The following is a 276,500-nucleotide window of genomic DNA, read 5'->3' on the forward strand; positions in this document are numbered from 1 at the left end:
ATAATAAACACAGAGAAAATATCTCGCAACGTCTTTGTTGTTGTTTTCTATCAAATATCTGTTATATGTAAATTTTATTTATGCATTTAAATTATAATTGTTTTTCACATGGTTACATATGTACATACACATGTATATGGTATATGTATTTATATAAATATATATAAATGTGTGTGTATTTTCATTATGTATGCATGTTGCTATGCGTAAGCGCGTATAAATTAATCATATCATACTAATGTAGATCGTATATTATCTACAAGTTCCTGTTCAGTTGCTCTTGTTTTATAAACGCATATATTTTATATTTATTTATTTTGTTTACTTTATATAAATCAGCTTAGTGTAATTATTAAAACTGAGCGAAATTTTCAATATTCCGCTTATATAAAATTACACCTAATCATGTTTATTTATTTTATTTTGTTGTTGCTTTTTTTCATTTTAGTTTATATGTATATATATTTATTTTTCATTTGGATTTTACAATAAAAAAATGAACAATTTTGTTCGCTCGACCTGACAAGAGATTTAGTCAAGTTTCAAACCATTTGGTAGAACACATCGTAGTTAGCAGTACTTCTATAAAAGTTCCAAATCAAATTTGTTATACAACTGATCGAAAACTAAAAGCATATCTTCTTGACTTTTTCGCTATTCTTGTGTGGGATGACAGATGGAAATACTTGAATGGGGGCACCGTGAACATTATTAAAATAGTTCAGTTCTCCTATGGATGTGGGGTAGGGGGATACTTTCTTCTAGAGGGGTTGACGATATAATAGTATAGTAATGCCCCATTACCTAAATGTCTATGCTGCAGCTAAACGATTTCGACCTCTCAATATTTTGCTACATGATTTATATTTTTAATATATATATATATATATATATATATATATATACATATATAATATATATATTATTCTTTTGTGATATATTTTAAAAGCTTGCCGTTTTGATGTTGGCATTGGCAGATTTCAGTTGATTGTTTGGTCAGCTATTTATTTGCATTTTCAGTTGTATGCGTGAGTCAAATTAAATGTATATTTATATATATATATATACATATATCTGCAAACTTTGAATTGTGGAAATCGTTGTGTAGTCGTTTCTAATAAGCTTTGCTTATGAAAAGTTAAACTATAAGCTGCATAGTTGATCTGTAATGGATTCTCTATCATGATATTAGCTACCTATTATTTTGATGTATCCAGTAAAAATTACTTGATTCTCGATTTGATTTCATTCGATATTTCAAACTGTTTGCCTCAAGCAATACGATTGAAGTGATGCGCATGAAATAATAATATCGTTCCATTCTTGGAATTGTATAAACTATACCTTATTGACGTATACATTAATATGACCTGATCCAACTATAGTTTAGCTCCTAGAACATCCTCAACAGGCATTCAACTACTGGATTCGAATTAATACATATTTTATAAGCTAAACTCTAACTCACCTGTTGGATCTGCTCAACTTATCAGATGTATTTATGGGTTTTATATCGCTGCGCCGGATCTTTGGCATATTTATTTCTAATTTAGTTTTGCAAGCGGGTTTCGTTTAATGTATTTATTTAAGAAAATATATTTCATTTAACTGTTTTTTTTTTTTGCTCTTTATATTTCAATTGATAAGTTCTTTCTCATTAATGTTTTCATTGTATATAGAAGAGATTATACTTTTATTGTATATATTGTATTTAGTTGTAATGCCCGAACATTGTTCACTTTATTTTTACTTTTTATTTACAAGTTTAATTCAATAGTTTTATTCTTTTATAAAAAAATATCAAATTTATTTACCATTTTTTTATTTTGGTTTAATTTAAGTAGTAATTCTGTTGTAGTTGCCTGATCTGATAGGTATACACAACATTTCATGCTTAATGCTGTTTTATTAACTCTGCAAGGCCGACATAATTATGACAAACATTTTAGGCATTTTTATTCTTTTTTTTTTCAAATTAAAAAAAAAAAAAGGAAATTTGGGTTTTTCACTTTTTTTTACATTTTGGTTTAAAAATTGATTTGTTGTATATAAATATGTACAAATATTTGTGTAAAAAAGCATATGCAATATATAAATTTCTTTCTTAGTTTTTTAAATCATTTTCTTAAATGTTATTGGCGCTCATGCAGTTGAAATATCGTTTTACGCTCATTATTTATAGCTTTTAGTTCATGATTTTATTGTTGTATTCAGCTGTTCCATAAAGCTGAGCACATCAGAGGCAACTTTACCATTAAATATAACTCGTAATTGTTTTTGTTTTTTGCTTCTTTGGAGTATAATTAATGCGTTTCTTGTATATATAGTGTTTTTTGTGTGTTGGTGTGGATGTGGGTGTGGGTGTGTGTATTTCGATATTTTGCTGCACAGTTATATAAACTTTTTCTTTTTACTTATATGCTAGTAGTGTATTGTATTTTGTGTATTAGTGTGCTGATGTATGTTTCATATTTATGTTTTTTCTTTTCTCTTTTCTCTTTTGCTTGATAAATGTTATACTTGCATTTAAAAATTAACTAATCACTTTAAACGTTATGCTTAAAATGTTATATTTAGATGTATATATAAGTATATAAGTATAATTATATCTTGTAAACTATATTTTTTCTTTTCTTTATATATCGCGCTCAACGTTCTCTTATCTCACCTTGCTTTTTTTCAGCTGTTGTTATTGAAGGTAAGAAAAATAAGTTACTATCATTCATTTGTTATTATTGGTGTATAAACTTAGCGGTACAAATTTATTTCAGTTTTGCTCGCAATATTACCCAGTTCTATATAACTCAGTATATTATGGGTGATCATAGGTGATGAAGCAGAACATAATGTGTTTATAGTATGTATTTATGTGTGTTTGTTAAACTTGTTCTATTGCATCGATGTGAGACTTGTGGAAGTACTTATGTGCGACGAGGTGCCCAATGTGTTGGCCATATCTCCTTGATAGCTAAACTGTAATTTGAAGGCCAAATGTTATTTTAATGTTTATTTCGTAAGTTAAGCAAAGATAAATTTACCTGCGGGAAAAGCGGCTCTTCGGCTATAGAACCTAGTGGTCCCGTGGGATCCGGCGGCGTTAGCTCAACGCTCTCGCCTGTAAACTCCTCGTCAAAATATCGTGTGTCTGTATCTGATGTAACCTGAGGCTTGAAAGGCGGCGTTATCTATGTAAAATACAATGTTGATTAATTTTGTTTAAGCCTATTACTAATTTGTCATACCTTCTTCTGCACCAGATCTGTCCAATTAATACTCGCAAAGAATGGATGTGCTTGTATCTCCTTAACATCATCCTGTCCTCCGCCCAAACGATTTCTAGGATTCTTAGCCAAAAGACCAGATAATAGACTTTTTGCTTCGTCTGTTATATTCCGCGGAAATTTCACATCTTCTAACAATATCAGCGTGAAAAGCACATCATGATCACGATTGTAGAATGGTAGTCTTCCACAGATCTGCAAATTTAGGAAATATATTTATTTATAGATGTATTTACAAATGTTATGTAGTCGTTTGCTCACCATCTCATACATAACCACACCGGTCCCCCACCAATCCACCGCGCGCCCATAATCATTATCATCTAATACTTCGGGGGCTAAATATTCCGGTGTGCCACAAAACGTCTTCGTTGTACGACCGTAAGTGATGTCCTCCTTGCACAGCCCAAAGTCCGCTACCTTAATGTGGCCATCTTTGTCCAGCAAAAGATTCTCCAGCTTTAAGTCACGATAAATGATGCCCTGCGAATGCAAATATCCCAGCGCCGATATTATTTCGGCGCCATAAAAGCGTGTTCGCTCCTCTGTAAAGATGCGCTCATGACTCAAATGCCAAAACAGCTCGCCACCATTCACATATTGCATGACAAAACAGAGACGATCATTGGTTTGAAATGAATATTTCAGTGACTACAAAACAGAGAACAGAAAAACATTTACATTAGATATATTTATTATTGATTAGGTTAAAACGATCTATACTTAACAAGCAAATACTATATAAATATAGATTGCAGTCGGAAAATACATCTATGCTGGCCATTCGCATATGCTACATTCATTAATTTTTATTGCAGAGAAATAAATTTGCAAACTTAAATATACATACATATATTGATTGCAATCCTACCAGTATGATCGTATCGTAAAGAATGTTCTACCGATATCTATGCATTAAATCTAATTCTGATTTTAATTGAAACTTGTATGTGGAAAACGCTGTATATTGATCTGATATTATTATCCTGATTATACACCTATAATTATAAAAATTAATAGACGTAGTTACGTCATCTTTGCTGATGATCCAATTATATGCTGTAAGCAAGTACATATATGTATATATCCAAATCTGGGCCATCGATTCAGTATATGATAATCTAACAATTATTTTTTGATTTTTACAATATTTCTCGAAGAAATGTTTTATGTATACATCCTATTCAAATCCAAATAATTTCAAGATTCAAATATTGTTACAAACTAATTTTGTCTTTTGCGCCTAACCATTAAATTCAACACTCATATGGCAAGGCAAACAAATCGAAGCGGGGAATCCCCCTGCTTTGACGCTTCACATTTCGTTACTGACAATAATTCGATATGATGAAATAGAATAACACTTACAATCAGGAACGGATGATTTGTTGACTTTAGCACGCGGCTTTCAGTGAGTGTGTGCGCGACCTCATCCTTTTGTATGATCACCTCCTTTTTGAGAATTTTGATTGCATACAATCTGGCAGTAGCCTTCTCGCGGCAGAGAATTACCTTGCCAAAGGTGCCCTTGCCGAGCACCTTAAGGAATTCAAAGTTTTCAAGAGTCTAAATGATATGCGAGTTAATCGATGTTCATATGGATAAATATAGGGGAGTCTGTTTCCCAATACGTACCACTTTTTTAACACCGCTACTGTTGCGTGTAGTGCCTTGCACTGAAAACTGTTCGGACAGCTCCACCTCGGCAATGCCAGCCATATCTACATCGCTCGTATCTGTTTGTGCTAATGGAGACATGGCCGTCTCGCCCATCTCACATAGCCTGCTGGCCACATTACGTATAGCCTCCGTCCAGCCTTGACGTTCCTCTTCCGAACCGACAGCAAAGGTGCGCTCAATTACTGACGTCCACTGCAGACCGCGTATGATGAATGTGAAGGGCTTTGGCCGATCCACGGCCATGATTTGGCAACCGCGCACGGTAAAGTTGTTGAGCACGTGCTCCTGCGATGTATAATCAACCGGCTTGCTGCGATAGCCCTTCAGAGAACCATCGTCGGTCAGGACAAAATAGCGTTGGCGCCAAGTCTTGATATGCTCGCCGCGCTTCGACAGCCATCCCTCTTTCACGATCTGTGGGTTGGGCGAAATGAAGGGCTCAATGGGGCTGGTGGGCGATGAGCCCGTTGCTGTCAAGGACATGATGGCTTCTGTTGCCGTCACTATTGGATACCGGATGGCGCGCACCTCGTTGTTTAGCAGTGCGTCGCTCAGTTCCGACACGTTGCAATCGTTGATGTTGTTGCTATTGCTACCGTTGCTGTTGTTATTGCTGGCGTTGCTGTTGCTTGTGTTATTCCTGTTGAAATTTAAGCCCAAACGACCGCCAGTGATCGCTAAAGTTGTTGGTGTGGGCGTTATTGAGGCAGATCTAGGTGCGGCGCTGGCGACCACAGTCGATCTCCTCTGCAGCGCAAATGGTAAATAATTCGTGTTGAGGCTGTTCCCAGTTCCGGGTGTACCAAGCTAACCAATTCCGCACGCCACAGTCCCAGTTCTACAATGACGGCACTTGTTAAAAAATGCACAGGTCTAAATGGTACAAAGTATTAGTGTTTCTTAGCATTTTCACGAGTGTATAATCCACTTCTTTTATACATAAATACAACTATTTGCACTTTTGAGATGGGCACGTGGTGAAACTCAGAAAGGCCCTGCAAATTTCAACAAAAATACGAATGATTATAAAATTATGTATACTAGATTTTAAGTCAACAAAACATGAAAATGACAACTTTTCTTCCAATTCCAATTTCAAATTATTTTTCGTGTCACGCAAAGTATTCAGCACGCACCCATCTCTAATATGCATATACATACATACGTATATGCATATGCATATTTTGTTATTGTCTTTTGGCGTGTTTATGGCAAATTGCACAGCCCTTTGTTGTTGTCGTTGACGTTGTTATTGTTATTGCTGCCGCTTGCGTCACCAGCTGCAGTAGAAGCAGCTGCAAAACTGTTTAAAATAGGATCGATCGTTCGAAAAAATAATAAAAAAAAAAATTAAAAATAAAAAAAACAGAAAATCGCACATTTACGATATTTCCGTTCGCAAAAGGGCTGGCGCAAAGACAACGATGACGGCGGCGACTGCCCTGGCGCTCTCTTTCACTTAGTCATTTCGCGGCCCACACGTAGAGGCGCCAGCATATAGACAGCGCGACTGTCGCAATTGTTCTTGATGTAGCTGCTGATGTTGTTATTATTGTTGCTTTTGCCATTTCAGCTTCAAACAAATTCCCCGCGAAGCGGTCGGCACCAGCGATACGAGCAAAATTTTTCGCGATTGCATTTACCGCGAAATTAAATCAAAACAAGTCGACGGATCACTGCTGTTCATGAACTTACACGCATACATACATGCATGCCGATGTACGCACATATTTACATACATACATATGTATGCATATGCGCTACTGTTTGTATGTATTCATGCATATACATATATACATTTGTATGCTTGCATGTCGCGCTCACTGTCTGTGTGGCCCGCTGGTTGCGATCGCAACGAGCGATAAAGGTGTGAGGGGCACGTGTGCATGTGTATGTGTGTGTGTGTGTCAGAGAGCGCGGCAATGATCGCAGCTGAAAAAAAAAAAACATATTCATTTGCAATTTGCGAAAATGTCAACTCCGTGCCTTGGCGGTCGCTGCCGGCTGTACAAATTTCGCTATCTAAAACTGTAAACAAATGTACATAAAATAAAATCGACAAAATACAAGCACACACACACACATATGTATGTACACACTCGTGCACACATGTTTGTTTGTCTGTCTGCAATGCAAAGTGCGAGGCCGCGACCAAAGAAAAGCGTGTGGGCCGGCCGGGGGAAGTTGACGGGTGAGACGCGGACATGTCTCGACAGACAATACATACATATGTATGTATACAATAACGTTTCTTTCTGTGTGCCAGAGTACTTGTGTGTGTGCGTGTAGGTCGGCGCATCAAGTGATCAGCAACAACAACAAAAAGAATAAAATGCACACAGGTTCGGAATAGATTCACTCCCTGAACCGAACCAGTTGCAAGCCAGTTCACTCGGAGACACACACACTTAAATATATACATAAATTCATGAGAATTGTTTATGCAGGCATATTACTATTTAATGACAAGAATTTTTTTACAGCAGTTACGATTACCCCTTCATATTGTTGAACTTCTATAAAAAACAATAGTCTACGCACGAGTCCAAACAATTGTTCGAAGTTCGAACCGGCAAACCGAACCGCAAGCAAAACTTTTCGAGATTGCAGCCTTGTCAGCAACATGTCTAGACGCTAATACAGTTAACAAATGCACATATATATATATACACACACGTACACATTCGTTTATTTATATGTGCATACACATACATATATGTATGCACGCAAACATACAGCCCCAGAAAGATAGATTACCATCGGGGGCAGACAACACTGTTAACGTCGACGTCGGCGTCGGCGTCTGCGTTGACGACGGCGACTCTGACTACGACGACGACGACGAAAAATTTGTAAGCGAGCGAGCGAACAACAATAACAAAGGCCACGGCTGTTTGGGGGAATTCGGCATAAAACACTTGCATTTGAAATGTCACTACAAATTTTGAACCCACCTAATCGTTCAAAAGAACCGACTTTTGCATTTGATTTTACTTTTTTTCAGAAATGTAAAAGACAGACTCTGCTGCTAATGGTGACGGTGACGGCAGCGACACTCACGTATGTTGTTTTTGTTTCTGTTGTGTGTTAACGAGTGAGAGTGTTGCTAGAGCTTGTGTGTATGTGTGGTTTCGGACACACACAGTTCGATACGGATTCTCCACGCAATTGTTGAATTGATCGAAAGACTTCTTTTGTCCTAGTTCGCATAATATATGTATGTTGAAGTATGTTTAGTTTTTCATCAACACACGCACTCACACTTAATTTTCCATGTAGATGCACCGTTTGGTTTTTACGCTTCACTTTTTTATTCGTGCGATATACGAAGTCTAAATTGTGGTGGTTCGTCGAAACACCATGGCGGTTGGACGATATGACTCATCCACAGCAACACTCAGCATGCTATGCCAGGATGACAATCAATTGATATGGTAGCTTTCTTCAACGTCAAATCTATTTACATATATAAATTTATGTACGTATGTATATGTTTAAATAAATAAACGTATATTTCGACGATACAAAATTTATTCAATTGATTTAGCGGCATGGAATCAACTGAAAACAACTACAGTGGTCAATCCCAGAAGCAAAATAAATTTCATCACTTAGAGATAGTCGCAGAGCACGAAATGGATTCGAAAGATCAGTGCTATATGAGCGTTCAAAAGCCTGTTAGTCCCTCAGCTTTCCTCGAGAAGCGTTTACAGAGAAAGCCAAAATTTTTCGATTCTGGAGACTATCAGATGGCCAAACAAAATGCCAACAGTTCGAAGAACTTATTCGAGACCATTGGGGTGATCATTCCAACTCCAGACACCGTTTCGGCACGTAAATCTTATCATATCGAGCCTAAAACTTCTTTCTGGAAGGACCCTAACAGCGATAATAGTAAATCCAAATAAGCTTAATTCCTAAATTATACTATATGCCAGTGTAATTAAGTTATTATGTTTTTGGATCACAAATGCTGCCTTAAAATATAAACCTGTTTTTATGTTATTCAATAATAATATGTCATAAAATCGTAATTTTCTAAATCAAATCCACAAAATGTTATCGAGCTCACCTGCAGGGAAATTATTATGCGCCTCACAGCACTGCAATAATGTTTTGCTTGTTTAGTGGTGTGTACACATTGGTCCAAGAGCGAACATCGATAAGTGTGTGTAAGTATCGGGCCACCTCTAAGTAACAGTTGTGTGCACACTGGCCGATCGGTCGTCGTCGTCGGTACGGTGGATTTTTGTAAATTTTAGAATTAAAATAGAAAGGCAATTATTTATGGCAAACGCGTAATTGTGCGCATTGGTTTAAGCGAAAAGGTAAAAAGAAGGATTCATAATAATGTTTATTCAGGGAGAAATATAGTATACAAGTATATATACATATGTGTGTGCCTGTGTGCTTAGCTTATCAAAAGAGACATAGAAAACTGCAAAAACAAAGGTGTTATTGACTTCGCGAGTGGCAGGCAGCTTTCTTTTTTTGCTTCTGGCTCGTAGCGCATTCCAGTTCCACCCTCTGTCTATTGGATTTTGCTGAATGAGCACAAATTGTTTTGTATAAATAATTAGACACCAGCTGAGGCAAGTGGCCATAAAATAAAGCAACATAAAACAGCTAAATTCGAAATGCAATCGAGTCTGGGGCAATCAATACAAACAAATACAAACTCAATTGCAAATACAACTGCAATAACAACGGGCCCCTCGAGTGTCAAACGTATACGTGTGTGTGTATGTAGGTGTGTGTATATGTGCGAGAGTATGTAAGTGGTGCGTGAAAACAAAACAAAAATTGTATACAATATGGAAAAAGAAAGCGCATAATTGAATAAATAATAACAAATGAGGGCGAGGCCCAATGACAAAAAGCCACTGTTGGCATCAAAGCGAAATGCAAGATTAACAAAAATATGCATGCCTGACGCATTGTTTACGTGATTTTGCCATTCCATGCAAACGCAAACTCACACAAGTACACGCACACTCGCATGCAGATGTGCAAAAAACAGTTAACTCTTGTGGTTGTGTGCGGGTGCATTGGTCCCAGGGTTTCTTTTGCAACGAACGAAAAGCAAAGGAAATAAAAGAAAAGAGAGTAACCAAGAAAAATGCGAAACTAACCGCAATGCATGAGGTTGTGGCTGGCCTGGACAGGGCATGGCAGGGCAAATCAAATTAGCAGCAGAGAACAAAAATGTGCAAAACGGTTGGGCACGCCCTTGAACTTGCGACATTCGCCTCTTTGCCCCCCTCTACCCGATTGGTACTTCACTGTTAACCGGCTCAGAGCCCGAAGTTCACTTCGGATTGAAATGTTAGTGATATCGCGTCTCTTTCTTGTATCTATTCCTTATGTTATCTTCGGTCTTGTATACAAATTTTATTTTTATACATATACGACGAATTTACACTACTTGTCATACTAACTTATCAGGAATCTGTATAAATTGATTTAAAATTTCACTGGCTTATCAGATATTTTTGCGGAGCGAGCTCGCTGCTCTTATCATACAAATATATATGTATAAATATATATAATAGGTATATTTGCGAGCTCGTTAAATATTATTATTTCTTGTGCTCATTATTGCGAAAAATATTTATATATATAATAAATTATTTGTACTTTTTGATACTGACTTTTCAAATAGAGATGATAAATTTTATAAATACAATAATCTTATTTTGTTTTTTAAAAATGAAAATAAATTAATAAAATAAATATAGACAGTTTGTTGTAGAAGTGAGTTGAAATAATAAGCTTAAAAAGGCATTATTTTATCGTCTGATTGCAGCTAGATCCCTAAGGACCCACACACACGAACAGATAAAGATGTTCAATTTCATGAAGAAAAGCGCCGGCGATGAAGAGAAGGAGCGTCGCAAGCGCGAAAAGAAATTGCGCAAAGAGGCTAAAGGTGGCAGCGGGGGCGGGGTGACTGGCAGCATGAGCACCGATGAACTGCTGCGCCTGGAGGAAGTGCGTCGATCGCTGAAGATACGGGGCCGCCGCAAGGAGAAGGAAAAACTGCCCAGCGGCATAACAGCGGACTACAGTGCAGATTTCTTTGCGGCCCTCAATGCCGATGCAGCCAGCGGCAACGCGAACGGAAATGGGAATGGCAATGGAAATGGAAATGGCGGCCCAGAGCAGGATCGTGGCAATGAGGAAATTGTAGCATCTGTGATGACACATATCGAGAGTCGAAGCGCCGCCAACGAATCTCTTATCTTGAACTATGGCGAGGTTACACATTCCCTGCTCTCGGGCGGACTGAAGGTGAGCATGCTAAGTCGAAGTTGATGCTTCTGAAATGTAATTACAATTATGCTGACAGAATCGATTTTTGCCGCCGGTGCCGCCAAAGCCGCCCAAGCGTGGCATTTTGAAGGGTTCGCGCAGCAACATGAGCAACGTTCACGAAGAGATTGTCTTCACCGGTGGCGGCACTCCCGAAATGCTGATGCGCAACACCATGCAAAATGAGCAGCTGTTTGAGGGCAACCGTGGCGGCGGCAGCGGTGGCTCCAATTCCAGCCAACATGGCACCTCGTTCACCTCCGTGGAGAGCCTGCGCAGCGACGGCGATCATCCGCCGCAGCAGCGCGCCATGACCCTGCCGGCGAACGCGCGCTATGGCGCACCACAGACGCCCACGCAGGCTGCCCATTTGCATGTGCTGACATCACCGTCACCGAGTGCCGACAGTCTCACAGATACCACAAACTCCTCCTTTGCCACGCCTCCATTCTCGCTGAGTCCAGTGGGCGAATCGCAGGGCATCGATCGCTGGGCCCGTGTGCACGCCTTTGAGGATGTGCAGCTGCCATTGCCACCGGTCCAGCTGGTGCAGCTGCCGCCGCCCAGGCAGCTGGTCATCAAACGGCAGAAATCCCCGCGGCATGACTTCGGGTTCAGTCTGCGCAAAGCCATTTGCTTGGACCGCACCGAGTCGTTGATGTCGCCCATTTTTCGACCAGTGATCTTTGCGGAGCCTGGTGCTGGGGGTGGCGCCACGGGTCTGCTGCCTGGCGATCGTTTGATCAAGGTAAATGGCACACCCGTGGGCGACTTATCGCGCGAGATCATCATCGAGATGATACGCAATAGTGGCGATGCTGTCACCGTCGAGGTACGCAAAACACTTTACAATCTCATGACATTCACACTCACGACATTCCTCTCTCTCCGTGTCCTTCACGTATCTAGGTGCAACCCGTAGCTGAGCTGGTGGAGTTGAGCAAGCGCTGCATGGCGCCCAGCACGGCCACCGTTGAAGAGATCGATCATTCCATTAACAACGGCAACTGCAACACACTCCGTCGCAGCGCCAGCAAGCGCTTCAAGCGTCAGGTAAGACAACAACTCATATTCCCATCTAAATCCATTAGCAACCCAGTGATTAATGAAAGTTTTTACCTGGAATAGCAACAATATTATAATCACTCGTAATCGTTCATTAATCATGTAATTTCGATAGAATTAAAGCTCTGAGCGATCAAGTGGCGAGCAAGTTGGCTCAGTAATTTCAAACAGAGTTGACTGTTTCAAATAGGATTCCTTCTAAATATCTACTTACCTATTATAGAAGCTAACAAATATTCCATGTTTCTTTGAACCCATCTAAATTGGAGTCAATGAACCAACAAAGTAATTAACTATTTTTGATGGCTGTTCTAAATTTTATATTGATAACAAGCATTAATAAGCAATTTCTTATTAAGGCTGGTCAGGTATTAGTATTATCTTGAATAGGTCAGCACCAGCTGATAAGATTGTATTTCGTTAATTCATTATATGCTTATACGTTTATGGAAGATTAGTTATTTATCAAATATTATATTATTAACAAAATACTTTTTTAGCTTTTAAAAACTAGTTTTTATTTAACAATTAATTTGATTGCATTTATCGTAGAGAATTTTACCTCTATAATAACATTCATCTTCGAAATTGGTCCAACTTATGCTAGGGTATTTTATTTTCAGAAAAGTAATGTAAACTAGGTTTTTTTTTCTTTCAATGTGGGAATCACGTTGGAGTGGTCAGAAAAAGAGTGTAAATATGTATTCAAGAAAATAAATATTTGCTGTTTAATTTGGGGTTTACGTGATGATGATGATGATGCTAGACAGAAAACGCAACGGCGTATTTTAAAGCTCAGAATGTAAAATCTAATGGCAAAATATCGATCTGTTTTTCTATACAGGGTAACTAGCTATCGAGCAATAGCAATTGCAATTGCGATTCCAGTTGAAATTCTTATTAACTTGTTGACTTTAGCTGCAGCTAGAAACGTGTTTCACATTTTTCCCTGTGTTTATCTTTTGCAAATATGTTGTAAAAATTGTCAGCACCTGAGCGATCGAACGAGCGATCAGTCGCTGAGAAATTCCAGACCCAGCCCGTTGCAGTTATATAGCTAAGCCCCATTCCAATTAGAACATGGTTGTTGTTGTTGCTGTCTGGCTAAGTTCATAAAGGCGTCGACATATTCGAGCGTCTTACTCACTTCATTCAGCAGACGAAAATAAAACGCGATTTGGCAACACTGTTGAGAAAAAAACTCGAACTGCATTTTAGTAAACATCATTAACAACGTGCTGCACAGCTCCCCTTTGCCCACACTGCAACACGAACAGCCGCAGACAAGCAGCGAACATGGACGAAGACGTTGACGTCGACGTCAATATCAACATCCACATCCACATTGGCGGCAGCAGCAGCAGCAGCAGCAGCAGCAACACAAGCAACAGCAGCTGCAGCTGTGTGCATTTTTCTACACCCACTTCGGACTGCGTCGGCTGCCTACACAAATAGCTGTCGTCGCAGTCGCTGTCGTCGTCGACGTTGCTCGTGCTGCGCTGCTTGCGTTTGGTTGCTTTTGTTTTTGTCGAGTTGCTGTTGTTGTTGCTCGCTTCGTTGTCGCTGTCGTTGGAGCTGGGCCGTCAGTACGCTGCAAACTCTGCCCAAGTTCGGTACGGAAATCGAAGCGCGAGACACCCACTGTGAAATTTCTATGCGGGATTACAGTAACAACATAATTAACAATAACAACAGCAACAAAAATAGCAACAACAAATTATAAAATTCTTGTCATTCAAACTGGCTTTAATAGTTAATTCATAACTCGCATTTGATTCGCGTTCGTGACTCGAGTCTTGCATTTCAATCAATCAATCAAACGGCGATCGCACGATGACTGGCTGTTTTCAGCCAGTTCAATTGTCTCTAATGTCAAAGCATTAAGTGTCTGAACTCGCGTAACCACACACACATAGACACACACAACTAGATTGTTGAGTCTGTGGTGCGACTAACAGTTCCAAGGTTTTGGGCGCGCTCCAGTTTCGCACATACTTCCCGTTTCACGTCTGTGCGTCGCTGGCCCGGTCTGTGTGGGTCTGGTCATGCTCCAAGCACTGCTGGCTGCTGGCCATGACAATTGTTTGCATTTGACTTACGATCTAAGTACCAAGTGATCACATAACTCGCACACACATACACATACAGACAAATAAACTCGCGCGCATATTTTTATCATGTTTCTCAAGACGAAAAACTTCGAGCAAACACTGCGAGGAGGCATCGTGCCTGCTGTGCCCGCCGCGCCGGGTTCCGGCCTAAATCCGTCCTTCCATCGTGGTTGCACGGGCAAGGCGCACGCCTGCGGCACCAACAAGGCGCAAAAAGCAACGGGCGTGCCCAATAAAACAAAAGCTACGCCAAAGGCGCAGCGCAAGAATAGTATTAGCTCGGAGACGATCAGTGAGAGCGGCTCTGAGAACTCCAGCAGCTGGCCGTCTACATCATTGTCCACTGTGCCGCCCACGCCACCGCCACCCAAACCGCCGCGATTGGCTGCCACTAGGCAAGGAGCCAAGGAGACAACTCCCACATCTCCTGCTGCTGCTGCGGCTTCTGTTGCCAGCATCGAGCGCAATTCGTTTCGCACGCGCAGCTTTCGCCAGAATGGCAAGATCAACACAACGCCAGGCTCAACAGCAACAGTAAACACACCAGCGACAACAACATCTGCCAATGCAGCAGCCACAACATTAATACGTCCGCCATGGAACAGCTCAGCTATAGCTGCGTCCAAGTATGCAGCAGCAGCTGCAGCTGCAGCGCCAGCTTCGCCCGTGCCTCATCTACGCAGTTCTTATCGACGGCGACGCGATGCCCAAAACGCTGCCCAGCAGTGGCCACTCATCTGGGCCAACTCGCTGGGCTGCAACTACAAAAACTATGATGCAAGCGTTAAGCAGAAGGTGCGCATAATATAATTACACTCGACTACAAGAACCAAGACGAAATGCATATGCGAAATATTTGTAACCAATTAAAAAAAAAAACAAAAACCCCACAAAATTTTGTTTAGATAACTTCTTTGTTGTGAATAGAGTTTTTGAAATTATGGACTTGCAAATATTTAATATTTGTTTTCAGAAAATACCCACTTAGCTCTCATAGATTACCTGCTTTTTCGTATAAAAAGCGTAAATTTAATATTGGAATAGATACAATAAAATTGTATTCAGTGAAAGATTGTATAAACTTCATTACCTGAAATTTCTTAATATCTGAAACTACTGTCCTCTATTCCAAAATATATATATAACATAATTCTATTTCTATATTTAAAAAATCCGTATCCAATCCAATGCATTATATGGAATATTACAAATCTGATTTGATAGTATAGATTGGAAATGGTATTTATAATATTTTAACTAATTTTTAATATTATATTGTGAAATAGTGAAAGAATTTAGTTACCCATGTAACGTATAACTTTTACCCGCCCTGTATACGACCCACATACGGAGAATACTCTACATAATTCTAGTCAAATTTCTCTGGAAACAGTATGACCTAAAACATTTTGCTTAGCTATATACTTAAATATATTCGCGAAGGTGGCGTATTTGTCATCTATGGGCTGAATGTGTCGGTTGAAACTGAAGGTGCAGTTGGGCTTATAATAAAAGTCAAACATTATTATCGAGTCATAACTGTTTACTCACGTATTTAAATAGTATCGGGAGCTGTTGTTGCTTCTGATGATCTTGTACTAAAATCGAACTGTTTCCGCTCAGTAAAAAGATATGAAATATAAAACTTTATTTCCCATCTTTGTCGTTTAGTGTTAAACAAAAAAAAAACTTTCTTTCTTTGGCCCTTTACGACTCGATCGATGAATGGATCGATAGATCGTCGAACCGTGACCCAATGTACGATTTAGTTGTTAGTTATTTTATTATGCTTAGACTGCTGGGTAGGCATACGGCGACTGGGTTAAGAACGGGAATGGGAATGGGATTGGGGATCGGGACGGTGCGTGGGCAAATGGTCGGCTCATAATTTACGATATGGTCGTCTTGTCGCTGCATTTATGGTTTTATGGCTCACTACGCCGACTGCGTCGAGCGATGGACTCGCTGCCCTGTCGAGCGGAAGTATTCATTTACGTCGCCCTCTTTGTTGTTTTCTTCTCTCTCTCTCTCTCTCTCTCTCGCTCTTTCCTTCTCTATCTTTCTGGTCTTCAGCTGGGACAGTTGCATGCCACAAAATAAACGATAGTTTTTAGATATCAAATCTTAAAATTGAATTGTGTTCGGTAAACCTTAGTCAGAGCTTAATTGACAGTTCTCCCTATGTTCGTTCTCATTGTCTTTTCTCTCTATTCTTTGTTTTTCGCGCTCTCTGCTCTTTGTCGTATAGCTCGCCATGCCCTGTACATGTTAATTAGTTAGGTCTGTCTGCACATTCCTTGTCTAATTTGTCTATCTCATCAACTTAAACGGTGGCGGGTTCAATGAACCGCAGCTGCCCCACCATTCGACGACTGCAGCTATTGATTGACAGTGGACAGACGCTTGTCAGTTCATTTGTTTATAAAACTTTATACATGCATGTATGTATGTGAGTAGATGTTTATACAAATGTGGGAGGTGTTTGTAATTGGCTAAGCATAAAATTATTATTAGATGAAGTTATTCAATAAAAAAGTTTGGCTCGCACTCAAGTTTTTATACGATAAAAAATTTGAGAATTTGCAATACCATTTGAATTACTAATTATATAATTGATTTATTTATTTATTTTATCTATTTGTTTTTGAGCTTTTCGTTGAATATAAGTACATCCCATATACAGTTATTAAAGAGCTTTTATGAATTTCTGACTGATCAGTGGGTTCAAGGTATTTTTCGCTAGAGTTTGTACTTCATATAATCCAATCCAACTCCCAAGAAATCTCTTGCAAAACAAACTGAATCATGCTTCTTATTTTTTATTTAGTAATACTGTTATATACTGTTTCATGTTTAATTTTTACCCACTAACATGATATTCCGCAACAGTTTTAATTCTAGACATGAATGAGTCTCAATATTTATTTCCTGTTTAAAACATTTTGCAATCGGTATATTCTACTGGTGGGCATAGGCATTCTGGATCTATTAACAGCGCATAGCCGAAAATGACTCCAATTACGGGCTATTGAACCTAGCACAATATTTTCATAATTACGCCACAAAGTACGATTGCAACAACAAGTACAAGTTAATGCAAAGTTGAGCAGATGAAGAGAGCGGGTCGGGTGGTGCGCGCTGAGGAGATGCGGCAGATGCATAGATAGCAGCATACGAAAAGTAAACTGCGTCGGCAGCAACGAGTAAATGCCATTTATAGCTCCAAATGTGAACTGAACGTGTTGGCACCGCCAACGAAACGCTGCTGGCGACGTTGGCGCGTTGCATAACGCAGCCGCACAGCCAGCCACAGCCAAAGCTAGAGCGAAGTAATATCAGCAGCAGCAACAACAACAGCAGCAGCTGCAGCAACATCTACAGCCACACAGCATGTCTAGCCCACTAGCATTTGGATGGCAATGGGGCTCGGGTGGAGGGGAATTGGGAAGAAGGGGCGGGCACTGGGTCTGGGCCTCGCTCTATGGGCTGCTAGTCTGGGCAACTAATTAGGATTTAGAAACAACATCAAATTTAGAAATGCACCGAAATAAAACGAAATAACGAAAAACTGACGTTGCGCTTAGGTGAACTGAATCCAACGGAGCTGAAGTACCATAATAAATGGAATAAATGCGTGAAAATGCGTGCGCCCAAAAATAGACCGAAATAGTACACAAAATATCACTTGAAGTTGCGCCCCATCGAATTGTTGACCCCGATTCTTGAATATCCAGTAAATATATGCTCATATTTTGCAGAGTCGGCACGAGAACGGTACGGGCGGCCTTTTTGGCAAAAGCGATAGCGATGTGGACGTAGTCGATGACGCCTCGCAGCCGGAACGTGTGTGGCTGGTGCATCGCGGTGGCTTTACGGCAGCGCTGCGTCTGCCGCCTGGCGACACGGCGCATGAGGAGCATAAGCTGAGCGTGCGCCTGCTGCATAATGGCGAGCAGTTGACCGTGGACGAGGATGACATCGAGAAGCAGAACAGCCCCGCACTGGACTTGGTTGAGGACATCTGTGAGCTGAAGTATCTGAACGAGGCGTCTGTGCTGCACTGCCTCCGACAGCGATATGCCAGCAATCTTATACACACCAAGGCGGGGCCCACGCTGCTCGTGGTCAACCCAATGGCACCCCTGTCGCTCTACTCTGAGAAGGTGAGACTGGTCTGGTTGCTGGCCTGTACTGGTTTGGTTTGATTTGATTTGTTCGGCTTATTTATTATCTTGCTGTGTCTTTCTTGTCTGTTTGCATGCTTGTAGGTTGTATCCATGTTTCGCGGCTGCAAAACGGAGGACATGCCGCCCCACGTCTACTCGCTAGCCCAGACCGCCTACAGGAGTTTGGTTGAAACGCGACGCGATCAAAGTCTAATATTCATGGGTCGTTCTGGTTCTGGCAAGACCACAAGCTTTAAGCATGCGCTCAACTACTTGGCGTTGGCTGCTGGTATGTCTAGACATTGTTGTTGCTATTGTTGTAGCCGTTGCTGATGTTGGTGCTTGTAGTTATTGCAGTTATTGTCGCTGTTGGTTGGCCCCGTTTGGGCCACACCAAAAATCCAATCTGGCGTTCGATTAGCTCATTTGCATTTTGTCTAAATGCGCAGCTGCAATTTGTCAAGTCATTTCTCATTGTTCTACTATTGTAAAATGGTATAATTTCAGTTTTTCATGACGTAGGTTATGCCATATACGGCAAATCCTAAACGCAATTCATATCGAATTGGTCTTGAGTTGTCTAGTCGACTACATTTGTAATCCATTTATCTGATTCTCGCCCATTCGTAGGCGTAAAGAAATAAATCTTAGCTTTATTAATGTTCAGATTTGAATACCAATTCTTGCAATCAGTATAATTGCAATTAGACAAGGATTGATTCAGATAATTATTTGATATGTCGTTAATTTTGAATAAGAATTGAAATGTTGATAATTATAAAATGTAATAGAAATGCTTATGAATACATGCTACATACTTGATGATGTGATGATTAATATTAATCAGCGATCAATCACGAGTCCCTTCAATTTCAAATAGTGAAACTATCTATATTTTTATCATAAAATTCATATTGTGTATTATTCAATCAACTAATTAATTTCTCCCGTCAGGTGCATACAATAATTTTATTAATGCGGAAAAAGTTGGTGCATTGTGCACAATTTTGGAAGCCTTTGGTAATACGAGAACATGTCTGAATTCGAATGCGACGCGTATGACGCAGCTGCTCAGCTTGGACTTCGATCAGACCGGTCAAATAGCATCAGCCTCTTTGCAGGTAAGCTGAGCGTAGATCATCTCTCGGTTGATTATCTCACTAATGACCTACGTTTGGTTATAGGTGCTGCTGCCGGAGCGACAACGTGCGGGTCGCAGGCTTGCACACGAGCACAGCTTCCACATTATGACGCGACTGTTGGCTGGCGCCGCAGGTCTGCTACAGAAAGAGCTGCATTTAGAGAACATATCGTCTGAGGACAGTCATCCATTTATATCGCTTTCGCAGCGATTGGAAGATCGTCATCGGGCGGCCAATGACTTTTTGCGTACGGTGCAAGCATTTGAGACACTCAACATTGATGCCAAGGCTGTGCGGGGTATCTGGAGTATACTGGCAGCTATTTATCATCTAGGCATTGCGGGTATTACTCGAATGGGCACCGGGTCGACGGCTCGAACGCAGTTTGCGAATCCGACAGCAGCACGGAAGGCGGCCAGTCTGTTGGGCGTCAATCTTGAGGATTTATCGGCAGCTGCATTCGGTCTTACGCAGCCCAATGCGACAGGCGCCAGCTTGAGTCCCTCTAAGTCGCCCACCTCGGATGGGGGTCAGGACTGGGCCTGGGAATGTCTTGAAGCACTCGTCATTGGCCTTTACTCGGAGGCACTGGCCGCTGTGGTGGCTCTGATAAATCGCCAGATCTGCACCTCAGCTCATACTATTGCTTCAATAATGCTCATCGATACACCAGGCTTCCAAAATCCAGCTAGCTGCGGCCAACAAGTGGGCGCCACACTGGCAGATCTGCGTCACAACTATCTGCAGGAGCGACTCCAAATGCTGTTCCATCACACAACATTGGTGGCGCCACGGGATCGCTATGCCCAGGAGCTGGTGGAGATCGAAATGGATCATGCTTCCGACTGTCATCCGGGCCCGCTGATATCTCTGATTGACAAGGCTCCACAGAATCATGTGGTGCGATCTTCACAGCGCGATCTGCGCGAGCATGATCGTCGTGGCTTGCTCTGGTGGGTATTTTTAGTCATTTTCATTTTCATTTGTTTACAATAATTTACATGAATGCTCTACTTGCAGGCTACTGGACGAGGAGGCCATCTATCCGAACTCGAACGACGACACATTCCTAGAGCGTTTATTCTCACATTATGGCGATCGTGAGCATCACACGTTGTTGCGCAAATGTGCCGGACAGCGGCAGTTTGTGCTGCACCATCTGCAGGGCACCAACCCGGTGCTCTATGCTGTCGATGGCTGGGTGCGAAACAGTCGCGAGCATCCGGGCATACGGAACGCAGTGTCACTGCTGCAGGACAGCAGTCGCGAAGAGATAAATCGTCTCTATATTGGCTCACTGACGCGCGGCTCTGGTGCCATGGTGTTTTGCGGCTCGTTCGCAGGCCTGGAGGGTACACAGTCATTGCGTCGAGTGTCCAGCATCCGGCGTTCCTTCACTACGGCGGGCGTCAAGCGTAACTCAATTATGCTGCAGGTGAAGTTCACCGTAGATGGCATAATTGATACGTTGCGCCGCACGGGCACCCATTTTGTGCACTGCTATTTGCTGCAACACAATGCGGGAAAGCATACCAAGTTCACGGCGAATGGGTCGCCCAATACGGCGCTGGTTCAAGCTGCTACCGAGGAGGATTTGGTAAATGTGCCACTGTTAAGGAGTCAGGTAGGTTAACCAGGTCTAACTCACTCTGTGAACTGTGCCAACTAACGTCTACGATGCGTTCCCTTAGCTACGTGGCTCACAAGTTTTAGAGGCCGCTCGGCTGCATCGCCTGGGCTTTCCCGAATCTGTGCCATTAGTGGAGTTCGTGCGTCGCTTCGGCCTGCTTGCAGCCGACTTGTCGAGCAATAAAGATGTTACCGTGGAACAAATACTCGCTGTCAATGAACTGGATGTTGCCAGCTATCGCATTGGACCAAGCCAAGTGAGTTCAATGCATATTTCCTATTTAACTATAATTATATGAATACACAGTCGTAGTGCCTAAGCTAAAAGAGGACTGTGATATCTATAACTTTTGTTTATTACAAAGGTCTGCATTAAACATTATTGACTGAATAACTTCCCTTTAAATAAGAGGGTATTTTAGGATGTTTATGATTTAAAATTTGTAAAATTTTATGACAGACTTTAACAAATTCTTGCGTTAAGTCATTAGTTGCTTTAAACTACTCGGTTGTCTATGGCTATCCATAAATTAGAAAAAAAAGCGCAAACAGAAACATCAGTAAAATACTTATGTTAAATACTTATGTTTCATAGACTTTTAATGTAGGCAACGTTTAGTACATTTAAATAAATTAACTTTTATTTATGGCAGAAGTAATTTAATTTAATGACTCTTCACTTGCTGCTTGCATGCCATGATGTGTTCGAAGCAATGATTAACCAGTTTCATACCAATTTGCCAATCTGATTTTCTTATAAATATAGATGTCTATCTTTAGTTGTAGCCTGTATATCACTTATTGCTCATTCAACTCTGTTGCTCGGCCTGCATTTATATGAAAAACAATGTTCGCCTTGTTTCAAAAATTGTAGACATTTTAGGTGGTTGCATGTGAACTAGGCCGTCGGCGGTGCCATACGGTGATTGCCGCAGAGTACTGACATAAAAGACCCCCTTTTTGGGCATAGCCGGTTCGCCACCCATGAATGAGTCAGCGGGACATGTCGCAGCACTGAACTTGGTGTGCTTGCCGCTGTTGTTGCAGCCACAGGTGAGCTTACGTATGCTCTGCAGGGATCTGCAGCGCACCGCGCCAAACATCTTTGGCCGGCGCACAGATTCTGCAAAGTAGAAGACGGCGCCAAAGTGGTCGCAGCTGATGTCAAGTTCAGTGGCAGTTGCATTCGGGCAGTGCGGCTGTCCAAGGCCCCAGTTGGGGAATATTGCTGCCTGGCTGAGTCGGTTGCCTTCAGGATTACCGAGCAGCTGCAAATCTGTGTGTATGGACTCCACATAGATGGCATCGGTGGGTGCCAGGCGCTCTGAGGGTCCCACGCCGAGCTGTGAGAGACCGGCTGGATCGAGCGCAAAGATGGCGCCCAGGCGTGCAGGGGTCAAATGCTTGCCCGTTAGACCGGCTATGTGGCTGCCCGCACTGTGGCCCACCAAATAGATGTTCTCGTAGGGAACGTCCGCATACTCGTGCAGAAAACTTAGAAATTGGGCAACACTGGCAGCAATCGAACGGAACTGCTTGGACACACGAGAGTAGTTAATATCCATAGCCTGTTGGCTCCAGTCCATAACGATGACATTAAAGTCGCCGCGCGACAAATACGCATCCTTAACGGCTGCATTGTAGCAGGTGGTGCTCTTGCCCGTCCAGCCGTGTATGATGACTCTGTGTTGATTCGCAAAGGCCAAATTTTATAATTGCTCCATGACATTCATAGACTACTCTACCTGACTGGCCATTTGCCATTAAAGTTAGATTTCCTTAGCAACTGCACATTCCCCGGATGGAGCAGCTGACGCTCTTGTGGATTGTGCGGCGTATAGAGATCGTACTGTAATAAGCTGGCCTGGCTAACGTGCCTTGAGGGACGTGTCAAACGTTTCAAACTCGTATTAACTAAGCCCTCCACGACATCGGCCATTGCAATTTCGCACTTGCCGCGCTCGTAAGCAAACAGCCGTTTGCCAGCGGATACATCTATACAAAAAAAAAACCATAGATTACGGATAACGACTCATAAACAATTGTCATTAAAATTTAAAAATCTCTGGCAGACTAACTCACTTCCAGCTGGCAGCAGCAGCAGCAACATTAGCGTAACGCTGTACAACAACTGCATTGCGAAATTTGATAAAAAAAAAAAAACGAATTAGATAAAATTAAATTAAATTTAATTAAAATACCGAGTCAAGTTTAAGGTAAACGCGCGACAATAAATCAATAAATTTGGCTCAGCTCACTAAAAGTCTGACAGCGAAAATTTGTGAGCGACGGCGACACCTCCGACGCGTTAGCGGTTCTGAGCAAAATTCTAAATGGACGGCGAGTTAAATACAATGTGTAGTATAAAGCTAAGCACACAGCGCGCTGAGGATCGCTGGATGCCGATCACGAAAGCTGGACAAGGGCGCCAGCCGGCCGGACGCTTGAGAATTTGAGCTTCAGCTTCAGCGCGGTCACTGTCATGACAAGCGCCCATTTAATAAATTGCAAACTTGTTGAGATTTGAGAAGTTGCTGTTGTTGTTGATGCTGCTGCTGCTGCAGCAGCAACAGTAGCAACAATTGCAGATGCAACTAAGTGTAAGTAAATACTCAAGTACTTTGCAATATGCATTGCATATCTGATGCTCAATTAACCTGCCAGCCACTTCCGTTCTCGAGCTCAACGAATTTGAAACGACTGCTCATTCTGACTGTTGACTTCTTTTTGGTGCTCAAATCTGAAATTTAGCAACTCGCAGTGTATAGGGCTTTCACTGTCCGCGGTCGAGGGGAAAAGTTAGTTCATTAGCCTCGCCAGCGTATTCATTAATGCATATTATAATTATGAACATTTCCATATATTAAATGTAAAAATAAAGATAGGCGCATATATTTGAATTGGAAATACGCTTAATTTCTGTTTTTTTTCTTCTGCCATTTACAGTTAATAATTTGAAATTTTCTTTTGAGAGTTGACTAATATTAAGTGGCCAATTATAGAGTTATTTCCAAAGCAGAAGTGTTAATCAATTCGAATACGCATAACACATAATCGAATTAATAAAAAAAAAAATGAATGTGTTTATTATATTTTATTAATATATTCTACATATTTTTATCAATATATCAATCAAAAATTTATGAAAGTGACGCAATATTACCTACTTTAAATTGACCTACTTTCAAGTTTTGTTTACACTTTCTGTAGCATATTCAGATTTCGACTGAACGATAAATAACTTTTGCGAGTCACTTTCCATGCTCCGATTCTAACGAACAATCTTTGTTAGCTGGTCAGACTAAGTAATTATGCATACAAAACAAAAATTCGTGAGCGGAGTCGTTGATCTTTTGTTACAACATACTACTAACTTTTCTCCACTGGGTTGCCTTTCTCAACAGAGCTAAAAAGTATATGGTTATTTATATATACATTTTGAGTATTTGTAAGTCGTTTGTCATTATTCATAAAATCTTGAACAAACATACCTCCTCTGGATGTATTCGGGGCTCGGGTTCAACTATAACAAAAAAGTTTGTGTTTTCTAAGTCATTTAGCAGGTGTTTCGTGTCGTAGTATCAAAGTGTGATTTCGTTTTATGACTTGACTTATAACATCTAAACGTTTGACTTCAGCATTTGAATTTCATCTCGTCGGTATTACTGTTGACACTTTTTATGGCAAAAACATTTATCTGAGCGTTCAACTCATTCGTGACACGTTACACAGTTTATTGACTGAATTTATTTAATTAATTAAATAATGTTAGCTTATCATACGAGATGAGCCACAAAGAGTATTGAACATATTGATGTGATAAATGCATTAAGTATTTAATATCATGTAAGTGTTTGCGTCTCATGCAAAGAGTATTGAATATATTGGTGTGATAAACTCATAAAGTGCTTCATTTATACTGAAAGTATTTTAAATGCGGCCTATACTGTGGCCAAACAGTGCGCATAACACTAAAACACTAAAGCTCTAAGTTGCTTTATCTATTAAAATCATAAAGACCTTGTGCATTTAATATGAGTACTCAAGCAGCTCAAGTGCACTGTGTCACGACAGTCGTACAGGGTATCTGCTTGTCAATCTGCTTGTCAATTGTGACATACTTTTCTACACAGCATTGTCATTTTGTCACGAACGTCTTGCCTTTAGCTTTTATTAAAGCCGTATTTAATATCAAAAGTTTTTATTGTTTGGTGATAAAAATACATATACGTATCTTAGTCCGCAAAGAAAATATCTACAGTTATTTTGGTCATACTATATAATGTATATTTTGGATACGTACGAATTATATTTGTGTTACAAAAATAAGCTGGATATTTAGCAAGTGCATTGAAAAACAACGAAATGTTTCATATCTGAAATTGACTCGACAGCTGAATTTCGCAGCTCTGAATATGCACCTTTATTCACGTAGTGATTCTGTTAATAGATCTTTAAGTACTCCCTGTGATTTATTGCCTGTGCAGCAGGAGCATGTGTAATTTTGCTGACAGGCATCAATTTAAATCAATTTGTAATTTTAAATACAGCACGTTTCATTCATTCAAGTTCTGTTTAATTTCGACTAAGACTGTTCTTCTTTTGGATTGTCACATAACAAAATTTGATTGATTTGAAAGTCAAGTGATAGTCATCAGCTTTAATAGCCTAAAATCGAAGGGTTAATTTCAGGAGTGTAAACAGTCTTAGAGTAAATCAAGATTATATTAAAATATTAAATTACTTTAGAATTATCTGTGAACTAATTTTGGTTTAAATATTGAAAAAGTCTTATATTATTTATTGTTAGCGAAATTCTTGCTCTTTTCCTCTAATTTTGATAATTTATTACAGATATTCGATGAGCTAAAATTATTTGACATATAAGAATTTGATTTTAAAGCTCACAAGCATTTGCACAATTAAAAGATATTAATTCTCGACTGATTAGCACATTTAATTTATTAGCAAACTTACACTTCCTAATTTGAGTTCCCTCAACTCATGATATATCTATGTATATAAAAATATCATTTTCACTTTCTATAAACTTTTACTTTTTTTCGCAAGTTTAGTTTTAATTTGCAGCAATTACTGTTTTCCCATTTATTCGACTATTCGATTTGGTCATTTCGCTGTGATTTGTAATTTTGGTAAAGTGTTTCTATACAGCTGGGCTTGAGTATAGTCTCTCGCTGCTTCATATTCATATTACTTACTAGGGCTGGTTGGCTGGTTTTCGATTTCCTGTTCTCATGCAACTGTGAATCCCTACTTAATGCTCGCATTTGCTCACAAAAACTTTTGACGTCACTTGTGGCAAGTCCACATTTTTTCTTCGGACTCTCAGCTCAGCTTCGGTGACGCTCGCAACTTTCACGGTCAAGTTCATCTGTGGAAGCTCTTGCTTCCATTGTGATATAGAATTCCGAGCTCTCGCTGTGTTTTGTAGTTGCCTCTGTAATGAGCTTTACGAGCTCTGACTACAGCCTATTGCTCTGATTCTGTCCGATTGCTCAGTTGGTTTTTACAAATGGAGAACGTCGCAGTTAAGCAGACAAATTATTTTATTGACACATCAACGAAACCGAAATGTGGCTGGACAAATCCGATGTGTGTCTAATGACTGGCAATGAGAGTGGCAGAGTGAACAGCTGGTTCGGAGACAGCAACAGCAACAGCAATATCCGCACTGATTATTGGCTCAACATTTTCGTGCAGCTTTGCGGGCAGCGGCATGTCGGGCACGATATTTTGCGTTTGTTATTGCTCATCTATGGAATTGGCAGCAGCTTGTGGCTGATCAGACGCAGCACACGCAGTGTACGTACCAATCCGTCATACCATACCGAATCCACAAAAACAAAAATTCAATTCCAAATCCAAATCCAAGTCCGAAACCGAGCCCAACCCAATCCAACCGCAGAGCGACGCATGCGTCGTTCACTTTCACCAAAAAATGACGTTGCGTTTGTCGAGCTGCGACCCGCTGCAACCTGCAGACAACACCAGCAATAGCAGCAGCAGCAGCAACAACAACGACAGCAACAACCACATTTGTCCAATGCACATTAACATTTTTTCCATGCAAACATTTAAAGTGAAATTTCCCAGCGTTCGCTTTCATTAGAAATGAATCGCAGTCGCCGCAGCCTGAGCGGCTTATAACTTGCATAATATATTGAAGCGGGTTCTGTCAATCGCTTGGAAACCCAATGAAAAAAATTTTGAAATTGGCTAAGGCGAAAGAGACACGAAAACTTCATTAGCGTTTTGACATGCAAGCGGCGTCTGCCCAAAGGGAGGCGTGGCCTTAATTAATTTACGCATTAATCTCAAAAGAGCCAATTGACCCTTTAGGGCCAACTCTATGCAAACTAGTTTTCGATGAATTATGAAATAGCAATAAGCAGGAAGTCATCCACATGCAATGCTCGTAGAGCTGTAGCCAGCTGAAATGCAATTAATTAGTTACGAGTCGTTCTTCTTTTGGTAACTAATTGAAATGGGACGCTAAATTCCTCTTGCTGTTCTACGAGGTGTTGGTAAGCTGATAACAGACATTAACGAGCGATTTTAATTTGAATAATTAATAATCGGCTTGAGCTTGAGTCTTCGCGGGCTGACAGCGTACTGCAATAAGGAAGACCTAGCAGATTCTGTAAATCATCGACTTGTAATTGAATATGTCTCAGATAATAAGCATTGATAGCATATTTTATCACTCTGATAACCGTCAATTGGCAATGAATGATCGGCTGTGATTTTTAGCAAAAGCAGAGTATACATATAATTGAAAACTAAATTAAATCCTTGTTTTTTTTTATTTGACTTTTTTTGACTCAGAAGTAGAGTGCAGTGAAAGAGTGAGTAAAGGATAAATTCCTATTATATAAATATATTTATAATACAAGTATATTTTATAAATCAGTTAGCTGTTATAAAAGTGTGATGGGCATAAAAGAAATCGCGTCTCACATAATTTTGACTGCATACACACACTAGTGCTTAAAGTTCAAGAAACTATTTAAGTGTGCCTAAAGAAAACTAAAATAAATTTCCCCAAAATGAAAACCAAAGCATATTAAATCGCTCTTCATATCATATTATTATATTATCATGCTATTATTACATTATTAAATTATCATGTTAATATTATATAATACACTAGCGGAACTCTTTCTATAGCCCAAACAGAATGCAACATTCTTGGCTGTTTGATCAGAGTGTTGTCTGAGTTTCCACTTGGAGGTTCTGCATGGTCTTGCCCTAGGGCAGTGCAACAACCTTTTCAACCCAACCCAACCCAGGCACGACATGTTCTGAAGAACATGCACACATATATATATCAATATTTGTCATTGTCATAAGCCGCACCAAGTGCTCCATGGTGGCTTTAATGCTCTCTGAAGTCCAATTGCTGACAATGAAAAGTTCAAATCGAAACATAAATGAGAAGAGCGACGGCAAGCAATAATTTTTGTTATTTTTCACTTTTCTTTATGTATATGTGTGCATACATAATGCTAATGATCTTTAAGCTGATGATAATCATGATGATGTGTGAGCGTGTCTGTGATTGCTGTAATGTCGCTAATGAGACGAACCAACTATAAATCGAGCATTTGAAGACTGAATGAAAAGTGATTTGTTGGCGCTGGTAATTAGCATCGAACCTGCAGCTGCAACACGTTGCACAGAGCTGGGCTTGCCCCTTGGCAATGGCGACGTGCCCCCTTTCGCTGTGTATGGCTAACCATGACCGCCGCCAATTACGGTAAGCCGCGACCATGTCCACGGCTCTGTTTGTTGATAAGCCACTTTCGAATGCACAGCGCACTTGGCTGTTGACTGTTTTGCTGCTGCTGTTGCTGTTGCTGGTGTTGCCGCTGTTGTCGCTGTTGCTGGCTGGCTGGCTGTTTGGCTTCGTCTGGCGCGGCAAGAAATTCAGTTGCGCCGTTGAGCTCAAAGAGAAAACAACACACGAATTACGCGCCAAGCGCCCAGCAGCTGTGAAAGTGTTGGCTGGTGGTCAAGTGGCCGAAGCGGCGATCGCAGATCGAAAGGAAATTTCGCAACAACAAAAGTTATATGCACTTTTACTTGTTGCCCGTCTTTACATCATCATCATCATTATCACCATCAATATCACCATTATTAGCATCATAAATAACTTACAATAAATCACTGTTGTCATGTATAAACACACGGTCAAATCAAAACTGTCCCAGGCACGCAGCACGCCACCTGTGTCCACTGCCACGCCTCAAAAGCAGGCGCACCATGGCCTGGGGGCGGGTAAGAAATTCTTCTCAAGCATACGCCACAAAATCGAGGATAATCTAACACCCAAGCTGAGTGGCAAACTCTACTACAAGGGCAGCAAGCACACACGCTCGATGAGCGCCCTCAGTCTGGTGGACAATGGCGGCTGTGTGGTTGGCAAGTATACGCCGAAGCCGATAGTGGCACCATCGGAGGCTCCGGAAAGTAGCCCATTGATGACGCTGAGCAGCAGCAGTGTGTGCAGCTTTGTGGACAGCGACGACGAGGGCCAGATGAGCCTGAGCCTGAATCTCACACAGCAATCGCTGGAGGACGAGATCTTTGCGGAGCTTGAGAAAGTCGCGCACGACGAGAGCAAACTGAACGAGGTGCTGCAGAGTTTCGATCAAATATTGCAGGAGTATCCGCCGGTGGAGGAGGAGCAAGGAGTGCAGTTCGAGCAAACGCTGCCGGTGCCGGTGGTGGTGGCGTTGCCGATGCCGCTGCCCCCACCGCCTGCTCAGTTCTGCGATCGACAGCTGCTGTCGAAATCGCACAGTACCCTGAGCATCGCCTCGAGCAGGAGACAAATCTATCAGACGCCCGAGTTGGCCAATTCGATGCTGTTGCGCCGCAGCGACTCCAGATCGAATCAGCGCTACAATTCGCTCTGCGACATTAGCCAGCTGAGTGGCAGTCGGATACCCATATCGAAGCACTCGAGCCTGCGCTGCCTGGAGAAGAGCAGCCAGGCCGGCAGCAAAGTGCAGCTGACGCCGCCCCAACCACAGAAGCAGCAACGTACCCGGTCCATGCTGACGCTGAACAGCCGCAGCTGCAGCAGAGCCAGCCAGGCGGCAGCCAAAGTGAAGCCACAGCCAATGCCTGTGTCTGTAATAACGCCCAAGCGAGCCAACTCGACGCTGGAGCGTCGCCAGTTGGCGGCCAAACCGCCGAGGCGGGCCAACTCAACGCTGAAAGCTGTGGCCAGCCGATCGCCCAATGCGCACACAGATGAGCTGCTGGTAAAGTGCCTGGCCAAGGGTCATGACCTGCTGCGTCAGGTGGAGAGCATCAGTGCTGGCAAACCGCGGCCCAGTCGCGGCGTTAACAAGGAGCACACACAGCTGATGCGGCACAAAAAGAAACAGCAGCTGCACTACGCCAACGAAGAGAAAGTGGGCAAGCCCAAGCTAGAATCGTGCAAGATAATACCGCCCAAGCTGGGCGAGACCTCGGACAAAAACCACGAACTGCTGGTCAAAGTGGTGCAACAGCCGCCGCCGCCGAAACCCATAAAAACTGTTGAACACAACTCGAACTGCGACTCGGACGACTCTGGCCACATAAGCAACACGGTTCTGTCATCCACGAGCAATTCGACTGGAAGTCTGTGCGAATGCGAGGGCGATGACGAAGACGTTGAGCCAGAGCCACCGCAGAGCTGCTGTAGGCCCAACAAAATTGCGCAGCTATTGCAAAAATTCGAGGCGAAGTCGCAGTGCCAGACGGACAGCGGGCATAATATGAATGCGATTACAACGACGACGACGAAGGTGGCGCAGGTGCGGGCGGTGCGCTGCATACAAACACAGGTGGAGATCTATCCCACCTATATGAAAGAGGTAACTATGCAGCTGCACTAGCCAGCGAGTCCCCAGCAATAATGGTGTCCTACCATATCTAAATTTAAATTATCTATTAGAACTATTTCTTAACTATTAACTGGAATAAATACTGTTTAAAAACAAAAACCTCTACCGCTTATCTTCTGTTCTCTATTCAACTTTAACACTTGGTTTCGGTTACTTTGTTGCCTTTGTTTTTAGTACTTTTCTTGTAGCTCGTCTCACCTCAATCCCCACCACCTCATCTCGATCGTAAAACCCGCATATACAAATACAAAATACACACAAACACACAGAAATACACACACCCATTTTCCCGGTTAGTCGCAATTTCACATTGGTTTACTTTCATTTTTGATCTACGTGCGCTGCATAATTAAAAATTTCGAAATAGTTTCTCGAAAAACGTCGCAAATTCAGAGACACATAGTTGACACACCTTGGCAAGGTGCGTCCGATTCCGAACCCAAGCCAAAGACATTTGGCTCACTAATTTGTAGTCGCAAGGGAAGTTCGCGACTTTGTCCCAGCTGCATTTGTTTATGAGCTCCGCTGCTGCCTAATGGAAATGACGCACATTTGTTTATTTACAATTTTCTATTTTGTGTTGGATTTGCATACCCTGAATCCATTGAAAATCTTTGAATGGGGGTATAATGCCTATTGGCTAATGTATGTAAGGGGAAGAAAGGAGACCGAAAGCTGGAAGTTGCCTGTTTGTCTATCTCTATTATTATTATTTAGTTTGAATGCATTAGCTTTTCGATATCTCCTCGATTTGCATAATATCAATGAGTATTCGATATTATTTTAATTTTATTTTTATTTTTTTCTTTAATTTACATACATAATAAATACTAAAGGGTATTACCCAGTCCATCAGCATTAAGTGGAGCACTCTTGATTTCTTTCACTTTTATTTTTTCGTGCCCTGTTGCACAGGTGTGCAAATTACTGTGCTCTGCTTGTGTCCAGCTCTTTGACTCTGCTGCCGTGTCAGCCACCTTGACCTTCACTTCCTTGATTTGATTACATTTGCTTTGTCTCGCCCCTATGGAATCGCAGCTGCCATTGAAATGCGCACACAACACTTTGATAGTACTGAGATTTTGAGCTTATTTATAAGACCATTTATTATATGTGTCGTGTTTTTCTCTCTCTCTCTGCTGCAATCTTTGTGATTTTATTTTCTAAGCTCCAAGCTGAGTCGAAAAAGAAACTGGCAGCTGCCAAAACATCCAGAGAGTTGATCAATTGCCACATCGGATAATAAGGTCTTGCATTTCGCATTAACATCACGTTCTGCAGATTTGCCAGCTGCTAATGTCAAAGTTAGAAGCCGCTCGAATTCTTAAGTAAGATTAAGTTAACTTTGATTGTCTATCAAAATGGTCAGAATAATTTATTGTTTTTCGTCCTGTTGTAGGATTTGTGAGTAAAGGTCGGACACATTCGGAATGTTTTTATAAATGTTTTTGAAATCTTCGATGAAAATGCAAATCACTTTATATAATAATAACTAATTTAAAATTTTGATTACTTCTCTAATGAAACAATATTTGAATTAATTATATATTCAAAAAATTAGCTTAAACGTATTATATATTTTTTACTGAATAAAAAAAAAAAAAAAAAATCAAGAATAGTACTTATTGCCTATTGAAATTTATAACTAATTGTGTGCTTATCATGTTAAATAATATTTGCAGATTCTATTCCGATCCGGCGTACTCAATGAGCTGGAAGCTAAACGAGATGTGCTGCTATCGGATCGCATTATTCAGCTGCAGGCACTATGTCGTGGTTATTTGGCACGCAAGAAGATGTCACAGCGCCGTGTACAGGTGAGTGGGTTTTGCTTAGGCTGCCCCAGAAGCCTTGACTATCTCTTGTTATTGTAGGAGCTGGCAGTGCGTTGTATTCAGCGTAATGTGAAGGCCTTTTTGGCCGTGCGGGATTGGCCTTGGTGGCGTTTGCTGGTGCGTGTGACGCCTCTACTCAATGTACACCGCACCGAGGAGCAGCTGAAGATCGCCAACGAGGAGCTGATCATGCTGCGTGCCAAGCTGGAGAAGATCGAGTACGATCGCAGCGAAGTGAGGAACGAAAATCAGAAATTGGAAGCCAAGGTAAGCGCACTTTCCGCCTCTCGCTTGCTCTCTCACTCCCAGTCAGAGCAATGTTTCACATTAGCTTTTAATTAAAATTGGGCAGCCACGGATGACATGGCATGTGGCTGCTGCGGCCCACGTTAGCTCAGATGACAATTATCTGGGGCGCCAAGATTTGGGTAGACAAGTGGTGCAAACATTTTGCCGAATGATGGTTTATGTTATGCTCAGTTCTTCTATGAATGATGTCTGCATATAGTATGTTTGTATGCTCATATGCTGCACAGTGGTGGCTCATTGACAAACTAATAAGAAAATGCATAAACTAATTACTATCTTAAATGAGTTTTTTAAATTATTGCTGATACCAGCCAATATATTAAAAATTCGACAGTGGATATATACATACAATATATAAGTGAATACATAGTCTTTTTGGCTGAGTATTTTTGAATCATTTTATTTTAAGACCCATTAAACTTAGCACACATATGTTTATCTAAACATATGTCTTGCACAGCTCTAATACGCGAATGACCAAATTTGATAATGATAGTGAGGCAGAATTAAAGTGCTTTCGATTTGTGCACTCCGTAATGCCATTGAAAACTTCTAATCGTCTACGACGCATTTGGCTAATGGCAAATTCGCAATGAGTGCATTCGGCGATAGATACAAATGAGTTGCGACTGCGATCTGGCGATATTTCCGCCTCTTGTTTGGTTTATTGTAAAATATAAATAGCTTCTGGGCAATGCGTGAGTCCATTGAACACTGACTGGGTGGGTATACGTATTTTGTACAAACTCACATCTTTATATATGTACTCTTAATATGTATATATATACATTTGTGTTTCTCTGCACTTAAGAATTGTGTGTTGTATGTATTTTTAAATGCTCTGAAAGATCATTAATAATACTTTATAGCGCTGCTGTGCTCGTGTTGCAACTCCGACCAACACATGTTGGTCATTCGTTTATATAAACGTTGAGGAAATCAACAGTTGTCTCTGCTTATTACATACATTTGGCAGATATAAATATATATGTATGTCTATTTGAGATTATGTCAATATAAAGAAGATCCATGTTGCAATTCTTTCAACAGACGCTCGCCGATTCTCTCAGTATCTGTCTCTCTCGGCATCTATCTCTCAGCTTCTCTGGGGCTGCTGAATATTTTGGCAAATAGCGGCTGCCCCGGTGAGCTTTTCTGGTCACGCATCGCAAGTGGCCGCTGTTCTCAAAGAGATTCTGTTAGTTGCTGAGCAAACGTCGCGACGCGAACGCCGGAGGCGCCCAACACCGAGCCGTGCCGCGAGATCCGTATCCGAGTTCGTATGCAAATCAGATTCCGAATCCGATACGTTTGCGTGCGTGTGTGCTATAGGAAATCGGTGCCAAGAATAAAATAAAAACATAAGGAAAATAAAAAAAAAGAAAGAAAAGAAAAGAAGCAACATATTGGCAATTTGATGCTTAAGCCAAAATAAATGGGGCTTTTGCGATAAATTTAAATATTTGCCAGCGAGCGATCTCAAGTTTTTGACAGCACGTAAAATCTCACAAAGATATCCCCCCGAACCACATAAAACGATCCATAATCAAAAAACGAACTCAAAACGAAATTAACGAATTGGCTCAACCAGATTTGCACACAACCAAAACGAAAACCTCCTCCACAAAGCCCACTAACCCATTTCGTACTATCGCCTGATTAACACGCATTTAAGCCCCCTTGTTGACCCCTCCCCTCCCCAATGGCACCGCTGGCGCCTGTCGATGCAGCCCTTGCTGACAGTGCTGACATTGCAGCGCCGCCAGCAGCCAGTGATGTGTTTAAACATCAATTAGAGTCTCAACCGGAGCAGGACAAGGAGACGTTTATGGCACGCGTATTGGCAGCCATGAATGGTATAACGAGAAACAATAACAACAGCAGTGGCAGCGGCAGCGGCAGCGGCAGTGGCTCCTCGCTGGGCACACTGAAGCCACCGAAACCGCCAAGCAGCCAGGCACGCAAGCAGATACGTCTGCTGCCCAAGCAGCGCGAGCAGAGCCCTGTCCTGAGCAATGGGCACGGCAACACCACAACACGCAACACACACCACAACACCAACAGCTACACGCCACGTGCCACAAACTACAGCAGCAGCAGCACCACTTCGCAGTCGCTTTCAACGTCCGGCCTGGGTAATTGCCAGCAGGAGACTACTGACAGCCACTACGAGGTTTCGCTGACACTGCCTCTCTCAACAGGCACAGGCACAGGCGCTAGTACGGGAAGGGGTTCGGCCTCAACTGCATCTGCATCCGATGCTGCCGCTGATCGATTGCGTCTGCTGACGCGTTCGCCCAGTCCCGCCTATTCGATGTCATCGCGCTGCTCCACGCAGTCCAGCGTTTCGCGTACGTCGCGACTGGAGACGCCGCCGCGTCGAGTCTTCCCCCAGACCTATACCAAGGGCAGTGGCCTGGATCCTTATGAGATGCGTCAGCTGGAGAGCTCGCCGGTGGTCTTTGATGCAAATCTGTCCTTTGTTTTGGGCTGCCAAAGACAACCGGTGCATCAAACTCTCCGGCCGACTCCCTCGTTTGAGGATCCGCGCACCTCGTCCGCCTACCTCAGCGAGAAGATACAAAACTTTCTCAAGCGCACCGACCATGTGCAGGAGGAATGGGCAGCCATGGGACGGCGCACGCGACGCCAAACCAACAACAGCAGCAACGGCAGCATAAGCGGAGTTGGAGGCGGCTACAGCAGTCGCTGCAGCACGCCCAGCTCGGCATATTACGATGATTACGATACAATCTCGCTGATTGAGCGACAGCGCGAGCGCAACAGCATGGAACGCTGCGGCTCTGTGGGACGCACACGCTCCACTCAAAACATACTAACTAAGGCGTTCCAGCTCTCCAAACAGCTGCCACACACGCCAACGTCGCGTGGCAACTCCATGGCCAGGGAATCATCGGTGGCCACCTCAGTGATGTCCAATGCAATCAATGGCGATGATGACGACGATCGCACCATACGCGAGGAGGACGACAATGAGTTAGATGAGGTAGTTTCTGCTGCTGATGCTAACCTTGAGCTTGCTGCTCATCTGATGTGTGATTTTTCAGTGTGTGTGGGCAGTTGACATCATATGATAGCTCCGATCTGCCCAGGTCTTGTCTCACTTGAGCACATAAATATAAATGATTCTTAAGTAAACATATGGTTGAAAAATTCCGATTCCATGCAACAGCGCTGCGGCTGACATTGACAGCGGCATCCTCCGACGTCGACGTCGCCGTTGACGTCGAGGCGTTGCTAAAGTTAGCGGTTCACTTCAGATGCTCAGGTCCATCTATTTTTGGAGCACAACAAAATAATGCGTGAATCACACAGCATGAATTCTTTAGGTGCTGCAGAACTTGGAGGAATATTCCATAGATATATTTGTTGTTTATAATGATTTAATGTTATTTTATTGGTACTTATAAATCTGTTTTAGAAGGCCAGGGGCAAGGTGCTCACAGAGTCTAAACTTAGTTCAAAAATGTTTCGACTGTAATATATTTTTGAATTTGAAATCTTAATAAGAATATTCCAATGCATGTTTTGCCAGGGCTATATCATATAAAATGAAGAACTTATATAGAACATTTATTAATTTGCTTATATATATATGCAGTAATATGTATATATATAATATTTTTTTTCTACGATTTTTTGAAGCCAAAATATATTTTCAAATATATATACTATATAATAATTATTATTACGGCACCCCTTTAACTGATAAATTCTTCAGCGCAAAGAATTTGCTGTCATTTTGAATTGAAACCATTAAAGTATAATATATTGTTCAGCTTTTAATGATATCTTTGTTATTAAATAATAACAAAATTGCTTGAAATCAATTTGAGAACTTTTCGACTATTTCCTTTGACCGATTTTTGGGTTGAGGTCATTTGCGTAACTTAGCAGGCCGATTCAACTGTTTACAAATATGCCAAATGGAAACAATATTAAGCATGTAAAACAAAGAAATTACTGGCGATTTTCTGTCGAATTAAAAAAGCACAGTTTAGCAATTTCATATGATTCAATATTTATACGATTCAATTCTTTTGCCAAACTAATGACGTTTCTTCGCTCTTCTCATGATGCAGTTATCCGAACTGACTGTTGATCTGGCGGAGGAGCGCTCTACAGCTCATATTGCCACCGAACGCTTGGAAGCGGAGACTGCCGAACGCCTAAAGCTCGAAAAGGAGCTCGGGGAGAGCCAGGCGAAAGTAAAGAACCTGCAGGAGATGAGTGAGAAACTGGAAATGGAGTTGATATGCGCCAAGTCCGACTTGAATGGCATCTCCGAGGATGAAGATGCCGAGCACGAAGAGGGTGCCGGTGGAGTTTACAAACTGAAGTACGAACGCGTGGCCAGAGAACTGGAGTTCACGAAGCGCCGACTACAGACGCAACATGAGCACGATCTGGAACAGCTGGTCGGGCTGAAGAAGCAATTGGAGAAGAAGGTCTGCTCACTCAATCTCAAGGCTAGATAAAACAAACATAACTTTACCATGACACTTTCAGCTTTCCGATGCCTACGAAGAAGTTGAGGAACAACGTCAGGTTGTGGGCCAATGGAAACGCAAGGCTCAAAAGATGACCAACGAGATGAATGATTTGCGCATGCTGCTCGAGGAGCAAAATGCACGAAACAATTTGCTGGAGAAGAAGCAGCGCAAATTCGATGCCGAGTGTCAAGCTCTGCAGGATGCAGCGCGCCAGGAGCGCCAGGCTAAGGAGCGGTACGGACGCGAAAAAGATGTGCTCCAAGCCGAGAAATTCACGCTCGAACAAACACTTGCGGTGAGTAAATCGAATACGATATGCATATATAATAATAATATATAAAATAGAGTCTGCATGATCACTTACTAGCAGTTACATCTTGAGACAATTTGCAAAGGTCCATAAAACTAATTTTAAGCAAAACATCATCTGCAGCAACTGCCTTTTACCTAACAAGCTTAATTAAAATACATCTAAGTCCATGCGAACATTTCGTGCGTGAATCACAAGCAAACGTTGCCATCTCTAGTCGCGTAAACATAAATGTTGCCAACAAATGTTGCTAAAGTGCTAAACAATTGTTGCTCAACAGTTGAGAATGTTGCGTAGCGTTTAGCATGATTCTAGCTAAAGGAAATCGGCTAAAGAAGGCCATACTAAAAAAAGTAGGAAACATTTGGAATTTGAGAGCAAGACAGCATGAAAACGCAACCAGGCAAGCATACAAATCGGTTTTATAATCAGCTCTGGCAACAACAAGTGGCACTGCCAGTTGTGCCAGTGGCACATTCAACATTTTGCGGCAGATACAGATATATGTACATCTGTATAGGTAGTATCTGAAGACCTGCCTCTTTGAAAACTCGTTCGGCTTGTTTACCCACGCCACCGGCTGACTAACTGTCTGCTCGCCTGCCTGCCTGCCTGCCTGCCTGACCGACTGACAGACAGTCTGCCCGTAAAATACGTGTACACAATGGCAATTCTCAACTACCTGCCCACACCATATGCATGCCACATGCTACACGCTTCACGCTCTACACACCCTGGCGCATGCTCTTCTCGTGCATTCTAGGAAGGTTTTTCTCTCAGTTGAGTGCGAGTCGATTTCAGTTGAGCTGTTGAGGTTTTTATGCCCTCTTAAGAGAATAATATGAATTTGTCATATAATTTGTAATGCATGATAAGAAAAAGTTTCTTGGCTACTATTTAAGGTACTTATGCTGGATCAGCTTCACATAGATTTAGGAGAAGATGAACTTTATGAACCATACGATTTAAAATCGAAAATAATTTTCGATAGAGCTTTATAGAAAGTATGAATCAGAACTTGTATATTTCGAGGGTATTAAGAGTATTAGAACTTCGACTTTGTTTTTGTTTTTGCTTTGTTTGTTTTGGGTTCTCATGTTTTTATCGGGCTGTACTGGAGGCAGAGTTTGCGTCACACGTTTCTGCCTCTGCGCTTTGTGGCTTTCTTCAGCGACGATCGACGATAGCTGACGATGACTGTGACCGGGGCAGTGGCTGCATGAACGTCGACATCGGCGCGCGATAACTGGAGTACGCGCATACAGACAAACGCACATTCATTACAAACCGACCAGTTCCACGAAAAAAAAAAGAAATTAAAAACAACAATAATAATAATAATCATAATAAGTAGAAGAGTTTTGACTGGGGCCGCGTGATAACTGGCCGGACAGAGCTTTGCCCCGGTTTAAGTTATTTTCATTTTATTTAATTTTTTTTTTTGTAAAGAACCTTTTCCATTTTCATATCCGAACGCTTTTATGATACTATTCAGTGCTCAAGTACAGCCATGAGTATCAGCGCCACATGTGCAACGCGGCTGATTCAAGTATGTGACTTGTGAAAAGAGGGCAAATGTGGTGTGAATCGTTGTAAATACCCAAAACTTACATTGTTGATTCGTTCGCAGGATACGCGTCTAGATTTGGAGCTGAAGGAAGAGAAATTGGCATCGTTGCAGCGTGAGCTGGAGGAGATGACCTTTGGTGGCGGCACCGAGGAGGAGTTTGCCCAGCTCCGACGCTCTAAGAACGAAATGGAACGTCGTGTTAAGGAGCAGGAGGAGGAGCTGGACGAAATGGCTGGACAAATACAGCTGCTGGAGCAGGCCAAGCTGCGGCTAGAGATGACCCTAGAGACCATGCGGAAGGAGGCGCGTCGTGAGTCGCAGCAGCGCGATGAAGAGCTGGAGGAGGTGCGTGGCAACGGCTACAAGAAGATCAAGGCGCTTGAGTGCCAGTTGGAGACGGAGCACGAGGAGCGCACATTGCTGCTGCGCGAAAAACACGAGCTAGAGCGACGGCTGTCATCCATGGAAGATCGCGATCGTGTCGATCGTGATGCCGAGGAGGCCCTGAATCAAAAATTGCGACGCGACTTGCGCAAGTACAAGGCATTGCTGAAGGATGCTCAGACGCAATTGGAGCGACAGAAAGCAGATACTCCGGGCAAGACGCTAATCCGACAGCTGCGCAATCAGCTGGAGGATGCGGAGTCGGCTCGTACACTTGCCATGAAGGCGCGACAGACAGCCGAAGCTGAGTTGGCCGAGGTGCAGGCCATGTTTGAGGAGTCACATAGGGCTCGCAACGATGCCGAGGAGCGCGCAAATGCGGCACACCGCGATCGCGCTGAACTGCAGGCGCAGATCGAGGAGAACGAGGAGGAGCTGAGCGAGCTTATGAAGAAGTACAGCGCCACCGTCAAGCAGCTCAACGCGGAGCAAGTCAACGTATCCGAATCGGAGTTTAAGCTGACTGAACTCGAAGCAGAGCGCAACAATCTCAAAGAGCAGGTGGCTGATTTGCAGCACCGATTGGACAATGTGGAGAACTTGGGTGATCCGAGCATAGCTGTAATGTCCAAGCGGTCAGTATGATAGTCAATCTAATCATCAAACAAAAAGCTAAAGTTGAAATTATGTTTCAGTTTGGAAATGCGCACCAAAGAGCTGGAGTCCCGCCTGGAACTAGAGCAGGCGACACGCGCGCGTCTTGAGGTGCAAGTGAGCCGTCATAAGGAGGCGTTGGAGAAACTCCAGAACGAAGTAACTCAGTCGAAGCTGCGTGAAATGCAATCACAGGAAATGCTCAAAAAATCTCAAAAGAGTTTGCGCGACATGCGCGAGGAATATCACGCGCTGTCCAGTCGTGAGCAGGAGTCGTTGACGCGTCGCAAGGACTTGGAAAAGAAAATGGAAGTCATGGAATCGGAGGGCTTGGCATTGAAGAACGATTTACGCCTGGCGCTGCAACGCATCGCGGATCTACAGCAGGCCATGGAGGAGGAGGGCGAGGAGGAGTTAAGCGAGAGGTAAATAAAAATTCAGATTTGCATTGGATGAAGATAAACCGAAACGTTTATAAATTTGCAGTGAGGATAGTATGAGCTCGGTGGGCTCGGTGAGCGACTTGGAGGAGCGACTGCGACCCGTGCATGTAAAGCGGAGCTCACAGCAGTCATTAAACGGCCCCATTATCCCACCAAGCACCACACGCACGCTGATCTGCGAAAAGGACGACAACAGCCCTAGGTACGCTGATAACGAAGTCAACTCAAACAGCAGGCAGCACAAGCACTAAGCACCGTAGTCGCATTAGCTCGATAATACTTATGCATATATATAACTATCACTAGTTAGTTAGCTAGCTAGCTAGCTACTTAGCTTGTAAGGTCTGTTGCTATTTGCCGGCTTATCTAATTAACATAATTACTTCATACATGCAAACTACAAACTACAAACCATGCCAACCACATCCAAAACTGACCCGAAAACAACAAAACAAAACAAACGCCGCCTCCCGCCATCAATGCGATTAAACCAAAACAAAATCATAAAAAAAACGACACACAAAAATCATAAACCGAAATGCTTTTGTAAATATTTTTATGCAAAACACATCCCGCCTTCCAAAACGTCCATCCAAAACCAAAACCAAAACAAACTACGCCCTCCCTCTCTTGGTGTGCGTGCGTATGCGTGTGTGTGTGCGTGTAAACCATTAGCTTTTTCTTATTATAGAATAACAGTGACGTCGCCATCGTCGCCACATATTCACAAACTGGCACTGGCGGCTAAAGCCATACCGGACCAAAAACCGGACACGAAATCTTCAGCATCCGCAGAGAAGATTGCAACAGCTACAACTGCAGCAGCAACATCAGCAAAGATCCTGCAAAATGGACTCGAAACCGCTGGCTGAATAATACCCTAGAATCGTCACTATGCGTAGCAGTTGCAATTCTACGTGTTTTTTCTCTCCCTCTCTGTAATATTAATTAGTTTTGTTTTTTTTTTTTTTATTTTTTATTATTATTTGATTACTGTTTAGTTCAATATGTTTAACTATTTATTATTGAAATATAGCTACATATAAATATAATAAAAAAAATATGTAATGCAGTTTCCATTTGAATGGAACCTTAGTTAATTTAATTTGCGCGACAGTCCCTATAATCAAACAAAAGCAAAGTGATTAACATTTGTATCCTTCCTCGAAAAGAAAAAGAAACTAACGTTTGATATATATTTAACAAACAATAAAAACCTATAGCATATAATCCATTTTCCTATAGCCAACTTAAATGAAATTAGTTAAACGCGTTTCAAAAAAAAAAAAAAAAAATCATAGACAAGTTTGCATAATAAGCAAAGTAATAAACATTTTACTACACTAAATTCTACTGAAATAAATTTTTAATACATACACATAACTTTATCAAGAGGGCCATGGTAAATATTTTACATACGGCCGACAGCATCCAATATTCAAGAACAATTAGCAACATTCTTCATATAACTATAAAATATAAAGAAACATATATATTGGAATACGAAACTTTTGCAAGCTTAAATTATTAAAAAAAAAAAAAATCAACATTAAAACAAAAACAAAAAAAAAAAATAATAATAATAACAGAAAATGACAAATAAATATATTGTTATAAAACCCACGATATGTGTTTGCAATGGGAATTTTATGAAGGGCCGAAGGATGCGAGAAACCTTTTGGAAACTCTACATTGTATTTTATGGTTAACTTAAAGCTTTGGATTAGCGTGTTCTACGTTCAGATTATTGATCTATGTATAAGTATAAGTAAGTCTAGAAACATCCTCTAACTCTTCAATTGATTCGGCACGCAGTTTAAACTCTTTCATAAGCCAACTTTAAGCATGGTTTAATGGTATAAAAAAGGATTTGCATGTGTCGATAATCTGAATTGTTGTAAGGTACCAGGTACCAGATAACAGGCTCAAACTGCCTTCAATTGCTTGACCCATAAATTTAGCTGTATTCGTCAAATGCCAGTGCTATAAATGGCACACATTGAACTCGAAATTTAGTTAAATGGAGCCACATGCCCTGCATTGCCATTGATTTATTCGCCTAGGCACGCACGTGTCTAGGTCGAGGCCAATGATTGACAACTAGAAGAAAACTTAAGACATACCCATGCCCTAGTGCCCGAACTAAGGAGCTAGGTGGAGTGGAAGGGGAGGTTAGAAAAGTCGCACCCATAACCGATGGCCCATTAAATAGCGACTTTGAAAGTTTCAACAACGCCAACGCAATCGCCTGAGAATGTGTGGCAAGCACGCAACTGTCGACGTCACGGTCGCTGAGGGTCGACAGTACTTGAAAACACTTGTTGTAGTTAAGTGAAATACGATGAACATCAATCAGAACGTAGGCAGATGTCAGCTATAAATATGACTAATAATCAAAACACAACCAAACTCAACCGCTTACCAATCAAAACAAAAGCAGGCGCCGGGTCGCAACAGGTGTTGCCCGTGGCTACGGGACTGCCTACTACGGGGCTGTCGACTACACCCTGGCGTGTCAGTCAAGCTGAACTCAAAACAACCCGTCAACTAGGCGACTGTCAAATGCGCCACATGTCCGTAATCCGTAATATCGACCAAACAGCGGCAAGCAATATAATGTGAACTTTAGACAACTTTCTGGGTCTCCGTTTGGTGCAGACATAGATTGGATTTCAACGTAAGCGGAACGTCCTAGAAAAAGCTGCTCCGGCAGCGCACAATCACAGTAAACCCGATCAAATAGTATCCTAATCATGGATGATCGCACTATAGACTCGATATTCTTGGGCTCGCTCGAGTCCCTGCCGCCGGTTAGCTCGAAAATTGTGCGTATCTTTACCAGCTCCACGTTTACGGGTGTGTTACAAACGCAATATTCTACAACATGTGTGTGGGCTTACGATTACATAATCGCGTGTATTCCCTTGCAGATACTACGATGGAACGTAATACGCTAATGGCCAAGTGCTATCCCAGAATCAAGGATTATTGTCGTGAGAAACATGGGCTCGAGTTTCAAGTGGTGGACATGCGTTGGGGTGTTCGAGATGAGGCCACCGACGATCATATGACTACAGAGCTCTGCATGCGTGAGATCAAAAATTGCCAACGCCTGTCGATGGGACCCAATTTTATTGTGTTTTTGGGTCAAAAGTACGGCTATCGGCCGATACCCACATACATAGTCTCCTCGGAGCTGCAAATGATATGCGAAGAGTTGACCTCAATGGGCGTAGATCGTGCTCTGCTCGATCTATGGTATAAGAAGGATAGCAATGCTGTGCCGCCCATTTCGGTGTTGCAGCCCATATCATCTATTCTAATCAATTTCAATAACAAGGTAAATATCAAGATATATAGAACTAATACTCAATCTTTCTAACTGACACTCGACTCTTATGCAGCGCGTTCCGAAGCTTCAGGCGGAGGATCAAGCCGTCTGGTGGGATACGCTGAACAAGATGCAAAAGCTCTTACGGAAGGCTGCCGCCTCGCTGGGCGCTAGCAACAAGATGTCAAAGGACGATGTTCACAACTATTTTATGTCGGGTAAGTGAAACTACAAGTGCCAAAGATCAACTGACTCATACATTTACAAATTATGTACTCAGTCACGGAACGTGAGGTGATCAATGGAGTTCTGAACGTGAAGAATACCAAAAACCATTGTCTGGCCTATGTGCGCTACATAAACAACATTAATCTGCAAAACCTGAAGAAGGCCTCGCTCTTTGTGGACATTATCAATCGTAGCTTGGACACGGAGTCCGCTAAACTGTTGAGTGACTTGAGGGACACTCGTCTACCCGCTAAGATCGAGGCGAGCAATTCGCAAAAGTAAATAAAAGTATTATAAAATTGAATCATCATAACTATATAATTTCCGACTTTTAGATATACCGTGGAGTGGATCGGTCGCGAGGGCCTGGACATTGAAACGCATGAGGAGTATTTGAATCATTTCATTTCGCACTTCTATAAGAATGTTGTTAAGCTCGTGGATAGGGCCATGCGCAAGGAAGACTCCAGTGCACAGGGGCAGATAGTAACTGAGATCCTTCAGCATTTGCATGCTTGTAACAATTCGGTGAAAATCTTTTACGGCCGCGAAGAAAGTTGCGAGCGTATCAAGCGCTATATGCTGGGGGATTCAGATAAGCCACTTGTCCTTTTTGGCGACGGAGGTTGTGGAAAAACTTCATTGCTGGCCAAGAGCGCCTCTCTTGTAGCCAGCGAATGGTTCGCCGATAAGCGACCCATCAATATCATCCGCTTCCTTGGCACGACTCCGGACTCTAGCGCCTTGACGGCTACCCTCATATCAATATGCCAGCAGGTGATATCAATCCATTATTTACAGCCAACAAATTTATCAATATCGTGTTTCTATCCAAAACCTATTATACATATATATATATATGAATACATATATGTATGTGAACAATGCAGATATCGTACAACTATATGCTACCCTTTGAGAATATACCAGATGATCTTGTACCCCTAACAGCACATTTTAAGCAATTACTAACTTACGCTAGCCCCAATCAGCCGTTAACTATATACTTAGATTCAGTTGATCAATTGACGGGCACCCAAGATTCAAATAAGGTATCCTGGATACCGACACGCTTGCCAGCCCACTGCAAGGTGAGTGGGACGACTTCATCAGGATTAACGGTTGTTCTCTCAACTGAAAATCTGGTTCCTATGCATGAACCTCATTATATTCATATATACCATATTGTGCATGCCCTTCTGTAAATACAAACAACTTTTTAGATTAATCTTTCTCACTTTGTACACGGCTAAAAAATTGAAAATGAATGAAGCATTAAGAGCATGAAAACAAAATATTAGAGATGACCAAAATGAAATTATTCAATTATTATTTAAGCTACTTTTTCACACACAGATTCAGATGTAATCTGAAAAGAAATTCGATAATTTTCATTAATTCAAGGAAGTTGGTCCAATATCTTTTACCGCGTACATTTGCATGCTGACAAATCACATTTTAAGTATTCCTGCACAGATATGTAATTAAATTTGAGCGAAGAGTGATAGACATATTTATTATATAGGTGATCGACCTATCAGGTCTCTTGTCAGGACCTGCTTAGTATGCACTGCATGAATAATATCAATCAATTTAAAAGAACATTTTTTCTATTTTGAGTTTTGGAAATTGCATGCTGCCCGTACCCAGGTATACATATGTATGTATAGATTAACAAACCTATCACTATTTTTTCCTATGCGCTGTAAGTTTTTTCGATTGCTTGACATGTGCGTGCTAAGCAATATCAATCGCAAATAAATTACTTCTGGCACCCTCACCCAAAACCATTTCCCCAACGAAATGCCGTTCTGCATGAGGCATATCTGAAGTATCATATATATCGCCCCTATCTGCACCGATTTGTGTAAATTCCATTGGGATTGCTATTACAGATTATCATATCGTGTGCTAATGAGCCCGCCAATCCGACTGTCTCCCATGAGTACCATGTGCTGTGCAAGATGATTGACGTGGAGGAGAACTTCATAGAGGTGACTGCACTGGGCGAGGACCTGGCCATGAACGTGATCAAAATGTGGATGAAGACCGCGTGTCGCGATCTTAACAACTACCAGTGGCGTTTGGTGGCCAATGCAATTAGCAAATGCTCCCTGCCCATATTTGTGAAACTGGTTTTTGCCGAGATTTGCCGATGGCGCAGTTATACGCGTCCGCAGGAGACCCATCTGGCCAACACGGTGATGGACTCAATCATGTTGCTCTTTGAGCGCGTGGAAAAGCAGCATGGTCGCATTCTGGTCTTTCACGCTCTGGCCTATATAACCGCCTCCAAGTCGGGTCTATCCGAGAGCGAGCTCGAAGACTTAATCTCTTTGGACGACAAAGTCTTGGACGATGTCTACCAGTATCATATGCCGCCAGTGCGTCGCATACCCCCTCTGCTGTGGACGCGCATCAGAAACGATTTGCCGAACTACCTGAGTGAACGGGAAGCCGATGGCGTCAATGTCATGAACTGGTATTAAAGCAACGAAGTCAGATAGCTTGAAAATGGGCTTAATAATAGCAATTGAATCATAATTCCTACAGGTACCACAGACAATTCAAGGATACAGCCAAGGAGCGCTACTTTAAGAACATGAATATGGCCATATATTTTCACTCAATGATTGCAGATTATTATTTGGGCATTTGGGGCGGCGGTATACCAAAGCCGTTCAAATTCACGGAGATACAGAGGCATCGTTTTGGCTTAGCTGACAAGGAAGGGTCAGCCGATCGTAAGGTCCCTATACAACCGCTGGTCTTCACCAGCAAGGATGGCCTCTCCAAGCGCTACAATTTGCGCAAGGTAAGTGAAGAGAATGAGCTACTTAATACTAATCCTTGCTTAACGTAAAGTGAAACTCTACAGTTTGGTGAGCTGCCTTTCCATTTTGTGCGCTCGCGAAGGTTTAAGGATCTGTTCGAGCACGTGCTCTTCAACTATGAATGGCTGCATGCGAAGCTCTCGAGCTGTCCGCTGCAGTCGGTGCTGGCCGACTTTGAAGATGCCTCGACCAACACAGACGACAAGGAGTCGAAGCGTGAGCTGATGCTGGTGGCGGACGCATTGCGCTTGGGCGGTGCCATCCTGGCCATTTATCCCAATATGCTGGCGCCGCAGTTAATTGGTCGCCTGCTGCCCGAGATTGGCGGCAATCCAAATATCAAAATGTTGCTACGAGCCTGCGATCGCTCCGGACCCAAGGACTGTGCCTTAATTCCGGTCAATCATTGCCTGCACACACCCGGCGGACCCCTCAAGGTAAGCACAGCGAATACATTCTGAGCGTTCCTGAATCACATGAGTCTCTTTAACAGTACTCGCTGGAAGGTCATCAGTTTGCCGTATTTGCATTTTGTTTGACCAGCGATATGCGTTACATGGTCTCCATATCGACGCACTTCATCACCTTCGATTTGTCCACATCGGATCTGACGCGTGACGTGAATCCCGGCATTGAAGGCATCATGCAGCAGCTGGTCCTTAGCCCGGACAACAAGTGGGCGGCTGCCTACTCGAACAATAACCAAACGGTGCTGCTGAACATGCTATCCAGCGAGTTTGTGGTGATCAACAGTCCATTCGAGGATGCCGATGGACCAGTTAGTGGCTTGTACCTGCTTAATCAGAAGTAGGTTCTTGAAATATGACTGATTGAGCTCCTCAATTCATTGATTTTCAGTTTATTCATTATTTGCAAGCTGCGTTGGGCCAAATTCGACATGCGTGGCAATTTGGTCGAAATCTTTGAAGTGCCGGGCGAGAATACGGATTGGGAGATATTGTGTAAATACCACTTGCTGCTTCTGCATTGAACGCTGAATATACTTGTTCCTAACCTTTCTCTTGCAGCAATGGAATTCTTCACCCCCCTCGACTATAATGTTATCTTTTGGTCGGGCTCAATAAATGAAATCCGCTTGCGCTTGGACTCGTGTCGCACATCCAATTATTCCAATTCAGTGCACTTCTTTAGCGCCTTGGTCATGAACAAGGGCCGCACGCGCGCCTATGGCTGTGCCAACAAGGATAATTTCCAAGTATCAGTTTACGACTTCATCGAGGATAAGGAAACAGGCGAGATACAGTGGACTTTTGTGGAGCACCTGCCGCGCTATGAAAACGATGAGAAGGAAATGCTGCTCCAGCTGCGCTTGGATCAACATCAGCAGGATCGCATGCTGCTTGGCACCGCTGGCCTGGGCTTTGTCATCTGGGACTTTGGCCGCAATGAGAAGGACTGTGAGCGAGCACCCATTTGCGAGGGCGCAATGTATCTGGCCCTGCCACATGGTGTTAGGAATATCACTACTCGCATCATGCAATCGAATTCCATAATGGTCAGCTCCAAGCTAGACTATGCGGTGGCTGGGGTGCGCAAGAATCTCTACGTCTGGTATCTCCACAACGGCCAGCTGGCCAAAGTGTTGGATGCTCATTTTGGACGAATCATACAACTGGAGCCGCTGACCATTGGCAACTGGAACAATTTGGTGACTTCATCCATAGATCGCTCGGTCAAGGTGTGGAACATCAACAATATATTTGAGAAGGTCCATGTCATTGACCGTCATGAGCTGCAAATAGACGACATCAGTCTCTCCGAGGTGGACATAGCTGTGACGGTCACACGCAGCTGCGTTGGCGTGTGGGAGACCCGCTCTGGTCGCCTACTCGCCAAACTGGCGGACAGTCCATTGGGCGCCATTGTAACGCATGCTGAAATCACTCCAGACGGACGGTACATCATCTCTTCGGAAACGGGCAAGTTTTTGATCTGGAACCGCGTGTCTGAGCAAGTCGTTTATCGCGACGATCAGCCGGGCATTCAGCAGATAACGCTCATGGACTATGGCTACAAGGTGCTCACCGTGTCGGTGCCCAACATTAATCAAAGAGACATTCTAGCAGGATCGGATGAAACGAATCGCCTGACAGCCATAACAACGGTTCGGTCGATTCCAGGTTGGCATGGCATGGCTATCTGATTGGAAAATAGTTAACTGAGAACACATATTTCGTATCTTTCAGAGGGCACAATTCTATTTCGCTTTGATTTTCACATGCGCATGGTAACGGGCATGCCCTTTCGCCAGTCAGTTATCACAGCTGACAAGGCCTATATAATCGTGGTTACTTTGGACAAATCTAACAAGGATTGCCTGGGTGTTTATAGCGCAACGAATGGCTCCTTCGTATCAAAAATATTGCTCAAAGGCTGCGCCATTAAGGTGGGTGAATCAACTGGGTGTCCACCACTCCGATAATACACCAATATTGCTATTGCAGGAGGTGTTCTCGCTGGTGCCCATGCCTCACAAGGCTAACCAGGTCGCTGTGATCAGCAGCGAGAAGGGCAGCATTATGGACATCAAGACCAAGAAACATGTGCGCTCCATTGCCAAGTGGGGTGGCAGCCTCACTCGTGACGGAAAATGTGGGCTGTATGCCCCGACGAGGGGAGGCTTGGAGATGCTGGAGCTGCGCAAGGGCACCACGGTGAAGACCTTTATACCAAAGGTAGCCGAGGGCGTCTTCTCAGTCATTTGCATATTCACGGAGAATGATGAATATGTGGCGTATTACCACAGCGGCAGGAAGACCATTCGCGTATTTCGAACCGCCGACACTGAGATGATTGCCAACTACAGGCTACAAGCCGAGTTGACAGCCATCAAGAGCAGCAAGGATGGACGCGCCATAGTGCTGGGCACTGTCGACGGCTGCATGTCGGTGCTGGCCATTGTCGATCCCAAAAACGAGGAAATGTTTGAGTACTTAAGTGCGTTGCCATCTCGCGACGAGAACTGGAAGGCCAAACTGGCCAAGATGAAGGCACGCGTAGGCTTCAAGGCGGCCATCAGAGTGGCTACGATTTCCTCGCGCTATGGCAAGCCGAAGAATGACGAGGGTGACGAAGAGGATGAGGAGCTAACTGAAATAACGGAGAACATAGTGCCTGTAGCGGATTAGATGAAGTATAAATATAACATTTATTGTTGATTTGCATAAATAATGGGCATGTTACAAAAAATTCGTGAATATGAAGGTGTGTGAATGTTAAACTGGACAGGGCTTAATCTAAATAATTAAGGCAAAACGTAACTGCAGCATAGTAGATTATTCATCATCATATTACAAGCTTGCGTGCAGTACATTTTCAATGTTTAAAAATTAGTTATTTAACTCGCACTGAGCGTTTCTGCCTTTGTTGGCCTATTTTAGCCGGGAGCTGCATAACAAGGCTTATACATAATTATTTGGAGGAAACATAATATTTTGGAGGAAAAACCAGTTCTCTTTTATTAATACATAACATGTGGTAATTGATTTAACTTTAAATTTTAACGCATTTTTATAGAATGATCGTAAAATATGCAAGGAACTAACTTAACGAACGACAAATGGAACATATTAAAATTGTAATCTCAACTCAGGCAATCGAAATTCGAATACATATATCAAATACATAACTCAGTGCTAATACATAGATAATTTGCTTTTGCAATACATATTAGTAGTAAATAATTGTAGTAGGCTTAGTGTAGTATGCTGTTATTGTTACTGTAGTAGCTGTTGTTAACTTGACTTAAGTTTCGCTTTGAATTGTTACTAAACTTTGTGATTATACCGAGAATCTATAAGCATACATATTTATGTTAAATAATAAATTGTTAATGTGGTGAAAGCTGACGCAGTACGTGCTAGACAGCTTATCTCGTTGCTGATCGGCAATAATATGTAATATAAATGTATATGATCCATAGCAGAACAGCTATAAACTGCTAACTAAAGAGTATGACGGGTCTCTCCTTCACACTTATTGGGCGTGATTCTCCTTTTTAATCTGCGCCAGTTTGGCCTGTATATGCTGAAGACGATTGGGCGACAATTCAGGTTTCTGGAAAGGAAATAGAATGCATGATATATATGCCACAAGATTTTACATGGGAAATGGGGTTAGGGAGTTTTTGTGACACCAACCTCCTGTCTGATTAATGACACTTTCTGTGAGTTCATCGAGTTCAAGCAAAGATTCTCATCGGCTACCCGATTGTCAAGCATATTGGAGCCATTGTCGCCGTTTTGACGCGTGGACATCAAGTTCTGCAAACGGGCCATCCAATAGTCCGGATCATGCGATGCATTCTGATAGTTGACATCTGTGAGATAAGAACGAGTAGAAGCTGCCGATTGATCGAATTTATTTATGTTAGTAAAGAGGTGCGAGTGGTTAAGATAAGGATTTTGTCGTGTGTTATTTGTGGATTTTCAACTCACCTGTACGATTATCAGGCGCTTGTGTGCCCGCATTCTGATTGCGTTCAATTTCAGCCAGCCCTTCCTCAATGTACCTGTGAAAAGTGACGCTGGCCCCTTGCAAAAAAGTGCTCAGATCAATGTCAGGATTTTGCTGCTGCAGTTCAAAAGTAAAGTTAGTATGAATTCTGGCCAAGCGCATATCCGCACGTACCTTAAAGTCATAAAGCTTCTGCAGACCTTGTTGCTTGGTATCCTTGTCTGAGATCAGCTTGAAAATTTGCGATACTGTATCGTGGGTCTGATGCGATATGCGCTTTCCATCAACATCCTTAGAATGGTACTGTTGACGCTGCGGCGAAACACCAGCACCACCCGACACTGTGCCATCTTTTTGGAAATTCTAAATAAAACATTTTCAATAAAAACTTTTCTATTATATAGCTATTCAAGTGTATACCTTTAATATACGTATCAAGTACGTGTGCAACTCTGAATGTGTAGGTATCTGATTCAGATGCTGTAATATGCCGTTGCCCTTCACCTTGGCCATGTTGTGTATGATCGTCTTTACGGTGCGCAGCGGCGTATCCGATGGACGATTTTGCCACCAGGTGCTAGGCAGTGCCAGCATAAATTCATGAACTTCCAAGATGACTGCATCATAGTTGAGCTCATTGGTTCGTTCCGGTAGCATTTTAATATTACGCCAGATGCATTTCATCAGCAAATCGGTGAATTTGGGCAAACCTGCTACGGGGCAGGTCTCCCTCAACAAACGTATTAAGGCGCTGCAGGAAATTGGTAAAAAAATATATTTATTTGTTTTATTTTAGTGTCATGTTTTACATACCAATAGATATTTGTAAAGTTGACTTTGTCTAGCACTTTAAGACAAATACCATTGATGACCTTGTTGTATTGACAATCATCTCCGCTGTTTAGTTTTTGATCAGCCAGCAAATGGAGCAGTGCAGACATCAGATTCTTAATACAGGCAATACTTAGAGTTTTGCCGAGAATGTTAGCATTGAAGAAAGTGTACAAAATGGACAGCAGCGGTTGATACACAACCTGAGCCTGTGCTATAGGCATCTGCGAGAGATTCTATAGACATAAGAAGAGTAAGACATGTTTAAAATTTTGACTATTTAGTTAAAGCGAGAAAACGTCTCACCTTCAACTGTGCCAGCACATTTTGTATAAATATTTCCTCGTAATCGCGCAGTACGGCCTGTTTTTCGGGAGCCTCAATAATCTCAGTTAGCTCATTTATGGCTGCACGGGCCTCAAGCGTGTCCGTGCTGCTGACTGCTTTTATAATTTTCACTAACTTCGGGTCGTGCTTGGGCAGCATTTCGGCCAGACTGAATGTAACAAAATATTAGTGAAGATTCCTGAAGCGAACTAATTTAAATCTTACTTGGGTATATTGCTTTCCAAATGGGTTTGGCTTGTTAAGTGTGGCTGCATTCGCAGGGGACTGCGATAGGGGGAAATGCCGCTAGACATAGTGGGATTCGACTGCGGCGATGTGGTTAAATTTTGTTGTATGTGACGCGAGCGCGCAATGAGTCGATCGAATTTCTCCTGTGGATACTGGAAACCGTCGCGTGTAGGAATAACTTTAATTGGCTCGTAAAGCAGCGATATGTCCACTGTAGGTAGCTCCTTGAATACCATTTGATCAACACGCACCCAATCTTTCTCGATTTCGGCCATCACCTGGGGATCCAACCCGAATGGACCAGTTGTCCTCTGTTGTGCAACCTGCTGCTGATGTAGTTGCAATTGCTGTTGCAGCTGTTGCACTTGTGCAGACGGTGCTTGATCAAATGTACTGTGTGGAGTAAAAAATAATTTAGATTTAGCTTTAAATTTTTCGGACATTTATCTGCCCAGCACAAACAATACTTGAACAGATATTGTATATAATAATATGAGTGCAAATGGAATACTAGTTTGAAACATCGATACAACAAAAGCAAATGTAACTGAGCAAAATGAACAGAGCACAATCCCACAAAATAACACAATAAACAAAACAACGTGTAAAGCAAAACAAACGGTGAATTTTATACATATATAAATAGACATATAGAAAGAAACGCCACTTTACGCCTGTCGATGCAGCGAATGTAAGATGGTTTTAGCGCTTGTGGCACTCCGCTCCGCCAACCTGTTGCTTTGACCACACTCATTAAACTCTGGCTGCTGGCGGCTAGCTCGCAAAATTAATGGAAAAGAAAATAAGCAAAATCATACAAATAAAAAAAAGTGAACATAAAATGGATTATAAAAAGAATAGCCAGGAATGGAAATTGGAAAATATCAAACGAAAGAGCAATATTTGCCATCCTTAAATTTACATCCTACATTTTCCAATTACAGACATCAAAACTGTTTCAAATTAAAAGATATGTTTCATCACCTATTAATTTTATATTTATTAATTATTAATTTGGGATATTGAATTTGGGATTTATACGTTCCAAAATTAATTTAGATTTCATAAAATCTTTCGCTATAATTTATGCATGGTTAACTGTCCTCATTGAATGGAAATAAAAAGCTTTTGATAGACACGCTTTATTAGCAAAAAGAATTTTGATATACTCCAATTTAGAATTCCCATTCCTGGAAAGCTGTAAACAATATGTACTAGCTGCGTTTTAGTAAGTGCTTGATTGCTGTTTCTTTGCCCCTCTTAATATGCTGACTTACCCCTCCTCTTCGGGTGGCGGCAGCTCGTCACAGCCATTGCCTACAGCATCCTCAATCTCTATGCTGTCTTGCTGCACTACCTGCGTTGGTGGCTTCAGACCAGGCGGCATCTCTGCTGGTACAGCTGGTTTTCTTGTCTTTTTGGCTCGCTTGATACGCTCGTCAAGCATTGAGAGATCCTTCTCATTGAGCTGACCAATCAGTTTGTAAATTTTTTCGCCCGCTAGGAAATATGCCATTACAATGCAGTTAAGCGCCGCATTGCGTACTGAATTGTCACGATCAGAAATTTGGCGCGCTATTTCCTTCAGCGCCACCTGCTGCGACGGCTGACAAATTCCTAGTCCATAGTTCTCGATGAGGAAGGTTAACTCGTCAAGGCATTCGGTGCGCTGACGTGCATTTTTCGACTTAAGTCCTTCCATCACATACGAGAAAACCTTGGTAAAGGGATATAACAGGTTTATTTGTCGAAGCACACGACGCACTCCGTTTCGAACAGCGTCCTTTGGGTCACCGATCTGTGAAGATATATGACAAGTTAGAAATTGGAATGTTGTCACATACTGCAATATAAATACGCTCACCTTCAATAGCAGATGAGGCACAAAGCTGCTGCCCTCATTTTCAGCCATCATATACTCCATTTCGACCAGCATCTGGAACACTTGTGCTAGATACTCGAGACCCTTAATGAGCACAGAAGGGTTCGTATCATAGAAGCGTAACGTTAACCACTTGAGAATTAAATCAAGATTGCAAATCAACGCTTTCCTATTATTTGGCAAGTCCTCGCTCAACTGTTCAATAACTTTCAAGTGATAACTGCAATGAACAAATATTTTTCAATTAGCAATATAAGTAATAATAATACAGTATTTTTATAAAGTTCATAATTATGGATATTGATTTTTAAATTTAGTTATTCCATTCAACGTTAAGTTTTCAATTCAATTATTTTTTGAGACTAATAGAAGCTACAATATTTATAATAATATATTATTGCACAACTGTTTGAAGATATGATATTTTATTGTGCATGTTGTACCACCATAATCATTTAAAATTTAAATTGCAGTAAGAAAAGTATTGACATATAAAAGTAGCACAAGATATATTGTTAAAATTGGGATGCACGCAACAGAGAATTTTGACTCCGAAATGGTAATTTAAAATTGTTGGGTTGTCTTATTTTGCGTACTTGATTTAATGTAAATTAACTTTTGTTTTCCGTTACGATTGAACTCGGGGTCTGATCGGTAGGACTTAGATTTGGAATAAGGACGTGGTCCGAGCTAACATACCGAAAGTCGTCGTGAAACATGTTGGCCATCAATGCCTTGTTTACATTGGCTGTGGTCATCTGATCGCGAAGCAGATCCGTAAACTCTTCACGTGGTGTAGTGAATGTCCATTTGAGAACACGCATTTTCTGCTCATCGATTAGCCGCTGGTTTTTCATATTGTTCACTGCCAGCAGCGGCGACGTATCGACATCCTCCTCCTTTTTGCGGGAAGCTGCTGTCGTTGTTGCTTTATCGCCAGCGGCATTGGCTGCTTTGGTTGCAATTTGTTTTTGGGCAGCGGCACCACCACCACCACTGCGCACCACCTTTTTGGTTTCTTCTGGTATGGGCGCTTGCTGTTTGCCTTTCGGGAGCGGCTTGACGGGTAAATTCGGTCGAGCTTTCTCTAGGGCAGCCGAGATGTCCTTCTTTGATGCAGGTTTTTGTTTGTCCAGGGCGCGTGCCATCGCCTCATAACCCAGATGAATCATGACGGCCAGCACAGCTTCGTTTGCGTTCTTGCGTACTTCTGCATTGCGATCACATATGTGGGCATACAAATGTGGAACCATTGAGGTCAGCTCCTCCTTGGATATCGATTTGGGCGGCAGAAGTGGCATCTTTTCAGCCAACCATGCCCATAACTCAGCCTTCAGCAACGGCGAACCACTTTTAAGGGCATCGGCAATCATTTCGTTCTCGAAAAACTCTTTGTAGCCGCCTTGTTCACCAAAACTATTCATACAGTTAAGACCAGCCGCACGAACAAAACTTTTATTGTCGCCAAGCGCATGTAGAAAGCCAGGAAAAAGGACGCGCACATGACTCCGACAACCGGCTCCCATCGCTGTCGAAAGCTGCTCGCAGATTGATAGCGCCGTTTGAGCTATTTTCGCATTAGAGTCGAGGAGACGATGTGCGAGAGCTGGCGCCAAGTCACCAATGGTTGGCTTAATCAACTTGGCTTCACTAATGATTACCTGCAGCTTGGTGAGGCCCTCATTTCGCGTTTTCCAATCTTTGTCGGACATTTCCTTTAGCAGCGATTCGGTAATTTGGCTGGATATGTCAACACGTGGCAGCAGATCGGCCAAATTCATGGGTTCCGGTGACGCTCTGCCGTTGCCCTCATCATCGTCATTAGCATCTTCCAAATTGGCGCTACTGGAAACACCACGCACAGGCCTGGGCGGCTTTTCGCCCAGATTCTTATTGAACTCGGCTTGAATTTGAGATTTTAGCGCTGGCTTTTCCCCGTCGAAGAACAGCATCACTGCGTTGCCCATGTACATTGTCATGGTGCCCACCAGCTGGATAGCGGCTCCGCGAACTGTTGGATTGGTGCTCTGTACACCCTTACGCACATCTTCGATGAGTATTTTGGGCTGTACCTTAAAACCAAATTCCACGATGGCCTTGTTAATCCAGTTAAAGGCCTCCGCCTGTACTTTGGGTGACTTTTGGTCAAGGGCAAAGCTCAACACTTTACTAACGACATGCTCCAATTTGGTTGCTTCGGATAAAGCGCTTAAAGCATCGGAGGCAGCGCCACCGTTCTTTGCATCAGCCAGTTTTTCTGTTATTTCATTAACCACATGGTCTACCGTGACAGCTGTTAGTGGAAAGTTTTCAGCCACACATCGAATAGCGTCCAACTTAAGCTTGAGCACCTGGAAGTTCATCTCCTTGAGCCCAGGTTTGCGACCGCTAATAGTTCGAACTAAAGTTTGAGATAGTCCTGGCTGTTGGGCATCATAGCTGGGAATTTGCGATAGTAGCTGTTCCATAGCCGCTAAACGGGTTTTCCAGTTGCTGTCGACCAATCCGTTTAAGATATCAGCTGACAGCAGCGCATCAGCTTTTTCCTGTATTTCTTCAGGCGTCAGTTCACGTTCTGAAACTGTGGCTTTGCTGCTGGCTGTTTTGTTCGTTGCTGCGGGCGCTCCGCCTGTCGCTCCTGTTCCTGGTTTTTTCAGTGTCTTTCGAGCACCTGATGTGGCGGGTCGCGTAACTGCCTTGGGCTCTGTGCTGCCGCCGGTCGGCTTGGATACAACGGCTGCAGCCTTAGTGGTCGGCGCTGTGGCCGGACGAGCTTCTTTTTTGGGTGCGGCTACTTTAATTTTAATCTCGGCCTTATCGTGGCACTCCTTGATTTTTACCATCTTGAGCGCATCCACATCGAGAAGCAGTGGCGCAAGTGTCTTTTCGCTCACCAATTTCATCAGAGTACCCAGTGCCTCAGCACTGCTGTCGCGCACCGTGGGGTCGGATTCGTTCAACGTTTTGACCAAAGAAGTGGTCAACAGCTTGATAAGTTTCTTATTTAATGCTGTCGGCTGGGTGCGACACAGTGCACGTGCCAAGAACAATGCAGTCTCAGACTTGACGCTGGGATTCTTGTTGGTCAGCGCTTCTACGATGTGCTCTTGCTGTGCCTCTAGCGTTGTCGATGAATAAATCGCGTCCATAGCCTCACGCAGTGCGTTTACCACATTGGGTTTCTTCTCTTTGAACTTCTCCAGCAGCGCTGGCACGCAAGCCTTAAAGAAAATGAGAAGTAGAGCAAGGACGTATCATCAATAGGTTTTACTCACCGTTGCATAAGTGGAGAATCGCTTGGAAAGACCTTTGGCCAGCATGGCTAGACATTTGCCAGCTAAGGCCACAAGTACCACATTTGAGTCCTTAGTAATAACTTTTTTCAATGCGCTGACCAGGGCGCCATATTCACCAGCTTCCAACTTTGGATTTTCCGTGAGCAGCTTTTCTAATGCATCCAAAGATTCTTTACGCAAAGTCCATTTCTTCTCGTCGAGCTTGTCGTAAAAATCTTTAGGCATTTTAGACAATATGTCGACGGGATCTATAAGATCCATTGGATCTACATCCTCAGCGCCAGCTTCGCCCTCTTCATCTGCACAAAACAAGAGTGAAAAATCATTTATATATATATATATTTATATATATAGATTTCTATATAATACTTAATATGTAATTTTAAAAAGGAAATTAATGTTTATTCGTCGGGTTTTTCTTTGTCGCCTTCGATAAAAAATTCTCTACTGCCCCATATAAATTGTAATAAAATTTCTTTTATATACTTAAAAACTTATTAAAAATATGTTTTTAATTTGCTTTTACAAAAGGTATTAATTTTTAAACAAAAAATATTTTTCCGACACAGGTCGATAAATTAGGCGAAATCAAATAATTTAAAATGATTCTAATACTTGCTAGAATTTTGAGATTATATTTAAAAGCAAATAGGGTATTTGTTATCTTCTTTGCAAGTTACAATTATATTTAATCTGGTAGATGATTCGTTTGTTTATTTATATTGATAAGACATCAGAAATAAGATTAATGTGAAATAGATGTAAAAAAGTAAATAAGTATAGTTGAATTTGGAAAAGTAATAAACCACCAAAGATAATTACTCAGCGACCTACGATGTGTAATAACTCTAAATATTGTGAAAGGGAAATATACCTAGCAGGGACCGGTATGCACACTTCGGAGAGCAAAAAATAGACCTTTCTTTGCGTACTTGCTTACGATATTTCTTGATTGATTTTCGGCTGGGAGGTGATATATTGTCTATTTATAGGTCATTATAGTAAACTTAATAATATATATGCTAAGCTGCTTTTTTACCATCGTACGCATCCTCGCCGCCGGCTGCGGCTTCGTCAGCAATCTTAGCCTGTTTCTCCTGTTGCGATTTAAGGTATCTGCAAATAAATATAATTTATTTATGGACAATAGACCTAAATTTTATTTAATTACCTGGTTGGCTCAGCACGATCACCCTTTAATTTGTCGAACTCGTCCTCCAATTCTTTAACGGTTACTTGTGGCAAAGAAGAAATATGTGTCTTCATGACAGCTCCAATCCAGCGATAGCTCTCAACGGCTAGCTGTTTGGTTTCATCACGCACTGCCTTGTCGCGATCGGCCATGAGGGGAGCTAACTTCTTGATGAATTGCTTAACACCAATTACCTTGGAGCCGAATTCTCGCATTGCTTGTGTTGTTGCTGCTACGCAGGCGGCCACAATTTTAGGATTTTTGTGGTCCATGCCCTTAACGAGTTCCTCTACGACTGCCTCGTGCTTTTCGATCTCCACATACATAAGTGTGACCTGCACAGCGAGTTCCTTGGTCTTGGTCTTGGGCGCGGCAATACATTTCTGAACAATTCCAGACATTACATCGCCAACAGTGCGACCAGCAAGGCTGCTATTTTCTACAAATATGAGAGCTGCCTCCAAGCCCTTCTCCTGGGCAAGAGCATTGGAGTCAACAACCATTTTCTTTATGAGACCCGCATATTTTGACCATTCCGGTGACTTCTCGTCGTCCAGTTCACGAAAAATTTTAGCAGCCTCCTCGTAACCATCGACACGCGCCTTCCACAGCTTGTGAACGCATCTCTCCTCAATAGGAAGTTTTTTGTATTCGGTATCCTCGGCCATTTCAATGTATTTGTCTATGTACGGTTGCAATCCGTGACTTGGTTATGGGTTTACCTCAACGAACAAGCAACTAGCTGAAAGTGAAATAATCAATTGATATTAAAAAATGGTTGAAAAGTTTATGTTGATACATGAAATTGAAAATCAAAAGCAAAACTAACTCAATCGAGCAGAACTTTCTGATGATGATGGGAATCACAGTTAATGCTTTCAAATTGCGCCTAATTGTGGATGAAATGCTTAGCCAGAAATTCAGCCGATACGCTTGGAAGGCACTACTTGGAGAAGCGACAAAATTAAATAGGTCGCATGGCCATATTTAGAATTTGACTTCATTAATGCTAAGTTCTATTCTTATGGCATAAACACATTTATTTTTAAAAATCGCAAGGATTGAGCACTGGGTACGCGCCCATGATGAACTCATACACTCATACAGTTACAAACAAGCAAACAGCAGCGCGACATTTCATAAATCAGACATGTAAATAACCATTTCTTCCCTCAGTAAACAAAGCCTTTAGATGCACAGACACGCAACTGTAGATACCAAAGAGTATTTACTGGTCGTGAATATCGTTTACATTGAGTCGGCTCACTCTTTCTCATTTGGCGCTCTATTCTTACGAAAAGCGATTGGTGAGTGCGACGCTCTCTTATTCCCTCGCGTTTTCGAATTAACGGATCAATCATATGTTTCTTAAAAAGCGTCGTGCGTCAACTAAATACCTTCCTCTTTGGGTTTGTATTACGGATAATTATATTTGAGTAAATTAATTTTAAGTATGTTTAATTTATTGATTAGGATGCAGTAGAAATGTTTGAAAAACACTGCTTGAAGATACATACAACTAAAATATACACATACATGTGTATGTATGGCTTGGTCACACTACCATATCAATGCTACTTAATAATATTAATACAGTTTAAGGACTGATCAACGCATTAAAAATGAACGGTTGTTTATGTCAATTACCCCTTTCGGCGAACACAGCTCAGCTTTGTATTTCTTTTGTTTCGCACTCCACTCTTATTGAAATCATTTAGTGAGTGTGACGCTTCTCTCGCGATTTCGAATTAACGGATCAATCATAACAGCAAATGTTTCTCAAAGAGCGTCATGCGTCGCAAAATGCCGTCGTTTACCGTTTCTTCTTACATATAATTAAATTTAGTTTTATTAATTTAAAGTAGCGTCCATTATACTGCCCTACACAAGCGACAATTAACGCCCACAGAAGCAACAAAATACCAACAAAGCTGCTTTTATATGCGTCTTATTAAATTCCATTGCAGCACTCACCATTAAATAAAACAAAATCCCATAGGGCGCACACAGCTGGGCAGCTGGCGCAACGTAATGCAATAACTTCGATTTTTCACAGGCGCATAGAAGGCAAGCCAATACACAGGCACATACTCATACAAGCCCACACACGCACACAAAAATTGCCACTGACACTGACACACGGCTTTGTGCGACACAATGCGAAAACGAAATTCCAAGCTGGTGCCGTAACAACAATACTTTATACTAACCAATTTAATTTTGCTTTACGCCACTATTTTAGAAAATAATATAAATAATTATTCGTCTTGAAAATAAATAACAAAACTGTGCACGACTTTTAAACGGCGGCAGCGACGCTCGCTGTCTGTGAAATACTAATGGGCATTCAGTGTGAATGGCATTGCCGCATTTACTTACAACAGGGCTCTGCTAAAAGGAGGAGCAGCTCTGTTAAGTATAACTGTAAAGAATAATATGAAGAACTTCTAGCTCATTTTCTGGTTTTACTTCTTTATTACTGCGGAGCATTTAACGTTATTTCCAGCAGATGTATTGTATGTCCACCCATAAATTCAAGCAAATCAACACCGGACTGCTTTCCAATCTCATCCATATTGATGCTCGACGCATGTAGTTTCCATTTCTTAAGCAGCGCCTCGATGCACCAATCAGCGCTTCTTTCTTGATAGGTGAATATGAATTTAGCACCACGATTTCGTTCCAACAGGAACGCCACCGTAACAATTATGTCCTCGAAAACGCTGGGATCATAGAAGCAATCGGCAGCTATGATTAAGTCCAAAACAGGCAGCCGAAACACGCTGTTCAGTAACAGCCCCCAACTGAGGCCGACGACATCGATGTCCACACCTGGTTGCAACTGATTGGCCAGGCAGGACTTTTGTATATGTGCTAAGGATTTGGGTAGAATGCAATTGTCACTGAGCACCACTTGGGCTCCGCATTTGGCGGCAACTATACCGGGTAGCGCAGTTCCAGCGCCCAGTTCGAGAATTCGCTTGCAGACAAGAGTTTGCCGTCGCTCCCACAAAAAATGGGCGAGAATCGGAGCACAAGGCCAGGTATAGAATGAGTAAGCACCCTGTAGAATCTAAATTTACAACAGTGATTTACTGGATTAATTTTTGGCTTCATTGTAACCATTTTGTTAAATTTACTTCAGGTATTTTGATTTCCAAGCGATCAGCGGATGCATCGGTGCCGCCTCCAAATACAAACTTACGAACGTGGTCAGCACTGGCTGTCGCAGTAACAATATCACTCTCGTCGCTGCTGCCGTTCATGTGGAAACGCATTTTTACACATACACGTTCTTTAAAGGGTAGCTCTTATTCATAAATTAGTATTTAGGAAAATTCAAATGCTTGTTGTTTACAACCTGTTTGCTTGCTTTTTAGAGATGTGCAACAACATGTGAATGAATCATCGCACATGAGTGGCACCACTAACCACAGTGGTAGCACTTACACGAATGTTTCTTTATCTATTCTATCATCATAATGTTTTAATCTTTATTAAATTATATTAGATTATTAAATAAATTTAAATTTTATACATCAAGTGATAAATAAATATATATATATTTCTTGTTATTTAATTTTTATGTAGACATTTCAATAAATTTTGTCGCGGATATTAGATCACTTCAATATCGAATATCACTCCTCTCTAGAGGAATCGATGAAAGCCTATTGCAAAGAATTTTAGTCTTAATCGCGGCACATATCGATGTTAACCTGTTGAGATGGTCTGCCGCTATTAATATACATTTCGGAAATATCTTGAAATTTTGAAGAAGTTTTATATAAAAAAGTATTAGAATGCGGCCTAATACGTTGCGTGTTGGTGATTGGGAGCTAAAGGGCCATCTTGGGCAAGGGGGCTTCGGCGAAGTGAAGCATTGGAAAAACCGCAAAACAAACCAGGAAATAGGTATGCAATTAATATATCAGTACGTGCTTCGTAAAATATTTATATAGTATACTTTTGCATACATACATATATAACTATATATGGATACCCTAACACCCATACAAACACGCATGCATATATGTAAACATACATACATGGAGTGCAAGTCGATTCCTAGAAATTGCTGATTCAAGAGTTTGTTTGTTTACATTGAATTGTTTCTAAGTGTGCGTGAACTGATAAGTAAAGAGATCGTTACTCGAAATACTATGAATGAAAAAAAGGAAACTGCTTTGCTGTCTCACACACATTCACAAGAATATTTTGTTTATCTTAAAACAGCCACCAAGCACATCAAGCATGACATACAAGACAAAATAACCGTTGATCAGCAGGAAACTATGAAAAATCGCTGGCTGCAAGAGTTTGAATGGTCGCGCAAATTCAAAAAGGCTTTCATTGTAGCTGGCATTGAACTGAGCAATGATTCGAAGGCGTTAATTGAGTACTTAAATCGCAATCACGTCTGGAGGTTGCCCGTTATAGTACTCGAGTATTGCAATGGGGGAGATGTACGAAAACTTTTGGAAAAACCACAAAATGCAAACGGTGAGCAGAGACATTTAGTAAACTCCAATTTCTTTTCTGTTGTCTTCAATTTTCAATTAAGATACCACCTAAAGATGTTTGTTTTTGATTTTGAATCTGATAACGGATATTTATGATTCTGAGAACGGATATTTATGATTCAATAACAACGAAAATCCATTTAATAACAGCTGAAACTGCGATTAAACTGTATATTTCGCTTCTACTATTGAAAAATAATTTTATTATTATTTTGGTACTTTTTTGGTACTATATTGTTTTTATTTTTTTATTTTTTTAGGACTGTCGGAATTTGAAGTGCGCGAGATATTATTTTCTCTTCGACAAGCCATTGACTTCTTGCACACCAACTGCAAAATCTGCCACCGCGACCTAAAGCCAGATAATATTGTGATACACCATACGGGCAATGGTCGCAAAATGTTCAAACTAACTGATTTTGGTCTGGCGCGCGATTCTCCGGAGAAAACGACTCAGCAAAGCGTCGTTGGCACTAGGCATTATTACGCACCCGAGGTGGTAGACACTGGCAAGTACAAGGAGACGGTGGATTACTGGTCAATGGGCGTGATTGCCTACGAGGTGGCAACTGGTGTGTTGCCCTTCATACCCCACCAAACTGCTGTCAATATTCATATCAATATTAAGAAAAAGAATCGCGACTGTATTGCCATAACAGAAGATTTTGAGAATCCGAATCGCTTTTTCTTTCATAACGATATACCCATTGGACACCATTTGAGCCAACCGTGGTTGGCGAAATTTATTAAGTGGCTGCGCCTGGCACTCGACAACGATCATTCAAGACGTGGCGCCCTGACAGCAACTGATGAAGTACAAGATGGAGTTGCAGGACCTGCAATATTTACTCAGGTCGATCGAATGCTGCAGATGAAAGTACTGACTGTTTTTGTTGCGAGCATCTACAAGCTCCTGCAATACGAATTGATGCCCGACATGAAGCTGCAGGAATTGGTAGAGCTAATTGCACGCGACACAAAATTGGACATGAGTACGTTTTATTATGTGCTACCTACGGGTCATCCACACAAGCGTGTGACTGCAGAAACCAAACCCATTGATCTCTATGTAGACGAGTGGCGAGATAGTAGTGAGGAATCTCGGAATCCACCAGTTATGCTCTACATCTTTAATGTAATGGAAAAGCCAACATTTAAGCCACCCGAGCCAAATATTCCCAATGGGCTAAAGCATTTCTTTAATCAACGTGATATCAAATTAGAAAAGTGGCGTGCTAGACGCATGATATTGGATATGCATTATATGCTTAGTACAGAGCAAGCACTCGCTAAAATGCTACTTTGTGGATATAAGGAGTATGCGCTCTCTCTGGAGCACGACATTCTCGAGTGTCAGCCCATGATTAAAGCTTTAGAAAGAGAAAAGGATAAGTGGTGTGGTGCTATTGAGCAGTTTCATGCCCTAATAACTGCTGCAAAAGAACAGAACAAATTTCAATTGGTAATAAAAAGCAAGAACAAGATATTGACTTTTCAATAACTTTTAAAAATCTTAATCTTACTCTTGTAGGGCAATAACCAAGAATGGCAATCCAAACTGATGAGTGTTGTTGGAAAACATAGTAAAATCGTCAAATATATCGAGACCATCATTCATCATTATGAATCCGTATTGCGTATCGCACGGAAAGATGCAATTATGGCGAGTGAAGACATTTATAACAAGATTTTTAAAACTGATATTTACAATATGTAAGCAGACAAATATTTTTATAATTATGCTTAAAAGTTCATTGAACAACTCCTTTTTCCTTGCAGTAAGACTTTTCAAAGAATGTATATCTTTGCCGATGCTATAACGTCCACAGAGCTGCAAAATATCGGTATTGAATTTGCCCGAGCTCGTAATGCCTTTCTCGCTAATGAAAGCATCGAAAATGTACACATGACCATAAATGCAACGAATTTTCGCTTCCAAAAAATTACAAAGTTGCAGAACGCCATGGAGAATCTAAAGGCAGTTCATGAGGAGCTATTGCAATTGCAATTGGAAATGTTGTCTCCGATACATTCGCCACCCATATTTCAACTGAATAAAGCTATGGATATGATGAAAATTGATTGTGCTTATATTCAAACACCACATAGTTTGGATCCTTTCGATAGTTTGTCTACCGATAACATCATCTCCCAGGCGATGAGCATCAGTCAATTGTGTGTAAATTGAATTTTTTATTATATTTTCCGACGTCTAATTTTTTTGCTAATTTTTTTCCAGAATGGAGCAGGAAATGGACATTGAACACAGCTAGAAACCCTGTAATTATAATGTCTTCCAGATTACTGCTTGATATTATGTATTTTATTTTATTTTGCATGAAAGTTCAATGCAGTTTTGAGAGCTTTAACATAATCACAATTTGATCATTTATGTTTTTATTATTATTGCTTTTGTAAAGCAACGTTAAATTTGTCTCTTATTATGTTATGTATATCTTGCGCTTTATGTTTATTTTATTTTTTTTACATCCATCTATGGGTTAAATATTTACTCAAACGTCGTATTTGGTTCATAATATTTGTTAAAAGAAAATATATACATATATTTACCCCATTACTTCTACATTTGTTTTTATTATGAATGAAATAAGATATTCTCAAATTAATTATATTTATTCACTTGGCGCACAGAAATTTTTGTTAACTTATAAGCTGAAAGTCTGTTTTGATTTGTATATATCAGCAGTTACCCAGAAGAGAGCTAGCTGTTTATTATTGGTACATATTTTATTATTAATACAGATTACTGTTTGATATATATTGAAGTTGGGGAAACAAAGAATATAAAATATTTGATCGTTTTATATATTTTTCTTATACATATGTATGTTTTTTATGTTATTGAAGTTGCTGGTAAATAATTTAAAGCTAAGCATTATTCATAAATACATAAGAGCAACTCAATTGGAAAACATCTGTGTTGGTGCGGCTTTGCAAATTTGCTTAGGATTGCAATGTCACGGAAAATTGCAGTCTGGCAGAATTGAATGCGTCACCTTATGGCAGTTGTTCTCAGCTATAAAAGCAGTGGAGCAGTGGCTGAAAATCCACAGAACACGCTCGACTCCAGTGAGAGGTACACATACAGTAATCGACGCAGTCAACAAATGGAAAGTAAAATATTTATCACCCTATTGCTGGTGGGGTTGGCAGTCCAGTCGCTGGCTAAGCCCAAAGGAAAGTCGAGTAAATTGCGTAAGTATTTAGTATTTACACATACTGCTTACAGAGTGATTATAACCATATGCAGCTGAGTTTCTCAAGGTTTGCTATCGCGACTCCCCGGACTTGAATGCGTGTGCTCGTTCATCCTTTGAATCGCTGGAGTCACGTCTAATGGACGGTATACCCGAACTATATATACCACCTATGGAGCCACTGCGTGTTCCCGAGATTAAAATGGATCAGGATTCCGGAGCCATTTACTTGCATTCGGTGTACAAAAATGTGAAGATATCGGGCATATCGAAGCATACTCTGCATAATCTGACCATCGTTCCCAGCCAGTTGAAGTTCGCGCTAGGGATTACCTTTCCCAAATTAAAGCTGGAATCGCAATATAGCATAAAAGGCAAGATCATGATGATGCCAATGCTGGGAGATGGAAACTGCAAAGTTGAGCTGTGTATGTTAGCCTAGCTGAGTAATGTGAGCAGCTTTTAATCAAATTACATTTTCTAGCGAATATTACCATGGTCACGGAGATGATTGGCGAGGAGTATAAGAAGGACGGCGCCACCCATTTGAAGATCAAAGACATAAAGGTTAAATACGAACTCGCCGATGTGCACATGCAGTTGGACAATCTCTTCAATGGCGACAAGGCACTTGGCAAACGCATGAACGATTTTCTCAACGAGAACTGGCGATCGCTGTCGGATGAAGTGCGTCCACTGATGATCAAGGCATTGGTGGATATTCTTCGTGCATCCGTTGACAAATTGTTCGATGCCTTTAGCTACGATGATCTGCTGCCCTCCAAGAAAATGTGAACAGCTCAATTGATATTTAAATAAAGTATAGATTTAATCATAGGTAGGTAATAAAAACATATATAACTACAAGCAGTAACAAAACTGAATTTAATAATAAATTATATATTATTTTAATACAATATATATATATTTAAATATAAATATTAAATATATAAATATCCATATTTAAGTATATATATTATATTTGTAACACAATTCACGGCAACTGCTGTTAGAGCAGCCACAGTTTGGTGGGCATCTTTGAGAAGACATTATTCCACAAGCCATGGAAAATATCCGCTAATCCGAGCTCCAGATCAGGGCGCAGCTCTGCTATCACTTCGTTGCCGTTTTGATTGAGAAATGCATTAATGGAAGCGGCCAAAATCTCATTGCCATTGAATAGATTCTTAAGGTGAATACGCATAGCGCCCACCTGAAAGCTAACTTTCATCTCATCGATGTGTATGATCTCATCGCCAGTCTGGGTTTCATTGCGCAGCGATATTTTCGTATAGACGGCTGTACGCACATTCTTTAATGCCATGGCCACATCGCCGTTGCCAACCAGAGGCAGCAATAGTATGTTGCCCTTCAGATTGTATTTGGCTCGAATTCGCAGCCGTGGCAGTTCCAGCTCGAAATTCAACTGACGTCGAGCTAGATCCAAGCTAATCAGCATAAGCATTGAATTACACATAAAATTACGCATCTGTATATAAATATCACTTTGCATTTAGTTACCTGGCACTTCGCACTGTCGCGTTGGAGGGTCCGCGTACGACTAGATTCTGGAAGCCACCGGATAGCACCAGATTTCCGCTGCCCTTGGATACGGATACCTGATCAATGTTCAGTGGCTCAAAGCTTTTCACTCCAATTTCTGGTATTCCAGCAGCCAAAGCTGGGAAGCAGCCCTCGAACAGTTCGCGGAAACATTTGTTCTCATTGGGACTGGATCGTTTACACGTTTGTAGCCACGGCGCTGTGTAAAAAAATATAGAAATCCACACTCACTTTATTTATGTTATAAAATGTTGTAAGATCCTCGTACTATTTACTTAAAAGAATTACATTTTTATTTATTACAAATAAATGTATATTTCTTATACTTTGTACTTAATCAAAAATGTGTTATATTATTAATATTTTATATGAATATAAATTTATAAAGAGACGTATATCAAGACTAGTAGAACAAAAAAAAAAAAAAAAAAAAAAAAAAAGTAATAATAATAATAAATAAATAAAATAAAAATGAAATAAAAAAATAAATAAACAATAAAAACAAATAAGGAAACTTAAAATATGCACAGCAGTTTTTAAACTTTATTAGTGAATATATTTTATATCTCTACATATTCTTTTTTTATTGTTTATTGTGTGATTTTTATTTTACTAAATATTTTTTTGTTTACTGCATTATATTTAATATATATGTATATATAATTACAAGATTTTTTTGTTCACTTCCGACATTTCACGATTTGTGTTAATTTCTTCTTTGTTTGTTTTTTTTTTTTTTTTTGGATTGCATCAATATATTATGAGACTACTGTTAAATCGAGTATTGATACTACTTTATTGCATTTTCGTCATACTTACGTCGCTCCTGCAGTGGCGGTTTATCATTGAATATTTCCCTTGTGTAGGCTGTTACACTTGGTATTAGATAAATGATAGCACATAAGCTCCAACTGGCTGTGTAAAAAAACATGCTTAACCACTAAATATCCTTGTCTGAATAGCTTCCTTTATTGGGGAGCTCGTGTAGTCGAGTTATGACAAATTTGTCCGTTGTGCGCGTCCGTTGTCGACGACGTTTCAAACCGAATTGCTCATGCAGCCACATGAAATGTTGTATGAAACCATGACATTAGTTGTCAGTGTATGGGTGCGCGACCACTTTTCGAATACTTTTTGTTTACATTTGCACTTGTCCTAAAGATGCCGCAACCCGTCGCTGCAGCAGCCGATCAAAGTGGTAACCAAAACTTGAAACCGCATTTGAGCTGCAAGACACACCCGTTTACACCCGCTTGCACCCGCTTACAGCCGCTTACACCCGCTTACCTTCACTTTCACTGATAGTAGAGACAATGGCAAGAAATGTCGCTCAATAATTGTGATACCCTGCAGTTGGTTGACTGGTTTTATAGCCATCTTGGTAATAAATACAATACCCATATATTATAAAAAAATATATTATTACATTAAAATAAAATAATTATATAATTATTTTGTATTTACATTTCCATCAATGTTAAATACATATTCATTCATTCCAGATATCCGCAAATATAAATGTACCGCAGTTAAGTTAAGCCTCAACCTGATATGCGTTTAATCAACCATTTGTTGCTCTGGTATCTGGATTTTTATTTTGTTTTGGATCGTATTTTCGTTTATTGCGTATACGCCACCAACTTGTTTTTCTCTTTCTGTCCATTGCGCCACCGACTACCGCTGGCCAGCCCGCTGAGATGCCCCCACCACCGGCTTTCCCTCCCCTCAGCGCCCTGGGGCAGCTTCACTAAAGTTGTTCACCTGTTGACTACTTCTGGTATTACGCATACAGCGCAGCAAAGGGGCCTCACTGTCATGGCTGTTGAGTTGGCTTTATTGCGATTTAGCTCGCTTGACTGTCTGTGCTTCATTGCCTCGGCGGCCGGTTGCAAGTCTTTTGTTATGCAGTCACTTACATTAGCATTGCGCACATTGTGCCCGATCATTTGGCTTTATCTTAGCCGATGTTTAAGATAAAAGTTGGCGTTTAAAAAAACATTAATATGCTCACAGTGTGTGCGTGTGTAACTCATTTTTTTCCACTATTATTATATTGTTGCATGTGCAGACCCAGACCCCCTGGCAAGGTTGTGATTGCGACAGTAGAGAGGCCAGTTTTTATATACTTTTTTCTTTCCCAAACATTCACCATTATATCAGCATCTCTTTTCTGCTCTTCAAATGCTTTATCGCGTGCGGAAATTACCGAATTAGCCGACTCTTGCAACAACAAAATTATTATTTATTAATTTAGTTTTTATTGTTTTGTACAGCCTCCGTTGCGTTATCGCTGATAGCACTGAAGCAGCTTCCTTACCGACTGCCCCATCAGACTGATGGGTACCGACATAAAATTTATAAACAAGAAAAATATGAGCCCGCTATTATATAATATTTCTTTATGTAAATATGTCTGGCTTCCTTTATGGCGAGAAACAAATTCCTGGTATTTCTTATACATAAAAAAAAGAAAAAAAAAAAAAAAGCAATACATATGAATTTAGCTTTTATTTATCTATATATTTGCACACTAGAATATTTTATTTATTTTTATTTAATTCCATTTTCTAATTAATTAATTTGACAGTTAAGATTTAATTTATTTGGATGGAATGTAATAATTAATTTTTCGCACACTTTGATTTACAATTATTTTACTTTCGTTCAAAATATTTCTGTTTCGACTATTTCTATTATAAAGCCGCTAACAGCTCTACAGATATTCACGTAACTGTTTGAGTTGCTCCCTTATTTTTGCAATACCAAATTGACCTACTCATATAACTGCAGACGAACCAAACAAACCCAAATACACTTAGTCAAAACACATGTTTTCTGCTGTGCGCCCCCTTGGGTTCAATAGCTTCACTTGATTCCATTTTAATTAGTTATTTATATGCAATGTATGTTACTGCAATGTAAGCTGAAGTACCACCGACTTATAGAGGCGACATTGACCGATTAAAGCCTCATAAAATATAATGTAAAGCGGTTTTGTCTCTTTTTTGCTTCTCTAAATGACTTGTATAGGATTTCCCTATAAACATAATTGGTAATATGCAGATATATACAAAATGTTGAAAGCACGTTTTTAAATTAACACTAAGAAGTAAACCAAATACAATTTTTAAATGTTATATGAAACGTACATATATAACATAAAATCAGTTAATATATTAAACAACATTATATGTTGCAAATTTCCAAAAATAAATCACAAAGTTTTATCAGTACGATTTGTAAAGTAGTTTGTATAAAAAGAACTCGGTAAAATGCTAGTATTTTTGGTATTTACTATTCAAAGATTTTATTACCATCATTCAGTCCGCCTCAACCAGAGTTACGATCAAATAAAACTTACCACACTTGATTTTTGTTGCATACCTTGAAGAGGTCACAAAATGTTGCGATTTTAAGTGACGCATACTTTTGAGCGAATATAAAATATACTCAGCATTAACCCATTAACTCCGAAAAGAAGAGCAGTCGCTAAAGTGAATGTATGTTTAAGTTAATTTTTATTTAAATGGTAATATGCATGGACTTATGGGTAATATACTAGTCGTATGGCTAAATGATCTATGATTGGATGTGCTTTTTATTCTATATGGATAATTTATGCTAATTAGAGAAAGAGAAAGAGATATAATGTAAACACTTTACAATTAATACATAGTAGTAGCTAAACCTTAGGCTATTTGGGTACTTAAATGCAACGGAACGAAGCTATAAACAAATATTTGTACAAAACTTTCGTGCAGTTATTTACAAGCATTACATAAGAGAACTAATTGCAACTTTTTTAAAACTAATTCAAAGTCTTTTCAATATGGATTCCAACGAAGCTCCAACGATGGTGTCTGCTGTGCGCTGTGTGGGTACGAGATCACAGAGATCGCTTCCGTTCAGGATGTGGCCATCAGCTTGGCGGCCTGGATGACATTGTGCTGATGATGATAGCCGGCCAGATCGCCGCTCGCCCCACCAGCCATTGCCGACGAGGCAGCACCGCCCAAGGCACCAAACGAGGCTCCAAAGTAACAATTGTTCACATAGTCATAATTAGTGGCACTTGCCTCTGTCTTCACTCCATATGCCGCAGCAGCTGCTGCCGCGTGCAGATGATGATGCGCTGCCGTGGCGTGGTGGCCGTGCGAGCTGCTCGCCAAATGGTGGTGTTGGTAGTGCGGCGAGGGCGTGCCGTTGCTCAGTGTGGGCGTGTCCGGCGCATTGCTGCTGTGCGTCGTATACGCAGAGGCCGCGGAGCTGCTGCCGGGCGTATACAGCTGCGAGCTGGCTGCATGCAACTGCCTGGCACTTAACTGTGATTGGTGGCTGAGCTGCTGATGCTGGTGTTGTTGTTGCTGTTGCTGCTGTTGTTGCTGTTGCTGCTGCTGCTGCTGTTGCTGTTGCTGCTGGGCATAGTGTGGAAAGCATTGCTGATGCGACGGGACCGTCTGCTGCTGCGGCTGCTGGCTATGATGCTGGCCCATGAGGCTGCTGCTCTTCAAATCCGTATGCAGCTTGTTGAGGCCGTGGCGTTCCAGGCTAAGCGTGGGCTTGAGATCTGCAAGGTACAGGGAAAGTGAACAAAGCTAAGGTTAGAAAAACTTGAAAGGGAACGTCAGTATAATAAGTGTACAATATCTAATGTAACAACAGACAAGATTTCCGATTTTAATATTAATAATATTGTATTTAGCAATGGCTTTCTCATCAGGAACGTCATTTCATTCTCCTTGTTGTGATTTAATGGCCTTGCTTTGCTTACCATGCTCCTCTTTGCACTCCTTGATGGCCTCTGTCGTTGAGCCCGATCCCGAGCTAGTACCCGCTGTGGAGCCACTGCCAGTTTTCTTCGGCTTCCGCTTGCGGGTCTGAATGCCGTCCTTGCGCATCGCCAGCGGCCGATTGACGCCGTGCAGTTTGAAGTAGAGCCCACAGGCATTGCACACTGGCTCCCCGTCGTTGTTGCGCCTCCAGAGTGTGGTGGTGCGAGTGCCACAGTTGGTGCAGCAAAGGCCGAGGCGACGTGTTGCGGTCTGTTGGAGTCGGGAAGGGATTAGTATGGATATTCACTGACAATAGAGCTGTGGCTACTCACTGCACTCACCAGTCGCTTGCTGGGCTTTATCAAAGGCCGGTTCATGCCGTTCATCTTGTGATACAGACCGCAAGCGTTGCAGAGATAGTGGCCGGTGCCATCACGTCTCCAAAGGGGAGTGGAGATGGCACCGCAGTTGACGCACTCGCGCCCCTCGCCAAACTGAAAGTCCATGGCGCTCTCGTAAGGGGAGGAGCGCTGAAAGCCAGTTGGATCGTAGGCACTTCGCCAGGGCGCCATCATAACGGCGGCGTTTTGCGTGTAGAATTGCGCCGGCAGCTGCGCATGCGCCGATCCAAAGCTATCCGTGGTCCAGGCGTTCTGGGCCGCTGCAGCGCTACCAAAGTGAGCCGCTACGTGATTGTATTGGCGATTGGAGGGCACATATACGGGCGCGTTCACAGCCTGTTGGTGATGGTAGCCAGAGACGCCGGCGGCTCCTCCAGCTGCAGCCAAATCAGTGTAGGCGGCAGCCGCAGCGGCGCTGCTGCTATGGTACATCTTGGAGCTGGCAGCGACGGCGGCCACCTGCAGCTGCACGTTGTGGTAGTCGCCGCTCAACTGCGGATAGTCACGCGTTGACTGTTGATCCGAGGTCGACTGCAAAAGAGATGACCACAAAAGACAACTAATTAGATCAAAGTAACATACACACATACACTCTCTACCTCTGTCTCTCTATCTCTCTTTGGCTCACGCTTCATTCCTATCTCTCACTCTCTATCTACTGCCAGGCCAACTGGCTTTTTCTCTAACCCAATGCCACTCCCTCGCTCAGTTCTGTTTTCGGTTTCCCAGGTGCAGCTGCCATTGGGCGGCACCCCGTTGCTCGTAGCCATTTTGGTTGCTGCCTCTTGCTGCAGTTCTTGAGAGCTGCTGGGCTCCCTCACCATACACTCGCATGCACACACATGTGCTCTCTATCTATCCCTATCTCTCTCTCTTTCTCACCCTCTCTCTGCCTCTCAAAACTCGTTTTCCCAACAGTGCCCTTCCATTCCATCCCATCTTAAATGAATGGCGCGCTGCATCTTTTGTGACTCGTCTTTGTATCTTTGTGCATTTGCAGCACTCACAAGTGAGTTTCAACTTTTCGCCCTGCGTAGGCTCCACACTTTTTTCTTTGTATATATGTACATATACATATATGCTATATGTACGTGGGCCTTGGCCGTAGCTTTTTTTAATGACGGTCATAACTATTATATGGGATGCATTATATTCATTATCAACAATATTAATCATAATTTTACTGGCACAAAAACCTGTTGAGGTGTGTCTGTATCATATAGGTGTAGATGTTTTAAGGGTCAAATTAAGCAAAGCAGTGTAAGCTATATTAAAGTAAATTAGCACTGGAAACTAATTACTATTAATTACCATATCTTACAGAAATATTGAGATTTTTACTTTTTAATTGGCTTAATGGTCAACATGACATTACAATAAGTTAGTAATTTAATAACCATAAGTTATATATTTATTCTGATTTTCCAGAGTGTGAACAGGCTTTCTTTATTATTTACTATATTAATACTATTTCGACTATCCTTAAATTTTGTGTAATATTTTCAGCTTTACAACACATTTCAAACCATCATAATTTTATTTCAATTACGTCTCAAAGCCAAAAACGATCTTACTCTTCACCACGAAATTGCCAGAATTGTTTTGACTATTGGAAAGCATTAAAGTTTTTTTTTTTTTTTTTTACTGTTCCTTTTACTTCAAATAAATGTATCATTCAGCATTTTTGCACCACATGAAATGTCTTCAAGTGCCATGGCCTGAGTTTCAATACATTTTCCGCATAGTCTTTTTTGTAGTTGTTGCTTTTTCTCCTTTACAAAAAGTACAATAACCAAAAGGCATATAAATATAGAAATCTGTTTTTCACATCAAAATCAATTAGGGCGCCAATTTCATGTATTTGTTGTATTTATATATATTAATGAAATATATTTACGAAAATACATTTGACGTCTTTATCTTATCCCAGAAAATTAATGCGATGATGTATGAAATTTTTAATTTCAATTTGCGCTTTTAATCTCTGCTGATTTCACAAATCAAACGCAAATACAACTGTTGCCCTGAGAGTTTTGAAAATTTAGACGCAAATGTTAAATAATTCTTAGCAAATAGCTCGATTGGACTCGATGTAACATATTACTCAATACAGGAAAATTGACTATGCGCATATTGTCTGAGAGGAGAGCTTTTGTTTAGCCGGCGGCACTTTTGTTTTTATTTGAGAACATAAACTGAATAAAGCAAATGATTTAGCAACTATTCCACATTAAAGCTGCTTATCGATCAGCCGGTTTCTAATTAGCGTTTTGATCATTTCCATCTAATTAAACGTGGGCAAAGAAAGCCGTTTGCAACACTTTTCCCCATTAGCCAGAAGATCAATTGACGCACATCTTAACACAATTCTCGAAATGCCAACGAAATGTGCAGCGTTCCACAAACGCATTTGAGGTAAGGGGAACAGCATAACAGCAACAACAAGAACCACGAGAATTCGAGTCATCAAAGAGTTGACCACGCGTGCATAATGACGTCGCTCCCTTTAGAAGATCAGTCGATCAAAGAGAGCGCCGTCCATTGCCGATACTCGAGGCGGTGCTTCATCAAAGGAGCGGCGACCACACGAAAAATTGTCAACATGTTGCAGCCTCGAATAGCCAGGATCGAGATCCGAATGGGATCAGTGCGCGATCGCAGGCACTTCGAAGTGACTGCAGAGGCGCGTATTAAAATGCGAGCACATAAACAAAACTGAAAAACAAGAAGAAGAAGAAGATGGAGATGGAGATGGAGAAGAAGCAGAAGCAGAAGAATGAAGGTGGAAAGAATTAAAATAAAGAGCAATAAAAAATCAATTTACTAAAAATGAGCCACAAATCGAGGATCAGCAGGTCGCGACGCTGATGAGGACGATGAGTAGAACGTTAATAATTTGTCACTGCAAATGAAGGAATAAAAACAAACAGAGAAAACCACTTGAGCGGCGGCCAAGTGAATGAATAAAACCGAACAAAAAATAACAGAAGAAAAAAAAAAAAAAACAAACAAGCCAACAACATCGAGGAGGGGTTCGGGAACACTTAGGATTAAAGCGGCGCTTTAAGTGGTTTTTTATAAGTCTCTCGGCTTAGGCTAAGTTGAAACCGGGTGCGCTCGCTTGGTGGACGACAGCGCCAGCCAGGTCTATGCCAAGTGGATCCTGTTTCAGTTACTTCTCCACACCCCCTTCCCGCAGACTTCAGCTACACACACTTGACTCATTCATGGATCGTTGCGCTCTCATGACTCTAACTAGCGGATGTCAACTGAATATTATAGAGTTTAGTTTTCCTGTAAACGTTTGTTCGATGTTATTTATGCATCGAAAGGTGCGCCAAATGTCTACTAATTTTTGTTACGATTAGAAAGCTACAGTGAAAAGTAAAGACAATAATAATTTTTTTATGAATGCAATTAAATAATTATTAAAATTCGAAAAATATGAAATTTAACATTTTTATAATTGAAAAATTCCATTTAATTTACTAGTAATTACTTAAATTTTGAGATATGTTAGAGATATATAATCTAATATGGGGAAGCGAAATTTGAGTGAGATTGAATAGAACAGACTCAAATTTACGATTTGTAGACAGAGTGTCAATCGGACAAATATATGATTCAATTTGCATTTATCTAAGTCTATTGATTAGCGAAGTCGTAAAATAATTAGTCTAAATAGATCCAGTTCATAGTTGGGCCTATTAGATTCTCTAACTAGCTATATTAATTAGTATAAGTATAGAGACATTTCAAGAATTTAAATACCAGTTTAATTAAATTATGATATATAGCTGGGAAGTAAAGCGAGTGTGTTGGAACATGTGAATGGTATGAAATATAAAATCTAAACTTACATCGCCATCACTTAGCAAAATTCCCATAATTTATTGATTTATGTTTTCCGCGCGATTTTCTGTTTGGCAGCTTGTTTAAAGATTGATTTATGGTAACGCGGAATTCAAGTTCAAATTGTATCACAGAAATGCAAAAATATAAAATTAATTGCAACAGACTTGGAAATGCTGAATTTGGTTACATTTATTATTATTTTTTTATGCGGATCGATCGTTTGGATTAAGCATTTAATGGGCTTTGTTGTAAGCCTTTTGATTAATGCGGCTAATAAAGCAATAAATTTTCGTATTAATCCAGTTACGAGCACTTAACAGATTTGAGTAATTGTTGCTTTTGTTTTTATTTTATTTTATTTTATTTATATTTGTTGTGATTGCTGTTGCGGAACGCGAGCGCAACGAACCGACTTCCTTGAGACGTGCAAACAAACTAAAAAACGCCTCAAAGTAAACAAAAACTTAATCCCAAAAATCCAGTTTCAGTTGACGCTGACGCCGACGCCAATGCCGACGTCAACATCGGCTGAGACAGCAGCAGCGACAGTGACCGAGAGCAGCGCCACGCAAATCGAAGAGAAGTCAACGGCAACAACATAAAAAGTCAATTTCATCAATGGGCAGGCAAGGCAGTCCGTCCGTTTGTCTGTCTGGCTGCTGCCTACTCCCTTTCTTCGAGTGTCACTTGCAGGCGTTGCCTTCACACAAACGCCGTGTGCAAGCGAGATGCCAGACACGAGAGCGAGATGGAGATGCCGTCGGCTGAGTGACAGGTAAAAATTTGTAGGTGCATTTCAAATGCAGCTACTGCGCAGCCGACTGCGCTGCTGCAGCGAAATTAGTCAATTTGATGTAAGTCTTAAGAAATAGATATTGCCCCGCACTTGAAACCGAAAACAGGCTCGACACTCGAGCTACTTGCGCCTAGCTGAACGGTAGGCACTCGACTGCATGAGCCAGCGTGAAAGTAATCCGCTTGATCGATAGCCGACCGGGCTTAGCAGCGCTGATCCGGCTGACCCCGCTGCTCACAGGCAGTAGTGTCACCAGGTCGTTAGATCGTGCTGTGGGCGTGAGCAAGTGCCCAAAACAGTGACCCTATAAAAAAGAGACCATGACAAAGATCGAAGGATATAGTTTAATTAATTGACGGTTGCTTGTATGTCCAGCGCCTAATAAGGATCTATTTACTGTGACGTCGCTAATTGCAAGGGATTCAGAGAAATATGGAAGCCTTTTCCTTAAAAAAAAAAACACGTCACATTAAATGATATATGGGAGCTCAAAAGAATGAATTTAGGAGCTATAACTGAGCTCTATATATATTGAAAACAATACGGATAATTAGATGTATGTATGCAAGCTTTTATGAATATTTAACTGAGAAAATAGCTGGTTCAGATCAGTCTTGCTTGAATTTGGAGTGCCCTAAATACTATTATATATAACAATTGATAGCGAATCCACATTTGTATATTGATATCAATCACTCTTTTGTTCATCATATCATGTATTTTTTTTTTTTTTTTTTTTATTCAAGTATAATCAAAACTTGTAAGGAATCCAGAGATTGGCATTCATTTCCTACAATCTTTCTTATATATTTTTTTGATCGTATACCACTGAGGACTAGCTCTATAGGTATGTGCAATACACTATTGCAACTTATGCCACATATGTATATTATAAGAAAATTCAATTATATATTTTTATCAAATCAAATGTCATTCAATATACAAACATAAAAAAGTTCTTTGACAAATGCTGTTGGCTTCTAATGGCCATTTATTCATTGACGATCATCAGTTCAACAGATTACCACAAGTGGGCCAAATACCACTCACAATATTGTTAAAACCCATGGTGTGGATCATTAATCAAACGATTTGCCTCAGTTTCTGTTCAGTGAGAATCACATAATTCACCCATCAAAAAAGGTTCGTTGGCAACCTTCCTCCCCAGCTGGATGCTAAACAAATTCTTTCCATTAAAATGCAAAAACAAGCAGATCGAGAGAAAACTGAGTCAAATCAGATGCAGGAGAGCGAGAGAGAGAGAGAGAAAGAGATAGAGAGTCTGTTGAAGCAGAAGGAACGAAAGATGTCAAAACAAAAAAACCGCAAGCCAGACAAGCGCATATTTCAATCGACGCTGACACATCCTGCTGCGCTAATGGACCTTAATTTGTGAACAGCTTTATATATCATCCGCCGGCCCGTTAATGTGATCATCCACACGATCTTGTTGACGAGGCGCAGCCACCATATGTAGCTGGATCCGAAGCTGCTGCGGTGATTAAGTTTTATGACGATTATCAGGCGAATACGTTGAAGGAAAGACCACGATACGAGCACAAGACTTGGCACGCGCTTTCCTGGAACCACGAACCAAGCGAGTCACTATGGAAAATTCTTCGATTTTTTTAAATTTGAATGAAAGTAAAGCAAGTAAAGAAAAGTGTATAGAGAATGAGTTGAAAATCATTGATATGCATATTAGTTGACTGATAACAGCCAGACAAATGATAATTGCTCTGGCTCCACTAATCCTGTATACCCTTTCAGTTGCCCTACCCAACATTTTGGAAAATGTCACCGAAATTTCAAAGTGGCGTCACCGCCACCGCCACCGCCACCGCCAAAGTCTATCCCAAGTCCCAAGTATTCCATAAGTCCCCTTAAGCGCTCTAGTGCATTGCATTTGATTACAATGGCTATTGATCGTCTCATGATTGTTTCAGTCTCATTGTCGCTCGATCAATATGTGCTCTCGTTCCCTTTCTCCCTATCTCTCCCTCTCACTTGCTCTCTGTTTCTGTTGCCATCTCACGCGCTCTTTCGGCAAAGATGAAAGAAATCTTTATTGGTTTTTGTAGTGATTTTAAGTGGATTTGTGGTTCGATTCTTAATGGCAAAGTACGCCAGCAGCTACAGCCACAAAATCAACAACAACAACAGCAACAGCAACAGCAGCAGCAGCATCAATGGCTCTCATCCGCCTTCAACTCTTCTCTGCTCTCAGACCCATGTTTGGTGGTTATATCGATTTTATTCAAATTTGTATGTTTATTTCTTCTGATGCGTAATTATGAGAATTTTTTTAGATGCAGACGTCTCTCTCTTGAGTGTTTTAGGCAGTTTGGAGTTGTAATTATAGCGTTTTTATGTAGCAAATGCATTCGAGAGTGTATCAAGCTATTGGTGGAGTTTACATGCAGTTACTTTGCATATTAAGAGTTATATATGTCTGTGATGAAAGAAGTGTTAACTGAGTGAGTGTAAAAACTTAGCTTGGTAAATTTGCTTGGCAATTATTATATTTAAAATATCAATATAAAGTAAAAATTATAATAATTATGTGTTTATGTTATAATTAAGTGAATAAATTTAATATTTATTTGTGATTTACTTTATAACTTAGCTTTAATCTTTAATTACTAATAATATATTTATGTTGAAGAAAAATAGTATAAAATCACAATTATATAGTTAACGTATAAATTTTATTAGATTTCTGATTCCATACAGTTATAATCTGCAGTATTTCGTATTTTCCCACTAAAATATTCCTTAGCAAACAAATCTTAGCCACATTTTATATATATATATTTTTTCTTAGCCTGACTGCTGTCTGCTTCCACGTGAGTGACATTGTGGCAAATGAGTATTCAAAGGAGACAGCCTATTCAAGATTTCAGTGTAGCAAAATGTATTCGATAAGACGCCGTAATTGAGAATTTCCTGATGGCAATAGGTGCTTTTACTTATGTGAATATGTGTACATATATCTGCATGGCTTATCGCAATGCAATTAGGGCTTTTGTATGTGCGCCGTAGCTGAAACAATTACTCATCGCCGTGACACATGAGTGCATTGAAGCTATGTCCCACACACTTGCAGGGGAGTTGAGTCGCTATCCAAAAGGCACTTGACAACAACTAAAGCGCAATTGAAACGCGGCTACTACACATTCAGCAACAACACTGAAAGAAAACTCAATTTGAATATTTCAAGTGATAAGCAAAGAGCCTTCCCTCAAACAACAACGAGTGATATAAGCATGCTTGAGCATTTAACTGATTGTTCCAATCGGTGATTTTGTGAGAAGAACAGTGTTAGCCCATAATTTCATTTCATAGCTCATAGCTCGAATACTTTGTACTGGTATACTATTCTGGGGAGCGGCGCACTTGGCTTATCAACTGCTGAAATGATGGCGGAAATGGTGCTCTATTGTAGTTGTTGTGGTTGTTGTTGTTGCTGGTTTTTGTTTAGAATTTGCTGATAGTGCTTTAATTTGTATGCATTTTGTTTTATAATTAATTGGGAGTCGTGACAATGACCAATGTTATGCTGGTACATCGTGTGTGAAAGGCATGTGAAACAAAAGACTTAAGCAGCGAACTTGCTGGCAATATCCTTGCTGCTGGCACAATATGCTTGCGTAGATGCTCCACACACAATCCGTTGAAATCTCGATTTGACCCTTCTGCTGGCGTCTATATTAAGCAACGCTTTCGCTTGATCTGTGCCGGCAGCACGATTGATCTCAGACGCTATCTTTCCTCTCTCTCTCCCTCTCCTCTTCCTCTGGCCCGTTCGACCACACCGGCAGCACCAATGACAAGTTTTCGGCACGCGGGCAGACAAATTCCAACTCCATGCCTTTGCTGCAACAGGAATTCAAATGTGGCTTGACTATATGCATATATACATCTTTCTGCGTGTCTGTCTGTCTGTCGGCTGTCCATGCCCAAAGCTTTTAAGTGTCTTGGCGTCGGCGCGGCTTATGCCGTCTGTGTATCTACCACAGCCTTCGTCTCTCGGCGTCGCTTCATTCGTGACATTTACATTTGTGAGAGCATTGTCGGAGACATTGTCAGAGACGGTAACAATTAATAGCTGTGGAAAACTCAACATTCGTTTATTTGATTGCTTGGCGCTGGCTGTGAAAAGATCTCGCCTAATTTTCCCTTGTCTTTAATTAATTAACTACAATCATAATAATTTACTAAAAAAAAAAGGTGTAGAAATCTTTTGAAAGTCGTGGCTTCGACAATTTAGATTTTTATGACTTTTGGCGCCAGATGGAGAATACTCTGATAAGTAAGAAATATAAAAATTCTGCTCTTCTGGATTATTTTATCGGTCGTTATGAAACTTTAGCTCACGATTTACTCATTTCTTTATCGGCAGTCTTATAGGCCAGCTGCTTCCTTTCTACTAACGATAAAGCCTTTGATTTTGTTTTGTGCGTTCCAGTTCCACTTGGAATTATTCGCCTGATAAGTGATATATTGTGAAATCATTATGAATAATGCTAAGTTATCGCAGCAGCTACGATAAACAATATAATATATATATGAGCTTATTTATTGCGGCTAATTTTATTGAATATAATAATTATATAAATAAATTTCTAAAACGTTTTCAACTTTAACATATCGCGATATATCGGTGCAATAAATATAAAATTTTTATTATAAATATAAATAGATGTTGTGCTGGATCTGGAGTATGATAAAAAATTCACCATATATAATCAATGTTATTATGCAATGTTTTCTTTGGAAAATCAGCTTGACTCTGCTATCCGCCACACAGCAAGCCACTCAGACGTCTGACGCCAAACAATTTCTATTAGCTCGATACTTGACGTCCGTGTCCAGGTCGAGTCCCCGTCTGTCAACCAAAAACCTCTCGTGCAATTAAGCAACGCCGTGTAACGCACGACATGACTTCTGACTACCCCTGTCGATGTCCCTGGACCCGGTTCTGCTCCTGGCTCTCGGCCTCATCGGGTCAATGGGTCTTGGCCTCAACGTCTTTCCTATTGGGCTGGCAGTCCATGTTCCCCGCTGCCCCGTTGACCTGCTTAGTGTGCAATTCGCACATACATATATCATTGCCTGCAGCAATGTTCTGCTTGTTATTTTCGAATTGCGTGCTTCATATTTAATGTTTCTGTTGTGCTACCTGCATTAGTGAGTGAGTGAGTGTGTGTACGTGTGTATATGTGTGCGTCTGTAGGCTTGCAGTAGTTTTGGCCGAGTGTTAAAAGTTGCATAATTACGTTTGTTGTATTTTGCTGAGGGTTGAGCTGGACAGGGTTGCCAAGCAAGAGAGAGAATTCAAGAATATTATCAAAATAAATTTAAAGAGTAAAATGCGTCTTGAAATATTTCAATTATTTGTTTTATATATTATATAAAAATGTTATAATAAGCATATAAACAAAAGGAGCTTGGGAAATTATTCTTTGTATTATTTAGTATCAATATCTGATATCAAAATGCAATTATATATTGCCTATTTATTAGAATTTACTTCAAATGTATTAGAATAATATTTAAAATAGTTACGAATTCGTATTAAATATATGTGGCAACCCTATGCGCAACCCAATGACCTTTCCAGTTGCCTTGCTAAACGATTTTGGTCAAGATTTATGATGCAATTGCCCAAAAGGCAAACTATTGGCTTGGCTTGCCTTTTTGTCGAGAAACCGATTTTATTTTTATTGCCTTTTTGGTCTCATAAAAGTGTCATAAATTAAAAGGCGCTTAGCTACGCACACATAGATATACATATACATATACATATCGTGCAACCTGTGCCACTGGTCACACGCAGCGTTTTGGACTCTCTTTCGGGCTATGCTGGCACAGTTTCCATTGCCTTTTGGTCCGTTTTTCTGGTCAAAACACAGGCACACACTTGGCCCAGCTCGTTTATACTTCCAGCTAATGACTTTATTGGCCTTTTTGCAATGCACTTGAAGTGGAAACTGCTGTCATGTTGTGTCATTGTTGGCTTACGAGAGTGTTCTGCAGTACGGAACCATTGAGCCAGCATTGTTGTCGGCTGTCTGTTTTTGTGCTCGGTGGCGCCAGCATTTAATTGCCCAAAGAAATGGCACTTGTCGCGCATGTGCCGAGATTCGGCCACTAGACAAGAGTGAAAGTGTAGCAAGAGTTAAGAGCGGGCGTGTCATTGAGATAGGACTCAGCCAGTTGAAAGTTACAGCTGAACGATTGCAGCGAGTGGCAAGTTCTTCTTTGTTCTGAGCAACATAAAATTGTAATAAAGAAAACTAATTAACCTGCATAAGCTCTAAATAATTTATGAAGCGCATTTAACAACAGCTCTCGCTTATCAGCAGCTTACACGTTGTTCTAATTTATGTGCATCTCATTAATGCTCGCTCGATGAATAATCATCATTGTTTTCTACGCGCCAAGTTTCGAGCTTAAGTCTTTTGTTGCCTTCTAGCTGGTCTGACTGACTGCTGGTTATCTGCAATGAAATTGTGCGAATAAATACATATGTATATGTACGTGGCCCAACTACTGTGTGTTTTGAATGTAATTCTTGAATCAAATGTGATGAAAGTTGCATGCCAACTTTCCGGTTTGACGCTGCTTCGTAGTCCCCAAGTAATTGCTCACAAAAAATACAACAGAATAATGTACTTCGTTATCTTTGCAACACTGGCGATATTGGCCCCGACTTTCAGGCAATGATTGGCTTTTTCGTATGGAGATCCCTATGCAAAATGTCGCTGAAATATTGTTGACAAATTTATGGTATGCTTACAAATACTCTCATGGGAATTTATTGTATTGTTTTATCCATACTTTGCACAAAATACAATAGCTGACAGCCAGCGAGCTGCATAAATTTGCGAATGAAATTCAATAAAAAAAAAACGCATAAAAAGTTAAATTAATTTGTTGTACAAGTCATAATTGAAATTAATTTAGCTGCAGATTTTTTTGAGGCTGCCAATTTGTTTTGCTTTGTTCTCAACAACAATTCCAATTTATGACTGCATTTCATGAATTTGAATTTTATATTTGTATTTGTTCCCATTACGGCTTTAAAATAGGTATTCAAAATGTTATCACTTAATGTGTAAATAAATATGGAAGATTATTGGGTTATTGAAATCAGTTAAGTAAGTTATGGTTATGTATTTAAAAATAGGCTGGCTTTTGAATTGATATTCAAATCAGTTCTAGCATTCGAATTGTAATATGTTATGTTATATATTATATTATATTATATTATATTATATATATATTATAGTTTTGTTGCTAAGCTATCTGATCATTCTAACTTATTTTATCACACCTGCTCGTATTTACATTTAGCGCTAAACATAAAGGCCTAAATTTATTCGTTGCTCATTCGAAAGTGAGTTAATTGAATTGAAATTGCTTTGTTTATAGATTGCAACTGTATTCAATGATATTAGCTGAATCTAAATTGTTTCATTAGCTTAGTAGCGTTAGCAATGGATAAATGTTATTGCGAATCGTTTTGCAAACTGGATCAATATCAAATGTGGGACTATATCAATTACGAATTAATCTCTTAACTATGTGCTGCGTCTAATTTGTATAAACAAATAATATTCAACTGTAATGCTCAATCTATATTTATGTATTATTAGTTTAAACTAATTTTTTATTATTACAATTACTAAAGGCATAAATGACTTTTCCTGGTCGCTATTAAACTTAATTGAATCCGTATCTAATTTATCTCAAATCATTTTGTCTTATGTTAAATATCTCAAACTTGTCCGAATACATCAATACCAAATATAATCAAGGGCTTGACTGTCATAAAAGTTGTATGAATATATTGTCGACTTACGTAGCTTGATAATGCCGAGCTTCGTTCCAATGGATGTCGTTTATTTGTTATTTGTTGTATTCAAATGAGCCAACGTATATCAAGTGGGTTATTATTCGTTATAGCCTTTTTTGTGTATTTTTGTTATACGAATTTTAATTGCTTTTAAAACGCATTTATTGTCCGACAGCAAACGTTTTGTTCACTTTGCTAAACTATGCGATTTATATTGAAATGCGAGTGCACATAAATTTAATCGAATTCCGTTTTTCAGTGCGTGCGCTATGACATAAATGACACGACACTTACAGATATACCGAGATACAGATACAGATACCGCTGCATAAACGGATACAGATACAAGTGTGCTTAGAGATACGCTGCACAGTTTAGAGATACATCATTTGCATAACGCTGGCGAAAATAATGGAAGCAAAAAATAATTAGCATAACACACTAACACAAGCACAAACACAAGCTTAAGCGTATTAAACACATAATTAACAATAGAAATTTATCAGATAAGGCGACACGCAAATCTCGATAAATAGAGTTTAGCAACTATAGTGAATAGCCAGAGAGTTGCTGTTATTATTTAATTAGGTTTTGTAATACGCTTTGAATTATTGACACACAATTCACAATTGGCGACGGCTTTTCAACGCATTCACAATTTTCCGCCGCTCACGACAATATTGCATTTTCGCGTATAAACGTTCAAGTTTCAACTGAATTCACAACTCGAATTGCCAAAGTTTTGGCACCAGAGCGCGCTCTTGTTGTTGTTGTTGCTGTTGGTTTCTGATTGGAATGGGGAAGCACGCATAGGGCAATAAGATGGAGCGAGCAAGCGAGCGAGCGAGCGTACGAGCGAACGAGGCTTGTGCTGAGCTTCCGGTTGGACGTACGCTGTGAGCGCGACTGTCGCGCTGTGGCTGCCGCAGTGGGCAAACAAACGAGTTTCCTTTAACGTCACACACGAGCACACACACAAGCACGTATACGCACACATGCATGCGCACGCTATCGCGCTGTGTCAGTGGGTGTTGCCTTTGTGGAGTTCGTTCGGTCTCTTTCTTGTGTGTTCGTTTGCTCGCTTGCTCGCTCGCTCTCTCGTGCTGGCGCTCGTAATCAAATTGTAGCCATATTAAAGTTTGCTTGATTTGCTGTTTAGATATTTGTGTGAGCGCTGTGTATACATGAGTGTCGTTAGCTGTGTGCATGTGTGAGAGTGTAGTTTTGTCTGTGTGTGTGTAATGCTCTCTTGGGACTGCCCACTTTCGTGCTCCGTATTTCGCGGCTCTCGTGGCGTATGCTCAACATTTGAATTATGGGCGCTCGCCATAATTATAATCATTTATCATATTGCACTCTCGCACCATAATAATCATTAGTATTAAAATAAAATCTGTAAATTATCCATATATCTTGCAAATAAAATGCTTTGGTATTTTATGTGCACTTTAAACAGCATTTATTATTATTATTAATATTATTAATATTTGTTTTTTTTCTTTTCAATTTATTGTTGTAGTTGCAACTTTTGAAATACTCGTATATATGTACGTCTAATTGATAATTCTCACACCTTCTTATCAAGTGCATATTAAAGTAAAGCCATAATTAAATTGACTGTAAACACAATTCATTTATTTAATTCAAAAACTTGCAATCTCATTTAAATGAGTGATCATATCGCAGCTTAAGTATACTTGATTTTAGCTGTTAATAGTTTTTAATATAATTGACGTAAAAGTATCACAACATTTCAAATGGGTAACTTCACGATATGCTAATGCATAAGTTAAATGAGTTAGATGACAAGACTACAAAATTTTAGCTCATCTGTCATTTATTCACATTCATTAACATACGTTTTTATATGAAATTAGAAATTAAACCCATTTAAAATGGGAATTCGGCTTATATTAGATTTCTTAAAAGTTTATAAAAGCCTTGCCAAGCTGCGTTTTAAATGATATATGTAACACAAATTATATAAATTGAAGAAGACTTTTAAGTTAAAGTTTATTGGTTAGTTACTTGTATAAAGTCTGTGGTGTTCCGGTCGGATTTCTTTCGGGTAACTGTTTGCGTTCATAATTCGTTTTGTTTCTAATATAATATTATTATTATTGTTATACATATATTAAGAGAGGCACATTATCAAACAAATAATAAGTTAAATTTTCTGAATAACTAAACAAACGTTAAGTGTTTATCTAGTGAAAAATATACTTTACGCTTCAATCGTAAATAAGAGCATCTCATACTCCTTGACAACAATAAATTATGCTTCCTGCTTAATTAATAGTGCCGTGTGTCTAAAAAAATGTGCAATTAAATGTAGAATTTTATATACAACAGATTGATAAATGAGTGGCGAAGCAATAAGAGAAATCACTGGGCACAGTTGACAGTGTCTACAACAAGTTCAATTACCACAAATTAAATTTATTAAATGCAAAGAAACCAAGTGACGATAAAACCCAATTATTTATAGGCGCAGCCAAAATGCGAGACGCCACAATGTGACAAATACAAAAGGAATGAGATGGCCAAGAAAAACAAAATAAAACAAAACTACCTCATAAAAGAGACAAACGCCACACGACAACCAATGCGGCTACCTGTTCGACTGTGTGTATATATAATTTTTATGGGAAAACTATATATAGGAAAAACTAACAAGCTCCAAATGAAATGGACTCGAAATGCGTGTGCGATACGCGGCTGGCCATAAAATGCCGCAAACATGCAACAAAATTTATGCGAAACTTTAATGAAACGCATACGGAGAGTAATGTATTATACGAATACACACTTAAATACATACACACATACACATATACATACATGCACTAATATATATTGGGCTGGCCAATGAACGCGTCGCGTTGCATGACTCCACCTCAAAATGGGGACTCTAAAAGATTGCCCCGCACACGCAACGGGATGAAGTGCACGAAACAAGTTTCTCATGTGGCAAGCAGGCGAGGTCTGTGCCACAAAGGGACGTCGCGGCGTCCTGCTTGATTGCCAGGCGCGATAAATGCCGCGAGCGCGTGTTACCAAACTTGTGGTCTCCTGGCTCCTGGCTCTGGCTCTGCCTTTGGCTCCTTCTTTGGCTGCGGCTGTGACTCTCTGACTTCGAGTCGAATAGGAACTGGATATCGAGTGGCTGAGGCAGATAACAGAGGAGGTGGCAGAAGCAACTGAGCCAAAAGTGGTAGAATTTGTAATGGTGGCCAGTGTGGCAAGTAACCACAACGCTCACTTGTGAAGCAGAGGCGGCGCCTTAAAAGGGGCTTTTAAAATCGTCTTGATAATTATGGAAGACTTTGAAACATTTATTAAATTGCCTTATGCTATAAAATACAGAGTAAACTTAAGCGTGAGCATAAGCAAAATTTATTAAATGAGAAATGTATTTAAATAATGCGGTTTTTATATTGAATGAACTTTAAAACTTTCGTCCCAACTATAATACATAAAATATAATCTATTTATATATATTTCATTTACACGTATATACAAATTAAAAACAATTTAAAACCAAATCAAAATTTTCTTCTGAAAGTTATTTATAAAATGCAAAATAATACTTATAAAAATTAAAATGAATAATACAAAATATAATTATACATATAAGCTTAAACCAGGGATCGTAACGTTTATAGTAAAAATTAAAAAATAAGAAATATATATAAAGCCTTAAACACAATTTTTTGTTAAATAGCTTACAAGCTTATTTACTTCTCTTCTTATATACTTAAATAATTTTTTTTGTTAATCCCCTTAAAACAGTTTCGAGCTATGTCTTTTGTGAACATGCCTCCTGTGGTGGCAATCCAGTCGCCTTTATGGCGCCCAGCTATAAAAAAAAATGGGCTGTGCTGGGCTGGTCGCTGACTGGTTCTCTCCGCTGAGCCAGCCAGCCCCCTTCGAGCACCGCTGATCCGCTCAGAGGTTGTCGTTTCTTGACCCATAGGCCAGTGCGGCATGACAGTTTTTTAGGCTTTATCCATGGCACTGCCATTGCAATTAATTTTGGCATTTTGACATTTACGCTTTTTGTTGGACGCTATCTCAAGCATACGCAAATACTTTTTGTTCAGGCATGCTGACGGTCGATAAGACATTTTGTGTATATCATTTGCAATGGAATTTTCTCACGTTAAAGGGCTTTCGAAAGTTGGCCAGCGTGGCGCCACTTCCCAAACCCCAAAGACCTTTTAATTACTGGCAAAGACAAGTCCTGTAGTCGGCCCATAACTCGTCTAACAACTTTGTCAGCGCGGCAGCATTTGAAAAATTTATGCTGTCGATAAACTAATGAAAAGCCCAACGAGATACTCTAGCACTTAATTGAAGAGCATCCCAGTCATAGATTTCGGCATTTCGAATGGCTGCACTCTCTATATTTTGCCCAGGCACTTTGGATTGCGCTGAGTTATCTGAATCGTGAAGTGGGTGCCGTACACAGTAACCATATCTGCGACTCAACAACTTTGTAGCCTTAATTGTTGTTGACAAATTGCAGTTGTTAAATTTGTTAGGCCTTGGCTCGCATTCAATTAAATTTCCTTTTAATGGCCGACACTATTTGCGTAGCAATAAATGTTTAAAGTCTTGCATTAATATAGCTATAGGAATAAAAGCTAATGCATCAAGCTAACAGTATCAGAAAGACAAAAAATGGTTTACGTAACTTATTTCTAATGCAATTCTCAAATTATAACCTGCTTATAGCAGCATTACATTAAATTTGTGAACAATTATTAAGAAATATTAATAAAATTCCATTGAGTTAACAAACGGATGATTTCAGATTTCGATTATATTCAGGTTTATCTAAAATATGATGCTTGCTGTATATATGTATATATTCTATCTATGAAATTTATCACCTGTCAATTCCCAATCCAATTTAAATATCAACGTAACTTGAAAGTAATTGAATTTGATAATTGAGAATATGTGAAAAAATAAGTTTGGATATTAATAAATAGCTATAAATATATGATGGAAAAATATTTAAAATAAAAAATTTTATAAACTAATTTTAAATTAAACAAGACTCAAATATACAACAATAATTACAATTTTTGCTGTGTGAAAAATTTGTTAAATAAAATATAAATTATAGTTACTGTCAATAATATATTGCATGATCACGTCATTACAGATTACTGTAAATGGATCTAGCTTAACTATTATTTTAAGCTTACAATACGAACATTCTTAGTAAAAGCAAGTATTGTATTTACTTATTGTAGTCCGCTTCGATATGTGTCCTGGCATGACAACATAAACAAAATCCTACGACTGATACCACTAATTATTCCAATTGGATACACAATCGTCTTGCATGTTCTGCCATCTGCAGCAACAAAATAAAACTTGGAGCTCACAAATGGCCTAGAGGCAATATCTGACAAGCCGGCCCGTCCGGCTGTCCGGTCCGTCCGATCTGATGTTGGCTCTCTCCCCCGTCTGCACTTAACCACATCCCCGCACCAGCTGAGGTGACATTTAAAAGCTGCAAGTGCATTAGTGTGAAACAAGGATCGAGGCGCCGTCTAAATTACAGTGCCAGCCAAACACACACGCACAGATAGAAAGATATACACACACACATGGCATCGTGATCAATATCAAGTACCATTTTCAACGCTTCCTTTGGCGCCACATTTCTGTTGTGGAAGTGGAATGGAACCCTTTCTCAGCTGCGATCATTTTGCCCATGTGCGTTTCGGAGATGCAAACAAAAAGTCCGCGGCTCTGACGATAAGCAGAGACACAGAAATATGCGCAGAGTGCTGCAGACTCCAGACTACAGAGTTCCAGAGATCGTGCGCTATCCTGCAAGCCAGCTGAACTCTTTTTGCGTTCGTTTGTCTCTTAGTTTTCTGTTTTTCTTTTTTCTGTTGCCTTGTGTTTCGGTTTCGATAAGCGCCGCATCTTCAATCTTCCTCTACGACGGCGGCGGCGTCTGCACTTCGTTGCCCAAAGAGCCCATCATCATCATCAGTGATATGCTTTACGCCGCAGAGTATCCATTAGTTGAGTCGCCGTTGCCGTTGCCGTTGCCGTCGCCGTCTGGTATTGGGCAACTCAGATAATGTGATTTTGGGTTCGACCCAAGAACGAGAAATGGAACGAGACGCGCGTGAGTTGTGATAAGCAGCAGAGACAAGGGAATACCTTGGCTCATCGTTCCCGCTTCCCCAGCCCGTCGCTTGCTTTGAGCCAATCTCATTTTGTATTCCGTGTGAATTCGTGGAATTTCGATATTTTTCCTAGAACTCGAACGATTGCGTGTGTGTTTCAGTTGTCTTGGCTTTTGTGACGTCATATGTGCATAGAGGCTGGCTAGGCTCCACGCTGCTTTAGACCGACTAAGTGGGCGTTATGTTAAGGTAGAAAGTTGCATACATGGTCATTTGTATGTTGAGCTAGACAGTTTGCATAGGAAATCATCCACAGATTGAACGGAAGTGTCAAAGAGTTTTGATTTAGTTCAAGCAAAGTATTTTATTTATAATGTCCATTTTATGACATTTAAGTATGTTTAACTTTTAATTAGCAACAGGAAAGTTAAACTAATCTTTTGTTCTTTTTTTAAGTGTAGAAGTTTAAAAAAAGAAATCATGTTCTCAAAGTACGCTTAGCCAAATAGTATGTATGTATATTTTGCTACAATTCCAGCTTATGACGTTTTAAAAATTATTAGCAATGCTTAGTGTAAACTTGGCTTATAAATTATTATAATAATATACATTTTAAATATATACATATATAAACTTTCAAACAGCTTTTGTCTATAAATTTAGCTTAAGCCGATTTTTAGTTCCTGCCTCTCCAGCTCATGAGCTATTTTTCTCTTTCCCCCTCTCTCTCTCTCTCTCTCTCTCTCTCTCTCTCTCTCTCTCTCTATTTCTCCCAGTTAGTCTATTGCGCTCTCCCTCTATGAACTGACAACCTTCAATAGCCGGCGGCGGCGTCTGCCTATCTTCTTTTATCTATTTTAACTGCGCGTTGTTAAAGCGCATTTTCGTGTCGTTTGTCGATTTGTAATGCTGGGCAACGATGATGGCAACTGGGATGGGATGGAGCTGAGATGCAGTTGAGCCACCACGGTCACAAGCAAGCAAGCAACCAACCAACCAACTAACCAACCAACCACCACCACCAACCAGCTAAGCCCTCACTCTCTCCTTCTCTCTCTCTCTCTCGCTCCCGCTCTTTGGACTGCGGCTTTGGCGCTTTGAAGTTGCCTAAGTGGCGCCTGGAAGCCCGCTTGGTGCGTGGCGGGTTCAAAAGGCCGCCTTGGTTGGTGGTCAACAACGGCCCAACAGCACATGGCTCAACATGTTTCATCTGGCTAATTAAATGCAGCTCGCCGGACAGTTTGGACACTTTATGTTGGCTTTTATCGCGGCCATGCACCACAGCTGGTATCTCGCCCAAGTCTATCTAAACAATAAACAAACGCATCAGCTATTTATTATTATTATAAAATTGTGTGTGTGTACATGAGCAAATGCTTGAAATGCATTGCAATTAGCTTAATAAAAATTCAAATGCATGCACAGCCACAGAGATTAGCAAAGTGTTGCTACCCAGCCCGCTCTCACTTGCTCTCTCTCTCTCTCTCTCTCTCTCTTCTCTTTCTCTGTCTGTTCCTGACGTCTGGTCTCTATTGGCTCTCCGTATAGCAGTTGTACGTCTGTCATAATTTCTGCGATAGTGTCACCAGGCACAAGTGCGCCATGTGCTCCCCATCTGACAGCCATGTGGTTGGGGCTGCGGCTGCGGCTCTGGCTGCAGATCTGGCTGTGCTGGAGGGTGAGGTGGTGTGTGAAAAATGGCGCCCCGCAGCAGTATCTTGTCGCTTGTCACATTGAATTATTATTTTATGTTCGGCTTGGTCGTTTTTTGCAGTTCTAGAATCGCAATTGGCCAAGAAACCGAACTGGTTCGCTGGTAGTAGCTGCCGCATTACCGCAGCTCGCTAATGTTTTAATTTGTTGCAGCTGAGCGGATCGGGGTAAACGGGTGTGGCATCCATCCGAGACCATCGGCTGGGAATACTACTCCAGCAGGAACTTATTATTTATTAATAAATTGACTAGGATAGCCCCACTATAGATTTTTCCCTTGAAGATATACCATTATTAAATGCAGAAATAATGGCTTAATAAGTTGATTTTCATCAGTCTACCCGCTTCAGGTGCATCATCTGACTGTCAAGTAATTCTCATTTGTTTTCGTCTTGATTACAATAGCATTAGTCTTTGTTTGAAGTGTTTAGCCTTATCTTGGTTACATCAGAGATACACTCAGCTGAGCTACGATAGAAGCCCCTCTGACTGTTTTAGCAAAGTGTTTCGCAACTCCCACTCAGGGGTAACAAATAGCTTCTTCTGTCGGGCCCACCAATACCAAGCCGCTGCACTTGCACAACGCTGCAAAGCGCATAATTTGGGCAGACACATTCCGAAAGAGTCGCTGCAAGAGTCGGTGCTGGTGCCGCTACTGCGCATTGCGGTCTCTCGTCCGTCTCATTACTCATTCAAGCACTCGCATTCGCACACATTCGCCGTCTTCCCTCGAGTCGCCAGTCCCAGTCGTGCAGCTCCGGCCAGAGCCGGGGCTTAAGATACGTGGAGCGCCGGCCAGCGAACGCTAATAAAAGCGGTCGTAAAACAAGTTTGCCTAATTGATCGAGCGTACGCCAAAAAAGAAAAAACAAAAATGATATGAGAAGGGAACAGAGAGGCGAGGCAACGAAGACGACCAAAGGCCAAAGAAAATCAGACAAAGGCAACGACTGGAACTGGAATTGGAACTGCAACTGAGAGCGATCCACGATCCACGATCCACAGTCCATGATCACATCAAGGCGTTAATATTATACCAAGCTTGCTCGGTTCGCAATCGGCCAGGAATTTTTGCCATACCATCGACGACACTTCAAAGGCAGCGCCACTTGGCGGTGGCGTTACTCCGCGGCGGACAGGCTTTTAAGCGATGACACCAAATCGCTATTTAGACACAGTCCGAGAGCCCGAGAGCCCGAGCGACTGGGGCTCAGCCATGGCCAGCGCGAGGGCTCAGTGCTTGGCTTTCTTTGCTGCCTTTTTACTTGTTAAGATTTTATGGTCCGCTGTGCTCCGCTCCGCTGTGGAGGTCATTAAAATTAATTTGGATCAATTTGGCGAGCTGCCAAATTGTTGACAATGAAAAATAACAGGCTATCCAGCGAAGAGTAGAGTCATCAAACTCTTGAGTGTCCTGCGTTTACAACTTATTTATTAATGTAAAAAGTAGATCTTAGGTATATACAAAATCGAAGACATTTTTATAGTTCTGTACTAAATTAGCTCTACAGTTTTATGCTCCATTCAAATACGCATTATACAAATATAATATTGTTGGCATGTAATAGACCCTAAGTAGTGTCCACAAATCATTTCGAACAATTTGCAGCAAGTAGTTAGCTAAGGCGGCGGAAGACAAAGGACTTGTTGCCTTACAAATGGCAAGATTATTCCAATTAGAAACAAGTTAATATAACAAGTTTACAACTGACTGAAAGTAAAGTTCATTCATTTAAAAGTTCACATACCCATTTAATTAATTGGAACTAGTTCGCTTTCTGTTTCAAGTCTCTTTTATAAAATTGAGCACGAATGGAAGAAAACAATTAAGTATTTACTTAAGCTCGAACAGCCAATAAAACAAGTCGGTCCTATCCATTTTCATATTATCTAAAATTGTCAATATTATTTTGATTGAACTATTTATTAAAGGAACTACTCATAATTGAGCTGACAAAATCTAAAAAACGTCAACTCAATAATCTAAAGGATCCTTAAGTAAAAGGTATTTTTAATTAACTACTCATTCTGAATATGGAATAGAACTACATTGGGAACTAAACTTCTTTTCTCGAATTGAATCCACCATTTGCAATGTCTTTGAACTGGGACTTGGGCATCTCTTGACTAAACTAGGCTTACATAAATAATTGGTCAATTTTGACATTTTGGTAAAGTTTACTATAGCTTAAACTGTATGGCTTAGTTATTCGATGAGCGCTCCGGCAGACCTGTGCGTGTTATGACACTTGGAGTCAGCTCGCTATTAGAGCTGCGCCCACTTTCAATTGGAGGAACCCTGTGGAACGAATAATATTGTTTAAAAATAAAAAATCTGCTGGACTTGCATCAATTTAACTTACGACTGAGCTATCTGCCGATTCAATGTGCTCGAATTGGGCAGATGCGGCGATTGGCTCTGAGCCGGAGGCTGTTGCTGCTGTTGCTGCTGTTGTTGCTGCTGTTGCTGTTGTTGTTGTTGTTGTTGCTGCTGCTGCTGCTGCTGCTGCTGCTGCTGCTGCTGCTGCTGGCTGTAAGGTGAGTGGCTCTCACTAGTCACATGGTGCCGGGACATGTTTAAAGTGCCATCCGATGTTGAAACTGGAGGTAACGCTATGGCCACCACATTGGCTCGGCCGGCGGGGCCAGTTGTGGACATATCATGTAGCTCGGGACTGCCATTGTGTTGGCTACTCAACAATCCCACCTGAGATGGATAGAGCGGGCCGCCACTAACCAATAGATTAACTCCCTGTTGCATGCCTGTGCAAAATGATCAAATCGGTCATAATTAGAAATGAATGAAATAATATAAATACATAATTAATTATGATTGTTGATAGTTTCAAACAAAACTGAAGTCGAAATATTAAAGCTTAATAAAGATTTGGTCAGATACTTCATGGACGGACGTACATGATTATATTATATGTATGTGTATTAAATTTACATTATCTTTCTCTTTCTCTCGTCTACTTACTTAATTAGTCATTCATTTATAGCCAACAATTATTTATTATATGTTTAATCGTATTGTGCTTAACTCACACCACACTGTGATGGATGAGAATAACCAATCAGAATATACTTACTTGGCAGCGCTCGATGGGGCTGAGGTACTCCATTGTTCTTTGGCTTTCGCTTGCGCTTCTGTATGCCCTCCTTCTTCATGGAGAGCGGGCGGTTCATATTGTGCAGCTTGTAATAGAGGCCGCAGGCATTGCAGACGGGGTTGCCTTCATTGTTGCGTCGCCAAAGCGTCGTAGAGTTGGTTTGACAGTTGGCGCAGACGACGCCACTGCGACGATTGTTTGGCGCGGCTGCTGCTTTTGGCTTTTGGCGCTGTGGTAGATGGCGAACCGGCTGCGCACGGCCATAGCTGGTGCAATTCGGACAATTGGGCCAGTCCGAGCCCTTGCGAATGAAGGGTATCTGGCAGGTCTCGCACTTGATCTCCTGCAGTGCGAGCGATGTGGGGGGCGTGGCACTGCTCGCCGACATGGTGGGGTCGTAGTTGCTAATGCTGCCAGCTGGCGCCCAATGACCACCGCTCATATTGGCCGTGGTGTAGTCATCAATAACCTGCGCAGGATAATTCGACTGAAGGTTGGTCAGGGTATTTAGCTAAAATCGGTGTCTATTTCTAGGTGCTTTACTTACAAATGATACGTTTTGATACTCGGCCCCGGTGGTTGTCCAAAGACCGCCGTCTGTGGCGTTCGTGCCATCAACGAAAGATATCGTCTGATACGGCCCGGCTGCCGTTTGCCTCAACGGATTTAAGTTGGGATCGGCTTTCGTTATAAACTGCGCTGCGCCCGGCACACTGTAAATGGTGTTGCCCTGCTGCAGTGTAGCCGCGTAGCTGTTGCTGGCGTACGTCGAGTTTGGCGGAAAGGCATAGGCGTTGCCCAGGTCCGCATAGGTTTTCGATTCATTCGCCTGCACGCTGGCATCCACAACGGGCGCATCATAGTACAGACTCGCACCAGGCGCGTCTGCATCACCGCTAGCGGTGGCAAAACGTCCGTCCTCAGTCACATAGCGCACGTGTGAATGTCCGACAGCAGCAGCTGCCGCGGCAGCGGCCACAGCTTGTTGATGCTGCTGCTGTTGATGTTGCTGCTGCTGCTGCTGGTGCTGTTGCTGTTGCTGCTGGTGATGATGCTGCAGTGCAGCCTCGCTGACACTAAGCCCATCGCCGTAAATCACTCCATTTGGTGTAGGGCACTGCTGCTGCTGTTGGTGCGCATGTTGTTGCTGCTGCTGCTGTTGCTGCTCGCCGGAGACATCGCTCTTGTCGATTGTCTCTATTTTGATCGGCGCCACGTCGTCGTTGCTGCAAATAATCTGGCCCGAGGGATAGGCGTAGAGCGTGCCGGGTGGCGCATTGGCCACCTGTTCAGCCATCTCGGCAACGTTCCGAGGTGCCATTTGAATATAATGTGGTGAGTGATGCGATCCGCGCTGATACTCAATGTGGGTTTCCGAGCTGGCGCTGTTGCTGTTGTTGGTGCTGTGTTCACTCTCCCGCGTCTCGTTCAACTCGCTGCAGGTGGAAAGAAATTTCACTTTAACAAGGTTCCATAAATGATAAACTATTGCTTACTTACAGTGTTCCGGCTGTAGTTAGGATACGTCTCTGTTGCGATCGTGGGGCTACGACATACTGCTGTGGCTGCTGCTGTTGTTGTTGGTGTTGTTGCTGCTGCTGCTGTTGCTGTTGCTGCTGCTCATCCGATTCACTAGATTGGCTGTTCGCTTGTGCCAGAACACCAACTGCTGTTGGTGGCTGCTGCTGCGGCTCCTGCTGATCCTCCAGCACGCTGTTGGTCTGCGGATCGTTGCCGTTGCTGGACTCAATTTTAATTTTATCCAGCAACTGCAGCTGTTGCTTGCTCAGTACTTGTTGCTGTTGCTGCTGTAGTTGCTGTGGTTGCTGTTGCTGCTGCTGTTGCTGCGGCGTTGCCTGCGTTTCCATCTGCAATGACCAAAGAGCAAATGATGAATGAGCAACCTGTTGACAGCTTGATGTCAAAAGTGTGGCTCCAGTTCCGGCCACACAATGCGAACTTGGCCGGCCGCCTCTATTTCCGCCACAATAAGTCAAACAAGCGCAAAAAACCAAAACCCAAGAGCACCAACTCGAACCCAAAGCAAACAATGGCAAATGTTTAAAGGTGCCGCCCAGCTCAGTTCAGCTCAGCTCCGCTCGCGGCTCACAGCTCAATTTGTCGCCTACAAATCATAAAATACAAAATGCGACTACAACTGCGGACCGACTTGCACTCTCCGGGCCTCCGCTTGAACCTCTCTGTTTGCTGTCTGCCTACTCATCGGCGTTGTGCCAACACAGACCACATACAACACAGCAAACGCCACACACTTTTCCCAATTGCAATGCAACACGCTTTGGTTTTTTTTTTTTTGTTTACTCCCAGAACTCGGTTTCGTTTTCGGTCTGGGCCGGAAATAAAATTTAACATTTTCGCGTCAAAAATAAAAAATAAAGAAAACCAAGTTTTACATGAAAACTATAAAAAATAAAACCCGTTACTCGGATCTTAACGTACGTCAGTTTGCTTGGTTTATGACCTCATTTGGTGGGGGTGGCAGCGCTGAATGTCAACACCTGGCGATCGTCATTGTCACCTGATTCATGACGGTGCTTTGCGGGCCTCACTGTGCTTCACTCCTCGCTCTTAACGAGTTCCATAAAATTTCAAAGCTTTTAGGCGCGTTTTTATGTCGCTTCGGGTCCCAAGTACACTAAGAACACTAAATGATCTATATATATAAACATATACATACATGTATATATATATGTGAATATCATTTAAGGTTGTCTGTACATAAACGTGGTGTTCAAATTAAAACATCATTGTGCAAATAATTGCTAATAATTTCACAGTTACTTATGATATGTGTCTGTCTTAAATGAAAATAATATAATCATAAAAATGTTGTATGGTTGTATATTATCATTGAAAATAGAAATCATTGTAACTTGCTTTATTTTTTTAAACTAAAATAAAATAATATTGTTGGAGTATACATATAGCCTGCAATAATATTTCCAACTAAAATATAGAGTTTGTTGAGCGGATTAATAACTGAGTGCAGATAAATAAGTTTAATCTTGATAATTTCTATTTATTTTATTTTATTTTATTTTTATTTAATTGATTAAAAATGATGTGATAAATCTTTCTTAAGTAAATATGCAAACGCAGTCGAATGAACACATTTTCAACAAATTTATTTAAGAAATTCCACATAAATAAATGCGAATTGCGTTTTATGTGACAGACATGATCGATTTAGGTTGAGTTAAGGTCGTTTTCCAATATGACTCATAGTCAACGAAAAAGTTCAGGGTATCAAAGTCTCGTTGTCGACTTATTAAAATGAAAAATTGGTTCTCAAAATAAATATTAAATAAATATGTGTCATATATATAAATAATAATCAAAAACTCCACACTGTACAATAATGAAAACTATTTTTTGTTTAAAGTATAAATGAAAATATGCGAAAAGTTCAATGAATCTTATATAGAGATAACATAATAGAAACGTGATTGTTATAATCTAGGATGTACGATATGATACCCGCGGCCGATATGCTATATTCACGTGCCAATGTTTGCGCTTATGTAGTACAATGTGTGTGCATACATATGAAACAGAAAGTTTAGTTAAGATACTGCTACCAAACGACAATATCTTATCCGTTAACTGCTATCAGCATACACAATCAGCTGTTCAAACTGCTGCTTCTGCTTCTGCTGCGGCTGCGGCTGCGGCTGGAACTGAGAGGTCAGCTTGCCTTGATCGGCTACGTCATCGATAGACAGGGACAGACATGGAGATACATAACTTAAGTGGCATGTGGATCGGCGAGTATTTGCTTGGCTTTCGTCAAGAGTTCGTCATGGGTGCGGATACGCATTTATGAATGAAATCTGTGCAGTCACACCTACAATGTTTTTTTTTTATCTATATAAACAAAAGATATTGGCTTTATGCATAGTCGCACCTCTTTTCGCTTTCGTTGGGTAGGGGCGTGGCAAAAGACAAGAGCTTTGCGCTACGATTCAATTTGCGAGGTAAATAACTATTAATTAAAGGGCCTTCTGCAATGCCTGTTTCTAATTCAATATAAAGACTTTTTACTTAGTTCAGCCGATAAGATGTGCGCTGATGCCAGCTGCATTTACAACTCCATTAAAATGCCGTCAACTGTAGCAAATGGCATAAGCCGCTTTGACCCTTGAGCTTATCAGGCCTCAACGTCAACTGTCAACTGGCGACGCGTGTCTAATAAAACTATCTCAGTGCGAGTATCTAACCCTGCCCTGCATCGACTATCGCAATCAATTGTTGCCGCCGATGCCGCCATTGACCAACTGTTAACTGGTCCTCGATTGCGATTGGCTGACGCTGCAGCACTTCCGCTGCAGATTAGAGGCAACCCCCATGGCACTAAGGGTTGACAATTATTTCATTCATCAGGCATTTCACTTCCACATCTGAGGATGGGCTCATCCCTTGTCTGGCTCCGAGCTCAATGCAAGGCGATAAGATTCACATAAATTTCACATTACATTAGGCCTAATACTAATATATATATATATAAGGTTGACCTTTTTCATGAATGAAACAACTGCGCGTGCTGTGCCGAGCTCGGAGCTAGGTCCACTTTTCCGCTCTCCTTTTTTTCGATGCGTGCGTGTTTTCTTTTTTTTTTTTTAGGTATTTTAACGCCAATTTCGCTCTTGGCCTCATAAAGATAAAACATCTTTCCACATTTGACTTTTTAAATGCATTTCGAGACACACACAAAAAAAAACTATTTAATGGTTAAATTTTGCATAGGCGACGGTTTAATACTCGCTCATCTTATAATAATACCTAAAGTCTTTCTTAGATGACTCGATTTTCCTGACGAACTGATTTTAAGAGCAGTTCTTCAGCAGTCTCCACTTTAAAATTTTAAGAAATCTTGCACATTTAATGATCATATATATTGTATTCTAGTTTCACAGACATTGCAGCTAACTAATAAACTCGTTTCGCTTTGTGAACGTGCATACCAAACGTCGCATTTGTGGATCTGCCTGCAAGCAGCCTGATGAGTCATTCATTATAAATCAATTTGGCTTATCGCACTGACAATTGTCTCTGCGTCTAAAAAAAAAAAAAAAAAAAAAAAAAAAAAATGGAAGAAAAAAATCTGTCTGCCTTTGCTGCTTCTGTTATAAAGTAAACTAAACGGTTAAATTCGATTGAGAAAAGGAACAAAAAATACTCCTGAATGATATCCATATATTATTTATATAATTTAGTATGGACAACAAGTTTTATAAACTGTGATGGACATATACAATAGCTACTTGGGAACTACATTCAACTCATTAGGTTTAACGCACAATTGAATTTATTTATGACGATGACATAAAAAGTTTATAGCTCATGCTGCGGCTCATCTGTTGATTATCTATATAATGAACCGATGTGAGAAACCTGTGGAATCTTTTTATGGCTGCTCTTAAGTCTACGGATGCCTTGTTAAAGTATATTTGGATTTTAGATGAACAATTTTTTTTGGTACATTAAATTTTATTTCACTTAATTTTTAAAGTTGATTGTAGATTTCAAATTAAATTGACAATAAAATATTTAAAATATATCGATTTTTAAAGAAAATTAGGCTTTATTTCGAGAGCGATATGCACTGTTGGGGACTTAATTATGTATGGGAAAATTTATTATTTATGTGGTCATTCTTTATATATATTTAATTTTTTTAACTTGATTTTAAAAAAACTTTTTTTTTTTTATTTTTTGTCGCCTTTATACGAACCTTCAGCTGCATCTTGATACCGACTATATCAACACTGTTGCAGACCATCAAAATGTTCGTTGTTTTTGCTTTTCGCTTTCTCGTCGATTGTTGTTTAGTTTTATCTAAGTTGCGCTTTTATCACTTGATTTCTTTGTTTTTAAAAAATTATCACAAACACGCGTAAGTGTTCTCTTTTCTTATTCTATGTTGCAGAAACACCTGTTAGAAAAGCGCGCGCGTCTGGAAAATGTGTCCATCAAATGTTAACCACAATTCGAACTTTGGTCAAAAGTTCTGCGCAATTGTCGTGGGGGCGAAATTAGAAGTGCGGGCTTTTGGTATCCGTAGAGCGTTTTTCGTTGTTTCCCGCGCGGCATTTAATAATAATAATAAGTGCTACTTTTTTCCAAATCAAGTCGAACCTGGACTGATGGCGACGACAACACCGACAACGACAGCGACACCGACAGCACCGATACCAACACCGATGTCGACTTCGACTTGGACGCAACGCATTGCGGCGGTGCCTGCTCCGTTTAGCACCTTTACCACAGCGCCCAATTATAAAACACACACACAGCCGCAGTTTGCAGCGCTTCTCCGCGTTGTATATAGCATATAGCACATAGATGGCTATATATCTGTATGCGTGTGAGTCGCTGTGTGTGTGCGTGTAAGTTATGATTTATTTCTATACTATTGCAGCGCTCTTGTTACAGCTATCGTTGTATTCGTGCTCAGGTATTGGTTATCTTATCGCCCAGCGATAAGCCTGCAAGTGTATGTGTGTGTGCGTACCTGTGTGAGAGTGTGCGTGTGTGTGTGTGTGCGAGTGTATAACAAACAACAACAGGCCACAGCGACAACGTCAGCGTTGTCAGCGATAAGTATCTTATAGATACAAATTGCGCATGCGTGCTCAGCCAAAATCAAATCAAAAGCCAGCCCAGGCACTTGTAATATGGGTACTTAATGGACACGGCTCCAATTCCAGCTCCTCCTCCCGCCCATTTCGTATTTCGATTCGAGTGCAGGCAGCCTTCTGTCGATTGTGCAATTCAGGCCCATTTTCTAATTGCAGTCGTAAAACACTTTTCTGGCAAACTCATAAACCGTATGCCAAGTTAGTCAACACTCTGCTCCACAAGCTGGCCTGACTGTAGGCACCTGTCCAGCATGGGGGCGCAGGCAGAGTTGTGGGCAGCTCTGCTCCACTTCATGAATGTCTCAAGTGTTGTAACAACTGACAATTGACAACAACAAGCGCTGTGTGTCGGGCATATGAGCACATGCACATACCACTTTTATAGCAACCATAAACTCAAGCTCGTGCTGTAGTACGCACGACCATTACACGTGGTTAAGTATCAGGCTTAATGGAATTACAAAATAGTTTTTAACTAAGTTAGCCGCTTGTTGTTATTAATATTCGTAAATATTTTACGAAAGTATCTAAACCGCATTGATATTAATACAAATGGCAATCATTCATTTCATATTCATTTCTGAGCTTATCAACAAGATTTATTGTAAGTCAACATTAACAGTTAACAGTAAACCATATTAACAATAATTCATATTCCTACTTATACACAAATTTGAAATTCATATGCATGTACTAATTATTCGTACACATTTATTGCTAGTCCATTGCCGATAAACTTTAATCTTTATAGAATAAATTAAACCAAAAGCAAAAAGAAAAGAAATTGAAGAAAACAAAAGCCAACCAGCATTTCGGTTCTAAAACAACTGTCACCTTAGGAAGAAGAACTAAATAGAAATATTCCTAAATTTAATAATCAACTATTTTAATATTACCAAATTAAGACTGTTTCTAAGGATTTAGTTCTTTTTTCTATTTCTATTAGTAAAAATTTTCTCTGCGAAAAGAAAATTTTGATGTGATTTCCATTTTGGTCTTCAACCGGAGTGTTCTGAAACCAATTTGCAGTCTTGCTGAATTCAACTATAGCACAATGTATCTACAGAAAGATCTTTTGTATGCTTAACGTAAGGTAAATTTACGTGCATAAGCCAAATCCGGGTCTTGACAATATCATAAATTGTTTATAGTTGCAGCCATAAAGCACACAGATATATGACGGCCTTAAACATGCCCACTAGAGAGTAGAGCAATGCGTAGCAGAGCGAGGGAAGGGCGCACACATAAATTAAATTGGATGAAAAATGAACTGGCTAAGTTTCTACTTTTATATCGCTTCAATTGCTTGCAAATTTCTTTATGCTCAATAGAAATTCTACGTGTGTAATGCATAAGTCTCATATCGCCTACACTGGCAGTGCCCGATAAAATTTAATTGTTTCGACTTGGGCTAACATAAATCACTGGGTAAATCTTAAAAGGCACAGCCAAAACAAAAGTATCTAATAGTTTGCCTGTTTAAAGTAGCCACACTTGAGGCATATTCAAGATATGTGGCTGGATCGTGTCGCAGAATATCAACATGGTGATTAATAACAAATGCAAAATGTAACTCAAAAGCTGACAAGCTGACAGCCCTCATCCGTTACTCCCCCTGGCCAACAACTCTGAAGTGGTTACAAATGGCGCAACATGAATTCAACATTACGATCAACTCTCGGAAAAACTGCAGAGGTCCGGGGAGCGCCATTCTCTGTCATACTCTGGTTCCGAAAGGCGAGACCGGCCAGCCAGTCGATGTGTAAGTCGTGCAATTAATACCCCAACATTGATGACACAAGCCGCCTAGCTTAAAATATTGAAGCCCAAATTTATGGCCATAAGACACAAGACTTATTGGCGGCACAAACTAAGGAATTTATGGTGCTCGGATCTTGCATGGGGTTTTCTGACCAACAGCCCTGAAAGCAGCTACGTATATACAACGGTATATAGTATACAGTATATAGTATATATAGACTTGTATCTTTCCAAGAATCACACTTGGCCACCCTTCAACTTGTCCATGCAGTTTCAAGTGCTTGGCGCTCAGCGAAATGAAAACGAAAACTCAGTTATCAGCACTTCTTCGACTTTGACAGTATCGGCGATCAGACTATAAGAAACTTAATTTATAAATTTTATAAATATATATATGCATGTGTATACGAAAAGTATATATACATATACATATATATGCCATACGCAATTGCTTGACTTGTTTTTACCATTCGTTTTTAGTATTGTTTTCATTTTGTTGTTGCTTTTGGGTCGGCTGATAAAGAACTCCAAGGAAATTAAACGCCAAAAGTGCCAACAAAGGCGCGCCATAGTTTTAATTACTTATAACTGAAAATTGGGAACAGCAACAAAATGTTCAGTTTGGTTCATTCTTTTACTTTTTCATTAAATCCATGTCCGGGGCTGCAACCACCACTGAAGAACACCAACCCACCCATAATGGCCAAGGCCTCGTGGCGTGGTTCAATCAAATAAAAATGAAAATTTTGTAATGGCGTTTGTTGTTGCTATTATGGTTGGCGGTGTTCGGTTTGGTGAAAGTAAATTGAGTTCAAGCAATTTCTATTAACCTGCTCGACTCTCTCTGGCCATTAATCATCTAAAGCACGCAAAGATATCCCCACAGCTACCACTACCAGCCTTTAGCGGGAATATATGCACATGAGTTACTCGATTGTATCAGCGTTCAGCTGCTAGGAATGATGCCTCACTGAGCTAACATAGAAGTTGAGCAAAGTTTGCTCAGTTTATTGACAATATCAGTATTAAGTTAACAGAAAATTAGTCAACTAGGCTATACAGACCGTCAGCTTTGAGGATGTCCGCATTTCCCTTAGTTCTTCCGACTGCACTTTATCAGCTCAATTTTCCGTTCTATCCGTATTTTGCCTCATTTAATTATGGTATAGCTACGTATATCATATCAATAGTAGGAATTTGAAAGAATAGGCTTTTAGAAAAAAGCATTTCGAATTAATGTAAGGGATTTTATACTTAGTTTACCTATGCATTAGAAGTGAAACTTGTTTTTAAGTTTCATTTATGATAATATAAGTTCTTGAGTTGTTATAGGATTGTAGATCTTAGAGATTAAAGAACAAATTCGGTTTGTAATTGTCGTGTAACCTTATCGCATAAAGTAAAAGATTAATTATTATTCATACGCACTGTCGATCATCTAACTATACATGGCCTAAAAGTACAGTCACAGATTATATAGATATAGACAATAAATATAATTGCGAATTTAAAATAATAATAAAATAATAATAATATTAATTATAAGTCAAAGTTAGTTATTTGTCTATTTATCATATTTATATTTACTATATGGAAAAGTTATATAAAAGTCTTAATGTACCCAATGACAACACCCAGTAAAAAGCTGTCTCTGTTTCATTTGCTTGTGGCTTGGCAACGCCAATTGCCGTTCACCTTCTTTATACGCACCTTTGTTTACCAATACGAGCAGACATGACTCATCATAATAACTGACAATCCATAATAATCCGTTGTCTCTACTGCTGTTGCTGCTGCTGCTGTCATTGCTGTTGGCCTTTGTGGCGAAGGTTCAACAACGACAGCGCCGCCATTAACAATCATGGCTACTGCTGCTGGGGTTGAAAGGGGCTTCTGTTGCGGGTTGGTTGTTTTGGTAGCCAAACAAGGCGACACCGACAGACCCTCAGATATGATGAACATTATTAATTACTTATGACAAAAAAAAAAAAAAAAAAAAACGAAAAAAGCACAAAATATGATATATATCAGTAGGTATATATATATTCATATACATATATACGTTTCTTTGTTTTGTGTAACCCGATTAAATTTATAGAATTGTTTATAAGAGCTTCACTTGCACTTGATACTGTGTGTTAGACCAAACCACTTCAGTATTCGATAATGGGCGTAAAATTGAAAGCGCCTATCGCTCTGCAGTACCAATAAATTTCTTTAAAAAAACCGTAAGCGTCGCATCGAGCCCGTGTCACTTTTCCGCGTAACCAGAGTAAGTGTTTTACGGGTCTGTTAACTTTGCTCGTTACCCCCAATGGCATATTGTGCACAACTGATTGTTCCTATCAACAAAGTGATTTTTCCTATCGTCGTCGCATATAATACACCTCCATATATAAAAGAATATATATATATATATAAACATATCGAATATCTGAGAATAGATAGTGGCCTTAGATAAGTTAACGTATCTTAACAGAGATTTCGAGCCACACTCGCAACAGGCCCCCTAATATGTAAGGGAGAGAGAGAAGCCCATGCAGAAACAGCTGCTCCTTAACCTACTCCAATGGGAGTCAGTCCGTGCGATATCTGGCTGGGCTGTGTCAACATCTAGGGCTTACCTGGTGGCCACCAGGTGTGAGCTGTAATCGCAGTTCATTTGCTTAACCGATAATGCGTGCGCCTCGTGACGTTGCCAATTTCTTGCTTCGGTGACCTAGCTAGATAAAAGTATCTAATCTTGGCTTTTCAGCAATATATACATATATTTATATATTATATACATATAAATACAATCACATTCACATAATATGCCTCTGTATTTATAAGATAATGAAGATTTGCTATCAATTTGTCGCTGCAGTTGTTGTTGCAGCTGTTGCTGCTGGTAGTAGGATATCGGTATCAGTATAATTTTTTTTTTTTTTTTGGGGTATCTGTTAGGTTTCCCCATCGCCTGGCCGTTGATTGCTTTGGGCTTGGACTGGCTGTGCTTCTGGTTCTGGTTGGGCTTCGGTCTCTGGCGCTGGTCTCTGTCGCCTGTTGCTCTGTATCAGTATATCAGTGTTTGAACTGATAATGTCCCAAGATAATAAGCGATAATAATTTGAATTTTTCAGTAATTCCTTAAGTTTGGACGCCCAACGGCATGGAATCTAATCACAGTTGGTGAGTGTAACTGGGATTTTCAACATGGAAACATTGTTATTTTCAAACCGCGCTCGCTCAATATTAAAATAGAAATCAAAAACAAGATCTACCCATATATATACCTATATATCCTATCTAATATATGTGACATCTCTTGCATTCAATGTGAATGCAATTAAAAGCCCGATAAAAGTGATTTACATTAAAATAATTTATTATTATTTACATAAATTCAGTAAAGTGCATGGATAAATCTCTGTATATAAATTTAAGAGTGAAGTTTCGGAATATCGTAAATACACTTAAAAAATAATTTAATTTTCATTATAATGCATCTAACTGAAGCTTTTAATGATCAAAGTTAAATCCGTATTTAATATTAATTTGTTATGTATAATTTCCAATTTGCATTATAAGGTTCAAATTCCCGAGAGACAATTAAAATAAATATATATATACAAATATTTATATATATATAGTACATATATATACATGAAAGATCGTATTCGAGTAGCACTGAATGCAAAAGTAGCCGTTGAAATAAATAAACAATTTTTGGCATGCCGATAAGATAAAAATACGCATTAAATCAAACAATTTCCTAGAATGATATAAATTTAGAGCCTTTAAGCAAAAGTCAAAAATGCGGAATAGCTCTTAAAAGGTTTATGTAATATATAACAGAGGTTCTTTACAAGGATATTTTAGCTAACAGTTTTATAATTTTCTTGAAATTAAGATAAGTGTAAAATTAAACTTCCGATTTATATGATTTATTTTAACAAATTCAATGGCGCTTTCTAAACTAGTCGTTAACTAGTTAGTTAGTCTAAAAAATAAACCAATTATTTATGAGAAATTCAAAGTTTGCATTTTTAATTGTATACTTAGAATATGTTTTATTTTTCATTAATGTTATTATTTATTGCTATGGCATTCAGTATTCATTTCTGAGTATATTTCCTATGAATCTGCTAACTGTATAACGCTTCACAGCTCTGATCAAGATTTCAATACCTAATTTCTTAAACACATAAATTTATATAAATAATTTATATACATAAGAATATCAAAATGTTAGGGCACCAGAGAACTTCCATAAATGGCTGCAGCTAAAGGAGTTAAAAATAAAACAACATGACACCTAGCGCCGTAATTGCTGTAAGTGAAGTATTTAAGGCGAGCAATATGTTGTTCATGTCGCCAGTCTCTCAGCAAAGTTAAAATTCTGCCAAGACTTTGACTGGATGTCGACGCTGATGACAGTTCAATGTGTCTACATACATATTTCATTTCATTTCAGTCGATGAGTTCGTTCGCCTGCCCCTTGCCTCATGCCGGCTGTGTCTGTTGGCATGTCAACTCGTCGTACTGTCATTGCGTCGACAGTCTCGTTCGCTGTTACGGCTGCTTCTACTTTATTTCATTATCTTAAGCACACAATTTGAAGTACAAACGTCAGTTGGCGATAAGGCCGAGAAAGACATCAGACAGGCAACAACAATCAGAGCAATGAAATGTTGCTCTAAATGCAAACTGTTTGCATTTCCATTCAAAGACCCGGAATTGTTTTTCCACCTAGACTCAACTGAAACGCAGGCAGCCAAATGTGGTGCATTTTCTACCAGGAATCCCGAACGAAGTAAAACAAACAGTTGTCAACATTGAATTAGGCACACCGCAGGCATGGAAAGTAAGCTTGGCTTTTCTGTATTTGTCTGATACTTTTTATGTACCTGCGCTTTTTATGTGGCAGGCGTTCTCCATGCCCGTTTCTTGTACTTTCTGCATATGGTAAATAACATTATCAAATCATATTATCTTATTTATAAGCATTATCGTTGCCGCGCAGATACAGATTGCCTATCTATGGCAATGGGCATGTAAAAAATAATATCTTACCGTGCGGTTATTTCGTTGCTCGCACAGTAAGTTTTGCACTTTCCATTTAAACGCGCGGCGTCGTGTCCCTCCGACCAGCTAGCTCTCTGGCGTCACTTAACCCACATAATAATTATTATTTTATAATTATTATTATAACGTGTGAGTGTGTGTGCGTGTGTCTGTGTCTATGCCCATGCCTGTGTGTGACAACATCATAAAGTGACACCATAGTCGCAAATCTGAAGGAAAATGCGCCGTCTAATAAAAACGCAAAAACAGTAACAAAAAAAATAAAGCATAAACAGTGCCATAAAAACTTGAATGTCGTAAATTACGAACTTTGTGTGTTTCGGTACATAAACTATTTGCGGTGTCTGTACATACCTAAACGAGTGCGCAAATATCAACTTGCTGCGCTGACAGCAAAAATGTTCAAACTTAATGAAAAATAGCTATTGTTGCTGTAAGACAGAACATTCTGAAAAAAAAACATTCACAGCATTTTAATTAAAAAAATGCCAAAGCAATTATTTCTAAATAGTTGCCAAACTCTAACAGAAATTATTCATCTCTAAATATAAATGGACTGTTTCTGTGAAAAATGCTAAAGGAAAAAGAAATTAACCTTAAATAGTCTAAACACACAATCTTATAATGAAATACAGTCGAGTCTCGATAATTCGTACCCCGCTTAATCGAAAATCGCGATAAATCGAAAAATTCTATCCCGTTGAAAGAAATTCGTTCTCAATAATTCTCGATAGTCTGAATTTCTGTGTAAATCAAAAAAAGCTGATACTTTTGCCATTTCAAATTATCAGGATTTTACTATATTTATTTAGTGCCTGAACTTTTTCATTTTTGATGAATTTAACAAGTTGTTGTGAGGCGGAAATATTTCATAAACTAAAATCTTTATACTAACGTTATGTGCCAGTGGAAATTATCCAAGAAGGATTTGTTATCTGTATTAAAAAAAAAAAAAAAAAGAATTGTATTGCTATAAGCTTTATAGGTTCTGTGTGAACCACCCTTGTTCCATTTTATGAAGCAGTTAAATAAAAGGCCGCAATTGTCAGCATTACGCTGCATTACACATACACACAAGCACACACTCAAGCACACACATACACACATAATCAATTTATCATGCTTGCATTATGTACAACGGCCGTTGCTATGTTATTTCTGCTTTTCGTTTTGCGCGTGCGGCAACAACTGCGACGCCATTTTGAAATCAAGATGGCGACAACGATAAAGCTTTGCAGCACTTGGCGCGCGCTGGCGTTGTTGTTGCTGCCGCTTTTTTATTGCTTTATTACGCGTATTCCCCTGCTGCTCAAGTGTGGCCACATGTATTGAAGTGGAACTCGCATTGAAGAGATCTAACAGCCCAACTAACTGATCCCAAAGCTAAATAGTTACTAAACCCCCTTCACACAGATAGAGGCAGCATTAACAATCGGTTTGCAATAACATCGCACGGCAAGCTGAAATGAAAGCATTAAAACTATATCTTATCGTGCGTATGTATATACACATATGATATCATGTAAGACGATTTCTTGCATTCCATATACACACATATGTATTTGGCATTATCATCCCATTATCTGAGCAAAAGCATTGATAGCAACCATGACCCAGCCCCAGTTTTTAGTTAAAGTTGTTGGCTAAAACGATTTAAGTTTATTTCAATGGGAAACATAAAAATAATAACTGCAATAGTCTCAAATGAGTTAATATGTTTTCGACCGCGCCCAGGCAATATGCTCATCAAACGTCCTATGTTAATGTTGACTCTAACCCCATAATAATTTATAAATTAAACTTATTAACGCTCTAACGCCAGATGACGCCTTATCAGCTATCAATCAAACTCTGTACCGCCTGCCTGCAAGGCTCCCATTCCCAAATTCACTCTCACGGCCCACACTTGATTGTTGGTGGCTTCAAAGGTTTTCCCCCAATGCGCGACTTTAGTACAGTCACGTAGTCAGCATTCTCTCTCGCTCTCGCTCTCTAGCTTGCTTTTTGGAACGCGTGACTCCAATAAAAAATAAATGAACAAAACGTACTCAAAGTATAATCACAAAAATAGAGCAAAAATCAAATATAAACAGAGAGCAAGAGCGACAGAGACGGAAAGCGAAGCAAAGCGCTAGAGAAGGAGAGCAGCGGCAGCTAACGAGAATGCCAATGCTTATCTTATCAGAAAAAAATTGTCGCTTTCGTAAATGGTGGCATATAAAACAAATATTATATGTCCCCGTCCCCTTATATATATACTGCAACTGGATAAAATAATATATTTGATATGAACAATTCATTGCCAGTTCAACTTATGGCTTTATATATTTTTTATAAAATAGACTATAGGCCTGTCAACGTTTGATAACAAAAATATAATACTAGAGAGACGTTTATATTAAAAATGTTAGCAGAAATAACAAAACAAAACAAAAATTATTTTTGTATGCTTTTTCTCAATTATAAATAATGTTTATAAAATATCCTTTTTCTACTACAAAAAATAAAATGGTTTTCAAATAATTAAGTTTTTGCATTGGTTGCACTTTTTCTTACGTATATTTCGCAATAGAATTTCAGGAATGATTAAAGAAATATATAATATATGCATCAAATAAATGAGTTGATTTCAACAGTTTTAATAAATCATACCTAATATGTTAAGTTTGAAAATTGAAATATTCTGAATTAAGGATGTCAGTCTTCTTATTAGATCTGGTGAAAATCCAATTGGCAAGGCGACTTACAACATATGTCAACGATTTTTACAGCCCAAAAGTATGCAACATATTTTATTAGGCATTTTCTGGTGTAATAACAGAAACCATCTAGTGCGTTGTTTACACTCTGTTAGCTCTTTATTGCGCTCTTTATGAGCATGGTGGCTGGTCGATAACACACTTTTCGATAAGTTGGTTTTCAAATATAAATTTCAAATAAATATCTAGAATCTTTAGTCTGCGATTGTTTGAAAAATATTTACAGTATAAGTTGAGTTTATTACCCTTTACGAATAAAAATTATATTTTCATTTGCTTTAAAATGGAAAAAATATTTTATGTTTACTTGTCGTTTATTTATTCAAAAATAATAATATTAATATTGCAAAAAGAAGTAAAAAGTTAAACGAAACTAAAACTTAATTTGGCATATATCGTATGTGTAAAACGTATAAATTATTAACTAAAATTGCATGAGATTATCATTTATATTTTTGATATATTTTCATTATTGCTGATGCATAAAATTAACTTAAAAATTATGTGGAATTTGATGATAAGAAATCTCAAGAGTTATTCATATTCATAATAAAGAATAGTATTGGGGGTATATAATAACAAAAATCCAACAACATATCAGTTTTATGCTGCTGGCGACATTCGCTAAAAAAAAAATTAAACTAAATTTTACAATAACAGAACTCGAGTAGTTTGAGAGCATTTCCATAGCTTAGGGAAATGTCGCATCGATTTGCTTAAATTATATACAAAACTTGTGTGTGTGTGTTCTGTGTCAGTGTTGTGCTGTTTGTTGCAAATTCTTAGAGAACTTTTGGTATACGCAATTCGAATGCCTAGGCTAAAAATGGATTTCAGTTTCTTTGGGAGCTGTGAGATGTGTGTATAACAAGAATATCTTTGGTCAGGTCTAATCAGAATCGGCTAGCATTATTCCATCTTAACAATTGTCTCGCGCTCACCGCCATATTTACGACCAAATTCATGGAGTTGCTGTTGTGCGGCTGCGTGCAGTGCATAGCTGGCAATCTGATGCTCGTGCTGGCTAAGTGCAACATGTTGCTGCTGTGCGTGCTGCTGTTGCTGCTGCTGTTGTTGTTGCTGCTGCTGTTGCTGCTGCTGGCGGTGATATGCGGCCAATTCATAATGCTCATCGATGGACGTTGAGCGGCTGAGCAACATATCATCGTGTTGCTGATGTTGCTGCTGCTGTTGATGTTGCTGCTGATGCTGCTGTTGCTGTTGTTGGTGGTGATCCAACTGCTCCAGTTTTATGATAGTCGGTTGCTCCTCCTCGGCTAGGTGACTTATGTAGTAGGGCGACGATGTACGACCACTCAGTGCCGACTTACACAAGGGCATCTCCGTCTGACCAAGCGCCTGCTGTTGATAGGGATTTTGGAGGTTGATAATGTTGCTGCTGCTGTTGCTCAGCGAGGATAGTGCGTTCGATGCCGTGGTCTGTGTTGTTGTTGTTGTGGCAGCTAATTGCTTGCTGCTGGTGGTGGTGTTGGTGGTGCTGTTGGTGACCGCCTCCGATTTGATCGCTGTGCTGATTGCCGCCGCCGCCGCCGCTGCTGCTGCAGCTGCTGCTGCCGCCGTAATGGAGTTCGGCATCAGGTGCATAAGTTGCTGATGTGCCAACAATTGATGATCGCTGCTGCTGTTGCTCAATTGTTGAGCTTGCAGATATTTCTGAATAATTTGTTTGTTATTTTCATTGCTGCTATTAATGCTGTTATTGTTATTATTAAATAATGAGTTGTTGTTATTGTTGTGACTGTTGCTGTTGTTGTTGCTGCTGCTGTTGCTGCTATTATGAAGCTGCGTGGGCGATGGCGTGGAGTAAATGGACTGAGACATGGCTGATGTGGGCGTGCTAGGTGAATGCTGCATGCTGCATGATTGCTGCTGCTGCTGCTGCATATTAATGGGCGACATTTGATAGGATGATGTGGGCGACATGTCCAGGCCAGAGCATAGCTGTTGCTGCTGCTGTTGTTGTTGATGTTGGGATGCAGCATTAGGTGATAATGAGGAGGATGCCATGCTTTGCGGCGAGCTGGCCGCAGATGAATGTAGCTCAGTGTTTAGTTGTTGCTGCTGTTGTAGCTGTTGCTGCGGTGCGTATGACATATATGCGATTGGTTTCATTTCTAATGAGTTCGCCGAGAAAGGAGGGAGAGAGAGAGAAAGCAAACATCACAAATTAGGCATGCGTGTAACACACAGTGAGAGAGAGATAGAGCGAGAGAGCGCGCGTGCGAGAGAAAATGCATATTGAAGATCTCAACCCACCTCCATCAGTGACATCCATTTGCTGCTGCCCATGCGCCTCCAGTTGCATGCTCGCGTTGTGGCAGGCATTGGAATTGCTGGCCACTAATCCAGCTGCCTGCGAGGCTCTCATCTTCTTTGACTTTTCGCTTTTGGTACCCTTCGGCTTGCGCTTGCGTTTCTATTGATGGGGCGAAGTGAGACAAGAGTTTAGTTTCCGGCTTTTCTGTCGAGGACCAACTACAACAACTCACCTGTATGGTGTCCTTCTTCATCGTTAGTGGACGGACCACGCTGTGCAACTTGAAGTAAAGGCCGCACGCATTACAGACGGGCTCGCCCCCAGGATTACGACGCCATAGCGAAGTGTAGCTCGTCTGGCAGTTGGAGCAGGACATGCCAGCTCGTCGGGAGGCGCTCTGTGAAAGTTTTTAGAAAAATATCAGCCGGTTAGTGATTGTGTGTGTGCCAGTGTGTGTCAGTGTGTGTGTGTGTGTGTTTAATGAGTTATTGGGGGCGTGGAACTTTTATTGCTTTTGATGTGGAACAATATTTTTTGTTTTAATAAAAGGGTTTTTTTTTTCTCAACCAACTAAGTAAACCAAACGATACAAAATAAAAAAAAATTAAACAGTAAAAAAAAATTGGTAATTTTTAATATAAGCTACGTTATACGTTTGTAAGTGTAAGTAATCCAAGCATTATAAAAAGTTAGCAGAGACTAGGACTAGCAATGAATCAATATCTGGGTAATTTTTTTAAATTTATTATTAAAAAAAAATACACACATTTTTTTTTATTTATCCAGATGTGTTTAATATTCTATCTATATTCAGCATGCTACAAACTTTTGGTTAATAATTACTGTTAGTCTTGGCAAGACAGGAAACTATTTTACTTTCTGTGGATTGTCAATTATTTGATTCGAAATATTTGCTATTTGACATGTTAGTTGCAAGTTTTAGTTGATTGGCTTGGCTTGGTTTGGTTTGGTTTGTTTTGGTCTGGTTTGGTTTGGTTGGTTTGATTTGGTTGGGTTTGACTATTCATAATTAATGGACGACCTACCAAGCGTCTCGAATTAGCGCGACTAACTTGCTCGTCGAGCGCCGTTGAAGTCACTGAGGACGTCGTCGCCGACGTTGAGCCTGCGCTAGCGCCGACGCCAGCAGCGCTGTTGGCATTTGTTGAGCTTTTACTGCGGCTACCGGCGGTCACATTAAATGGGAAGGTCTTATAGAAATCCCCGCCTGATTCAGCGGCCACTGTAATAAGGCAATTAGAATTTGTTTGTAATGAAGAAAAGCGTTTGTTGTTGTAAGTTTTAGTTTTTTTTTTTTTTTTATATTTGTTGATTGTTTTTTTTTTTTTTTTTTGTTTTTTTCAGTCGTACAAAACTAATTTGCGCTTGACTAATATAATAAATTCAATTAATTTTCTCTTTATGCATTTCTTAGTTCCATTTCTTTAATTTATGCTTTCGGATTTTGTTCAATGATAGAAGCGAGAACTGCAGTCTGGCTGGCGGATTTCTATAAGTTCTTAGAGCCCATTATTTAAGAGCTCTCGTTGCTATTAAAAATTTTGTTCCACACAAAAGCAAAAAATCAGTTTGTTGTTTGAGTTAGTAATACTTGTAATTGATTTTGTTGTTGTTGTAGTAGTTGTAGTTATAGCTGTTGTTGACATTTACCAATCTTCTAGGCTGTTTAATTAACGGCCGATTCATGCCGTTCATTTTATGATACAGGCCGCACGCATTGCATAAATAGTGTCCCGTGTTATCGCGGCGCCACAATGGGGTCGAAATCGCACCACAATTCACACATTCTCGCCCCTCAGTGAAAAAATCGGCATCGAGCAATGCTTTGGAAATTTAAGTATAGAAAAATCGAAAATTTGTATTGAAAGTTTTTTTTTGTATTTCATTTCATGTTGTTGTTTTTGTTGTAGTTGTAAATATGTGTGGGTGTGTGAGAAACGCTTTGAATTGCATTTTATTGTTTTTATAAAAAAAATTAGTATTTACTATTATATTTGATTTATACTGTTGTTGTTTATTTTTGTGTTGTATTTCATTTTTTGTTGTTCAAGAGTTGATAAAAATTAATTGAATTTATTATACGTTATACTTAGCAATAGAAATGTATATGATAAAAATAATACTTAAATAAAGTGTATTAAAATTGATAAACTAAAGAAATGCCTGTTTTTTTTCTTACCACAATACTAAAAACTGTTACCGATCTATTGATATATGTAAATTGATCTATTGATATGATTTTTGACATATATATGTACGCTATCCCTAAATAATAAATACAACATTTTTTATTAATGCGCCTATTTATTATATTTTCTTATCTCTTTATTGAAGGTTAAAAAATACTGCTGTTCATAAAAGAAGACTTGAATAATCAAAAATATGTTAATATTCTATGCTCATTTTACAATATTTTTAACCTCATTCATTTGTTTTCTGCTTTTCTCTATATATATAAATATATTTGAAAATTAAATCGATGTAGTTTTTATAACTGCAAATAATGAAAAAAAAAATAATAATAATAATAATAATAATAATATGCCTACTGACTGAAAGAGAGTTGAGTCCTCCGGCTGTCTAACTATTCAAAGCACAAACGATGAACAGTTGGCAACAAATTTCTTTGCCCAAAATGAATTTACACAGGCTACGCAAATAACAGACCTATATATATACAAGTACATATATATTTATATGTATGTGAGCAACTGTTTGCGTGTGAAATTCTACCTAAGGCCAGACGGCTGACAAATATGTGGCATATTAGGATTCCTTGGCATACAGATGTCTATGTCTATAGCTATATGTGGAGGTCTGACTTACTTGCTGTTAGCGATGCCGAGGCGGACAGATGAGTGGCATTGGCTAGGAAGCGCGCAGGATCAACAGTGCTGGCAGCACCATCGACAGCGGCTGCTGCTGCCGCCGCGGCAGAAACGGCGCGTCCGTTGCGTATCACATTGGTCACCGCTGCACCACCCAGCTGGCCCTGGCCGGCGGTTGTGGGCGCGTAGCTAATTGGTTCGTAATGACCACTCCAGGCATCGCCCTGCACCAGAGAAAGAAAGCAAAGTAGTGAGTATTAAACAAATGTTGGAGCCGACATCTCCAGCCTTGCCACTTACGTGTGTGCGATAATTGCCTAGCGATGCGTATCCAGCCCGTTCGGCCCCACTGCCAGAGCCATTGGCCACGCCGTTGCCATAGCCCGCACCACCGCTTGCCGGCGCAATGCGCTGAAAGGCGGGCAAGGTGCCTCCACCGCCGTTGCCATTGCCGCTGTGGCTACTCTTGGGCGAGCCGTAGCCGTCGTCCAGCAGCGTGGAGTTGCCAGTGTGGTGCAGACCCACTGGACCAGGACTGTTGCTCGATGAGTTGTGATGTTGATGATGTTGTTGTTGTTGGTGCTGTTGCTGTTGTTGCTGCTGCTGCTGTTGTTGATGTTGGTGATGTTGTTGTTGCAGCTGGGCGTGTGTGTGGGTGGGCGAGGCAATAGTTTGCATGCCGTACTGCATGCCATTGGCGGCCGAGGCGAGTAAAGGACTTGCATAGACAGAGCTGTAAAGAGAAATATATATATATATTCATATAATAAATAAATAAATAATAAATAAAAATACAAAATAATGCTTATTATAATTAATAAATATTTTGTATTTTACCTATAGCAGTAGTTCTTTAAATACATATTATTGTAGTTGGAGAAAAACATTTTGCGGCTGACTAAACTAATTTTCGTTTTTCGATTTTTAATAAAAATGTTTCGTACAGCGCGATTAAAAACGCACTGTTTGCATTTGTGCGCGTTTTACGGGCGATTTTAACAGCTGATGATCTGTATGTTACTGTTATAGCTACGTTTATTGCTGGGCGTTGATGTTGCTAGTACTGTTAAGACGCGGCTTGTGTAAAATGAAACTGTTAATAACATTCCATTGCATTGTTTAAATAACAGAGTACTGTTGTTGTCGTTGCTGTTGCTAGACCACCGGAGTTAACTTTTTGCATGTTTATAAGGAGAAGTGTGTGTGTGTGTGTGTGGGTGGACCCATAAAAGTTTTAATTAAAAATAAAAGAGTTTCGGCTTTTGTTTATGCAACTCAAATTCCCTGCGACACTCTGTTTCAACGGTAGCCTGTGCAAATATTTTCGCTGCACTTGGCCTCTTGTGTCGTCTCTTCTTAATTTTTTTGTTTTTCGTTTTTTTTTTGTTTTTTTATTTAGGGTTTGTTGTGGCATAAACAAAGCTGCGTGGCAGGCAAAACTGCGAACGGGACAAATGCGTTTCGGGACTGACTTGCAAGTCTCTGTGTCAGATCGGAAGTTCTTGTGGCAGAAGCGTGGCAGCAACACAAAATAGCCGAAGTTAAAAAATCGTAAACGAGAAGGCAATCCTTTACACACACACACACACACACACAAGCAATAAAAAAAAAGTAAATATTATGTTTGGTAATTTTTTGTTTTCAAACATAAAAAATAAATGAAAATCAATCAATAATATTGTCTATTGTCTTTTACGGCCCTTTGTTTGAACTGAGAAATCAAATACTATTATTATTATTATTTCGATTTGTATCAACAGGAAAACTTTTTAAGACACATAAGCACACACATATATAAAATATTTAATACATATTTTTCTTTTAATTTTTTAATTTTTTTTATTTTTGAAATGTTTGCAACGCCAAAATACACTCAACTGGTCAGACGAAACAACAACCGAAACGGGGCACGCGCGTTTGCATAATGAATTGAGTCGGGTTTAGTTTTATGCCAGTTGCAGTTGACGCTTTTTTCCGCTCTGCCAGCGTCGCTGCCAAGTACTATTATTATTGTTGTTGTTCTTGTTGCTGCTTAAGCCAACAAGTAGTCAGTGCAAAATATCTAAACAAAATACGCTTTCAGTTGGTAACATATGCCGCCGACTTATATTATATAGATTCATTTTATACACAATATGGAATGTGTAACATTACAATTTACAATTACAATTTTGTGCTGTAAATAAAATATCATAAGGATGAACATGCTAAGTATTCAAAAAGGCTCTTATGTTAGCCTATTTAAGATCTTAGAATCGCTAGTAAAAAAAGTAAGTGATAATAGTGGCTTGGAGTGATTCAATTAGAGCCAAAGCTGCGACTATATTCCATTAGTATTCATATCATATTGTAATATTATACATATTCATAATAATATTGATAAAGCTCAATCATTTATTAAAGTTGAACTCATGTATTTATCATGTAACCATGATATAAGCATATAATTATATTTAGCCCATGTTGTATTATTTAATGGTATAGAATCTTGGCAATTCTTGCAATATTAAGTGCATGCTATAATTTTAAATCCAAGCCAGTTTGGCTTAAAGCCATTTGCAGCTAGATACTCACGCGCACTGATAGCGACAACAATAACAAATATTATAATATAATATAAAAAAGCATGACAAATCTTTAAATATAACAATTACAATTGCCCATATAATGAATATACTTCATCATATATATATGTATATATATATGTAAGCATATATAAGAAGCTTGAGATGTCGCACGCTGTTTGGAAACGTTCTCTGTACATAGGAAGTGCCAAGACAATAAAAATGCACGATATTATTTTATCAGTGCTCAGTTAAGTGTTGCTGTATATATCTATACATATATTATATATATGTGTGTGTATATATGTTCTTGTGGTGGCTGTTTGTTGCAGGTGAGTATTTAGCGCAGACTTCTTGTTTTCCATGTGGAATATGTGAGCTAGCCACCGTATCTCGTATCTTCTTCTGGTTTCTGCCGCAACAAACTGACCAAAAGTCACATACGCGCGCTCGTCACCCAGCTCCACTCCGTCCGGTCTTTCCCGCCAGCCCCAAACGCTAAGAATTAAGAGATTGAGAGCCCAAGCAAAATATATTTGGAGATTTAGCACCTTAATACAGAACCTAATAAAATTGGCTAATGTGGGGTGCATGCAGATTATGTATATAAAGAGAGAAAGAAAGAGAGAAAGCAGGAGTGATATAATAGAACTACACAATACGACAAGCAGCTATATAAACAGCATTTTAGGCTTTGAAAATTGATTGCTGATATGCAAGCTTCTCTCTAATTTTTAGTAAATAATACAAATATGAAATAAAATATAACGACTGAACTATTTCTGATACTATTTAAAAGAAATACTACAATCCTGTAGAAGACTTCAACTTCAATGAAATTTGTTTGGGTTCTCTCTTTGTTTGTGTTAGGCTGCCTTAAACAAAATTCTACTTAAGCTCCCTTATTAGTGCTCTAAATAAATATAGTTCTTGACAAAGCTTTTAAGTCTAAACAGGGCTTCAGTCTAGAAACTAGAAATAGCCAATTTTGTTGTAAATAGAGCCTCCACTTAGAGCATAAACCTGGCTTTATTGACAATTTGTGTACAATTTGACATGTATACGGGCACTAAGTAGAAGGTACCTTACATAGAGTAATATAGTATACATATATACAATATTATATGTATACAGTATTGCCATGTACAATTTGTTATGGCTAGTTTCGTGTAATTGTGTGTATGCAAAACACGTTTTCCAATTAAAACTTTGCAAAGAGAAATGCTAAAGTGCAAAAATATTGAGAAACACAAAACAAAGTTAATCGGGCGAGCGCATTGTGCGGGTCTAGGGAGTTTCTTTTTAAGCTCCGCCGAATATTAGAGGCTCGTCGCCAGGGTTGCTGCCGTAGCGGAGTGAGGCACACTATGCTGACTCAGTGGCTGCCGCGTCTACGACTACCCTACGAAGTCGAGCCAAATGTGTTTTGGTGTGTTTTGAAGCTGTGTCATTTACAGTTTTCTATGTCAGAAGGCGGCTTTGAATTACGCCGTCCAAGTCCAAGTCGCAAGTCTCAGAGCCACATAGAGGTGCTACACATTGGGTATCCTCCTCTGTCACTCTCTCTGTCTCTCTCTCATTGTAAGTCACACACACAGGCACACGTAAGCAGTTTGCAACCGAATATGCAGAGCAAGTTGAAAATGAAAAATGCGCTTTCATTGCACATTTGTTGCATTTGTGGAGTGCAGGTTTTTAGTCAAACGCTTGTTTGATGTTGCCACCTAATGCGGGTCATGCCCCCTTTGGCATATGCCACACTCGGTAAGTGTGTGGCACGTGCGCACACGTGTTGCACCCAACCAGCATGACTGTAAGCTCTTCTTTTTATTTTTTTATTTGTGGGCCACATTCTGTGGGCCTCAGTTAGTCAACCTAGGCAAAAGTCCAACATGTGTGTGACACCCCCAAATTCATGATTCAATCGATAGAGACAGATGGATGACGCGTAAGGGAGACAAAGATGAGTATATGTGTGTGTGTGTGTGTGCAACTCGGGGGCAGGCTCATGAGTCAGCAATACGGCTCAAACGCGGCCCCAACGTCCGTAATAACCGCAATTAACACACTGCATGATATTTTTGGATTTGTTTATGAAATCGGAGCGAACGTTTACAATATTTTGCTTGCCTTTGGATTTTGTTGTTTCGCTTCTTTTTTTTTTTTTTTATTTGAAGGAAGCTCTGAATGGCTGAAAGGCGCGTCTCTGAAAATCCACAATGTGAAATTGTAAACGGATATGTATAAAAATACGTGCAAATAAAAAGTTTTGTTTTGAGTTAGTTTATTTTGATCGAGCTGAAGGTACTTTAGAGAGACAAATCTCTAAAGCACTCTACTTGGCATTGAAATTAATCAATTTTGCATTCCACAAGAAGGTAGATTATAGTAATATGTTTGAGTAACTTAGAATAAACTCAAACCAACTAAAACCCAAGATTAAATAAATTCTTTATATTATTCAATATTTTAAAAATAAACAAATAATAATATTTATAAAATAAATGGGCTTTCAACTTTGATTTAAAATTTTAATAAGAGCCTTATCAAAACGCATCAAAATAATAATAGTCTATAATAAGCGTCAGCTGATTCTTTAAAAGTCGACCTTTGGGTGTGAATAATCTTGGCAATGAAGGAACAATTTTATGTTTTGCTTTAGCCTAAAGCAAATAAACAAAATATTTTCTGATCTCAAATATTTTTACGGCTATATTAATACATATACCATATGATATATACAATTTTATACTTTAACCTGCCCTAACTAACTGTTTATATCTATGTATGTAGATGTAAATATGTCTGTGCTTCGGTTCGGTTCAAGAGTTCTGCGTAGCAATGCGAAAATGTGCATGACAAAAAATCGAAAAACAACTGTAGAAAAACAAATGTAGAAAAACATTCCAAAGTCAGTTAAAGCAGGCGACTGGGTGTGAGACGCCCCACAGTAAGATGCAACACGGAACAGATTTTTCGCCGGCCCAACGGAATGCACATTTCTTGATACATACTATACATACTATACATTTATATATATATATAATAAATATATGTTATATATTAAGTTATATACATAGAGTGCAAACCACCTGAGAATGCCATAAGCGAATGTATTAGAAGTCGTCTCTAGCTATAGCTATATACCATTTATTGATATATATGTAAATCTAAACATACATATATTGGTAGAAGTGGAAGGGGACCTAGCGTAAAGTCTATGGGCAGGCAGGCAAACAACAAGTGCAACAATTGTGACATTTGTGCCGTTGTTATTATTACCTATGACGAGTATAAAGAAACGTAACACAAAATCAAAGTCAGAATAGTAAAAAAAAGTTGGAAAAAAATAAACAACATGAATCAGAAACCGATGACAACAACAACAATAATAACAACAATTGTTGATCATGACTTTTGGCTGTGCGAGTCGTCGATGCGGCGCTGCGTTTTTCGTCGAAAGGCACGTGCGAGGCGGCAACGAATAATGAGCTCACTTTGGGGCAGTAAGAGTGAGAGAGAGAGAGAGGGAGACACAGGGAGTTGGGGGGATATTGATTGGGACTCACCTGCTTTGCAGTACCGGGCTGAGCTGTGTGGTAAAGTAGTTGCCGTGCTCCGGCGAGAGGCTGCCGTAGCTGTCGCGATGCAGTCCGCTGCTGGGCTGCGCGCTCGTTAGTTGTGTGAAGCTTTGCAGCGTTGCCACATCGCTGGCATGTGTGGCGAGCGTGTGGGAGGGCGACGGCGAATCGCCACCCACCGAACTGGCTGAATTGTTGTGATGATGATGCTGATGATGCTGCTGCTGGTGCAGATGTTGCTGGTGCTGATGCAGATGTTGCTGTTGCATCAACTGATCGTGTGTCATAGAGTAAAGAGTTGGATTAGCCTCCTTGAGCACGTGCATATCGGAAACAGCGGTGAGCATGTGATAGCTGGAGCTGTGATTATCATCGAAGCACTCGTCCTTCAGCGTATCCTGTATAACTTCATCAATATTTGGCGTCGTGTGCGTTGTGTGCGCGATTACCGAATTGGCGGTTGCTGCTGCCACTGCGGCAACGTGTTGCTGGAGCTGATGTTGCTCGTGGGTGGTAGGACTGCCAACGCCACCGCCACCACCACCGCCACCGCCTCCTCCATAAACACTGTAAAGCGCAAAATTGTTGCGCATTATGGAATCCGTGTTGTTGCTGCTGTTGCTAATGTGATGTTGCTGCTGCTGCAGCTGCTGCTCGTACAAATGGGTATGATGATAGGGTAAATGCGCCAGCAGTTGCTGCGAGGCAGCCAATGCATAAAAGTCGCTCTTATCCTGCTGTGTTGCTGCTGCGGCCGCCGCTGCTGCTGCTGCTGTTGCACTATTGCTAGTTAAATCGTACGCACAATTATTGTACGCTAACCAATTGGCGTGTTGCTGATGTTGCTCCTGTTGCTGCTGGTGGTGTTGGTGTTGGGTTAGCAGTTGTTGTTGCAGAAACTGTTGCTGCTCGTAGATTTGCTGTTGCTCTGCTTGTTGTTGTTGCTGTTGCTGATGCTGTTGCTGCTGTTGCTGTTGCTGCTGATGAGCATAGTTGGCTATGATCACCGAGTTGTTTAGGCCGCGATAATGTAGCGGCAATTCGGCAGTTGCTGCTGTTGTCAATGTTGCTGTTGCAGTTTGTTCTTGCTCATTTGATTCACTTTTGATTTTGTTGTCAACACTTTCACTTGCGTCGCTTTGCTGATTACTATTTATCACTGCTACCGGCAAAATTTCAGCGTTTGTTGTTGCTGAGTTTTCATCACTTATCTCACTTTTGCACTTATCAACAATTTTGTAATATTTATCGCTTGTTGTTACTGTTATTGCTGCTGCTGCTGGTGTGTCTAGCTTCGTTTCGCTTTCGGCTTTAGGATCGTCTTTATCTTGATTACAATTAGCAGTTTCGCCTGCAACAACTTTAGTATTTGTGACGTCACAACTGCTGGCCTGCTGATGTTGCTGTTGTTGTTGTCTTACGCTGTTCCCATCATAAACTAAAATATTTGCGATTGTTGTTGTTACGGCTGCTGTAGCTGTTGCTGTTGTTGCGGTAGTAACTGTTTGCTTCGCTGTTTCGCTGGCAACTGATGTGTGAGCCTTCGACTCAAATGTCGACGATAAATTCGCTGTGGCAAGCGGCGACAACGGCGACGTCGACGTCGCTGCCTGCTGCTGTTGTTGTTGTTGTTGACGCTGCTGCTGCTGCTTGTGCGCGTCGCCGCTGTCGCCGTTCTCCTGCGCCGATATTGTCGTCTCTTTCGTAGCGACCGCCTGTTGCGCTTGGCCGTATGCTATGGCTGTAGTTGTGGTCGTGGCTGTGGCTGTGGCTGTGCCTTTGCCTGCTTCAGTATTTGATCCTGTTGCTTGGTCCCCCCCTGCGCCCTTTTGCACAGATTGTTTCTTGGCATTTGCCAGCGCTTTGGTGATCTTCATTTTGGCAGCACTCGCCAACAAATTGCTGGGCCCTCTGGGCAGCGCACTGTTCTTGTCCTTCTCCTTGGACTTGCTAGTCTTTGTCATGATAGCAAACGTCCACAGTACACACAGGAGAGTGTAAGCAGCGTAAGCTAAGCTAAGCCCCTTTCAGCTTGTAGACACTTTGCCAGGCAGGCGTACTCGCCAAGAAGTTTTCAATGATCCGCGCTGATAAACGTACGTGTCCGAGTCCGGCGCGTTTTTCATACAAACTGAGCTCGACACACGCTTAATTTCGAAACGAACAAAAATCATACAAAAAGTGTTTTTAAAACGACACTACACAAATTCAAATACATAAATACATTCAAATATATAAATATATACATATATAAATACGTATATATATATATACATTCATATAAAGTATGTAGATGGAATAAGCACAAAAGCAAATCCCAAACTCTCTTGCCTTTGGGGTGCTCTCCTCACACTTGTTTTTGCCTCCATTCATACAATTACATTTTGTGCTTTGCACTTTGCCTTTGCTCTACATGCCGTTATATTATAATCATAATCATTATGCATGTTTCTGTTTCTGTGCACAGCCTCTAATGCCCGCGCGCGACAGCAATAACAACAGCAGCAGTAGCGTCCACACCAGCAATTACGAAGTACACTGGCGCTCACTTTGACACTCTCACTCGCTCGCTCTCTCCAACTCTCTCGCGCTCTTTGGAGCTCACTTCAGTGCTCTAAGTTTTTGTTGGCGCGCTCTTCGAAGTTCGAACATCGTTCTTGTTGTTGGCTCGGCTGCAATTGCCTGCTGACAACCGACCTTATCGCACATTCGTCCATACCGTAGGCTGCTTTGTCATTTGTTTCAGCTGTCTTTCTCTCTCTCTCTCTTTCTCGCTCACCCAGCAGCAGTTTTAAGCAACGCCTCTTAACGCAACACAACGCACGAGGGAGGCAGACCAAGCCGGGCCTGCTGCTAAGGCAAATTTGTTATTGTGCTGTTTAAGTGTAGTTATTTTGTTGTTGTTGCTTTTAATGTCGTTGTTGTGGTTGGCTGTTGCTAGCGTACATACATATGTATATAAATACATATGAACATGAATATGTACTTATATATATGTACATATGTGCATATGCATATAGAATAATGTATACATGGACATATTCAGTGCATTTGTACCATTTGTATTGTATAAGTTAAACATTTAAAACAAAACAAATTTCTTAAAAAGATTTGGAAGAGATTTATGGTCTCATGGTCTCACTAGCGTATTTACTTAAGTATAAAATTGTTAATATAAGCTTTTCTTGATTAATAAACTCGTTCACCTCATTTTATTGTAAAAAAAATTAACAGTCAAACAACAAAAAATCAACAGTTAAAATAAGTTTTTATATTTAAAATATAGGAAAGAGTTTTTTATACATCCATAATCCTAATAATTCCAATTGAACTGTCTAACAACTGCGCATTATACACACAAATTCCAGATAGATGAATACAAAGAATTTTTTTTACACATATTACATTAAATAACTATTTATGCTACATTTTGTTTTAAATACAACACCACTACCACTAACTGATATATCGCTTGGCATAATAACTTGGCAGATAGCAATAATGACGGTCAAGGCCTACCAGAGAGAAGATGAGCCACATGACCAGACTCCCTTAACCCCAATATAATATAAAATATATTATAAAATAAAATTACCTAACAAGGGTAATAAATTATAAATATGAGTAGAGCCCAAAATCGAATACTTAGACAAATTTAAAATCTTTAGCATATTGTCATTAATTTCGATCTGGATAATATCCACGAAACGTTTCATGGCGACTTCCTCAAATTGTGCGTAAAATTGTAATTTGTATAACAAGGGCGAGAATTCAAAATCTAAATTTTGTAAAAATTTAAACAACATGCGTATATAGAGTATTTTCCATACCCAAGCAGGACAGAAACATAAAATCGAGTAACGTACGAGACGCGTGTTGAATTTCATAGGATATGCCACAAGAGGGGCTGGAGCCGACGCGAAAGGCGCCGTGAGAAAATTAAGAAAACATTGAAAGAAAAGTGAAAACTATAAGAAAGCCTATGTTGCACTTGTGCCGCTCTCTTTTGCCAATTCCCTAGACGACGCGCCAAAATATTGTCGAAAAGTCATAAAACTTACTATGGATGACGACAATGCGTCTATGTACTTGAGCCCAGTTCTAATGGCTGATTAAAATATTGTTATATTTGAACCAGGACGGGCAGGAGAGTCGTAAAAGATCTCCGAATTTTTAATGACATTTTTATCGTTATTTGAATAGGCGGCACCAACGATCTGTTTGGACATTTCGACAACATTTTTACGAGGCTCAACTAAAAAGTAGGCAACTTCTCAAGTGGGTCGTCGGCTGTCTCTGATTTCAGTTAACCTCTGTGGCAATTTTAAAATCATACTTATACATGAATAAAAATGAAAAAAGTGAAATATTTTAGACTGATAACAGATGAGACTGATCGCTAGGCTCCCACTAGGGTCTGAAACACATGCCACAGGCCGACGTACGATTCTTGTTTACACTCAGTTCTCTGAACGCTACCAATTACAATAAGTACATATATACTCTTTATATATACATAAATATTAAAATGTATACGTAAACATAATTCATGTCCATTATTTAAATATATGCATATATGTACATACATATGTATATGTACTTATTTTTTTCGTTCTGCCTCATTAACAAATTTTCAATTTTTTATAAGTCACATTTGCGCGGACTTTTTTCATTTTCAATATTCAGCTCGCTGTGTTGCATGTGTATGTGATTTATATGGAACTTTAACCTTAACCTTGCATAGACGTCACATTTCTTAACACGCGTTTCAAGCATGTCCAGGCTCAAATTTAATTTAACTGGAACAGTCTAAAATTGTTCTTCTGAAATTCTTTTTTTTAATTATATTAAGCATTAAGTATTATGAAGCTATATTGACTAATTACATTAAAAATACACTTAAAATCATTGAGTTTCATTAAGTAAATGTTAAAGATCCAGATATATTAATATATGTACATATATTAAACAAGTATTTTTTAATTTACTGATCTTCAACTCTGTCTGTTTCAGTGGATCTATAATACATAAGTTTTACCCACATGTTGCACTGGAAGTTCTCACATTTGGCGACAAGAACTTTTGACCCCCTTTAGTGTATGCCCAACTGGCAAACGTCATGCTTTGTTTCTTCTGATAACGTGTGTAAGCCTTAAAACTAAATGCATTGGGTACAAATGCTAATAACGGTAAATGACCTTAAAACAAGTAAGAAAGCTCCAGTCGAGACTGCTCGACTAGGAGATACCCTGAACCCTCCAAGCTGATATTCTAATCATTCTGCACTTCTTTTATGCACACATACATACACATGCATCCACACGCACGCATAAGCCTGCGCTCTGCTAACTGCGCAGTAAGCAGCGACTGCGCTTGGGCTGCGCTGCAGTGTGAGCAATACTTTGAGAATTTATTTGTTGAATAATTTCTTTTGTAGACATAAGATCTTAATGAAACTTTCAGAGTGTAATCATATGATGAATATGGGTGTACATTCCAAAGCACAAGTCTCTAGTTATTGAAATGCGTTTTTTACAAATTGGGGGAGAAGGGGGCGTGGTATCCAAAATCTGTAAATAACAAAATCTTTGTATCGATTAACTTTATATACAACGCAAATTTGAGGACTCCAGGTCTAAAAGTGTTCAAATTAGGCTAAAAAAACAAAATCAATTTTTCGATTATTCTCGATAAAAAAGTTATCGGATGAATTATCGAAAAAATAAAGCAAACTCGTACTGCGTATGGTACACACGAGCATGCCAAATTTCAGCTCTCTAGCTCTTATAACTTCTGAGATCGACGCACTCATACGGACGGACGGACGGACGGACGGACGGACGGACGGACGGACAGACGGACAGGGCTATATCGACTCAGCTCGTCGCGCTGATCAAGAATATATATACTTTGTGGGGTCTGCCACGCCTCCTTCTGCCCGTTACATACTTTTTCACAAAACCATTATACCCTGATTTCCCATTTTCAATGGGTTCAGGGTATAAAAAACTAGCTAGTATATGTGAATTATAACCACAACAGCGCAAGCAAGCAAGTCAGGGTTAAAGATATATACTACTATAAGTATATATACATATATCTATAATTTCCTTAAAACTATGTAAATTGTGACTGGTTCAAGAGTAGGTGCGTGTCAACAAACAAATCTGTGATCAGAGTGGTTTCCAAGTTTCCATAAATCATCAATGAGCCATGGAAAATGTCAGGCAGCACAAGTGCGAGATGCTAATGATGTGATTTATTACAGATCTGCGAGCTGTATCCCAAAAGGATAATACTGGTTGCCCTCTACGTGTGTGTGTGTATGTGTGTGTGTTTTAGGTGCTGCGTTTCACACTTGAATTGCAACTGGTAATGGGCCGCATCGTGGAGCAGTCCATCTTTAAAATATCAGATACCCCAAATATACTGGAAAAACAATAAAATAGTTTAACAAACTTAATGGAATGATACGAGTATCAAATACCCTTCCAAAGCAACAACTTATATACAAATTAAACAGTTTCCGTAAAACTAAAATTTTCATACAGATTTTTTCTTAATTGGTGTATTTACAATATATAAGCCTAACAAATAGTAAAACTCATTTTTACTTCTAGATATTTGAAGCTCTATTTGTCCAATATGTAGAAAATTATATATGTGAGAATAATTTTTTTTAAACAATAAAGAGTTCTTATGAATGATGAACAAATAATATATTAATATATAATATAGAATTTTGATTACCAAATTTCGGCGTATGCTCAGAATATAAGAGAAGAATATCTTTTGCGGTTTCAATTATAGAGAATCCCATTAATGAAAATATATTTTTCCAAGCGTTACTTATTTTATGAAAAAAGTGTAATACCTTCTGCAAGGGTATATTAACTTGGAAATACAAATATAATGAGTTTTTTATAACCACAGTATATAAAACCTCTATAAGGTTCAAATTAACCGAGCAATATACATTTTTGTTGTTCGTATGTGTTTGTGTATCCCACGAGACTCTGTAAATATTCTGAAAAAGAATATCCACATATATGTATATTTATGTATGTGTGGCGCACACTTAAGCCCTTGGCTTAACATTATTTTGACATATTTATGGTGCCCAAAAATGGGTTTGCCTGGAGCACTAACAAGTGCCAACTAGACAGACTCAGCCAGCAACAACAAGGAAAGTATCTCACATATCATCGTCGCTGATGTATTTATGCATTTTTAATATTCCGAGCATAGGCAGTATTCTCGCACTCTCCCCATAAATATTATCCTGGCGTGGCCTGGAAATCGAATATCCCATTTCGCACTTGAGCCGTGGCAACTGCTTAGATCCGCGGCCATTATCAGCATCGTTATCTGGTAGGAATATAATGGCCATTAACTCTATTGGTATACGCCCTTTGATAATATCAATCAAAGCGTTCTCAGTCAAGTGGCCTGCGGTGTAGCTGCTGTGACTGCACAATTGATCTTTTATCTGGTCCACTTTACGACCCGCAAGAATTGTCCTTAACACGCTTTTTAATTGTAGCGCTTCTTTGCGGCTTGCCTCTAGTTCAGATAAGAATACCCCTTGAAGAGCTGAAGATATCTGAATGATGTTTGTGTTGTTCTCTTCACGCTATAATAATATGAACATAAATTAATACTAATATATAATATAACATTCTTCTAATTCTATTTCCCCATTTAATATAACATATTATTTCTTTAAGGATGTTTATATACTATTTCCATCTCTGGTTCCCATATGGTTGCCAAGCATTTGAATAAATATTGTGAGCCAACTAAGAAAGCAAATTTTTATAAATTATCCCATCTATTTGGCTAATTTATAAGACAAACAACGAAATCCAGGTCTCTGCGCTGATCATTAATAAATACAAATAAACACTCTGAGACTTTATGCAATATTACTTAGTTTGACAGTCAACACACATATTTGATGCACATTTCGCCTCTGAGGAGTTTTTCCCACAGTCTAAGTAAACAGCACTTGAACCTATTTAAATAGACGTCATATTAAAAACTGTCGAAAAGCCACGATCAAACCGACTGATCAGCACTAATCGAGCGGCCATTGTCATGGGTCAAGGTAGGCCCAGGTAGACAAGCCGTGTCTCAGGTAGACAACTGGCAATTTGTCGGACGATAAACAAATGAAAATGGAAACACGCGCCGACAGGATCAAAATTGATCGTGACAAGAAAAGGACGACATTGCCAAGATCGTCGTCCAATTGTTGTTTGTTATGCGTGTGCTATGGATGGTCAACAGATCTAGGTACCTAATACATCATATAGAAGGATTCTCTGCGCTTCTGCCAGCCAAAGCAAATAAACAAAATGGTCATAAATTTTCTCTGGCTCACAGCGTCAAGCACAACAATTGCTGTTCCTACGTTCGGTTATATAATTTTGAAAACATATTTTCTTACTTTGTCCCTGTCCATGTCCCTGGCGCTGTCTAATTAGGGCGTCTACTCAACCATGTTTTTTGTTTATCGAATGTTTGTTTAATGCTCTTTTAACTGTCGTCCAGTAAATAAAGAATTAATTTAATAGCGAATCTAGCATTTAGATCATCGAAAAAAAGATTTATAGAAATTTAATTTATATAAATTGAATGTAAGTCCATTTTTTTTGTAGGATGTAAACTCTACTGAAAATGTAACGATCTATTTTGGGTCTTCAATTATTTCGATTTTATTGGATAAAAAAATGAATAAAACTATTTCAAAAAAAACTAAACCGTATTATGATAATATGATATGCTGAGTATGCTATAAACAAATAAATACAGGAAATATTTTTTGTTGCTAATTTCTTAAAAATTCACAATAATTAGGAAGGCCTCTTCCTTGGCCACGTGCCATACAGTCATGCGCGTAGCCCGACTTTTCGAATTTCCACATTAAAAACCAATTAGTAAAGTGTAAGGAAACTGAAATAAAAAGTTCATTCATCGGCTGGCAGGAAATTCCCAAGTGAAATTTATGAATGAAAACCAGAAAATTGGTCCTGAAACTCGGCTCAAGCTCATTAATTTTTATGCGACTACCATTTGGCAGTGAAAGTAAGTTAGGTTGGGTAATTAAACTCGGTACACAATGCAGATTGTCTGGACGTTCGCTGGGTCTGTGTTTGGGCTTGGGACTGGGACTGGGACTGGGACTGAGACTGGGTGTTCGTCAACGTCTTGGTCATATCCTGTTAAACACATTACGAACAGGTAGAGTCCAACAGGTACTTCAGTCCAGAGCAGAGACACGCGCTGTTGCCTCCAAATAGAGCAGCAATTGTTGGCTGTAGGTGCGGTTCCAAAGGTAGGGCCAATGGGTCTATCTCTCTGGCTGGCCATGGATCCTAGATATTGGATGGAATTGTGGATTGAGTGCTCTATGTGAGTGCTTGTGGCAATCACATAGCAAGCAAATACTCGCAAGCAGAAATGTATCTTTGTATCTTGTCTGTGTGCTGTTGTTTGTTTGCTTGTTGTTTGTCTTTCGGAATTTCACAAAATTCCTTTTATATGCTACAATTTTTATGTTTAATCTAAGTGTGTACACGAACATGTGTCTTCGTTCCTCTTTCCGTGATTCGGTTTCGGTTTGGGCTTACTTATTTACTTATTTCTTTTACATATTCATTTTGTTATTGTTGTTTTTTTTTGCGGTATTTGTTGTCGCGGTTTTCTCCATTGTTCTTAAACAAACGCATTTTATGCGGCTCTTGTGTTTGCAATGCATTTTACAAGAATATGTCATCAAGCAACTGCACGTGTTGCTCTTTGCACAGAGTTCAAGTGACTCTGGTCTGTCCTGCAGGAATTTTGTTGTTGTTCTATGCACTCTTTTGTATAGCTATATTGTGCTGTAAATTAACTATTTAACAATAATTTTAAGTATCTGCCTAGCTATATTTCCTATATAAAAATTTATTTATTTGTTCAAATAAATATTCAGCTCTATAGAAAATCTGTTGATAAATTTGTTTTTGTTATATATAAAATTATTGATATAAAGTTTTTCATCTCGATTTGACTTCTTATAATAGCTTAGCTGAGGTTAAGTACAGAAACATAGACGAATAAGAATAGAAGTGTATTATTTGATTATTATCGAATATATCACCAGGATCCCATAACAATTCATTTCACTTTAATGTACTTATTTTTTATTTTATTTTTTAGTAAGAATCAACATTTTTAATCTACGTTTGTTAAAATAAACGTAAGATAATTAAGATATAATAATTCAATTGAAATGGGACAAGAATACGTTTGATCGTTGAATTGAGTTTATAAAAAATTCTAACTTTATGATTAGCCGTATATTACAATGCTTTATCGACCTGATGCTCCATAGTTATATGCAAAATGCAATGCGTAAAATATATATTTCTTTTCAAATATGGCATGAGCTGAGCCTTGACATAAAGTTCTGTGACTTGAGTCAGTATGACAAAATGTGGGTAGATATGCACATATGCATATTTATACCACTTATATATGAATACATATATGCTTTCATATTTCTTTTGTTTTTCAAGTCTTGGAGGAAACGTTGCTTTTTTTTTTCTTGAATTTATTTATATTTTTATTTTGTTTTTCGAGTTTGTTCATACATATGTATGTACATACTCGTAATGTATATTTTACTGTTGCTGTTGCTGTTGCTGTTACTGTAGGGGCCTATTGATAAGACCCGTCATTGCCCGTCGACCGCACACACACGCACACACGTACGCTCACACATTCATAATGTGACATACATACGAACGAGCCGAGGAACCGCAGTTTTTGCTATGGTGGCGCAGCTTTGCTCTGAACACTTACGCATACGAACACATCGTATATAGCGAACATACATAGACATATGAATACACACATGTATATATGTATATACCGTGCTCATACATTTGTGGAGCACTTGTTCGGTGAACAGCGACCCCAAAACCAACCCCCGTTCCCATACACAATGTAGCCACTGGCCCCTTCTAGCAAGCAACGCAACCGCCTTCGTCAACTCCGCCTTTGCCTGCGCCTCTACCTCTGCCTTAGGCTACGACTCTGGCTCTGGTTCTGCCTTAGCCTGCGCCTGCGCCTCTGCCTCTGCCTCTGCATGCGCTTGCTCCACAACGACTTTGGGAGTATTTGTAGCTACGAGTTTGGGTTCGTTGTTCGTCATGCTGGTTTCATGTGATCGTCGTATTTCTTCTTCTTTTTCAAATTTGTAGTTATATACTCATAGTTGCTTAGTATATACATATACATATATAGAATATATAGTCTATAACTTACTTAAGTTTTAGGCCACTATATAGTAACTTTTAAACATGAAAGTATAGTCGACATATAAGAAAACGATCCTCAAATATATAATTAAAAATATATATTAATACGTGTACATGCATATATATATATATAATGTAACATGTTTATGCATATATATTGCCGTTACTTGTGTGTACAATTTACTAAAATTATATTTAAATAAAAAAACAAAGCAAAGTCATGAAAGAAATCTCAAATCAATTCTGAACTCTAGATACATGGCAAGAGTTCGGGTGAGATTGGTAGGATTCGTAATAAGTATATCAATCATCAGCTATTACTAAATATAAAAAATCACTTGAGATGGAAGCAATTAAGAGAAAAGAAAAATTACCTTATCAATTGCTTACAAAAACAATAGTTTTCCTCACAACATTTTCTTTATCTTATAGTATATAGTTTAGTTAAGCAAAGTCCATTGAAGCACTTACCATACAACACGTGCGTCATTCTGACGCGTGCAAAGCTCAGTTGAGAATAACTCGATCGATTGGATAGTAATCCACATTTGCCATCAGATCCGTTGCGCTCATTATGAGGGGCGTTCGACGAGACACATGTGGTCTATGGCTGATGATGAGATCGTAGAGCGAGGACCGTCGATCGCAGATCGGGCATCGGGCATCTGGCATTCACGCACGCACATACACACACACACACTCGATCGCTGAGTCGCATGCTAAGCAAGCGTTAAATTTGTAATTTGTTAGCGCGTTTGCATTTGGGCTCGTTCGACATTTTCGTAGGCGTCAACCTTGTTTATGCGACCACATAAATGTGTCACAGTCAACTCTTTTGGGGGATTCCGGGCGCCCCTTGGGCTGTTGTTTAAACTCCGTCACGTTTTGTGGTCAAATATTTTAACCAAAGGATTTTCCATGCGCCGGCGCAACAATTTTCCATAACGAGATTTCGCGTTAAAAATGTTTGCCTTGTTGCACGCCCACTGACAATCGGTGTGATTATCACTCGGCACGGCCCACAGGAAACCGGAGGCGGAAGATGGAAGACGGCACCCGCATCTGTCCGAGCGATCGGAGCTGAAACGCTCCGAGCGGCGACTTACTACTACAACTTTTCAAATGCTACTCGTGAGACTGAGACCCCGGTTCCACCAAAGCAACACGAGTAAAATATTCTTGATTAAAACTTATCAGAGCACATTTCATATCACCTTTTCAAAAACGCAACACATAACAGCAACAACAACAACAAGCCACAGTCAACACTCAATGAGTAACGCTCGTCGGCTCGGTAGCTACTTTATTATCGGAGCAAACGGTCGAACTCGTTCCCCGTACCTCGTTTCCCGTTCCCCGATTCCACGATTTCCCACTTACCATTCCCTGCTGCCCGGTATGTGTAGTTTGGCTGCCTCTCGGATTGGACGACCGCAAGATATGGCTATCTGAGCCGGCACACTGTACCACCCAGCCCCACAGACGCCACAGAGTGAAGAGAGAAAGAGAGAAACAGGGAGAGAAAGAACAAGAGTGAGAGAGAGAGAGAGAAATGGGAGCCAAACACGATTTGATTAAGTTGCATCACGCGTCGGTCGCGCGACTATACTTATCGGACCAACTGTATGTCTCTGCCTATATACATACACATATAAGTCATGTATGCGCGATTATGCCTCCATATATCCTTATCAATATTTCTATACGTTTGGAAAGGTTTTGTTTTGGTGACGATGACTACGGAAACTTGGGAAACACCGCCAGCACTGATTGCCGCTATCTGAGATGTTCATGTAAAAAAAAAAACAACAACAATAATAATAATAATAATTGGCACGTCAAAAGATTGCAGCATTTACGAAAGGTATATTTAATTATGAGTAGTTTTATCAACTTAATAAGTAATTTGTATACAGATTTAATCGGCTATCTGTTCAACAATCAGTTTAATAAATGTGTAGCAATCATCTAATAATATATTGTCATAAATATATTTAAAGTATTATTGTTTGTGTATAACACCATCAAACTTTGTATTATGATTAATTAAGAGTCTGGCCTCAGAAACGTGTGTATATATATACATAAGATCCGGCATCCGATCATGTTTTGGCTTTTAACATTTTTAATAATTAGAAAATATAAAATATTTTTTTTTAAATAAGTCACATGTTTTATTTATATTATGTGAGCACAATTTAAATAATAAATTACAAAGAGGCAAAAGCATATTACGAAATCTTTTTAAGGCTTTATAAGATAATCAATGTGGAGACTATATATATGTACATGGAAATACCCAAAATCGTTTGATGACTAATTTCACATTTGTTATTTGTAGATTAACTTTGATAAAAATAAAGAAACACTCCAGACTGTCTGGTTGGGTGTCTGCAAAAATTTAAAAGAATACTAAATAAATAAGATAACAATATGAATAGAACGATAAACGGAATAAGAAAGGAAAACTACTTGGCTATATACAAAACGCCGGCTCGCGGTGACGTCACAATAACTGATAAAATGAAAGAAAAACACACACAAACACACACATATTGCAAACTGATAAGGGGTAGAGAGTAGCCGAGATTGTCAAACAATGGGTAGAAAAGTCAGATAAGAAGGTAAATAACCTGAATGCAAAAACTTTAAGCAGGCGCCGTGGTCAGCCCAGAAAGAGAGAAAGGGCCCGGATCTTAAGCCGATAATAATGTGTGGGTGTGGCCGCGCCCTATCGACGAGAGTGGGCGGCAATAACAACGACCAAAGCCCGGAAGACGTAGTACGGGCAAAAGATAAAGACCAAATGCTGTAGACGCCAGACCCCCGACTTAAGACTCGGACAACATAAAGGTCATACAGTACAGCCATTGAGAACTTATGTATATATGTATAAAATAAAATTGTATGTATATAAATATAGAGGCACGTATGTATATATCCCAGAGCCAAGAACATGGCTGCTCCCGAAGCAAATGCCCAGAGGCTTGGTTTATCAGCGTTTTGTTTCTTTTGTTTGGCTTTGTTGCATTGTTTTCCTTTTGGGTGCCCAGCGATAATTTTATTTAAATATAAAATATTAATGGTCATTTAAAAGGAATTAAAAGCGGGAATTACAATAAGCGAAACGCCAACCAGATAAGCCGAGCTATTCAACAACAACAACTCTGTTGGAAAATACCAATGAAATTGAAAAGTGCGCAGAGGCTACAGCTTGAAGACCAACCCACTATAAATGATATACGTACATATGTATATGTCAGTATACATATATATATATAAACATATATATATACATAGATATTTATACATACAATCATTAGCCACATCATCGTGACGATGCCGTCGAAGATAAGTAAAAGATTTAAAAAATAAAAATCAAATGCAAACCTAAAAAGAATTGAAAAAAGCAGAAATAAATTATTGAAATATGTAAAACGCCTCTAGAGGTTTGCTTTGGGGTCAATTGTGTTTATTAGCTGTGCTCCATGCTCATAAGTAATGTTCGACTGCTGATAAGACAGAGCAAGTAGTCAGCTCTGTGAAGAGCAGCAGGCAACTAAACTGTAAAATCAAATAGATTGAAATTGTGTTATGAGCTGTGCTGAGTTCAGCTGGAAGAGTGAATTTTCCTGGGATCTTCATTTAGACTGTTCCCTTTGATTTTAAAGCTACCATTTGAAAAGTTCCTTAAAATACTTTACAGAATTTTTTAATATTAAAATTGCATTAAAGAATATTATAATTATTATTTCGAAATGAAAAAATGTTTACATTTTCAACATATTTAATTAATCCTAAGACAGAAAAGTTTACGTGCTGAGACTATATGTTACAGTCTTACACTTTCTTTTTCATCATGTTTTTGCCATTGTGTAGCTACCAGTTAAAAAAAAAATACTAATTCAAACACGAGGACGTAGTTATTTATTATTCATTTATTATAATTATTATTATTTTAAATACATTTTTATAACACATCTTGAACTAGTTCCATGAACACTACATTTGTAAAAGGCGACAACTCCGTATATGTATATAAACCATATGATAAGGTCGCTACACTTGAGATTTTAGATAAGCTCATTCGCCGGCAATATAACCGAATAGAAAAACTGATTAGTTTTCATAGAACCACGTTACGAATCAGTCATAAAGACTTAGCAAAATGTCACATAAGGATAATTTTACGTTTCGTAGGGCTGAAAAGACGGATATGAAAGCCGTGATAGAAATGATTCAAGTAAAGTATAATGTATATGTGTTATATACACTCAGTGATGCAGAGTAAACTAAACTTCTCCCAAGGAACTGGCCGATTTTGAGCGCATGAGCGACGGCCCGCAGCTGAGCGAGCAGGGTGAGTAGAGAATTAGAGAATAATTTGTCACCTTGTTGATCATTTGCTCACATGCAGATCTGATACGTGATTCGGGCTTGGATGGCGGACACGAGTATTGTCAAGTCTATGTGCTCACAGACAATACTACAAAGTAAATGAGGACAAATACCTGATAAGACATGAGATCATTGGCTAGCCAGGCGTCAAATTGAAAGTCGCTACGCAAATGTTTGCTGATCAAAATGTCCAAACGGTCAATAGGGAAATCTGTTTGGCAAACATTTGCGTTCGTTGTTCGACTCGGCAATCGGAAAAGATTTTGACGGCATTAAATCAACATATTAATATTTCTTTTAACAGCGCCAGCATTGGCTATGCGATCTGCTTCTACTCGTACTCCACCTGGCAAGGACGTTCACTCTTTCTTGAGGATCTCTATGTACGTCCGGCTTATCGTAAGCAGGGAACCGGTGCGCGAATGTTTCGGGAGGTAGCAGCAATTGCGGTTCGACAGGGCTGCCGGCGATTGGACTTCCATGTGCTCAGCTGGAATCCGGCATGTGAATTCTATAATCGTCTAGGCGCAACGAATTTAACCAAGTCGGAGAGTTGGCAATTTTACCGCGTAGGGGAACAACAATTGGCCAAGCTAGCTGAAGAATTAAAGAGTTAACGAGCTGGAAGTTCTATGATCTGTCTATTATGTTGGCCTTATTGACAATAAATAATACTTTGCTAAATTAATTTGGCTATTCACTGGTCACCGCTGACGCTGGCTATGACATGGATCTGCATGCTTTTGGTTGAGTTGTACACCTGGCCGGGTGGAAAGGGATGCACCCTGGAATGGGCATCGGCTTTATTCTTGCCACCCGCTGTATACTTAGACAGTCGTATGCTGGGCATGGGCAGAAAGCCAGTACTTAGTGGCATAACATCCAGCGATATAGAATGACAGTCCACATCCTTCATGGATACGACGCCTGAAATATTGTTAAATTTATTAGAAGGGAATTGAATCCACAAAAATAAAAATAGGATGTGTAAGCGTGAATTTGTTGTCTTTCAAATGAACCAATTAATTGCCTAACTACTTGAACGGCAAAATTCGGTCAGACCGAAGTATTTACTAAGAACATCTAAACGCCTTTATATAACATATTAATAATTATTTTTAATCATACTTAAGACTGAAAATATATAATATATATATATATGTATATATATAATATATGAACATATATTTGCATGTCAAGTATTTATCATTATAACGTCTTATTTTGAATTAACAGTATTCGGCAGTTAGCTTTAACAGAGTTTTGTTATCGTGCCTTAAGGTCTTAACATTTTGTAGATTGATTGATTAGTGCTATTTGAAAGCCTTTAGATGCTCGATTACTTCTGAAGGATTTACGTTGGATAAATATTCCTAATTGATTGCAACTACGAGTGTTCATAAACCAAAAACTTACCCATGTCTTTATATGCATTAAAAAGTGTATTTTATGTGTCAAGAAATTAGAAATAAATAATAAGCAAATGGGATATTCCTGTTAAAGTGGAAAAATAACGACTTACCAGCGGATCGACCACATACGGCCCACAGATTCTGATCGTTAAGCACCTCGTACATGAGATCGACATATGGATTCTCATTGATCTTGGTTATCTTTATATTCAGGTTGCAAACAGTGCGCAGGCGACAGAGTTCGTTCGGCTCCAGCTGTGCCTGCAGCTTGAAGAGCGTTGAATAGTCGACCAGATCGAAGGCACAGCCATAATTACGCCAGATTTGTGGCTGCGCTGGAGTTGCGTACTTGACCACAAAGTGCACCTTGACAATGGGCAGTTCGTGTTCTGCTTTCAACGGCTCTACTTGTATCTCATATAGGTAGGTAACCGTCAAAGACTTATAAATTTCCTACAAGTGCGAGAAAAGGTTAATATGGAGCTCTACAAGTTTTTTGTTCACTTACGATTGGTGCTTGCGATTCAGGATTGAGATCGATGAGACGTACGCCGGCCACGTCACACTTCACCTTGGCATGTTGCAGCAATAGCCGTGCATCCAAACCCTTCATAATTACCTGTAGGAACTTTTGCGTACCGCACGTGTGAAGCCGGCAAGTTGCCTCCATGGCGGGCTGAAAGTCAATTGGGATTTGTAGATCAGTGCGCGACCAAGGGCAACTGAGCGTGATGTGATGTTCATGGTGTTTAGATAGTTTACGGCCAGGCATATCGGTAAGCACCTCGAGCGGTATGCGACGCTCCTCGAAAGATTTGAATTGAAGCAAGGGCAATTGCAAAACATTCTCGAAGCCGGCGTCGCTATTACTCAGCGCCGTCTCATCGGATTTGAGGGCCTGGCGTATCCGTAAATTCTTCGAGCATCGCAACGTGATCTGCGCATCTGGTGGAAAGATGAAACTGCCACCAGACACATTCAAATAAATGGGCTGGACAATACCCGCAATTAGTGTCTTGAATTCTAGCGAGGCGCTTGCCGGCTTGGTGCAAATCTCGAAACTCGGCGGCTGCGAATTCAACGGCAACTGCTCCGAGAGGAACTCCAGACTTGACATGGTAATACACAATTGCTTAAACTGCCAACGTCCAACGCGCGTTGCCTTGCCCTTAAGCTCGACGAGATTAATGCCCGGCTGGAGGGCAATATTCGTAGTCTGCACGACGTTGGTGAAGTCCGCCTGAACACTGGGCGACAGCTTGCGCTTGGTGCTGCTGGTCCGTCGCACAGGCTGTTTCGTCTTCGGCGTGTCACATACGACCGAGGCACAGTTGAGCGTATTGTCCTGCTTATGGAAGAGCTGCAAAGTGACCTTCAGCCGCGATGCACAATCCTTCCCAAGAGCCACTTCCTGCAGGCCCGTCTCCAAATCGTTACTTAGATGCAGCTCATAGCAAAGTTTCATGCAATCAACTACGATCTCTCGGGGATATAGACTTTCCAGCCTCAGTTGCACCAGCAGGTGGTCATCTTGTATAATTGGCTTCGTATTAAGCACTTCGATGTCTAGTATGCGAAAATGATCCTCCAGCACACAGTAGTTGGCATTCTCAATGGATGGCTGTGCCGATAGGGTGGTGTCCAGCGATTTCAATGACTTCAGGAACTCATCAAAGTAAAAGGTGCGTACGAGAATCTCCAGTTCGGCACAGCAGGATATGGAACTGCAGGTTTTGGTATAAGCCAGCGAATCGCCCATCTTACGATAACAGTTGGCCAGCTCTAGCAATGTCTGTGAGCTAAGCATATGCCAGTTCTCTGCCTTCAATTCTCGTAGCAAATCCGTAAAGAAACCCACTGCTTTGTGAGGTTCATTCAAAGCGCAGTAGAATTTGCCCAGATCGAGACCAACCAACCGCGCAGATCTTAGGCGCGTCACGTGTTTATAGGTGCTGATAGCCAGCTCCGCCAACTCTAGGTAGAGCTTTTGGAAGGTTTGATTGGAGCCCAAGGCCTCTTTGAGCTGTTGTGCCGCCGACAGCTTAGGCTTTCGATTCGGCGAACGATCACGCAGTTGTGGCATAGCCTGTAGGAATTGTTGCTGCTGTTGTGGGGGTGCATCACCAATGCCTGATGAAAGCTGCACCACAATATGCAATTGCTCCGAACTGGGTGTACAGCCTGGCAATAAACCGCAGAGTTTACCCAGCTCATACAATTTGTCCTTGGCCAGATTCCATATGGGAGCGCAGTGCTGGAAGCACGTCACTTCATTAGGTTCCATCGCCTGTTCGCAGAGCTGCAACACTTCCAGAGCACAGACAAACTCCCAACAGCTCAGCGCACCCTCCTGGCAGTCTAACTTGATAAATTCCACCTCACGCAACGTAGAGAAAAGAAACCCTAATAGACGTTTCGCTATCTCCGGTATTTCATTGCAAGTGAGCAATAGGTAAGCTTGTCGCTCAAACAAATAATTGCGGAACTCTAAAAGGGAGACCCCTTCATTCCGTATTTTCTGACGCATCTCAAATTTGTCCACGCGGCTCAGGCAGATGCCATGGAAAGCTGTAAGCGGACGCTTAAAATATGCCAGCCACTGTTGCTTCTCATTGAATCCCGTGTGCGTGATGAACTGTGAGAACATGGCATCCAGCTCATCATATTGTATTAGGGCCTCTGTTGGTAGCTCTAATTTCTCAAATATGAGTGCCAGATCCTCCTGCATAAAGAAATATTGACGAAAGTCCCAATCATCATGATTACGTTTCTCTCGTTTACTCCGTATTAACTCCTCATATTTGGCAATGTTGCGATTGTAGCTGGTGAGCATTAGGAAACGGATGCGCTGCACCAAGCATCGAAAAGATTCCGTTGATTTTTGTTCAAATTTAGCTGGATTCAATACGGAAATGCAACGATCATCGTTTTTACTGCCGAAATCCAAACGTATTTTATCCAGCACCGTTGTTCGAGGCAATAAGTTCTTAGTTTTCCGCATGTCCAGCGTCTCCACCAATAGGATCATCCAATCAGATATGCCATAACTGGACAATAGTTTAAGCCACGAATCTATTTCCTCTCTTATCGTTGCTTTGTATGTGTCAATGTCCTAAGATAAAAATATAAAAGTGTTTACTACTGTTTTTCTTATTTTCCCGCCCCATAAACATCCCCAATGCACACACTCACACCCACATATCCACTTACATTACATTCGGTCACAAATATGTGCAATATGGGATGTTCAAGTATGCTCCAATCGCCCTTTTTATATCGCTCCAGTGGTTCGACACTGAACTGCTGGGTTTGAGCCTCCAAGCGAACATGTTTGGTTGGTCTTTGGAAGGTGCGTCGCCATTCGCAGGTATCCAATGGGATTGCATTTAGTATTTGCGCTTCAAGGGATCGAAAAAGCGGAAATGAGCCAGAATCTGAAAACATTCACATTTTATATCAAATTAACCAACTGTATTACTAACGCACTCTACTTACAGGTTATAATTGGCTTTATCTGCATTCTTAACTCAATTTATAAATAGTTTATTTTCATTTGGGGACAGCACAAAGCAAACAGTCAACGTACAACACGATAACAGCTGATATCGCTGCAAATGCAACATATGTTTTTGGCATGAATTTTAACATTTCGCTTAATGTTATTTACAACTAACAGAGGCAGAACAGCATTTATTTCATTTAGAAATACAATATATAATTTATATAAAATAATTTCCATATTTTACTTACAAGTATGGGTTGATTAAAAACGATATTATTACCCAACTAAATAGGACGACCACATAGCAGCCAAAATTGATAAAATTTGATTAACAGCTACTTTTTATTTTATATCGATAGTAAAAATTCATCGAACAGCTGAAAGCGGGCGAAAGCTGAGGTGTTGCTAGAAACAATGCAGTACTAATTAAAAAAGACATTTGAGTTTTACAAGTAAATAATAAAAAAACACAATATTTATTTAGATAGCTTAATGTTTAAGTGCACAGACAATTAATAGTTACGGAATATGGATATGGCCAGAAGCATTTTTGGTCGAGACCACGAGGGTTACGTGGGCCGTGAAGAACATACGGTAACAATTCAATTGAGATGATAGATTGCTTATCAATCTAATTAAAATTGCTCATTTTCCACGCTACCAATACAGCGTAAAATGCAGACCTTGAGCACTGACGATGATGTAGGTGAGCTGCCAGTCATGATGGAAGAACTGAGTGTCGCAGATGGCTTGCGTCCAAGTCCTGGTGGACCCTTTTCAGCCTTGACGCCTTCAATGTGGCCACAGGAACTGCTCGCTAAGCTGGGTGGCGAATCGGAACTGGCTGCAGCGGGGCCCAACGACCAGCCCGACTACCGATTCGATGAGTTCGGCTTTCGCGTTGAGGAAGAGGATGGCCCCGAACAAAGCTCAAATAAACTGCTCAGCATACCTTTTGTGGAAGATGCACAGCAACGGTTGCAGTGGATCGCACACCTCGAGTTTGCCCACAACAAGGAAATCAACGAACTGAGCTGGGAGCATGTCGACCAACTATTGCAACGCACCGAAAAGCTTCGCAAAATGGTGCAGAATGGCATTCCACACAGTCTGCGGCCACAAATGTGGATGCGACTATCCGGTGCGCTCTCCAAAAAGCAAAAAAGCGAAACTAGCTATCAGGAAATAGTCAAGGGTAAGTATGCAATGCGTAAGACAAATAAACAGCTTAATATATGTTCTCCAACTTCACAGCTTCCAGCAACGATCAGTTAATGACTTCGAAGCAAATTGAAAAGGATCTACTACGTATCCTGCCCACAAATGCGTGCTTTAGTCATCCAAACGGAACGGGCATTCCACGATTGCGTCGCATCCTGCGCGGCATTGCGTGGCTTTTTCCGGACATAGGTTACTGCCAGGGCACCGGAGTTATTGTTGCCTGCCTGCTGCTGTTCATGGAGGAGGAGAATGCATTTTGGATGATGGTCACTATTGTTGAGGATCTCCTCCCGGCATCGTACTACAGCTCAACATTGCTTGGCATTCAAGCGGATCAGCGTGTGATGCAAACATTAATAGCCAACTACTTATCCAGCGTGGATGATACGCTCAAGCGTCACGACATCGATCTGTCGTTAATAACACTTCACTGGTTCCTTACCCTGTTCGCGAATGTGGTGCATATGAAGATATTGGTGCGGATTTGGGACTGGTTCTTTTACGAGGGCTCCATTGTACTATTCCAGCTGACGCTCGGTATGCTAAAAGTGAAGGAACAGGATCTTAAGCATCTGGAAAACTCTGCCCAAATCTTTAATTCGCTCTCAATGTGCTGCGAAGTGGATGACGTAGAAGTGCTGTTCCGGCAAGCTCTCGAAGTGGGTGGCTCGTTGAGCCAGACCGTAATCGACACGCATCGGCGTCGTCATCTGGCCTATTTGATGGCAGATCAGGGTCATCAGATAGGCAATCCAGAGGTGGCAGCCAATTTGCCTAAGCAGCATCTGTCCAGGCGGCAAGTGCGGAAAAGTAAATCCATACTAGAAGCATTTCTATTTCGCGGCGACCCTGAATCAGATCAACTGAAAAACAAAAACATACGCCAGACCGAAATACTAGTAGATCTGCGCGAAGCAATCCTGAAGGTGGGTCGTCACTTCATCACCATCGAACCAAAACTGGCAGGACATATTCAACTAACGGCAAACTACAGCAGCGAATCCCATGCCAAGGATCACGAGAACTTCATTAATGTTGCTCGCACACGTAAGCGCCGGGCTAAGGCTTTGCATGACTTTGAGCGGCATGATGACGATGAGCTGGGCTTCAGGCGGAACGATATAATCACCATCATCAGCCAGAAGGACGAGCATTGCTGGGTGGGAGAGCTAAATGGACTGCGTGGCTGGTTTCCAGCGAAGTTCGTGCAGCTGCTGGATGAACGCAGCAAGCTGTATACCTCTGCTGGCGATGATGCTATCTCGGAAACGGTTACAGATCTTGTCCGTGGTACTCTGGCACCAGCTATTAAAGCATTCCTCGAACATGGCATGAAGCGACCCACATTCCTAGGGGGTCCAATACATCCGTGGCTGTTCATTGAAGAAGTTTCCTCCCTGGAGGTGGAAAAGGATTTTAAGTCTGTGTACAGCCGTTTGGTTCTCTGTAAAACGTATCGCCTTGATGAAGATGGCAAGGTGTTGACACCCGAGGAATTGCTCTATCGCTGCGTGCAAGCGGTCAATCAATCACATGACAATGCACATGCCCAAATGGATGTCAAACTGCGCTCCCTCATCTGTTTAGGCCTCAACGAGCAGGTTCTACATCTGTGGCTAGAGGTGCTCTGCGCGTGTCAGGAGGTTGTGCAGAAGTGGTATCACTCCTGGAGTTTCATAGATTCGCCAGGTTGGGTGCAAATTAAATGCGAATTGCGCATACTCTCACAGTTTGCCTTTAATCTAAACCCCGACTGGGAGTTGCCACCAAAGCGCGGCAAGGAATCGCAGCCACTTAAAGATGGTGTGCGCGACATGCTTGTTAAGCATCATTTATTCTCTTGGGACCTATGAATCCGGCTGATCTGAGGAAATACGTTGCATAGCTTTCTACATCCTTTTTATATAAATTTGCATAGCGCTCTTCATTAAGTATGTACAATCATGCACGTTGCCTAAACCTCCTAAGTATTTAATCTGAACAAAAAATCTAAGCAGGAACTATGCTTTAATATCTCATTGTTTTAGCTATTGTGCAATCTTTTTTAAGAAACTTTAATCTTCGGTTAGCCGAAGCATCATATCCTTGCAGATTCAGTGTAGATAACATCTAACAAAATATGCATTGCAAAGATATAAAATTAGCTTGTTATAAACTTTGCTGTACGCTTATCATTAAGTTAAGGTATATTTGCTTATAAATATAAATGTAGTTCTTGCTATTTAATTAATTAAAATTATATCCATCCATATTTTTAGCTCCCACACAAAAAGAGAAAACAGCACACAGAATTGTACTAAATTACAAAATAATGTACCTTTGAATTTAAATCAAATCTTATAAGTATTTATGATATATATACACCTAAATATTTAAAAATCTTAAATGCATTTCATTAAAGTTTAATATATATATATACATATATATAGAAATTGTACACTAGTTGACTTCTTAATTGCAGACCAAACCCAAATAATCATCCATCAAAGTTCCTATAGCAAACTGTTGGAAGGGGATTAGATATCACAATTAGAAGAACATGAGGATTTTAATCAACTTACAATGCCAGTAGCGTCCACACGCGTACCCACAATCTTTAGACGTATTTTATCCTCACCAGAAATGACGACGTCTTCGTCTTTGGACTTGTAGCAAGGCGGGTTTCCATTTGGACAGAATTGCATGTCAGCGGGAATGGACTGAAAAAAATGTACAGCTGTTATTCACATTTGAACTGCAAATAAAACTTGAAACAGCTTACATGGTGTGATATAAAGCATGACAATGGTCCGATTTCCGCAAACATGCCGACTTTATTTATCTGCTTAACAACGGCATCGAGGACTTCTCCTTTGAATGGCCGGAACACAATAGCCTTATATTTCACTGGATATACAACAAAACCTTGACCAGGCTGTATCACTCCAGACCCAATGAGGTCTATTGTTGTGACTGCAATCACGAAACCATATTTGCCCGTACACGTTCCTTCCACCTCCGAGTAGAGCTTCTGCTTCACCGTTTCCAGCAATTGGGGCCCAAAGTAGCGTGGATGCAGAAGAATCTCGTGCTCGAGCGATATCTATATGGACATACGTTACGTATGGGTTAACGCCAACTATGCATTATTACTTACGTGATAAAACATTGTTATTATTATTGATTTTAGCAACAAATTAAATAAATTCTGGAAAGCCAAGAAAAAGACGCAAGCAACAAAACACAAACTGTTATCGATAATTAGTATTGCCGGCATTACATTTCATCATAAGTGCTGTTATCGCTATTGATATAGTACCAGTGCTGAAAACTGTAGCAGCATTAAATAGGCGGGATTTTCAAATGAATTTCGTCCATATATTTTACAAGTACATATATAAATATAATTAATCATCCTAATTATAACGAATACATCAAAACTAAAATGGAGAAATAAAATTTTACCTTCCACATAGCTGGCAACAATTTTCAAACCATTGATAAAAACTATAAGAAAAAAGTTTTTAGTGGCTACATATTGCATACATATATTTTAAAAGTCTTTAACATTCATAGGACGCTGTTCCAATTATTAATTACATTTTTAACTAAACACATTATAACACATTACAGGCACAATAAATAATAACTTCTAAGTTCCCATCACAAAAATCGCTAACACATAAACTGATAACGCTCAACTACTCTTCCTTCAGACTTAATTGCAGCTCATGTGCCGTACCTCCTGGCCGGAATATGCGCACATAGGCCGACTTAAATCCAAATTTCCAAATGGCTACGGTTGGCAAGTAGTACATAAAGAGATCCATTATCCAAACTCGAAAATTGAAATACCAGCGTACAACTGAATACTTGTGCAAGTATGTAACAATAAACAAACCATAACTAACAATAAAGCGATCCCACAAGCTCAGATCATAGTAGTGTGATGTTTGCTGTGGATCAGGTTTTTCACCTTCAAGATAATCAAAGCTATAGTATTCATAGCCTTTAACGTACGCCAGTCGCTTGGTAAAGAAAATATTTGCTTTTACTGAGAGCATTGTATTTACATGCCAAAGCCCATGAACTAATGCTTTGGTCATATGATAAAATTCCTCATTTGTTTGCTCCAGCGCCGGCCTATAGACATTACGCATAACAATGTCTAAACGCTCCCTGGATTCCGCCCAATTGCTTCCACATATATTGTACTCATCCTTGATGCCCAACAAATAGCCCAGCACCCGCCACATATGCGATGTGGTCTCAAGAAAATCATCATCTTTCAATGATATGCGATGCGCGCCCAGCGTTATAAAGCCGATGAATCCAAACTGTGTCAAGGCCAAATCCTTCTGTGTTATCTGACCGGCACCACGTCGCTGACAAGCCCGACTCGAGCGAGAATGTGCTCGCCTCACGGCCGCAATACTCGTCCACAGTTTGCTGCGCCTGTCCTCAATCGGCTGAAAATACCAGGCGTGTACATGGAAAATAGTGCGCAAATAACGGCGATAGGCAGTGAGAGCATTCGACGATTGGCCTGTGCAGATAAGAACGCGCAATATCGATGGAATGGCAAGAACCGCAATTAAACCAGCCAACATGCCTGAGGTCATCACAAAACGATATTTGCTGAAATACCTCTGGCCGCTATTCATAGATAGTTTATAATTAGATATGCACACAAAGTTTGATTGATTTGTATCGTAGCACCACTCACCGTTTGAATAGTTGCTCATCGTACCATGGCGGCAGGTCCAACTCTGCCTCGCTGTCGCCCTCTTGGCTACCATTTGTTAACAGATTCTTTAAGTAATTCTCAGCACGTTCTTTACTGCCATTCGACATGTTGTCGATTTTGTGTGTACGTGCCACTGAAATAGTTGAAATCAAAGTAAAGCAGACATCATCGATACAATTATACAACAGTCCACAAAAGAGAAAGTTATTTAACAATGCCACATTTCTCACATGCACTTGCAGACGCGTCAGTAACTGGACGTCGTGGAGTGAATTTCTTTGCCTTGCACACAAAAGCAAACTAAGAAACTTATGTACAATTTGCACAATCTGTACAATTTACACTTTAGGCAATTGAAGTGTAAACAATTGAGCAATTGTTCCGCGCGAGAGGCTGGCTTCACTGGTACTGATTGGTACGTCCAATTTTGATAATGCACGACCGGTTTGTAAGCTCTTTAGCTCTGGTTTGTAAGTGTGTGGTTGTGTGTGTATATGTGTGTAACCGAACAGAGCGCTGCGCGCCTACTATTCAAATTATTAGAGATAGGCTTAACTATTTAATGTTTATGTTAATAAAAACGTGAAGAGTTGTCATCTTAAGCAAAAATCACAAAAGTCTGTTCCCATATGGCAGCGTGGCTTTTGTTATCGATACTCATATGACTTCAATGAAAATCATTTCTTAAATCCGTCAGTACAAAAGCTATAAATTGAATTTACTTTTTGAAGGTATTTCACATTTGTTTACAATACATTAAAATGACAATATGATAGTTTTTCAATAAATATAGTTACGGATATTACGCATATATTATATTATATTGTGTATATATCATGTAAAATATGTTGTCATATTGTTTCCAGCCCAGATTAAATAAAAAAATTTATTACAAATCAATTGTCAAGCAATACTAAATGCAAATACATTTAAGCTACTATAAAACAATTCGTCAACCAATACTAAATGAATTACATTTAAACTACGTAAATTTTACTTTAAATCCCATTTAGCCGCAATGTTAAGTGTATCTTTAACACTTGATGTTCTGTTTATGTTGAGTTAACAGAGCTCTTCTGCCAATGTTAAATGTAACTAGACCCAAGCAGGTGTTAACTTGTTTTGCCGATTTGCATTTGTAACTTAAAACTTCGTTGTAACATTTGCATTTTATTGCGTATAAGCCATATTACAATATTGTTCATGAACTTTAGAATATAAGTATATAAAGGACTACATCGCAACACCAAGTGCATACCAACATGTTCAAAACATTTATAATCAATTTGGACTTAACACTAGGCATACTCTTTGCACTTACACATTAAAAATTATTATTGTTATATGTGTGAGTGGGCAAACAAGGCGCAAGTATATAAAAAAGAAAACTTTGTCTATTATACAACAACACCCTTGGAGGGCTTTGCGCCCAATATATCGGATAGTTTTTGCTGATAGCTAGCCAATGAATTGACGTCAGTTATCCCACATGCTTTGCAGGATAATTGCAATGCATTCAGCAATTGCATCTCTGAGAATTGTGTGCCGCGTTCTAGCAACGCATTTAGTATTTCCTATAAATAAAAATGAACATTAAGACTTTATCTATATAATCACTACGGATGCTCTTACATCTGGTTGCATGCAGAGCAGCTCATAGAAATGTTTGGCCTGATCCAAGGCAATTTCCCTAGATGCCGTAATGTTGCTTAGCGTTTGCTGCAATGCAATCGAATTGCGACACATGCGTTGCACTGTAATCTGATCGATGTTCTCCAAGTAGTTGGAAGCCTGTATAAGAATGCGCGCTGCTAGGTGAGCCAATCCCTCGAAAATGTACTGGAAAGAAAAAATGGTTGAGAAAGACAGCCGTTTGCTGTATGCTCATTAGAATTACCCTTGTTTTGCGTGGGTGCAGAGTGGCGCTGAATGCTTCATCCATTTCGGACAAACGTTTCGTTAGTACCAGGACTTGACGATCTGGTTCCAGTATATCATCCTTGGATCCCACATAGCTATTGGTTCTGACGCTCGTCTTGGATCGCAAATAGTGGAAGCATTGCACTCGAACCTCCAGATGCAGTACTAACAGACACGTGTTTGCGAGTTCATCGAATTCCAATGCCAAATTAGTCATCACCTTGATGGTGCCATCCTTGATGGCCACATTTGCCGCACATTCGGGCGTTGCTGTGGTCATGCCATTGACCAATGGACGCCTCAGTTCATTGGCAAACTCTGAGACACGGCACGAAAACCATTCCATGCTCTCCTGCAATATGGCTAACTCCTTAAGGACGCTTATGTCAGCCAGAATTTCCTGCTGCGTTATGCCGCCTTCACCTAAATTGCTTGTCAGCATTTCGGCCTCACGGATATTGCGTTGCTGGACCTGGAGTGGACTTTCCTCCTCAGACGGTTCAAAGTTGCCACGTTGCAGTTTACGCGTGTGCCTTGCGCGTTGACTTGAGGTCTTCAAATCCGTCCAATTGGGCAGAGTTCTGCAACAAAAGGTAACAATGTACTTCATGCTTTGTAAGCCCAATGATAAAAATCTTACTTTAGGAAACGACTTATGTCCTCATCCTTTAGCCAAGCAACACTATATATGCGCTTATCTTCTGAATCCGGCTGCACAATGCCCCTGTAGGCTGTCTGGCATATTTCGCGATACGCCTTGAGCAGCGCACACACCATCTTTAGCAGCTCTTCCGAGTAGCAGGGCAAATCTTGAATTAAATTTTTGGTCTCAACCAGACGACGTTCCACCATGACGGTGGACTGCAGTAGGGGTCGACTTAGATTTAGAGCTTTCATTTCCTCGGGCGTTACAATGGCTCGCCAGGCGTCCTGATTCTTGGACAGCGACTCGATAGTCAACTGCAAGTTTCGATTATGACCCTTTGATAGGAATGTATCCTTTATATAATTATCCACGAAATCGTGCAGACTGCAAGGTTGCCTATTAAATGTAACATTAATAAATGAGCTTTTAGACTGGATAGATTATGATTGAATAGCTTACCCTGGCTTACACTTCATGAAGTTCTCAATCTCCTGTATGTAGCCCATTAATGGCAAATACACTTTGGTGATCACATTCTGATCGGGCGTACATATTAACAGCTTTTCTCGCTGTTTCTTCTCATGCGGCAGCAGACCTGTCATAGATCCTTTGCCGCTGCCTAGATGATTGACACCTAAATTATCATCAACTGAAGCATCCGAGGCATTGCGTCGATGCTCCTTGAAAGGCTCCTGAGTACTTCTGTTGCTGCTGTTGCCAACATTTCCGGCTATGTGCGAGGATTTGTCAAACTTGAACATGGCTTTTTTCGTGCTGGCAAATAAGAAGAGAAACAATCATTTACAATACTTTTTTACTAATTAAATCAGTCACTACTAACCTTGGAACTTTACGCCTTAGGAAATAGGAGTTAATATTGTTTATGGGTTCCACAAAGCCCGTTTGCGCGCCCTCATCTGCCGATGCGTTTTGTATATCCAAATAGTCCGTGAGCAACAGTTGCAGCTGTAAAGTAAATTATATATGAAATACAAGCGTACTGTATATATGTGTGGCATATAATGACACATACCACTGACTGAGCTTGCGCCCAAAAGTCCGTCAGGTCGTAGGGCTGCGGCCCCACGACCGCATACTTTTGACCAACGGCCAGGTAGTTCTTCAGCAGCAGCGTATGCGTCTTGGCAATAGCTTTGAACTGCTTGAATATGACATCCAGCAGGCTAAGCAACGGATTGCTATCTCCTGCACTACCCTGTAATGCACCATCAGCCGCCAATTGATGTGTCGTGTGTCGCACCACATTAAGCAGCTCTGTTTGAATTTGGACTCGCAGTGTTTCCAGCGAATCGGGCACCTTGTGCAGCATACCAAAACATTCCACAATAATGGCAATAAAGTAATTCATGCTCAGTTCTGGATCGATCAGATCCGCATCCTCTATGATCTCCGCCTTGTCCAGATCAAAGCCCTGTGCCATTTCGCTCAATGCTTTGCGCACGCGGGCATTGGCCTCAATTCGATCCGTGGAGCGACGGGCGCCAATGCCACGCGTAAAACTGGAATTTAGGCGGCTGGAGTTACTGCGCTGGAACGCCTCATTAGCGGAGTTCTTATACACTTGCGTAACCAGCTCCTCGTGTAGCCGCTGATAGAGTTGTTGCCGGCGCGTTTGCAAATCGGTACGAAGATCTGCCAATCCCTCGACGCCCGACAACGGGCCACTGAGCGTGGCTAAAGCATCGGTAAGCGCTTTGCTGGCATGCAAATACTGCCGCTTCGCCGTAAAGCTGACCACACGTTGAGGCACTTTTCGTAGCTCTTGGCTGCAAAGCAAAATGAATTGTGAAAATCGAATATGACTGAAATATTTGTTACTTACATCTGCTCCAGCATCTCAAGCACATACTTGTGCTGTACTGCATCCGTCCACATCTTTTTAAGCTCATCGCGACGGCATTGCAGAAGCCGCTTGCAGGCGCCCAGATTCTCTTTGACCGCGTGGATGCGCTCACGACTGGCAGTCACCTCGGTGGACACTTGGCTGAATAGTGGCAGTACTTGGGTAAGCTGTTGGTCATGGCGTGAGACGAGTTCGTTTAATCGCAGATCCGATCGTTTGAATTCTTGTTCGATTTTATCCTTCTCCTTTTGACGCTCCTCGGTCGTCTCGCTGAAGCCCAGCGATTTGATGACGTTGACGAGAAAGCCACAGCCGGCGGACTGAAATGCCAAATACAAATGAAAAAAGCGCACACGACCAGCAAAATTACATTTCACGAATTCGTTATTCTCATATTTGAAAAAGGGCGTAAAACAACAAAAGCAGCCACACAACAACACCAACAAAAACACAACAACAACCACATTATGAGTCCGCATCAGAGGTGTCGTCATCGGCTTGGTAATGCCAAGCGGTATTATGGGCAAAACTAGGTTGCACCGTGTTCTTGGTATAGCTCTTGAAATATTTACTCCACATTATGCTCAGTTTTGATGATCATATTAATGTCCATATACTTTTTTTTATCGATGTCTTGAATAAATGTACCTCATCCTTTCCATATTTAACGCCTCTGGGTGGCTTTGTTGGCGGCGGCGCGTCCATACAGATGTGATTTATTATAAAGTTAGCCGAGAACGATCTCCCTACTGTAAAATTAATTGATTTTAGTTCTTTTTGTTTTTTATAACATTTTGTGTTGCAATTGTTTTATTTCTTATTAAATGAGCTGCAAAAAATACACCGATGTGGCAGCTCTGGCTGTCAGTGTGACCGTGTACATGAGATTTACGTGTTTTTGTAATGAATTTGTTGCTCTATGAAATTTAGTAGCAACATGTTGCTGAATCATACGAGTCGGTTACCCGCCGAGTTGATTAAGATTTTCGATAAATATCGAAATATATATTTTTCAAAATGGTGCAACCGCAATAAAAGGTGCCATTGGATATTTCCATTAAAAAACAACACCGCCGACTATATTTTATTAAAATGAAGAGAAAGTAGATTTAGAACCTTGAGTTGTTTTGAACTTTGAACTTTATTGTTTTATGATTGCTACATCATATATTAAAGTGCGTGAATTATTTTTGATTTTGATGTCTAAAGCATTTGCATCACACTAAAAAGCCAATATTGCTTCGCAAAATCTCTACAAGCGTAGCTACAATAATTTTCTATCCTCTATTCTCTTTTGTTTTCTGTTTTCATGTTTTGCTTTTCATTGCTTTATTAATTTCATTAAACACATTAAATATATTTATTACTTTCGGTGCCCGATTTGATTCATAAATACCTTCGATAAGCAGCATAATGCTGTGGTGCTTTGAACTTACACTATATATCAATTGTGTATATAAATATATACTTCTTGTTCGTTATTTAAAAAGTATTTGTTGACTGGCTGAAAATACATGTTTCGAAAATTGTGAAAACAATTTTAAAATCTGGGAGTGCTGTAGTTTTTCTCATTTGAGTTTATCATTTTTTAGGTACGATACTAATCGGAGGTATTACAATAGGTGATTGCTTGTACTCATGTGTATGTGTCTGTGTATTTATATGTGTGTATTAAACATTTTTGGCGAATTCTTCGAGTTTAGAGAGATATGATCCGTTACACATTTGGTTGCACAGGTGGGACATTGGGATTACATAATACTAAACTTTTGCCTTTTGAGGAATTATTTCATTTTAATTATTTCAAGTTTTTTTTATTTTATATAAGTTTTTCAATATTTTTGTTAATTAAAACATTTACTAATTAAAATGTGGCTTAAAATTCATGTTGCTCAATTGGCTAAAAGGTAATACGATTGCATCATGTAATGATTGTTTGGCCTCTAAATTTGACAAAAGTTAACACTTTCACTTACTAAGTTAAGTAATTAATTTAAATATGCGTAATGTTAAACATAGTTACACGACGATACGTTAGATCTGTTGCTGATGCCCTCTCGCTTGTGTGTAACAGTGTTTGGTTTGGGGATTACTCCTTTTTGGGCGACTCACTGTTCATGATGCTTAGGCGGCGTATGTTGGGCTTGTCGTAGTCCTCCATGGAAACGCCACGCGACAGACGACGCTCGAAGGAACCAGAGCTGGCAGTAGAGAAGGAGCGGCCGCGATCCACACCCGGCATCACGATCGATGTCAGCAATCCTTGGCCCTTGCAGAACAATAGTATCGATTGAGCCACCTTAGAAGGCTGCAATAGTATGGTGGGACATAATGTTATTTTTCTATTAAATGGTCTATGTGTAACTTACAGCATCGGCCAATACGTCGCCAGCGCGTTCGATTTTCAGAATGGTTACGCGCTCTTTCTCCACGTCGCGATGCAACTTCTCCACCATCGAGGCATACGGACTGAGCATGCCCGTAATCAAAATGACATCGACTTTGCAACCTTTCAGTGTCAGATCCTTTCGACTGCGAATTGTAAACATTGATTAAGCGTACAATAATCAATAAGCTTCAATATTTGTGTTCACATACTTCATGAACGCCTTGACATAGAGGCCGACGTTCTTGCTGTTCAATGAGCGATGCAAACGCTTCTGATATTCGGATACGATCTTGTCCTTATCTGGATTCTCGCCAACAATTTGCTATGTGTTTAATTTGTTATGATTCATATGGTTTAATTTTTGTTGTGCAGTGGGGATAAGCAGAACGTTTGCATTAGAAAATATTTAACCTGGCGGCGGCACGCTACAACAGAAAGCTGACAGCTACAAAACTCAAGCCATGCAAAACAAGAAAGCATGCAAGCATATATGATGGACTATAAAAATATATATAGTAAATGTATATAAGAATTTGGATTTTTTTTCATATTGGCCGATTTCTTGATTGAGGACCTACGTACCGTGGTCTAAAAGAGAAATAATAAAAAAAATAAAAAGGAAACAAACATTAATACACATGCGTTGTCAGAAAACCTACAGCAGATAGATTTTTGAGCGAATTTGTATAAAGCTGAAATAGTTGGAGACTAAATTTTTAAATCTAAGCAATAAAGAGAGCAGTATCTCAGATGAGTAGCTACTAAGGAGAGCTGAGAAAGACTGGGGTTTAAGTACACTGTAAGACTGTTTACCTCCATGACCTGCAGTGCCAAGTAAAACAGTTCACAACATAAAATAGACAAAAAATAATATAAAGTAAATACAACATAAGAAAGAGACAGATATCAATTAACCACGACAGACACAGTCACGCACACGCACACGCACACACACACACTCACGTATATATACCCATACTGAATACACACACATATAGGGACACACTTAGTGCAAGTGTGTGGCAATTGCAAGAACGATTACTTACATGTCCAAATTTGTGATACATTAGAAAGCTTTCAGCCGACTGGGCCACCTCGTCGCTTTTCCAGCTAATGAACTGTAAATGCGAAAGGGCATGACATAAATTAATTGCCAATCGAAGCGAGGGCACAGACAAGAACCCGCACCTTACTCTTGAAGGACTGCAAGACACTTGCAGCACTGCCCGTGGCATTGATCAGGATAAGGCCCAAGGCCCGGCTGGGATGGGCGAGACCGAAACGGGCGAGCACGTTGGCGCCAGCCCCCTCGCCTAGACCAATTACATATTTCACATGTAGGTAATCGAGCACCGTTACCAAATCTTCGCCCAGCGCCTGCAGCGACGGGAAGGGGAAATTGTCGGGCAGAGCATCCGCATTGTCGGCATGGCCGGGCACATCGACGTGTATGAAGCAAGAGCGCTCCTTGATTTCCGTCATGCATGGACTGCTCACAAATTCCTGAAACGAATTATCTGCCACATGCGGTAAGTAAGTGCAGTCAAATCTAAATAATTTGTATCCTCTTGCGAACTACGTACGATTGCAGCCCAGATCGTGCACGGTTATGAAGACAGCGCGTTTCTCCTGCTGCGACAGATCGCCCTGCGAATGAAAAGCTATTAATCAACTGCACTTATTTATAATACATTTATTTAAAATTTACCTGCACAATAACAGTCAAATCGCCGCATTTCTCCGTGCTGATATTGTATTTCTGCACGCCGAAAAAGAGAAAACAGAAAGTAGAGAATCAAATGGGAATTGAATAATGCGCTGCTTTGTTAATGCGTTAAGCAAAATCATTCAAAGCAGAACGTAAAAGCAAACTAAAAGGCAAAATCAGATTCACGTTGCCATTAAAACAAGCTCATGCGTGAAATATGACTGGCATGAAATGACCAAAGAAGCAAGTGAGATCCGGGTCAGAGGAGACTGAACCCCAAATACCCTGGCTAGATAATATTATCCTTAGCTTGGGAATCAAAAGAGACTGAAGTCTAAATGCTCTAAGTAATTTCATAATTTACAGGTATTAGCCAATTGCTTTACAACTGAGATATTACTTTTTATAGTTAAGGATTTTCGTGTGTTTTTTTTACAAAATTTCATATACAAGGTAAAGTAAAAAACTGATTTATTAGGAATTTCAAGAGTCTATATATTTTACAATATTATGCTTATCTGAATTATATTTACGATATGTTTATAAGCAGAATTTATCCGATAAACCATACATGAGTGGAGTATATGCACTTCACTTTCTCTTAACTCTTATCAAATGCAAAATGGTAAATTCTAATTACAAAATGAATTCGGGGAACGCGTAAAGCGCATTTTAATATGAGAGTTGAGCCATTCAGTAAAAAGTTCAACGCATGCCACCGACGCTTTGAAGTAGGCAACGGAAATTGTGCAGCGGCGGAAAAACCAACAACTAACTAACCAAATTAGGTTCATTAGAAAAGCGCGTTGCGAACGAACTTTTTATTCCTCTATGTGAACTCGCTAACTGCAAGCGTCAACTAGTTACTAATTCGTCATTAACGGCTTAAATGAAATTATATACAAGTTGGAAAATTATAGCCGAAGCAAACTTGTCTGGGAATTGCAACCAACAATTTATAGTCGATAGAACTTCGCACTTAAGCTCGACTGATGGAGATCGTAATTTATAAATTACTTAAGCTGGAGGCAAACAAATACACCAGGGCCACACCTTGAACTGGACGTCGAGTCCTTTACACATTGATATCCAGCCCACAGAGAGAGACAGTGAGGGGCAGAGACCACAGTCTTGGCCGCCAAGCACTTATTGAAATTGAGTGAAACTATAAAAGTGTCAAAAGACCAGGGCAAAGAGCATTGTAGCTATCACTCGTTTCTAGGGTCTCTCTAGTCCAATATGTTTTGGCCCCGCACAATTTGCCCAAGCTCCTTAATGTGGTCCAAAGTGTATTTGTGTAGAGCAAGCAAGTAGACAGTGAGGTAGGTAAACAAATGGAAATGCAAATGCAGCATCATCAACTTTTAATAGCCTGCCCATGCAGAACTATCCATGGACATGGTATAAAAATAGATGGACTTGCTATAAAATGCAGAGGTAAACCGAGCCACAGGGCTGCTGCTGCACATCCTGTTCGCCGAATGCCAATAAAAAAAGCTGCGTTTTGCAAATTAAAAACATAAATAAAACATGTATCTACATGGCGCTAGCGAGACTACCGCAATAAATTTGCATAATTGTTCGGCCTGGTGGCCAATAAAAAAACCAGAGCCCAGGGCGCCCATAAAGTCAGGCTCAGATGCTGGCTTAATGCAACTGAACGTTAACATAAAAAGCATTGTGCGTAATGCCACTGCCATGCCACGCCCTTGGGGCACGGGCAGACGAGAGCGCCGGGAGCTAGACAAACAAACAAAACAACACAAATATTGTCGTTGACTATGCAGCTCGAAATGGAATTACTGCTGCTGCGAATGACGTTTGGGACGAGGCCCGCAACGCCAGCCAAGAGTTATTGTTGTATCAACAAAGCAAAACATGGAAACTGCGCGCATTGTCGTCACAAATCAATTGCAGTTAATTGGCCGTTTCAGACGCGAGAAGAAGAAGAAGAAGGTGCTCCGGGTACTTTAAGATGCAGAGCAAACAATTCAGAAGCTAAATGCTATGACACAATATTCCTACTATTACTACTACTACTATGACTATGCTAGCTTCTTATGTTATTTGTCTGATTTAGATATGGACTTTTTTTGCTTTGAAAATAAAATGTATTTTCATTCAAAAGTAATGAAAAAATTAATAATGATAACAATACTTGCTCTTAAGCTTATTGATCACTTATTAAAATGAAAAATATGTATTTATACTACATAACGAAAGCTGTTTGCTATAATACAATGCTTTTTTTATAATACATATAACCAAGCTGCCTGCTATAGCCTCAATCACATCATTTCTTTTTATTTAACCGTGAGTGCTCCTTGCTATAACACCTACTACACAATGCTGCGAGCACATATACAAGTAAAGCGCACAACTAATGTTTAGTCTGGAGATCAGCAAAATCTTACGACACAGCATCAAGCTCAGATAAAGCATGCCCATCCGCTCGATAATGCCATAAAAAACGTTTATAAATAATGAAATTGACAGTAAATTGTGCAGAGCTCTGATGTGCGAGCACCTGCCGCTCGACTGACTGCACTTTACGACCTGCCAATGTCGCCCCCAACTTGGCTGCGTCACGAAACGGCACGAGACGTCAATACGACGTCAGTTGTTATCGTTGGGGTTGACGCATTGCTTGATTGATTGATGTTGTGGCTGCTGAGTGGCTATCGCACTGGAGTGAAGAAGTTTTTTTATGCACCAGCTCAACCGCACATGTCGTATACGTAATGTGCAAAGTTTTTGCTGGCGTGTGAGACATAATGAGGTGTCGCCCGACCTTTTGTTTTCCGTGTGCGACTGTGATTTCGAATTGCAATTTCTCACTTGGCTTTGCCCGAGACATCTGGTCTCTATTGCTTTTCTCAACTAAACATTCCCATCAATCAATTACAACAACAGAATAGCACAGCACTTGGCTCAATCGTTTGATTTATATTTCCTTCTGCTTGGAATATAAAAAACAATTTGGAATGCTTGTTAACATTTATTCCCATTGCTGTAGGGCGCGCATTTTAATTGACTTTTCAATGGGTCAATGCTTTGAAATTGTTGGCCTTGCACTTGTGCTTCATTCAATTGAGATACACGAGTTTTTTAATTCAACGAGAACGCGCTTAATTGACATACGCTTCATTAAATCCCGAAAGCATCCTTAATTGGGGCATGCCACGCATCGAGCGTAGGTGTGGGAAAGCTTTCAGCTCGCTGCATTGCCAGAATAATTTACTATACTGAGTAACAGATTCAAAGCAAATTGAACTATTCAGTGTCCTTATGTGTTAGGAATACTCGATAGAAGTACTTTGCATATAGCCCTCAACTGGAACAAGATGGACAAACAGACCGACTGGTGTCTGGGGAGGAAAATGTTCATTGAAGAAAATCAACCTTTCACATCGTGAATAAGTATAATTATATGCCCCACCCCCGCTCTCCTTGATGTCCCTTAGAGCTAAACATCTCAAATAATTACAGTAATTTACCTACAATTGTATCATCAATTTTATCTTTGGCCAATACAGTTTCGTCTATATTTGGGGCACGAGGTTACATCCAATTTAACCTCACTCTGAGGTTTTACTATGTTTACATATACGTATATACCCGAAGCGCTCGTAATGCATTACATGACAGAAATCTCCTCCGGTCAGATAGCTGCCAGTTAAATCAGAAACCTGACCACGTTGTCGACTCACATGACATGAGCAGGGAGGTCGAGCTATCCGATTACGACATTTAAATGTCGGGCCTTGCTCCGGTAATGATGCAGAATCACGACAGAATCAAAAGGCGAAAAGGGCTGCGCGAGCTGCTGTAGGCAGGAAACGAGCTATGGCAAAGCTCACAGGGAAACGGAGAAAAATAGGAAAAAAATTGCTAAGCATGCCAGCCATACAGCTTGCATAGGTATTTGATGCGAAGAGTCGAGCCATCAGCAACGAGGTCAATGAGTTGACACGTACACAACACACACATACATACACACACACACTCACACACACATATGCATATATATGCATATTTGCTGAAGGGCAATGGCTCAACTATGGCTGCGTGGGGCTGCCCCGCCCACATTGCCGGCAGCCATATCGCATGGGCAAGTGATATAGTTTTATGCATGTTTACCAGGCATTCAAGCATCGCAACGGCAACGGCAACAAAGAGCAACGTTTAGTGGTGCAGCATAACATATGCTGAGGCAGATGCTGATGCAGATGCAGATGGAGACTCAGATGCATATGCATATTGTAGGTCTATGCATATGCAGCGCCAGCAACTGTTGCAACTGCAGCAGCAGCAACCGCTGTTGCATGTTGACAGCTCAAAATGAACAAAAATCCCCAAGTAAAACAAGCGAACCAAAAACGAGACTCTAAACTTTTTCGAACAAGAAAATGCAATCGGTATTATATCTTCACACACATGTACATATAGTATATACACATATATATCTATATATACTTTTGTCTGCTGCATAAACTTTACCTTGACCAAGCTGAATACAATGAAATTGTAGTTTCCTTCAGCTTGACACGCAAATTTATAAGCTCTGCAACTTTTCTGTTGGCTATGAAAACTGACGGAGAAAGTTGTTGATTTCGAGACAGCAAATTGATATTGATAAGCGAATAGAAAATAGTTTGCAAGCTCTTCAACAAGGCATGGCCCAGTGGAACTCAACGGAAAAATAACAGTGGTTAGTTAAAAGTTTCTATGCGGCTGTTCCATGCAGTCAAGGACATTTTCTGCAGTTCAATGCTTAAAGCTGTCCAAGATCCCTGAGCTTATATTAAGTTACATTTATTGCATTCATAATTTAAACGTCAGTTTGCTCTCCCTTGCTGTCCCTGTTTGTATTCGCTGCTCCGTCTAACTAGCTGAGCTAACAAATGCTGTTTGTTTGTTTAGGGCTAACACCAAAGTTTGTTCGTTTTTGTCCACTTCATCATGACCAAAATGTATTCAAGCGTAAATGGATTTTCGGTTCATAACCACATATAGACACAAACACAGACCCAGACATACACACACATATACACACAGGATGCCTACATACTTGTGTGGGGAGACACACTTCTGGGCTCGTTGATATCCCAAAGCGCTTGCCACATCCGGAAAAATAAAACAAGTCGTGTAACTCAAAGTTAGATGGTCGAGTATTTGATACCCTGTAATTGAATACCAGTGACAATTGTTTAGTAAGTGCCGGGAAGAACGAACGACAAAGTTTGCCTTTACTATTTCATTTATAAAAGTTGGAGAAGTATATGATGTCTCTGCCGGCATTACGCTCCCATTCGGATAGTATCATTCCACATCTACATGCACAGGGCAACCGTCTCTCAGCTGCTGCACATGTACATGTGTGTGCATGTGTAGGCACTCATATTTGTGTGGTTAAGTGCTGTCATGTGTCGCCTGCCAATACGCAGACATCCAGCCGGATGTGTCTGTTTGCTCATCAAATTGATGTTACACGTTTGATATGGCTGAAAGCATTGCGTAAATGCCTGCCGATGCGTCCCTCAGGTGTGCAGAATGCAAATTCAATAATTACCAATATTTGCTGTTCACTTCATTCGTTTGGTTTTCCATTTGTGAAACGTGGAATCGATTAAATTATAATATACGAAATGTGCATACATTTTATAGAATTTAAAGTTTTTTATGGCAATTCGCACATTTCAGTTCATTAATGCCTGACAGCCATTAGTTGGGATTAATATTTAAGTGGTGGCCATGATGCAGCACATTTCAGATTGGCAGAGCTCTAATTGGCCCATTGGCTGCTATTTGGCAATAAATAATTCGCGCAATGCACGCAGAACACTGTTTAATATTGACAAATTAATCACATTTCATATCGAAATTACATACATACTAATTTCACGTGGCAAGTGCGAGTTGAATTCGCTCAACCTTGAAACCAGAAATACTCATTTAAATTCAAATATTTATAATTAAGTGAATAAGTAAATGAACAGAAGTAAATAAAGTTATATTTAAATTTAATTTTAATCTCATTTTATGGAAACTAATTTAATTAAATTTAAATGTTAAGCCAACATATAAAAGCTTCAATTACAATCGACTCCTAGGTTGTATGTCACTTTATGTAATAAACAAACCTATCAGGGCTGATAATTAATTATTAATTTAAGCAATTTCTGCATGTAAAATGGCTGCTGTTAATGATAATTCACGCATTGGCGAGCATTTTATGTTTTCACAATTCAATGACAAATTGCATTAATATTTGTGAAGGAATATTTCGTCGAATTATAATACAAAATTTGCATACACGAGCTCAGGTAAGCCGAGTCGATTTATTTGCCTGACCGTTTGCAATGCTCAATCTCATTGAAATTATCAGCTTTCAGTTCACAAGCAGAGCTGCGTAATGTACTCCCCCCTCAAGTCCACGGCAAAATTGGTTTTCTACTTAGCTGAGCGTGACTTAAGCCATCATTAACACTGTCAGCCTGCAGATCACTAAACCGTTATTGGCAGCAACGCATAAACTTCACTCCCTCTACCCCAGGCGGATATTAACTTAAACTTAAAAGTCTTTGCCATCATCTTCATTAACGCTCGCTCTTTAGCTGCCCATAATGGAGGCGGGCATAGAATGGCACGCAAACGAGCTGCTAATTGAAAATTATCCCTCGCCGGCTATGCCTTGGAGATTCGGAAATCCTATTAGGATTTATGGCATTATAGGCGACGCCGCGCAAAGTTCAAACTCACGTAATACCTGATATATGTATTCATATGCTCCGACACGCGCATATGAATCCTTGTCGGGATTTCGGGTACTGCGCAATAAAAGGCGTGCGAATAAGAGAAGTACGTGTAGCATGCTTTAAAAATAAAACTTTTGTCAATCACACAACGAAAAAGTGACGGCAAAACTTTTGACCCGGAAAATAGAGGCAAAGTTTAGAAGCCGCAATAGGTAGGGTTTTTACAAGAGAGAAAGAGACAGAGAGACAGAAAAAATACCAATTAAAGGTTATTTAAGTTTTTTAAGCATCATGCAGACAGCCAGGCTGTCAGTCGGACGGGAACGATTGTAGGCATGGCATGACATGGCTGAAAGGCTGTAGGGCTGGTTGGCTGGTTGGCTGTAAGGTTGCTTGTCTTATGCGGCGTATGCGCTACGTTGCCTTGAAAACTTTGACACTTTGCCAATGGCAAAGTTTAACGTCGGCATTAAAATGAAAATATTCACAATGTTGTTGGCAAATGCCACAAAGCAGCAGCAGAGACGTGAGTTGGGCAGCAACGCAAGGAGCAGCTGTGTCCTCCTCTCGAAAGTCTTGCTGCGTATGTGTAATGTTTATTGGGAGGACAACTCTAATGGAACTAGAAAGTTCATTAAAAATGCAATTAATGCTATGATTTGAGTTCAAAGAATATCAAATGCTGAGAAGTAAAACAAAAATAAGTAAACAAAACAACTTTGAAGACTTAAAGCAAATAAAAGCTAAGAAATTGTCTTTGGTTCATTTCAGCAGCAAAACTATTTGTACACGTACAAATAAAGAGAATTCTCTGAAGCGAAGGTCTCGCATAACACCCAGACACACACATACATATATATACACACACACCCACATGCTGGAAAGGCATGGCATTTTTTAGATTGCTTTGGCAATTTGATGTAATGAAAGTTTATTCAATGCACAAGGCCATAAACTTGCTCCACTGATGCCCCACAGACAATTCAAAGGGCAGCCAAATAAGTGAAATGCCTGATTAAAAGGCGGGCCGGGCCATAAAGAACTTGCTCTCCGATCGCTCTACCATATTTGGCTGCCGAGTAAGTCCACAAATTACACCAAAAAATTGGCTGAAAATATATTATGTTACCCAACGTCCCTCTCTCTGCCAAACACACACTCTTCTTTCAATCTCTCTCTCTCTCTCTCCTTTTCTCTCTCTCTCTCTCTCTATCTCACTCCACCTTGCTGCTGCAATAACGAGACGCATGTAAATGGAAGATATTTGATTATGTGTGTGCGAGCGTAGCTCATATGCGTATGTATGTGTATGTGAACCAGTGTTGCCATCTTTGGAGCTCCGATTGTGGCTAAAGCAATATATATATAATAATAATTTTGGCAAACAACCGACAAACGAGACATATAGGCTAGTATTTTTTCCAAGTATTTCCTATAAGTCTTTAATGCTCAGCTGATCGATCATACACTTCACTTCACTTTACTTTACTTCACTTAACTTCACTTTACTTCACTTTACAACACTGTAAGTTTCACCCCCACCGGGACTGGGCGACTGAAATAATGCTTCAGCTGCTGCTCCTTATATAGGGCAACATTCACTCAATGCTTAAATCGTGCTCAAATGTTGAGCACGACGTCAGGTCGGCATCGTTGCAGTCGATCTCTAAGCGACCAATGGGAACGCTCTCTGCTGTGTCAAGCATTCTAGCTTCGTTAGCTTCGTAGGAGTCGTAAGAGTCGTTACAGTCGGTCTCTAAGCGACCAATGGGAACGCTCTCTGCTACTACAATCGTTATATCTTCGTTTAACTTAAATATAAATACGAAATGAATACAGCTTCATACATATAGACCATAAATGATCTTCTATAGCTCTTCTGCACCCTTTGATTTTGTTAGACAGACAGAGAGACAGGCTGAGAGACGGATGTGCAGACAACCATACGAACAAACACATATAATTAAATTGGATTACCTCATTATTATTAGATGCCTTAATTATTAGATAAGAACTAGAGCTTGTGCATAGTCTGCCTCGATCTCTGGCTATACCTTGGTAAAGGTACTCATATCACCCGTACTCATTTTCAGCCTGAAACAGGCTGAATTGGCAACACTGATGTGTATGTCTGTTTGTGTAGTCGTATATAATATATATGTATATACGTATACACATATAGCAACCCGAGGCACTGTGCACATATTCTACGAAACGCATAAAAAATAAATGAAAAATATAACAGAGATGCAAAATAAATAACTCTACAGATGCCCTATATTTTTTGAAAGTTGTACGAAACTAAAAAGCTATATATTTCTATTTACTCAAAAGATATATATACTGATAAGAGCAAAATTATTATATTATTTATTTATTCAGGCAAATCGAATTGGGCTGAAGAGTTTTCCAAATAGAATACAAATAAGCATTTTATATTAGTCCATATACATTTATTTCGAATTAATCATTTTGATTGTGATTGAGGGAAAAAAATGGAATTCTTGGTCAAACGTGGAGTTTTTCTTAATTAATTTTGCATTCTTCGCGGTTGGCTAAGAACAAAAGAGTCAAAGTCAGCAGTTGAATAAAACAACAGCTCAACGGAATGAGAAAACAATGCAAAAAGGAAACAAGCTGAAAACAGAAACGCAAAAAACAGATATAAATGGAATCTGAGCAAATTGGAGCATGCAAAAGAGAAATTCGTAGCATGTTATTATCTGAGGCAAACGGATATAAGTTTGGGTTGTCAGCATATTTGGAATTGAAATTGAATGCGGACGCACACGCCACGGGGCATGCAGCGTTTGCGCTTGGTTAAGCCAACAGAGAAAAAAATACGTTGCATACTTTCTCGCTGCTGATTCAGTTAAACACAGACTAAGCTAACACAACAGGATGTGGCAGGAAGTGGGGCAAGAGCTGAGTGGGGCTGGCATTAAAGTGGACAAATAGTCTTCACGCAAGGCTGAAGTGATATATGCTAAATAGAGCTGAAGAGAACCGAAGAGAAATTGGAAAAATCTATATAGAATACAAAATGTGTATGATAAATTTCAAAACTTAAATTCAGAGAGAAAGAGAGAGAGAGCGGGATGAAAGCATGGAAAACCTCTTGCAGTCCACGCTAAATTTTGCTGCCCGCATCCCTAGTACGCAACGAGACAATGAAACAAATGCAGCATCATCAATTTGTATTATGCCTAATTACCCAGTCTCCTATTCCAGTTGAACACTGCGAGATTACTTGCAACAATTATGACGGGCCGTTAATAAGAAACTTAATAAACGGCCAGCAGCCATACTCGTTGGCCATTTAGGCACCTCAATTTATTTGGACTGCCAGATGCTAGCGCAAATGGCACGTAAATGACTATGTTAACGGTAATGGACGCACAACGGCATACACAATGCACACAACAGTTATACAGCTATAATCACACACATGAACACACACATAGTTACACACACGCATGTAGAGCGACAATTATGCAATTTTTATGAGTCGCACAACAAAAATTACGCTATGCCCTTTGAGGGGCAAACATGACAGCAACCAAAAGGCACCACGCAGCAAACACCAAAGCGACTAACACATACACACACACGCACGCACACGTACAGGCCCACAAAGAGCATGCAAGGTCATTTGGCTTGAGCGGACTTTTGTCGCCTTTTGCATGTGAGCGTGCATGAGCGTGCGTGCGCGTGAGTGTGACTGCAGTTGAGCCCAGGCTTAAAGTTGAGCATCACAAATGCGCGCCAAAGCATCCCAGATGAACCTCAAAGTCACGTAGTAGTCACGTTTCGGCGGTCTGCCACTGCAGGTGGTCGAGAAATTGCATATGGCAGAGCAGATGGCATCGCTAACACACAATTAAGCACACAGATGGCAGCAGCCGTAGCAGTCAGTCACTGTGCTGGCTGCTCGAATGGGCCCATAACTTACGCTAATCTTCTCGGCAGCTCCCACTGCTCGGTGCTGGGGTGTAACCGGCTTGGACATGTCAGCCTACAATCGGAATTCACAACACACTTGTTTCGAAACACGAACAACAACGGGGCTAACACACAAACGTTTTCGGATTTGCCTGTACCAGGCGCTCAGACGCAGTTGGCAGCGAATTCGCCAAATGAACAGATTCTTTCTCAACTGGCCGCAGCTCTGGCGCTGCAAGCGTATTTCGATTTCAACGATTCGAACGTTCGACGACGACTGCTGCTGCTGTTGCCGCATTCGCCTTATCAGCGCAGCTTGGATGCGATGACGCCGCCGGAAGAGACACGAAGCGCCAACGACGACGACAACGAGGCAGGTACGAAGCGTCGCTGCGACCGCTACGAAGCTGCTAGCAAAACAAAATGCCCAAAAGATGTTATGGTAATGGTAGCTGTCGTTGATGCTGGTGTGTGTATGTGTGAATTTGTGGGTCTGTGTGTGTGCGTGTGTGGGTAATGGTAATGGTACAACATCCCAAGATGTTGCGACGCAAAATAAGGCATTAAATTTTGTTGTGGGGGCGGTGTCAGAGCGCCGCTGTAGGGCTGTAGGACAGTCAGGCCGGCAGGTGGGCTGTCCGTTCCCAAGGCGTTGCCAGATAGTTTTGCAACAAAACTAATGGTTTGCCATAAATGAGAAGGAACATCAGAACACAGTTATCTTTAGTATAAATGAATGTTTATCTATAATACATCTATATTTTATGTTTGATTTTAATTCATTGCACTAAATATGTATATGAATATGTCTTGTCTTATTTCTGTAGAAACTTTGTGGTAAAAAATGTAAGAACTGATTGAAGGAGAACAAGAAATTTAAAAGTGTAATGTTTGCCTTTAAATTATTATTTAACTATCTGGCAACACCAGTTGACGCCCACGCCAAGTGTTTAAGCACATTGCGAAATTTCGTTGCCTACTTGCGAGCTCCATCCACATTTCGACACCCACGCACTGTAAATGTGTGTGTGTGTGTGTGTGTGTGTGTGTGTGTGTGTGTGTGTGTGTGTGTGTGTGTGTGTGTGTGTGTGTGTGTGTGTGTGTGTGTGTGTTGTGCGAGTGTGTGTGCGTGTTATATATAAGATTGCTTTTGTTTTAGCTTTCGCTCTCAGAGGCATTGTTTTTGCCGTCTCTTTATGGCGCAGGCCGTCGCCATTGTTGTTGTCCGCTCTAAGCGCCTTTTTGTTTTGATGCGCTAATTTGCCAGCTGACAGAAAAAGAAGAAAACCGCCATCGCCATTCATTTATCCAGCTAGCAGCGAAAGCCACCCAAATGCCGTTTCCGCCAAAGAGTCGCACAAAATATGCGCATTTGATATTTACGTGGCGTAGGTCAAGCCAGCAAAAAGGCAGAGCGTCCTTCACTCCCACGCAGATCTGGGTCTGTCACAGGCACAGAGCAACACAACAATGACAGTCGCATGCTAAAAATGCATTTGCTAGATGGCGAAATAGTTCAACTATCAACATATGCATATTTAATATATATATACATAAATAATAAACAGAGAACAAGAAAAACGAATCCTCCAGCCGTGAAACAATGCGCGAAAATAATGAAGAAGTGAATACGAATGCGAATGTGTGAATGTAAAATGCTGCTCACGTTCACCCGTGAATATCACGGTTGTCAATGAGCACGGCCATAAGTCTGATGAGTTTTTCTTTTTCAAACCATTTTTGTTTTCTTTTTCGCACTGACACAGCAGAAAAAGTGTCGTTGGAAAAACCTGCATAAAAACTGCGACACTGGGGCATAGTCCATGGGTTGGGCTTCGTTAAAATTCAAATTACGACAGCAAACTTTAATATGAATATTTAGCGTTACATATTTTTTGCCAGCTCATGTTTTTTTAATAGGATTGATTAGAGAATACTAAAATTTATTTTATATCTGCGTGGGACAAGGTAAAGGAAGCCATGGGTCTTCATAAAGAAAACTATTTCATATTAATAAAATAGAAAAACTTTTTTAACGAGCTGTAATAAAATTCTATATATTCTGTAATGAAAAAAAAAAAAAAAAAAAAAAAAAAAAAAAAACAAACAAAAAACAAAAAAAAACCGGTTCAGTTAGAATAAATAAACTTTCTCCATATTCTCCCTATTTAAATACATAGCTTGGTACCCAAACCTATTCAGAGCACTTTGTTGTTTTTTCGTAGCAAACTCATTCCTCAACCTTTGCCTCATCAAGTGCTACGCCTTAAGCTAATCAAATCCTTAATCGTTCGCTTACTTTTAAGTTGTTTTTGTTTTGCGTTCAACTTGAGTCAATCAAGCGAAACTCAATCACAATCTCATTTGGCTGAACTTGGGCAGCTTTCTTTTCTTCCAAATGGTTTTGTTTAACACTTTTGTATTATCTGGCCCTTATTTACATAGCCATTCAGGGAGTACAGACATTGTGCCACGCCCCCGTTGACACAGCTGGCTGCCTTTGGCAAGAGGCTTACGGGCTTTTCAATTGCTTGGCAGCTTTTCTGCCTTCGACTATGCACCGCACTGAGCGCATGGAAAACTTTTTTTTTGCCATTGTTTGTTGGCTTTTTGTTGCGTTTACTTATTGTCACGCCTCTGACACGCCCACAAAACGCCCTAACGCTTAAGTAACGCGTCTTTTCTATGTAGTTTGTTATGCAGTTGTTCCACCTGCACTTGTTCTTGTTTATTTGCTTTGCGCACCTGCCTGGGTAATTGTAGCTGACATTGTATTTGTTGTTGTTGTTGTAGTTGACGTCGCTACTGTTAGTATATTGTTTATTTGTGTGCTCAGACGTCTGTTGTTGTTATTGTTGTGTGGTTGTGTTTTCACATTTTATATACCCTGTACGCATAGCAAGCGTATCATGACGGGCTATATCAAGCAAAGGAATTGCAATAAAATGCAACGCTCTTGACCTTACTGCAATTTCTTTGTTAAGATAACGAGGTAGATAGCTTTGCCCATGTCTGTACGTTTCTATCGAAGAGCCAAGATACAGCTGAGGGTCGAATTTTATTTATATTTAAAGGTGATGGAATTAAAACTACTTTCAACAGCAGCAGAAGTAGTGTAATCAATTTTTAAATTACTTCTTATATACAGTATTTACGTTTTATTCATTATCGACATCCTCTGTTGTTTTTTCTTTCTTTTTTTTAATTCTTTATCTGTCTCACTTTTATAAGCTTTAATGTACCTCATCTGCCTTACCCCTCGCCTCTGCTATTAATCACTTTCGTTTTTTATTTCACTCTTTTACTTTAATTAAATTGAAATTAAGGAATTACATTCGCGCCTTAACTCGTTGCCTCTGCTAATTACCATAGCTGATAAAAATGTTGTGCAATAAAAGGCCAACAACAAGGCGTATACGCAACGTGTTCGTATAATCCACTTTCTCATTCACACATTGTTACGTGATTTTTGAGCTTTAACGATGCCAGCGGCAATAGCAACGAAAGCTCAAATAAAATTGGAACATAATTTGTTGACAACATTGCAAACAAGGCGATTATAAATTAATATGCAGCTTAAATGAATTATAAGCAAACCCAAAACAAATATTGTGTGACAAGTTCAAATTTGAACACATAATCACATTATTTTGCTATGAGAATAGAAAAACTTCCGACACAGTAAACACAGGAAACGAGCAAATAAAGCAGGGCACGCACAGCATAAAATAATTTGATTTGAATTTTTAATTCTGTTTATAGAATTTCAATCAAAATAAATTTGCGTTTATTTATATAAATATTTGGAATTTGTCCAAGACTCGGCTCAACGATTGATATCGGCTGCGCATGAAATTTAATCCTCGTTTTAATTTAAGCAAAATACCTATCATCCTGGCTAAACATACTCGAGTATCAGTAGACTCCCTAAAAACGAGATGCTCAAGAACAGAATGAATTGAACTGAGGGCGCTTTAAATGTGACCCCAGGACAGAATCAAGCGCTTGGCTTTCTATACGAAATTACTTATAAAGAAGCACGGTAAATTCTCAGTCACACAAAAGCAAAAAAGCAGTCGGCAAAACAACAGACGACACTTTAAGCAACAGCGACAATACAAACACACGTGCCAGGACAGCGAAGGATATATGTTTGTATAAGTATATACAAACCAAAAACAAAAGAGCAAAGAAATTTCAAGTACAAACTCTCCGACTTTGCTGCAAATATTTTTTTGGCAAGCAATCAAGTTACGAGCCCTCTTTCTCTTTCTTTATCTCTTTATCCCTCTCTGGCGCCCTCTCTCTCTCACTCTCTCTCTCCCTCTCTCTCTCTTTCTCTCTCGTCCTCTCTTACTCACTCTCTCTTTCGATGTATTCAAACAATGTTTACGCACGCATTTATTTATGTTGCACTTTATTAGCTTTTTATCGTTCATTTATTTTGTTCCTCTCATTCTTCTTTTCGCTTGGCTAAATGCCTCGGTTTCTCATCCCACTTTTTCATTGTTTGCTTCGCTTTTTTCGATAAGGAAAATATGCCAGTACCGATAAAGACATTACCATCATCGTGTCCTGATAAGAGCGCCAGCAACGTTCGAATAAATCTGAACACAGTTAATGCAACTTGATTGATACCTTTTTGCATAATACTTGATTTTCTATTAGCGCCATTTAATCGTAAACCTCAATCGTTGGGGTTTCTTAATATTTATGTTGTTGAATTTAATGTAATGCTATTTTAGAGATTTTGATAATCGCAACTGAGCTATTATTATATTGTTGACAACAATTAACGACTTAATTTCCCATTTTCAATGGGTTCAGGGTATAATAGGTCTGGGAGGGAATATCAATTCCCATCCAGGCAGACTATGCACAAGTTCAAGTCCTTAAGAGATTTATATATCAGAAGAATTATAAATATGTATGCATTATAAAGATGTATGCATCAATATACATAGGCTATTTATCAAGAATATTCGGCAGTGTAATGATCAAAGCATGTTTGTATCCTATATTCTGTTCGTATGTCAGTCTGGATATATATCTCTCTCAATCCGTCTGTCTCTCTGCTTAGTAAACAAGGGACGAAGAAGAGCTACAGAAGATCATTTGTCATTTGATATATATTTTTCTATATGTATGTTGCTTAATACTGCAACATGTCTCATGTTTGTAATTAGGTCAAACGAAACTCTAATAATTGCAGCAGCAGAGAGCAGAGAGCATTGGCCACTTAGAGATCGACTGCTACGATTCCTACGAAGCTAAATGCTTGACGCAGCAGAGTCTGTTCCTATTGGTCACTTAAAGATCGACTATTACGATCCTTAGCTGTCGTCGGACTTAACATTTGAGCTCGACTAAGAGTTTGAGTGAAATTCGGCCTATATATAGGGTCGCAGCTGCAGCTTTTTCTTCAGTCACCCAGGCCTAATGGAGGTCAGTCGTTCAATGCAGTATAGTGAAGTGAATTAAAGTAAAGTAAAGAAAAGCCAACTGTGTAAAAATGTTTAATGATCGTTCAGCGAAGCAGTAAAGACAGAATTCTTCTACTGAAAACTCTTTACTCTGAAACTTTTTGATAAATACTTCGAAAAAATAGTTTAAGGAAATATTCGAGGAAAAACTAAGGAAAATTGTATAATTTTTATTCCATTCATATGTATTAATATTCTTTTCATTTAATTTTAAATATTTGTAATAATTAATATCTATCGGAACAATAAGAACTGCCCTCGTCTGTCTAAGCATTACACACACCATTTGGCGTTCAATTAAAATTGCTGTTGCTACAATACAAATTATATGTTCGGTCAACGGCCAACTGTGTGTGTGTGTATGCATGTGTATGAATGTATATGTATGTTCGTAAATGGATTGTGTTTGCTTCGCCCGCTTAATTAATGCTACAGCTTTGTATGTGTGCATGCATATATGGATAGATATGTAAATACATCGATGTAACTATTTATTGCACTGTTTTCATTCAATTGATGTCACTGCGAGAGCTACTCAGCCCGATAAAGACGCATTCACTTTGCAAATTATAAAGCCAATTTCGTGAACTGCTTAATTTGAGAGATTTATTTTTAGCCCAAGCGTACATCGACTTTTTTGTGCCCCAAAACAGAGCACAATCATCGACATCTCTGGCTATTAGAGAAAAACACACAGTCATTGGCGTTGACGTTGCGCCAAAATTACATAGCCCTGGAGTAATTAAGAAACAAAGAGTCAATTGAGAGGGCAATCCATTTCGTAATGGAACGAATAGACACAACAACAACCAAGCAAACACTTCCTGTTGGTAAACATGTCGGGTCCTTGATCGTTAGTGCAATAAATTGCAACCAAGTGCTAACACATATATATTATATCTACATGTACAATATATGTATATCTAAATGTTTATTTGGTTGGCCATATAATATAAGAGATTAATTGACAGAGCATGCCAAAGCCAGGGCAGCGAGCCAAGTCAAATAAGCACGTCTGCTCGAGTCTAAATTCGTAATGCCTTACACCCACGCCCATAACGTCTAATCAAATAAGTATTGATATCAACTATATGTACATAGAAGTATATATACATGTACATAAATATAAAGCAGCGAGAAGGCATTGCATTTCAGTTTATACACTAAACGAAATTGAATTTGCCATATCAAAGTGCGAAATGTTATTGTAAGAGTTCATTGTAGAGGTCGCAATAATTGGGCAGCTCGTGTATAATTAACAAACTGCAAATTAAAATAAACAGCATAGAGCAGAAAGCAAAAATAAATTGGTTTATCTCACGCATTTTGGTCACTTGATACCATTTACCTCATATATGGTATTCAAAATTCTCACCCTCTCCACCAAACTCTCGGCCCGGCGCGCAAACGAGGCGCGTTTCTCAGCGGCAAGGACGGACATGGTTTGGTCTTGGTAACAGGTATGGATACACTATCTTTGGACTCGATGCGTTTTAAATTATTTTAATTGAACTCAATACACGAAGACCGGCTGCAACGAGACAAGCAGAGAGTGCCAGCACTTAATAATTTAACACAATTCATAATAGTTATTTGTTTACTGTTATCTAAGTTATATCACATGATCGATGGCATTCGCAAGCTTGTAAGGCACACAAACACTCAACATGCATAGCTTGACGGTTGCATTAATATTTAATATTTAGTTTATTTACAAACTGCGATAGTTGCTGCCAAAAATCGAAACAATGAAAACGCATTAACAACAATGACAAGCGGATGTGATGGCAGCTGCAAAATATTTCTACAGAAATAATTTTGAATTCGGGCAGAATATCAACAGACAAATTAAGCACATACACACATGCAGAAATATTATAAAATATGCGCACACATTAATTTTTGTAAATGCAAAATATGCTAAGAGCGTCATTTGAATTTTAACGAATATTATATAAATATACATATGTTTACCGTTAAGCGCAGCACATAGACACTAAGACACGAAAGAGTGTAGGCAACTCAGCTGCCTATCTCAGCAAAAAATATTGGGCAATAGTTGTCAATAACTGGCATCAATAGATTGCGCTTATTCTCAATAGTAAATGAAAACTCCGTTGCCGATCGCATGCGCCTCACGTCAAGACGTTGTGCTAAAGAATACCGCCGAAGAACTGATGTCACTTTAACGGTTGAATCGACTTTTGTAGCCCCAGTGAGCGAAGAGCTCAGACAAAGAGCGCATAGTACATTAGCGAATTGTCTTGAAAGAGCAACAACACAGAATATAAAAATAAGTAGGTATTTTGGATGTAGTATTTTATTTTTAAATATGCGCTTGTTGCACTCTTCATTGTTCGGTCATTCGTGCATTGATTTATGGATTTAAATGCAAAAAAGCAACAGGTGGTAGTGACGCAGTTGCCTGAGCAAATTAGTTTCAAGTCTAACGTTACAAGATATCCACTTACCAAATTTAGGCTCAATAAAGCATACATTTGCATACCAAAGTGTACTTAATTATGCAAATCGTACAGCTACAAAGATGCAAAAAATTATATTAAATCAGCATTTCGCGTCTTATTTTTAAATCTGATGACGATTTACAGCACTAGAACCGGCTATTGGCCGACCGCCACAATTTACTACAAGCTGTTCGTTCATGTGGTCGAATTTGGCACAGTGAAATGCCTTTTTCGAATTAGCCAACACTTGTCTTGTGTCATCAACATCACCGCAATCGACCCACCGCCACAACCTATCGTCCGAGTAAATGTTGTGAGAAGTGCTTGAAGACAGTTAAATATTGTTTAAGTAGTTACAATTTTCCAAAGAAACGGCATCAAATTGACGCACCGAAATGGCAACTCGCGGCGGTCCAATGGTCGCGGGCACCGACGGCAATGACTTCGAGTTTAGGCAAAAAGTGGCCAACACATATCAAATTAGGTTAATAACACTTTCTAAAATCTTGGCAAAATTATCTAATTACTTGCAAGTAGTTGAGCCCCAGCATTGCCAAAAACCCAAAAGGTCATGACACCGCAATTGACAGCAATCAACTTGCAACTCCTGCTGCAGACGAGCTGCACCAGCCAGACAAACAGTCCGCCAGCCAGCCAGCCAGGCAGCACCCGCAGAGTGGGTGGGCAAAGTGCCAGCGAGACAGTCAGCATGTGTGCCTGTTTACAACAGCAACAACAACATTGTTTGTGTACACATTTTGGATAGCCAACGGCTGCAGCCTACCAAACAATCGAAGAAAACAACTAACGAGACAAATACTTATACAAATTAAACAAATTTTTTTCTCTATTTGCAGCTTGTTGAACAAATCGCGCCTAAAGTACTGCATTTTCTTTCATGCCCTGCTATTCTTTGTCATGCTGGCCAAGCTGACGTCGGATATATTGGATCGCTTGGACATATTTGTGCTAGAAATCGAAGAGTTGGAGGTGCCCCCGCCGCTATGGTGGGAGTACGTTTGGGCTGCCTCGCTGCTCACCTCATTTCTCGGCCTCTCAGCGTCCCGCGGCAACAAGGTGCGCGATATGCAAAAGTATATTATTGCAATTTTCGTAATGGCTGTGCTGCCGCTTTTATATTGTTTCGTCTATTACTCGAGTGACGTATGGGAGTTTTTGACCATGGACAAGTCCGTGGAACTCGATGAGACAGACATTTTTCTATGGCGCGTAAGTGAACTCTCTTTAAAAAAAACCTACCATAAACGGAAATTAAATAATCTTCTCTTTTAGGGTTTTCCGTATGGAGTGTTCTGGTATGGTTTTTGTTTTGTAGGCTTTCAGATACACGGATTCACACTGTACTTCGCGTACAATCTAGTCAAGGCCTGGAAGGCACGCACAGCCACACGTAAATTTCAGTAAATCACTTGGGTCATGGAAATATTTAAACTATATACTCGCCAAATTAGTAAAACGACAAAGCAAGAAGCTGTAGGGCTAGTTGTAAATAATTTGAAACAAAAGGAATAAAAACTATCTCTCTAGTGCACAAAAGCAAAACGTAAATAATATTAAAGCAGCTGTTAGATTAACGCACGTTTTTAGTACAGTCAAGACATAATAGTTTCTGTCGAAAAAAAAAAAAACAAAAATTAAATATACAAATAATTACCAACGTTAAAGTTATTGTTAAAGTTAAAACGTTCAAGCGTTACATACATTACAAATGAGAAATCTATGAGGAATTACCTATATATACATACAATACACATGCAACCTTATAAAGTCGAGTCGACAACAATGCAACTGAAGCCACCAAATTTCCCAATACAATAAGGAAACAAAACAACAACAAGATATAAACTTAATATTCTTTTTTGTGGTCTACTTACATTTCGACGTGCCTCGTGTTTGTTAGAAACGGTTAATATATAATTATTAAGTACTTACGTTTATATTGATATATACGATAAATGAGTACATTTGAAACTATTAGGTTTTAAACAAAACTATCGAAATGTTTTTATTGCGTTTATGTTTTTGATTATTGTAAGAAGCACATGCGTATAATTCATTTGTTTTTTAATGTATGTGTGTCGTTTGTTTTGGTAAACTGCCCAAAAATATATATATATATTTATATATTTTACGAATTAACGATTTTACGATTATTTAAATTCGATTTGACTGCTTAAATAAAGTCAAAGTTTTCAAAAACCAAAATAACAAATTTGTAAAACAAATAATGTGAAATGTATATAAAAAATTTCACGAATTTAAATACTGTTTTTCGAATGGTCATTTACTGTCAGAATTTACAAGTAGTTTTTAAAAATCAATCAATAAAGATGCATAAATATTTGTTCTTCTGAGTGGGTTAAACAACAAATGTGTATTTACTAAATGGAGGCAGTGAAATTATTTTTTGGTATACAGATCTGTAGGAATAATGTCAGCTGGATAAGACTAATTTATATTCTATGAGAATAGCTAATTGATATCAATACCCCATCTATAAATTAGATATACTCATGTATGTTTATATTAGTCACTCAAAGTATGCAACAGAAATTTAACATATAGAGCTGCTGCTGTTGCACCAACAGAGGCCATGTTGCTACATGAGAAATTCTATGGTGTTGTAGATGCATAACAGCAGGGGGCGAACATGCAAACCTCCCCAATATGTTCACCATTTTCACCAGCTGAGTTTGGCCCAAACATGCAATGCTGCTGACCAGCCAACATTGCGTCCAGTTAGTGGCCGTTTGTGCAGCGCGTCGTGACGTCGCGTCGCTTTGCTGCAATTTCCAAGTTGCGCAACTCGCACAGCTGAGAGAAGAGAGAAAGCCAACAAAAAAAAGGAGAAAAAAGAGAGAGCCGCTACCAATGAGAGCAATGGCTGCTGGCACACAGCTTCCGCAGCATCAAGCATTTCCGTTCGCTCTCAGCACATTTCGACATCGCCTGTAGGAACAACAGACGCCAACATTTTTCAACAGTTTTTGGCCAAAAGTAAACAAGTGAAATTAAAAAAAAAAAAAAAAACAACAACAAAAAAATTTCAATAAGTAAAAATATCGAAAATTGAAATATTTATTTCTGGTAATACGCGAAATTAAAGTTCAAAGATGCGCGGCGAGGAGACCTACAGACGCACCACACGCGAAAAGATTGTTCTGCGTGGCAATACCACCATACGCACCGTGGACTCCACTTCCACATATTTGCCTATGATGGGTGCAGGGTGAGTAAGCAGACCTCAAATTGTCCCCCATCCGCCTGCCAGAGGCGTGCCGGGCCACTTCAACGTGCCTTGACTGCACTTTTTCCTCTCGCTGCGTATTGATTTTTATCTCTGGCAGCTGATTTGTCTATAACTAGAAATGTGTACTATGTAAAGGCGACCTTTGGTTGCCTGATCTGCTGCTGAGCTTGAGTTGAATTGTTGACAAGACACTCCAAGCAAATGCGCTATATATACATTTTAAATATGTACATAACGACTTGATATTTTATGATATGTTGGCGTTAGGACCCGCTACTAAGGCTGCATGCAAGCGCGCAATTAAAGCCGGCATAAACAAACGACTAATTATTATAAAAATTATTGTAATACATTCTAATCCCTTTCAACATGTATGTGTATAAGCGTGTTTGTGTGTGTGTGTGATTGAGCTGGTCGCAGAAATCGATGGTTTCTTTAGCTTGAGTTTGAGTTGCTTGGGTTAGCGTGCGTTGACCATTGGATGGCCCGGTGGAGGCAATAACTGAGCAACAAAAACTCAAAGCAATACTTCCTTTAACCTCATTTCATATTCACACATTCAACCACACACACACACACATACACAGGTAACCAGAAACTACCCGCCAAACAAATACTGAGCTAGCTTCTTTTGTTGTGGACGAAAGCGTCGTCCGTTGTCCAGTTTCGTGGTCAGTTGGGCTACAACCCTTGGGGCCGACACACGTCGAGCGTCGCAGCACATCGCATTATTTCGAGTTTTCCGTCAGACTTGAGCATAATTCGAAAATTTATAGTCAACCTTCCAAATTGCTAGTGTTCTTGATAAAGAAGCATTTGCTGTTGCTGACGCCGACAGCCATGTTCAATACGAACGCGCAAAATTGGTTTGGCATGGGCCAATCGGTTGCTGAAGCTCCAGCAACTGGCGGCCACATGAATCAATCGCTCAACAACAACAACAATAGCAGCAACAACAACAATAACAATCACATTAACAATGGACTACAGTCACAGCCTTTTATGCGTCAGCGTACGCTGGCCAGCTCCAATCCTGCATTGGAGCGCACAGCGCTGGTAGTTCGCCCACAATCTCCGCCCAACGTTCAAGTGGAGTATGAAGTGGCCATGCCCTTTATGTCTGGCTACCGGCACACACCATATCATTCGCTCTGGGATCTGCATCAGTGGTAAATATATATATCGTCCATAGTCCATAGTCCGATCTTGAGACTCGGTTGGTTTTCCTCTGATTCATTCCTTAGCCATGACTTTGTTGAGTGGCTCTGCCATTTACGTCTGGCTGTCTTTTCTTCTCTCTTCATTATTGTAAAAGCTTAGAAATTTGTTAACATTTCAGGCCTTAACTTCAAAATTAAATGGATATTTAGCAACAGTTCTATCCATTTGCCGGTGTTCCAAACTCTTTTTTCAAACAGTTTTTATGTCTTTTCCACGACTTTAATAGAGAAAAAAAAAATGTTCAGCTTGCGGTTATAGTCTGAACACTTCTTGTTACTTTGTTAAAAAACAGAACTCCAACCCATTTTCTATAGAAACGATATAATAAATTGATTCGCACAAAGACGTAAGTTTCCCAGTCCTTCACCTACTATCAGACGCCTCGCTGACCCGACTTGACGTTTTTGCCAGTCATAATTGCCATTGGCTGTTATTTTTGCATAAATTGACGGTTCCTTAGGTTGCCTTTCTGTGGAACTGAAATTAACATAAACACCTTTTGCAGTGACATGCATGAGCCGTAACTGGCTCATAAAAACAATGAAGGCAACTCGACTAGAGAGGATGAGAACTGAGCTGAGCTATCAACTAATCTAGATTACAGTTTTTGTCAATTATTTCTAGCCTTGTGCCACTTAAGCCATCAATCAAACGTGATATTTATATAGCTGAGTACTGAGTATCGAAGCTCTATTGATATATACACATAGAAATAGGTCAAATAGGCGGATCATCCACTTTAATGACTCTACAAGCGAAAAAGTTGGCCCAGTTAGGCAGCTAATCACATACAAATCTCTGGCTCTGGAACGTGGGTGCCTGCTGGCGGCCGTATCAGAAACATTAACCCAATTGTTTATGGGCGCGCAATGAGAACACATCCGGTTCTGAGAAATATGGCCGACTGCAGCCAACTTAATTAGTTTGGCAGAAGGATGTAGAAAATATATAGCATACTTTTCAGCGTGCGAGAATTTTCCCTGATAAAGGTAGAAATAGAACAAAATGTGGCAACATGTACTTGTAACTGAGTTGTTAAATTGGAGTTAAGAACGATGACGCATGTGAATGTCAACAATAACAATTGTCGCCGGCACGTCAATAACCTGGGTGGCATTCCATCGCCCAGGTTTAATGAACTCTCGAACTGTTTTGCATATGTCTGTATGTATGTATATGCTGGAATATATTCGCTGCTTGTGTATGGCAGGCGCACGCTTTAGCCACACGAACTAGACTTCCTAGAAATAACTCATGTGCATGTGTGTGTGTGTGTGTGTGTATGGGGTGGGCAAAGCAAACGACTCAAATGTTGCTAGACTAGACTAGACTAGACAAAGTTTGACTGGACTTGATGCGGCGCACGCAAAGGGACTTGGATGTCGCCAGCTGATAAGCCAAACAAATGACCTTAGCCATGTTGAATGTGCAGGGCCAATGGCGTGCTGCAGCGTTTATCAGGCATGCTGATATTATATGCCCCCTCTTCTATTTCACAGCTCTGCCACGCCACCAGCAAGCTTATCCCATATGGCGCGTATGATGGACTCCTTGATCCTGGACTCGCTGTCCCCGTATGCCTTCACCAAAATCACCACCACAAGCCGACCCCCACGCAATAGCAACTGTAGCAGCAGCTTGAAGAAGCCCGCGACAGAGAATGTGCAGCATACGCAGCACATCAGCGTCAATCCTCATCGACCCATCAACAATCTGGGCGCCAATGCTCCCAATGGCTTGGGCATCGGGGGCGCGCCGCCGACGCGCGGCAAGCAACAGCGTTTGCCCACACAAGGTTTGTGCCAGTAGTTTTCCATTGTCTGCTCACCCCACAACTAAACACAGTCTATGATGCAGAGGTTGCCCCGCAGCCGCGCCCCAGCCACACAGCAATGCCGTTTCCCTCGCAACAGCAGCAGGACACTCGCTGGGTATCCTCGTTGCGGCGCCGCGATCCGGAGCTGCAGCCAACGCTGCCCTCCATCAACAGCAATCTGAACAGCAACAGCCTGAGCCAGAGTCATCATGGCAGCGCTGGCAATGTGGGTCTCGGGGCAAACAACACGGGCAGCACCACGGGCATTGGTCTACGGCTGAGTCGACCCGGCAGAGCCTCCGCTCTGACAGCAGCCGTGCGCAAGAGTCGATCCGTAGAGCGATTGCGCGCCCGCAAGCTGAGCACCAACACGCAGATGACTTTGAAGCAACGGCCGGTTAAGAAGAACTCGTTGGACGACAACTCAAATTCAGATGATCAGGATGCGACCACATCGATAGAGGACAATTCGCATGCCCAATCAACCACACACAATACACCCAGATGCTCACCGAAGATCAAGATCAAGCACTTCTCGCCGCTGGGCTATGAGGGCCACCTGGTCGATACGCTGGAGAAGGACATACTCCAGCGACATCCGTGCATCAAATGGACTGAGGTCGCGGGTCTCAACGAGGCCAAGACAATATTGCAGGTGAAATTGATTGAGTATATAGAGTATATGGTATCCATATGCATTCTTTGATTGCAGGAAGCCGTTGTGCTGCCCATTATAATGCCAGAGTTCTTCAAGGGAATACGCCGACCTTGGCGCGGCGTCCTAATGGTCGGTCCACCAGGCACGGGCAAAACGATGCTGGCCAAAGCCGTGGCCACCGAATGCGGCACAACCTTCTTCAACGTGTCCTCCTCCACACTAACATCCAAGTACCGGGGCGAGAGCGAGAAACTGGTGCGTCTGCTCTTCGAGATGGCCCGCTTCTATGCGCCGAGCACCATTTTCATTGATGAGATCGATGCCCTCTGCGCATCGCGCGGCAGCGACTCTGAGCACGAGGCTAGCCGACGCTTTAAGGCAGAGCTGCTCATCCAAATGGATGGCCTGAATGCTAGCCTACAGGATGATAAGATCATTATGGTGCTGGCGGCAACAAATCATCCCTGGGACATTGACGAGGCCTTTCGCCGACGTTTCGAGAAGCGCATCTACATACCGCTGCCCAATGGTGAGATCTCTCTATATGGGGCATCTACATCTAAACTGACATTTTTGTTGCCTTTTGTTCGCAGAGGAAACACGCTCGGCGCTGCTGAAGCTCTACCTTAAGGATGTATCACTATCGCCAGATATCAATACGACATTGATTGGAGACGAGCTGCAGGGTTATTCCGGCTCGGACATTAGCAATGTGTGCCGCGATGCCTCCATGATGGCAATGCGTCGTCTCATCTCTGGCCGCACGCCGCAGCAGATCAAGCAAATACGCCGCGAGGACGTGGATCAGCCGATCACACTCAAAGACTTTCAGGATGCACAGCAGCGCACCAAGAAAACTGTTTCAGCTGACGATGTGGCACGTTTCGAGAAGTGGATGGAGGAGTACGGCTCCTGCTAGTTGTACGATCTTTGTGCTGTCGCAGCACCAAATTTATAAAGTACCCTTCTCCGCACTCCCATACGTATGTACTTCCAATACGCAATATTTTATTTAATTATTGTATAAACTATATGTATCGCTGATATATAACCATATACAGAAGAAATGTGTTTTCTATATAGTTAATTGCTCAAGAGCCCACACTCCTCAAATTATGCTCTTCATGGACGCACACACATACACAAACAAACATATACACATATAAACGTGTGTACTTTTTTTAATGCATATTTATTCGACAGAATCCTACTATAAGCTTATAGCAACAAATTGTATTTTGTAATCAACATATTTAGAACGGAAAACATAATAAATTAATCAAACACCCAACGGCATTATATTTATTTATGTAGATCTAGGCCCGTAGCTTATCAATTGTATTCTTGTAATCCTGCTCGATGAGCGCATACTCCTCCTGCAGCTGTTCCATGCGCTGTTTGGCATTGGGCAAACGTGCCCGCAACATCTCCGTATCCATTTTATAGCGTTCCATCTTTTGAAGATCCTTCAGCTGTTTGTAGTAAACGGCATTGAGGCGTTTCTTAACTTCCAGACGATAGGCTTTATATTCCTTTTCATCATGCACATTGGTGTAGTATAGGCGCAACAATTCATATACCTTGCGAACCTGGCGTGGATTCAGTTTTAAGGTCTCCCGTGCCTCGCGTACCATTTCCTTGGTGAAACCCTTCTTGATTATATCACGGGAAAAGCATTTCAGCTCCAGACACAGGCGGGCGTCCACAAAGTTGCGTAATCTCTGAAAGTCCTCGGATGGATCCTCTACGGTTATGTCCACCACATTTTTCTGACTTTGATAGAACTTGTATATTGTTTCCACTAGCTGGGTGGCCAAACCCAATTTCTGGAATGGCGGCAAAATTAGCATTTGGCTAATTCGCGGACGCTTATTCTGCGGATATGCATAGTACTCATAGACAGTGGTGTAGCCAGCAGTTGCATACTGGTATTCGCCATCCTTATTCTTATATTTCTCATAGCTAAAAACAAATTAACTGGACTTGAAAAGGAAATTCATATCGTATACGAAATTCAAATTACCAGATAAAGTAACACCACTGGGTATCATCGGTGTCTATATAGGAGGCAGCGTCAACAAACCATAATATGAACGTTTGCAGACGCGTAAAGAACTTTAGAAATGACGACGACTTGTAGTCACATTGATAGATTTCGAAGAGACGTTCGCTGCCATCCTCGGCGCGCCGACTGTATTCGCTGAGTTTCTCACCAAAGGGCTGAAACTTGTCGGCCTTGTCAAGCGTCTTGAGAAACTCATCCAAATTAATGAAATAGCAGCCGTCTGGTAGACTTTGAGCAATTGTGGCGACCACGTCGTCAGCTTTGATTTCTCCACCAGATATTTCATTGACTCGTTTCTCGTACTCAACGCCGAGGTAGATATGCAACGGGCCAGCCGTATACAGAACTCGCACGTGCAGCCCCTGATAACCGAATATGGTCTCCGACTCACCAAATATCTGATGCGCCATGGCGGGGTGAAATATTAAGGCATCGTTGTTAATGTCCGCCTTGTCGCGTACTGCAAGCGGGTAATTGAGAACTTGAATGCGACACGACTAAATTATACAATCCTAGACTTACTTAGCTTGAACTCCACTGCCTCAAGGGCATCGAGCACCAGATCCTGATATTCCTGAATTTGTGCCATTTTGGTAATTGTCTTTCGGCTGTTCCACAAATTGGCGCGCAAAATGTGATTGTAATTGTAGCGTCGAAATAGCAAACGCTTGCGACACTGTGCAAGGAGTTAGTTTTCGAATAGCGTAACGTAGTCTCTTGACAGAAATAGGAATTTATATGCACTTTTTATAAAACAATTGATCAATTTACTTATTAGCGAATTTCTTTCGCGGCTTAACAAAGGCTGGAAGTGTTGTGCAGTGAAGCTAAAATGCAACACCAGGGATGCAAAACTTACCGTAGGTTTGCGCGTTTTAGATTTTTTATTGTATCTGCTATATTGTTGTGATAGCCATCTCCTTTTACCAGCTGGCATTTTCTATCCTAAAATAGTAAACTATCTTTTATTTGAACAAATTTTTAAATCAGTCTAGTTCTGAAATTTGCTTCAGTTTGAAAATGCATTGTTTGTCAGACACTGCTCAACACTGATATTACGCGCAGCCAACTTAACATCATTTGTAAGCAAATTTCTGCAGAGTCTTAATCGAAATTCACCGCATTTATTTGCTTCTGCCCCAGAAAAAAAGGATTTTAATAACAGCAACCGCAAATAGGGCGGCAAATAGTTAAGTTTATTCCGTTTAATAACCTTAAATACGCCTTGCTTTAGTACTACGTAACAAAATGTAAGTATCGGCACAAAAAAAATTTGCCTTGTCATACCTGCAATTTACAACAACAACTTCAACAATAATTCTATTTAAATTTTGATTTGAAGCTCATTATGGATACCTATTTGTTCGATGGCGGTCGCATTACCAAAATGGAGGTGGACTATGAACCTGCCTGCAATGAGAAAATCCCCATGGCCATGGAGTTGGCCAAAAAGAATCCCGACGCCTTTCATGAAGCGATCGAAATGATGCTCCAGCTGGAGAAACAAACACGTCTGGGTGCTGACATGGTATCATGTTCACGTGTGTTGGTGGCCATCTGCCAGATATGCCTCCAGGCTGGCAACTGGAATGCATTAAATGAGTACGTCTCATTGCTCGTGCGTCGCCGCTCGCAACTGAAACAGGCGGTGGTCAAGATGATCCAGGAATGCTGCACATATGTGGATAAGACGCCCGATAAGGAGACCAAGCTGAAGCTGATCGATACATTGCGTTCCGTAACCGAAGGCAAAATCTATGTAGAAATTGAACGTGCACGTTTAACTAAAATTTTAGCGGACATTAAGGAAGCTGACGGAGATGTGGCAGGTGCAGCTGCGGTCATGGAAGAGCTGCAAGTAGAAACTTACGGCTCGATGGACAAACGTGAGAAGGTTGAGCTGATATTGGAGCAAATGCGTCTGTGTCTGCTAAAAGAGGACTATGTGTCCACCCAGATCATCGCAAAAAAAATCAGTATCAAATTTTTTGATGATCCAGCACAACATGACCTCAAGCTGAAATTCTATAATCTGATGATACAACTGAATCGCGATACATCATTTCTGAATACCTCGCGTCACTATCAAGCCATTGCTGAGCCACCACGTAAAAAGAAGCCAGCAACTGTGGAGTCATCCACGAGTGATGAGAAGAAAAAGGGTGACGATAAAAAGACAAAGGAGGAGGATGATAAAAAATCAGAAGCTGATGTGGCTGTAGAACCAGAAATAGAACTGACAGATGCACAGAAAAAGGAGCTCACAGACAAGTTGGTCTGCGCTGTGATTTACTGCGTGCTGGCTCCCTTTGATAATGAACAGAGCGATATGATGGCGCACTTATCAAAGAACAAGAAATTGGAGGATGTCCCAGCTTATAAGTAAGAATGCCCTACCCGGATTAATTAATATACACTACTAACTTGTTTTGTCATTTTAAAGGGAAATACTGCGTCTCTTCATGTCAAAGGAGCTTATAAACTTCGACACATTTAATGCAGACTTTGGCATGATTTTGGCTGAGAACGAAATGTTCAAGGATAATAGCAAACATGGCAAGAAATGCATCACTGAGCTAAAAGATCGATTGATAGAACACGTACGTTTTTTCACGATGTCTTAAATACAGTTTTCTAACTATCTCTTTCTTTTAGAATATACGTATCATAGCGATGTATTACTCACGATTGCACTTGACACGCATGAGTGAGCTGCTGAATTTACCCACTAATCGCTGTGAGGAGTATCTTTCGAAATTAGCAAACAGTGACACAATACGCGTGAAGATTGATAGACCGGCTGGCATTATCTATTTTACCACAAAGAAGAGTGCTTCGGATATATTAAACAATTGGGCAACCGATGTGAATCAGCTGATGTCCTTGGTCAACAAAACATGCCATTTGATCAACAAGGAGGAGTGCGTCTACTCAGTCATGTGTGCTGTCGAAGATTAGAAGCATTTTAGGTTTATTCTGTTCTTACAACATCAACCCACATGCATACATTTATTGTAATACTAACTAACCAACTACAAATCCAATATATTGCAAACATTTGTATTCATTGAATGAACTACAATAATTAAAACCAAACTCACCATTGAAATGCGTACTCTACCAATATTTACTATCGCTTTGCCGCCATAGCAATGATTAAACTTATTTACCGATTCTATCGACTTATCGATCAATCTGCAAGCAACTGCAACAGCCCTGTTTATGTTCTCGGTATTTAGCAGATAAGAAGAAGAATAAGCTTCTGCATTGTTTTTTTATCACTGCATTTGCCCAATAAATATATCTGTTTCAACAAAATACGAAATGCCGAAGGAAAATTGTAAATACTGGGACAAATGCTATCAGCGGAATGAGGCACATCTAGAAAAATACAATCATCCTCCCAAGCAAACAGAATCGGAAAAATTGGCGCCAAAACGCAGAGCAACCACTGAGGAGGACGATAAAAGGAGCCCAAATACAAGTAGCAAAATGGAGATACCTGAGGTGGAAAATGTGGGCAAATATGAGTCGGAGACGGCAGAATTGCACAAGGAGGCAATGAATAATATTGCTGGAAAAAATTATATGGAAACATTGGAAAAGCGAATACGTTTGTCGGTGCAGCATGAGTATGATAATCTATGTGGGAGCAATGAGTTTATTAGACACAAATTTCTGGTGGAGATGCCAGAAGATTTCTATGAATTCTGGAAATTCATCAACACACTAAAGAAGGACACCACGAAAGACGCAGCGCTTCGACATATTGAAACGCTATTCCAGCTGCAGCTGGTGGGTCCTTTCGAGTTTTTAGCTGGTAAATTTCACAATGCCAAGATGGGCGAACCTGGTGATTATTTGCGACATTGGCGTTTCTATTATGATCCGCCGGAGTTCCAAACCGTGTTTGTGCGCCAGGGTACAGGCATACACTACGGCTACTGGCGCGATGTACCGCAGGACAAAGAGCGACTGATGCTGGCCCGCAACGATGCGACGCGCAACTGTGAGTTCGAATTTGTGGCCGGCAACATGTTTGATGCGTTCCTGCACTATTTGCAGCACGATTATGTAGCCACGCCATTCACCACGGGCCAAGTAGCAGCCACCAAGAAAGCGGTGAAACAGTATATAAGCGATAATTCGCTGGAATTGTCACAGCTCGAAAGTTTGAAGACTGAACGGGATAAGCACGTTGTGACCAAAACATTGCATCGGGCTGGCATTGTGGTGCCCTACGAGCGCAAGACACAGCAGGGCTATCGCCCGCTATTGGTCAGCGATGCGGAGCTGAAGAAAATTTTTGCTTTGCTCGAACCCAAAGATCTAAGCGATGGAACCGACAATGCCAAACAGGTGGTGCTCGAGAAATTGCAACCACTGGCTAATGCGGCAAACATTGCGATGGATGAATGTGATTTTGGTACGGCATTGGAGCTGGGACTCGATCTGTTTAGCAGTGGTCACAAGGAGCTGCATATGCTGGCTTCCTCGCTACTGATGCCTGCCTATTCTCTGCTCTCGCGGCCACAGTTCATTGCCATTGCGAAAGCGCATATGGAGCGGCGAAGCAAAGATCTTAATTTAAGTATGTTTGAAGTATTAAAATAATCTACTCTTGTACACTCACGCTAGCAGATTAATTGAGCGATGGTTGTTTTCATTTGCAACCGCTACTGTTTATTTGAATAAAAACAACCACCCAAAACTTATGTGCACTACCTTTACATGTACAAGTAGGAGCTATCCTTGGCCGGCGGCAAATAGCGTTCAATGCACGGCACACCCATCTTCTTCAGCAGATGCAGGACTGGCTGAGCAGCAATTACATCTAGGGGCAGTTTGTCTGTGTAAACGACATAGGAGCTGACAGGCAACTCCATCTGAGTACGCCAGCTAGCAACTGTAAATGGAACAAATTTAATATGCATTACTCAACTGCTTCCACAAAATTAAAAAACACTTACTGCCTGCTGCCACGCCAGCTATAAAGTTTGGGGCTTCCAGCTCGGTTATTGTTTTGTCATATCCCTTGCCACCCACACTGTGCACAATGGCCACATACTCGCTGTATCTGTCGATCTCCTCGCTTTTGTAGTCCACCTTGGGCTTTATGGTGATGGTCAGCACTTGTTTTGCCAGCTCTGCATAGGGTATGAGCAACTCTGTAATTTCGCCACTGCTGGTAAGATCCTCTTCTAGTGTGGCAATCAGATGTCCCTTTGAAGCATTCCAATGCAAAGTGGAAGTTTTTGCTGGTATCTCGCAAATGAGCTTGGCATCTTCGAGTAACGCTCCGCGACAAAATTCTGTTATGAATGGTCCTTCGATAAGTACGAACAGTTCACTGGCAAACGGAGCTTCATCCGTGCCATCCATAAATTTAAGCTGCGCCCTGTTGAAGACGCACATTAAATTAGTAGAGAGTAGGTTATAAACAAGCCAAAACTGCAAACTCACTTTGTTGCCGGCTCAATGCTTTCGAACTCGTCTTCTTCGCAATCATCCCAGAACGCACGGGAAGAGGGTATTCTTACTTCACCAAAACCTGGACAACTCATTGTGTTCTTAATAAATTCGAAAATGGGTTTCTAAAGAAAAAACAATGAAATGTTGACTATTTTATTCAAGTCATTTTCAAAAGTATCGCATAAGCTTACTTCGTTGGCGTTTCTTCTCTACAAGTATTTTAAAGTAGCACTTGCGTTTGCTAATTAGTATTTCTTGGTAATAGTTACCGTGAGTTCAGAAAGTGTTTATTTTATGACTCGACTTTTATTAGTGAATTGCGCCTACTTTCTAACACATTTTTGTAGCTTTAATAACATACTGGTAAAATACAGTAGTCATTCAATTTATCACAAGCTTATCGATATAGTGTACTGCCATACCTGTCTGTCAAACCGATAAGTTTCGTTAGCAAACATCGCTATCGATGCTTTTTACATCCTTACTGGGAAGCTTGCACAAACAAATTGATTTTTCTCCCAAACTAACTGTAGCTCCACTCTAACGAATAAATAAATATACAACAAAACTAAGGCGTGTAAGCGTGTTATTAAACTCGACAAACAAAGATGACAACATCTCAAGTTGACCAGGTGAGCAAGGATCCGTTATTCCAACTGTGACTCCTTTGCACTTTGTAACACATACACGAAAAAAAAAAAAAAAATTGCCGCCATCATGAAAAGCAAAATTTTGTATTAATTTACAGAAACGTGCCCTAATCAAGCTAAAGCATGACTTGGAACCATTTCGCAATGCCATTGTAAGTGGATATGGTGTTCTTACCTGGGAAAAACAATACTATGCCGGCGTCGTCTTTGGCGCCATCAGTATCATATATTTGTTGCTATGGTACATGGATTTGTCCTTCATAACTCTATTCTCATTGCTGGCCTTATTGGCATTCTTCATGGACTTTGTCATTCCGATGCTGTCGCGATTGGTCTCTAATGGTGAAAATTGGGATGGCGAACAGGAGGCTAAATTTGAGGAAGTGTGTGGACAGCTATATAACATTAAATCAAGTATCATTGATTGGTATGATTATCTGTTCAAGGAGCGCAAGCCAACAATGGTAAACACTTCGCGCATACAGCTGACAAAAAATTTAATTGTAATTCTATCGCACAGGTTGTGATCATTATAAGCTTGGGCCTACTGGTTCTGGCTTGGATTGGTGCCATTATCAACAATCTTTTGCTAATGTATTGTGCTACTGTTCTGGTAGCCATGTGGCCGGGGTTGAATGAGAAGGATGTGTTCAAGTCCCTTACCCAAAAGGCCTCTAAGATAATCAATGATAAAATTCAGTATGGCAAAAAGAAGCTGCAGTAAATGGCTAACTTATGTTTATTAAATTATTACATGGACTATTAAATAAATCTCATCAGCACACAAACACTCACCTGCACACACACACACAATCCAGCGTATTCGACGGAAACAAAAAACAAAGAAAACACATATTCGAACATATAACACTAAGTCATTTACTTTGCCATCTCATACATACATACATCCTAATCAATAAATATAGTATATCGTAAAATATAAGTATGCTACGGGCATATTGAAAGTATTATCATTCACATAACTAGCTAAAATCATAAACGTAAGGCATTTTGGAAACCTATACAGCACGACATTTCTAACTCTAAGTTTGTATGGGCCCCAAAGATTCTCCAAGAAAGACATTTTTGTGATTATGAGTTAATTGAAATTTAATGATAATCGTGCATATATATGAAAACTATGCGTCTTCTGATGATACATAAATGTTTAAATAAAATAAAGTTTTCAAATGAATCAACAATGGAGTAATTTTGTTTTCTGCCTTTGTACTACTTGGCACGCCCATTACGAGAACGGGACCGAGAACGCGTGCGGGAACGATCGTGTTTACTTTTCTTTGTTTTCTTTTTTTGATGACGTCGTCGTGCTCTCTCGTCCGCACTACTATTGGAATCCTCGCTCGTGGTTGAAGAACGCCGATGACGGTGTGATTTACTTTTTGATTTCTTTGACTTTCTTTTCTTGGATTTACTGCTGCTGCTTCCAGTTTTTGACTTCTTTTTGGACCTGCGTTCATAGGCGGAATCACAATCACTTTCTGTTGATTCGTCAGTATCGTCGGCTTCGTCCGAGCTGCTTTGCTGTCGCCTACGACTGCTGGATTTAGATGTGCTACTACTCTTTAGAGAATCCGGATCACGTTCATGGTATCGACTACTTTTGCTGCTCTCATCTTTTCCTCGGTCTTCTGCTCTATAAGGTTTTCGTTCCTCTCTTTTATGGGATGTACTTTGTTCGTCTTTGTAATCTCTGCTCTCAACTCGACGCTCATCTTGGTTGACACTGCGATGTTCTGTTTTATGAGGCTTTCTCTCTTCGTCTTTTGTTCTATACGATTTACGTTCGTACTCATGCATTCTATCTCGACTCTCTGTCTTTACACTGGTTCTCTCAGTTGATTTTTCTTGCTTGATAATTATTTGGCCGTGCTCGTTTTCCTGCTTCTTAAACTCCTCGTATTTTGCTGTATCTGTAAGGAACGGAAGCTATTAATAAGTTTGATTTCACTTAATCTGTGCTTAAGATCTATGTGATTGCCACTTACTTATGCACTTGCCGTACTGCGAGTATTCCTTGCGAGAGACGGGCTGGCAGAGAAACTCATTAAATGCCTCCTTGTTACCTCCAATCGCCATTTTAACAATCACACGACCTGCATGATCGTCAAAGCCCTCAATCTGTCCATATTGATCTTTTTGCTTTCCACCCAAGATGCGCACGTAGGCTTGCTTTTTGATTTCCAATATTTCGTTTTTCTCGGGCTGCACCAGTAACGCCTTCGGTTTCAAAGCTTTGTCCGCGCCTAGCCCCATGCCTTTGGGTCTCAAAAAAGGAGCCTCGTCTACCGGAGCGGCGCCTTTTTTCTTAGGCGGCGGATCCACCCAACCCATGCCTCGCAGCATCGCTAAACCAAACTGTTGTATTGGTATTGAGTCATAGTCATCTAAAGTTGCTTCTTTGGCACCATCCAGAGGCAGCTCATCAGCTTTCAGCGCCGGTAATACAAGTTTTTCATTATCTATAATATCGTTGCCGTTGACGTTCGCGGCTGCAAGTAACTCGCGTGCGGCGCGCTGCTCCAAGCTAGCACCCTCTTTATTTGCAGTTACTTCAGCGATGGATTGCGGTTCGGCAGTGGATTCTTCGGGGTCGGCGTCCTCTTCGCCCATCAAAACAGCTCGTCGTTTCATTAGACTTGCCAGTGCTGTGGATGTTTTCTGAATAGTAGGCATTTGTATGACAAGTGGTGCAACTTCTTGTTTTTCTCTATAAACAGAATATGAGATTAGATTTATATTGTTTAAATAATTCTATTAACTTACGTGACCAATTTGATTTCCTTCCCTTCGAGGCATTTGATAAGCTCTACCTTGTTTTCCTCTTTTGTAACTTTGCTGGGCAATATATTTGGCTTTTTAGCCACCTTGCTAAAACCAAAGGATATCTTTTTAGTATCCATGGCGTACTTTTTACACACGTTTATAAACAAAAATTAAACAGCTGTGATAACTGTGTTGCCAAGTGTGTAAGTATATCGATAAGCTATCGATATAGTTATCGAGTCTTTGACTTTAATTGGCGCTGCAAAGTGGAAGTTTTTGCTGGTATCTCGCAAATGAGCTTGGCATCTTCGAGTAACGCTCCGCGACAAAATTCTGTTATGAATGGTCCTTCGATAAGTACGAACAGTTCACTGGCAAACGGAGCTTCATCCGTGCCATCCATAAATTTAAGCTGCGCCCTGTTGAAGACGCACATTAAATTAGTAGAGAGTAGGTTATAAACAAGCCAAAACTGCAAACTCACTTTGTTGCCGGCTCAATGCTTTCGAACTCGTCTTCTTCGCAATCATCCCAGAACGCACGGGAAGAGGGTATTCTTACTTCACCAAAACCTGGACAACTCATTGTGTTCTTAATAAATTCGAAAATGGGTTTCTAAAGAAAAAACAATGAAATGTTGACTATTTTATTCAAGTCATTTTCAAAAGTATCGCATAAGCTTACTTCGTTGGCGTTTCTTCTCTACAAGTATTTTAAAGTAGCACTTGCGTTTGCTAATTAGTATTTCTTGGTAATAGTTAAGTTTTTCATTATCTATAATATCGTTGCCGTTGACGTTCGCGGCTGCAAGTAACTCGCGTGCGGCGCGCTGCTCCAAGCTAGCACCCTCTTTATTTGCAGTTACTTCAGCGATGGATTGCGGTTCGGCAGTGGATTCTTCGGGGTCGGCGTCCTCTTCGCCCATCAAAACAGCTCGTCGTTTCATTAGACTTGCCAGTGCTGTGGATGTTTTCTGAATAGTAGGCATTTGTATGACAAGTGGTGCAACTTCTTGTTTTTCTCTATAAACAGAATATGAGATTAGATTTATATTGTTTAAATAATTCTATTAACTTACGTGACCAATTTGATTTCCTTCCCTTCGAGGCATTTGATAAGCTCTACCTTGTTTTCCTCTTTTGTAACTTTGCTGGGCAATATATTTGGCTTTTTAGCCACCTTGCTAAAACCAAAGGATATCTTTTTAGTATCCATGGCGTACTTTTTACACACGTTTATAAACAAAAATTAAACAGCTGTGATAACTGTGTTGCCAAGTGTGTAAGTATATCGATAAGCTATCGATATAGTTATCGAGTCTTTGACTTTAATTGGCGCTGCACAATTAAATTATTTACATCTTGCAGAATTTTTATTTTAAGTGATGCAAGTTTTGTGTAGATGTTCGCTGAACTATTACATATACTTGTAGCACAAAATAATTAAATAACAACAACTAAAACATATGTTATCGAATCTTCTGGAATCGCCTGTCAGCATTTCTAACCTCAAAAACAAACGTCATTCATTCTCTTTTGAGCAGCGGCAATAGCGAAACGCGAGGCACGAGTTCTATTATTTTCACATAGAAATTGATCAAAAATAACAAGAAACATGTTTGGTGGACAGCAACCAATACTCGTGTTGAGTAAGTTCTAAAATTTAATTGAACTCTGACTATGTACTATCTTAATATTGTCGTTTAGGTCAAAACACAAAAAGAGAATCGGGCCGCAAAGTGCAGTTGGAGAATATTCAAGCCGGAAAGGTATGTGTGTGTGTGCGTGTGTGACAGTATGTGTGTAATGCTTGTGACTCACATGTCTCTTTGCGTCTATCGAACAAATTTGGCCATCTGTTTGCAACATTGTAAAATTAATGATAATTTCAGGCTATTGCCGATGTGATACGCACATGCTTGGGCCCCCAGGCCATGCTGAAAATGCTGATGGATCCCATGGGCGGTATTGTGATGACCAACGATGGCAATGCAATTTTGCGTGAGATCACTGTGCAGCATCCAGCAGCAAAGAGCATGATTGAAATTGCTCGTACGCAAGATGAAGAGGTTGGCGATGGTACCACCTCTGTGATTGTCCTGGCTGGTGAAATGCTAGCCGCCGCCGAGCCATTCCTGCAACAGCAAATCCACCCAACAGTGATCATTCGAGCCTATCGTGAGGCCCTCGAGGACATTGTCAATCATTTGCAGACCAATTTGAGTGTCCAGTTGGATGTCAAGGATAAAGCCAAAATGGCTGATGTGGTCAAGGCCTGCGTTGGCACCAAATTCATTGGCAAGTGGTCTGACATGGCTGTGAAGATTGCTTTGGATGCTGTTGAGACTGTGACGCTGAATGAGAACGGTCGATTGGAGGTGGATATTAAGCGGTAGGTAGTTTAAATACAAGGATCTGATCTAAAAGTTAACTTAATTTCATAATGTATATAGCTATGCAAAGGTGGAGAAGATTCCTGGTGGCGCTATTGAAGATTCCTGTGTGCTGAAAGGTGTTATGCTCAACAAGGACGTAACACATCCCAAAATGCGCCGGTACATTGAGAATCCACGCATCGTACTGCTGGATTGCTCACTTGAATACAAAAAGGGCGAGAGCCAAACCAATGTTGAAATCATTGGCGAGCAGGACTTTACTCGCATGCTGCAAATCGAAGAAGAGTTTGTGCAGCGCGTCTGTGCTGATATTATTGCCGTAAAACCGGATCTGGTATTCACTGAAAAGGGTGTCTCTGATCTGGCACAGCATTATCTGCTTAAGGCGGGCATCACTGCCATTCGACGTCTACGCAAGACGGACAATTTGCGCATTGCTCGCGCCTGCGGTGCTACCATTGTGAACCGTACTGAGGAGCTGACAGAGAAGGATGTGGGCACTGGTGCCGGACTATTCGAGATAAAGAAAATTGGTGACGAGTACTTCACATTTGTCACTCAGTGCAAGGATCCTAAGGCCTGCACCATACTGCTGCGCGGTGCCAGCAAAGACATTCTCAACGAAACGGAGCGCAATCTGCAGGATGCCCTTCATGTGGCACGCAATCTAGTGCTTGAACCACGTTTGGTGGCCGGTGGCGGTGCTGTCGAAATGGCAGCATCTCAGCTACTAACCCGTAAGCAGGTGAAAGGACCCTACACTGCCGTGGCGCGTGCTTTGGAGATTATACCACGCACACTGGCCCAGAATTGCGGTGCCAATACTATTCGCGCCTTGACCGCTCTGCGTGCCAAGCACGCCTCTCACACCGGAGACGGAGTCTGTGCCTGGGGCATTGATGGCGAGTCCGGTGAGATTGTCGACATGAATGAGAAGAACATTTGGGAGCCGCTTGCCGTCAAACTGCAGACCTACAAGACGGCAGTGGAGACGGCTATTCTGCTGCTGCGCATAGATGACATTGTATCTGGATCGAAGAAGCGTGGCGGCAACGAACCGACCAATCCAGCAGCCATGGCTCAGGGTCAGGAGTAGGCAGTGAACAACAAATACATTTGTATTAATAATTCTTAATATTTTAATACTTAATTTAACACACAAACACAAGCAAAGCGTGTGCACACACATAAACACACGCACACACACAAATGTCTAACATTTCGCCAGTTCCCTCATATACAAAATTCTTGTTGCATTTGCTTTCATTAACAGCACACAAATAAAACGGTAATAAACCAAAAATAACTCAAATATCTTGCTTGCTTAACTGTCTTTTAGATCGTCTGATATTTACTGATATAGAAAGAGAAAATCAAAATTATTGAATTATTAGCTTCCCTTTATTACTTGGTCGTACAAACGCTCATCCATTAGCTTAAGTACCTCGATGCCAATGGACGTAAATTGTGGTTGCAAATAGCGGGCGAACAGTTCCAAACAATTGGGCTCAACTTGATCCTGCTCAAGCTGCAAGTGGGGACGCAACCAGTCCAGGAGCGGTGGCTTGTGCGAGTGTACAATGCTGGGCACGCTGAGCAGGAATTCAGTTTGTTGCAAGTCTGCGGCATATGCCCCATCGCTCTGCGCGTGGCAGGCCAAATAGAGGTGCTCGTAGGGCTGTTTTTGTGTGGCATCCGTTTGGTTTAACTTGCAAATGAGTCGATGTGCCGTATTAAGCTTGTACCAGCGTAATTTGTGCAGTAAACGTAGTTGCCAACGTGGCAGTAACTCTGTTTCCAGCATCGTTTGGTGTAGGTTGGAGTTCGTGCACCAAATGGCCACTAAGGTGCGCTCATGTGTGAGTTGGTTCAATGGCAACAGGGCCAATTGCTCATTGTCCATCATGGCATAGCCTAGCTCGTGCTTTATCCGCTTTAAACGACGTATGTATTTGTTGCGCCAGGGTGGGTCAATCACAATTATATCATAGCTGGGCAACAGCTGTGGCAATAATGTGGTTAGCTGATCCACGTTATTGTTGTAAAAGCGAGTTGCATGCGGTATTATAAAAGTCTTTTCCTTTGTTTGATACTTTTGAAATTGACCGCTCATATTGCTGCCATGCATTTGAGGCAGTCCGTACTTTTCTTCCCAGTAGCGGGGCAGTGGTGACAAATTGTCCACTTTTGCATCAGGCAGCTGTTCCAGGTACTCCAGAATTGAATCCTCGGATTCATTGTTTTCATCTTCGGTGAATTTGCGTTTCCGCTTCTTTAGGTCTTGCTGTGACTGTTGGGCTATTTTTGGCTGAAAGTGAAACAACTGTGACTTTAATTCATATATTTCATAGTTAGGTTCTCCAGCCGCGTAAGCTTTATTTATTAATTGCCGGTGATTGAGAAAAATCGTGTGTTTTTTGTCATTTTGTTTTGATTGCAATTTTTGCATGTTGATCTGTTAAATTTCACAAAGTATCGATATTGTATTTTCGATTGCAATTGCGGTTACAGTGGCAACATTCTTGCGATAACTTTTGTCCGTTTCTACATCATTCGTATTATCACTGGTCAGTGGTATTATCAACTTTTCTTTATTTTCTTTCTTAAAATAGTATTGAATTCGCCAGAGTAACTATTCACTAAAATGCGATGCAATAAATCAACGCATGGCATGGGATTATTGCGATGAGATCGGGGCAGTACAAACATCGTGGGTATTCTATTTATATTTAAATTTTGGGGTGCTACACAGCCTTGCACTTGTGTTTGAAACACATTTCATCATATGAATAACGTATATACAGTCGATTGAGTCTGCATCGAGTTTAACTTGACCCTCCTTATCGTACCCTCTAAACTTCTGGTTTAATCCCTGGGCATCGTAGATAGTCTGGTGCCGGTTTCTACAAAACGCTACAGACTTAAAAATTGCCCAGAGATGCCCAGCTGTCAACATCGATGTCTAAGTAAGTACATATGTGCTTTATTTACGATCATAATCTTTGTTGATTAGCAATTTGGAAATAACTTATCGCTAAAAGATGTATAGCAGCATTTGCATAAAATATACAGACATACATTTATAAATAACTAGTTTATGCTATAGCGACGGATGACGGCTGATTCGAGATTATGTTATTTGACCTGATTCCGCACATAATTTATCAACGAAGCAAATCCATTGATGAGTTCAATATAATACCTTTAAAATAATTTAATTAATTAAATAATTTTTGGAATATTAGAACTTTTCTTTATTGCTAATTCAATCCCAAACTCGTCATCGCTGGTAGTATGTGAATTTTTACGGGCTCCTGCTGAACAAAACTAGATTCTAGTTGTTAATCAAATGAATGAATCGCAGCTTTTAAATTACCAATTTCACAATTAGTAGTAAAAGCTTCGATATTTCAATGGAACCAAGCTTTCAAAAAATACGCAACTAAGCTAATGCCAAAAAGCTAAATACCCTATAAATTTAATATATATATATATAAAAAGGCTAAATACCCTATAAATTTAATATATATACATATATATAAAGGTTTAGTCATTTGCCCTTATAACTTACTATATTACGTTATATATTTAGGAACAAGATTTCTTTAATATATTTATTTATTTATATAGAAAATTGTTCGAAATATTTAAATTATGAATATATTTGAACCACACTTTGTGGAATATATTATTCAGCGTGTGTTTATAAACCAGTTTTATAAAACTTGATGAGAAATTATATTTCAATACAAATAAAATATTTTATATTTCGTGTCCGTGCTTCATTTAAATAAAAAATAATAGCATAATTTCCATAGAACTTATGCATTTGTGCATAAAGTTTATGAGTTTGCGCGTAGTATTACCTTATAGATAAACCTATCAACATAAAATAAACCCGTGCTAATAACTAATTAACAGAGACACTATGCTTAATATCATTTACAGCGTTATTTGTAAATAGCATATAAAAATAGATTCTGTGCTGTGAGCTTTTTCACTACTTAATTTCTATATTGAAAAAGATTGTTAATTCGCACCTACCAGAAGTGCACCTGTTTTAGCTTGTCGTAAATACTAAAGTACAATGCCGTTGTCATGCTGGATTTGAGGAGCGTGGGAGCAACGCCCTTGTAGAGACCCCGCACACCCTCCTGTCGCACCGTCAGCTGAAGACAATCCCAAACCCCATTACATTTTAGTGTTTGTCCAAACGTCTGGCGATTTTGCTCAAATCCCTGGATTTGCAGTCGTTTTTTGACCAAGTCAAAGGGATACACAATTGTTTTCGATAGCATGCCCGAGGAAGCTCCCAGCATCAAGAGAGTCCAAGTAGGCAGCTTGGTACGATCGTCCACTTCGAAAAATTTGCACGCCGATTCGCTGAACAAACGATAGGCCATAAAGTTGGTGCCCATCAAAGGGGCGATTTGCAAGAGGGCTGAAGATAAGCCCCGATACATGCCACGGATCCCCTCCTGACGTACGATGGCAGTGACGGCCCGTGTTGCATTACTGTAATTGTTGTGAATTATTAACAAAATATATAAGATTATAAGAATATCTATGTTACCGATATCCTTTGCTAGTGTCCTGGGCGATAAGACGTGTCCGTATGACATCTAACGGTGTAGAAATGATAACTGCTGCCGCTCCAGCAGAAGCGCCGCACATGAAATTTGAAAGATGCTGATGATCCTTGAGGTAATTGGTTTGTTTCGCCAGAAGGCTTAGCTGCTCGTATGTCCAGAACTGGCAGATGCCATACATAATGCTTAGCACCTGAGCGGGATTGTGACCCTTCCAGAAGGCCAACAGGCCCTCCTCCCGGTAAATGGTGCGCACAGCTTGGAGGATGGATGTGTATTTGGAGGAATGCAATGGGAGGTCAGTCTTGGAGGATGACTGTATCGATGCAGCAGTCGCTTTGAACGGCTCCACTTGTAGCTGAAAACGTATTTTAAGAACATCCAATGGCTGGCAGGTGGAGCGTGTAATAGCTGCTGATAAGCCACCGGCAATTATTTGCTGCAGTTGCTCACGTCCGCTGTGCTTACGCCGCTGACTGACCGCTGGGCCTGTAGGCTTGGTACATGTTGTGCTGCCTGTTACCGCCGGCGTCATGTTGCTGGCTGTCGATTCAAGCTGGCTCAACCGATGCGTTGTCAATGGCTGTGCTTGTGAGTGTGTGCGATTTCTCTTTTATTGCTGCGGTTGCGGCTGCGACTGCGTCTTCTTCAGCGTTTGCGTCTTCAATGGCATTTCTGTAAATCATATGAACAACAACAGCGGAATTAATTTGCTGTTAAACAAACAAAATAGTTTTGGAGCTCTGCCGCTGTCGCTCCACTGAAAACAGATTCAAGGTGCGCCCCGCCCAGTGGCCCAACCAAAATGTTTGCATAGTCATCAAATGATTGCCAAATTAATGTGTGAAATAACGATGCGATGAAATTGAGATCAGAGGGTGAACTTACAAGGTGTCATGCTCGTCGAAGCACGCTTTAATCGTTTGTTTCACCCGACGTGCCTTTTCCAATTTGTGGTTACTACAAGTTTCTCTACACTTGCGAGGGCGCCAATTTGATTTAGGCTTCAGTAAGAATTGATATACGGACTAATTCATTCATTCAGGGATGGGTAACAGATTATCGTCTTATCAGCGATTTCACTTTTCTTGTTGTTGCTGTGGAAGCCGTTGTCTTGTCTGCTTGGCAGGGCTGACGCTATTGGCCAGAAAACGAAGATAAAGCCATTGCATTTAATATGCATGTCAGAAATTGGAATTGCTCACCTAACAAATATGCCGAAAATTCAGTTTAGTTAAGCACGTCAATATATTCGACTGCTCGCTGTCAGAGTGCAGCGGTAACTGTTTAGCTGAGCGGCCGCACGACGACGCTTCTTCATTACAAATTACAAGTAACGGCCATGTTATTGCGTCAAAACTTTCTTTTGCTCAGCGCTTGTCAATGTATGAGAAATAACTGTATGTTGAGGCCTAGCTGAGGTTGCTGCAGTTTATGTGAAAGAGTTTACAAACCGGTTCCGAAGCGCTTTTCGGCTAAAACTAATTTCAAATTGAAAACAAAACTTGGCCTCAAGTTACGTCAAGTGCATGCCACGAACAGCTGTTGCCGTGCGCACCAGCTGAAAAATTGAAAAATTGAGCTTTTTACCGATATATCGATATTTTTCGTTTATTTCGGTGCTGCCATTTGGCGTATGCCCGCGAATATTTATTTAAATAACTATAAAAAAATGTGCTTCTAATACATAAATACATAGTTTACACAATAACTACTTCCAACCAATGTTGCCGGAAGCATCAGCCGGTGCACTAGCTGTGGGCTGATAGCCTGGTGGTATGCTGAAGCCGAGCACTTCAAAATTATTGCCAACAGCTGGCACAGCTGCAGGTGCTTGGACTGGATATGGCGGCGCCTTTTGAACTCCTGTCGACGGATTTGCTACTGGCGACACAGGATTTGGTGTGTAATTCACTGATGGTGCAGGCAGAGTATCCGCGGCTCTTGGATAAAGACTGGGCAATGGCGACCTAGCATCATTCGCATTTGTCGGCTGAGCACTGAGTATATAGACGGGATAACGTGGCTTATACGTGTTCGACTCGAAGTGTTCTGTGCATACATCCTCTTGGAAGGTGGGTGCAACTAAAGAAAAGATCAAAGAATTATTTTATAATCAAAAACAAGCTTGTATAGGCTGCCTACCCATCACTTGATAGCTGCCGTTCGTGTTAGGCTGTGCCTCTGTCTTCTGTCCCGGCCCTTTGTCGTCTGCACTGCCATGCAATGGCACAGTTCCAATGACCAGTGGAAAATCTACTACCAGATCCCCGCCGCCATGCAAGCGGAATGTTTTGGCAATGAAACGAAGAGTGTAACTAACCCGAATCGGACCTCGTTCGTTCATTGTTGTCGGCGTTGTGGGTGGCACCATTAGAAACTCATCGAATTTCGCCTTATTGTTCTTATCCACCTCGCCACAGTGCTTATCGGCTATACGCACCTCGGTGGTCTTCAATTGCTCCTTATCGCCCGCTTTGCCGCGATAGGTCACGTTCTTGAACAGACGCACCTTCACATCCTGGCACTGAACATCCGCTTGGTTGTCCAGCACGATGTGAAAGTTGATCTTCTGGCCAGGAACATAGGCGCTGTACGAAGTGCTCACGTCCATAACCATGGGCTTGTTACCGCCAAATATGGAGCCCCACCAAAAGGTTTTCTCCTCGATGCGCTTCAAGGGTTGCTAAAAGGTCAAGCACAAGGATTATACCATCTGTAATATTGCCTTTCATGTCAAACCTACCAAATGCTCGGGCTTCGCATTCAAATCGTTTGGCAGTATGACCGTAAAACACTGCTTGAATATATTATTATATCGCACCGCGCGATCTATGGTCAAGGTCACCTCATGTTTCACCTGTCCGTGCGTGCCATTGAAAGAGGTCGGCGCTTGGGGCGGTATAGTGGCCTGAAAGGGAAAGACATACTTGCCCTGGGGCAGCTCCAGTTGTGATCCTCCGCTCTGGCCGTACACATATTTATCGCTGCTGTAGTAGATCTCCGTGGTGGTATACGTCTCCAGTGCCTTGACCAGCTTGCCATCAGCACCAGGCTTTTCGACACTCTCCTGCCAACGCGTCTCCACGAAACCGTTCACGGTTATATAGATGGCTGCAAGAGAGCGAATCGCGTAATTGGATTTAATTTCTTTGTAATACTATTAAGCTGCACGCCATGTGGGCGGCGCACAGATCAAGCTGCGTTTCCATCGGGTTCAATTGCGTTTAATTCGCAGTTATCTGAACTGACCCTGACTTTTTAGAGAATCAAATTCTATTCGAAAACCAGTCTCGAGCATAATTTTGCCATCATTTATTTCAGGTTAATGCGGAAATACTAAAACTTACCATTCCTTTGACTACTCAAGTTCTTAGCTCTGTTTATTTTTAATTTTTTATGTTTTATGAGGCCTAAGCGAATTGTTCATTTTCAAATCAAAGTACAGCAGCAGCCGAGCCGACTCATTTGCTCAACGGCACGCACACTTTTCGAAGAAAAACTAGTTTTTTCTTCACTCTCGCTACAATATTAAATAACCGACACAGAAACATATATATGGAGATATGTATATTTATATATATGAGGAATAGCTATCGGCTCAATACAAAAGATATACACACATAACAAAGCGAGCAGAAACAACAATAACAAGTAACAAAAAAACAATGACGGCTCGAATACTAATGTAGGGTCTGGCCCCAGGCCCCAGGCCCCCTTCCAGACACCAACCCAGGCCATTTTTGTATGCGGAGTAGGGGGCAACATGACGTCATGCTAGCCACAATCAAATATTATATGCGTGTTTGGGTATAAAGAACTTACAGCGTATGGTTTTGGGGCGCTCTGTGATGAGTTCGGCTGTGCCGGATACGATCTGGCCGGCATAGTAGACGCCCAAGACGCTATCGAAGCTAAAATTCACTTTGCTGCTCATCCTGTCGTGACCTTGGTAACAACAGGCACTGGCTTTTCTATTGGAATGTTTATTCTTTTATTGACTGTGGCAAGCGACGCGGAACACAATCGAGTAGGAGAAGTCACAACCACAACTGATGAGCTGCGTCCACGACCACGACCGCTGAACGCGAGCAATTTCAAATTAATACTGAAGCTGAATCCGATTAATAAGTTCAGATATGCTGCGAATGCTGTGAGCGCTAACTGTGTGTGTGTGCCACTCTTTGTTTACGCGGGGAATTACCTTAGCAGACTGCAGCCCTGCAATTGAGTACTAATTGGCCGTGTCCAAAATACAGCAATAAATTGTTTGCTTGGCAAAATTTGCTGCTTATCTCATTTTTAAATATATAAACTTTTAGCGCTTAAGCTGCTCACCTGGTGGCAACGCTATGACAATTGAAAGCCAGCTGATTTAATGTTAATGTTATCGTTAATCGTTATCGTGTCACAAGCTAAAACAAAAGCAACAACGTTTTTAGTTGCTTTTCTTAAATAATTAAAGATGTTTGATGTGATTAATTTAATTTGAACGGAGTGCAGTGCGCGTAAATGAATTTATTATTCGTCTGTATATTGTCAGCTGAAGTGTTGTGCTCAACTTATCACATTAAATAAGAAGAATATAGTGTTGTAGTTGCAGTTCTGCACAGTGATACCAAGGAGGCCGCTCAAATGTGGCCTTTTCTATGTTATTTTTGGATGAGTATTTAATGAGAGAAGTAGTAGTAGTAGCAACAGCAGCATCATGGAAAGTGAGCGACTATGCATTCGACTGGACAATCCAGAACGCATTTTTTATGCCGGCCAGGTCATTCGTGGAGAGATTTGGATGAATCTCAACAAGCGTACCAAAATACGAGGTAAATTTAAATCGCTATTACTCTTATTATTAAATATTTCACAAGCGGAGCTTGCATCATGTGTGAGTCAGTGCCTGTCAGACTACAATTTGCGGTCAGTAGTGAAGTTTTCTGATTTTGCTCTGTCCATTGTCATCATGGTTTCGTTATGGCCGCATTGGCATAAACAAAGAAGATGGTTAACATCAGCACAAACGAAACTCAGCACTTACAGCATTTTTATTTATTTGTGCGTTTTGTTACTCTTGGTTTTGTGATTGTAAATTCCTTCAATTCGGCATTATTCATCGATAGGGGCCAATTGCTTGCATTCGGTAATTGCTCTTCTTGTTTGTGGGGTCATTTGTTTCAGGAAATGTTACGCGCGGGTTCACTTAGAGAGCGGCGTGCAGGGTGCAGGTGTAGTGTAAGCGAGTAAACGTTCTCCCTGAATATGTGCGTGCGGGTATGTTTGTATGTGTTTGCTAAAAATGCCGTAATAATGGTCTATCAGATGAAGAGAGCTTTTGCTCTCAAGACAGTGCTGGCTAAAAAAATGTCTCCACCTTACTGTAGCATTGCTTTGATAACTTTGCGAGCATTGAACAAGTGCATGAAATTGGAAAAACAACAAAGTATTGCATTTATCAATTCGTATCAATACTTGTGCGATATTACTGCATTACTTACTACAGCTAAGCAGCTGCTTCTATCAAAGCTATGAATAAAAACAGTAGCCTGTTAGTAACTGAATATATCGTCATTAAATGCATCAGCATTTTGTTTACACCTAACATGCAGTTTTACACAAATCGTAGTTAATGCTAGAGAAGAGAAATATAAGAGAAACGAAAGAGAGAGAGAGAGAGAGAGCGAGAGAGAGAGAGTGTGTGTGACAGATAAAGAGCAGTATGGCTTCTGTCTGCTTGGTTAGCTTCACTATTATGTACTTCATCTATGTTGCGCGTGTTTGTGTGAGAGAGAATTCGAGAGTGCTACATTTGACAGCTGTTGTGCCCTACACACCAACAAGCAAGGCGTTCGAGTGATGCGCATAAATGAAACCATACATCGTAAATTTCGTTATTATAAAATAAGTGTTCTGTGTTACGTGGGCCAAAAATAGTATTTTGCCATATCTATTATGGCCCCATGTGAAAATCAGCAACTACGTTATCAATGAGCAATATTACAAAACAAGAAAAGGAAATGATTTATTATCAGGGCACCTACCTAGAAGCGTTTATACACGTACATACATATAAATTTATATATATAATATTCATATCAAAACAAAACATTTTTATTTTTATTAGGGGAATGTTTTGGATGGGTTATATAGCTCATAATCAGTGTATACACATGTATATGGCAAAGAAAATATACATTTGGACACATTTTATTATTTTGATTCGTTTTTACGTTGTAAGGCTTCGCAATTACATTTGATTAGTTTCAATGAACCGTAAACCCCCTTCTACTAGCCCTACTCTATCGCGCACAACATATATATAAATCTAATATATATGTTAGACCTTAATTGAACACATCTTAGCAACAGCTGCCTATCAATATTGAATAAAATTTGTGCACTTAATTGAAGTGTTTGTTTCGTTGTTGCCATAATACCCTACTCCTCTTAACCCATGTTGACTTTGTCCTTGAGAAAACGTTCGACGCGTGGCCAAATCTCCTTAGTTTCGCGACCCTTGAAACTGGTTACCAGACCACGTTGAGCATACCAGGCCAGCACGGGACCCATTAGTTCATCGTAGAGTTGCAAACGCTTGGACACCACCTCCGGTTTGTCGTCCTCGCGTTGAGTCAGTGGCTCGCCAGTTATATCATCCTTGCCCGCCACCTTCGGATCGTTGAAGCCTATATTGTAGACACGTCCGGATGGGGCGTGTATCCAACGATGCTTGACACGCTCAATGATCACATCATGTGGAATGTCCAAGTTGATAACGGCATCAATTTGTTCACGTGCCGCCAAAATATCGGCTTGGGCACTATTACGGGGAAAGCCATCCAAAATGTAGGATTTGTTGCCCACCTCGGTGATGCGGGCGATCATTGTCTTGGTCATAATATCATCTGGTACCAGCTGACCGGAGGCAATGTACTGTTGCGCCTTCTTGCCCAGGTCGGTATTTTTGATGATATTCTGGCGCAGAATGTCCCCCGAGGAAATGTGGAGAAACCCGAACGTCTTCACAATACGATCCGAGATGGTGCCTTTTCCCGATCCGGGAGCGCCGATTATCACAGCACGAAATATTTTCGTATACATAATGAATAAATGATATTTTTATTGAATTTACGCTGAAAGACATATAAATAGAAAATTAGTTCATTTGCATGATTATTTGTCTATTTTGATAACGAGCTGAGAACTTTGAAATATTCTATTTTTTATTATAATTATTTCGATAGATCATATTAATAGGAAAAATCAATAAAAAGTTTTAAATTTTTAATTATTTTTTTATCAAGCGAGGTGCTAAAGAAATATTTCCTGTTCCCTTCTTACATTAATAGTATTTTAGTACATTAGCTGGCTTTCAGTATTAAATATAAATATAAGTTGGGACATTTGATAAGCCCTAACAATAATAACAAAAATAACAAATCATAAAAGTGCTAATCTTTATTTTTTGTCTCTCGTACCTATGGCCTTTTCCTGCCCATAAGCCTTCACATGACAACCATAGTGTAGCGCATTCACAACAACAACTACAAGCGTGGCTTTTTCAAGTTCTTTGTCTTCTCGTAGTTGTTGGTTTTATTGTGTCTCGCTATTCTTGTTGTTGTGGTGGGTGCGCTCTTATCGTTCAAAGTCCAAACAAAAGCCCATGTCGCCGCGTGTTGTTTTGCTCGGCATCTTAATTCTGTTTTCGCAATTTTCTTGCATTTCATAGTTTTGCTTTTCACATTCATTCGCATTTCGAATTGAACGCAAATTAAGCACTTATGTAAATAAGCAATGACAATTTTTTATTGCTTCCTTATTTTACTTACCCAAAATTCTTTTATAGTTAAATATATATATATATATATTTTTAATAACCGGTAAATGTAGATCACTACCTGTTACGGTTGATTATTTGTATTCAATTTTAACTCGCGTACTAATTATAATAATTATTAGAATTTGTTGCGTATTATTCTAAATCGAAATCTTGTGCGCTAACAAATATACACACACAAACATAGGCACACAATCAGACACACACATTCCCCCACTGATGTGGGTATCAAAATCTGCTTCTGCTGTTGCCGGCAGGCAAATATCAACTGAATTCAAACGGGGGTATACGCTTTATCTCGGGTTCGGTTTGAACTTCGTTTTGTGTCCAGACTTTTTATGCGCGTTGCTCGTCCGATTTTCTGTTAGGCGACTGCAGTAACTGTGGTGCACTAACACATCGAAAGCTACGACCCTCTCTCGCTCTCTGCTAGTTTTGGGCTCCACATGGTGGAGTCCACATGTATTGGTGCATAAGAGAGCGCCAAGTGTGAATAGCCGGTTTGAGCAATCACAGTTTGTTTTCTGTGGTTGTAAGAGAGCGCGGGAGAGGAGCGCACCACGCGTTGTTATTAATAGAAACTTAATTGCACATGTGTCAGTGTGTGAGCAGTAAGCTAAAAACACAATGAAATGTATCAACTGTTGATATCGGTAACAATTCGCAGATATACCCTGTAAACAAATACCGTAAAGCATATAGGTATGTGTGTATGTGGATTGATAATGTTCTAGGTAAACATTACTTTCGCATAGGAAATGTTACTTCAATTATATACAAATAATAAACAAAAGTGTTTTATTTTTTTTTATAAAAAAAAAATTAAGTAAATAAAAGAAATTATAGTCGGTCGTTACCGACTATGAAGGACGGACAGCAAGACGGACAAAAACCAATATATATATATATATATATATATATATATATATATATATATATATATATATATATATATATATATATAAATATATATATATATATATATATGTATTTTATTATTTTTAGTTGCTGAGACAATTTGAATGTTCTTTTTATTTTTTATTATTCAAATAACAGGTATGTTAAAAAAGTTTTGCTTACCCTCGCGGAATATCTATACAGGACATTATAAGAAGCATAACTTATATTTTAAAAAATTATGAAAAGTAGAATTTCGACTGTATTTGTAACGCATGCATACCATGCAACAAATTTGCTTTGCAAGCATCTTTATTTTGGTGTCCATGGTATTATTTTAGTTGATTTAACGGATATCAATTACATTTGGAGTGACTATTAAGCATACCTAATAGAACTCAACGCTGGATGTGCGACTGTAGTTGAATATTTAGGCCTTGTCGCTGCCTGTGTTTGTGGCTTTCTTTTTTAGTATATCCTTGTCGCTCTCAATAATGCCTTGTTTGCGCTCCTTTTGTGCTTCTTTGATCATTTCGTCCACCTCCTCGATGGTGGGCCCGTCTCCGGGTGGACTTACGCTCCGTGTAGGACTAAACCGCCGACCATTGTTCCGCTTGTCGAAGTGCCAGCGATTCTGAAAGCGTCCACGGCCACGCCCCCGACCGCGCGGTGTATAACGCATGGGCCCATGATGGCGTCGTGGACTGTAGCTGCGTGAGCGAGAGCGAGTGCGTCGGTAGCGTGAGGCTGGCGATGGTGTGCGGCGTGGCACAAAGGGCGAAGGCGTTCGACGCTGCACAAACGGCGACGGTGTACGACGCGGCACGAACGGCGACGGCGTGCGTCGTGCTCGGCCATAGGAACGTGAGCGAGAGCGACGATTTCCAAAGCGTTGCTTGAATCCACGTCCTCTGTAGCGCTGTCCTCCGCCGCCATAACGAACGGGCGAATAGCTGCGACTCCGACTGCGACTCCGACTACGGCTACGAGTGCGTCGTCTTCTCGATCTCGAGTAGCGCGAGCGGCTTCGAGAGTTGCGGCTCCTGCTACGACTGCGGGAACGAGAGCTGCCGCCGCGCCGACGCGATGAGCGTCGGTCACGAGAGCGGCTTCTCGTGCGTCGCCTGGGAGAACGACTACGACTACGACTGCGACTCTGTGAATGCGAGCTAAGCGGCGTGGCCAGACGCAGCAAGCCGAATTTGTCCATCTGCAGCGGACGCTTCTTAATTTGAAAAGAGAGCTTTTGTTGCTGCTGCTGCTGTTGTTGTTGCTGTTGCTGCATATGGTATTTGGGCGCAGGCGGCGGGTGATCGTCGTCCAAGTGGGCAGCTGCAGTGGCCGCATATTTAGAAGTGCTTGGTCCCATCATCAGGTTATATCCTGCTCCTCCCGCTGATGACGATGGTTGGTTACGCAATGTGGTTGGTGCAGTCGCAGGCGGAGGTGGGGGCGTCTCTGGGCGTTGCATTTGCTTGAAATACATTTGCAGCTGAGCCTTCCGCTGGGCATCGCTGCTGCTGGTGCTCATGATCCTGCAAAGGTTGTTGGTAAAAAGGAAACAGATAAAATGTGACAGCTCCAAAAGGCGACTCACTTAGCATACTTATTCCGGCTAATTCGTCATGCATGGGAGAGCGCAAGTATTAAATCAATTTTATTTGCGGGCAGTCAAAGCGGGTCAAAGATCAGATCATGAATGGGGCTTTTAACAGCAATCAATATGTTAAATGAACACTTTCTCAATCCATAGGCCCTTCACAATCTGTTCTTTGATCTGCTTATGAAGTCATACGCGCAATTACCTGAACGCCGCCGCATGATCAATTTTCTTGAGCATTTCGAGTGCGGCCTCTGTGCTTGTGAGTGGCTCAACTTCATCCGCTGACTTTGACTTAGATTTCTTGTTCTCCTTGCGTTCCTTGTCTTTGTCTTTCTTCTTTTTACCCTTCTTTTTGGATTTCTTATGCTTGCTGGCCTCGCGCAACAGCCGACGCACACTGGTCACAGTGTCGTCGTCGTCAAGCTTGAATTCGTTGGCCGACAGGGAATCGGTAATGGCATTCTTGTCCTGCTCTACAGGCAGATGGGAACGCGATTTGACAGCTAAAATATAAAATAGTTTGGTTGAAGTGAATTCTGGTAGCCAAATAGCTGACACTTACGGTGCTCTTCACTGTCGTTGTCGTTGTCACTGGCACTAGAGGAACTGGACTCGTCCGAGGAGGCAAGGTTCACAGTTCCGCCCGCTGCGTTGGGCAAATTGAGCAATTCGGTGCTGCGTTGCACGGCCAGGGGATTAGAGCTGGCACTGGTGCCGCCAATTGCAGAGGCTCGGTGCTGCTGTAGTGCATCAAGGGATATGCGCGCCTGCTCATGTTGGGGCAATAGATTCAGACAATCGCTGTAGGCCTTGATAGCATCCGGTATGCGGTTCTCCTCCTCATAGCTGCGTCCGAGTGCCACCAGTGTTTCGCCCATATATTTACGCGCATTCACATGGTACTTATTCAAAATTAGCGCCTTTTCAAAGTCTTTCAGACCCTTCAAGAAGCTGCCACGATTCGCGTACAATGCACCGCGCGCCACTAAGCCTTCGACATTACGCGGATCAATGTTCAGGGCCTTGTTTAGGCACTGAAAGGCCTCGACTTGTTGGCCATTCTTAAAGTGCTCAATGCCATCAGCCACGGAGCTGATATTATATTGTGCGAGTTTTTCAGTGTGTGGGTTTGATAGTGTGTGTGTGTGTGTGTTTGCAATGAATATACGGACATAATTATATATACATATGCTAATGCATATCTTAGCTATTAAACGTCTGCCAATTCAGGGCTGGTCAGCTACACAATATTAGCGACCAGCCGTGAGTTAGGTTTATTCAACACTTACCGGAATGCCCATTGGGAAGCCTGCTTCTGCCGCAGTTCCGGCGCATAATCCGACTCGGGAAAGCCGTGCTTAATGTGGCTCATTAACGTAAGATTCTCATTGGGCTGCAGTCCATTCAATTGGAAGAGCACATCACAGTTGGGATTCTCAAATTCCAGCGCTGCATTTAACTGATCCTCGTAGTGCGGTGCACTGCCTGGCTCTAGATTACGTATTTGACTAAGCACAAATCATGAAATGTTAAATGAATGGGAATGGTAAATGATATTGACCAGGATCACACACCGATAGTATTTGGGCAAATCTGTCAGATCACATAGGCCCAGCTTGAGATCAGAGGACGTCTTATTGTAGACGCCCAGCATGCCCAGAGTCAAGCGTTCCACGTCCGCCGACACGCTGCAAACTTCGCAGCGTAGAAAATCGTTGATAGAAAATGGTTGTGGATTCCCCTGTTTGTCCAGTGGCAAAGGACCCCAATGGTCTTGCATGATGATCGCCTAAAATAAATTTGCCATTTAAATATATCCGAACAGTTACTGCTCATTGCTTGCGCACCTTGATGGGTATATCAGCTAGGTAGAAGTGCATTGGCTCTGCTGTGCACAACGGTTTGACTATGATTCGGTTCGCGTTCGGTACAACCTTTTGCACCGAAGCAAACACAATGTCTCCCTGTTTCAGGGCACTCATTCGATACGCCCATGCCTTTCGCTTGTCCTTCGGGTTCAAATAGAACTCGATCGGGGGCTGTGGGGCATAGCAGTTGCTCATTTGAGCTAACCACGAGTCCTCCATCACATTGCCTACCAGCTGCCGGTCATACAGATCCGCTGCCTTTCTTGCCAGGAACTGATGGATTTTCAAACGTTTGGCCCGCTCCTGAAATGTAAAATACTTCTGTCGCTCTTGGTAAATGCTGTAGTTGGGCTGCGTAAGATTTAGCCGGCGTAGATCCTCGACGCCGCGCTCATCGTCCCAGATCTTCTGTAATGGCTGGCCATGGTAGCACAGTGCACGAGATATATAGTTGGCATTCATATTGTTAACCAGCAGTCTTCAGTTACAGTCCATTACAATTTTCACTGTGTGCAAATGTCCTGAAAAGCAAACGAAAAAAATTGTTGAAAAAACGCATGATAAATTTGATTGCTGGGTAAATGCGTTTGTCAGTGCTACTGCACAATGAATTCATATATTTATACTACTTGCCTGTTTTAGCCTCAGACAATTAAGTTAAATGGCTTGATATATGTTTTACAATGCCCGATGAAAAATCGTGTTTTTTGTTCACTAACTACGTGGCAACTCTGGCTGTTCTTTTTTTAAAAAGATTTTAAGAAAACTATCGATATGCATTAGTGCTGCCACGTTTAAAAATAATCTTGTTTATTTAAAATTTAAAAAACTACCTAAGCACATAATTGGATTCTATATAAAAATTATTAAGTACCAATTTAAAATTATTATTTTATTTAATTCATTTATCAACGTTGTGGGGTCAATCACATACAGTAAAAAAATGTGATTTTATCTTTAGCCAAGGCGCGAACCAACAGTATTACTAAGCAGATGGCATCACCGTCAGCTGTTGAGCTCAATTTTTTAAAAGAACATACATAGAAAATACATATATGTGTAAAAAACTGATATTTGATATAGTAAATTGATGTTTGCCTCGGATTCAATAAAATATTAATAAATACTTCAGTTAAAGAATAAGTGCAAAGCTTAGATGGATGCCAGCTGTAAATTCAATTCGCTAGCCAAGAAACAAACCAATATAACAGTAACGCTGTGCGTTGCCTAGTTGTTGAAAATTGCGACAGATGTCGCTATTGTGTGTTTTAATGTATCGTAACTAATAAAATACGCTTGTCTTTTCACAGCTATTAAAATCCAGGTGACTGGCAAAGGCAAATGCAAATGGATGGAAATCTTGCGCAAAAACTCCAACAACAACGAATACACGCGCAGTCTCTTCTACACCAGCAAAGAGATCTACGAGCATAGCGAAACGCCTCTGCCCGAATTCGAACCTCGCGGGCTCGAACTGTCTCCCGGCGAGCACACTTTTAGCTTTAATGTAGCGCTGGGTCGTGAGTTGCCCTCGAGCTTCCGTGGTAGCCATGGCAGCATCAAGTACAAGATGCGTGTCCTCATTCAAAGACCCTGGAGCTTTGATGAACGGCACACCATACCGTTTACGGTTGTGAAGAATATGCCTTTGCCATCGACATGTCGCAATAATCCCACTCCGCTGGAGAAGCAAATCACCAAGACAATTAGCCTATTTGGCACTCGGCCCATTACCATGCTGGCCCTGCTGCCCGAGGACTTTGCCGTGCGCGGCGAACCATTGAGAATCTGCGTAACCGTCATGAACAACAGCACGACGAATGTGGAGAAGCTGCGCTTCAAGTAAGTCAGGGTTAAAGTGCCTGTCAAAATCGAACCTGATTTTTAAACGTGTTGTCAGTGTTAAACTTAACTTTGAAGCTTGAATCTCTTGAATATTTGAACAGGTATAAGAGCAGCAAATACCCTCTAACTAGCAATCTGATTTTTCATCTATTTATCTGAAAGTCTTTCAGAAAGACTACTTAATCAAATTAAATTGAGCGACAAGAGGATATCCTCTACCAAGAAGATTATTTGTATTTAAATCTCTCAGGTGACTTCCGACTGCTGTCATAGCTGTACAAATATAGAGACACGTAATACATATACACGAGAAAACCTATCTCTCCCCTAGAGAGGCATTTTGAAAGAGCAAGCTCCCGGTGTGTGGGCTGTTTTTCCTTTTACCTCTCACAGTCCGCACGTTATATACATACTATGAATCAATATACATATTTGATGCATGTTTCGATATTCTAATAGAATTGTACAAATTGCCTTTCGTTAGCATACTGCAGTACGTCACTTACTACAGTCATGTGCCGTTGCGTGTGCAAAAGGTCGAGTGCATTGCGATCGCCAGCAAGGAGACGGGTGCGGTGAGCAAGAAGAGCGAACGGAGCTTCGCCCACGAGCTGCTGATGCCGGACACGGCACAGCCAACGGATGAGCAGTTCAGCGGCGTCATAACCATATCCTACGAGCTGCGCGTTGAGGCTGTCCTGCGTGGGTTCTTTAAGAATTTGGTGCTCAACTTGCCGTTCAAGGTCTACTCGCAGGATGTTTCCGCCAGGTTGGGCTCGGTGCGTCCGTCGCTGCCGCCACGTCCCGACAATGGTCCACCGGGGATTGATGAGGTTGCGGCTGTGGCGGCCGCTGCTGCGCCTGGTAATCCCTTCGATCCAGTTGTTACTGCATCTGTGTATCCAACACTAGATTCTTCCATTGGCTCGCCATCGCATTCGTCGGTGTATAGCGAGTGCAGTTCCTTGAACTCCACCGCCTCGGACTCCACGCTGAGTCCGGCCGTTGGTGGCGTGGAGCTGTCCTACACATCCGGCTCGCAATCGTCGCAGTTTGGCAGCCCCTCGGCCCGGGCCAGCCTGCGCAGCAGCTCCAATGTGCCCTACATGCCTTATGCTTCCAGCCCGTTGATGGTGCAATCGTATCCACCGCCGCATCTGCCCCCGTACCCGTTGCCCGAGTCGCCGCAGTACACGCTGCTTGCCTTGACGCCTCCGCCAGCGCAGCCTCCAGCTGGAGCCAGCGGCTATAGCCAGCTGCCGTCCACGTCGGCAGCATCTGGATCATATATGCAGTCCCGCCACCAAGCCGGCGCGCACGCATTGCGTAAGACTTACGACGAGATTACATTGGGATTAGATTGCTTTAATTCTCCAATCAATTGCAGCTCCCTCCTACGACGAGCTCTTTGGCAGCGCCAACGCTCCGCCGGAATCGCCGAAGTAAACTGGCGAATCGCCCCCACATACATATAAAGTTCATGCCGCCCAGTTATATCTAAGCTTTGCCTCGAATCGCATCAGGATTACTTTAGAGTGCTTGCCACCACATATGCCTACGTAACCATTTTCTGGAGTTGTGAAATGTAACGTATCTCGAATCATCAGCAAGCGCACAATTGCCATCAACACAACTTGTCACACAAACTATTTACAATACGCATCATTGTAAAGCACTGATTGAATATGAAATTCATACTTGTATACATACATATACATACATGTATATATGTATTATGTATAGATAATTTCATTATTTAACTTATGATTAAGTTGTACGTAAGATATTCAAATGTAATATTTCAGAAATCGATCGGCACTTACCTTGCCTTCGCGTAGTCGCGTCGACTCCTTTAAAGTAAGGCCAATTTTGTGTTCGCACCTTTGTAAAAGGCGTAACCGTTTTTCATGACCTACCGAATAGTTAGCTTATTGGCTTGAAATCATATTCGAAATATTTCAACAAATTATTAGTCCTAAAGCAATGTATTCGAATATTGAGGATTAGTTAAACGAATTTTACACTGAATTATCGTTAACTTAAGGTACGTCTCAAGCATCATCAAGTATTTTATTTATTTTTCTTACTATTATATTTTCATGTTTAATTCAATGCACAAACTCAGTTTTGTTCAGTCGATTTATGCTTTATGTTTATGACAGCCAACTGTTTTCAGGAAGACGAAACATTTTCATTTCACCTATAGCTAGGCCGAAACATCAAATATTTTATTTATTTTTTATATGTATGTCATGTACATACTCCAAAGAACAAATTTCAATTGTGTTGAAACAATTTATTATTTAGCGGCATATTACTTTTGTTTTTAAGTCCCGTATTCACTTATCGATATTCACATTCTTTTTTATTGTTCTTATTTATTTTCTGCGCCACATTTACATTTGATTCGTTTACAAAGCGAGCTTTCAAGTATATCGATAATATATCGATGAATTCGATTAAAATATATATTGAAAAGTGCATACCATTGTCTCATGCTAAGCAAATAATTTTAGTCATAAGCTGCACAAAGGAGAGCGTAACATAATTTATTTCATTAAGGTGCTTTACATTATAATTCAGCGAATATTTTTGGAACATTTTTATTGCTGTTTTTTGTATACATATATATATACATATTTTTGATTTATAATCATAAACAAATCAATAAAATGTTAATCTTGAAACACAAATATAATATAAGTGTTCTCATTTATGAAGTTTTTCATATGGAATTCAATACAGTTCTCCCTAGATTATCTAATTTTACTTGATTTTAATTTAATTCATTGTTTATATATTTTTGAGATTATTACTATTTTATTGAATTTCCTTGGTAGGAATAAAAAACTGAGTTGTTCTGGTTCCAACTTAACGCAGGTCAAGTCAAGTTGTGTCAAATGTAGCCACGTGCTAGGCTGGCCACCCACATAAGGAGCTACCTGTAGTACGAACTACACCTGTGTACGTGTTAAACTATAATTTCAAGTGCTAGACGGGGCGAAGTGCGTTACGCCCCCTCTCGCTGCGTCGCTGCGTCTCCATCAGATCCCTCCGACGATGTGTAGGATAAACGTGTACGGCTTTTCCAACAAGCAACGGAAGTGTTAAGTCAGTTGTAATTGTTTTCCCACTTTTTGTTGCGAGTCAAACAACAAGGACGACGACAATTTAGTTTCTCCCCAGCTGCTGCTGTTGCTGCTGCTGTTGCTGTTGTACCTGCTGCTTTTTGCGTAGCCAGAGTAACCATAAATTATATTTCTTATAGGGTATGTGTATGCATTAGAGTCGCAGGGTGCCTGAAGAAGCATCTGGGGCTAGCATGGGTAGCGTACATAAACAAAATTGTTAAATAATAGCGACATTTAGCGGAAGTGTAATGCCTTTCATTCAGAGACCCGCAACATGTGCGACAAACGCTCGAGCTCTCTCGGCTCGGCTTTTATGTCAAATTATAGGGGTGTTAAGGGTCGACTCTCGACGCTAACGACACGAAGCACAAAGCACGGGCCACGAGGCATTAGACATGGCTCCCATTGGAACTTGGCGCTCTCACTCCCTTCCCCCTAGTGACTCGCTGACTGACCAACTCCTAAATGTCTTAATACTTATTTCTTGTTGCGCCTTGGCTTGTGCGTTCAGCTAGCACAGAAATGTAATTTGAAATAGTACAACTTGTCGTTTCAGCCACGTAGACACTCTAACACGCTGCGGCTATTCTGATTTTGGCATTAAAAACGTGCCACTAACTGATATTAAGTATACGCCAGCTGTGACCAACAGCCGCAACTGACCAACACGAACGCAATGCTCAATATGAACTCGGCCAGGAATTCAATTTACAGCTAAATTGTGATTGGGTTAAAAACAGAAAGACCTATGTACTATGTTTATAAATGACTAATGAAATTATATATTTTTGTTATTTTTGAAATATTTTTAATTCACCTCTCAGGCGTATTTCTATTTCACTCTCATTTTCTAACTTATTAGTTCAGAAGTCTCTCTCTTTCTCTCACCTCTCACTCCCTCTCCCCATCTCTCCTGCTCTTTCTTACACTGTATATTGAAGGCAATATTTTATTAAAATAGTAAGTCTTTTAAATGCTTTGTGAAACATTTTAATATTTATCCAGCCAAATGCTCCACAATAAGTTTATAAAAGCAGCAGAGTGTGGAGTCCTTGGAGTCCTTTTTTGTTGGCATTTCCGCAGCATGTGGCCATGACAAACTGAAGATGAACTTTGTATCCAAACTCTCTCCGCGTAGCTGTCTCCGTAAAGCAGCTGGCTTGATTTTTTGGGGAAATTAGTTATTTTCCTGGGCCAATGGAGAAAAACGATTTAGATTGGGCAGAGCGAAAAGCATATTGCCTAATGCCGAATAACCAAATCAAAGCTAATCGAGCAGAAGTTACTGCAGAGCTGTCTGCCTGCTCGACTGTCGCAGCAGGTGCGGCCGGCCGGATCGTGGACCGTGGCCCATGGACTGTGGCTGTCCGTTGGCCGCAGTGAAAATGGTTTTAAATTGCCGCCTGATTGTCTTTCAACTCTTGGCTCACACTTGTGGCCGTGCCCGCTGGTCACGGCGTCGCCCTTTTGGCTTTCAACCATTCGCCAACTCCAAATTTAATCAAGCGCACAAATTTTTGCACGTACGTTTTGCTTTTCCTATTTCTATTTCTATTTCTTTTTCTATGCTATTCAATGGGTGCTGCGAACACTGCTGCCGGTTCAGCTGTTGGTCACATGTGTTGCAGAGTTCCGTATCCACACCACTCACACACTCACACACTCACACACTCACTCACACTCACTCATTCACTCACACACTCACACTCTGGCACGCTCACGCAGAGTGACAACCCACAGAACGGTTGTTCATAGCTGTCTGTCAGTGTGAATGGGCGTGAAACGAGCTCAGCTTTAGGGTTTGGGCGGGCAACAGTTGCCTAAGGGCTGCGACCCTCTTGTCATTATTGCTGCCCGCTCTGAGCCAGAGTCGCTTCATTAAGCATGTTTGTTGTTGTAGCTGCTGCTGTGTCTCTTGCTGCTGCTGTTGTTGTTGTTGTTATTTTGTTGCTGCTGTAGATGAGCTCAAGCTGTGCGTCATTGTGTAAAAGTTGCATTTGAAGTTTTTGATTGTGGGTTAGTTACACTGGCCAAAACACACAGCTAAATGGGATCATCAGTAATAAACTGAATAATGGAATATTGTTTATGTTTAAGCAGGGTCATAATTATTAATTTGATGATTTATTGTTTCTATTATAAGTTGAATATTATGGAAAAGTAGATATTATAAAATTTATATTAATAAAAGAAGATTTTCCAGCGAAAATTATAGTTTTTATTTTATTTGTGGAAAATAGATATAATAAAATATATTTTAATAAAAGAAGGGTGTTCAGTGAAAATTATAGCTTTTATTTATTTTATTTTTTTAATTTTTTTAATTCGTTTTATTTTTTTTTTCAGATTTTTGCTTATGTGATTTTTGTTTTAAATTTTACATGAAAAAAAATAGTTTTTTTTTAAATTATATACAAATATTTTTTTTTTTTAAATTTCAATTCTAAAAAAAATGCATAGATACTTTTTAAGATTAATTTTATTACAAAATGTTATTATGTATATATATATATATATATATATATATATATATATATATATATATATATATATATATATATATATATATATATATATATATATTTTTTTTTTTTTTTTTTTTTTTTTTCTAAACATTTCTGATACATTTTTATCATTAAATAATAAATTTAATAAATTTTTGTGGGACAGACTTTTTTTTTTTAAATTTGCAGCAAGGCAAAATGAAATAAGTTTTTAAAATGCCATTCATAAAAATTGTCCTCAGTTTCTGTTCAGAAATAAGCTTTTACTGTGGCATTGGAACCACAATTCTAATGCAGACTTTGTTGCCATTGGCAGTTGTCAAATAAGTTTTTGGTCACAGTTGATTTTTCTTGCAACTTGTTGTGGTGCGCTGCTGGCCACAGACGCACGTGCCGCCCACCGAAAGGCACCGTCGCTCCGGTGCCGCTCCGCTCTCTCCACCCCCTGGTCCCTAGTCCAGCCACATGCAACAATATGTTGCAATTTCTGTTAATTTTGTTATTGAGACACGTCTTGCACGAACTGCGTCACAGCTTGCGGTGAGTTCATCCAGCGTTCAGCTGCAGCAACGTCTGCTCATTCGGGATGATTGGCAGCTGGCCTGATTGATACGCCTTGTTCTATGTGCTTCTATGCGCTGGCTGGCCATTGGGCGGCAAGCCACAGCAAAAGCTTGCGGTAAGCATATAATTTCATAACCAAAGCCAATGCTTTTTATTTTCCGATAAATACCAAAGCACTGACCGGATCTCAATAAGCCACAACAAAGCGCTTGCCAGTCAGAGCAACTGGAGGCCAAAGGCCACATTGCTTTATGCACAGTTGAGCAATACGTTTATTTTTCGCCTCTTTTTTCCTCTTTTTTTTTTTTTTTTTTTTTTTTTTTTTTTTTTGCATGTTTAGTTTGCTTTGGCTCAAATTAGTTTTTGCCTGCACGCGTCACGTTGCGTATGCGTAATTTATAATTGCCAAGGGAAAAGTTTTCCAGTATTTGCTATTTAGCTTTCCTCTTTGAATAGTTGGAATGCTGAAAATATTTATTTCGTTATTCAAGTAGTTAGTTAATTCACAGTTTTATTGCAATTACAGAGATTAAATTGAATTGTTTGGGTATTTTATTTTTAGAAATTTATTTTAAGTTGTTCACAAGAAAGTAAAAAATAATTAACAAAAATTTCCATGTATTTTGTTACTGAAAAAGTAAGAAATTTGTGCTCCTCATTTTAATTTAGAAAGGGTATCCGAGCATCATTTAAATGTTTTTAATTTTTTTTTTATTATCGCAGCAGCTGCTTCAATCTTAAATAGTTTGGGAAAAATTTGCGCTTTGCACAGTCTCAATGGAAAAACAAACTTTGATTAATGGTGAAAAGAAAAATATTTTTGTTTTTAATTAGCGAATTCTTTATTGAGTGCGAATTGTCTGAATACATTTGCTGTATTTCTCTTCTATTCAGATTCAAGCGCAAACAAATCTGCAATTACTGCATAAAAATCAACATAATTTAATTGTGTGGCAGCGAAGCCAATAAATGCTGCCACATGTCGGATAATCATTATTATTACCTAATTATCGCGCTGCAATAAAAACTATTTACATAACAATGAAAAACTAGCGAAAAGTTGCAAAATTTATACAAATTAACACGTCCGCGGCAACTAAAAAGTGATGAGGCTTCAGCAGCCAGTGCTTTAGTTTTATATCAACTAGAACTTCAAAATAAATAAATAATTAAAAAAATAACAATAATTTCAAACGTATTGAATGTCACGCTAAAATTAAATTAGGCTATTTTAGTTTATATAAAAAAAATAATGATAACACTAAACTTAATTAAAGGAAATCAACGCTACGGAAATTATTTAAAATTGTGCATGTTAACATGTCAAAGCTATTCGCTTTAATCAAATTAAAATATGTCAAAGTATTTTATTTTATTTTATTTTATTTTTTTATTTTATTTTTTATATCATTTGATAAAAATATTGATAAAACGATTTAAATAAGTTATTAGTTTGTAATCAAGCATAAAGTTTGATTTGTCCAGACCAGAATATGATGGCGAAATGAATTTCAAATTAATTGGAATGTTAAAGCCGTGCAACACAATATGAAAAGAAAACAAGTAAAAGTGTTATAGAGTAAACTGCTTGACTACGAGATACTCTGAAGCCTTCCAAGGACTGATATTCCAATCAAGAAGAAGAAGCATCACATGTACACACACATACGCACGGCCTCTGCTCATACAGGTCTCTTTCCCGACGCTACCATATGCAACCTCTCTGTCCTAGCTTAATTTCTTTCGCTTCACAATTATGTTCTGTTTCCCGCTTCAGTCGCGGGAGGCATTAAATGGAAGAGTGTAGAAAGTAATATCACACATACCCATACATTCACAACTCCCATCTGTTTCCTCGTTTCTTCCATGAGCGATGGCATTATAGATCGTATTTATTTGGTACAGCTAGATACATATATATAACGATAATTATATGTATTTATTATATATATTCATTTATTCTATTTTTTGGGAACTCAATAATTTTATATTTTATTAATTATTAAACACCCGTAGCATAAGGCAAAATTAAGGAGACAAAGCGCATACCCCACCCAGACGATCAAAATATTTTATTCATGATAATAATTGTGTTTAATTGGGCTCATAATTTACTCTAATTTACCAATATACATTGCATAATATAACTGATGCAAAATAATTGCGGCTCATGATCGAATTTATGAGCTCTGAGCATACCCGCTCGCACGGTCCATGTGCCATGTGTGTTTAATTATTCAATGTATGTGCGGGCCGTAGTTAAAGGGCACAAATGGAATGGAAATGCCAGCCCAATTAATTTGTCAGGCTAGCTGACTCAAATAAGTTAGCTGCAGAAGGATATTAAATTCCATTTTCAAACATGCGACAGCCATTGAATGGCCAAAGAGATTCGCAAATGCGATGCTCACGGCAGAGTAAGTCCTGGGGGATATGCAGTATAAAAATGATGATGATGGGAGCAGTATATCATGTCTAATATGAGATTTTAAAAGACTAATGAATGGAGGTGGCTTTACGATTAAAAGCCCGAAGAGAATAAAATTGTTATTTTTTTTTTTTTTATCTGTAAATTAAAGGTAAATTTAATTGCCTCAAAATACTCGCATTATAAGCTACAGGGTATATATACAGCCAAATTGAGCGGACAGCATGCCAAGGCCCAAAAATGAAAATCAAAATTAATATTATCTGTGCTGAAATCGAAATGTTTGGCATAGTTTGGCATGAAACATGGCCAACTCGTAGGACAGGTACTGGAATCGCATTCTTCAGGCATAGCAGCTAAGTTAGGCAAATAACTTTGCCAATGGCCAAATTAATAGAATACAAATATGCCGAGTCAACGTAGAAATGTTAGCCGAGAGTTGATTAGTCGCCATGCCGCACATTTTTCACATTGAATGCAAATTGATTCAAATATTGGCATTTAATTAAATGCAAACAGACGTTACCTGCCCTTACACAAAATTATGTGGACTGCCTCACCTGGCCTCGACTCGCCCCACCTGCCGGCCCTCGTTGAAGAACTTCATTTGAATGCCAACAGGCGGCGCGCCGATTGTCAACCAAGTCACAAAAATGCCTTCTGCATTTGCATTTCAGTACAATTTAAAGCGGCAGTTGACAGAGCCAAGTCGGAGCCGGAGTTGACACCCCATCGCTGTCCACTGTCAATGCCATGTAATTGTTGTCCGAGTCGCCTCTGTCTGGGGCAGCCCTGCAGTTATTTGCATTCAAATCGCATTTTTTGTCTCATTAGGAAGACGGGGTACGAGCCGAGCAGCCTGCGTGGCGGCTCAGCCCAGCTCGGCTCGGCTTGGTTCAGCACGGTCCGGCCCGGCCCCTCCAGCTAAATCTCAGACACTGTCGAGTGCGATGCCGCTTAAGTGTCCCAAAGTTGCGTCGCCCCCCAAAATAAATGCCAACAAGTCAGCGAGCCGCTCATTCAGCCGGACAGACAGACTGATATCCTCCACGGCATGGCGTGTCTGGCCCCCTCCCCATCCGCAGTTGACTTTATCGCCTGCGGGCTTTAGTTTAATTTCACTTCAATTTTCATTGTACAATTTTCACATTTCTCGAGTATTGAGCTAAGGGTTGACGCTGCTGCTGCTGCCTCTGCTGCCTCTGCTGTCTTTGCTGCTGCTGCTGCTCTGCAAACTGATATTGCCTTTTAAGTAAATCAATATCGAATGCCTTGGATTTAAGTTTGCCAAGCCAAACGACGACAGGGAAATATATATACGTATATATATATATATATATATATATATATATATATATATATATATATATATATTATGTGAAAATGTTTGTCAATGTAGGAAAGGAAATTTCAGTGAAGGTATATCGACAAATAAGTACGCTTTGGCATGGGAAGATGGTATAATAATAAGATAGTACTTATTATAGTTATTGATTATACAATTATTATTAAGCTATATTTTAATATTTGAGAGGTTAAAACAAATATTTTAATTCAATAACAATATTATTAAATTAAAAAAAAAAATAAATAAATAAAAAATAATTAAATAAAAAGAAAATCACGCAATCTTTTATTTTCTCATTTAATATTTTCGAATTTTGATACAAACAAAACATTTAATCTAGGAATATAAACAATTATATTTCATATACAAGATTAGAGTGGAGTTAAGCGAATTTTATATTGAAATTTTTATTGAGTTAATATTAAATAAATAATAAATTATTATCTATTTATTAAATTATAAGTTAGAAAATGATTAAAATTATTTAATTGTATATTTTTTATTTAAATTTTATAATAATAAATTTGCAGATGATTAAAGAGTTTTATTTTACAATTTTAACTTAAATTTTTCTTTCATTATAAATTACCAAATGCTGAAACTAAACATAATTAAATACCAGTTAATATTTACAGCTAAACACTTAACTTTTATCACTAATACACTGAATGCTGCAGTGAGCATACCCCAAGCTGGATAGAGTATCCTTTGTGGGTCGCATTATGCGAATTTTTGTGATGATGAATGAAAATTTTGCTCTGTGTGTATATTTTATGTGCGCGTTTTTAATTTTCCAAAGTGAAAAGCAAATTTGTCACAATTTCATTTGCAGTGTTATTGGATTGAGCCGCATTTGATGAAGAGCTGCTTTCATTATATTCCGTTTTTCATTTCGTATATATATATATATTTTTTTTTCTTTCAGTTGTTTTTCACAGAGTGTTTTTTTTTTTTTTTTTGCTGTGCCTGGTTGGTAGTGGAGCTCAAGTCGTTGTGCGGCTAATGCTAATAAATTATATGGCAGCTTTCAAATTGAAATCCGGGACGACAACTCAAACGAATTTAATTGAAAAACTGCTCTCGCCGCGTTTTGCATATAAATCAGTCAGTCGGCCTGTTTCACCCTGGCTGGATGGTCTAGTTGCTGGGGCGAGTGGCAAGTGGCAAGTGTGCATGGCAAGCGACAGCCTTGGGCTCGACAAACAGCATTTGCATCCATTGACAGAGCCGCTGATATAGCCATAGACCCACGGTTCTAACTATTCGCATAGCCTAAGCGTTCGACGTTCCGCGTTCGCTTCAGCTCACATGCACGTCGAACATTTGGGCAAACAAACGTGGACCGTACGGGTCACTGCATATTGGGAACATGGCGTTGCAGCTAGCCCCGCTTCACCTGCATAGCACCCACATACACACACACACACACACACACACATACCCATATACACATACAACGTACGCTTTCAATTAGTAATTTGTCAGCGAATTTCAGCGCTCGGTTTGTGCAAATTACGTATACGTAAAAAAGGAACGAAAGAAAGAAAAGAAAAATAAATGAAAATCCGTTGAAACTCAATTGTGAGAGCTAGAAACAAAACAATATTTAAAAACAAAAAATATACAATATTTTTTGTATAGATTTTTTTTTGGTAAGATAAAACTCACCTTGTCATTTGGCATATGGACTTTTGCTTTTGTTTGGAAAATATAAAAAATATATACAATGGTATGTGTGTATATACAAAATATATACATATATATCATATGTAAGCTGCGCGATTTTAATTGAAATGCTCACCGCGCATTTCTGGGCTTGTTCAATGTTTTGATGGGCGTTTTTACTGTTACAGCATAGTGTGGTCAAATTCATTTATGAAGTGTGCGAATGTGTGAAATTCTGTTGTTTATTAGTTTGTTAACTATTAACTTTAGGTATATTTCAAAGAAAGTGTGAAAAGGTTTGTTAGAAAGTTCAAATTCAAAAATTTTTGTTCCTTGGCAAGATCTTATTAATATATTAATTTTTAATATATATTATATTTTTCATAAATACTAATGAAAGTCGTATAAATAATATTATTGTTATTAAAGCTATTAATAATATTGACAAATAAAAATTAGAATTATACAAATATAATTGAACAAATATTAAATTACGTAAATATACTTCTTACCAACAAAAAAAAAAAAAAAAAAAAAAAAAAAAAAAAATTAATAAAAAATAAAAAATTTGCAAATTCCTAATTAAATGATATATAATTATTACCGTATTATATTTCATTATTTTTTATTATACATTTAATTGAAAGATATTCATATGCATGTTTTGTCCATATTATATAGACAAGGCACACAGTCGTTTACACTTCTAGATTTGAATAAACAGAATGTTAATTACTTGTTTTTCTTTTTTTGCTGCTGCTGCTGTTGCTTGTTGTATATAAAAGCGGCCCCATGTACCACAGGTACCACATACCTGTAGACAGCTAACGTCAGTAGTTACTTTTTACACCCCACATTGGCAGCCCTTGGGCAAGTGGGGGCTTATTTTCATGTTTGGACTTTGGCATGTAGACATTATCACGGTCAACGGTTTTTAATTAGTGATTTAGCTGCAGGAAATGGCGCAAGTCAAAGTGAATTAAAAAGCCCAATGTTTTGCACATTCGCTTGTCTAGTTTCAGGCGCATAATTTTAATAAAAAATACATGTAGGTGGCAAGAGAAGAAGGGAGGGGGATCGGGTAGAGCTCACAGTTTGTAAAACTTTCAGCGTAATTTAATACAATAGTCAAAGCTCCCATAACTCTATTTGCTGCATTAGGTGAATCGTAATGCGAACTCATGCATGCGAAGCACATAGTTAATTCCAGCGAGTATTCACTGTAACGGATACACGAGCTGCCAGTTTTAACGAGTAAAATTTGAGTTTGCAGTTCGGCTCGAACTTGAAGCAATATATCCAATACACACTCTAGTCAAAACAAGAACAATAACGTGAAAATCTAAAATTAATTAATTTCAGGACACGAAGTTGAAAATATTTCAGCAAATATGTATGAATTTCATATCATGATAAAAACGAAAAAAAAAAAAGAAACAACAAAAGTAAAAATACATGAAATAATTGAAATTAAGCCCTTGCTGATTTATGTGTGTAAAAAGGAATTTGATAAAAGCAGACTAAGCTTTTAACGAATTTAATCAACTTAAATACTAGAGTAGAGCGATGAATATTTTAGAATAATTTAGAACACATTATAGAATGGTTTATTTATCTACTTAATTCGATTTTCGCAGCTCTGCCTCTCAGCTTCGTTTTCTACGTAAAAATTTCGCTCTCGTTCGTCTCCTTCTGCTTCAGGAAGTCACGATTATCGCACACAAGCCAACTATCGGCAGCCTCATAGTCATCGTGTCTATTTTTAGTTAACCATTTTGCTGTGCCCTCTAATCTCTTATTGGCCAATTATAATAAATATCTGGATCATCTTAAATATTAAATATTTAATTATTCAATAATTTATAATTTGTATACATTTCAATAATTTTTTTCTTTTTTTAATTTAAATATATAGATTTACTTAATTTTCAGATTAAAGCGCTTTGTTGAAATGTACACAAAATTTGTATGGTTAAATAATATGATAGCTATACTGAGATCCATTCATGAGATACATAATTTTGATGTTTGCTTGAGCGCCTGAGGGGCCATAAATACTTATAATCGCATTTTGTTCAGCTCTTGCCTTGTTTTCAATGTCTCAGCTTTAATCCATATGGTGAATGTTGATATTTATGTGTGTGTGTGTGTCGCTGGAAGCAATCGAAAGACTGGAGCACATGTACACATTTGCTTATATTCGTATTTGCACTTGCATTGTGGCATTGCGTTGGGAAGAGTTTGATACCTTTAGTTTTATGCGAAATTATGGCACATTAGCAGCATGACGTATTTATAAGTTTTTAGTTGCTGCATGGCAAAAGCAAAAGCAACAGCAACAGCAACAGCAAAAGCGCCTCAAGGCGAGCAATACGACTCGTGCACAACTTCATCAGTTGTATGGAAATGCTAGCTCACTCACACACACACACACACACACACACGCACACAGCTGAAGTTGCGAGTACTTAAACAATATAAGGACGGAAGTAGCAAATAAAATTCAAATTTGTGCCAAAGTGTTTCATGGAGAGCTGGTGAGTGGGGAGCTTTATGCAAAATGCTCTGCAATTGATAGCGAAACGCTAATGTGAGCGCATGTAACTGTAACTGTGACTATGTGTGTGTGTGTGAGTTAGTACTTTATGCAATTGCTGTATGTGTGTTGGCGGTAATAAATTTTGCTCGCTGCGCTATTTTCAAGTTCCATATTGCCTTTTATTATTTTCGCTAGCTTTGGGCGCCTGCATTTCCCTAACTCTGTGTGCAAGCGCGCCTGTGTGTGTGTGTGTGTGTGTGTATGCGTGCGTGGGCGGGCTGTGTTGGTTACAATTTTATTATGTTAATTATCTTTTGATATTTCAATTGTAATAACAAAGCCCATTGAGCATAAGCTGATTTCATTTTTAAGTTGAATTATTTGCAGTTTTCAAGCGATGCTGCATATTTTTCTACCCCGAGCCCAATTAAAATGCTAGTTCTGGGTATAATGGTTGCATGACAGAAAACATAAGGTATATATATTCTTAATTAGAGCAATAAGACTCATATAGGCTAACGTCATTTTATAAGCGTAAAGCTGTAAAATATGAAAATTTGAAAATTATTAAATTCTCAGCCAACCAGCAGAGTCACTGCGTCTCATGTATAAAATACATATAGGATTATTGCAATATAAGCTTAACAATATAGAGTATCTTCTAGTCGGTCAGTCTTTACTGGATCACTTTTATTTGATTTATTTCCAAGTTTGCAGGCTCGAATTTTAATTGGACAAATATGAGCAAAACATATTTAATAAATTAATTTGAAAAGCATTGGAAACGAGATATTCAACAACGATATAAGCGACACAAAATTATGTATTTCCCTTTAAATAGAAGGTAAATAAAAAGTTCCCTGATCGCATTTCCCTTTATGCCCCTACAGTGTGATTTAAAATGATTTTTATGTTAATTAATGTGGTGTCAATATGTTTATAAAAAAAAATAGGATAAAAAAATAAAAAATATGAAAGCCCATTTCAGTTCAAAAAATAAAACTCTAAAAAAAAGAACCTTATTAATGTCAGTTGTTGGCGTTAAGTCTGTATACAATTTTATTGATGAAAGCTATATAAAGCCTATATATGTATGTATGTATGATATTTCCACTGAATTAAAGAACATTAAGAATACTGATACTGGAATATTCAGCAATATTTTCATTAGCTCATTCAGACGGTGCTCAGAAGCGATTCGTGTATTGTGGCTGATGCAAAAGTACTTTAATACTCATTAAATGTCAGATGGCATAGCATATCAAAATCATGGCCATGAATGGAGAAAGCGGCGCTTTGTGGTGGCTGAAAACTGAATGTATTGACGCAGGAACGCAGCTGCATATTAACAATAATTTCCCCAAATGTGTGGTTACGTTTAAGCCAGCCAAACGCCAAAAATGCGGCGCAATAATAATTGCCGTTGCGTGTGAGTGTGTGTGTCGGTGGGTGCGAGTGTCTGTGTGTGTGTGTGTATGTCTGTAAATACGTACAATTATTAACATGTATGCCACACACAAACATGGCCAATCTACGGAGGGGTTAAGTACTACATAAACATATATCCCGTACAAGAGCAACAACAATAACAACGACAAATGTGCGAAACAATAATAATGTCAATATATATATGAGTGTGCGGGTGAGTGTGTGTGTGTGCGTGTGTGAATAATGACAAATAACTACAAGCGTACGCGCGTTTGTCTGTGCCTTGGCTCCACTTGTGCCTTGGGCCACATTGTTGCGCCTTTTGGCCTTTTGTTGTGGCAATTAAATTAAGCTTAACATTTCCCCAGCTTCGCGCGAATTGTATTGAAAATAAGTTATTCGTGTCTTATTTTTCATGAACATGCAGTGCACTTATGGGAGTAGGGAAGTGGACGCACCTGCGCCCGATGGGCGTGGCATTGAAATAATTATGTAGACTACCTTAATGTCACACCAGAGATTTCAGCTCAGCCAACAAATATGGCCAATTAATAGGCAAATTTATGTGAATGCCGAGAACGAATGGGCTTCGCTTTATAATACAGTAAACTATGAAATATTTGAAATATTTAATAATGAAATAATATATTTGTATATACATATGTTAGGTCTAGGGGAGACTCATATGCATGGGCTCTCTTTTACTTTCTATTATTTATCACGCTTGGAATGCAGTGAGCAGCTCCTTGTGTTGTCTCTTCTCTTTTTGTCTCTTGCATCGTCTTTCCATTAGTGGAAACGACTGTCTCTCTCTCTCTCTCTCTCTCTCTAATCCGTCAAACCCATATAGTAATCATTGCTCTGCATTTTTAAAATCTCTATTTCAGTTCGTTCGCCTTTCATATGACAATGCTAGAGCAGCTCTTCTAATTAATTTTATACTAACATAGAATGTGAATCAAATAAATCTCTGGCGTATAGAAAAATTACATGTTATTTAATGCGACTGCGCTAAGTAACAAATATATTTCAAGCTACGTAAATAATTGTTAGTGCAACTGTTAAAAACATGGATTTAAGTGAAATTTATTTAACTGCAATTTGTGACATTTATCTAGAGATTTATTGGACTGCATGAAATTTCCATTAACGCTAAAACTAAGCAAACATTTGTGTTTTCATACATTTAACTTATATATCAGTTTAGCTGCTCTCGTGTTCTTTTGTGCACTGGCTCCTGGCTCAACGGCTGAATAGTCTCGGCAACGCCAATGTAAATACAACAGCAACAAAAGCAAAAGCAACAGCAACAACATGAACAACAACGGTTTGGCCGGTAAATAGAATTTAACAATGCACAAAAGCTGCAAAGCAGTCGGACCATGAATATCAAATGAATTTGAAGTAAATTTACAGAGAATCGAGTGACATAAAACGTTTGAGTTAGTCGCATCTGACAAATATTGAATGCGACTAAAATGATGGCCAAACGACAATTGTCAGATGAAACTTGTACAATGCCGGCGTGTTGGCCAGGTTATCCATTGACGCTTCACCTTGTTCATGTCTGCCATTCAGCGAATGTAAATTGTAAAATTTCGTGCAGCACGAAAATTTGTTTGTTCTGGTTAAGCTGGATAAGACACTTTGAAAATTAAGTTGAAAACAATTTGAGAGTTTAGCATAGCATTTGATGAACATTGTGTTGATTTAAGAATTTAAGCTCTTTAAGCATTGTTTGTCCGCAATTTATTGAAATATGGAAAATAAACCGAAGAAGTTTTCGTCATGAAACATGATTCAATAACGTAATGTATTATAAGACCTTAAGTAGGCGATGAGATGCGGCCAGGGCGGGCTTAAAAGAGTCAACAGAGACGGAGGGGGAGAGAAAGCCAGCAAAGAGATGCGATATAGAAAGTAAAGAAGCATAATGAACAAATTTATCAATATGACTATTGATTAAAGTATGTAAAGCAATAGATTATATTCCACATATATATGTATGTATGTGTCTGAGTCATCTAAGGGATGAAAATTTGCACGAGTCTAAGTATATAAGCCCTGACCCTGAAGAATAAGGATTAATACAAAAATCCTCAAAGTCAAGTGTCTTCCTACAGCTAGTATAATTCAATTGATATCAAATCTCTAAGTATTTTATTACATTGCTAATTAAGACTTTCCAGGTAAATTCAAAGTGTTTGCCAATACAAATCTCTGTGTTTTTCTTCATTTCTTTTTACTTGCATGCATGTTCATTTTATGACTTTATTGCCTGCATTTTTGAGCTTGCCTTACGGTTTTCAATTATCTCTCAAATGTTTGCTTTGCCATGTCAAATAGTTGGGGTGATTGCAAAAAAAAACCACAAACAAAAAACCATAACAAATGCAAGGCCATAGCTAACTTCAATTGGCAGTCAACTGCAATTAGATTTTAAATCTATATTTATTTGCATTTCTTTGAAATGCTTGGCAAAGCAATCCCAATTGGCTATTCATTTATAATAAAATACGGCATTTAGTAGTTAGGCTTCTGAAAAATTAATCGACTGCTGCACAAGCTGCTGACATATTGGTGCAATGCAATAATATATTACTTTTCAAATAGAGCTTCATAAGCAAAATATTTTTGAGAGCGGCTTTTGAGCAATGAAATAAAACACAAATATTGTCAAGTTCGTTTTGTTGGCAAACGTTTTGACATCTAAGTAACTTAAATAAATAAATAAAGAAGAAAGGGGCGAAAGATATTAAATTATTTTTCATTTCAATTCATATGACTTTTGCAGAAATGCATATAAAATTACTCGTGACAGTGCAAACTGACGAATATTTATATATACATATATATGCTGGTATATTTGCATTAAATATGAATTTACTACTAAAAGATCTTCGCTTTGATTATTTTTCACGTTTGTTTATATCGATTATAAGAATTATGCACCTTAGGTCAGTTACAAGTTCCACTTATAAATGGGAAATTATATACATTTATCAGACTTAGCTTTATATTTGTTCTATAAATAAAAATTGTATTTAAATTAAACGCTTTTATTTCCTTTTCACGGTCTATGTATGACCTGCATATAAATTGCATTATTATTTGTATTTTATCTATAATTTTTATTACGTAACTAATTTACTTCAGCTTTAATTTGTATAGTTACTCTATCTTAATCTATAACTAATCAATAGTTGTGCAACATTAGTTTGAGTCGTGACCAAAAAGTTGAAGACAAATTTTTTGTATAAGTTTGGCTGTCATTGTGTAAATATCTATTCGCGCGACTTTGAAGATATATGATATAAAGAGGAAGCATTCACAATGCTCACCACGATAATTATTCTTTTAATAGCTACTGGCTGTAGCTATGCGGATTTTAAGCTGGGTATCATTCTGTTGGATATTTTTAATTGAATATTGGCAGATATAAAAAGTGTTTTAATCATATTTAGAAAACGGATGGAATCATTCTCAGCATGGCCTTGATTGGGGTGGCAACTGCTCAAAGGGAAAATATCAATCGCCGATTAACTTACTAACGAGATGGGTAAAAAGAGAATATATATTTATATATTTCATGAACTCTAAAGCTTGATTTCATTTATTCTTTTAGGATGCTCTGCCTGAGAAACACCCTCTAAAATTAGGAAATTATTGTAATTTGGCTTTGAATAAAGCGGTATTATACAATACAGGGCACACGGGTACATTCACTGTTGGACTCCACTCGTTCTTGACTAATTCACATGATAATATTTTCATTTTAGTAACCGTGGACTTGGCAGCAAGCGGAAACGGGTCTTACCCTCGCATGTCTGGAGCTCTGCTAAATCGGACTTTTAATGCAACGGAGTTGCATTTCCACTGGGGCTCGAAAAACGCGAAAGGCTCTGAGCATACGATAGATGGAAAGCGCTTTGATTTGGAGCTGCATATCGTGCACAGGGCACTTGGCGTGGATGACATTGCCGTTATGAGTGTGCTGTTCAACATCAGGCAGGTGGGTCAGAGCCAATTGATGTTCAAAATCGTCATACGCCTGTGTATTCAAATCTCTTTTAGAATGCAAGCACGAAGCCCGTCCTTAAGCCTATTTTCGATGCACTAAAAACAAACGTTATAAAATATCATGAAATAGCTGAAGTTAACGAAACATTTGGTTTGTGTCAACTGTTCAAAGTCTTGGATAAAACGGATTATTTCACATACGAAGGATCGCTGACTACACCAAATTGTCGGGAGGGTGTCACTTGGATAGTGTTTCGAAATCCCATCGATGTAGCACTAGAAGATGCCTCCAAATTATGGGAACTTCAAGATTCAAACGGTGAACCCATTGCAAGCAACTTTCGCATGATAATGCCGCTCAACTCACGTCCTGTTTATCACTTCAAAAGAGGAATAGCCCCAAAAAAAGTAGAAAAAGAAAATGAAGAAAGCTTGAAGTAACAGTGGAAAATGTGTGAACAATGTGATTCCAGTAAATTGTATATGCTTATCCTCCAATGAGTATGTGAGTGTGAATGCGTGTGAGAGTGTTAAACAGCGGGTTGTCCTGCCGGAAAACAATTATAATTACAATGGCCATAAATGTAAATTACAATAAACAGACGTACAAGTAGTCCGTATAAGTGTGTGCCTGCATGTGTGTGTGTGAGCTCTCCAACTGCTTAGAGCAGGAGTCGAAAGTCATTTCCATTCATGTGCAACACACTTGACCAGAAAAACAGGCAGCGCCATGGCACGATTCAGTTTTACTGCCGCTGCCAAAAAGTCGACTATAAAATTCTGCACTTTACAATGCACTCAAGTGGAGCGAATGCGACGGACGTACGGACGGACGGACGGACGAAGAGAGCCAACAATGGCATAACTGTGAATTTAGATTACTTATGATGATAATGAGCCGGCGCCAAGCCAAAAACAAAATATTATAGAAGTGGATTTGCTGCCACTCCTCCGCAGAGCGTTTCAATGAGCAACAAAGCGCACTTCTTGATGCGGCTTTAACGATCTCCAATTTAGCATATGACGGCCCAAATAACTCTTTTTTCTTTTTCTTCTTCGTCTTGGGCTTGTGTTCTGTCCGTTGAGTAACTATGTTGTAGGCGCGCTGCAATAAAACGGGCATGAAAGGAAAACCGAGACAGCAGCCCACGGGTTTTATGGCTCATATAAAGCATAAGCTATGGGGCATATTACAAAAACTGATGTGCAGAAACGAGCAAAGTTTTTCGTTGAAATTTTAGTGGCATGCATTTAGCTCTAATTGGCTGAAAGCATAGAAAGCTTTTGGCGATTCAAGCGAAGGGGAGCGTGGAACAGGCAATAACCGAAATGGTTTCAGTCAGGACGTTGACCTCTTTGCTTATTATTATTGAATAGCGACAATGCCTAAAGAAAGGGGAAGAAGAAGAGAAGAAAATAATAAGAGGAAGCAATGCGAGCAGAATATAGCAAAGTAGGAAATGAGCTAAGGCTTAGAGCAGAAGAGTAGAGTTAGAGAGAGAAGCAAGAGAGCAATATGTAATACCCATATAAATATAACTATTTAATATTTATTTTGCCAATGTCAGGTCGATTCCTTGGACTCATACGAGTACATCATCTGCTGCATGTCGCTCTGCCACGTTTCATGCTATATTCAGCAGAGATTCTAGCATGAAACACTGCAGAAATGGATGAAGAAAAAACATTAAGCTGCTTTTCAATTTGAGCCCGACGTCAGCTATGATCTCTTCAGCTGCTACCTATCCATTAGTGGGCACTCAGGAGCCATGTAAATGCTAATGCCCTGCACTAAGCCGCTTGACACCAGCTCAAATCAGCAGCATACCTGGCATTAAAACCAGGCGAGAGGCAAAGTTAAGCGCTTTTGCGACACTCAATCAAATGGCCAACTACTTGCTCTGCATTTAATATTGGGCTTCAAGATTACGCATACGCCTAGTCTGACCGCAAATATTGTTTAGCTGCAGCTGGAGCTGTTATTGCTACCTCGGCTAGTGCTGTTCGCGTCTTACCAACATAATTAAAATTGTGGCTGAATTATAAATGGCACCTGTGGTGGCTGACCGCAGCTATGCAGTGGGCTATGTTCACATTACCGGCGTGTGAAGTTCTGTGGCTGCTGTTGAGCACTTAAGGCAGCCCCTCCTGCAACAGCTGAAAAAATTATATATATATATATATATTATATATATATATACAAGTAACAACAAGTTAAAGTTGTCTGCTGTACCATTTCATGATATAAATTTTAAGTGCAACACATTAACGAGTTACAGCCCCAGTCCACAGAGAGCGAAAAATATACAAAAAATACATAAAATAAGGGGAAGTCGAGTCTGAGTGGCAAATGCACCTGCAGCTGCCACAAGCTCTTAGTCGAGGCTGCAACATATGGTCGTGTTATAATTGCCAGAGCGCGACTTTTTCGCCAGCTCGGTTCAACATCGAAATGACTTTCCATAAAGCGACGACTGACCCACATTTTGAGGTTACATTATTAAAGCGCTTGCTCGCCGCATGCAAAAAACTTTTGCCATTAAGCGGATGTTAAAGCCACGCCCAGTTTGTGCACCTGCTTAACTACCTGACGGGCTGCTTTCACTGCCCGCCTGCCCTCCTGCACAGCCTACCAGCCGAGTCAACGTAGTCGTCCTAAGTCCAAGTCCCATGCTTGACTTGCACTTATTGTTGAAGGCTGTTTAGCGGCATTCGCTGTACTGGGCACACCCTGTACTAAATTGAAATGCACTGCAATGGGTATAATAGACATGGGGTCGTTTTGTAATTGATATGATATAATGGCTGAAAAGGAAAGAGAAACAGAAACAGTTTTTGATATAATTTGGCCTAATGTATTTAAATATATAATAAATAAATTTTAATATTCATTAAAGGGGTATTTGATGGATATTCATATATTTGAAATCAATTTCAATCTACCCTCATATCGATTAATGCAAATCTTAGTGAAAGAGAAGACGAATTCGAGTGCTCTACGGGGTATTCTAAAGCCGTATTACTTTCGCTTGGAAATGTTGTTTTTGTTGACTTGTAATTTTTCTACTCGACGAAGCTTTTGTCGCTTGTTCTGCCATTTTTATGCCATTTTTACAGTCCTAATAATGGCAAGCACTCTCGACAGCATAATCACTTGTTTTATGCATATAATTTTCTGCATGAACAGCCTCTAGCTGCTGCTACTGCTCCTCCTGCTGCTGCTGCTGCTGCTCCTGCTCCTGCTGCTGGCTTTCCTGGGTCTCTAACAACTATCGCCATATTCACTCGCATTTTTGAGTCTGTTCATAATCATTAGTTGGCTGGCAGGCCATGAATAATGACTTGCTCACTGATATAGGTAAGCAAATAGCTGGCGAAAATTATTAATGTGCCTTTTCCTAAGACTCGGGCGTGGCAGGGGGCGTGGCGGTGACTGTGGCAACTGTGTATTATTTGCGCGCCAGTCAAAGGTCGGCCCGCAAATGCCCAAGGCAAGCCAGTCTGCGGTGCTGCATTTAGTGGGGCGTGGCCGTCAGTAGGCGATGGCTTACATTGATATCCAATACCAATGCTTTGGCGCATGAAACTCATTAGAGAAATACCCACAAATTTACGTTTTGCTGTATTCCCATTACAGGCGTTTTTGTAAAATAAATTATTGCTTCAAATAGATTGACATTTTGTCATTATTAGTATGAATATATTAGATGAAATGTATCAACTTTTATATGTTAGTTTTTAATAAAGTGATTATAATTGGTGAAGACAATTTCTGCTCTATCAAATAATAAATAGAGACAAAAATCATACAAAATTTAAATTATTAGCAAAGTGTGATTGATATGTTGAAATATTCAGTGCCATGCATTATTTATTTATTTTCGATGCTTTAATTGCATAGGCCAGCTGAGTTTGACGGCAATAAAACTTTTTCGAAAGTTTCTACCTGGCTGAATCTGAATTGCAAGTCAGGCCTGCCCTAACCCTTTAAGGAGTCGACAAAGACGAGACAGACTTTGGCAAGGCGAAAAAAGGGTGAGTTATTAGAGGAAAGCTTTTAAGTAAATTAAAATGGTTTCTTTGTGATTAATTTGGAATTGTAAGCAGTGCAAAAAAGGATTTCAATAAGCGAGCAGAAACTATAATTGTCTGGATTAATTAGGAATTACAATGTACAAAAAGTATGAAGTTTGCTTTCGGAATAACTCAAATGTATAACATCAAATATCTTTAGAAAACCAGGGAGTAATTCTTATTAATGCTTATCTTATATATATGTATTTTGATTACATTTATACATACTATATTTAGTATATGCATGCTTTACGTTTCAGATATAATACTTTATGTTGGATTCAGACAATCGAGGCACTAGATTATATGTTAATCTGATGCTAAGAGCGACACTTTTTATTTAAAATTCTTATATAATAATTAATAACTCCAAAATCATTCAACGGCATTTGATGGCATTGGCAATCCATTGTAATTAAATTTCGAATTATATTCTCAGAATGAATACAGTTATTTAAAAAAAATGCAACTCCTTTTGCTTTATCCTTAATTTAATATATGGAAACTGTTTGTTGTAACTTGCTTGAACACATTATATGTAAGTTAATAGCAACAAGAGCTTTCAATAGCCATGTCCGCCTGCAAATTCTTCTGAAATGCGGGTTTTCATGCCTTTTTTATGAAAACAAACATATACAAAATTCATGTAAGGCTTTATACACAGCTCAAAGTCGGAAAAAAATATGAAAGTCAGTCATAAATCGGAAATGGCTTTAAATAATATTGGTGTTTTTCTTTAGTATATTTTATGGGTTTTCCAGCGGTGTATATTACACGAATCAATGGGGCCAACGGATTGTTTATAAATAAATTCGAAATACGTTGTAGCAGTGAAATGAAGGACCAAAACGAGAACCAAAGCGAAAACAAAAATAAAATGAATTTTAAAATGAGTGAAAGGTAAAAATTAAGCGATAAAAAAGCTGGAAATCCGTGCAGACTTTATTAAAAATGCATTATGAAAAACACGTCTGTTTATTGTGGGCGCCCGAAAGAAAAGTCGCGAAAAAAGCGACAGATTTTATAACCTGTCCATGTGTGGGCATATACACATATAGACGTATATGTCGGTGTATGTGTGTGTGATGCTGCTGCAACAGCGGCAACAATCGAAAATAAACATGCATCAACGTGCTGCACGCACCGCCGTAAACATGTTGCCGGTGCAACGATCCTGGAGTAGCCATCGCTGCGGCACGCTACCCCGAAAACCGACACGACACGCCACTCATTTCAAGTGGACCAGCGGTGCCACGCCCCCCCAATCGGCGAGCACTCAGCAGGAGGCAGTCGTGGCGCACACATCACTCCATTCAGCAGCAAATTGAATAACAGCATTTTCCATTTGCTACATATTTTATACGCTGATTAAATTAAAGTTGCAACGTGTTCTACGTTGCCAGCCAGCTAAGGAAATCGTCTGGCTGTTTCAGTAAATACGTAAAGCGCAGATCTAATCCAATCGCATGTTAACACATTGCCCATGCCACCATATGAAATGCTAACTTGTAGTTGAGCTCTATAGATATATATTATTTCTATGAGTATGCGTGATGAAGAATTGAATTGATGAGTATTTAATATCTATCGATAACTGTCGATATATAGCGATTCGTAAGCTCTGGCGGATATAAGTAATTAATTAATCGCTACAAAATTTTGTGGTTTAATGAAATATTTATAGATTACTCTCCTGCTACCTTTTAGGTAACTTAGGATAAACAGAAATTAATGTAATATATTTTTAAGGACATGTCAGGGCAATACACAATACATAAACTAGAGGAAGAATGAGTTAGTGTAGGGTATGATTAACACAAATAAAGCATAAAGGGGTATTTGATATACATATTGCTGGGGTTAGCAGATCTTTAGGCTACATTATGAATGCGACGAGCTGATGTGAGAGCCAAGGTGACGAGTGAGGAAGTAACAAGGCAGCTACGAAGTAGATCATTGAAAGTCACATTTTCGCATTGTAAATCGATCCCAAAAGCTTCTACAAAATTTCAGCATTATGGCTTCCACTTTTCTATATCATATACATATACATATACATATGTATTTCATTTTAGCCTTTTGACAGTGTTCTTTTTGTAAAAGTCTTTTTATTTTTTTTTGGAATTTGCACAACAATCAGCGACTAACTAGATCCGCGCGCACAGTATCATCCGTCGGGCATCGCAAACATATTTTGCAAAGCGAATTGATTTAATGGATTTCATGCACTGGCATAGCCCCTTTCAGAGATATTGTGCATGGCAAAACATAATGCGCGCATGAAGGATATGAAATGCCAAATTCCTTTTGTTTGCTAGTCACAAATAAATATATAAATAAATATCCAGCTTACAGAGAGCAGCGATATGCAATGCATATTTTTTATGTCCGCATACGATTGTAAATACAATTTATGAATATATCATATGCATATATTTGTCTGTGGGTGTGTTTACGTGTGTGTGTCTGTGGAAGTATTATAATGCCACTACAGACACGCGGCATCCGGCATTTGATTTACAATGTCACGAGCAGCAATAAAAAAAAAAAAAATAAATAAATAAAAAAATACCAGCGTAAAAGTTTAATAATCGCAAATGCTGTGTAACAATATGCTTTGTGCCGCTGATATTTTCAATGTCAGGCCAAAAGCGAAAATAGTGCAGAAATGTGCAAAAATCATTATTCAAGCTTAGCTCTTAGCTCTTGCAATTGTTTAGGGATTATAGGCTATAAAAAAAAAGAGAATGGAACCCAAAAATAATTGAGAGTCGAGAACAAGGCAGAAAAGCGTTGAAATATCTCTGCATCAAATAAACGCATAAATCTAATAGTTGAATTAAACAATGCACATACATACATATGTGTATAGATATATAGATATATGCATATGATTTAGTTATGCATTCGCATGCATCCCACAATTATAGACTGGCCAGACCGAAACTGCATTAAACTGAATTCAATATTCAATTATGCAGTCTCATGTAATTCGAGATGAAATCATTTTAATTATGTGCAACAATACAAAGACCATTCCTATATGGGATCGTAATGAAATCAAATTATTATTACAAAATTCTCTCATAGTCACATGCTTAGCGTGCAAATGAGCATAGATATGTGTTAAATATGTACATACGTACATATATGTGTACATATATATTCATTTATATTTATATGTTTAAAGGGTTTTCCAAAATGGTCGGGCTGCGCAAACATTTTTCATTTGTATAATTAAATTCAATAAGCTGCGAGCTACATTTTTAATACCCAATTATGGGCCTAAGCTGACATTTATAAAATGCGTGGCTTGTTATGCCCTGTGCCCAACTAGGGATAGAGAGTATTAGCTATACTTACTTAATCTAAAAATTAATTAAATATATTAAATGCCTGTAAAGTAAAGCCGAAGGGGATATTATGCGAAATTTAAGGCTAGTGGTTCTTATGTGTAGCCGTTGTAGATTATTCGTCTAGCTAGGGTGTTTGGGTGTGAATTTAGGCATTATTAGGTCTTCTTCTTCTTTTATATGCCAGCTGAGACTCTCAAGTTAGTTTGATCTATATTAGGTTGGTGGGGAAGTAACTTTTTAAATAATTTTAAATAAAAATAAAAATATTCTCTTAAACGTATGCTAAATAAAAAGTTAATTCTGTAGACCTAACTTTAACTTTAGTCATAAAACATAAAATGCAAATCTTGCCATCAATTATTCTATTATCATATGGTTCAAGTCTTGCTTTTTATTGAGTAAATGTCTCGCATTTGCATTCGTGGGTATTTGAAAATCAGCTACTCTGACCTTAATTTTAAAAATTACTAGCATTTGTGTTTACATGTGCTGATTTTTATGCACTTCAGCTGATCAGCAAATAAATTGTGTATGAATTTTATTGCTTCCGCTGCGTTGCGGCCAAGCTAAATATGCCAAAAAATGTTATTTTTATGCCAATTTAAATTACATGGGACATTTGCATGAACTGCCAATATTTGGTTAACAGTTCGATGCCGCAGCCTAATTTGCCGTCTAAACGTGGCTAAAAAAGGGGTAGTCAGAGTATTTAACTATTTGAACTAAACAAGTAACAAAAAAAAAAAAAAAAAAAAAAAAAATAAAAATAAATAAATAAATAAAATAAAATAAAATAAAAAAATTATAAAAAATAAAATAAATAAATAAAAATAAAAAACTAAATAATTAAATTTAAAAAAACTAAACTTAAATAAAAATTAAAAATAAACAAAAAATAGGTGAACTGTTAATTTCTCTTATTCACCAGAACTGATATACAATATTTCCTAAAATTATTTAGAAATCTATATCGTCAATATTAATGTTTCCAAAAAAGAGTATTGAATGTTTCACTATATCACTGTTTTTGCTCATGTTTACAATTCGCTATTGGCCGTGCATAATTTACCCATAATTATTGATAGCAAACAAATCGCCGCGCCGCGTTCAAATTATTTGACCCACACCGAGTGTGTATTTTTTAGTGGGCAAACAAATTGACTTGCCATTAAATATTAGTCGTATTATCAATTTGCCGCACATTTCGCTAATTTCATTTAATTGCATATTAATTTTACGTGCCGGACCGGCTCGGGCTATATATTTTGTGGCATGCTTTTAGCCTGCCAGCGAGCACTTGACAGTAGAGTAGAGCATGCAGACACTAAAACACTCTTGCTTTCAGCGCTTGGCAGGCTGGCCCAAACAGTGGGCAGCTTCCTGTCTGTGATTAATGTTCCGCAATAATGTTGGAGCTGCTTTAAAGCAAAGCGCCAGGCGTAAGGCAAAAGGGAAGTGGCTTAAAAGTAACACACACACACACAGGCACACACACACGCACGCACATATGCACACATACTGAAGCACACTCGTGTGTGCTTCACCATTTTCTTGGCTGGCAAATATTTTTGTCTGCTCGAAAAATATTTAACACAATGGCCATTAATGGCTCTAGCCGCTGGCGAAATCTCTTTTAAAATAGCCTTTTTTGTGCTTTTGCAATTTTGTGGTTTTATTTTGGTCTTTTTCCTATTTTATTTTAAACACATGAGACGATAAATTAGTAGCTGTCCGACAGTGCCTGCCGCACTAATTGCAAGTGCTGGCCATATATTCGAAAGTTCAACTTCGATGTCTGCTTGTATATGTAGCCACACACACATACATATATATATATGTACACATATATACAGAGACCATTTCCAAGAAATTCTCTACTTACACGCATGCTTCATTGTAATTTGCTTTTTTTCAGTTTTAATTAATTATGATATTATGCGTGCAAAAGTTGCTGAGAAGTTCCCACGAAATATTGAAAATTAAGACCCAGCCACGCGTCTTCTTGCAGAAATTGTTGGTCTATAAAATCTCGCACACACACTTAAGCATACGCATACGGGGAAGACAACAACTTTTATGGTCGAAAGTTTTGGTCCCGCGGCAGTCTCGAGCTGGGGTTCACACATTTTAAACGTTTTTATAGACATTTTATGCGCCCAACAACAACGTGGCGTATGCGTAATGTGGCAAGTTTTAACGATTTATGAGCAAGGTGTATGCATACAGCATATTAAAGGTTGATACTTTATAAAGAATGCAACGGAGACTGCAAATAGTGATCATATATACATATATGTATATGTAAATGAAATGCAATATTGTTGAATTTTGGATATAAATATTTAAAGAGCAACTGCTAATGTGTATATATTCGTTAATTAACGAAAATGAAACATTAAACATTAAATTTATAATATTATATTTCCATATATCTTTCTCTATCTTGCTACTACACAATGTTTATGTATGCTCCAATCTCTAGCTGGGATTCTAGTTTTCTCCAGCTGCAATCTCAACAAGTTCATGGGCAATTAAAACAAAGCCCATTGCTGTTATTGTTGGAGGGCACTTGTTAAGTGCGTTTACCTTCAGCGAGACAAACAAATTGAGGACTAAGTGTTTGGTGAACGCGCCTTGCCAACAATTGTCGATAAATCATGATATGCCAAATGCTACGTTCATGTCCATGTGTGTGTGTGTTGTTGTAGTTGTTGCTATTGTGTGTGCTTGTACACACATACGTAGACTTTGGCAGGCTAACACTTGAATAAACATAAATGCATGGCGCTTATGTAAAAAGCACCCAACGGGGGCACTTATCAGAATCGGGCTTATGTGCGCCTCGCGCTGCAGCTGTGCCGCCTTCTGTAGACTGACGACATGAGTGATTGCTCTGCATGTGTGTCAGTAAGTGCACTATATATGCGTAGGTGTGTAGAGTGTGAGTGCGGCTGCTGTCATGAGATACTTTGACAGCTTTTGTTTGGCTTGCCAGCCAGCACAGAGATGGAGTAGGACAGGGAGAGGGGGAAGGGCGAGAGAACCGCGTCGCTTGGCCACATAAGATGACAATGCCAGCTCAGAGCGCAGCCCTGCGTCGGTCCTTATGGAAATTTGCGGCTCTGAGCGTTTTCTTTGCTCTTCTGCCTCTGTGTGAGAGTGAGTGTGTGTGTGTGATTTGCTGTTAGTGACTTGCGAGTGTCAAGTCGTCAAACAGGTGTGCGCCCAATAACTCAAGATGCAGCAGCAAACAGCGCCAAAGCAGCCTTTAAATCAAATGAATATTTATTAAAGCGCTGCAGACTTACACAAAGCGCAGAGCACACAGACGCCGTAACTGTTTGTGTGTGTGCTTGTAAGTGTGAACGCTGAATCCACACACCCTGGGCACCAAATGCCAAAGACGTGGGCGCTTTGGCTCAACGCGTTTATGCCTCAATAAGCTCATGATTAATAGCCCGCCTCCACTGCGCTATAATGAGGCAAAAGGCAGCGACCAACGTAAAGCTGCACAAAACAAAGCTGAGAAGAGCAAAGGGCAGCCAAACGATGGGAGCGAGAAGGAGAGAAGAAGAGAGGGAGAGTAAGACAGAGAGAGAGGGCTTGTAGCTGAGGTTTTACTTAACTTGATGCAGCCAAGGAAACCAGGACCAGCAATAGAACTTGTAATTTAAATGGCTAAAAATTAAGTTCACTCCATAAGAGCTCAGCCAAGTATTTATTTTTATTTTTTCCCAATAAAAATGTGAAATCGGAGTATGCTGGTTTTGTTACAAAAATCGATGAATACATAATTTGAATAATATCAGGAATTAATACTGAAAATTCTGACCATGATAAATATATATATAAATATAATAATGTAATGTAATTGAGCTTAATTAGGTTAAAGCCAAATAATTTAGAAACAAAATTTCTCTGCTTAAGCTGAATATTATATAGAAATATATAAACCCAACCAAGTCCCCATCAAATGCACATTTGGTGCGTTCTGAGCTGTGAACTAGTTCACGTACACCACCAAATGAACGACCGCCTCAAGATTTGAGTGATTTTTAAATGTTGAGCTTCAGGAGCTTGAGTAGCAAAGCTCACATTACGTATACGCCGCATTAGACATTAGACGAAAAACGTTGTAACGCCCGCACTCGGTGCCGCTTGAATATTTTTTGTAGTATTGAGAGGGCGCTTTGAAGGATTTATGCAAATATTGAAGATGCCATCGTCATTGTTGGCATCGCTTAGCGCATAACTTCACACACGGCTAAATCATCGGGAGTCTGGGGTACACCTTAATGCTTTTACCATTATCCAGCTGAAGTCGGCCCAGTGAGGGGGCTAAAAGTGTAGTTGGGTGGTGGGTGGCATATACTGGTTGTTTGTTTGTTGATTTTCCGTTTTTCGGTTTTCTGCTTTTTGTTTGCTTTGCTGTGGGTTTCTGGTCGAGCCACTGGCAGCAGTTAATGTTACGTGTAAATGCGCATTTCCGTTTCCTGCGGCAGCCCCAAGCCACATCACACAGCACCGTATTTTGTAACACGCTCGCTCTGGGCACTACCCACCGCCCCGCACACCTGCACACATATGTCTGCCAGTTCGGGCGGTTTATCAAAAAGCCAACTGTTTGACAGGAAGTTGCGCCAGGAATCTTATGCCTATTTGCATACGCCTCAAGAAAACAACACGCTTTAAAAGGCCCCACCACGCCATCCCCACCCAAGAGAGATGTGAGTAATTACATACATATATTGGATGTAATATAAGACACATCAAAGTTAGTCAAAAAGTCATATTTGATATTAGTTTCGTTTAAAGTAGAAAATTTAAAAGGGGACATATAGAAAATAATTAATAATAAAAATAATATATAGGAAAACATTTAAAGTTTTTTAAATTTGTGGCATGTCCATCTAGGTAAATACTAAATTGTATTTTCAGTTTATCCCTAAGTTTTCACGGATTTGAAATCCCTGTTTTTTCCAACAGATTTTCCATATATATATATATATATATATATATATATATATATATATATATATATTTTTTTTTTTTTTTTTTAGCTCGTTCTCAATGTTATCTCGTCTTATTTTAGTCTGCCTTCTAGGAAGTTGTTACATTCATTAGCAGCTGCGCTTTTGTTGTTGTTAGGGCAGTTGCTGCCGTTGTTGTTGCTGTTGTAGTGTGCACTTCCTGTGCCTGAAATTGAATTACAATGTTGTCACTGCCATCGCTGCAGTTGCCGTTTTTGCAGCTGTCCAGCTCTTTGTGTATAATCAAATTATAGCGTGATTTTTTATTATTTACTTTTATGTACTCTCTTTTTTTTTTTTGTAAGTGTCCCCGCGGCTGGTTTGTTGTTTAAGTTGCTTTTTGTGAAAGTTTGCATGGCAAATGATGTACGCCTACCGCTGCAACCAGTATTTTGCGGGCGTGGTCGAGGGCTGGTTAACTGCGATTTTGCTGTTGCTGTCGCTGTTTTCGTGTTTGTGTAAATTGCATTTGATGGCCAACTGGCTGGCTGGCCAAGTTGCCTGCCACCCAGTGCGTCTGTTGGCCAAAATGAGTTATTAATTGAGTTATTAGTTCAAATAGCATTGCACAATTTGGTAACTACCATTTTTTATGCTCACTGGCGAAAATGTCCGCACAAATGTTTAATTAATTTAAAGTTGCGCTTTTGTGAATTTTTAAAACTCTAGCGAACTGTTTTCATTTATTAAACTAGTTAAAATGATGAAGCTTATGTATAAAAAATAAATACATAGGTGATTATATATGGACAAGTGTATTTTAATATTAGCCAAGCCATAGATGCTGAAGGAGAGAAGAATTTGTTAGAAAACTCTGCATCAAAATAAATTCAAATCTTTTATCCTTCAGCTCCAAGGACTTTTAGTAATTACCCAAAGTATCATAATTACCGAATGACTGTGGCTTAAATCAATCATATTCTCTTTGTGATTGGTCTAAGCTCTATGTCAGTGCCCGAATTAATATCAATTATTGACAACACACAAAACTCGCTGGATTTGTATGCAGGGCTGCTTCGTATATCAGTAAATGTAAAAAAATAAAGAAAAAATCAAATCAACTAGAAAAGAAGAATCAGTGAAAATGAAAATTGATTTAAAAAAATAGATGAATCGAAAAGAAAAAAAAAAAAAAACTCATTGCTGGGAGTTGTGCAAGCTGCGCTCAAAAGATAAATCTTTTCGCTGGCTGCGTCAGTCGCGCACTTTTCATTTGTTATTCGCGCAATATGCGCGTAAATCGTGATTTCAATGGCTAAATATTGATTGAATGAACGAACTCAATATGCAAGGCTATGTATATCTGGCTATCGAGCCATCAACTACGAGTATCTAGTATATGCAGTCAGCTGTACATGTCTATCTATTTAACCAGCTTTATATATACATAGATATGCATATGGCTGTGTGTGTGTGTGTGTATGTGTGTATGCTGCAGTTAGTTGGCAATTGAAATGGGTGAGCTGTGTATTGGGACGCTGCAGGCGTAACATGTAGAGACATAGTTGCATTTCGGGTCAGGTTATTGCAATGAAAATCTCTTTAAGCCGGCAAATGCGAACTGCATTTGGGGGACGGCGAGGCTGAGGCGGGTAGTGCAGGCTGCGGCTGGCCACTTGAAACGCGCTCAAAATCATGTTACCTGCACGTTTCGCCCATCTTTTCCGGCCCATGCATAGTGCACATCCAGCGCATGCTGCCTACTTTCGGGCGCAGCAGAGCAGTGCAGCTCCTGTTATTGTAGCACTGAACGATTTATTGAAAACTGTACACACACACACACACACACGCACACTGGCAAGCATAGAGTTACACGAAAATGTGCAGATACATTGAAAGGGTGTGCGTGTGTCTGTCTGTCCGTCTGTCTGTCCGTCTGTCTGTGAGTCTGTGTGTTGGGCTTTTTGTACAAGGCTTGGCTCGTCGCTCGACGATTGAGTTTCAATTGATGCTGTGGTAACGCTTTATTTTCATTGCAGTCCTCCCCGTCTATGACTATGCTGTGTTTGTGTTGCCGGCGGCAGCTGCATTGCTGTATGGCAGTGAAAAGCATTTTAGGATTTTAGCATTCCAGCATTTTGGCATTTATTAACTGCTTTCAGGGCAGCTAAATAGCAATTACTTAAGCCATCTACAATAGTTGCCATTGACTATTTGACGTTGCACTCATGCAGTATCCATCGTGCTTGTGCATGACGCTAGTGGGTCAACAAGAGAGTGTCATCAATCATGATATACATAGATGGCAAATATGTTGCAGCTATAACAAATTGCAATTTCATGAAAAAATTCCAATATGGCCAAATATTTGCATGTGCGCTTTATCTACACATAAACACACACACACACACACACATACACATAGACTATTTTTGTCAATATTAAAGTTCAGGTAAACTATGCTTTATAAAATCCGATTCACTTTAGAATTTGAATATGTAAATCTCAAAAGAAATGCTTGTTAAAATATGAATTTATATTTCTATATATGTATATATATATTTTTTATGTTCAAAGCCATAAATTTGGCAACAAAATTAACTTTTCCTTGTCAAAGGAGTAGAACTGGATGAAGGAAAGAACAAAATCAAGATTTCGTTACATATTTATAAATTAAGAACTTTAGTTTTACTTCAACTGAGAGAGAGGGTAAGAATGAGAGAGAGGGAGAGAGAGGGAGATAAATAGAGAGAGAGAGAGAGAGAGAGAGAGAGAGGGAGATAGATAGAGAGAGAGAGGGAGATAGATAGAGACAGAGAGACAGGGAGATAGATAGAGAGAGAGAGAGAGAGAGAGAGAGAGAGAGAGAGAGGGAGATAGATAGAGAGAGAGAGAGATAGAGACGAGTAGACTTTATACATACATTCGCTGCTTAGTAAATAAACACTTTTACAAGAATTTTTCAATTTTAGGGACAAAATCGGTATTATGTAATATATATTGAGTCATTCAGACAGTGGAGCAAGGACCTACGTTATATTTCAATACTTAATATTTATTTTTTAATATAACTATATTTTTCCACATATGTATATATACATAAATTTCGCACATATTTTTGTTTATTATTATTATTATTATTTATTTAATTATTTTATGTTTTATTTATTTGCCGATGAATAAAATAGTTTTCGTGTCTTTTTCGTTTCGTTCGTTTATCTTGTTGCTTGAATAAATATTCACATTTACTCACAGGGTTTTTGCAAGCAACAGCTTAACTTTTCCATATTGGCCAATCAAACACATATAGTTAGGGATACAGCAAAGCTACAAAAAACAATGCAGCATTAACAATAAAAAATGCAAAAATATGCCAAAGAAATAAATAAAAATGCGAAACACTTACTGAAAAAAGAGTATAAGAAATAAGCGCAAAGCAAACAAATGCCAGATACCGAGTACTATTTTTTGTCAATAAAGCAAACAAAATGACAGCCAAGCAAATACATGCATAAAGTCACACCTACGCCACACACATACACATACGCATACACACCATAGGCAAACAAAGGATCTGCGTCCTTATGTCTTTGCGACTTTTTGGCTTTTTTGTTTTCTTCTTTTTTAGCTTCCCAGCGCACTTGACATTGTTTTGCATGTATTGTTGTTGTTGTTGTTGATTTTGTTTTCTTTTTTTTTTTTAAGTTTCGTTTTAGTCAGCCCGCCGTGTAAAATAAATACAAATATCACGCAACGTTATGTTTTACAACCTGTCATATAGATATGTATGTATTTATTTTTTATCGCCAAAATGTGTACACACACATACATATAAATATATGTACACGTATTTTCTGTTATTTTTTGTGGTTTTAGAATTTTATAGCAGCTCCTCGCATAGCTCTATCAGACATTTACAGGGCATCCAATTTCGAGCGCAACTTAAATATTTACATTTGACTTAAATATGCGTATTTTCGCATAAATTACAAAATATTTCGCATACATATTCTGTTCGTGTACTACGCGATATGTTTGTCATATACATATTTATAAATAAATATGTATACATATATATATATATGTATATGTATATATTTATATATGTATGTAGCGAGAGTGAGCAACAACAAATTTTATGACATTGTTGTAATAAAATTTATTAGATTTTGCTTGTGGCGTCTGTTAAGCTCGTTTGTGCAGCTCTTTCTGCCGTTATTTAGTTTTTATATCGGGCAGCTTTTCGGCCATAAACTATAATAGCAAATGCCTTTGGGGACTTGAGCAGTCCAGAAAAGGGCTGCAACTGCGCATGTAAGCACACCATTTTCCAAGTGTTGGATAATAATACAAAGCGTCAGGTTTGAAGGCGTGGCCGGCACTTAAATATTTAAAATGATTTGCTATATTTATATCATAAATCATAATATCATAATAATAATAATAATAATAATATAAAATAAAAATTTAAAAAAATTGACTAAGTATTTTGAGCCATAATAATAATTATAATAAAAACATAAGTTTATAATAGTAAAGTAATACATTTTTAATCAAAATATTATTAATAAACTTTTAGAAATAATAAAATATACTGATTCTTCATGTAATATATTCATTTAATTCATCATTCATTCAAATTTTCTATTTGTTTATGGATCATATTTACTTAATCAAAATCTTTGCTGAAATTCAGTCGAAATCAATCAACAAACTGTCTAATGAACGGAAATAAATTTGAATACATTTACATTAAACGTTATTCCATTCTGACAGCAAAATGAAAGCGCGTCTTTAATAAAAGCTTCGATTTTACTCAAAAAAATCAACTCACCTGGTACACAGCCTGCAACCGAGAGAAGTTGAGGGTGCGGGTGTGGAGCACGAGCATGCAGTTGGACTCTAAGCCAAATAAAGCTATGGCCAAAATCAAACAAAACAAGATGAAAATGAATCCAAAAAAAAAAAAAAAAAAAAAAAAAAGAAAAGAAAGGATACCAAAACAGCAAAATACGCGCGACAGCAACTGCAGCTCCGGAAAATAGAGGAAAACCAGAAAATTGAAACGCTTGTGCAACACAAGCGAAGGTGCAGTGTGTGCCGCGTGTGATGCTGGACAGGGTGGACCACAAAAAATGTGGTGCGGTTCATATTGTGTTTCGGCTAGTGCTCGATGTTTTGTCCTGTTGAGCTTGGCTTTAATGCAATCACCATCAATAAGTTGGCGACGATTGCTGTTATGCAGTTGCCCTCGCCAATTAACTTTTCATCGCTCACTTTTGGGCGCAAACACAATTAACTCGGCAGTAGAGACAGCAACTAAGAGAGAGAGCGAGAGCGAGAGAGGGAAAAACTTTAGCCATTGAGCGTGGCAATAGTCGTGCAGCGATGCAGTGCAATGCAAAATAAAAATCGGCCAAAGTTAATATTTGTATAGCTGGACAATTGAGATGGCAGCGTGCAAGCTGGGCCACGCCCACAAGCGGCGCCCAGTTACAGTCTCAGGTCCCAGTCGTACATTACGCGGCAGCTAAAGCCCAGGGCTCCCGAGACTTGACTCAACTCAACTCAACTCGACTCGAGTCGACTCGACTCCGTGTTGCGTTAAGAGCGAACTAGAGTAATGTCGTGGGAGCCAAAGATAAATAACACTTAAGGAAACCCGAGGAGGAGAACGTGCAAAGAGAGAGGGAGTGAAAATGGGGGAGAGAGAGAGAGGGAGAACGAGAGAAACAATTTGCCGTTTGTGCTTTGAAAAATGCATGAGCTAAAGTAAATGGAAAAAGTTGCCGAAAACGAAACACACAAAACAACGCAGCAAGAGAAACAGAGAATAAGAGAAGAGAGGAGGGAGGAAGAGAGTCTGAGGCACGCCATCATATAGTGGGAGGACGCTGGGAATAGTTTTTTTTTTTTTTTTGGTTCTTTTTTTACCCGTTCGTTTTTTGTTTTCGAGGGCGACTACAAAATATTGCGGTCTGCTTTTAGGCACAATTTGACATTTTTAGCATGGCTAGTGTCGACGCTGAGGAGCATTCGTTGATTTTTCATTCGTCCAACTTTTTAGCAGCTTTATTTATTTGTCGCTTTATTTGCTGACAAGAAATATAGACAATATATTGCAGCCACAGTGCGCACTCACATAGACACTCACGCACACACACACACATGACAGTGTCATGTCGCCGCTGACACTTAACATGCCCGTAGACAGTTATTAGGGTCATTGCAGGCAGGACGGCAGGCAGCCTGGACGCTAAGAAGAGTCCGGAAAAGGGCACACAGATAAGTTTTCTGTTGGCTTTTTTGCCTCTCGCTCGCTCCGCATTTGATATGTGTGTGTGTGTGTGTGTGTGTTTTAGAGTTTTGCTGCTGGCCAAAAGTGTGCTACAATTTATAGCGCTGTGTGCCTAAATGTATACATTGAGTTTATAGTGCGCCTGTTCCGGGCTGTCTTCATTTTTTTTCTCCTTTTGAATTCAAGTGTCTTTGTCAATGGCGTCGGGGGAGAATTTACATATGACACTCCCAGGGTGTGCATATACATGTATGTGTGTGTGTGTGTGTGTATGCGTGTGTGCCACAAGCTGTTTAGTGCTACTTTGTGCACTGGGGGCCCGTCTACTATTTTTAGTAAATTGTATTATAGTTTTAGTGCCTCGGTTCAACTTTGCTATGTTTCTATATATGTGTATAAATTTTTTTTTTCTGTTTGGGACTTTTAGGTTTTTTGATGTTGCAATTTCACGCTCGGCATGCTTGTTGACTCCTGTGTATTTCGAAGCACTCCAAGTGGCCCTTCGGCCAGTGGCTTATGCTGAAAAATTAGTTAATTTAGTTGCACTTCGAAAGGGCCAACTAAAAGTCAACTAGTTCTGGCAACCCATTTGAAACAGGCGCTCGCCGTAAATAGGCTGGCAAATTGATGTGGCTTGAGAAAACTTTTTATGTGGCCTGCATTCAATTAGAGTGTGCGGCTATCTGATTTACTCGCAGCATTAGGGGAACTGATAAGGCCTGACTTTGTGCTCTGATTACTATAATTGTCCACTTAAAAACTTGGTAAAATGCATATGCTAAAAGCCTACAAGAGCTGAGTCCTCTTATGCGATTATTCTTACAATATATGTATATCAAATATAAAGTTAAGTTCATTATCCAGAAAATTAACTCATCGATCGTCTGCTATATTTATAGTTATTTTTACCAGGTAATTCAGGTTGTCTTACCTTTGCAATTATACGGCTCTTCCCTAGCGTGCGATTATCTTGTCTGCATAGTTAACGAGGATATATTTCAAATTCTGCTTAAGTGCCATAACTCAGTTTATTGCATAATTCAATCAACAGTATTCAGCAGCCGTTGATATACGCATAAGCATACACATTCAGCTGTGAGCCACTCTCAGTTACATGTGGCGTATGAGTAATGCATACAAAATAGCTCACACAGCGCACGTTTTATGCGCCCTAAGTACTTGGGACTTAGACAAGCTCTGACTGGCTGTGTGCTTACTGCATGATAGCACAATATTCCACATTTTGGACAACAATCTGAGCGGAAGTGTGTATTGCACCTAACACTCCAGAGAGTTCACACGCAAAACACACTTTCAGACACTTTTATCAAATGGCTAACAGCACAAAAAAAAAAAAAAAAAAAGAAAAAAAAAAAGAAAAGGAAAACGAAATGTAAAAAAAGAATCAGAAAATGAAGGAAATTCAACCAAATTGACTGCCAACACATAGTTTATTATTGTTGTTGTTGTTGTTGTTGTTGCAGTTGCTAACTCGATTGCAGGAGTTGGTGCAGTTGCAAGTTGACTTCGGCTGTCTAACGATTGGCACAATGGCAAACAACTTACAAAACACAACACTGCACAACAGAAAATTCATTTGCAAACGAAAATAAAACTTTTACATTTAGCTGTGTAAATTTTCAAACATTTTTCGAGCGCTTTTTTACGCTGCCATTGGCAACTACTCTCAGTTGTTGTTGTTGTTGCTGCCGCTCGTTGTTGGCCTGGCCCGCCCTGGCGTGGCCTGGCCGTGACTGCTTTTATTTATTTATTTGGCATCGTTTTTGTTGCAAGTTTCAACTGTCAAACACAACATCAATTTGTACAAAAAATAAGCAGCGACAAGTTTTTCTTGTTGCCAATTCGCTCTGCTTTCTCTAAACTGTTTTTATTCTTATTTTGTGCGCCCTCCTTCCATTTACTAACTGTGTGTGGGAGTATCTGAGTGTGTGTGTGTGTGGCCATGTGTGTTAGAACAACAATGCAACATTAAAAAGTCACATTCCTGCTGATTTATTTTGTAATTCAAAGCAAACTTTTTGGCTCCGCCATTTCGAAATGCAAAACGTGCGAGACAATTGCTGACATTTATGAGCCGTGGCATTTTCCACTTCTGAACGCTTACTTAATATTGAAGGATATGCTTTGCATTGATGTGAAAGCTTACATTTCATTTACTTTAAAGCACTAAACGGCAGCAAGCCAAGAGTTGCAGTAAATTAGTATTTCAACTTAAGTTTGTCTCAGTAAAACGTTCTTTTGCACTAAATGATAATTAAATACCTTTCAACAAATTACCAAGCACGATTTGTCTTATCTTACTTAATCCTATTTGAAGTCTCGCAACAGTTGTTGTCAGCTCATCTCAAATTTAATCATGATTATTTCAGCTTTAGTTGAGTTTGTCGATAATTAATTAAAAAATAATAAAAAGATTTTAGCAAACTAATCAAATATATCTATTTGTTCATCAATGATTAATGCAATAAGGCATATCTTAGAAATTGAACTTTAATCTGCACAGCAAACTTGAAGATGATGTAAAAATACAGTTAAGAACTTTTAAAATGAAATTTAATTAGAAAGCTTTTGTTTGTATTCCACTAAACTATTTCTCTATTTTTGTTTATTTTGTCTTTTTTTTTTTTTTGTTTTTCTTCATCAGCTCTGACTTTCGCTGTAAGGAAACTCCGCTGAAACGCCGAAAAGCGCTGGCAGAAATTAAGAAAAATATTCGCATTCAAAGCGGTTATTATTATTTTTGGTCTGCTTGCAAGGTTGAGGCTGGCAGAAGGGCGCTGTGCGCAAACTTTCTGGCCACAGGCGGCAGGAGGAGTGCAGCGAGCAGGCGGCAGCAAGCAGAAAGCAGCAAGTTGCAAGTTGCGAGTTGCAAGTTGCTCAATTTGCGGCCGCGAAGAAGCGCTACATTTTCTAATTAAATTCATTTGAGACCCTCACGCACTCGACACAGCTGCGTGCTGAGCATCCGAATTTCGGCTGAGACGTCTCGCAGTTTAAGCAAAGTCCGACTGACGCTGCCGCCAAAGTTCCTACTGAATGTTGCACAATTTGCACAAGCCCAAATGGAAAGAAATCGCATGGGCTGTGCCGACTGCTAGCAGCTGACTCTGTCTCTCTCTCTCTCTCTCTCTCCCTCTCCCTCTCCCTTTCTATCTGTGTGTTTGTCTTGCTCTGTGTCTTTCTTTAAATCTGTCTATCTGTGCTCGGCTGCTGCTTATGCGGCATCGATGACATTGTGTGTAGCATAAAGTAATTTCCGTCTTGCACAAGCGTCGCTTCCGGTGCGGCAAACGTGCGCCGAGCCCTGACACTTGCTGCAGATGTCATCTGTGCCACTATGTGTATATGTGTGTGTGTGTGTATGTCAGTGTCATCGCATTCATTTTTTCCTAGTTCACTCGCAGGCTAACATGGAAATAATCAAAATGTCGCATTGAGATTGAAAATCACTGCATTTGCCAACACTTCCGCTGAAGTGATGAGCCAGTCGTGTGTGTGAGTGTGTGTGTGTGCTCGATGTGCTTCGATTTAACAGACTGTTATCAACAAAATTGACAATAAGTTGCTGTTAAAGACAGCCGTTAGAGAAATTTGCCATGTAAGCAATTTTTTAAGAACTTTGCTGAGTTGACGGCTTCAATTTGCATCGAACTACTTGGCGTATGCGTGATATTTCAGATTAAAGATGTAAGCGACCTAAACAGAGGAGAACGAATATTTGTATAGTATAAAATAAAATAATATAATGTTAGCATAGTCAACTAAATTCAATCAATCAAGTTGATTGTGAGGCAAGAGTTCCACTAGGTTTTGCTTTGTGCGCTGAATCGGAAGTGTATTCAATAAGCATATGGCCAGCGTCAAAAGTGACGCCTTTGGGCTATAACTTATGCACTTGAGGCTTATCCGTAGTCAAGCAGCCGGCTGGCTGGCCGGAGGACAGCCACAGCATTAAGTATACGACTAGCCAACAAAAACTAATGCGGCAAAGTGAAAGCTAAACAGCCGAGAGCAGCCGCAAAACAGCAACAACTAGCAAGTGGTACAACGAGCAGCTACTTACTTAAAAAGCATTGAGCCTAAGTAAACTTTTACACTCACCACTCGCCGTCCCCTCCATCCAGATGACGACCTCGACTGCACTTAAGGATGAGCCGGGACTGCTGTGTGTGTGTGTGGGTGTGCGTGTGGGTGTGTGTGTGTGGCAGCCGAGCCGCAAGGACGGCCGCTTAATGCAAGGCAAATGAAGTACAAACAGTTGGCTTGGCACTTGGCATTAAAGCTATGCCAGTGCAAGCGAGTTACGCATAAAAATAAGACGTGGGCGAGCAAAAATATTGACAAGGCCGAATGGCCCAGAGAGCCGAAAGAGAGAGAGAGAGAGAGAGAGAGAGAGTACAAGGGAGTGGGAGAGAGGCCATCGCCTTGGCCCGTCAGGCGCAAGCGGCTTATGAATTAATGCACAACAGATTGCGAGTCGCTTAAGGCGACACTTTGCACCTTTTTTCCAGTTGCTGTCTTGATGTTGTTGCCGGACTGCTTTTTGCGGCAGAGTGCCTTAAATATTTACCAACTGCAGGGCTAAGCGTATACAGGCAAAATGAAAAAAATAAAGAAGAAAAACTACCTGCTTGCTATTTAAATTGCGTGGCCAGGCTCAAGGCAAATTTATAGCACCTGACTGGAGATGGGACTTCCTCCTGAATGCTGCCTTCAAGGCAGCTGACGGTGATGAGGGTCGGCCCGAGAAGCATTTGCAACTGGGTACCGTTTATCTGGCTGCCGAGATCTGTGCGACTGACTTCTCTCTCGATGCCAACATTTTCATTTTCATTTTCAATTTCAATTTTTATGCTTGTGCCAGGTAGCTTGTAAAAAGTAAATATCCTGATGGCGGCGTCCTTGCAATGTTTGTCGCTTTATTAGTTTATCACAATTTAAGCATCTCGAGGAACACTTTGCTGGCCAAACGGATGTGAAGGCAGAAGTGAGGAAGCAGCAGCTGCTGCTGTTTTTCTGCACCTTCTTGATACTGTTCCAGCAGTGTGTCCTGTGCCCTAAGTCCTTCGTCAGAGATGTTTGTCTTACACTCTTTGTTTTCTTCTTTGGCATTTTTTCCTTTGCAGCAGCTCGCATTTTCGCGTCGTCGGGCGCCGCGCGTCGCTTTCAATAAATTAATCAGCCGAAGTGCTTTAGTTTTGCGCCTGCAGAGTGTCAGGAGCAGCAGGACGAACTGCCTGGCAACTCAATCGCGATAAAGCCCCACAGGTAAATTATAGTTATTTGATTTTGTTGGGTGATTTGTTTGCCCCATCGTTTTTTAACGCTGACATCAAATTGAATTGCATTCGCGTTAAGCTCTAAGACGGCTTCTTTTCCTATATCCTTCCCTCCTTCTCTCGCTCGTTTTGTTCGCTCGCCAGTGGCCAACCGAAAAGTAATAGAGTCCAAAATTATGTAGCATGCATAAATTTTGGTTGCCAGGAAGCCGACGTCTCGTTTTCTGCTTCTTATCGTCACGAAAACTAAAACTTTGCATGTGTGTGTTCGTGTGTGTGTGTGTGTGTGCGTGTGAGAGAGGAAACTCCATTAGAGGCAGACACAGGAAGCAGAGCAATGACTGAGAAGTCCAAAAGCTGAATTACTTGTACTCTACTTTTTTTTTTTTTTTTTTATTATTTTATATTTCATTTTATTATTTTAAGCTGTAATCACTTTGCTTTAAATTTATCAATTTTATTGGTGAATATAATATCTGAGTTAAATTTAATATAAATATTTTGAAAATTTTATTATTTGTAAATAATATTTATAGATAATAAAAGTTTGCCATTAGCTTATTTCATTTATGTTTTTTTTTAATTAATTAATTTTTGTGTTTGTTTTAATTTAAATATAAATTATAATTTTTAAAATTTTTTTGACTGCATGATACATAATTTTTCTTTTTTTTTAATAATAATAATAAATTAATTATTATTTTTATTATTATTTGTTATATATCAAAATCAGTTTCCAAGTTTCATCTTGTATTAAATAAATATAAATGTCTGCTACAAGCGCATTCACATTTCGGGAATACTCTCTCTTAGAGTATAGCAGTGTCTGTCTAAGACAACGGGCTAGCAGAAGGCTCTGAGCTGGAGTGAAGACGCTTCCATGGCAGTTAAATCTGTGCATACAAGTTGGGGGGATTGAAAGTGCATAAAGTTGAGTTTATTGTTGGCTAAAGTATATGCTTTATGCCTTATGCTTTATGGTGGTAATGGAGGCGTTTCTATACGCGCGCATTCCCACGCACACACAGGGAGGAAGAGTGTGCGAGAGAAAGAGAGAGGGAGAGAGACAGACACATGCACACATGTGCGGCAATCTTTATCAGCCAGGCAAAGAAATTATGACGGAAATCTAAAAAGTTGTGCATTAAAACTTGTTTGTGGTCTGGTTGGGCTGGCTCCGACTTTGTTTTTAGACGCCGTGCGCAACTCGTAAATATGAAAAGCAACAAAGCCAAAAGCAGCCGCTGCTTAAATGGGATAGCAATTATGTTGGGCCTTTGAAACTCAACTTGTGGCTTCACACACAAAAATAAAAAAAAAAGAAGAATATGAATACATATAAATATATATTAAATTAAAAAGTTAATACGATAAATTCTACCCGCAGGTGGAACAGTCATCCATTTTTTGCTGACTGATTTTTCTAGCGACAAAATCGTTTGTTAAATATTTTTATAAAACTTTTTACTTCACGCTTATATATATGAGAAAATTTTTTGATAAGGCAAATATTTTAAACTAGCTGGCCCGGCAAACGTTGCATTGCCCTCTATATTATTTCTAGGTAAAAAATTGTTGAAAGCTATGTTGTTCAGGCTGGGATACACTGATAAATTTATTAATCGGATTTTCATTCAAGCACCTTGTTGTAAACGACATTCTTCGTTTTTTGGTCGGGTGCAAGAACAAATAATGCGGATGGTTTGCCAACACGTGAGCATGCCACGTACAATTGACCATGAGAAAAACACGCATTTTCTAGATTGAGGCCACAAATAGTCAAAGATTGGCCCTGTGACTTGTTGATCGTCATGGCGAAGGCAAGACGAAGCGGGAATTGAATTCGTTTAAATTCAAAGGGCATATCTGTTGAGCTCATCGGAATCCTAGGAATAAGAACTTCCTCATCTTTAAATTTTCCTTTGAGTATCAACGCGTGAATCACATTGCTCATCAGTTTTCTTATCACCAAACGCGTTCCATTGCACAGTTTTGGTTGGTTTAAATTTCTAAGCATGCAAATCATGGAGAATTGCTCTTTTCATAGCTGTGTTCATTTCTTGACGCCGGTCAAGTTGTTCTTCCATATTGCCCATGAAGTATATTTGCAAGAATTTTTGCTGTGCATCTTCAATAGGTTGCAATGATCCAATGCGATGGCAAATCTGGCCTTGAATCTTTAAATTCAAAGCCATAGTTATAGTTATATTTACAAACACTATTTACAGAAATCTAACAAACTACATTATTCAAAATTTTTTGTTGGCAGTCATAGAAAATAAAATTTTTAACGTAAATTACCTTAAATATCCGTCTCCAATATTTTCCGCCCCAAATTATGTCATTTGGAAACAGGCATTGTATTTTTGAGTGTTCGCTAGAAAATGTCGTGATTCTAGTGTTTCGCCATAAAGCAGGGAACGCAATGGCTATGGTGACCGCTAATGGCAATGTCACTTTACCACTAAGGCAGCACAAACCGGGCGTTTCACCAGCAAACTTCAATGCGCCACAATGCTAGCAAACAACGTCCATTGGACCAATGCAAACTAAACGATTCAAGCTGTAATCAATGGTGCAATCATATCGAAACGCTGCTCGATTCAAATCAATCCTTGAACCATTTCTTATTGCCATTTCACGGGCTGCCTCTCTTTGAGAAGCACGAATTAAGGCCCTTCTTCCCTGGGTACTAACGCGGAGCCTTTCTCGGGCGATTTCTCGCTCTTCGTCAGATAATTGACTCGCGCTATTCCGTTGCCTAATTGCATTATGGGTCCGCCGGGAAAGATTAGATCTTCTAGGACGCAGCATTTTTATTAATAGTAATACTGCCCTCGCACAAAACCATATAAAACAATCGAGAAATATAAATATAAATAATTTACACAAATTTATGTTTGAGACAAACAAATACCTGAACTTTCGAGATATTTAGCTTTTGTAAAAGTCCAAAAATACAATTTTTAATAATTAACTTTTTTTTTTTTAATTTCGAATTTTGAATTTTGAATTTTTTATTTATTTTTGATTGTTAGGTTTTAATCTTTTGATTTTTTTTTTAATTTTTGCAGATTTTTGATTTGAAATATTTATAAAGTTTAAAAGTCCGAAAATATAAAAAGCCAAAAATACACTTTTTAATAATTACCTTTTTTTTTTTTAATTTCGAATTTTTAATTTTTTATTTATTTTTTGAACAGTCAGGTTTTAATCTTTTGATTTTTTGCAGATTTTTGATTTGAAATATTTTTCCTTTTGATTTGAAAATTTTTTTTTTTTTTTTTTTTTTTTTTTTTTTTTTTTTTTTTTTTTTGAATAGTCAGGTCTGCTCGAGGTCAGGAGACCGTAGACTGACTGACTACATTTGTTTATTTACTTCTACACTATTGTCAAAACTGTCACTGTTACCAAGCCTACTGGGTATAAAAAAAATTTGAACATTTGGGGAAAAAACCGCGTTTTTCAAGTATTCGGCAAATTTTTTCAGTATTTTTAAGACCCTATACTAAACTCGTTGCGGAGACAAATCCAACAAATCAAAAACCATGAAAATTGGTTCAGCCCAAATCAAGTTATAAGCAGTCTTCACTTTTACACAACTTTCTTTTATATATATAGATACATTTCATATCTATTATATAACCCATTATTGACTGCAACTTGAACAACTTGTAGCACACAAATTTTAATTACAAGTTCTCAGTCAGGTTTTTGCATTAAAATTTGCACAGTTGAATGAAATTTCATTTAGTTTAGCCCAATGGAAATGCTTTTGAAATCTCTTTGAAATCTGAAGAATATTCAACGTTTATGGCACAGAGCTCCACACGTTCTCATGCACAATCTCGCATAGCGCATAGCAGAATGTCGGCTGTCATTGGCCTGGCCAACAGGATTCTTATGCTCAATGGCCTTAGAATGGAATTGCCAGATGACAGGTTAGGGCTCAGGGCTTAGGCTCCGCTTCGGCCTTGAGTCGGCAGCCACAGCCACAGAATTTAGCACAAAAATATTTTCAATTATGATCACAAAGTGAGGAACTCTAGAATTTTTCAATTAAGTTCCATGGGCGTTCAGCATGGCGCTGTCTTACCAAGCCTTGCGAAACCCGAATGGAATTTCTTTGTAAAAAAAAAGAGAGAGAAGGTAAATTCTAAAAAAAAAAAAAAAAAAAAGAAAATGCACTCGCTTTTGTGGTTGTATTTGTGTTGAAGGTAGTAAAAGTGCTAGACATAAAGGTAAAAGCATTAAAGTTATATGCGCTTAAACTAGCTATTGTTGTTGTTGCTGCTGATGCTGCTGTTGTGCTGCTGTTGCAGCAGTCGCTGCTGGCTGCTGGTCTTGTGCTACTTTTATGTGCCAAGGCAAAAGTTGTCGTAGTTTTAGTGGCCGTGGCCGCCCCTCAACGCCCACAACGTGTCCGCGCGACATAAAAATTTGCAACAGCTGCACAGCCTGGGACTAAACCGCAACTAGAACTGAGTCCGAGACTCAGCTCTACCTTGACAGTAGTCAGCCAAAAGGATTTTGCCTTTTGTTTTGGCTTTCAATACACTGCCCCAAATACTTGGCTTGCTTGCCAAATTGAGCAAAATACCAATTACAGATGTTAGCTGGCATTTGGATTTACGCTCGAGCTTAGATTGTGATAGGCATTGCCAAAAATTGGAGTCACTGTGAGATATTCATTTAGTTTGTGTTGATATAGATGCTGAGTCGACTAGAATACACAATTAACCAATATATGAATATATATAGTATGAGTAATGCATGTACTTAAAACTTGGCATGATCGTTATACGATCGTTATAAATAATTTCCTTGATAACGATAGTGATGCTTCGTATCTCAGTAAAGGAAAGAGTATTCGCTATTCGTTAGTCGAGTCGATTGCCAAGCGCTTTTTGTTTTTGCGGTTTGCCTGTGTCCAATAATTTGGTCTATCTAATGGTAGCACAAAATGCATTTTGCAACGTATCTGTAGCTTGGCAAATAGCCTTAGTCGCTTAGTTTGCTCTCTGCGCCAGTTAGCCGAAAATTCAACAGCTGCCGCCCCGCCCCCTGCTGGGCAGAGTCTGTGCATAAAATAACAATATAATGCCACGTTCCGAGTTGCACAGAGTTCTTCCATATTTCTGGCAAAGCCAGGCAGGCGCAGCGACTAGAAAGCGACTTATTATGCATTAGCAGATGTCAAATTTGTTTGCCAGTTTGTGCCACTGGAAGTAAAAAGAATTATATATGATTTTATTTATTGTTTTTTTCATATACATCTATGTAAAGTTTATCTGGGTCTCGGCTGCAGCCTTGTGTCTCGACAGATGACAGACGTCTGATATGTGTCTGACACGGTGTGGTATCAAAGTTATAAATCATTATGTGTTTTCTATGCTCAGCTGCTTTGCATTTGGCTAATTAGTTTGCTGGCGCTTTAAAGCATATTATTCATAAGCCTTATGGCAACGCTGACAATGCTGTTGTCCAACAATCAGACTCACGGACACGGCCAGCCGCCTACGCGGATTTCGGATTTCGAATTTCGGCCTTCGTCCTTTGTCGTTCGGTGGACAGGCCGTTTGCTTCACTTACGATAATTGTCGCGTTCATTTTTCATTTGACAACGTGAGACAGCTACACTTACAGCTCCAGCCTTGACAACTTGCGGGCTGTGACAGTTGCGATGAAAAAGAGAAGAGAAATTATTTTATATATTAACTCAGAGAGAAGAAACCGCCCCCGCATACATACATGCAGAACGAGTGCTGCAATAACGTTTGCAATAATTCAATAAGAGTTGGTTCATTTGTCATATTGATCATACGCCATGTGTAACGGCAACGGCAACGGCAACGGCAACTGCAATGGCATCGGCATTGGCCACGGAAACGGAAACAGTGGCGGGCAAGTGAAAGCTCTCAGAGCCCCCATGCATTACCCCACTTCTGCTCGCATAGCCCATTATAATAAATATTTGATTATATTACATACTTTGCAAGGCTTTAAGTTGCAAGCTTCGGGAAAATTGAGCTGAATAGAGCTGCTGCCTTTACTGCCGCAGCGTTGACCCAGTTGCCCAGAAACTGAGCTCAGCTCGAAAGGTAGAGAAAAGCAAATTGAATGGCTTTGCCCTCAACTCCAGATAAGCAGCTGCAGTTCAATGCACTTTTCGTTTGCCTACATATCGAAGAGCCCGAGGGCGGTTACGTGAGTTGTGAATGCGCAAGTTGTGAAGGTATGGAAGAAGTTTTGGTTAATTGATGGATGAAAAGTTAATCTCTGCGCTGAAAAGGAACTGCCGAGATACACATACATATATATTTATGCTATTTGCTTTTTTTTTTTTATTATTTACAGCAAATTTAATAATTCTCTCTCTTTTATGGCCACTTTCAGAGTAATATCTTAATAATAGTTAAATTTAATGTACGTTCATGCTTTAATTCTGTTGATACTTTTTGTTAAATTAATTGAATTAATTTTAAAATTACTGTAAACCGTTTTTTTAGAAATTAATTTAGTCCCTATATCTATAATATTAAATTCAATTTAATGCACATTCATCCTATATTAATTTTTTAATATTTATTAATATTTTAATCCGTATTATATATTTTATAAATTTTATATATTTAAGTTTTTTAAGTATATAAAATTTGTAAAATATATAAATATAATTAAAATATTAAAAACATAAATATAGTATAAATGTATCTCTTAATTTTAATTATATTAAGAATTATATTAAGAATCCAAATCATTTGGTATCCCATGCAAATTGTTTGCCTCTCGCTTCTTAATTCCAACTCTCCAACTCTAAAAAAAAGGAGGAAAAAACATGTTCATTCCATGTCAATGCATTATTAAGACAACAACCGTATGGACCATGGCCAGCTGCTGGAGAGTTGCAGTGTTGCATGCAGCTGCCAGGTGGCTGACAGGCGAGTTGCCTAGGAGATGCAAAGTGCAACGTTTTGTGGCAATTTTAGCTCGGACTTTGTTGCATTTTGGGTGAGCTGCGGTACGTACGTAGCTCGCGCCTAATCTCAATGCAATCACTCCCTGGAACAAGCTGCTCACCCAAAGTAAAAACCCTGCAGCTATGGTTGCGGTTAAAGTCGAGTAGAGCTGAGTCGACTCGAGTCGAGTCGAGTTGAGTTTAAGTGTTGAACGCTTTTAGGCTGGCTTGTTGGTGTTGTTGTCAATCACTTTGCAATTTGCAAAATGCACTTTTGGCACCACAAAAATGTTAAAGTAGTAGAGAAGCCGGCAATTGCCCAACACTGCCTATTCATACGATGAATGAGCAGTTGCAACTTCATTGCAGGCAGCCAGGTCTGTTTCAGAAGCTGTCGCCGAGAAGCTAGTGCGAGGCATACTTCATTTCACTATCACTTGAGCGCTGACAAGAGACGAGTGTCGAGCTGTCGTGTCGTGTTGCATGCCACTCGAAGTGTGGGCTGCTCGGGCTGTTGCTGTTGGTGTTGCTGTTGCTGTTGCTTTTTTCCAGCAATTGTCACCGGTCGGCTGGGAGTGGCTGCCAAAGTCTAGACAAGCTCCAGCACAAAGCCAGACACCTTTGTATCAGTCAAGTGGTTTTGGCTCAACGGAAGTGCTGTCAAAGCAAGCGCAGATCCCAGATTAGTTAAAGGCCCCATGTGTGTTGATGGTCCAGTGTGGGGCACGAAAAAATTAATGTGTCGACAGCACGCCCCAACTAGCTCCGGCCCCAACTATTACGCTGCTATGTGCTAGAAGTGAACAACAATTCATTTGGGGCGTTGGCGTGTAGTTTAAAGTTTGACGCGTTGCTTGACACTTAGACAGCAACAACTCATCAACGTCATGAGCAGGGGTGAAAAAAGCGCTGCAAAAACTGAAATAAAGTGAAAACTGTGAAACAATATTAGTCGTTACACAGTTGGGAGACGGCATCCATTCGGATGGTTTACTCCTGCATCCACTCACACCCACACCCACACGCACACGCACACGCGCACATGTCTGTGCATGAGAGTGTGCGAAATGCCTGTCAGTTACAGCAAGCGAGAACAACAATAGCGACACTCTCAAGTGGCATGCAAACACTGAGCAAGTGGAAAAAAAAAACAACAAAAAACTAAAAACAGCTGGCGAGTTTTAGGCTCACAAAAAGGGTTAAACAAGTCAGGCATCTCGACTTATTAATGTGGCTTTGCGCTGTTCTGGGCCTGTTGCTGATAGTGATAAGGGGCTGGGCACATTTCAATGCCGTTGTGGTTAATGAATTGCACGGCCCACGCAATACGCGCCTCTTAACATAATTAATAGGCAATGAATAACTTTGCTAATTTGGTATGGATGATTTAATTCAAAATCTTTTGATTAGCTATTGTCTTAACAAAAAGGGGTTAGCGGGTGAATAAGGCAAATATTATATGAGAGAGAGAGGGAGAGAGAAAGGGAGGGAGAAAGAGAGAGAGAGAGAATGAGAGAGGGAGAGAGCGAGAGAGAGAGGCATAAATAGCTTCACAGACACAAATAGCCTTGCAGTTATAAATAGCCTTACATATATACATATACATATATTTAGCAGATCATCGCCCTTGCCCCTGTTGCTCCCCAAACCTAAGAAGCTGTCTTGGAACCTCTCAAATATATATGATATGCTCAGCCATTAGCAGAAAGGAAAAATAACAAGCAATTCTTGGCATTTTTTGAAACACCCCGCAAATAATTATTGTCAGTGGAGGTCCTGTCAGGGTGCGCGAGGACTGTTGACATTTGTGTCTCTGCTGGATTGTCAGCTTATTTGACTTGGGCTTGGGGTGGGTCAGGTGGGTGGCCGAGCTGCATGTGAGAGTAGGGCCGGTCGGCCCGGGACGCTTAGCCTGCAATTTGAGCTGTGCCTTTTGACATCCACTGGGAGTTGTCTCAGTTCTTGTGCCTGCAATGGAGACACCAATTTTTTGTGTTTTGTTTTATGCGCTGCGTAGCTGCTTCTCTCGTTGTTGTAGTTGTTGTCGTTGTAGTCTTTGCTTGTGCGCTGTCATTAAGTTTTATTTAATTCTGACTCTTGTTTGACTGTTTTTCTTAGCTGCGCTGGTAGTTCCTTTTTATTGTTGCGACAGTTTTTGCTAACAAATTGCTTAGCGCCAAGTGTCATGTAATTACGCTCATATACGAACACACAGCAGCAGCGCACACACACATGAGGTGAATAGTCAGCAGTAGGAGGAGGCGTGGAACAACATGTTGTTATTAGATTGCTGCCAGCCAGTCGCTTGGGAAAGTTGCTTTTAATTTTCTTTGGCTCTGGCTGTTGCTAGTGCAATGCAATTGTTGCTTGTCATGTTGCCTGCTGCCACAGTTGCTGTATCCGTTTTGTGGCCCATAAATTAATGCCATAATAATAGTTGGCCATTTCACTGTTGGCTAATGATGCTGAACTTGAATCCAGCTGTGCCCCGCCGCCAGCTGCTAATTATGCGTAGATCTCAGCTTTGACCTCTATTGGGAATTGGCTAATGATAGTTCAATACAATACAAGCCGCACAGCAAGGGCCGAGCTCCTCGATTGCCCAGTCCATTTCGTTGAGTATTCCGCTTTTTGTTGAGACTAAATACCTTTTGAAACTATATTAAAAATATATTGTGTGTGTGTGCCATTAAACGGTTTATTATATTTTGAATGACTTGCATAGTAATTGCAAGACTTTAGCATATTATTCGATGGTCGTGTATACTTTGCAATAATACTTAGAGTATTATTATTATTATTTTTTTTATATTTATTTATTTTTTTTTGTTAGAATTTTTTAATCATAAATATATGATATTCACATTAAAGAAATTTATTTATTTTTTTTCATTTTTTATTTTATTTCTTTTTTATTATTAATGGAACTATTGGCATTATATGCTGAATATGTTTATTTATTTATACCTCTTATAAGATTTACATATATAGTATAATTGCTAATATCTATTCACCTCTGATATGCAGTAATTAAAATAAGAATAATGCAATAATACAACTATAAAATATTATACAAATTTTTAATTTAGATATATTCCAACAGCTACATATTTATTTATTTGTTAGACTTTACAGTTAATATAAAGTTAAAAATAACTTAAGAGGGCCTTCGGCTGATTCACACATATCAAGATATATATCGCACATGCTGTATGCAAATTTATCCAGATGCTAAAAATGAGAGTCAACTAGCACTTGTAATACTAAACGAAAACTTTCTGCTTAAATGCCAACGCCCACCACCAAATGCCGCATTAAAATGTCGCGCTGCTGGTCTGAATAGGGCAAGGGTCAAGGGGCGGCAGGCGTGGGGCAGGTTGGCGATAGTCTAAACTGTTTGCGCGTCCCTGGCCACATAATTAGAGCTTTGCCGTTGCCGTGGCGCCATTTTAAAATTGGCGCATAAAATGTCAATTTGATGTCATTGGATCAACTTAAATGCGCTGCCCAGAATGACGATGGGGATCCCTTCAGCTCTGCTCCGCCCCTGCCCCCGCCCTTGCTCACGCCTGTGCCAGTGTCCGTGTTTCCTGGCTGGCAATTTACAATGGCCCGAAATGATTTCCCGGCCTCTGTTGCTGTTGCGGTTGTTGCACTTGCGGGTTAATTTTGGCATCACGTTACGCGATGACCTCACAACTTTTCCATATGGGGGCAGCGGCTGACTCGCCGTGTTTCGGCGGCGGTTCGACCCGTCTGTGAGTGTCTGTGACTCTGATGATGTGTTGGTGCTTCATTTTGGAAAGCTGCCCTATGTTGTGCTGGGCGTGGTCCGTTGGCTACCTGTGCGAATACGTGTTTATGTTATGCCTGTCGCAGCAGCAACACATCAGCAATGACAACAACAACAACAACAACATCAACTGCTGCTGGCCTCGTCAGCAGATTAGTTTGCTTAAATTGATGGCAACTTAGCGCTAATAACAAGGACGCAATGTGTTGCTTGTTTCGCCTATGCTTGCTAAAATGTTTGCTCTGCATACCTTGAGGTGCCACCGAATGGGCCAAGTGGGTCAGCGTCCACACACCGCTTCAAAACGCAACCTATTGAGTGGCTCGCTATGCGCTCTGTGGCTTAATTAAACGATATGGCCAGTGCATTAATCAATTTTTTCTTGCTGAGCTATGCGTCCTACTGCTTTCTATATAAACTTTGCATATTTCCCACGTGTACTCTGTACCACGCCCACCACATACACACCCACACACACTCACTCACATATGCATAATTTACCATTCTTATGGCGTTTTTGGCATAACTTTTGCTTACTTTAAATAAATCAACGTTGGCCATGTGAGCGCCAGTGCACAGCGCCGCTTTGAATAACTTTTTTGATATATGAACAGCACTCCAGCGACAGAGTTTTTGGGGAGCATTACAACCTGGCAGCAGCAGCAGCAGGAGCAGCAGCAGCAGCACCTGTAGGGAGTCTCGTAAAGTATGCAACAGTTAATAAAAAATGGATATCAAGATACACACACATACATATACAGCTGGACTAGGGGAATTGCTCTTCCAGCAGTTTTGTTTCGAAAAATGCAAAGAAATTGATTGTTTCAGAATTGATTAAAGCGAGTAAATTCTGTTATGACAAGACTTTGCACCAAATAGCTTCAAACTCTCTGCAATTGCGTATGCTGGACAAGCGATGCATAGTTATCCTGTGGAATAAATAGTATTACGTATACGCCATGTCATATATTAAAGTTGTTTTTTAGAATGAAATTCATTTTTTGTTTAGATTTTACTGCAGTAACTGAATGTAAACATAATCAATATCTTATATTATTCTGAATGTTACAAGCATAGCTCTATGAACCATTTACAATTCATATTTATTTCTTATATATTTTATTTATTAACATAACATATTAATATACGTTATTTATTAACGTTAATGTTCACTGAGTTCTACTATGACATTAAACTTAAAACTTTAATTTGTTACGACTAAACTAGAGTCAAATTGTGAAGTAGCTCATTGAAGTACAATCATTTTCATATTTACATCACATTAATAAGTAGTTGATGTTTTTTTTTTTATTATAATATTATCTACTCAGCTAATTAAATGCTGTAGCTGTTTTCCATTTTAAGCTCGCTTATTTTATGATCAAAAGAGTCACGAATTTTAAAGACTCCCTGCAGATTAACCAAATCCCTTTGCTTCACACTTATAAAGGCGTGGGCGTGACACGGGCAGCCTAATTAATTTGTGTAAAATTTATAGAAAATTGTAAAAGCTGAGTGAAATTATTCATTGGGCAGTTTCTTTTGCTCATCAGAAATTTACAGCTTGTGCAATTTTGTTGTCCAAAAATAAGCCCAGTGCGCCCGATAACTACGGCTATTTATAAAATGTAATTTTCGTATAACCGGCCAAGATTTTGGCACCGACCCAAAACGTGGCCGATGGCCGTGCTACAACTTATCAGGACTCATCGGCCTTTTGATGGGTAACAGCATCAGTGTGTGCCCTGCTCGCCATCATGCTTAATAGAAGCTCCATGTTTTGCTGCGCCTTCCCGCCTGCCCACCTCCGAGGCTCTCGGTGAGTGTCTGCCTTTCGTGTCCGCCTGGGGTGGGTAACTTTTCATTTGTGTCTCGGGCACACAGGTTGACACTCGGTGTCAAATGATGTGTCAAAATGTGCACAATTTACCGAATGCTCGGACTCAGCTCGTATACAATGCACAGCCACGGCCCAACTCGGACCAGGACCCGACCTCGAGCACAGCTCTGGTGTTAAATGAGTGCGGGATTAATAGCCGCCACACGCTGTCGAGCGGGTCGATGGGTAGCCCAGAAGCAGTGCAGCACGTGGCAGTCGACTTCTTAAGCAAGTGGGTCGACTGACAATGCAAAAGGTTATCAAATATTCCTTGTAAGAATTAATTTCATATAAATGAAAGATAACGAAATGATGGGTAAAAGAATGACAGTTATAGTGAAAAAAAAAAAAAACAATATGACAGTAACAGTAACAGTAACAGTAACAGTAACAGTAACAGTAACAGTAACAGTAACAGTAACAGTAACAGTAACAGTAACAGTAACAGTAACAGTAACAGTAACAGTAACAGTAACAGTAACAGTAACAGTAACAGTAACAGTAACAGTAACAGTAACAGTAACAGTAACAGTAACAGTAACAGTAACAGTAACAGTAACAGTAACAGTAACAGTAACAGTAACAGTAACAGTAACAGTAACAGTAACAGTAACAGTAACAGTAACAGTAACAGTAACAGTAACAGTAACAGTAACAGTAACAGTAACAGTAACAGTAACAGTAACAGTAACAGTAACAGTAACAGTAACAGTAACAGTAACAGTAACAGTAACAGTAACAGTACAGTAACAGTAACAGTAACAGTAACAGTAACAGTAACAGTAACAGTAACAGTAACAGTAACAGTATCAGTAACAGTAACAGTAATAGTAACAGTAACAGTAACAGTATCAGTAACAGTAACAGTAATAGTAACAGTAACAGTAACAGTAACAGTAACAGTAACAGTAACAGTAACAGTAACAGTAACAGTTACAGTAACAGTTACAGTAACAGTTACAGTAACAGTTACAGTAACAGTTACAGTAACAGTTACAGTAACAGTTACAGTAACAGTTACAGTAACAGTTACAGTAACAGTAACCGTAAACATATTAAATTAAAACTTTACAAGGGGCAGCACGTTTCAACCGAAAGGTTTCATATGGTCTGATGCCATCATGACACCCAAAGGTCATAAATGTTTTGTCAGCTGTAATGGGGCATAATTTCAGGGTGAGAGCATTTCGCACGGCACGTGTAATTGCCCCCAACACCTATGCTTGTGTGGCCCACTCTGGGTACATCTCTATTAGCATATTTCGCTCTCTGCTTTTGACTGACAGAAGTATGTTTTATAAATTATGCTCAGCTATTTGGGTAAAATTAAAAAGCACACGGCACATGGCACATTTTTAAATGCATGCACGTGCATGTTGTCATCACCTTTCAGTCGTCGGCCTGCACTCTTTGGCAACCCCTTGCCAGACATTCATCTGCTTTTGCTGCTGCTGCTGCTGCTGCTTTGTAGCCGGCGTCAATTTTTCACATAAAGTTTGGCAAACGCTTGACTTGCATATAAATGACTTGGCCGTATTTGTAAGCTGCTGTTGGGGGAGCTGATGAAGCCTGGGAAGTCTAGTGCTTTAGGGAGCAGCATTCGAGTTGTCAACTCTTTCAACGTGTTTTACATTTAAAGCGGCAGAAAGAAAAATGCGAAGGTAAAGGTAAAAAAAAAAAAAATAAAAATAATTTCCTTTTTACGTAGCGTGCGTGTGCGTGTGTATATTTGTGCCTGTGTGCGTGTGCTGTAAGCGTATGTCAGGTAGCTGTTTTTGTTGCTCAGAGTACTGACAAGCGCATAAGGAGGCGCACGGTAAGGCCTTGATACGCTGCTTTTCCTGGTATTCCGGTTATATAGAAAATCTAGCGCGGTATGCGTTTGCAATGAGAGATGCCACAGCGAAAGACAAACTCAGTTGAAGCTTTTCCCAAAATTACATCAAATGAAACAGAACTCTATAAAAAGCCTTAGCTATTTTTCTTTAAAGTATATAATTATTTTGGGAAACAAATGTGTACTTTTTTTTTTTACTGTAGCGCAGCGCAAAGTGCGCTAAAAGCTGCGTCTAAAGTGA

General features: G+C 40.0%; 35 protein-coding genes and 2 long non-coding RNA genes across 84 annotated transcripts; 16 read left to right on the top strand and 21 right to left on the bottom strand.

The window, feature by feature from the left end:
* Positions 1-2,716: 2,716 nt before the first annotated feature.
* Positions 2,717-8,356, bottom strand: Akt (AKT serine/threonine protein kinase). 5 transcript variants are annotated; one of them, XM_089461861.1, is made up of 7 exons: positions 8,223-8,356; positions 4,917-5,799; positions 4,650-4,847; positions 3,543-3,932; positions 3,243-3,476; positions 3,039-3,185; positions 2,717-2,973 (listed from the first exon to the last, which is right to left on the bottom strand). In XM_089461861.1, exons 2-7 carry the CDS (start codon positions 5,442-5,444, stop codon positions 2,890-2,892), a joined length of 1,581 nt encoding a protein of 526 aa, XP_089317987.1. In that variant the 5' UTR covers positions 5,445-5,799; positions 8,223-8,356; the 3' UTR covers positions 2,717-2,889. The 5 variants fall into 5 exon arrangements, with proteins under 5 accessions (XP_089317987.1, XP_089317984.1, XP_089317985.1 ...); XM_089461858.1 differs by having other exon boundaries at positions 4,917-5,956; positions 8,223-8,353; XM_089461859.1 differs by lacking the exon at positions 8,223-8,356 and adding an exon at positions 7,916-8,057.
* Positions 8,357-9,129: 773 nt separating this feature from the next.
* Positions 9,130-42,410, top strand: Mhcl (Myosin heavy chain-like). 8 transcript variants are annotated; one of them, XM_018018589.2, is made up of 18 exons: positions 9,130-9,289; positions 10,768-11,252; positions 11,311-12,105; positions 12,183-12,326; positions 18,208-18,612; positions 18,718-18,904; positions 19,570-19,736; positions 19,800-20,710; positions 20,778-21,381; positions 21,449-21,643; positions 32,989-33,123; positions 33,181-33,408; positions 37,554-37,919; positions 37,981-38,259; positions 39,905-40,863; positions 40,924-41,307; positions 41,369-41,527; positions 42,017-42,410. In XM_018018589.2, exons 2-18 carry the CDS (start codon positions 10,806-10,808, stop codon positions 42,195-42,197), a joined length of 6,546 nt encoding a protein of 2,181 aa, XP_017874078.1. In that variant the 5' UTR covers positions 9,130-9,289; positions 10,768-10,805; the 3' UTR covers positions 42,198-42,410. The 8 variants fall into 8 exon arrangements, with proteins under 8 accessions (XP_017874078.1, XP_089317977.1, XP_089317978.1 ...); XM_089461851.1 differs by having other exon boundaries at positions 9,133-9,289; positions 10,743-11,252; XM_089461852.1 differs by having other exon boundaries at positions 9,144-9,289; positions 10,772-11,252.
* sxe2 (sex-specific enzyme 2) lies at positions 21,969-24,081 on the bottom strand. 2 transcript variants are annotated; one of them, XM_089461862.1, is made up of 4 exons: positions 24,044-24,081; positions 23,469-23,517; positions 23,132-23,381; positions 21,969-23,069 (listed from the first exon to the last, which is right to left on the bottom strand). In XM_089461862.1, exons 2-4 carry the CDS (start codon positions 23,494-23,496, stop codon positions 22,220-22,222), a joined length of 1,128 nt encoding a protein of 375 aa, XP_089317988.1. In that variant the 5' UTR covers positions 23,497-23,517; positions 24,044-24,081; the 3' UTR covers positions 21,969-22,219. The 2 variants fall into 2 exon arrangements, with proteins under 2 accessions (XP_089317988.1, XP_017874081.1); XM_018018592.2 differs by lacking the exon at positions 24,044-24,081 and having other exon boundaries at positions 23,469-23,764.
* LOC108621333 (uncharacterized) lies at positions 27,226-32,964 on the top strand. The gene has a single exon (XM_018018587.2). The coding sequence runs from the start codon at positions 29,582-29,584 to the stop codon at positions 31,295-31,297; it is 1,716 nt and encodes a 571-aa protein (XP_017874076.2). The 5' UTR covers positions 27,226-29,581; the 3' UTR covers positions 31,298-32,964.
* Positions 42,411-42,649: 239 nt separating the features above from the next.
* LOC108621532 (NACHT and WD repeat domain-containing protein 2) lies at positions 42,650-51,169 on the top strand. The gene is made up of 14 exons (XM_018018922.2): positions 42,650-44,181; positions 44,256-44,665; positions 44,730-44,874; positions 44,937-45,162; positions 45,220-45,661; positions 45,775-45,975; positions 46,780-47,366; positions 47,438-47,699; positions 47,763-48,155; positions 48,212-48,525; positions 48,577-48,680; positions 48,747-49,859; positions 49,926-50,125; positions 50,184-51,169. Exons 1-14 carry the CDS (start codon positions 44,079-44,081, stop codon positions 50,865-50,867), a joined length of 5,184 nt encoding a protein of 1,727 aa, XP_017874411.2. The 5' UTR covers positions 42,650-44,078; the 3' UTR covers positions 50,868-51,169.
* Positions 50,864-62,323, bottom strand: msps (msps cytoskeleton-associated protein 5). 8 transcript variants are annotated; one of them, XM_018018909.2, is made up of 17 exons: positions 62,182-62,323; positions 59,951-60,713; positions 59,819-59,895; positions 59,654-59,761; positions 58,759-59,078; positions 56,183-58,704; positions 55,466-55,703; positions 54,879-55,399; positions 54,274-54,375; positions 53,578-53,994; positions 53,332-53,521; positions 53,008-53,261; positions 52,615-52,945; positions 52,369-52,557; positions 52,176-52,311; positions 51,879-52,081; positions 50,864-51,795 (listed from the first exon to the last, which is right to left on the bottom strand). In XM_018018909.2, exons 2-17 carry the CDS (start codon positions 60,637-60,639, stop codon positions 51,715-51,717), a joined length of 6,378 nt encoding a protein of 2,125 aa, XP_017874398.2. In that variant the 5' UTR covers positions 60,640-60,713; positions 62,182-62,323; the 3' UTR covers positions 50,864-51,714. The 8 variants fall into 8 exon arrangements, with proteins under 8 accessions (XP_017874398.2, XP_017874401.2, XP_017874399.2 ...); XM_018018912.2 differs by having other exon boundaries at positions 51,879-52,057; positions 61,946-62,299; XM_018018910.2 differs by having other exon boundaries at positions 61,946-62,299.
* A 103-nt stretch (positions 62,324-62,426) lies between these two features.
* LOC108621535 (histone-arginine methyltransferase METTL23) lies at positions 62,427-63,378 on the bottom strand. The gene is made up of 2 exons (XM_018018924.2): positions 63,112-63,378; positions 62,427-63,044 (listed from the first exon to the last, which is right to left on the bottom strand). Exons 1-2 carry the CDS (start codon positions 63,247-63,249, stop codon positions 62,448-62,450), a joined length of 735 nt encoding a protein of 244 aa, XP_017874413.1. The 5' UTR covers positions 63,250-63,378; the 3' UTR covers positions 62,427-62,447.
* Positions 63,379-63,640: 262 nt separating this feature from the next.
* IKKbeta (inhibitor of nuclear factor kappa B kinase subunit beta) lies at positions 63,641-67,464 on the top strand. Of its 2 annotated transcripts, XM_089461856.1 has the most exons (7): positions 63,641-63,886; positions 64,208-64,474; positions 64,755-65,956; positions 66,026-66,207; positions 66,274-66,669; positions 66,734-66,774; positions 67,363-67,464. In XM_089461856.1, exons 1-6 carry the CDS (start codon positions 63,775-63,777, stop codon positions 66,765-66,767), a joined length of 2,193 nt encoding a protein of 730 aa, XP_089317982.1. In that variant the 5' UTR covers positions 63,641-63,774; the 3' UTR covers positions 66,768-66,774; positions 67,363-67,464. The 2 variants fall into 2 exon arrangements, with proteins under 2 accessions (XP_089317982.1, XP_017874412.2); XM_018018923.2 differs by lacking the exon at positions 67,363-67,464 and having other exon boundaries at positions 66,734-67,072.
* Positions 67,465-67,487: 23 nt separating this feature from the next.
* Positions 67,488-68,579, top strand: Jhbp5 (Juvenile hormone binding protein 5). Its single transcript, XM_089461863.1, has 3 exons — positions 67,488-67,710; positions 67,766-68,140; positions 68,197-68,579. The coding sequence occupies exons 1-3, from the start codon at positions 67,503-67,505 to the stop codon at positions 68,505-68,507; spliced, it is 894 nt and encodes a 297-aa protein (XP_089317989.1). The 5' UTR covers positions 67,488-67,502; the 3' UTR covers positions 68,508-68,579.
* On the bottom strand, positions 68,517-70,438 carry Jhbp4 (Juvenile hormone binding protein 4). The gene is made up of 3 exons (XM_089461864.1): positions 70,095-70,438; positions 69,234-69,474; positions 68,517-69,160 (listed from the first exon to the last, which is right to left on the bottom strand). The coding sequence occupies exons 1-3, from the start codon at positions 70,204-70,206 to the stop codon at positions 68,722-68,724; spliced, it is 792 nt and encodes a 263-aa protein (XP_089317990.1). The 5' UTR covers positions 70,207-70,438; the 3' UTR covers positions 68,517-68,721.
* A 2,338-nt stretch (positions 70,439-72,776) lies between these two features.
* On the bottom strand, positions 72,777-87,885 carry pnr (pannier). 4 transcript variants are annotated; one of them, XM_089464252.1, is made up of 5 exons: positions 87,581-87,885; positions 86,967-87,359; positions 74,380-74,979; positions 74,047-74,317; positions 72,777-73,842 (listed from the first exon to the last, which is right to left on the bottom strand). In XM_089464252.1, exons 3-5 carry the CDS (start codon positions 74,878-74,880, stop codon positions 73,181-73,183), a joined length of 1,434 nt encoding a protein of 477 aa, XP_089320378.1. In that variant the 5' UTR covers positions 74,881-74,979; positions 86,967-87,359; positions 87,581-87,885; the 3' UTR covers positions 72,777-73,180. The 4 variants fall into 4 exon arrangements, with proteins under 4 accessions (XP_089320378.1, XP_089320372.1, XP_089320368.1 ...); XM_089464246.1 differs by having other exon boundaries at positions 86,967-87,885; XM_089464242.1 differs by lacking the exons at positions 86,967-87,359; positions 87,581-87,885 and adding an exon at positions 78,309-81,750 and having other exon boundaries at positions 74,389-74,979.
* An 8,351-nt stretch (positions 87,886-96,236) lies between these two features.
* Positions 96,237-108,212, bottom strand: GATAe (endoderm-specific GATA factor). Of its 3 annotated transcripts, none has more exons than XM_089464185.1 (6): positions 108,075-108,212; positions 99,445-99,812; positions 98,492-99,380; positions 97,924-98,431; positions 97,195-97,594; positions 96,237-97,130 (listed from the first exon to the last, which is right to left on the bottom strand). In XM_089464185.1, the coding sequence occupies exons 2-6, from the start codon at positions 99,810-99,812 to the stop codon at positions 97,034-97,036; spliced, it is 2,262 nt and encodes a 753-aa protein (XP_089320311.1). In that variant the 5' UTR covers positions 108,075-108,212; the 3' UTR covers positions 96,237-97,033. The 3 variants fall into 3 exon arrangements, with proteins under 3 accessions (XP_089320311.1, XP_089320309.1, XP_089320304.1); XM_089464183.1 differs by lacking the exon at positions 108,075-108,212 and adding an exon at positions 103,697-104,242 and having other exon boundaries at positions 97,924-98,413; XM_089464178.1 differs by lacking the exon at positions 108,075-108,212 and adding an exon at positions 103,697-104,242.
* Positions 108,213-108,496: 284 nt separating this feature from the next.
* Positions 108,497-120,944, top strand: LOC149270355 (uncharacterized). Its single transcript, XR_016269165.1, has 3 exons — positions 108,497-108,636; positions 109,311-109,535; positions 120,717-120,944. It is a non-coding gene; the product is annotated as an uncharacterized LOC149270355 (long non-coding RNA).
* On the bottom strand, positions 114,486-137,908 carry srp (serpent). 11 transcript variants are annotated; one of them, XM_089464149.1, is made up of 8 exons: positions 121,196-124,319; positions 120,155-120,394; positions 119,618-120,050; positions 119,316-119,541; positions 117,515-117,711; positions 116,701-116,865; positions 116,468-116,627; positions 114,486-116,325 (listed from the first exon to the last, which is right to left on the bottom strand). In XM_089464149.1, exons 2-8 carry the CDS (start codon positions 120,202-120,204, stop codon positions 115,100-115,102), a joined length of 2,457 nt encoding a protein of 818 aa, XP_089320275.1. In that variant the 5' UTR covers positions 120,205-120,394; positions 121,196-124,319; the 3' UTR covers positions 114,486-115,099. The 11 variants fall into 11 exon arrangements, with proteins under 11 accessions (XP_089320275.1, XP_089320251.1, XP_089320279.1 ...); XM_089464125.1 differs by having other exon boundaries at positions 120,155-120,490; XM_089464153.1 differs by having other exon boundaries at positions 120,155-120,380; positions 121,128-124,319.
* A 2,716-nt stretch (positions 137,909-140,624) lies between these two features.
* On the top strand, positions 140,625-141,850 carry LOC108608904 (thialysine N-epsilon-acetyltransferase). The gene is made up of 4 exons (XM_018000521.2): positions 140,625-141,011; positions 141,077-141,128; positions 141,186-141,261; positions 141,471-141,850. The coding sequence occupies exons 1-4, from the start codon at positions 140,937-140,939 to the stop codon at positions 141,781-141,783; spliced, it is 516 nt and encodes a 171-aa protein (XP_017856010.2). The 5' UTR covers positions 140,625-140,936; the 3' UTR covers positions 141,784-141,850.
* SIDL (SIDL trafficking protein particle complex subunit 10) lies at positions 141,789-146,469 on the bottom strand. Its single transcript, XM_018000520.2, has 6 exons — positions 146,329-146,469; positions 146,074-146,186; positions 145,789-146,012; positions 143,087-145,690; positions 142,689-143,031; positions 141,789-142,093 (listed from the first exon to the last, which is right to left on the bottom strand). The coding sequence occupies exons 2-6, from the start codon at positions 146,096-146,098 to the stop codon at positions 141,864-141,866; spliced, it is 3,426 nt and encodes a 1,141-aa protein (XP_017856009.1). The 5' UTR covers positions 146,099-146,186; positions 146,329-146,469; the 3' UTR covers positions 141,789-141,863.
* A 63-nt stretch (positions 146,470-146,532) lies between these two features.
* On the top strand, positions 146,533-149,687 carry LOC108609111 (small G protein signaling modulator 3 homolog). Its single transcript, XM_018000808.2, has 3 exons — positions 146,533-146,674; positions 146,750-147,275; positions 147,335-149,687. Exons 1-3 carry the CDS (start codon positions 146,609-146,611, stop codon positions 149,152-149,154), a joined length of 2,412 nt encoding a protein of 803 aa, XP_017856297.1. The 5' UTR covers positions 146,533-146,608; the 3' UTR covers positions 149,155-149,687.
* Positions 149,688-150,593, bottom strand: Polr2G (DNA-directed RNA polymerase II subunit Rpb7). Its single transcript, XM_018001010.2, has 4 exons — positions 150,438-150,593; positions 150,063-150,383; positions 149,863-150,000; positions 149,688-149,803 (listed from the first exon to the last, which is right to left on the bottom strand). The coding sequence occupies exons 1-4, from the start codon at positions 150,555-150,557 to the stop codon at positions 149,753-149,755; spliced, it is 630 nt and encodes a 209-aa protein (XP_017856499.2). The 5' UTR covers positions 150,558-150,593; the 3' UTR covers positions 149,688-149,752.
* Positions 150,594-150,801: 208 nt separating this feature from the next.
* On the bottom strand, positions 150,802-152,648 carry LOC108609272 (uncharacterized). The gene is made up of 3 exons (XM_018001026.2): positions 152,258-152,648; positions 152,007-152,160; positions 150,802-151,936 (listed from the first exon to the last, which is right to left on the bottom strand). Exons 2-3 carry the CDS (start codon positions 152,132-152,134, stop codon positions 150,982-150,984), a joined length of 1,083 nt encoding a protein of 360 aa, XP_017856515.1. The 5' UTR covers positions 152,135-152,160; positions 152,258-152,648; the 3' UTR covers positions 150,802-150,981.
* Positions 152,649-153,177: 529 nt separating this feature from the next.
* Positions 153,178-179,349, bottom strand: LOC108621174 (exocyst complex component 4). 6 transcript variants are annotated; one of them, XM_089464300.1, is made up of 19 exons: positions 179,209-179,349; positions 178,712-179,000; positions 178,086-178,268; positions 160,555-160,605; positions 160,430-160,493; positions 160,035-160,363; positions 159,893-159,964; positions 159,056-159,168; positions 158,827-158,989; positions 158,570-158,765; positions 157,106-157,206; positions 156,437-156,777; positions 155,627-156,380; positions 155,435-155,559; positions 155,053-155,367; positions 154,588-154,989; positions 153,925-154,528; positions 153,660-153,866; positions 153,178-153,601 (listed from the first exon to the last, which is right to left on the bottom strand). In XM_089464300.1, exons 3-19 carry the CDS (start codon positions 178,176-178,178, stop codon positions 153,425-153,427), a joined length of 4,107 nt encoding a protein of 1,368 aa, XP_089320426.1. In that variant the 5' UTR covers positions 178,179-178,268; positions 178,712-179,000; positions 179,209-179,349; the 3' UTR covers positions 153,178-153,424. The 6 variants fall into 6 exon arrangements, with proteins under 6 accessions (XP_089320426.1, XP_089320410.1, XP_017873838.1 ...); XM_089464284.1 differs by lacking the exons at positions 153,178-153,601; positions 153,660-153,866; positions 153,925-154,528; ... (5 more) ...; positions 157,106-157,206; positions 178,712-179,000 and having other exon boundaries at positions 157,580-158,765; positions 179,209-179,228; XM_018018349.2 differs by lacking the exons at positions 153,178-153,601; positions 153,660-153,866; positions 153,925-154,528; ... (5 more) ...; positions 157,106-157,206; positions 179,209-179,349 and having other exon boundaries at positions 157,580-158,765; positions 178,113-178,268; positions 178,712-178,995.
* A 98-nt stretch (positions 179,350-179,447) lies between these two features.
* jagn (jagunal) lies at positions 179,448-180,857 on the top strand. Its single transcript, XM_018018352.2, has 3 exons — positions 179,448-179,686; positions 180,060-180,432; positions 180,496-180,857. The coding sequence occupies exons 1-3, from the start codon at positions 179,598-179,600 to the stop codon at positions 180,625-180,627; spliced, it is 594 nt and encodes a 197-aa protein (XP_017873841.1). The 5' UTR covers positions 179,448-179,597; the 3' UTR covers positions 180,628-180,857.
* A 1,097-nt stretch (positions 180,858-181,954) lies between these two features.
* kat-60L1 (katanin p60 ATPase-containing subunit A-like 1) lies at positions 181,955-187,235 on the top strand. Of its 5 annotated transcripts, none has more exons than XM_089464203.1 (5): positions 181,955-182,452; positions 185,194-185,489; positions 185,540-186,165; positions 186,223-186,697; positions 186,762-187,235. In XM_089464203.1, the coding sequence occupies exons 1-5, from the start codon at positions 182,337-182,339 to the stop codon at positions 187,085-187,087; spliced, it is 1,839 nt and encodes a 612-aa protein (XP_089320329.1). In that variant the 5' UTR covers positions 181,955-182,336; the 3' UTR covers positions 187,088-187,235. The 5 variants fall into 5 exon arrangements, with proteins under 5 accessions (XP_089320329.1, XP_017873827.2, XP_017873823.2 ...); XM_018018338.2 differs by having other exon boundaries at positions 185,552-186,165; XM_018018334.2 differs by lacking the exon at positions 181,955-182,452 and adding an exon at positions 182,931-183,642.
* A 106-nt stretch (positions 187,236-187,341) lies between these two features.
* On the bottom strand, positions 187,342-189,075 carry Hat1 (histone acetyltransferase 1). The gene is made up of 3 exons (XM_018018343.2): positions 188,756-189,075; positions 188,192-188,693; positions 187,342-188,130 (listed from the first exon to the last, which is right to left on the bottom strand). The coding sequence occupies exons 1-3, from the start codon at positions 188,820-188,822 to the stop codon at positions 187,485-187,487; spliced, it is 1,215 nt and encodes a 404-aa protein (XP_017873832.1). The 5' UTR covers positions 188,823-189,075; the 3' UTR covers positions 187,342-187,484.
* A 183-nt stretch (positions 189,076-189,258) lies between these two features.
* Positions 189,259-191,342, top strand: Rpn5 (regulatory particle non-ATPase 5). Its single transcript, XM_089464266.1, has 4 exons — positions 189,259-189,483; positions 189,576-190,615; positions 190,677-190,833; positions 190,889-191,342. The coding sequence occupies exons 2-4, from the start codon at positions 189,582-189,584 to the stop codon at positions 191,189-191,191; spliced, it is 1,494 nt and encodes a 497-aa protein (XP_089320392.1). The 5' UTR covers positions 189,259-189,483; positions 189,576-189,581; the 3' UTR covers positions 191,192-191,342.
* A 67-nt stretch (positions 191,343-191,409) lies between these two features.
* Positions 191,410-192,948, top strand: Hpf1 (Histone PARylation factor 1). The gene has a single exon (XM_089464278.1). It carries the CDS (start codon positions 191,558-191,560, stop codon positions 192,845-192,847), a length of 1,290 nt encoding a protein of 429 aa, XP_089320404.1. The 5' UTR covers positions 191,410-191,557; the 3' UTR covers positions 192,848-192,948.
* Positions 192,880-194,076, bottom strand: PSMG1 (Proteasome assembly chaperone 1). Its single transcript, XM_089464324.1, has 4 exons — positions 193,897-194,076; positions 193,697-193,827; positions 193,204-193,631; positions 192,880-193,139 (listed from the first exon to the last, which is right to left on the bottom strand). The coding sequence occupies exons 2-4, from the start codon at positions 193,795-193,797 to the stop codon at positions 192,961-192,963; spliced, it is 708 nt and encodes a 235-aa protein (XP_089320450.1). The 5' UTR covers positions 193,798-193,827; positions 193,897-194,076; the 3' UTR covers positions 192,880-192,960.
* A 92-nt stretch (positions 194,077-194,168) lies between these two features.
* Arl6IP1 (ADP-ribosylation factor-like 6 interacting protein 1) lies at positions 194,169-195,557 on the top strand. Its single transcript, XM_089464371.1, has 3 exons — positions 194,169-194,337; positions 194,454-194,819; positions 194,876-195,557. Exons 1-3 carry the CDS (start codon positions 194,314-194,316, stop codon positions 195,077-195,079), a joined length of 594 nt encoding a protein of 197 aa, XP_089320497.1. The 5' UTR covers positions 194,169-194,313; the 3' UTR covers positions 195,080-195,557.
* LOC149270359 (G-patch domain and KOW motifs-containing protein) lies at positions 194,230-198,416 on the bottom strand. Of its 2 annotated transcripts, none has more exons than XM_089464223.1 (6): positions 198,218-198,415; positions 197,824-198,161; positions 197,624-197,754; positions 197,140-197,558; positions 196,362-197,083; positions 194,230-196,286 (listed from the first exon to the last, which is right to left on the bottom strand). In XM_089464223.1, exons 4-6 carry the CDS (start codon positions 197,274-197,276, stop codon positions 195,586-195,588), a joined length of 1,560 nt encoding a protein of 519 aa, XP_089320349.1. In that variant the 5' UTR covers positions 197,277-197,558; positions 197,624-197,754; positions 197,824-198,161; positions 198,218-198,415; the 3' UTR covers positions 194,230-195,585. The 2 variants fall into 2 exon arrangements, with proteins under 2 accessions (XP_089320349.1, XP_089320354.1); XM_089464228.1 differs by having other exon boundaries at positions 196,117-196,302; positions 198,218-198,416.
* On the bottom strand, positions 198,218-203,151 carry Mettl4 (Methyltransferase like 4). The gene has a single exon (XM_089464315.1). It carries the CDS (start codon positions 201,981-201,983, stop codon positions 200,925-200,927), a length of 1,059 nt encoding a protein of 352 aa, XP_089320441.1. The 5' UTR covers positions 201,984-203,151; the 3' UTR covers positions 198,218-200,924.
* CCT3 (chaperonin containing TCP1 subunit 3) lies at positions 198,541-200,846 on the top strand. Its single transcript, XM_089464218.1, has 4 exons — positions 198,541-198,787; positions 198,846-198,907; positions 199,031-199,530; positions 199,592-200,846. The coding sequence occupies exons 1-4, from the start codon at positions 198,754-198,756 to the stop codon at positions 200,628-200,630; spliced, it is 1,635 nt and encodes a 544-aa protein (XP_089320344.1). The 5' UTR covers positions 198,541-198,753; the 3' UTR covers positions 200,631-200,846.
* A 119-nt stretch (positions 203,152-203,270) lies between the features above and the next one.
* Positions 203,271-205,654, bottom strand: Tpc1 (Thiamine pyrophosphate carrier protein 1). Its single transcript, XM_089464319.1, has 4 exons — positions 205,329-205,654; positions 205,012-205,260; positions 204,108-204,798; positions 203,271-204,049 (listed from the first exon to the last, which is right to left on the bottom strand). Exons 3-4 carry the CDS (start codon positions 204,656-204,658, stop codon positions 203,575-203,577), a joined length of 1,026 nt encoding a protein of 341 aa, XP_089320445.1. The 5' UTR covers positions 204,659-204,798; positions 205,012-205,260; positions 205,329-205,654; the 3' UTR covers positions 203,271-203,574.
* Positions 205,655-205,706: 52 nt separating this feature from the next.
* Positions 205,707-208,343, bottom strand: LOC108621171 (arrestin domain-containing protein 2). Its single transcript, XM_018018340.2, has 4 exons — positions 207,949-208,343; positions 206,870-207,237; positions 206,269-206,809; positions 205,707-206,208 (listed from the first exon to the last, which is right to left on the bottom strand). Exons 1-4 carry the CDS (start codon positions 208,058-208,060, stop codon positions 205,835-205,837), a joined length of 1,395 nt encoding a protein of 464 aa, XP_017873829.1. The 5' UTR covers positions 208,061-208,343; the 3' UTR covers positions 205,707-205,834.
* Positions 208,344-208,500: 157 nt separating this feature from the next.
* Positions 208,501-220,859, top strand: Leash (leash). Its single transcript, XM_089464262.1, has 4 exons — positions 208,501-208,946; positions 217,633-218,164; positions 218,652-219,493; positions 219,555-220,859. Exons 1-4 carry the CDS (start codon positions 208,832-208,834, stop codon positions 219,611-219,613), a joined length of 1,548 nt encoding a protein of 515 aa, XP_089320388.1. The 5' UTR covers positions 208,501-208,831; the 3' UTR covers positions 219,614-220,859.
* Ak3 (Adenylate kinase 3) lies at positions 210,106-215,884 on the bottom strand. Of its 3 annotated transcripts, none has more exons than XM_089464347.1 (2): positions 215,744-215,884; positions 210,106-211,250 (listed from the first exon to the last, which is right to left on the bottom strand). In XM_089464347.1, the coding sequence occupies exon 2, from the start codon at positions 211,216-211,218 to the stop codon at positions 210,565-210,567; it is 654 nt and encodes a 217-aa protein (XP_089320473.1). In that variant the 5' UTR covers positions 211,219-211,250; positions 215,744-215,884; the 3' UTR covers positions 210,106-210,564. The 3 variants fall into 3 exon arrangements, with proteins under 3 accessions (XP_089320473.1, XP_089320464.1, XP_089320456.1); XM_089464338.1 differs by lacking the exon at positions 215,744-215,884 and adding an exon at positions 212,016-212,344; XM_089464330.1 differs by lacking the exon at positions 215,744-215,884 and adding an exon at positions 211,947-212,338.
* On the bottom strand, positions 213,101-217,092 carry LOC108620461 (tetratricopeptide repeat protein 14 homolog). Its single transcript, XM_089464166.1, has 7 exons — positions 216,956-217,092; positions 216,302-216,843; positions 216,029-216,243; positions 215,744-215,962; positions 215,017-215,546; positions 214,657-214,957; positions 213,101-214,386 (listed from the first exon to the last, which is right to left on the bottom strand). Exons 2-7 carry the CDS (start codon positions 216,782-216,784, stop codon positions 213,282-213,284), a joined length of 2,853 nt encoding a protein of 950 aa, XP_089320292.1. The 5' UTR covers positions 216,785-216,843; positions 216,956-217,092; the 3' UTR covers positions 213,101-213,281.
* A 16,150-nt stretch (positions 220,860-237,009) lies between the features above and the next one.
* On the top strand, positions 237,010-238,407 carry LOC149270362 (putative carbonic anhydrase 3). Its single transcript, XM_089461736.1, has 5 exons — positions 237,010-237,171; positions 237,239-237,333; positions 237,400-237,490; positions 237,554-237,786; positions 237,849-238,407. Exons 1-5 carry the CDS (start codon positions 237,108-237,110, stop codon positions 238,233-238,235), a joined length of 870 nt encoding a protein of 289 aa, XP_089317862.1. The 5' UTR covers positions 237,010-237,107; the 3' UTR covers positions 238,236-238,407.
* A 25,420-nt stretch (positions 238,408-263,827) lies between these two features.
* Positions 263,828-265,418, bottom strand: LOC149270363 (uncharacterized). Its single transcript, XR_016271673.1, has 3 exons — positions 264,710-265,418; positions 264,094-264,623; positions 263,828-264,032 (listed from the first exon to the last, which is right to left on the bottom strand). It is a non-coding gene; the product is annotated as an uncharacterized LOC149270363 (long non-coding RNA).
* Between the last annotated feature and the right edge of the window lie 11,082 nt (positions 265,419-276,500).

Source organism: Drosophila arizonae, chromosome 2 (genome assembly GCF_054131065.1).
Source record: "Drosophila arizonae isolate 15081-1271.41 chromosome 2, UAZ_ARI_1.0, whole genome shotgun sequence".
NCBI classification, from domain to species: domain Eukaryota; kingdom Metazoa; phylum Arthropoda; class Insecta; order Diptera; family Drosophilidae; genus Drosophila; species Drosophila arizonae.

What these genes read in the sequence shown, in the direction of transcription:
- pnr (XM_089464234.1), bottom strand. Translation starts at nt 78,335, where the DNA reads ATGGGAATTTTGCTAAGTGATGGCGAT. An exon ending in GCAAGCGACTGGTGAGTGCA is followed by an intron (nt 74,318 to 74,379) that starts GTGAGTAGCCAC and finishes CGACTCCAACAG; the next exon opens with ACCGCAACACGTCGCCTCGG. An exon ending in GGAGTGCAAAGAGGAGCATG is followed by an intron (nt 73,843 to 74,046) that starts GTAAGCAAAGCA and finishes TGTACCTTGCAG; the next exon opens with ATCTCAAGCCCACGCTTAGC.
- Jhbp5 (XM_089461863.1), top strand. Translation starts at nt 67,503, where the DNA reads ATGCGTCACCTTATGGCAGTTGTTCTCAGCTATAAAAGCAGTGGAGCA. An exon ending in AGGAAAGTCGAGTAAATTGC is followed by an intron (nt 67,711 to 67,765) that starts GTAAGTATTTAG and finishes AACCATATGCAG; the next exon opens with CTGAGTTTCTCAAGGTTTGC. An exon ending in AAACTGCAAAGTTGAGCTGT is followed by an intron (nt 68,141 to 68,196) that starts GTATGTTAGCCT and finishes TACATTTTCTAG; the next exon opens with CGAATATTACCATGGTCACG.
- LOC149270359 (XM_089464223.1), bottom strand. Translation starts at nt 197,276, where the DNA reads ATGGATACTAAAAAGATATCCTTTGGTTTTAGCAAGGTGGCTAAAAAG. An exon ending in AAGGAAATCAAATTGGTCAC is followed by an intron (nt 197,084 to 197,139) that starts GTAAGTTAATAG and finishes TTCTGTTTATAG; the next exon opens with AGAAAAACAAGAAGTTGCAC. An exon ending in GCAGTACGGCAAGTGCATAA is followed by an intron (nt 196,287 to 196,361) that starts GTAAGTGGCAAT and finishes CGTTCCTTACAG; the next exon opens with ATACAGCAAAATACGAGGAG.
- LOC108621535 (XM_018018924.2), bottom strand. Translation starts at nt 63,249, where the DNA reads ATGCGTTTCCACATGAACGGCAGCAGCGACGAGAGTGATATTGTTACT. An exon ending in TGGAAATCAAAATACCTGAA is followed by an intron (nt 63,045 to 63,111) that starts GTAAATTTAACA and finishes TTGTAAATTTAG; the next exon opens with ATTCTACAGGGTGCTTACTC.
- kat-60L1 (XM_018018334.2), top strand. Translation starts at nt 183,314, where the DNA reads ATGTTCAATACGAACGCGCAAAATTGGTTTGGCATGGGCCAATCGGTT. An exon ending in CTCTGGGATCTGCATCAGTG is followed by an intron (nt 183,643 to 185,193) that starts GTAAATATATAT and finishes TCTATTTCACAG; the next exon opens with CTCTGCCACGCCACCAGCAA. An exon ending in AGGCCAAGACAATATTGCAG is followed by an intron (nt 186,166 to 186,222) that starts GTGAAATTGATT and finishes CTTTGATTGCAG; the next exon opens with GAAGCCGTTGTGCTGCCCAT.
- srp (XM_018000007.2), bottom strand. Translation starts at nt 127,426, where the DNA reads ATGACAAAGACTAGCAAGTCCAAGGAGAAGGACAAGAACAGTGCGCTG. An exon ending in AGCCCGGTACTGCAAAGCAG is followed by an intron (nt 120,051 to 125,450) that starts GTGAGTCCCAAT and finishes TTCTCTTTACAG; the next exon opens with CTCTGTCTATGCAAGTCCTT. An exon ending in GCGCTAATTCGAGACGCTTG is followed by an intron (nt 116,866 to 117,514) that starts GTAGGTCGTCCA and finishes AAACTTTCACAG; the next exon opens with AGCGCCTCCCGACGAGCTGG.
- LOC108609272 (XM_018001026.2), bottom strand. Translation starts at nt 152,134, where the DNA reads ATGTCGAATGGCAGTAAAGAACGTGCTGAGAATTACTTAAAGAATCTG. An exon ending in GATGAGCAACTATTCAAACG is followed by an intron (nt 151,937 to 152,006) that starts GTGAGTGGTGCT and finishes ATCTATGAATAG; the next exon opens with CGGCCAGAGGTATTTCAGCA.
- Mettl4 (XM_089464315.1), bottom strand. Translation starts at nt 201,983, where the DNA reads ATGCAAAAATTGCAATCAAAACAAAATGACAAAAAACACACGATTTTT.
- Hpf1 (XM_089464278.1), top strand. Translation starts at nt 191,558, where the DNA reads ATGCCGAAGGAAAATTGTAAATACTGGGACAAATGCTATCAGCGGAAT.
- LOC108608904 (XM_018000521.2), top strand. Translation starts at nt 140,937, where the DNA reads ATGTCACATAAGGATAATTTTACGTTTCGTAGGGCTGAAAAGACGGAT. An exon ending in CCCGCAGCTGAGCGAGCAGG is followed by an intron (nt 141,129 to 141,185) that starts GTGAGTAGAGAA and finishes GCTCACATGCAG; the next exon opens with ATCTGATACGTGATTCGGGC. An exon ending in CTCACAGACAATACTACAAA is followed by an intron (nt 141,262 to 141,470) that starts GTAAATGAGGAC and finishes TTCTTTTAACAG; the next exon opens with CGCCAGCATTGGCTATGCGA.
- Akt (XM_089461861.1), bottom strand. Translation starts at nt 5,444, where the DNA reads ATGTCCTTGACAGCAACGGGCTCATCGCCCACCAGCCCCATTGAGCCC. An exon ending in CAGATCTGGTGCAGAAGAAG is followed by an intron (nt 3,186 to 3,242) that starts GTATGACAAATT and finishes TATTTTACATAG; the next exon opens with ATAACGCCGCCTTTCAAGCC. An exon ending in AAGAGCCGCTTTTCCCGCAG is followed by an intron (nt 2,974 to 3,038) that starts GTAAATTTATCT and finishes TTCAAATTACAG; the next exon opens with TTTAGCTATCAAGGAGATAT.
- LOC108621174 (XM_089464300.1), bottom strand. Translation starts at nt 178,178, where the DNA reads ATGTCCGTCCTTGCCGCTGAGAAACGCGCCTCGTTTGCGCGCCGGGCC. An exon ending in CTTGAGATGCTGGAGCAGAT is followed by an intron (nt 156,381 to 156,436) that starts GTAAGTAACAAA and finishes TTTGCTTTGCAG; the next exon opens with CCAAGAGCTACGAAAAGTGC. An exon ending in TTCATGAAGTGTAAGCCAGG is followed by an intron (nt 154,990 to 155,052) that starts GTAAGCTATTCA and finishes TACATTTAATAG; the next exon opens with GCAACCTTGCAGTCTGCACG.
- Mhcl (XM_018018589.2), top strand. Translation starts at nt 10,806, where the DNA reads ATGTTCAATTTCATGAAGAAAAGCGCCGGCGATGAAGAGAAGGAGCGT. An exon ending in GCAAGCGCTTCAAGCGTCAG is followed by an intron (nt 12,327 to 18,207) that starts GTAAGACAACAA and finishes CATATTTTGCAG; the next exon opens with AGTCGGCACGAGAACGGTAC. An exon ending in AGAAGCAATTGGAGAAGAAG is followed by an intron (nt 37,920 to 37,980) that starts GTCTGCTCACTC and finishes TGACACTTTCAG; the next exon opens with CTTTCCGATGCCTACGAAGA.
- Polr2G (XM_018001010.2), bottom strand. Translation starts at nt 150,557, where the DNA reads ATGCCGGCAATACTAATTATCGATAACAGTTTGTGTTTTGTTGCTTGC. An exon ending in TAATAACAATGTTTTATCAC is followed by an intron (nt 150,384 to 150,437) that starts GTAAGTAATAAT and finishes ATGTCCATATAG; the next exon opens with ATATCGCTCGAGCACGAGAT. An exon ending in CATGCTTTATATCACACCAT is followed by an intron (nt 150,001 to 150,062) that starts GTAAGCTGTTTC and finishes CATTTTTTTCAG; the next exon opens with TCCATTCCCGCTGACATGCA.
- Tpc1 (XM_089464319.1), bottom strand. Translation starts at nt 204,658, where the DNA reads ATGACGCCGGCGGTAACAGGCAGCACAACATGTACCAAGCCTACAGGC. An exon ending in GACACTAGCAAAGGATATCG is followed by an intron (nt 204,050 to 204,107) that starts GTAACATAGATA and finishes CAACAATTACAG; the next exon opens with TAATGCAACACGGGCCGTCA.
- SIDL (XM_018000520.2), bottom strand. Translation starts at nt 146,098, where the DNA reads ATGCAGATAAAGCCAATTATAACCT. An exon ending in GATAAAGCCAATTATAACCT is followed by an intron (nt 146,013 to 146,073) that starts GTAAGTAGAGTG and finishes GAATGTTTTCAG; the next exon opens with ATTCTGGCTCATTTCCGCTT. An exon ending in CGTATGTGGTCGATCCGCTG is followed by an intron (nt 142,094 to 142,688) that starts GTAAGTCGTTAT and finishes ACAATATTTCAG; the next exon opens with GCGTCGTATCCATGAAGGAT.
- Jhbp4 (XM_089461864.1), bottom strand. Translation starts at nt 70,206, where the DNA reads ATGTTTTTTTACACAGCCAGTTGGAGCTTATGTGCTATCATTTATCTA. An exon ending in ACCGCCACTGCAGGAGCGAC is followed by an intron (nt 69,475 to 70,094) that starts GTAAGTATGACG and finishes TTTTTTACACAG; the next exon opens with CGCCGTGGCTACAAACGTGT. An exon ending in GCGACAGTGCGAAGTGCCAG is followed by an intron (nt 69,161 to 69,233) that starts GTAACTAAATGC and finishes TATGCTGATTAG; the next exon opens with CTTGGATCTAGCTCGACGTC.
- LOC108621171 (XM_018018340.2), bottom strand. Translation starts at nt 208,060, where the DNA reads ATGAGCAGCAAAGTGAATTTTAGCTTCGATAGCGTCTTGGGCGTCTAC. An exon ending in GCGCCCCAAAACCATACGCT is followed by an intron (nt 207,238 to 207,948) that starts GTAAGTTCTTTA and finishes GCTCTCTTGCAG; the next exon opens with CCATCTATATAACCGTGAAC. An exon ending in CGGCAGCTATCAAGTGATGG is followed by an intron (nt 206,209 to 206,268) that starts GTAGGCAGCCTA and finishes TCTTTTCTTTAG; the next exon opens with TTGCACCCACCTTCCAAGAG.
- Leash (XM_089464262.1), top strand. Translation starts at nt 208,832, where the DNA reads ATGGAAAGTGAGCGACTATGCATTCGACTGGACAATCCAGAACGCATT. An exon ending in GTGGAGAAGCTGCGCTTCAA is followed by an intron (nt 218,165 to 218,651) that starts GTAAGTCAGGGT and finishes GCCTTTCGTTAG; the next exon opens with CATACTGCAGTACGTCACTT. An exon ending in AGCCGGCGCGCACGCATTGC is followed by an intron (nt 219,494 to 219,554) that starts GTAAGACTTACG and finishes AATCAATTGCAG; the next exon opens with CTCCCTCCTACGACGAGCTC.
- msps (XM_018018909.2), bottom strand. Translation starts at nt 60,639, where the DNA reads ATGGCCGAGGATACCGAATACAAAAAACTTCCTATTGAGGAGAGATGC. An exon ending in GATTCTCCACTTATGCAACG is followed by an intron (nt 58,705 to 58,758) that starts GTGAGTAAAACC and finishes ATTTTCTTTAAG; the next exon opens with GCTTGCGTGCCAGCGCTGCT. An exon ending in AGCGCCTGATAATCGTACAG is followed by an intron (nt 52,082 to 52,175) that starts GTGAGTTGAAAA and finishes ATCAATCGGCAG; the next exon opens with CTTCTACTCGTTCTTATCTC.
- LOC149270362 (XM_089461736.1), top strand. Translation starts at nt 237,108, where the DNA reads ATGCTCACCACGATAATTATTCTTTTAATAGCTACTGGCTGTAGCTAT. An exon ending in TTAACTTACTAACGAGATGG is followed by an intron (nt 237,334 to 237,399) that starts GTAAAAAGAGAA and finishes TTATTCTTTTAG; the next exon opens with GATGCTCTGCCTGAGAAACA. An exon ending in TGCTGTTCAACATCAGGCAG is followed by an intron (nt 237,787 to 237,848) that starts GTGGGTCAGAGC and finishes AATCTCTTTTAG; the next exon opens with AATGCAAGCACGAAGCCCGT.
- LOC108621333 (XM_018018587.2), top strand. Translation starts at nt 29,582, where the DNA reads ATGTATAAACACACGGTCAAATCAAAACTGTCCCAGGCACGCAGCACG.
- LOC108621532 (XM_018018922.2), top strand. Translation starts at nt 44,079, where the DNA reads ATGGATGATCGCACTATAGACTCGATATTCTTGGGCTCGCTCGAGTCC. An exon ending in TCATATCAATATGCCAGCAG is followed by an intron (nt 45,662 to 45,774) that starts GTGATATCAATC and finishes TGAACAATGCAG; the next exon opens with ATATCGTACAACTATATGCT. An exon ending in CACCCGGCGGACCCCTCAAG is followed by an intron (nt 48,156 to 48,211) that starts GTAAGCACAGCG and finishes TCTCTTTAACAG; the next exon opens with TACTCGCTGGAAGGTCATCA.
- sxe2 (XM_018018592.2), bottom strand. Translation starts at nt 23,523, where the DNA reads ATGCAGTTGTTGTACAGCGTTACGCTAATGTTGCTGCTGCTGCTGCCA. An exon ending in GCTGCTGCTGCCAGCTGGAA is followed by an intron (nt 23,382 to 23,468) that starts GTGAGTTAGTCT and finishes TTTTTTGTATAG; the next exon opens with ATGTATCCGCTGGCAAACGG. An exon ending in AATGGCAAATGGCCAGTCAG is followed by an intron (nt 23,070 to 23,131) that starts GTAGAGTAGTCT and finishes GAATCAACACAG; the next exon opens with AGTCATCATACACGGCTGGA.
- Arl6IP1 (XM_089464371.1), top strand. Translation starts at nt 194,314, where the DNA reads ATGACAACATCTCAAGTTGACCAG. An exon ending in CAACATCTCAAGTTGACCAG is followed by an intron (nt 194,338 to 194,453) that starts GTGAGCAAGGAT and finishes ATTAATTTACAG; the next exon opens with AAACGTGCCCTAATCAAGCT. An exon ending in AGGAGCGCAAGCCAACAATG is followed by an intron (nt 194,820 to 194,875) that starts GTAAACACTTCG and finishes TCTATCGCACAG; the next exon opens with GTTGTGATCATTATAAGCTT.
- Hat1 (XM_018018343.2), bottom strand. Translation starts at nt 188,822, where the DNA reads ATGGCACAAATTCAGGAATATCAGGATCTGGTGCTCGATGCCCTTGAG. An exon ending in GGCAGTGGAGTTCAAGCTAA is followed by an intron (nt 188,694 to 188,755) that starts GTAAGTCTAGGA and finishes ACCCGCTTGCAG; the next exon opens with TACGCGACAAGGCGGACATT. An exon ending in CAGTGGTGTTACTTTATCTG is followed by an intron (nt 188,131 to 188,191) that starts GTAATTTGAATT and finishes ATTTGTTTTTAG; the next exon opens with CTATGAGAAATATAAGAATA.
- LOC108609111 (XM_018000808.2), top strand. Translation starts at nt 146,609, where the DNA reads ATGGATATGGCCAGAAGCATTTTTGGTCGAGACCACGAGGGTTACGTG. An exon ending in TGGGCCGTGAAGAACATACG is followed by an intron (nt 146,675 to 146,749) that starts GTAACAATTCAA and finishes CTACCAATACAG; the next exon opens with CGTAAAATGCAGACCTTGAG. An exon ending in CTATCAGGAAATAGTCAAGG is followed by an intron (nt 147,276 to 147,334) that starts GTAAGTATGCAA and finishes CCAACTTCACAG; the next exon opens with CTTCCAGCAACGATCAGTTA.
- PSMG1 (XM_089464324.1), bottom strand. Translation starts at nt 193,797, where the DNA reads ATGAGTTGTCCAGGTTTTGGTGAAGTAAGAATACCCTCTTCCCGTGCG. An exon ending in AGCATTGAGCCGGCAACAAA is followed by an intron (nt 193,632 to 193,696) that starts GTGAGTTTGCAG and finishes CGTCTTCAACAG; the next exon opens with GGCGCAGCTTAAATTTATGG. An exon ending in AGCTGGCGTGGCAGCAGGCA is followed by an intron (nt 193,140 to 193,203) that starts GTAAGTGTTTTT and finishes TTCCATTTACAG; the next exon opens with TTGCTAGCTGGCGTACTCAG.
- GATAe (XM_089464178.1), bottom strand. Translation starts at nt 103,744, where the DNA reads ATGGTCTGCAACAGTGTTGATATAGTCGGTATCAAGATGCAGCTGAAG. An exon ending in CTAACTACAGCCGGAACACT is followed by an intron (nt 99,381 to 99,444) that starts GTAAGTAAGCAA and finishes TTCCACCTGCAG; the next exon opens with CGAGTTGAACGAGACGCGGG. An exon ending in AGTATCAAAACGTATCATTT is followed by an intron (nt 98,432 to 98,491) that starts GTAAGTAAAGCA and finishes ACCAACCTTCAG; the next exon opens with TCGAATTATCCTGCGCAGGT.
- CCT3 (XM_089464218.1), top strand. Translation starts at nt 198,754, where the DNA reads ATGTTTGGTGGACAGCAACCAATACTCGTGTTGA. An exon ending in GCAACCAATACTCGTGTTGA is followed by an intron (nt 198,788 to 198,845) that starts GTAAGTTCTAAA and finishes ATTGTCGTTTAG; the next exon opens with GTCAAAACACAAAAAGAGAA. An exon ending in AGAATATTCAAGCCGGAAAG is followed by an intron (nt 198,908 to 199,030) that starts GTATGTGTGTGT and finishes TGATAATTTCAG; the next exon opens with GCTATTGCCGATGTGATACG.
- Ak3 (XM_089464347.1), bottom strand. Translation starts at nt 211,218, where the DNA reads ATGTATACGAAAATATTTCGTGCTGTGATAATCGGCGCTCCCGGATCG.
- jagn (XM_018018352.2), top strand. Translation starts at nt 179,598, where the DNA reads ATGGCAACTCGCGGCGGTCCAATGGTCGCGGGCACCGACGGCAATGAC. An exon ending in GCCAACACATATCAAATTAG is followed by an intron (nt 179,687 to 180,059) that starts GTTAATAACACT and finishes CTCTATTTGCAG; the next exon opens with CTTGTTGAACAAATCGCGCC. An exon ending in CAGACATTTTTCTATGGCGC is followed by an intron (nt 180,433 to 180,495) that starts GTAAGTGAACTC and finishes CTTCTCTTTTAG; the next exon opens with GGTTTTCCGTATGGAGTGTT.
- IKKbeta (XM_089461856.1), top strand. Translation starts at nt 63,775, where the DNA reads ATGCGGCCTAATACGTTGCGTGTTGGTGATTGGGAGCTAAAGGGCCAT. An exon ending in AAAACCACAAAATGCAAACG is followed by an intron (nt 64,475 to 64,754) that starts GTGAGCAGAGAC and finishes TTATTTTTTTAG; the next exon opens with GACTGTCGGAATTTGAAGTG. An exon ending in AACAGAACAAATTTCAATTG is followed by an intron (nt 65,957 to 66,025) that starts GTAATAAAAAGC and finishes TTACTCTTGTAG; the next exon opens with GGCAATAACCAAGAATGGCA.
- LOC108620461 (XM_089464166.1), bottom strand. Translation starts at nt 216,784, where the DNA reads ATGAATGCCAACTATATATCTCGTGCACTGTGCTACCATGGCCAGCCA. An exon ending in GATTTGCCCAAATACTATCG is followed by an intron (nt 215,963 to 216,028) that starts GTGTGTGATCCT and finishes ATTTGTGCTTAG; the next exon opens with TCAAATACGTAATCTAGAGC. An exon ending in CAACGACAGTGAAGAGCACC is followed by an intron (nt 214,958 to 215,016) that starts GTAAGTGTCAGC and finishes TTTATATTTTAG; the next exon opens with CTGTCAAATCGCGTTCCCAT.
- Rpn5 (XM_089464266.1), top strand. Translation starts at nt 189,582, where the DNA reads ATGGATACCTATTTGTTCGATGGCGGTCGCATTACCAAAATGGAGGTG. An exon ending in GAGGATGTCCCAGCTTATAA is followed by an intron (nt 190,616 to 190,676) that starts GTAAGAATGCCC and finishes GTCATTTTAAAG; the next exon opens with GGAAATACTGCGTCTCTTCA. An exon ending in AAGATCGATTGATAGAACAC is followed by an intron (nt 190,834 to 190,888) that starts GTACGTTTTTTC and finishes TCTTTCTTTTAG; the next exon opens with AATATACGTATCATAGCGAT.